The 254,299-nt window shown below is 43.7% G+C and overlaps 41 protein-coding genes, 2 long non-coding RNA genes and 5 other non-coding genes across 60 annotated transcripts; 25 read left to right on the forward strand and 23 right to left on the reverse strand.

Moving 5' to 3' along the window:
* Positions 1–481: 481 nt before the first annotated feature.
* LOC6728886 (VPS35 endosomal protein sorting factor-like) lies at positions 482–4,336 on the reverse strand. The gene is made up of 12 exons (XM_016174994.3): positions 4,186–4,336; positions 4,029–4,119; positions 3,852–3,965; positions 3,620–3,791; positions 2,907–3,562; positions 2,680–2,846; positions 2,338–2,620; positions 1,970–2,280; positions 1,578–1,909; positions 1,199–1,507; positions 874–1,142; positions 482–809 (listed from the first exon to the last, which is right to left on the reverse strand). The coding sequence occupies exons 1-12, from the start codon at positions 4,200–4,202 to the stop codon at positions 702–704; spliced, it is 2,829 nt and encodes a 942-aa protein (XP_016035579.1). The 5' UTR covers positions 4,203–4,336; the 3' UTR covers positions 482–701.
* A 268-nt stretch (positions 4,337–4,604) lies between these two features.
* Positions 4,605–6,488, forward strand: LOC27207568 (transcription factor Ouib). The gene is made up of 4 exons (XM_016183253.2): positions 4,605–4,865; positions 4,934–5,637; positions 5,695–5,940; positions 6,172–6,488. The coding sequence occupies exons 1-4, from the start codon at positions 4,725–4,727 to the stop codon at positions 6,335–6,337; spliced, it is 1,257 nt and encodes a 418-aa protein (XP_016035580.1). The 5' UTR covers positions 4,605–4,724; the 3' UTR covers positions 6,338–6,488.
* Positions 6,489–6,514: 26 nt separating this feature from the next.
* On the forward strand, positions 6,515–7,920 carry LOC6728887 (transcription factor Ouib). The gene is made up of 4 exons (XM_002104184.4): positions 6,515–6,740; positions 6,791–7,347; positions 7,401–7,646; positions 7,706–7,920. The coding sequence occupies exons 1-4, from the start codon at positions 6,621–6,623 to the stop codon at positions 7,833–7,835; spliced, it is 1,053 nt and encodes a 350-aa protein (XP_002104220.2). The 5' UTR covers positions 6,515–6,620; the 3' UTR covers positions 7,836–7,920.
* LOC6728888 (transcription factor Ouib) lies at positions 7,901–9,358 on the reverse strand. The gene is made up of 4 exons (XM_002104185.4): positions 9,219–9,358; positions 8,614–9,161; positions 8,297–8,542; positions 7,901–8,241 (listed from the first exon to the last, which is right to left on the reverse strand). The coding sequence occupies exons 1-4, from the start codon at positions 9,336–9,338 to the stop codon at positions 7,956–7,958; spliced, it is 1,200 nt and encodes a 399-aa protein (XP_002104221.2). The 5' UTR covers positions 9,339–9,358; the 3' UTR covers positions 7,901–7,955.
* Positions 9,359–9,699: 341 nt separating this feature from the next.
* LOC6728889 (transcription factor Ouib) lies at positions 9,700–10,879 on the reverse strand. The gene is made up of 3 exons (XM_002104186.4): positions 10,659–10,879; positions 10,138–10,610; positions 9,700–10,078 (listed from the first exon to the last, which is right to left on the reverse strand). Exons 1-3 carry the CDS (start codon positions 10,854–10,856, stop codon positions 9,733–9,735), a joined length of 1,017 nt encoding a protein of 338 aa, XP_002104222.2. The 5' UTR covers positions 10,857–10,879; the 3' UTR covers positions 9,700–9,732.
* A 592-nt stretch (positions 10,880–11,471) lies between these two features.
* Positions 11,472–13,282, reverse strand: LOC6728890 (transcription factor Ouib). 2 transcript variants are annotated; one of them, XM_044923293.1, is made up of 5 exons: positions 13,169–13,282; positions 12,906–13,109; positions 12,317–12,834; positions 11,876–12,124; positions 11,472–11,809 (listed from the first exon to the last, which is right to left on the reverse strand). In XM_044923293.1, exons 2-5 carry the CDS (start codon positions 13,023–13,025, stop codon positions 11,584–11,586), a joined length of 1,113 nt encoding a protein of 370 aa, XP_044779228.1. In that variant the 5' UTR covers positions 13,026–13,109; positions 13,169–13,282; the 3' UTR covers positions 11,472–11,583. The 2 variants fall into 2 exon arrangements, with proteins under 2 accessions (XP_044779228.1, XP_002104223.1); XM_002104187.4 differs by lacking the exon at positions 13,169–13,282 and having other exon boundaries at positions 12,906–13,114.
* Positions 13,230–14,935, reverse strand: LOC6728891. Of its 2 annotated transcripts, none has more exons than XM_016174993.1 (2): positions 14,722–14,935; positions 13,230–14,660 (listed from the first exon to the last, which is right to left on the reverse strand). In XM_016174993.1, exons 1-2 carry the CDS (start codon positions 14,741–14,743, stop codon positions 13,357–13,359), a joined length of 1,326 nt encoding a protein of 441 aa, XP_016035581.1. In that variant the 5' UTR covers positions 14,744–14,935; the 3' UTR covers positions 13,230–13,356. The 2 variants fall into 2 exon arrangements, with proteins under 2 accessions (XP_016035581.1, XP_039151300.1); XM_039295366.1 differs by having other exon boundaries at positions 13,230–14,657; positions 14,722–14,905.
* Positions 14,936–15,910: 975 nt separating this feature from the next.
* Positions 15,911–17,678, reverse strand: LOC6728892. Its single transcript, XM_002104189.4, has 2 exons — positions 16,648–17,678; positions 15,911–16,444 (listed from the first exon to the last, which is right to left on the reverse strand). The coding sequence occupies exons 1-2, from the start codon at positions 16,901–16,903 to the stop codon at positions 16,251–16,253; spliced, it is 450 nt and encodes a 149-aa protein (XP_002104225.1). The 5' UTR covers positions 16,904–17,678; the 3' UTR covers positions 15,911–16,250.
* Positions 17,679–17,785: 107 nt separating this feature from the next.
* Positions 17,786–21,007, forward strand: LOC27206658 (cyclin-dependent kinases regulatory subunit). The gene is made up of 3 exons (XM_016182462.3): positions 17,786–17,925; positions 20,388–20,464; positions 20,535–21,007. The coding sequence occupies exons 2-3, from the start codon at positions 20,406–20,408 to the stop codon at positions 20,764–20,766; spliced, it is 291 nt and encodes a 96-aa protein (XP_016035586.1). The 5' UTR covers positions 17,786–17,925; positions 20,388–20,405; the 3' UTR covers positions 20,767–21,007.
* On the reverse strand, positions 18,032–19,988 carry LOC6728893 (transmembrane protein 216). Of its 3 annotated transcripts, none has more exons than XM_016174990.3 (3): positions 19,638–19,988; positions 18,909–19,319; positions 18,032–18,413 (listed from the first exon to the last, which is right to left on the reverse strand). In XM_016174990.3, exons 2-3 carry the CDS (start codon positions 19,123–19,125, stop codon positions 18,220–18,222), a joined length of 411 nt encoding a protein of 136 aa, XP_016035582.1. In that variant the 5' UTR covers positions 19,126–19,319; positions 19,638–19,988; the 3' UTR covers positions 18,032–18,219. The 3 variants fall into 3 exon arrangements, with proteins under 3 accessions (XP_016035582.1, XP_016035584.1, XP_016035583.1); XM_016174992.3 differs by having other exon boundaries at positions 18,909–19,354; XM_016174991.3 differs by having other exon boundaries at positions 18,909–19,359.
* Positions 20,932–23,281, reverse strand: LOC6728894 (sterol O-acyltransferase 1). The gene is made up of 2 exons (XM_016174989.3): positions 22,440–23,281; positions 20,932–22,057 (listed from the first exon to the last, which is right to left on the reverse strand). The coding sequence occupies exons 1-2, from the start codon at positions 23,086–23,088 to the stop codon at positions 21,027–21,029; spliced, it is 1,680 nt and encodes a 559-aa protein (XP_016035588.1). The 5' UTR covers positions 23,089–23,281; the 3' UTR covers positions 20,932–21,026.
* A 12,449-nt stretch (positions 23,282–35,730) lies between these two features.
* On the forward strand, positions 35,731–42,691 carry LOC6739700 (protein hunchback). Of its 2 annotated transcripts, none has more exons than XM_002076557.4 (2): positions 35,731–36,311; positions 39,525–42,691. In XM_002076557.4, exon 2 carries the CDS (start codon positions 39,543–39,545, stop codon positions 41,811–41,813), a length of 2,271 nt encoding a protein of 756 aa, XP_002076593.3. In that variant the 5' UTR covers positions 35,731–36,311; positions 39,525–39,542; the 3' UTR covers positions 41,814–42,691. The 2 variants fall into 2 exon arrangements, with proteins under 2 accessions (XP_002076593.3, XP_039150840.1); XM_039294906.2 differs by lacking the exon at positions 35,731–36,311 and adding an exon at positions 39,075–39,254.
* A 5,675-nt stretch (positions 42,692–48,366) lies between these two features.
* Positions 48,367–48,939, forward strand: LOC27208684. The gene is given in 2 exon segments (XM_016184247.3): positions 48,367–48,540; positions 48,542–48,939. Coding segments are annotated over 2 exon segments (216 nt in total). The 5' UTR covers positions 48,367–48,504; the 3' UTR covers positions 48,722–48,939.
* Positions 48,940–53,415: 4,476 nt separating this feature from the next.
* Positions 53,416–54,583, forward strand: LOC6728895. Its single transcript, XM_016177193.3, has 3 exons — positions 53,416–53,580; positions 53,644–53,669; positions 53,729–54,583. The coding sequence occupies exons 1-3, from the start codon at positions 53,520–53,522 to the stop codon at positions 54,581–54,583; spliced, it is 942 nt and encodes a 313-aa protein (XP_016035590.1). The 5' UTR covers positions 53,416–53,519.
* Positions 54,554–56,609, reverse strand: LOC6728896 (cysteine-rich DPF motif domain-containing protein 1). Its single transcript, XM_016174987.2, has 2 exons — positions 56,472–56,609; positions 54,554–55,252 (listed from the first exon to the last, which is right to left on the reverse strand). Exon 2 carries the CDS (start codon positions 55,238–55,240, stop codon positions 54,776–54,778), a length of 465 nt encoding a protein of 154 aa, XP_016035591.1. The 5' UTR covers positions 55,241–55,252; positions 56,472–56,609; the 3' UTR covers positions 54,554–54,775.
* LOC6728897 (putative transferase CAF17 homolog, mitochondrial) lies at positions 55,284–56,613 on the reverse strand. Of its 2 annotated transcripts, none has more exons than XM_016174986.3 (2): positions 56,472–56,613; positions 55,284–56,423 (listed from the first exon to the last, which is right to left on the reverse strand). In XM_016174986.3, the coding sequence occupies exon 2, from the start codon at positions 56,421–56,423 to the stop codon at positions 55,362–55,364; it is 1,062 nt and encodes a 353-aa protein (XP_016035593.1). In that variant the 5' UTR covers positions 56,472–56,613; the 3' UTR covers positions 55,284–55,361. The 2 variants fall into 2 exon arrangements, with proteins under 2 accessions (XP_016035593.1, XP_016035592.1); XM_016174985.3 differs by having other exon boundaries at positions 55,284–56,406; positions 56,472–56,611.
* Positions 56,614–56,860: 247 nt separating this feature from the next.
* Positions 56,861–58,235, forward strand: LOC6728898 (protein unc-50 homolog). Its single transcript, XM_002104195.4, has 3 exons — positions 56,861–57,338; positions 57,580–57,939; positions 57,995–58,235. The coding sequence occupies exons 1-3, from the start codon at positions 57,008–57,010 to the stop codon at positions 58,129–58,131; spliced, it is 828 nt and encodes a 275-aa protein (XP_002104231.1). The 5' UTR covers positions 56,861–57,007; the 3' UTR covers positions 58,132–58,235.
* A 61-nt stretch (positions 58,236–58,296) lies between these two features.
* Positions 58,297–59,422, reverse strand: LOC6728899 (39S ribosomal protein L19, mitochondrial). The gene is made up of 2 exons (XM_002104196.4): positions 59,261–59,422; positions 58,297–59,208 (listed from the first exon to the last, which is right to left on the reverse strand). Exons 1-2 carry the CDS (start codon positions 59,322–59,324, stop codon positions 58,352–58,354), a joined length of 921 nt encoding a protein of 306 aa, XP_002104232.1. The 5' UTR covers positions 59,325–59,422; the 3' UTR covers positions 58,297–58,351.
* A 364-nt stretch (positions 59,423–59,786) lies between these two features.
* On the reverse strand, positions 59,787–63,688 carry LOC6728900 (transketolase-like protein 2). Its single transcript, XM_016174984.3, has 3 exons — positions 63,523–63,688; positions 60,205–61,803; positions 59,787–60,136 (listed from the first exon to the last, which is right to left on the reverse strand). The coding sequence occupies exons 1-3, from the start codon at positions 63,624–63,626 to the stop codon at positions 59,959–59,961; spliced, it is 1,881 nt and encodes a 626-aa protein (XP_016035595.1). The 5' UTR covers positions 63,627–63,688; the 3' UTR covers positions 59,787–59,958.
* A 590-nt stretch (positions 63,689–64,278) lies between these two features.
* On the forward strand, positions 64,279–64,372 carry Trnay-gua. The gene is made up of 2 exons: positions 64,279–64,315; positions 64,337–64,372. It is a non-coding gene; the product is annotated as a tRNA-Tyr (tRNA).
* Positions 64,373–64,735: 363 nt separating this feature from the next.
* On the forward strand, positions 64,736–64,829 carry Trnay-gua. Its single transcript has 2 exons — positions 64,736–64,772; positions 64,794–64,829. It is a non-coding gene; the product is annotated as a tRNA-Tyr (tRNA).
* A 434-nt stretch (positions 64,830–65,263) lies between these two features.
* Trnay-gua lies at positions 65,264–65,356 on the forward strand. Its single transcript has 2 exons — positions 65,264–65,300; positions 65,321–65,356. It is a non-coding gene; the product is annotated as a tRNA-Tyr (tRNA).
* A 322-nt stretch (positions 65,357–65,678) lies between these two features.
* Positions 65,679–69,374, reverse strand: LOC6728904 (peroxisomal N(1)-acetyl-spermine/spermidine oxidase). Its single transcript, XM_002104198.4, has 5 exons — positions 68,719–69,374; positions 67,626–68,031; positions 66,793–67,567; positions 66,610–66,730; positions 65,679–66,551 (listed from the first exon to the last, which is right to left on the reverse strand). The coding sequence occupies exons 1-5, from the start codon at positions 68,983–68,985 to the stop codon at positions 66,369–66,371; spliced, it is 1,752 nt and encodes a 583-aa protein (XP_002104234.2). The 5' UTR covers positions 68,986–69,374; the 3' UTR covers positions 65,679–66,368.
* Positions 69,375–69,655: 281 nt separating this feature from the next.
* LOC6728905 (Hermansky-Pudlak syndrome 5 protein homolog) lies at positions 69,656–72,673 on the forward strand. The gene is made up of 3 exons (XM_002104199.4): positions 69,656–69,931; positions 70,014–70,514; positions 70,593–72,673. Exons 1-3 carry the CDS (start codon positions 69,848–69,850, stop codon positions 72,486–72,488), a joined length of 2,481 nt encoding a protein of 826 aa, XP_002104235.1. The 5' UTR covers positions 69,656–69,847; the 3' UTR covers positions 72,489–72,673.
* Positions 72,674–72,703: 30 nt separating this feature from the next.
* On the forward strand, positions 72,704–78,634 carry LOC6728906 (ATP-dependent RNA helicase bel). Of its 2 annotated transcripts, none has more exons than XM_016177195.3 (4): positions 72,704–73,586; positions 75,168–75,540; positions 75,719–77,584; positions 77,656–78,634. In XM_016177195.3, exons 1-4 carry the CDS (start codon positions 73,542–73,544, stop codon positions 77,775–77,777), a joined length of 2,406 nt encoding a protein of 801 aa, XP_016035597.1. In that variant the 5' UTR covers positions 72,704–73,541; the 3' UTR covers positions 77,778–78,634. The 2 variants fall into 2 exon arrangements, with proteins under 2 accessions (XP_016035597.1, XP_016035598.1); XM_016177196.3 differs by having other exon boundaries at positions 75,719–77,575.
* Positions 78,635–78,879: 245 nt separating this feature from the next.
* On the forward strand, positions 78,880–79,777 carry LOC6728907. 3 transcript variants are annotated; one of them, XM_016177198.2, is made up of 2 exons: positions 78,880–78,982; positions 79,436–79,777. In XM_016177198.2, exon 2 carries the CDS (start codon positions 79,462–79,464, stop codon positions 79,699–79,701), a length of 240 nt encoding a protein of 79 aa, XP_016035600.1. In that variant the 5' UTR covers positions 78,880–78,982; positions 79,436–79,461; the 3' UTR covers positions 79,702–79,777. The 3 variants fall into 3 exon arrangements, with proteins under 3 accessions (XP_016035600.1, XP_016035599.1, XP_039151426.1); XM_016177197.3 differs by lacking the exon at positions 78,880–78,982 and adding an exon at positions 79,050–79,106; XM_039295492.1 differs by lacking the exon at positions 78,880–78,982 and adding an exon at positions 79,173–79,188.
* On the reverse strand, positions 79,705–80,585 carry LOC6728908 (protein SYS1 homolog). Its single transcript, XM_002104202.4, has 3 exons — positions 80,293–80,585; positions 80,098–80,219; positions 79,705–80,028 (listed from the first exon to the last, which is right to left on the reverse strand). The coding sequence occupies exons 1-3, from the start codon at positions 80,455–80,457 to the stop codon at positions 79,833–79,835; spliced, it is 483 nt and encodes a 160-aa protein (XP_002104238.1). The 5' UTR covers positions 80,458–80,585; the 3' UTR covers positions 79,705–79,832.
* Positions 80,586–80,625: 40 nt separating this feature from the next.
* LOC6728909 (dihydroorotate dehydrogenase (quinone), mitochondrial) lies at positions 80,626–82,194 on the forward strand. The gene is made up of 2 exons (XM_002104203.2): positions 80,626–80,855; positions 80,910–82,194. The coding sequence occupies exons 1-2, from the start codon at positions 80,808–80,810 to the stop codon at positions 82,077–82,079; spliced, it is 1,218 nt and encodes a 405-aa protein (XP_002104239.2). The 5' UTR covers positions 80,626–80,807; the 3' UTR covers positions 82,080–82,194.
* LOC6728910 (28 kDa ribonucleoprotein, chloroplastic) lies at positions 82,096–82,559 on the reverse strand. The gene has a single exon (XM_002104204.4). It carries the CDS (start codon positions 82,464–82,466, stop codon positions 82,191–82,193), a length of 276 nt encoding a protein of 91 aa, XP_002104240.1. The 5' UTR covers positions 82,467–82,559; the 3' UTR covers positions 82,096–82,190.
* A 199-nt stretch (positions 82,560–82,758) lies between these two features.
* On the forward strand, positions 82,759–86,422 carry LOC6728911 (dual specificity mitogen-activated protein kinase kinase 4). Its single transcript, XM_002104205.4, has 5 exons — positions 82,759–83,101; positions 83,263–84,104; positions 84,163–84,303; positions 84,570–84,655; positions 84,721–86,422. Exons 1-5 carry the CDS (start codon positions 83,071–83,073, stop codon positions 84,893–84,895), a joined length of 1,275 nt encoding a protein of 424 aa, XP_002104241.1. The 5' UTR covers positions 82,759–83,070; the 3' UTR covers positions 84,896–86,422.
* Positions 86,423–87,909: 1,487 nt separating this feature from the next.
* LOC6728912 (probable cytochrome P450 313b1) lies at positions 87,910–90,138 on the forward strand. The gene is made up of 7 exons (XM_016177199.3): positions 87,910–88,055; positions 88,155–88,433; positions 88,489–88,878; positions 88,933–89,002; positions 89,055–89,181; positions 89,237–89,416; positions 89,470–90,138. The coding sequence occupies exons 2-7, from the start codon at positions 88,280–88,282 to the stop codon at positions 90,055–90,057; spliced, it is 1,509 nt and encodes a 502-aa protein (XP_016035601.1). The 5' UTR covers positions 87,910–88,055; positions 88,155–88,279; the 3' UTR covers positions 90,058–90,138.
* A 711-nt stretch (positions 90,139–90,849) lies between these two features.
* Positions 90,850–90,942, forward strand: Trnay-gua. Its single transcript has 2 exons — positions 90,850–90,886; positions 90,907–90,942. It is a non-coding gene; the product is annotated as a tRNA-Tyr (tRNA).
* A 273-nt stretch (positions 90,943–91,215) lies between these two features.
* Trnay-gua lies at positions 91,216–91,308 on the forward strand. The gene is made up of 2 exons: positions 91,216–91,252; positions 91,273–91,308. It is a non-coding gene; the product is annotated as a tRNA-Tyr (tRNA).
* A 6,160-nt stretch (positions 91,309–97,468) lies between these two features.
* LOC6728915 (putative odorant receptor 85e) lies at positions 97,469–99,366 on the forward strand. Its single transcript, XM_002104207.3, has 3 exons — positions 97,469–98,531; positions 98,686–99,226; positions 99,292–99,366. Exons 1-3 carry the CDS (start codon positions 97,744–97,746, stop codon positions 99,364–99,366), a joined length of 1,404 nt encoding a protein of 467 aa, XP_002104243.1. The 5' UTR covers positions 97,469–97,743.
* Positions 99,367–104,601: 5,235 nt separating this feature from the next.
* On the reverse strand, positions 104,602–146,894 carry LOC6739699 (dopamine D2-like receptor). The gene is made up of 7 exons (XM_016172068.3): positions 146,532–146,894; positions 133,212–133,959; positions 114,519–114,751; positions 113,987–114,215; positions 112,188–112,326; positions 111,744–112,118; positions 104,602–108,890 (listed from the first exon to the last, which is right to left on the reverse strand). The coding sequence occupies exons 2-7, from the start codon at positions 133,618–133,620 to the stop codon at positions 107,558–107,560; spliced, it is 2,718 nt and encodes a 905-aa protein (XP_016035602.2). The 5' UTR covers positions 133,621–133,959; positions 146,532–146,894; the 3' UTR covers positions 104,602–107,557.
* Positions 146,895–151,471: 4,577 nt separating this feature from the next.
* LOC6728918 lies at positions 151,472–156,452 on the reverse strand. Its single transcript, XM_016174981.3, has 8 exons — positions 156,272–156,452; positions 155,697–156,204; positions 154,298–155,635; positions 152,798–154,235; positions 152,090–152,728; positions 151,868–152,010; positions 151,693–151,801; positions 151,472–151,637 (listed from the first exon to the last, which is right to left on the reverse strand). Coding segments are annotated over exons 1-8 (4,242 nt in total). The 5' UTR covers positions 156,274–156,452; the 3' UTR covers positions 151,472–151,572.
* A 629-nt stretch (positions 156,453–157,081) lies between these two features.
* LOC6728921 (protein KRTCAP2 homolog) lies at positions 157,082–157,804 on the reverse strand. The gene is made up of 2 exons (XM_016174980.3): positions 157,656–157,804; positions 157,082–157,599 (listed from the first exon to the last, which is right to left on the reverse strand). Exons 1-2 carry the CDS (start codon positions 157,657–157,659, stop codon positions 157,178–157,180), a joined length of 426 nt encoding a protein of 141 aa, XP_016035604.1. The 5' UTR covers positions 157,660–157,804; the 3' UTR covers positions 157,082–157,177.
* A 106-nt stretch (positions 157,805–157,910) lies between these two features.
* On the forward strand, positions 157,911–158,625 carry LOC6728922 (28S ribosomal protein S18a, mitochondrial). The gene is made up of 2 exons (XM_002104214.4): positions 157,911–158,123; positions 158,221–158,625. Exons 1-2 carry the CDS (start codon positions 158,027–158,029, stop codon positions 158,589–158,591), a joined length of 468 nt encoding a protein of 155 aa, XP_002104250.1. The 5' UTR covers positions 157,911–158,026; the 3' UTR covers positions 158,592–158,625.
* Positions 158,626–158,766: 141 nt separating this feature from the next.
* Positions 158,767–160,378, forward strand: LOC6728923 (pachytene checkpoint protein 2 homolog). Its single transcript, XM_002104215.4, has 3 exons — positions 158,767–158,926; positions 158,981–159,344; positions 159,406–160,378. Exons 1-3 carry the CDS (start codon positions 158,865–158,867, stop codon positions 160,243–160,245), a joined length of 1,266 nt encoding a protein of 421 aa, XP_002104251.1. The 5' UTR covers positions 158,767–158,864; the 3' UTR covers positions 160,246–160,378.
* A 5,714-nt stretch (positions 160,379–166,092) lies between these two features.
* On the reverse strand, positions 166,093–168,186 carry LOC6728924 (putative odorant receptor 85d). Its single transcript, XM_002104216.4, has 3 exons — positions 166,859–168,186; positions 166,633–166,788; positions 166,093–166,572 (listed from the first exon to the last, which is right to left on the reverse strand). The coding sequence occupies exons 1-3, from the start codon at positions 167,882–167,884 to the stop codon at positions 166,516–166,518; spliced, it is 1,239 nt and encodes a 412-aa protein (XP_002104252.1). The 5' UTR covers positions 167,885–168,186; the 3' UTR covers positions 166,093–166,515.
* A 4,487-nt stretch (positions 168,187–172,673) lies between these two features.
* LOC27207337 lies at positions 172,674–180,889 on the reverse strand. Of its 3 annotated transcripts, none has more exons than XR_006541924.1 (5): positions 180,431–180,888; positions 174,839–174,888; positions 174,240–174,776; positions 174,016–174,185; positions 172,674–173,749 (listed from the first exon to the last, which is right to left on the reverse strand). It is a non-coding gene; the product is annotated as an uncharacterized LOC27207337 (long non-coding RNA). The 3 variants fall into 3 exon arrangements; XR_006541923.1 differs by having other exon boundaries at positions 172,675–173,749; positions 174,016–174,180; positions 180,431–180,886; XR_005544229.2 differs by having other exon boundaries at positions 172,789–173,749; positions 174,016–174,180; positions 174,240–174,286; positions 180,431–180,889.
* Positions 180,890–191,348: 10,459 nt separating this feature from the next.
* Positions 191,349–202,201, forward strand: LOC27206476. Of its 2 annotated transcripts, XM_039294815.2 has the most exons (2): positions 191,349–191,609; positions 201,782–202,201. In XM_039294815.2, the coding sequence occupies exons 1-2, from the start codon at positions 191,423–191,425 to the stop codon at positions 202,039–202,041; spliced, it is 447 nt and encodes a 148-aa protein (XP_039150749.1). In that variant the 5' UTR covers positions 191,349–191,422; the 3' UTR covers positions 202,042–202,201. The 2 variants fall into 2 exon arrangements, with proteins under 2 accessions (XP_039150749.1, XP_016035605.2); XM_016177200.3 differs by lacking the exon at positions 201,782–202,201 and having other exon boundaries at positions 191,375–192,295.
* Positions 194,100–195,846, reverse strand: LOC6728926 (transmembrane protein 135). Its single transcript, XM_002104218.4, has 3 exons — positions 195,691–195,846; positions 194,737–195,513; positions 194,100–194,657 (listed from the first exon to the last, which is right to left on the reverse strand). Exons 1-3 carry the CDS (start codon positions 195,841–195,843, stop codon positions 194,220–194,222), a joined length of 1,368 nt encoding a protein of 455 aa, XP_002104254.1. The 5' UTR covers positions 195,844–195,846; the 3' UTR covers positions 194,100–194,219.
* On the forward strand, positions 195,683–196,295 carry LOC123327264. The gene is made up of 3 exons (XR_006541875.1): positions 195,683–195,799; positions 196,025–196,160; positions 196,227–196,295. It is a non-coding gene; the product is annotated as an uncharacterized LOC123327264 (long non-coding RNA).
* On the reverse strand, positions 196,702–198,800 carry LOC6728927 (transmembrane protein 135). The gene is made up of 3 exons (XM_002104219.4): positions 198,147–198,800; positions 197,297–198,073; positions 196,702–197,242 (listed from the first exon to the last, which is right to left on the reverse strand). The coding sequence occupies exons 1-3, from the start codon at positions 198,297–198,299 to the stop codon at positions 196,805–196,807; spliced, it is 1,368 nt and encodes a 455-aa protein (XP_002104255.1). The 5' UTR covers positions 198,300–198,800; the 3' UTR covers positions 196,702–196,804.
* Positions 199,005–202,158, reverse strand: LOC6728928 (transmembrane protein 135). Its single transcript, XM_016174977.3, has 5 exons — positions 202,020–202,158; positions 199,808–200,751; positions 199,613–199,753; positions 199,388–199,554; positions 199,005–199,327 (listed from the first exon to the last, which is right to left on the reverse strand). The coding sequence occupies exons 2-5, from the start codon at positions 200,735–200,737 to the stop codon at positions 199,198–199,200; spliced, it is 1,368 nt and encodes a 455-aa protein (XP_016035607.1). The 5' UTR covers positions 200,738–200,751; positions 202,020–202,158; the 3' UTR covers positions 199,005–199,197.
* A 5,218-nt stretch (positions 202,202–207,419) lies between the features above and the next one.
* Positions 207,420–208,874, forward strand: LOC6728929 (odorant receptor 85c). The gene is made up of 3 exons (XM_002104221.4): positions 207,420–208,406; positions 208,512–208,667; positions 208,729–208,874. The coding sequence occupies exons 1-3, from the start codon at positions 207,450–207,452 to the stop codon at positions 208,783–208,785; spliced, it is 1,170 nt and encodes a 389-aa protein (XP_002104257.2). The 5' UTR covers positions 207,420–207,449; the 3' UTR covers positions 208,786–208,874.
* Positions 208,875–209,070: 196 nt separating this feature from the next.
* On the forward strand, positions 209,071–210,852 carry LOC6728930 (odorant receptor 85b). Its single transcript, XM_002104222.3, has 3 exons — positions 209,071–210,100; positions 210,153–210,308; positions 210,366–210,852. The coding sequence occupies exons 1-3, from the start codon at positions 209,141–209,143 to the stop codon at positions 210,420–210,422; spliced, it is 1,173 nt and encodes a 390-aa protein (XP_002104258.1). The 5' UTR covers positions 209,071–209,140; the 3' UTR covers positions 210,423–210,852.
* Positions 210,853–254,299: the final 43,447 nt, after the last annotated feature.

Genomic DNA, 254,299 nt, shown 5'->3' on the forward strand with positions numbered 1-254,299 from the left:
TTACATAAGCATACATACGTGGTGATATATCCTCACATGTAACTTCAATATTCATATAGCTTTCGCTTAAGTTTGTTGATTTTAGTTTGGTGTTCTCATTCGTCAGCCATAGTTTTTAGCCATTTATTTGTAAATTGCAAACGACGGAAATGCCTCAAATGTTTAAAACTACCAAAAATAATAAGAATACACAAATGTACACCGTATTTTTACACACTCATTCGTAATTCAATGTATATGCCACTTTTACACCACTGCTACAATGTGAATTTATAAGATATACTCTTTGTAACACCAACTGTCTCATACAATTTAAAATGTGGTAGCGCATATAAATAGTTGGTAACGCACAGCTAAAGTTGCTAAATGGGCTGTGGCAAACGGGCCTAGGCAATAAATAATTGAGTAAACGCATTGAAAAATTGCGCTTTTACAAACACCATAAAAAAGATGTTTTAGTTTAATGAAACCATCTACTAAGTACGCGTTTATTACCTACGTAGGTATAGGTAAAATTTTAATAATTTCCTCAAACGTTATAACTTTTAATTGCACAGAAATGTAATACAAAATTTGTCGGTTCCTCGTCAAGGTTAACTAAGCAAAAACGCAGGAGAACCGGCCAATGAATCCGTAAAAGATTCATGCACATAAGAATATATAATCTCAGCATATAACCATTGGATTTACAAGCTCGATTCTCAGCTGCTGCGCATGCGCAGGAGCAGTTTGGCAATAGCCTGAGCCCTTGTGGGAGATGCATCCTTTATTTGTTTGTATAGGATCTCAACACTGCGCAGAGTTTGGGGCTGCATAGAAAAAACGCATGTTATATAAATGGGACTTACGGGTAATATATAATATGTCACTTACTAGTGTTTTCACATCCAATTGTGATTGTGCCTTGTTGGCTAGGAGCCACAGATTGACTGCCAATTGAGCAATAGTTTCCCTCTCCAGATCCGCGTACTTTACAATCCTTAGAAAAAGTTGCAGGGCTAGCTCCGCTTGCGATCTTTGCTGCTGCGCTAGTCCCAGCGATTTCAGCTGCAGAAGAATGGCATCAACAACCTGAGCACACATATTGTTTACCTCCTGCAAGAATTTGGGGTCGTGGCCATACAAATCGTCATTGGACACCACTATAAGCATTAGAAACCATAAGTCAGCGATACAAATTGTAATCCAATTATCCTACCTCCTTTTATATGATAGGGAAACCTTTCCAGACTTTGTACATACAGCATATCGAGGGAATGCAGATAGATGATACTCGGCGCTGAGCTGTCAGCTTTGAATTTATGTCTGCCAACCACTTCTAGCAGAAGGCGAAGAAAATAGAGGACACCCTGTTCCGGACTATCTGGTACCACGATCAATGTGGCCAGGATATTACACATATACGAGACCAGGAATGGCTCTAAGCTGCGAGGCTTTCCATCAAAGTCCACTGTGGCTGCGGGCAGCTCATTAACCAATTGCAAAGCGGCCTCAAAGCAAGCATCAGCTATATAGAGAAGGTATATAGAGAAATAAATTTTTATAAAGTAGTTAAACAATATTGATTTAATACTTGCCTTGCCCCAGGCAGAGATGCTGCAGAGCCAGCTGTCCGCATAGTAAATACAAATTCATTTGCTGCTGGACAGCTTCAATGCTGGGAATGGTGATGAAGCAGTAGGCGATGCAGGCCTTAACGAAACCCGTTGACTTCGAACGGTTTCGGGTGGCTAACTTGCAGGCCGCATGCACCAGAGTTACGTAGACTGCGTCCAGATTGCTAAACGTGCCCCGAGCCTCCACATAAAAACTTAGTTGCTGCTCCAAGTCGTTGCCAAAGTGAACTTTGTGAATAAACACATTGATTAGCTGCGCTATCTGACGACGTTCATCATCCACAGACAAGGCACTGAATAAATAGTTGTGTGATTAGAATTAAAATAAACTTTTCCACTATTGCAACACTAACTTCACTGAATCGTTCAAGATCTTTCCGAGATACATCAATGCGTTTGTCACTACAGCGTCGCAGGTATATTCCTCGCTGTTCTGTTTGTAGAAACTGAGAATGTTTTTGCAAACCTCGACACGCACCGACTCCTTTTGGAAGAGATCCAAGTAGGGCAGAAAGTTGGGCTGGATCAACAGAAGCTCAATGCTGCGATAGTTCTGCATTATCCGGGTAAGAATATTTTGCAATTGGGAATAGTGCTTTTCATATGCTTTGCCAAGACACATTCGCGTATTCAGTTCTCCTAGCAATCTGTTTACCTCGTTTATCTGATAAAAAGACTTAAGCATTATTGATAATATTTTAGATATAGACTTCAAACTGACCGTAAAATACTGTGATACAAAGACAGCCCATGTTTCCACACAGTTTATATACTCATTTGGATCAGTCAACTTGTTGATCGTCTCGAAGGCAGCCTTCAGGAAAGTCACCCGCTGCTCCTGTAGAGGAGCGCAGCTGCTAACGCAGCTTCCCAGCGAGCGCAGCAACTGGGACTTGGAGATTCCGGGCGTTTCGGAAGCATTAATTAGCGCAATAAATTCTAATGCATTCGTAGCAATAAACTCTGATTTAAAGGAACTTAAAACAGACATCAGAATAGCACCACTGGGAATAAATGCAATACGAATTAGTTCATTTAAAATTCTGAAAAGAAAATTACTTACTTATTCTTTAACTGCTTGCACTCATTAAGAATATCCTGGGTGTGCAGTTCACTTTTGTGAACAAGGCAGAGAAGCATGTAGTCAAAGGCTGGGGCATAAAGTTGTAGGTATGAGCTGGCGGTGACGATCTCCGGATGCAGATTAAAGCGGGCCACGAAGCGAAAGATCTTTAAAAGTATTAAATTTGTAGTAAAAGTGATAAAACGTTTAATATTTCTCGATCTCACCTGAGGATATACTAGAAACAGATCGGCAAAGTTCTCTCTTATGTATGTCTTACTGGGCGTTAGAGTAACGCCCATGCGCACCAAGTAGCAGCGGGCATAGCTCGATACCAGAGGATCAGCTATACCCCTCAGTTGATGGGTCAAACGTTGCAGAATTCGCTCATACTCCTCGCGCGATGATGACAGGAATTCGTAGCACTTGAATATTGACAGCTCCAAGTAAAGACGCGGCAGCAACTCCCGAATCGAGGCGATCTTGTAAAACCAATTCTGGCACGTATCCCGGGCAGCTTCCTTTTCCCGCTCTAATGTGGCCGCCGATGCGGCAGGATCTCCAGAGGCCTTAGCACGCAGTCGTTCGTATACCAATTTTCCAAAAACATCCAGTATATCAGTGATAAGAACGTACTGACTCGGATAGAATTGCAGCACAGTGGTGTCCGCTAGCATCTTGGCACACTGTATGGCTATCTTCAACGCCTTCACTCGCTGATCGTTGTGCCAGGACTGGATCAGCTCCTGCTTGAGTTGCTCAAACCGCTGAATGTACTCCTGCTGAGTAAGATCCATCATGTGACGCATGCTGCCGTCGTCGAAGTGGTCTAACTGCTCCAAGCGAAACTTTGTCTTGTCGGCCACCACCGTTTGTGCTTTAACTACGATTCTTATTAATATATATCACAGATCAAATGAATAACAACCCCTGAACTTACTGCTTTCGTTGCCGCCATCCAGGCTACCCGCTGACACCAGAAAGCTGGTAGACAGCGATAGCTTCTCATTGGTTGTAAAGCGGTTGAGGATCCCTAGTCGTCGGCTGCTCCACTGCAGTGTGTTGTCCTCGGGCTCCGTTCGGTCACGTTCGCGGCGCTTCGGCTTGAGATCCTGCAGATCCGAGTGCGAAAAACTTAGTCATGTTTTTAGCCGGTGCACCATTTTACTTACAAATTCGGTGACCATTTGACTAAGCGGATCGTTGAGCTCATCATCTTGGCGTGCAAACTGCGAGAGCGGATCTGTGCCCTCCAGAGCTCGGCTCAAGGGATTGCTGTCCACCACCTGGTGGAGATTGTGCTTCCATTTAAATCACTTACAGATAAGGGCGTTGTATCATTTACCCACCGTCACCGTATGCTGCTTTAGGGGATGCTCCAGCGTGGCCTGACCAGTCAGGCGGTTCTTCCGGACCTCGTAGCATCGCGGCACGCACACCCTGCAGTCAGGAGAAATGTTTATAAATGCTTATTTGTTTATTTTCGGGGGAAAATAAATAAATTACCATTCCAAGTTCGCCATAGCGTCGTGGTTGTTGTTGTCGGCATTCCTGACAGCTGTTTGCCAACAATGACATAGACGTAGCCCGTGAGGGATGAAACACACCGAAGAAACTGTACTTATGCCAGGGCCTTAGCTTAGAACCCGTTCTACTGTATATATTTAGTTTCGCTTGCAGTTCTATAGAAATTAATTTATAAATGAGATGTAAATTTATAAAACGTCACATAAATTAGAAAACAACTTATTTCAAATTTATATGTGAGATTATTGGAATATAACCAATATGCAAATCACATTCAGTATTAAAACCATATATAATACTAATGTTGACAAAGTTATTCGATTTCACAGGAATATATACATTTTGGCATCTTATGAACCCCTTTTGCCTACGCCACTGAACCTATATTTATTTCGGGGCGAATGGCAAATATTAAAACGAAACACTGGGTGAATGGCAAATGCAGTTGACAAGCGACGCGTTTAATTGTGTTCAGAAATATCTTTAAAACGATTTTATTTCGGATTGCGAATGAAAAAATGTCGAAATCGGCGCTGAAACACCTTAAGAGCACCTGCCGCGTATGCGCAAAGTACGCTAGTAACAAGCGTTCGCCGAAGTTATTCGAGCGGAGCAACACAAAGATGATCGACAACATTGAGGCGCTCACAGGCCTTCGGGTAAATTTTTCACTGCGGCTTTATGGAATTTATGTAGTTATAGCGTAATTAATTGGTGCTTCTCTTAGCTGGAGAACTACGGTTGCCTGCCGGATCAGATCTGTGAGTGCTGCAGCATGGAACTGGCCTCCGCCGTTAAGCTGAGGGAGCGCTGCATCGCCGCCCAGCGTGAGCTACTCTTGGGATTGACTGAGGAGCAACGTCAGGGCATCTCGGCCTTCTACCGGGCGGCTGTCATGGGCGAAGATATTGTCCAGACGGTGAAGCCGCCCGACGATGATGAGGTCTATGCCACCTATCAGGAAATCGTATTGGAAGAACCTAAGGAAGAGATTGACGACACCAAGGTAGAGTACGATAATACCTACTACGAGGTGGCCGAGGGACACGCCGGCGAGGACGACGCAGCATCCTTGATTGAAGAGGCCGACTATGATTCCATAATGGCCGAAGACGATGAACAGCAGCAAACGTTGGAGCTGGACGAAGACACTGAGCTAATTGTGGGCGACGTCAACGACGCGTACGTCTACGATTCGGATGATGAGGTGGCCGTTCTTGACAACGTGCTGGATGATGAGTACGAGCATGAAAACATTGTCGTCAAGAAGTGTAGTCTGCCGCCAAAGCCGAAGGTCCGGTCGGATGATGCGCGTCGTCGTGGCACTGGTGGAGTATACATCTGCGAGCAGTGCGGCAATCACATCAAGGGACGCATGGCCTTTGAACTCCACTGTCGGCGCCATCGTGGGGACAAGCAATTTGGTTGCGAGTGAGTACATTTCTACTTTTTTTTGGATACAGCATTAGTAAATGGATTTATTTTCAGACTCTGTCAGTCGCGCTTCTGCACAACTTCCGAGCTGAAACGTCACATGCGCAAGCACACCGGAGAGCGTCCGTTTGCATGTAAGTACTGTGGCCGCTGCTTCACAGACTACACCACCCGCGTGAAGCATGAGCGTACCCACACCAATGAGCGCCCCTACGTCTGTGGCACTTGCGGCAAGGCCTTCACTACCGGCTACATCCTTAAGAACCATATGCTGATACATTCCGGCGAGCGGGCCTACAGGTACGTTAAGTCTTACAGCTACACAGTACAGGGAAACCCAATAACTAGGTTTATTTGAGATTCTACGATCATATTATTCGGCATTACAAGAGTTTTTCAAAATTTCGAATTAAGATAACTAAATATTACTCACGAAATTGTGAATATTCTTAAAATAATATGAAACTAGGGATACTGGTACAGTCACCAATATGTTTGAAATACCATCTAATACTGAATCTTCCTTTCCAGGTGCGAGCTGTGCGACAAGTCCTTTATGCTGCCCACCCACCTGAGCACCCACTTCCGGTCTGGCGTACACAAGCGGCATCTGGAGAAAGCCGAAATGAAACAGGTCCTGGAGCAGGAGCAGAAGCGTGAACTCAAGGAGGAGGAGGAGGACAGCCTGCACATCTAAAGCTGGCCTAATTATATATACATAGCAATTACAGGCAATGCTAGACCGACAATGGCGCACAGCCAATGAGCATTTCTGCAAATAATAAACAAAACCAATTGAAATATGTAGAACTTAATATTGAATAATAAATCAAAACATCAAAACCCAACTTATGAGCATTCATTTTATCCGTAAATTCGCTTCCATGCGAATGGCAAACGGAACAGCTGATTGACAAGCACAGCATTGTTTACAAAAAATTCGGAGGTATTCTGTTTAAAAATTTTTTATCGGTTCAAAAATGGAAGAGAAAGTGTGTCGCACTTGCGGCAAGCGCACGAATGCTGAAAGATCATTGAATATATTTGAAAAGCGCAATCAAACTACGCTGGAACACATCAAACTACTAACTGGAGCTGCGGTAAGAGGATAATAATGTCTTAAACTTACTAAAGTTTTTGTTTTTTGCAGCTAAAGAACTGTAGTACGTTGCCGAATCGCCTATGTCCGTCCTGCCAAACTTGTGTGCAACAAGCCATATCCTTTCGGGAACGCTGTTTGGAAGTCCAAAGGGAGTTGCTCCATTCCCAAGATGATGAAGACTTCTTTAAAATCTGCCAGGAATCTCAAAAAAGTGCCATTGAGCCGGAGGAGCAACTGGATCCGGCAGAGATAAGCATAGAAGTCGAGCGATTAGACGATCTCAATGAAGTGTCCATCCAAAGCTCCGGTTTTAAATTGGAAGACATTCTTACTGAATCTAAAATCAACGAAGACGAGCCCAACAATGAGGATGATATTGATTATAGTGACATGGATTACCTTATTTACGAAAGCGATACTGAAGTAGATGCAAAGCAGGAACTCAAATCAGACTCTGAGAATCCCAAAAAAAGTAGAAAACGTCGGAACACCCGCGACTCCAATAGGACCTACTTTTGCGAGGAGTGCGGAAATCACATAAAAGATCGAATATCATTCGTACTGCATTGTAAGCGACATCGCGGCGTCAAGGAGTTTGGATGCGAGTAAAGTGGCTATTCTACTTAAGATTGATCCCAACTAATCCGCTTCATTTAAGATTCTGTGAGGATCGCTTCTGCACGCCGGCGGAACTTAAGCGCCACATTCGCAAGCATACAGGGGAAAAGCCCTTCAAGTGCAGACATTGTTCCCGCAGCTTTTCGGACTACAGCACTCGGCTGAAGCACGAGCGGACTCACACGAACGAACGACCTTTTGTCTGCAAGGAGTGCAACAATGCCTTCACAACATCATATATTCTTAAGAACCACATGCTCGTGCATACCGGGGAGAAGGCTTTTAGGTAAGAGGGCCCTCGAAATAGTACTTAAATGTAATAATAATAAGCTATTCTATATGCAGGTGCGACCCGTGCGATAAGTCATTCAGTCGCTACACACACCTTACCACCCATTATCGTTCAAATGCTCACATACGAAATATGCAGAAAGCAAACATAATTATTGATAAAACACTAAAAGATATCACTTGAGAAGCTCTTAGTTAAAAACGGTTGCATTACCAAAATAACAATTTTTAGAGAAAAATCAAAAGGGATAAACAAAATGTGAACTATATTTGGCTTTAAAGGTTGAGATGGACTCATTAAGGTCTAGTTTGTACTATACATTAGAGTGGATGTTTCCAGAGCAGCCAGGCCCAAAGACTCATCCTGCTCCTGCTCCGCGGGCAAAGGCACTTCTATCGTAAAGGCATCCGCCTCTGCGTCTGCCTCCTTTTCCGTCACGAATTTAACCTGATCCGCTGACTGGGATGGCGACAGCGGAACTCCACCCGCGTCTGCCTTCGATTTCTCCACGTTGTGCTTGTGAGTGTTGGATCGAAAATGAGTCTTCAAGTGGGTGGGTCGCGCAAAGGATCGATGGCACAGCTCACATCTGCAAAGGAACGACTAGGTGATCATTGACTTAAGCACTATGATAGTTTACTAGCCTGAACAGGCGCTCGCCCGTGTGGATAAGCATGTGGTTCTTGAGGATGTACGAATTGGTAAAGCTCTTGCCACACTGCGCACAAATAAAGGGTCGATCATTGGTGTGGGTCCGCTCGTGACGCAGGCGACCACTGTAGTTCACGTAGGTGCGGTCACAGTACCGGCACTGGAACTTGCGATCTCCAGTATGCATCACTTGGTGTCCTTTCAGCTCGCCGGAGGACAGGAAGCGGGCGGGACAGAGTCTACATGCGAGCAAAGTTACACAGTTAACTATCATCAGATTGTACAATTGACGAGCTAAAGCTTTTCTTACTCGCACTGAAAGGGTCTAATGCCGCTGTGTTTGCGCAGGTGACGGTCGAAGGAGGACTTCCCCGTAATGTTGTTGCCGCACTGATCGCAAAAGAAGACAGGAAGCGTAACCTTTGTGCGATTTTCACCTTTCCCGCCTTTCTTAAGTCCCCGACGTCGGGTTCTTTTCAATCTGACCGGTGAGGTGGTTCCATCATCCTCGGAAGTGCTGGACATCGCTTTGATGGCCAGCTCCATGTCGGCTTCGTTGCAGGAGTCCAGGTGGTCGATGCCATCGTCCTCCTCGTCGCCATTGCTCAGGCTCTCCAGCTTAATCATTACCTCCAGCGGACTGGCTGGCGTCTTTGGCGCGGTGTCTTCATGCCGCAGTCTTTGGGAACGGGCACTGCGACGAACTGAGGAGCGGGATGTGGCCTCTTCGGTCCTGACCAGCGACTCTTCAAAGATCTTCTGACTGCTCAGGCAGCGATCACGAAAGGATATGGCGCTATTCAAATCCGCCTGGCAGGTCTCGCACATCCAGTCGGGTAAATCGGGTTCACATTGCAGCTGCCAAATAAGATACAATATTTTAATTGAAGGAATTCATGTGTTTCGTAGGCTTACCAGAACACCGGTGAGCAAATTGATTTGTTGCAGCACTTTGCGGGCGCTATTGTTAAATAGTTTCAACGATTTCGAGTTGTCCGTGCTGCTGGCACACACGCGGCACACATTTTGCAGCATTTTACCAGGTTACTCGACTCTAATTGGTAAATTTCCAATTGTAAACAAGACAGCCACCCAAAACTGATTTGCCATTTGCCACGAAGCAGCGCACTAGCTTTTCCACCTGAGACGTTGTCCAGCACTGGCGGCTTATAAAACCACTAAATCGTAACGGCTGCTACTAATTAAAATCAAACTAGATATACAATCTATACGAATTTATTGTTTTCTGTGTACTACACACTTAAAAGCATTACCCATTTATATCATTTGGAGAATCAGGTGTAGTACAAATATTGAGCACACAACTTAAATTCATAAAATACTATATGAAGCTAACCAAAAGGGACTACCTATTTATCTCAAGAAACAAGTAAATCTTATGATTTCATAGCTCGAGCTATGTAATCCCTCATGAATTCAGCTTCTTAACATTTTGGACGTGCATCATGGATCTGGTGTGCGTTATCAGGTGCGCCTTTCTCTGGAAGGAGCGATCGCAAATGTCGCACCGGAAATTCCTCTCGCCCGTGTGGATGACCATGTGGTTCCTCAGGACGTAGGCAGTGGTGAACTTTTTGCCACACTCTTCGCACACATAGGGTCGATCGTTGGTGTGAGTCCGCTCGTGGATCAGCCGGCCCATGTAGCTGACATACCGCTTCTCGCAGAAGCGACAGGCAAACGGTTGCTCTCCGGTATGGACACGGTGGTGGGCACGTAGTTCGCCAGCAGAGAGAAACCTGGCATCACAGTCCCTAAAAAGATGCGAAATCAGCATAAGAATCTACAATTGTAATCTGTGAGCGAGGCTTACTTGCAGCCAAATGGTCGTTCGCCTGTGTGTTTTCTCATGTGGCGTTGGAAAGTGGGTTTCGATGTGGCATGAGTCCCGCACAGCTCGCATATGTAAATCTGATCATCCAGTTTGGTTGATACTTTGAGAACCTTTTGTGGAGGTACACACTTCTCATCTACTCCATCTTCCCTCAGCTGCGCTTTCGCATCTCGGATCAGAGTTTTGTCCATGGGCTCCTCTTCAATCAGTACCTGAAAGGTTTCTTCAACCAACTCGCCTTCTTTCTCTTTCCCAAAATGGCTGAATGCACATTGATTCGATTCCAGCTCCAAATTGGCATTGGTATCTTCATCTCCCGACGAAGAGTCGTCCTCGATGGCTAGCCATTTAGTTTGGGTCTTGATGCAAAGCTTCCGGAATGCCAATGCCGATCTGAGTTCCGCCTGACAGCAAAGGCACATGAAACCAGGAACATCGTCCAACTCCACCAACTGCTGCTGATATTATTTATCTCAATTTTAAAACTTCGTTTTACTCACTCTTAGTCCGCTTATCATGTGCAAGTGCTTTAGATATTTTCGGTTGACCAAATCGAAGAGATTCAGGCTCTTCTCACAGATCTTCTGCCTTCCGCAGACTCTACACACGTTGTTCAGCATCTCGATCACTAAACTCGACTGATGGAAGGGCAATTGTATGGTGATTTCATTTTGAGGCAAACCAGATAAAATATTCATTCAAGCAGCCAGGGAGGGGGATTTTTGAAAGTCAAAATCTTTATTTAAATAGCTCTTGATCTGTTAACAACTGGAGCAGTCTGATAAAACAGATACTGCTTACAATATTGAATCTTAATAATAGGTGTAAATAATATTAGTCAAATCATTAAACTGAACCATTTTATGGGTATTATGCCTGAAATAAGTACCATCTTACCAAGCTAAGATGCGCAGTATCAATTTTTGAAAACATAGTTATGTTTTGGTAAATCCAAATAATCCACGTAAAATGTTTCGTAAGATGTATCTCGAGAAAGTTTTGATTCTAAATTCTTTGTTCGTTTTTGTATCTGATGTCTGAATATATCTTATATTAAAACTGGCCCAATAAAGTATGTATGTTTATATTTAAGTCTTCGATAAGACTATATAGGCACTTTTGTGATATTCAAGGAAGCAATTGCAATGCACATGTAAATTATGCAAAAAAATGGCAAAAAGCCATTTACATGGCCATTGCAAAGTGATTTTAAAAAACTACGTGCTAAAAAAGCAAAATTTGTTCCGAAGTTGTCTCTTTGTTGCTGGGTTTTAAGGAATTTTAAAAATGTCACCAATATTTTTAGACCCATATTTGATATTGTCTTTTGTGGTTTCAGCTGTTACTAAGTCTTTGCAGATTAGCTCTTACCTAAATTTAATTTTTTTTGGTATTTTGATAAATCAAATGGCATCTTGAGATGAATCAAACTTCCTGACACAACAGGTCGAATTGCGACTGCACCAGATCTTCGTCAACGGAACTGGTCAGTGGGGTGCCTTGGAACCAGGTTTCATCAGATTCAAAACTGAGCATGGACATGTACTCCGACGACGAGGTGACGGCTTTAGCATTCCGCTTGTGGGTATTGGAGATGAAGTGCGTAGCGAGATGTTTCTTCAGGCTGAACGAACGATCGCAGACATCGCAACTGAAACGGGATTGAAAGATTATAGCAGAATTTATCTCGACATGTTGTTTTAATTTCATCAAGTACCTATACTTCCTCACAACTTGGTGGGACGCCATGTGAGCCTTCAGGATGCAGGTCCTGGTGAAGGCCTTGCCGCAATGATCGCACACAAATGGTCGCTCGTTGGTGTGGACCCGCTCGTGCTTCTTCCTGCCCACCACGGAGAAGTAGCGACGATCGCAGTAGCGACAGGCGAACGGGGGCTCCAATGTGTGGTGGGTGAGATTATGTGCCTTCAGATCACTCGGTGACAAAAAGGTCTTTGGACACTCCCTGAAAAATACAGATTGTTAATACAGATTGTGGATACTGTACAGAGAAAAAGAATTGTATGTATGTATGTACAATGTATGCTAATCAAATCGTGATAATGGACCAGATACCAAGACGCTAGATAACGACGAAGATTGTTGCAACCTATTTAGGCATCAGTAAATGTATATTTTCGGCGCGATTCTTACTTACTTGCAGGGATATGGTCTTAGTCCATTATGTTCAAACTGATGCCTGACCAGAGATGATTTATTGTTTTTGATTTCTCCACAAGTGTCGCACTTGTGGATTTGAACATTCGGTAAATCGTGATCCGACTCCAAGCCATCCTCATCCGGAAGATCTATTTCCTCCAGGTTAACATCGCTATCGGTGGCATCCGGTTCATTGGAGATCTCCACCGGCTGATCAAATTCATCACCACCAACTGGTGCATCTGCTGAAGCCTTATTCCCGTTCGCTACGACAATATCCACAATTTCCAGTGGCATCCTGGGTCGCCCCTTTCGACGCTGGGTCGTTTTCTTCTTGGTTGAGGGATCATTGGGTTCCACCTTCTTTTCCTCGCTGGCCCCCACTTCATCGCTGTGCTGTAATGGCACCCATTTCTTCTGCTGCAGTATGCACTGCCTCCGGAAAATTGTGGCCGATTGGAGATCGATCTGGCAGCAAAAGCACACCATATCCGGAGCATTGGGAATCTGCTGAAGCTGCAGAATACAAAAAAGGAAGCGCTCATACATATGTAAATTGCGCGATCCATTTTGATTCCTTAACTCACGCGAATTCCGGTTATAAGTTGGATGCGGCGAAGAATAGCCTGTCTGCCGGGCTTGAAGAGCTCCACGGCTTTGGGGCATAGCCGGCTCCTGCCGCAAACTCGGCACACATTTATTAACATTTCACGTTTTCGGTTTAAACAAATGAAATAAAAAGTTGGTTGGGGCTAATGTCCATTCACAGCGAAGCGCACACACTGCCAGTGCTGTAAACGAGCGAGCACATTAAATTTGAAATTGCGCGCCAAGTTGCTGAGACTCTTACAAGAATTTCAAATATTGCAGTTTGGATACTTATTTCTCATGTAGTTAATAAAAAACCTAAATTGGGATGACTAAATGAATTTCGGTTTTATTTGACTGAGTGTTTTGAACTACTGAGGCCAGGGCCATTGCCAACTGTAAAAAACCTTTATGAATTTTGTGTCGAAAGAATTAGGAGTAAAGGAAGTCCTAGGCGTTGGAGCAGTCGTTGTCCTCGTACACCTTGATCATGTTCTCCTTGATCTGCAGTTCCTTGTGGAACAGGACCTCGCTGTGCAGCGCCTCTTCGCGTTCGCGGGCTATCTTGAGTTCGAGGAGATCGAGACGCCGTTTCTCGATCATAACGCGATAGCGATGGAGCTCTTGCTGCCGCTGGCGGAAATTGGGCAGTTGGTTGGTACCTGCGCTCCCACTGCTGACACTCGAGCACTTGTTGCCCCCCACTGCTGGTGATGGTCCGCCCTTCGTCGCGGCGGCCACCTTGCTCGCCGCAGTGCGATGCCTAGTTGGAGACGGAATCCGCCGTGTCGCTCCCGTAAACGAGCAGCTGGTGGGCGCCGAGACATGGACACTGATCAGTTCGCTGCGCGGATAGGATCCTGGCTCCTGGACGGGACTGTTTTTGGGGACCTCCAGCTCGCCGGAGTAGCATGAATCCGTGTCGTTGGCCAACAACATGCGTCGGCGTCGGCCAAACCGTGGCTCCACTTCGCGCACAACACACGTCTGCTGCGGCGGCAGGCTGAACGTCTCCATCTTGAGATCCGATACCAGTTTGCAGGACGTTGATCCCCGGGACGTGCTCGGGCATCGTTCAGGAGCCAGGTCCTTGATCCGCTTGTTCTTAAGCGATTCGTGGGAGGGCTTGTAGCGCAATGCCAGGTTTGGCTTAGACGTCAGCACGACATCTGTGGGATTCTCGGGCTGCATTGCTGAAATTTTCCTTTCGCCACGTTGACGCTTGTGGATACCGTCGAAAAGACGCCGCCAGTAGATGATCGCCTGCTCTTTGGAGCTGATCTCCTTGGCCTCCGGCAGTGACGTGGCCGACGATTGATTGACATTCCAGCTTTGTTGCGGCAGGCTAACCGACATTTTGCCCAATGCACCTTGTTCGTTGCTGGCGCTCTTTGTTTCCACCTCTGGCGCTAGCAACTGGCAGTTTTCGGAGGCAGTGCATCCCTTGGCCTCCGGCAGTGACGTTGCCGAAGATTGATGGGGATTCCTGCTTGTTTGTGGTGGGCTAGCCAACATGTTGCCCAATGCACCTTGTTCGTTGCTGGCGCTCTGTGTTTCCAACTCTTGCGATGGCAGCTGACAGTTTTCAGAGGCAGTGCGTCCCTTGGTGGGCACATCGGATACCTTATTTCGGTTCAGGCTGCGCGAAGGATGCCGCCGATAATTGACCAAGGAGTCGAAGGTCTCCTCCTCCTCGTTGAGCTTCCACATGACGCGGCGACTGCTACTAGACGTTGAGCGTCCAAACCCCTCTTCTGGAGCAAAGAACACACATAGTTTTAACAACTTAAGGATGCCACACTCGGCTAGACTTACCCGACTTGTGGTTTCTATCCATGGTTTGAGTTCTCCGCTGACAAATAAAGTTCGCCACTGGCCTGCAGCAGTTCTGGTTTTGAATTTACAGAGCTTACAAATTTGGGATGCCTGTATGTGTGTAGCTGAATAATATCTGAAATTTTGGAGGCACACAACAAAATACACCTATCATACTCGAAAAGATCTTATTGAACCCACGGCCTACTAATAACAGATGCTGCTTTATTTCTTTCGATCTTTAATATTCATTTTCATCGAGAGTGTATAAGTTCTTTTAAATATTGTTGTTGTTTGTTTATTAACTATCCGTTTTACACGCGCTTTAAAAGTATGTTAACATTTTGCGTTTAACGAAATGACATAAATATTATACAGGTAAATTATTCAACGTAGGATCTGGCTTTGGTTTTCTTTCAGCTTCTAGCTTCCAGCTGGTTTGGTTTCAGTAAAATTGTTTCTTTGGTTTTAAAAGCATGAGATTTGTGGACTATTGAGAGTTTTTGTGATCGATTTGTGCGTTATTTTGCTATGAAACCACACAAAGGTCTTACAAATTATTACACAATCTTCGGTGTAGCTTCGAAAATGTTTGTGGACATTAGTGACTAGCATTGGAGGAGCTGTAATCCTCGTTTCCTTTCAGGCGGGGATAATTGAGCGTGATTTTGAGTTGCCAATAGGCTGAATTGGGGAGAAGTGTAATGGAGGGTTTTCGCCTAGTTTTTAACACTCTATAAATGTTTTATATGATTTAGCTAATTTGTTGTTCGCTACCTTGTAAACGGTTGCCCGCTTGGGTTTGCATTGTTTTTAGTGACGTCTTGAACATGTTATTTACGCTATTTGCTAGTTTTATATAAAGTAGTTTCATTAAAGTACACACATGGTCTAGACTTTTAACTGGGCTCCATTATGTTGTTCTCCGCCTTTTGAATATTGGTATGAACTACTAAACGCTGCCTCTTAGTGGTAATAAATTAATTTAATGCCCTTTCGGCCATTTGTTTCATGATTTTGATGCTGACTAGATTTTGTGATAAATTCCAATGATTTTTTACAATTCTCTTTAAGATTCGAGCTATCTGTGAACTATTATAAATTATTATTTTCACACAACAAATTTGTTTTTCGATATTCTTTTTTTTACAAAAAAATTGTCATCTTAAAATTGCGAAAATTATTCAAGTTTTAGGTTTCGCTTGTTGTCTTATATTGGTTCCAATTGATGCTTAAATGTTAACAATTTTTGTATATAAAACCGTTAAATATATGTATATAAGAGTGTGTGTATGTTATCATAAACCTTACTATACATAATTATTAATATGCTACATATGTGTTTTGTTTTCTTTTCTTTCTGTTTGGTTTCTCTTCTCCACGGCCATGAGCAATTCAGCTGCCTACTGCTTTTCATCTTCATTACATTTCCTTACTCTGCATTTTATCCTGTTTCGATCTTGTAGATTGCTAAACTTTCGCATGTATATTTGCTGCTAGTTGGCTGTTGGATGTTTCTGTCTATGTGGCTAATCATAAGTTACTGGACGACACAGCGAGAAAACGAAGACGATGGCATACCACACCTCGGTCAGGTAAAGGGCGATCTGCAGCGTGCACAGGCAGTACTCCAGGCGCAGTCGGTAGGTCTGGAGCAGCAGCAGATAGGAGACGCCCACGAAGCAGGGGGCGGTCATGAAGACCGACAGTATGGCCGACCAGCCTGTGATCGAAAAGCAGAAGAGTTCATTAGAATCTGGACAGGATTAACTGATTGTAAAAGCCACTATTAAAATAAGATATAAGCATTAATTTTTTTAAGCCTAGTGATTTGGTTTGATTAAACGATTGATAACACTATTGAGGGTGATTCTATTGTTTTACTATATCCTATAATTAGACCAGCCAGCGGGCGGGAGATTCTACCTCGATCGGCCAGCGAACTCATGCGCCCCATTATCAATCGGATCGTCTCGAAGACAATGAAGCTAATCATCACCCCCGTATCCAGGGCCAGAGTATGTCCCGTGTAGCTCAGATTGATGGCCTTCAGGAGGCCCATGGCCATCTCGCAACAGGCGAACATGCCGAAGTAGAACGAGTTGAGGTAGATCAACACCTCGTAGTTCATGCTGGGATTGGGCTTCTTCGGCACGAGCGGTGGCGGACGCTTGGGCGGCATCTTTCTGCCGGCTTAGCACCTCCTCCTCTGGCTGCTGGTTCTCCTTTTCCTCCTGTTACCCCTCGATGTCTACGGCAAATTGGACCGATTTGATCTCCCGGATCGCTCACACGGCGGCGTTGCTCACGTTGGGCACTGTATTTATAGACTGACCATAATAATAACGCGAACCTGCCGTGCTGCTCGCTTGGCCAATGCAGCGGCAGCGGCATCGACATCGGCGGTCTCACGGTTTGTCGCTGCGAAATGTGCTGTTTATTTGAATAATGTGCTGCTGGTCGTTGTCGCCTTTTATTTGTTTTCTCTGCTCGCTGTTTGGGTCAGCATTGGCCGGCAGATAGCCTGCCTAGAAATGTGGGGGAGAATAATTTCACTGGCGGCTAGTAAAAACTACTAAAAACTCCCTAGGCGTAATGCTCCACAGGGCACAGAACTGCCATTAAATGGTTACCTTGAAATTCAGGACAGGTTTAGGGTGAATATAAGCCAACCATTGTTGGCATTTAAAATATTTTTAAAAACTCATAAAGCGTTATGTACATTACGCCTCGCTAAAGTCTCGTGAAGCTCTCCTCTGTAAATCGTACAGGGCATGTTGGCTAGCCAAGACCGAACGGAGAGCCCTCTCATCTTGGCCATTACAGCCAGGCTAACGTGCCCGCAGTGGGCCGTGTATATTACATTCAAATTAGAAGTGTACATTGCACCTAGGGGACAGCAGCGGTGTTGCACGAGCCATGCAGTTCGCATATAATTTTAGACCATCAGAGCCGTATAAAAATACCAGAACCGAGCGGGTCCGAGGAGCAACTGCGCCAGCAGGGAGGCAACGCCACAAAGGCCGGACAAAAGAATGCAACCAAGAAATGCAAATTAAATGCAGCTTTGCTTTTGATAGAATCGGACGCGTCGTGTTTCGCTGCGATGTGATTTCCGCGGGCGCGAATGATCTGTGCGGATTATATAAGTTGATAAAGGTTCACGTACCTTGTTGAAAATCCTTCTCAACTGTCAGCCAACGGGTATGTTATCGGGTTGTCTTGGCACGGATCCCTAGGCGGTCTAGTAGGGTCCAGATTTTTTGTTTTGTTTTTATGTGCGGTGGCTTAGTCTGCATTTAAGTGGCTTAGTTTTGAGGCCTTGGCGAATCGCTTGATGTGAAAGTGCCAGAGGAAAGTGTTTCGTCTTCGTCGTAGTCGTCGCTCGGCTGTGGATGCTTCTTCTCCTTCTCCTCCAGGTGGGAGTGTTAGTGCTGGCTTGGTCTTGATCTCGATCTTGGTCGTTGACGTGGCGGCGGCAACGCGGCTTATCAACTGCTAGGTGTATGTGACGGGGCGACACATTGTACAAATGAATATGCTGGCGTAGACTAGTTCAGCACCTTGTAGGGTGATCATTAAGGCACTCAGAATAATTTCGAGTTTGAGAACAAAGGTTTGAAAACAACACAAGTAGATAACAATAGCAAGACTGGGCAGTGTTAATATTACGGATGCGGTTGCTTGCCAGCCTGCAAAATGAAGAGAAAAACAAGGAAAATGTTAGCTACAGATGCACGGAAAATCGTATAATAAAGTGTATTCGATTGAAAATGATTCAGTGTTTTAAAGTATTATACTAATAATTTCATGTTTATACGACACAACACATCGCGGTAATTAATATTAACCGCCCCAATTGCTTTTCCAATAACTCATTTTGATGATTCGCTTTGATAGATTTCCTTTGCATATTGCTTAATGTGCCAGAAGGGCGCCGTTCCCCTGCCGCCATAAAACGCGTATTTTCATCCGGGGTGATGACCATAATTACGCATACGCCGTGTGGGCTACATACATATACATATGTATGGCCATCCAAACGTTTATGGGTTATGGCCGCGTAGGCAGGGGATGGCATGAAATGGGCATGGTGACCGGGCAAACAAATAATTTCGCCATGTCATCATCGCTGCTGGTAGACTTTTCCCACCCTTGCAGTGCCATAGGGCAAGAGGAGTACTCACCACGATCGCTTAGACTACTCTTCCGGCCGAAGACAATGCGCACGGTCTCGATGATGCACAGTGAGAGCAGGATGCTGGCCTCCCGGGACAACGCGTTCTCGCCGTAGCTGAGATTGATCGCCTTAAGAACGCCCACGCCCACTTCGAAGGCGGCGTACATGCCAAAGTAGAACGAGTTCAGATACATAAGTATCTCATAGATGAGGCTGGCGTTCATGGTGGCCGCTACTGCGGTATCGAGTCCGTGACCGTTGCCGTATCCGTGTCCTCCTGCGTAGCGCCCAGTTCCTCAAGGCGGCAGGTGCGTCGCCTCTAACGGGTTAGATGTCACCTGGGCAGTTTGGAGCAGCTCCTCCCGCTTTTCCACTGGCAGCAGCAGGTGTTTCGGCTTCTCTACGACAGCATTGGGACCTTTGGGCGGTATGTGGTGAGTGAGTGAGTGCCTGCTGGACTGAAAAAGTTTTGCTAATTGCGGTCTGCTCGTATTTACCAATGCGCGCATACATACAGTCAAACTTCCTCAACTAGAATTTCATAAAATCAATCGAACTTTATAGGTGTCTTTGTTGTACCCATGCAAGTACATATGTACATTGTATGTATTTATTTAGTGTATGTAAAGTCATTTAGCGACAAGAACCAATTTCGTCATTAAAGGACCCTTTTTATTGTAGTAGTGAAGTCGTTTCTACTTATGGAAGTTTGACTGTATTTACGTATCGTCCTCACCTCTTCCACTGCTTTTTCTTCTTGTTCCCGTTCTACTTCGCCAGTGCTCTTTCCTCTTCTTCTAGCTGCTCCACCGTTACTGTCTGAAGTCCCGTTGTCATGGGAGTATGTGGATGTTATGTTATGTATATGTAATGCACGCAGGCGACAACTCTATGCTAATATTAAGTACATGCGTTCACGTTTATTTATACGCGTTGTTGTGCGTTGTTGTTGCCCGATGGCCTGGCTGCTTGTTGTTGTTGGTTTGTTGGTGAGAGACGAGGGGCTTATATAAAAAGGAAAGGAACCTCTAACGCACATGCACAAGTGTGGCCATGGGCGAGTAACGGAGAAATTGCCGATTCCAATTGGAAAATGTGCGAGCCTGCGAGTTCCGGTCACACTGGAAATCACTTTTTATCCAATTGAGTTTTTCATTCGCTAAATATGTTAACATTTTTTTACAGTAGCTTTTTACCAAATACCTGATTTTTTTAAACAAAATTGCTTTAAACGTTGCACAAATATTATTATGCAGAAAGAAAGTACATGTTTAATATATTAAATACGGCTAGGATCATGCCATTAAAAACAGTATATTTGAGTTTCCCGCCAAAGGTGCTGTTAAGCTGGACAGCTGATAACCAAAACGATAACTTTATATTCGATACGTGCAGGGATAACAATAGTATTAAGAATCGAACCAGTTGTGGCATATCTATCTGATTTTATTGACCTATTTTGGTAAAATTCCTTAATTTACCTCAGGTTTTCTGGCTTTTCGCAATGCCGGCCGACCAAATTCAATACTCAGAGAAGTACTTCGACGACAAATTTGAATACAGGTACGTGCGACTTGCGTTTCAGCACCCGTGAACTGTTTGTTTACACGCAAACCACTTTCCCACCCTGCAGGCATGTTATCCTGCCACCGGATTTGGCCAAACATGTGCCGAAGGCTCATCTGATGACCGAGACGGAGTGGCGCAACCTGGGCGTGCAGCAGAGCCCCGGCTGGGTGCACTACATGGTCCACGCTCCGGAGCCTCATGTGATTCTATTCCGACGCAAACGCATTCCGGCGGAGGACGCTCCACAAGTGGCAGCCGCTAATGCGGCTCAGGCCATCGCGAATCTCTGCGGTTAGGCGGAGGATGCCAAGCCGCCAAGGAACGCTCTTCCAAGGACGCACTCGTCAATGCTCACGCAGTATTTCATAAGTTAGCATCAGACAGCCTGATGTAAAATTAGAAACCATAGCTTTAGGGTTCAGCTGGCAAGTTCAAAGACACGAAACGAACTGAAGACATCGTTTCTGTTAATTTCATTATGTTTATTTACCTAAAATACAAATCGAAGCGTACGCCCTGTGTACAGACAGTTTAAAAGTAGTGGTTAACTAATTGACTAATTGTAGCAGCGCCATACCGCCGGCAGCAGGCGATCCGTCCAACTCTCGTTGCTCAGGTTGCAGTTCTTTAGGGCGTAATGCTCCATGGCGTATAGTGAGATCAGCGTGGCATTTCCCAGGATCAGAGAGAACCACAAAAAGATGTTGCCCATCACTTTTGGAGCACTCCGCATTAGGAATACCAAGGCAACACCCACGACACCAAAGAAGAAGAACATCACTGGGAAGAACATTTGCAGGGCGAAGCCGAGAACCTGCTCATGGACCACAGCGGAGATCATGAACACTGCCAGCGAGGCGGCCACCTTGGAACCTCGGAACACATGAGTGTACATATCCTTGTATACGTACTCGTACAGCCAGTCGTGCACAACGACATTCCAGTTTCTGTAGTAGCCATCGTAAGTGTGCGACGTCCACCAGTCCTTGTAGAACATTCGATCGCCGAAGCGTAGCAGCTCCGACGTGAAGTTGAGCCATGAGTGCAGGATTAGGTAGAAGCCGCACAGGAAGATCACCGCGCTGGGCAGCATCATGCCGAACAGCTTGAGGATCAGCTGGGAGGGTCCCATTGGTTCCAGGCCGTACTGTCCGAAGTGCTCGTGGATGTGCCGCTCATGGATGAACGCGTACAGGAAGGCTATGGCCACCACCTCCAACAGACGATTCAGGGCGAACTTCCAGCGGATGTGGGAGGTGCGCGGGTAGCTGTCTCGGTAGATAAGCGTGGGTGCAAACAGGAAGTACGTGTAACAGCTCAGCGGCGGCACAAAGGGTCGCCCACTGGCCTCTTTCTCCTCCTCCGCATCTTCCTTCTTGGCCTTGCCCTTCAGAACCCGCTCAGCATTGTACCTCACAAAGGCGTGCATCTTCATCAGCAGTCGCGTGCTCTCGAGCAACAGGACACACGCACTCACGAAGGGCAGGTTGAACTTGAGGCACAGCGAAGTCGACACGAAACAGAAGACCAGCTGGGAGCTGATGTACAGAATGAGACAGCTGTGCGACCAAAAGCGCTGGAGGGAACCTGCAGGATGAGCGAACTGATTAGAAAATATGTTCAATGAAATGAGGTCCTTTTAAGGTGCTACATTTATCTTCTCTTAAGTTACTTTACTTTTATGTAAAGTACTTTTTTTAAACAAACAGAGCAAATGCGCAAAAAAACGTTGTACAATTCAACCGAGATGAGTAAGTTATAAGTGAGTTTATAAGTGAGTTTCCTTTGTTAAAGGCGATGTCGTCACAATTTGCTGGTCAAGTGCCTCAACAAAAGGCTCATAACACATGAGCATTTAACTACCTGCACTTTTGAAAAAGCAGATATGATTCCATAAATTATCATTACCATACTTTAAATAATTTAATTTAACCCTATAATTTTACGATAATTGGATTAACCCACTTACTGTGCGGTTTCAGCTTATGCCTGACCAAGGCCCATCCGCGGAAGGCGAAATAGAGCGCCAGGACGAAGACATGCTCCAGCAGCCAAACGCCCATCACCCAGTGGAGGCGGCGCAGTCCGCCGCGGAAGGTGCCCAGTCCCAGATCGAAGCGGCCATCCACAAAGTAATCGTAGCAGATCACGTTCAGCAGGAACATGACCAGAATAATGTAGAAGATGTGGTAGATGGTGCGCATGTGCTCCACCTGCAGCAGAGCGGTGAGGTACGATTCCCGGGCAACGAACACTTTTTCGGGCAGTTGTCGTCGCTGCTTACGGGCGGATGTTTCGCTTTGGATCGGTGGCCTTGGATGCGTGCCATTCGCATGGCCATTTGTGGCGTCGCTGACGTCTGCTGGCGCTTGACTGGTCACGCGATTGTGCCAGGTGCTCTTCCGATCCGATCTCTCGAAGTTGGGGAACTCGTGGGCACGCAGCTCGCGCTGTCGCAGATCCTGCAGCACATCCTCCACCATGCAGGACAGCCGCTGCTCGAAGTCGGTCAGCATCTTGGACTGGAACTTCTGCAGCTTGTCGCGCACAAAGCCGAGGTCGGGCAACCTGGGTTGTGCCTCCTCCTCGCCTCGTTTTTCTTGACATTCCGCGGCCATGACTGGTTCTCAAATGCTGTGCGTCTGCTTCTAAAACTGTTCCTTTAGTGTTAATGTCAATCCTATCCAGCTGGTGGATTTTACAGCAGCGACTGTCTCCGGGGACGTCAGTTCGCACAATGTACGCGTCGCTGGTGCGGCTGTGTTGTTTTCAAATCCGCGACGATAACGGCGCTTTGCTGACTTAGCAGCAGGGGCGGCGCTAAAGGGGATCAAAAAAATAGCTTTATTATATGTATAATTATAATGAATATTTATATTAAATATATTATTATATAATAAATAATAAAAAATATATTTAAAATATTAAATGAATAATTTACTAAAATTAATAATGGAGTGAAATATATTTTTGATTATTATTTATAATCTAGTTAATGATGATTGAGTTGAGCTTTTTGAACTTGATAAAATTATGGACATTTTATAGAATTTTTTATATTTTAAATACAGCATATATTCTAAAAGTGTCAACACTGTCACTAGTTTATTTTCTAAGCTATAGTATTTAGCATGAAGTCTACCTCCCTGCTTTCGGTTCTCTTAGTCACTCTCTTCGTGGGATCGGGCTCCACTGCCAAACGCCCGCGACACTGGGCTGGGTCTCGAGTTTCCTAATGCTAAGTTTAAGTGCGCTATACAATTGTAATTGAAATACATTCGGACTAATATCTCGCACTTTGAGCAAGACGACTGACTGACTAGCTGTCAACGGCACCTTAATCAGTCTATTCTACGCCACAAGTGCGATAAGCGCTGTCCATTGGCCTCGTGGCTCTCTGATTCTCAGGAGGCGAGTGCGAGTGCGAGTGCACTTGCACCCGATTTGTTTACATGATGCTGACCCGATTCCCGATTGCAGCAAGCCCAGTGCATGGCGCACAGTGGGCCAGGCACTGTGGGGCGTATCACAAAAATCATCGTTGATAAATTCTAGATTATAATGGAAATTAATTTAATATTATATTTTATTATTAACTTATTTTTTCTATTATTAATGTTATAGATGTTATTATAACTACTTCTATATGTATGTAAAATGATGTAACTCATTTATTTTACTCACAATAAACACTTTTCCAACTTCTTGGAAAACTTTCAAATGAACATTCGATGTGACGGAACAGCATGGTCATTATAAGTTTAAATCCATAAAGTTTAATTGCACGCAGATATCTCTATCAAAGTTCATGGATTCCATTGATAGCGGCTAATAAAACTACTAAGATTAGCTAGTTCTGTAATCACCTTGCGGCTAAGCACACCTGTGATCATGATGTACTTACACAAATAATCAGGGTAATGCTTAGTTAGTATGCACTTCAGACATTTCCAAACAGCAACTAAGGGGAAGTAACTTGTAATAAAGGAAACAAAGTTATTCAATTTAATTTTTCGTCATCGCATGAATCAGCTTAGCGTTGGAGGTTTATAATTAATTTTTGGTCATAAACCTTATCTTACCACTTAGTCTTCAAGAATGTTTTAACAGGAATTATTTCAGTTAAAAGTTAAAGGGGGCAAATGGTTTAAATGTACCATTAGTTTAGTTCAAAAAGTTAAAAGCCTTGCAATACTAATTCCTCTTACGATTAAAAGCCTGCAGTTTCCTTCAAAATAATTATCGTTTAGATGCAATAATTAATAAAATGAGTTAAGTTTGCTTGCTATAATTGCATTGAATGATTGAAAATGCTTTCCAAATATTTTCCAACAAATACTTGACTTGTGTGTAAATTATGAAATTTTTAATTAGCGCATTTTTCCAAGCCAAAAAAGTATACCAAAAATGGTATATAGCTTTGCTGCACCAAAAACATGGCCCAAATTGCGAATAATGAGCGTGTGTGTGTGTGTATTTGTATATTTTCGGTGAATTTTTGGCATATTTAATTGCAAATATTTACGAGAGTGTAAGTATATGCAGATGTATGTAAGCATGTGCGTATCTCGATGAGTGGAATAAAAACAAATACACGGGCACAAACATAGTGTTTTGATAGCGAAAAATGAGCCGAAATTAAAGCTCACGGCCATAAGTCCTGCGGTTCGCAGGATGCACGCGGTGTGTGTGTGTGTGCGTGTGTGGGTGTGCTGGAAATAATATTAATACTGTGCAGACGCAATAACCAAAAATATTTATTATTTATGCGAAATAAACAGCAGCGGCAAGAAAAACTCAACGCACACACACACACACACACGCAACCATAAACCAAATATGAAATTAATGCAAAAATGACAACAGCAGCCAGTGCGATGGCTAGAGCGAAAAAATAACAGCCAAAAACGGAGAGTGTAATATATATGAAAATAGGAATAATAAAAGCTGCTCCACTACCAGGACTCGTAAAGCACAGGGGCCAAAAGGACCAAAAGGACGCAGTCGAAGTCGAAGTCGCAGCGTATTCATAAAGATGCCGCCCGAAGGCGGCCATTATGGAGCAACCGAACGGACGGGGGATCCAGATCCTTTGGCCGGGATAGGAGACAAGCGTACACATAAAAAGACATTTTTATTGCCACCCATTCCGTGGCAGGGAGGCCACCAAGAAGGCCAAAACCGAGCAGTCGGGGCCAACACAAAAAAGAGGGAGAAGCAAAAAAGGCAACAAAAATATTATGCGACCGCATAAAAATCTATATAATTCATAAACCCGCACTCGGAATAGTGATGGCCAAGTGGCGATTTTTGCAGTTCAATTTGATTTAATTTGGCTTGGACAAGGTTAGGATAGAATATATATAAAAATGCTCAAAACATTATAATTACGATATAGTAAAGAATTAGAAGCAATCAATTTGGAAACGATAAATGATCACTTAAAATTGGAAACAAAATGGATGTAGCATTTGAACAGTTAGTTAAGAGTTGGTGGATATACCGTTATGGATGATGATATATGGACATTTTGGAATAGATCGGCGGCATCACTGACCCAATGAAATGGTGGAAAGTTGGACACGGGAAGGCAAACACGTACGCCGCTCTGTGGCGGCCATATTGGGTCATAAAAAGCACTCACACACACTGCCACACACACACACAGCCACACACTCACACACACACATAGAGAGCAGCATAAAAGCCTGGCCACAAACCAAAAGCGGGCCAACAACAGCAACAATAAAGGAGGAAAAAAGTGACAGCAGCAGCAGAAAAAATTTTATGATCCTGCCTGCGCAAAAGTTTTGTGAAGCAGAAACATATAAAAAATGTTGCATATTTTTGGGCATGTGGGAAAAAGGGGCGGCCAAAGTGGGCGGTGGGCGGTGGGTGGTGTGCGCATATGCGAGTGTGTGTGCGAGTGTGCATGTTTTGTCATTTCCGTTATTTGTCGTTGTATTGTTGGTTTATAGGCGCACCGTTTTGTGTGTCCCAAAATGAAAACAACAGCAACAACGCAAAAAGCACACACAAATTAGAAATGGCGCATTTTTTTAATTTGGCAAAAAGGCCCATAAAACGCAGTGAAATTGCTAGCGATGATGCCATGAGCCATGATTAGAGTTTCAGCGGATGTAGCATTCGTGGAAGCAATGCCCATAAATATACGTACACAAATAGTTTTAAAGATAAAACTAAAGTTGATCAATTATAGGGTTTTAGTATTATATTAAAGAAAGCTTAGCTAATACCATGATTATATAAGATTTAATATGTTTCCCTCTTTCGAGACAGAATTATTTAATTAAGTATTTAATAATGTGTACAAACTTTAAGGCGCTAATTTCCGAAATTTGCAAATGTTACCTAACTTCGATTCCCTCTTAAGCGGATTGTAACTTACTTTCCAATCAAATACAAATCTTGCCATATAAAGAATCATCCAAAAGATGTTTTACTGCCCGTTGGTAATGCACTAACCAATACCCAATTTGCGCAGGAGCATTTCGTCGCAGCTTCATTACCCTCACGTCCAGACCAAGGGATTCCAAACCATATGGAAGCAAACAGAGAACCGGAATCCAAAACCAGAACCCGTAGCCGAACCCTCTGCAGGATTCCATGCTGGACTCTGGCCATTTCCTGCCGCTTTTTGGCCAGCCACGTTATTAGCGTCTAACACATGGCTTCGCATCGTTCCCAGCTCCTGGGGGGCGTTCGAACGAACGGGGGGCGTGGCCGATGGCACACGTTTGCAAAATAAACTAAAGCTGCTGCGCCTGCCAGTCGAATGGACTTTTGTTGACCCCACCGCCTGCACACAGGACTCATAAAAATATGCTTGAAATTGGTTTGGCCGGAAAAAAGGGACAGAATCGCTGGAGAAGAAAGAACTCTTAGCAATATTTAATGTCGCCAACGATGTCAACTGGCGGGGAAAATCGGGGGGCGAAGGCGGGGAAAACTCGGAATGAACATGGCGACTACGTTCGCTTTTGATTGTTTTGCAAACAAAGCGAAACAGTCTTTGCGAATCAACCAAATAATGCACCTGGGAAAATGGGCATTTCATTTAGAAAATATAACAATTACATAACCCTCAAAGGAGAATATATATTATTTAACAACATTATACAAATGTATTATAACCTAATATGAATGATGAGATATTGAAAACCACTTTTGATTCATTTGTAATCAATATATTAGACCAACTAACTTTTCAAGAGATATTTAATCCTATTTTTATATATATATATCCTATATATATCCTATTAATCCTATTTTTATAACAACCTTATTTCAAAGTGTATCTCCATCGCCGACTCACAAACACACACACACAAACAGACAAATACGTTCACCCACCCTAAGACACACACGCACACACATGCAGAAACTCACACACTCAATGCTTTTTGCGCTCTTCTTTTTTGCCCACTTAAACAAAACAAAGGGGAAGCAAGGAAAACAAAATAAAAACGAACGGAAAAAACGTTGGCAACTTTTTTCGAGGGTGGATTTTCATTTTGTATGGTTCATGATTTCGAACTCTATTCGCTCCCCCAAATTTCGCCCATGCGTTCCGTCTCGCTCGCACCCAAGTGTGGATTTTTTTTTAGCATTACATTATTTGGAAATTTATGCGGGGGGCGGCCGATTCAGTGACTCATTCCCATTCCGCCCATCGATTTTTTGACGGCCATCGAGGACGAAGGACGAGGGGTGGGTGAATTCACACAGCAAACGAGCGATTTTTTATGTAGATTGGCCCATTATGTGGAATTAGTTTTTGTGTGGCTGCTGATAGAAATGGCGATGCTCGTGGGATTTTTATTGGCTGACGCAGGCTTTGTTCCGCAGCCTGAAAAAGTATGCAATGTTTTTTTGCCAGACTCATTCGCTAAAAAAATCAGCTCTTTAACAAATACTGCTTTTAGAAACCAATTCAATTTTTCTATAAAATGTTGTAAATGTATAATAAAGTATTGAACATTCCCCTACTAAAAATAAAATGTTAAAAACATTTATTTAACCGCAACATTTTAAAAAATAAGTATTCAGCCAAATTAAATTGTATTTTCAATGCACAATCATTTAATCAAGTAAAGCAGCGTGTTCAAACCCATATTATAGCAATAAAGACTTGATTACTTGAGAGTTTACTTAAGATAACACTTCATCTTTTGCTTACTATCTGCACTGATTTTCCAAAATTTTCCATGGAGAACAAAAAGTTGACTGACCAATTGGGCAAACAAATCAAAGCATTTTTATCAGTGCGAACAAACAGAAACCGCCACACATATTTGCATTTTTTTATTGTTAAACAAGAATTGTTTGACCTTTAGCTTATTTGATCGTCTTCCACAGAACTTAATTTCCATTAACGGGGAATTGAATATTATTTGCTGATAAGCGATTAGCAGTGAAACAAAGAAGAAAAGCGAAGAAAATGATGCGTAGATGATTCTGAACACAAGTGCGAAAATGTAACGAAAAAAGTTAGTTAATGCCTCTTAAACAATTATAATTATACAAAATTTCTAACTACATTTCTACAGTTGAATTATTGTACATTTTAAGCTACTACGTTTTATTTAACTAATAGAGGAATTTCCACACGTGATGAAGTCAACGCAAAGATAAATAAGTTTCTTACAATTCGAACATCGAAGATTTTGCGAAGAATTATCAGAGTCTTAGGCAAGGGGGGTTGACTATTCCTATAATATGTTAAGTAAATGCTAAAATAAATAAATTAATTATTAATCAATTATATATAATTATGCTCGATACCTAGAAAAAAGGCTTATGAATGTAGTTCCAAAAAGATATGCTATTCATAGAATAAATTCTCACGACTTAATACAATTTTAGCAAATAATAAAATATATTTTTTATAATTTTTTATTTTTTTATTTTTAATAAAGCATCTATCTATCTATCTATCTATTTCTACGCCTCTGCTCAAGATTTCTGGATTGAGTAGCTTGGTGGCTGGATGCATAAATAGTCGAGCCACGCCACTTGGGGTGGATATATAGTTTCTATATTGCTTCGCACTGGGTGATAATTTAACAACAACAAAACCAAATTGCCAATGCGAAACTGTTTTTGTGTTTTACTTTTATTTTTGCTTGGGTGCCTTTTTTACACACAGACGCACACACACACGCACACAGCCGCACACGCACACACATGCGGAAAGTGAGTGACATGTGAGGGGGTGGCAAACTGCCCCCTTTGGGGTGGTTTGGTTTTTGCTGGTGAATGTTTCTGGCACAAAAAGCAAGAAATTCACATAAAAATATACGACTCCTCATTATGATAATACGAAAATAAATGACAGTGGTGTTTACACTCTAACGGTGAGCAAGGAAAATGCTGAGGATACAAGGGATACGAATTTTGGGGGGATTATGTGGGGAAGTGTTAATGCAGCCTCTTTTTTTGGGGATGCATAAAATACGAGCTATTCAGTGGTTTAGATGGGAAATAACAATAATGCGTAAAAAGACTTAGGATATATCTTATATAAGGCAAATATTTGTAATATATTATTATATTCACTCTATGATAAGTTATACTTAAGTGTAAAGTTGAGCTTTGGCCTCATTCATGATTACAGGGTATCCTTCCGGCAAGGAACATTCTGGCTGCCAAAATAAATCCCGGAATCTGGCATTTCAACGCATTCATTAGAAAATAAAATATTCTGCTTTGTCCACTCGCATCCTGTTTATCCGTGCTAACGTTTTATGCCTTTTGTTCTTGGCGCCCACACCTTGGATGGGACGACGAGTCCTGGAATCGTCCTGATGTTCGCAATCTTAGAAAAAGAATTACTTATTCAGCGCTTGACATGGGCTTTTGGCCCGGCCTAAAAGCCTGCTGGCCATGTCCTAGCCAGCTTGGCATTGGCGTTGACTGTGCGACTAATAGGCTCGCATATTTATCGTAAGAAGTTCAATTTTTTATTCGCATTTTGGCCGTACGTTTTCCGGCTTAGTTTTGCCGGGGCCATTACCGACATTTTCCGCAAAAGAGCCCCGGCCATTAGCTAATTCCTTTTGCCCCGGCAAGTGAAAGATGAACAGAGAGGGCGAGAGATGGAGAGAGTGAGGGAGCTTCTAGTTGGGCAGGAAAATGAGCAGAATTTTCCAGCTGCCGTTGACGAGAAATACGTTACATTTTGCCGTACGCTCGAGTGGGAAACTCAGGGGTCAACAATTAAATGCCATTTGCAATAAAAACAAACCTGGCTGGCAATGAAAAATTATTTAAATGCGCAGCACAAATGTCAAGACAGAAAAAGGTCAGGCGACCCGGTTACGGGTGAGGGTCACCCGATGGTCAATTAAAATCGCTCTAACCCGGATTGACCCCACCTCCGGAGCCAATTTCGCACCGAATCGAACCATTTTTCACCGACATGCTAAACAATGGAGCGCAAATTTCGCCGAGTCCTGCTGCAAAAATCCATCGCTCGACTGTTACAGTTTTCAATGTCGAGCCATAAATTTGACCCCAGCCACCCCTATGTGTGTGCCCTGTGAACTGGCAGCGCTCCTTGAGGCGTCTTAGCCGTGACCCCGAATTGATGCAATTTCTCCCCGCACATCCGCACATCCACAGTATTCGCATTAATTTTAACCTCTGGCTGACGCTGACAAGGGGTCAGGATCAGGATCAGAGCGCTGGCGCGCGTTCCCAATTTTATTATATTTTTATTTTATTTTTACTCTACTTTGTTTAACGCTGACCAATGGCCAGGGGCCAACCCCCGATCGACGCATCTGTAGCGCCGCAGGGGTCACGAAAGTGTGAAAATGTGGACTGATTAGACGGCACATCGTCCTGCGTCCAAGGATCTCTCTGGGGTGGGTGAGCGGAATGCTCGTTTTTGGGGTGGGGGTTAGCGTATTTGGCGCTTATTTCCCAATGCCGATTGCCTAAGCTCGGGATTTGGTTTGGGTTTGGTTTTCAGATCCTTCGGACGCTCAACAATGGACCATTGCAATGGTCGGGGCTCTAGAGTCCTTTTTACATTTGTCCAATGCCCAATGTCCGAATTCATTTCGCTGGCGACTTAGTGGCCTTAATTTCCAGCGAATTACGAATGTAATCGCGCCAAATGTTCGGCCATAAGGATCGAATATAATTTGTGGGATTTTCAAGAATTTTCCACGACCGTTACTTATGGACGAAACATTAAAATGATTTCTGTTTCTATGCTAAATCTGTGGTATTTACATTTATTATTTTAATGTGTTTAATCTGTTCACATTTTAAAGTATTTCGTAAGTTATATATGCTCAAAAAAACACAAAAGAAAATATTTTTAAAATTATTAAACATTTTTTATGCGATTAACACTTTTAAGGACCTTAAAATAAGTACATGTCACTTTCGGGTTTTTACATTTTACGCTCATATTCATAAATTTATATATTGCTTTCAAAAGTGCTGGATATATTTCCTACAAGTTTTTCAGTATTTTCCAAGTAGTAAAATGTGAAAACAGTATAACCCTTCCACTCGCCTTCGCCCATTGAATTCACCCAATAAACCCACCGATAGCCAATATCGAACTTAACCCTTTCGCCTAATGACCAAAACGAATTCCAAGAAGATCGCGGCTTGTAAAAAGTGCAATGGAGTTTTCGCTTAACCCGTTCTCTTCCCAGCAACTTTCTCGTTCGCCAAAGGGTTGAGGAAGTAGGGATTTGGCCGTGCAACGAGGCTCAAAGGACAAAGGACACCATAAAAAAGAAACAACCGAGGCGTCATAAAGAACACAATGACGCCGACATTAGGTGGAAACAAAAAGAGAGGAGAGAACGCAAAGCACACAACAAATTGTGGGCCGTTTCGAGGGAAGCGGGCAAGGACACTCACAGGATGCGATTTTTTCTTAATGGGTGAAAGGGTTGAGGTCGCGCACAAAAAACGGCAGCCAGCTACCTGCCCACACAGTTGGTCATAAAAAACTAAATATTTTACGATCGGCACACAGAAATGGGATGTCTTACGCGGAAGTGTGTTTTTTGCGACGTTTTTTAGGCTTCAAACAAGACGGTCGGTACAATTGTATGTAGAGCGAACCGCTCTAATGACCATTAGACTCATAGATATTGTATCTTTGTGCGCCTTTCGAAGTTTCTCGCGATTTTCCAGCTACTTTCATTGTCAATCGATGGTCTTACCTGACCAAAACAAGCCCGGGACCGAAGCGAAATCTATGGAATAACATGCAAAGCGAGTCGCCTTCATAAAATCTCGTGGCGTGTCGACTGGAAATCCACCAGACGATTGTCCTGCGCGTCCTGCCGTCGTCCTTCGCACTATTGTTTGGCCGCATAGCCAATTTTACGGCGTAACCATTAAGGCGGACAATGAAAATTAGAGCAACTATTCCTGCCCTGGCCCGGACCTCTGCTCTAGTTTCCTTTTTTAATCCTTCGGTTTTTCGTGCTAAAAAAGGATTTACGGATGTTGGCCGAACGCCCGTGTACACAGCCATCCTGTTTACCATAACGTTTCGGCGGAATTTTCACGCAGCCCTCTCGCTTTCCACCCATTTTCGTGGGCGTAACTCGCGAGCACTTTTCGCATCTGATTTATGCGAAATGTTAATTTTTGCGGCTTCCTAAGGGTTTCGACATGCCGGAGAAGTGTGCAAAATCCGTCAGCGAATGTGGCAGAGATTTGCAAGTGTTTTTTGCTACCTAAGGACCACAGGACTTTTTGGTGAATTGTTTGGTTTTGTTAGGGAGTAAACCGCTGTGCAGAACATGCTAGTCATATACTAGCGTTTAGTATTATGAATCGAACATTTACGCTCGTTTCAAACTATCCTAAAATAACAAATTCAACTGTTTGAAAACAAAATCACCTTTTTGATAGGTATTTTATTGATTCGATACAGCAATACTCTTACATAATAGAAACTTTTTTAATCAGCTTCCAAAACCTTTAAGTATGAAACTACTCTCGAAATGCACTCTAGCCAACAGTAGCGCATAAATCTAAGTAATTGTGTGGCAAAACCAATTTGCACTTAAGATCAAAGAGCCAAATCGCCGTACAATAACCACACAAACCAAACCAAAGCAGCCAAAAAAGAGAATCCCCTTCAGAAGGAAAGAAAAAAACTGAAGTAAAAAGGCAAATCATCCTTGGCATGAAATCAGCTTACGAACTCAAGGTGATATCTCAACAGGCCGCAGGACAAAGGTCAGCAGAAGAGTGCGCCAAATCAAAACACAAAAAAAAAGATAGATCCTAATGAGATACTCCCTCGAGGGGCGAATCGGTCGACCACAAAATCCCAAGCGCTTGGCTGCACATCTTACAGATACATTTGCATATCATCTGGGAGATGCGCAGATCAGGAGATAAAGATGTGCGGATCCGCCCTGTTGATCTGCCGAATCTTCCCCTCGAGGGAACTTCTGTTGAGACAGCCGCAGGCCAAAGGTTAAGGATAAGGATCATTTGCATGCGTGGCATGGACTTTCGGCAATTAGACGATCATGATCATCAGCATGTTTGTGTTTGTCCCGATCACCGGATAGGTATATCACAGCTCATCAATTAAAAGGTCAAGCGTGACGATCCTTGGGACTATTTGTTATGTCCTTAACTTCAACTTTACATAACTTTCCAAACGTAACTGGGCAGGATCCACACAGCACCCGCCCGCCTAAGCAACGCTAATCGGGCTGATCAGCGAACGCTAATCGCTCGGGACTAACTGGATCCTCCGGATCAGCTGCGCTGATCCTGCGTGATCCTGCGTACTGCGTAATGTTGGATTATGTCCTGTGCGAAGAAGTACGGCTGGCCAACTTTTAAATCGCTTTTAAATCCACATCACTCTAGTTCCAGTCGCACTTCTTCGGATGCGCGGATTAATGAACTGGGCGGGCCGATCAGGTAGCTTCGCGTCCTTTAATCCTTTCTCCGCTAAGTCCGGTTGCAGTTCGCATTCGTAATCCGGTTTGCCATGTCAACGTCAATGGCAGGTCTACCTCCGGTTCTACCTGTTCCCGAGTCGTCCTTTTGGCACATACATTCCTCTGGATATGTGAGAGAGCAGCAACTTGTGTAATTTGCATTCCGGCGGTGTTTTGTTTGCTCTGTTGTTTTGTAAATATTGCTTTTACATTTTCCCCACCCCCCGCCAACGACCTAATTTCTCCCCATTCCACTTTAGTTTTAGCCAAAATATTCCACATAAACAGGAGATTGAATAAAATAACCGGAGGCGAATTAATTCCGAACGTAATTATGAATTTGTATGTATGTTTTCTTTAGAAAAACACTGTTCCATACAAATAATAAGTTATCCTTTTGTATTGTATAGAAAAATAGCTTTTTACGAATGAACTATACTAATATTTAGGTCTACTAGTTGTTTGCTAGTTCTAAATTTGCCATTAAACCTAGTTCAAACATTTTCAAATCGCACCTAATTTATTATTCTGCTTGGGAAAATAATTGGTCTAAACCAAATGAAAAGCATCTATTGCTAACCATAATCCTTGTCAAGCTAACAATGATACATTTTCCGAAATTAGCTTAAAAAGGTGGAATACACCCATTATGCACAAACTACCTTAAGGAGATTTGGAATTTCGGATGCTAATTGTGGCAAAGCTTTGCCCAAATTAAGTTAACACGCACAGCAACAGGAAAATGTGTTAAAGCAACAAGGAGTCTCCTCGGCCCAAACCTCCATCGGCCAAATTGCAGTTGGCTAAGTTGTTAATGTGTCTGGGCTTAAAGTTGCCCAAAAAACAATTGGCGAAGGCGCCCGCCCCCCATCCTCCCCCATTTCCGCTCTCTCACTTTTGGGCCAGAAATCAATAATCAATAGTGAAGCGGAGATGCCAAAAAACGGCAAAGAGCCAAAAAGGCAGCTGCATTCGGCCAAAATGCAGCGCCAGAAAATGCAAAAGGATAAAATGAGCGAGTCAGAGCGAGAGAGTGAGTGGGTGAGTGAGTGAAAGAGCGAACGCCACGAAGGGGATGCTGTTTGGTTATTGCTTTTGGGGATGGGGAAAGTCACTCAGATTTACAGCTAGCATCCGTATCCGTTTTGAGTGAGTTTCGTCGTTACGTTGATGCTAATGCTCTCCGCCTGCTCTCTCATTTCGGTTTCTGCTTCTCCGTGTAACGGCTCTCGTACGCCTTTGTGTTGTTGCACTTCTGGCATTTGTTTTTGCTTTGCAATTGAGATTTTAGATTTGAGTTCTTTTTTGGCGAGTGCACCGCTGTGAGGAGCAGTGAGGAGATTTTCAGCTATTAGAAGAGCCCGCTGAGCGCCAGTTTGGTCAGTTGTGCTCCGAGTCCCGAAAACGAAAGTCGCTAGCATTGACAGGCAGCCACTGAAACACAAAAATAACCAAACATCCAAAGGACGAAACGTAACTGCTATCAAAACAAATATTGCCAATAAATACAATTAAACTTCGTGTTTGTGCTAAAAGAAAACCAATTGCAAAAAGACTCTTGAACCGAAAACTTATTTTTTGGCAAAGACCACATCCCGCACATGCGCGAATTCCGCGAAAAAGAAAGCACAAAAGCAAGCTAAAAAGCGAGGCCCAAAAAATAGACAAAAACGAAGAGCAAGGAGCCCCCACATCGCCGCTCCCCCTCGCACGCACTGTGCGTGTTGGTCTAACGGTAACCGTGTCGCGGTCAAGCGAGAGAGTGGGAAAGAGAGAGTCCGCGAGCGAAAAGCGAAAACTTCCGTGCTCCTGTTCCTGCTCCCGGTTCCCGTTTCCAAATTCTCCAGGAGAATTGCACTTGGACTGTCCCCAAGGTAAGTAAATGGGCGTACCATCCGATATCCTAGTTATACACTGCATTCGACCTCCAATAAATCGTAAAAAACACATGCGAGGTAGAAATTCGCAAAAGCTTTCCGCGGATAAACAAATAAACAAGAATTACAAATCGCTTTTGCGGGAGCAAATGCCAAAATGTTGGGGTATCCAGTAATATATACAGTTTTTGCGAGGATTTACACATACGCTCTGTAAATTTTAATTTAGTTTTGAATTGAAACGAAATCTGTTTTTTATAGAATATATTCGATATAAATTCCAATTAGAGGTTTAATTATAATCCATCATGTGATATACTTTCGAAATAGCTGTCTGTCAAAAGAAACGGATTTTAAAAGTTCGTTTATATGCTATTATGCACTATGCTTAATGTATTTTACATTATTTATTCAGTCTAATCTGATGACTGATAAGCATTTTGCTTATTCTCTGTTATAATCACCTTTAATCCCAAGTACTCAACTTTCTTCTAGTTTCTGCACTTCTGCCTTCTCTTCTTGTTGTTTGTAATCGAGTGCTTCTTTTTCTGTCTAACCTTAGAAACACAAACAAGAGATCTCACACACACACTCACACACAGTCACACAGAGTGTGGTAAATCATTTGCTAAAAATGCAAACGGCAAAAATTCTAAAACAATATTTTAAAATCTGTCTGGCTTTTGGCCGATCTTCGGGTGAACTTGTTTTTTGCTCGGTCTGTTTTTGCCCAGAACTGCAGCGTATATCCAACCCCCAACCGACCCCCCCTCCTCATTCACTCCTCCTAAACGCCGCCCCTGGCCACGCCCCCCTCTACGGCTGACAGCTAATTTTATTTGTTTACATGTCGACTTTCATGTTGTTTTTTTTTCGCCTTCCTGCCCCCCAAATAACCCCTTCAATTTTTAGCATTTCTTTTCGCTCTTCTTTCGGCAAATGCATTTTCGACTTTTCTTTTTTAATAATTTAAATTTAGACATCGAACTATAATTCAAAGTCAACGTGGCAATTTTTTAATGGCAAATAGTTCGGCACTTGCCAAAATGCATTTCAAATATAATGAATACACCAATGTGACGCTCGTTGGTGTTGTTTTTTTACGATGATGTTGGGGAAATCATCATGGCACGATCTTTTGCAGAATTGATTGTCATCCGACAGTTTTAATGTTTGCCGACAAAAAGAACCGAGCGCAATTCAAACAAATGGGGCTTTGTTAGGCGCATAAAAATAAATATGCACATATTATACGGGATATATTTATAAACCGCAAATGACATTGAATCACTTCAGTCAGCAGCAGTGCAGTTTTCCCTAACCAAATGCAGCTCCAAAAAACAACAAGTTGTTCTAAGCCAACAACATAACGGGTGCAACTGCACATATGCACAAACATACATACGTATGTACATATATTTTATATAGCAAAGATATACATATGTACGCTTGTTTGCAGGCATATCCTGCTCTTGGCTTGCTTTTTGTACGGATTTTTCAACAAAAACATTTTTTGTGTGGCGCATTTTCTGCGTTTGCGAATTTTTCCATTTTTGCCATTTTCATGATATTTTTAGAGGGGTAAAAAGGGGGCGGTGTTGCTGTGTGTGTGGGGGGGGGGGGGGCACCAAAAACGACTAGCACATGTTTAGTTTACTTTTGCAGTTTCGGTTGCCTGGCTGCACTCGTTGTGGCCACACCACCCCACCAGCCCCCACTGCATGGTCCCCCTGCCCCCCTGCCCCCCTGCCCCCTTGGCCCACGCCCCTGCCGACCGGCGTAATATTAATTTTACACTTGGCCTTTAGTTTGGCTTTTGTTGCTGTTGTTGGGCATGGCACAAAAAAGCCCAGACGAAAGGCGAAAATTCTCTTTGTTTCATAGTGCGCACACACACACTCACACACACTAACACACTCGCAGAGCAATTAATTTTGGCTTTCTTTAAAAATATCCACAAAAGCGAATTTAAATAAATATGCTAAGCTTCATTTTGTGTGCACTTTCTGTTTCCTGAACCATCAATTATGCCTAAGTATTGTAGATAGTTTAGCTGCCAGATAGCACAGAGCACCATCCTCCTCCCCTAAATAATATCCCGTAAATGCCCCTTTTTCTCGTTTTGCGTTTTTAATAATATTTACTTGAAAGCACAAACAATTAGCCAAAAATTCAGCAACTGCACAATTTTTCAGCGTGAAATTGGAAATGGAAAAAAATAGAGGCAACAAGAAATTTTAATGCGAGAATTATTAGAAGAACTACGCAAATCAAAGTGAAATGTCTGGCGGAAAATTGTTGTCAGGAAAATGTTTTTCAGATGGCTGTGTAATAATTACACTGCACATATTATGCATATAGTTTAGTTGGTCCTTAGAGTTTTCCCGCAGGTGTAAGCAATTCTGATCCTTTAATTTAGTTAAGTCCGGCGCAATCCTTTTTTACTTTTTATTATTAACTACGAAACTGCCCACGCTAGCTGCCTACTCCTGCTGTCGACTCCTGCCCAACGTAATCCCCATAGAAAACCGGTGGAAAATTCGCAGCTCGCTGCTAAGCTGGCCATCCGCTAAGCTCCCGGATCATCCAAATCCAAGTGCGCATAATTTTTTTTTGTTTCTGCTCTAATCCAGAATGGATCAAGAGCGCAATCCTCAATCCGCGATCCGTGATCCTCGATTCCCGGCCAATCCGCGACCTGTACCTGACTTCCCGTCACCTCTGCCCATCTAATCCCTTGACGCGTGCGTCCGTCTACCTGAGCGATATATAAACTAATGCCTGTTGCAATTGTTCAGTCAGTCACGAGTTTGTTACCACAGCGACAACACAACAGAAGCAGCAGCATCAATATCCTTGCAAATCCTTACGAAAATCCCGACAAATTTGGAATATACTTCGATACAATCGCAATCATACGCACTGAGCGGCCACGAAACGGTAGGATATTGTAGCCATTACCCAGTGTCTCCATTTTGTACACAAAATCACTCAAATTCCCGTCAGGGGGTGGGTGCCGCCCAGCCACCCCTGGCGTATTTTTTGTTAGGGGTGGTGCCGCAAGCACACCAAAAAAAGTGAAAAAAAGAGAAAAATAAAATGAAAAACAAGCGGAAAAAAGAGGAAAAAACTCGACGCAGGCGCAGTGAATGAATGAATGAATGAATATGCCCACTAACCCCACTCTCTCTGTTTTCTTATCCATTACAGCCGTCTAGAGCCGCCAAGATGCAGAACTGGGAGACGACAGCCACGACCAACTACGAGCAGCACAACGCCTGGTACAACAGCATGTTCGCGGCCAATATCAAACAGGAGCCGGGTCATCATCTCGACGGGAATAGCGTGGCCAGCAGTCCGCGCCAATCGCCCATTCCCTCGACCAATCACCTGGAACAGTTCCTCAAGCAGCAGCAGCATCAGCAGCAGCCCATGGATACCCTGTGCGCCATGACCCCTTCACCCAGCCAAAACGATCAGAACAGCCTGCAGCACTACGATGCCAACTTGCAGCAACAGTTGCTGCAGCAGCAGCAGTACCAGCAGCATTTCCAGGCAGCCCAGCAGCAACATCATCACCATCACCATCTGATGGGTGGGTTCAATCCGCTGACGCCACCCGGTCTGCCCAATCCCATGCAGCACTTCTATGGCGGCAATCTGCGACCCAGTCCACAGCCCACGCCCACATCCGCCTCCACAATTGCGCCCGTTGCAGTTGCCACTGGCAGCAGCGAGAAGTTGCAGGCACTAACACCACCCATGGATGTCACACCGCCCAAGTCGCCGGCCAAGTCGAGCCAGTCGAATATTGAGCCGGAGAAGGAGCACGATCAGATGTCGAACTCCAGCGAGGACATGAAGTACATGGCCGAGTCCGAGGACGATGATACCAACATCCGTATGCCCATCTACAATTCGCACGGCAAGATGAAGAACTATAAGTGCAAGACTTGCGGCGTGGTGGCCATCACCAAGGTGGACTTCTGGGCACACACTCGCACCCACATGAAACCGGACAAGATCCTGCAGTGCCCGAAGTGCCCGTTCGTCACCGAGTTCAAGCACCACTTGGAGTACCATATCCGGAAGCACAAGAACCAAAAGCCCTTCCAGTGCGACAAATGCAGCTACACGTGTGTCAACAAATCCATGCTGAACTCGCACCGCAAGTCGCACAGTTCCGTGTATCAGTACCGTTGTGCGGACTGTGATTACGCCACCAAGTATTGCCACAGCTTCAAGCTGCATCTGCGCAAGTATGGCCACAAGCCCGGCATGGTTTTGGACGAGGATGGCACCCCGAATCCCTCGCTGGTCATCGATGTTTACGGCACGCGTCGTGGTCCGAAGAGCAAGAATGGTGGACCGATTGCCAGTGGAGGAAGTGGCAGCGGCAGCCGGAAGTCAAATGTTGCAGCTGTCGCTCCGCAGCAGCAGCAATCCCAGCCAGCTCCGCCAGTCGCCACATCTCAGCTGAGTGCCGCCCTGCAAGGATTCCCTCTGGTTCAAGGCAACTCCGCTCCTCCGGCGGCATCTCCAGTGCTCCCGCTGCCCGCCTCTCCTGCCAAGAGTGTGGCCAGCGTGGAACAGACGCCCAGCTTGCCCAGTCCAGCCAATCTTCTGCCTCCTTTGGCCAGTCTGCTGCAGCAGAACCGCAACATGGCCTTCTTCCCCTACTGGAACCTCAATCTCCAGATGCTGGCCGCTCAGCAACAGGCCGCTGTCTTGGCCCAATTGTCGCCAAGAATGCGAGAGCAACTGCAGCAACAGAACCAGCAGCAGAGCGACAATGAAGAGGAGGAGCAGGATGATGAGTACGAGCGCAAGTCGGTGGACTCCGCCATGGATCTGTCCCAAGGAACGCCGGTGAAGGAGGATGAGCAGCAGCAACAACCGCAGCAGCCGCTGGCCATGAATCTCAAGGTGGAGGAGGAGGCCACGCCGCTGATGAGCAGCTCGAATGCCTCGAGGCGCAAGGGACGCGTCCTCAAGCTGGACACCCTGCTACAACTGCGATCGGAGGCCATGACCTCTCCCGAGCAACTGAAAGTACCCAGCACACCCATGCCCACTGCATCCTCGCCCATTGCCGGACGCAAACCCATGCCTGAGGAGCACTGCTCGGGCACCAGTTCGGCGGATGAGTCCATGGAGACGGCCCATGTGCCGCAGGCCAATACCAGTGCCAGTTCGACGGCGTCCAGCTCGGGTAACAGCTCCAATGCCAGCAGCAACAGCAACGGCAACAGCAGCAGCAATTCCAGCAGCAATGGTACCACCTCAGCGGTTGCAGCTCCTCCATCCGGAACTCCGGCGGCGGCGGGTGCCATCTACGAGTGCAAGTACTGTGATATCTTCTTCAAGGACGCCGTGCTCTACACCATCCACATGGGCTACCACAGCTGCGACGATGTGTTCAAGTGCAACATGTGCGGCGAGAAGTGCGACGGACCCGTCGGCCTCTTCGTCCACATGGCCAGGAATGCTCACTCCTAAGTTCCCCATCACCATCACCATCACCTTGTTATTATTATTTATCACTATTATCACATAATCGTTGTCCAGAATTGTATATATTCGTAGCATAAGTTTTCCAAACATTATTTTGTTGTCGAAAATTGTACATAAGCCAATTAAGCCGCTAATTCTAGACCTAAGTTTATCTAACTATCCTAACTGTATCGAACTGTAGCCACCTTTCACTCTGTCTCTATACACTCTTGTATTTTCGAAATCGACTAAAAACCCTGAAAACGGTTTAAAAACTATCATAAATGCATGGAGAAACCTAAGCCTAAGTTAAATCTAATTTGTAAGTGGAGTCAAGCGAAACAACCAAACAATACCAACAGTCCAAAGTCAAATTAATAAAATATAGTTTATAACATATACATAATGAGTATGTTTTCTAAAATAATTATTTAGTCTTATTTAACCTACATATTCATATATGCGCATAACACTCAGTTCTTTCTCTGATATTCTCTCAGTATTTTGTTAGTTGAAAGCGAATTCGAATCGAACGAAATCAAATCAAATAAATACAATTTATTCAATATAATTTTTACAAGTTTTTCCCTTTATTTTTTGTTGTTAACCTTTGGCAATAATGACAATATTTTTGATGCAACTGAAACTGACGAAAGAAGAAGTACAAATTTAGAGATTTTTAATGAGTAGCTAAGATGCGCGAAATCTGAGCAACGGATCAAAATTAGTATTTACCCCATAAAATCTAAGTCGAGACTTAGGATGTGAGCCCAGTGTAATCCTTGATAAATCCCATTTTAAGTAAATTAAACTAGTCTAAGATATTTGCCCACGAAATGTTTTTATGCAATAACATAATAAAGATGAAGATATTATTATTATTATATGCGGTGTTTTGTATCTGTATGCTATGAAAACTCAGTAATATCCTGGGGTTATCATTAACTTTGAATTTTATATATGGTGTTTTATTCAGTGTGTAGTACTATGAACACTCAGTAATATCCTGTGGATTTCTTCAACTTTCTTTAACAGAACCCCAGCATATTATAATATATCCCTGATCCAACCATATGGCCAACAACTGACCAATGGAACTGTCAACACGCGATCTTTAAACATGATTTATCGCAAGCGATCACCCTCACCAAAAAAAGCAACTGAATATATTCGGAAAATTGTGAGTATGTATTTATGTATCTTCTTTTCAATTGAAGAACTGCTCCATCATGTGCTAAATACCCAAGTTGTTAGATGAAAAGGAATAATATACAAAACAGAATTTGTGTGCGGGCGCAACCCAACAAATTGGAGAATCTCCTGCTTTCTTCCTTCATATTTCTATGCATCAAATTTTGATGGATTATTGACGTTTTGCGTGAAAACGCACAATTCGCATTGCATATGAGAGGGGCATTATATAATAATGAAAAACTCATAAGCACGCGCTGGAGCAACCAGAGGAGGAGGAGTGGCAGGAAGATGACGCAGCAAGGCGTCTCCTTCTGCCATCCGGGATCACTTGGGATCGATCCTTGGAATTTGTTGGGGTTGCCGCGCATGCGTCGAACGCACTTCAGCCAAATGGCGCGTGGATAAGGGGAAATTCCTTCGATTTTCGGTTCTCGAGTGGAAAGTCAGTTCTATAAAAATAGTTTTCTCCGGGCTGCATCTGATTGGTGGTTGTAGGAATGCACTTTTATTCATATTAATTCCATGTAAATTTCGTTTAAATGCCGTTTTTCCTCATTAAATCATTTAAATAATTGATATTTATGGCTGAAATTAATTTCGTTGGGAGTCAAGGGTGAGTTCGGGGTGAAGATGTTAGTTTAAAGCGTCTGATCTTATCGCAAATTAGATTTTGCATATCCCCTTAGATTAAAGTCTCAGTAGCCAGAAGGCTACACATCCTTGCTCATTTGAGCGAAGTTAAGTTGGCAATTTGCCCTTTGTACCGGATGAACTCTTGGCTTGTGGCCGCCGCAAGCGAAAGATGTTTATCGAGGACGAAGGAGTCCCAGCCGCATTGTCCTCAACTGAGCTAACGATCCCTAGTTTCTGGTTTTGTTCGTCGGTTCTTATCTCAGCTTGTGGCTTTGTAGCATCTATCTTCTTCCTGCTGCCCGTCATTGTTTGCGAATAGACAAAAAAAAAAAAAGAAAAAAAAAAATGCAGAAGAGTAGGTGGAGAGTCTTGGCCACTTTGTGTCCTGGGAGTTCTTCAAATAGTTCAATTGCCCGGCCTGCTGACCATTTGAAAGGTGTAATTTTGGTCCTGTTAGGGCTTCTCCTATGTCCTGTATGCAGCTGCTCTCGCCATCCTCCTTTCCCAGCTATTGACTCACCTTTTGACTCCCCCAACTCTGATTGATCAGCAGGACACGCGTTTGGCACACTTTCACAGTACATAATTTGGGCTTTTACCACTGCCCCAACTCAATCGGCAATTATCAAAGCTAGCTTAGTCTAGAGAATTATGTGCACTTGGAAATAAGAACAAAACTTCCTAAGCTAGTTAGTTAGTTATTATATTAAACGTTTTATTAATCATATGATTTGTTATCTTAAACATATTTTAGGAAAGTTTTGTAGTATTGAAGCTTACTTATACATATGAAGGAAATTAGATTATTCCTTTAATACTTAGCTAAAAAGGGCTGTTATCTAGAGTATTTCCAAATAAATTTAATAAATTTTCCCTCAGTGTATATATAAATAATAGTCGCTTGCTCACATGTACACATATCCCACAGGGCTAAGCAACGCCATAAATAGGGTATTTATGTTTAACCACCACCTTCGACTTCGCCATTTTGGGATGGGGATGCGATACGGATTTGGTGTGGGTTACGGATTGAGTTTTTGGTGCCAACGGTGCACGATATGGTGGCCATTTTTAGCAGCGCTGCCACCAAAAATAACAGAAAACCAAAATAGCAAATATTGAAAAGGGGAAAGGGGTTAACAAGGGTTTCCACTCACCCAAAAATATATATGTATATATTACTCGGGGGGTAAGAGGGCGACATGTTGTGGGTGTTTGGTTGATTAGACGGCGTCCGGGGTGTCCAATGGCCACATGCAGGATCCGATGCCGATCCCATGATTAGCAATCCACCCCCGCAAAGTCAGCATCCTTTGATGAGCTGTTGATTGCATCAGTAAAAGCCGGCGCCCACATCCAGGGATCGAAACTCGCCAGCTACTTTTTTCCACAACTTTACGCATTTTAATTATGAAAATCGCCAGGAATGGGCTGGGATCGGATCAGTCGGGTACCCGGATCAAGGGACCCGGGCCAGCATCTGTGTGTGGGTTAATTATGAGCGGCGATCCTTTCGACGTCTCAAGCGTGACGTCATGTGCGAGCCACCTTAAGGATTTGTTGAACCCCCGATAATTTATTTCTGTAAACAGCAATTCCCTGGAATTGTGCCTGGAATGGGAGACCATCCTTTCACCTCGTCCAACAGCTGACTGGCCAGCGTTCGTCCTGCGAGATTGAGGTGGGTGTAGCGAATCCTTAAGTGGTCAACGCCGCTAACGAGCACCAAGGATGTGCTGACCATCTGAGTTTTGGCAGTCGACCAATTTATGTGTTTGCCGTGTGGCGAGTATCTTAAAGATACTATTATTCCATTTGAAATTAATCAATTTATAAGCAAGTGATAAAATAAGAAAATTAGTTAATATTATGATACGTGTTGCTTGATTACAAAATATTCAGATTCAAATGTATTTGAGTAAGGAAAGTACGTTAAAATGATTTTCGTTCTATTCACATTTAAAACCCCCCCTAAAACACCAACTTAAATATCCATTCAACTGCCATTATGTATGCCCACCATGATAGTTAATCATCCTAGTCGACAACAATTCCATTCAGCCACAAAATTCCGAATGCATTTCAAAGGCAAAAACCAAAACTAATTGCAGTGAATCGCTTGATGAATATGCAAAACTGTAGAAAATTAAAGCACATCTATAAGATAATAATGACGTTGATACCATGAATGAGATCCATGAAGGACCCACCGTTCCATAGCGAAATAAACAAAGCGGATAACTAAGGAAAACTCGCGACAGCAAACAGCGAAAGTAACAAAACAATTTTTACAGTTCGGCAAACAAAATGTGTCCATCGTGTCCACTCCGCATGTAAATGGATGGGTAACCAAAAAAAAAAAAAAATACACGAGGAGATATATAGGAGAAAAACTCCGACTGGGATGGAAAAAACATCTGCCCCTGATGGCACTTTAGTTAACGAAAAACAACAAAAGGTTAAAAATATATGCAAGCGGACTCTGGCTACCCAATCCCCTATACCAAATACCATCCAGAGTTCCATTCCCACTCCCATTCCACTTCATCGATAATGTCCAGCATCCGTTATGAAGAGACCGAAAAAAGAAGGAAGTTGACAACAGCGTGTGCCTCACTGTGTGTGTGTGTGTGTGTGTGTGTGTGCGAGTGTGGGGGTTGCACAGATACGCTACGCGTGTCCTGGGAGTCCTGCACCCTGCCACATACCATATTTGCACTATAGAAAGTCCAGCCGCTGGACTCGTTTGGTCAGTTTGCTACAAACAATGCCGCCTTTGGTGCGGGCGAGTCGATTGAATTCCCGATTTTGGCATCCTTTACTTTCTGTTTGCCCTCGAAACACATCCACCAGATGCCATGGTCAAGTCAACAGTGAAATCATAGATGCCTGGGAGAGTCACAAAATCTGGAAGGGTAAAGCGAAAGATTCAATCAGGGGGCAGACTCTAATTGATATTAGTTATAGCGCCTGATAATTCTAATTATTAAGTTACTGACTCAATTAAAACGTACAATATATGTAGGTTTTCTTAATCTTTATGAAAGGAACTCCAAAAAAAAGACATTATATAACATAGCTCATATGCATTCGAAGGAGACCCTATATGCAAGTTTTTATTGATAACTTCCCCATTGAAAGTGATGGTAACCCTCCCTAATCGAGCCATCAAAACCAATCAAATCGTGGCCAAAAAGTCAAAGCAACGCCTATTACACAATCCGAATAGAGGAAATTTCACGCAAAAAATGCGATTACCACCAATAAAAATATCACACACAAAAAACACTCCTTAAAAACGAGCCAAAAAATCGAAACCCAAACTACCCGAAATTGGAATACACGGGGTGGGTACGGAAAGCAAACCACCACCACCTCATCAAAGAGGGTTGCAAAAAAAAAAAAAAAAGGAACCGAATAGAAAACTAAAATGGAAAGAACCATTTGGCAAATAGTTTCAATGGATCGATATTCTTTTTTTCTTTATGGGGATGGAGGGTGAGGGATGAACTCGACATGTGAATAAAAAACAGGTAAGGCAAGGTTTTCCTACTATTCTTTTTGTAAGAGATACTTTTTTAGCAACATGTGTTTGCTTTGTGCCTTTGAAAAGATTTGGAATCTGGGAATCCACTGTATTTGGTTTCGCTAAATCGACTTATTGGTCCTTTGTGCCGGATTCGAAGTGCAAATGTCAGCTGTGGAGAGATGGAGTGTAATGTGAGCAATTAGGAGATCCCGAGGATGATGTATCAGTATCAGGACGAAGGACGCAGGTTATGGGGGCAGTATCAACGGCCTACAGGTGCTAAAAGATACTCCCGATGCAAGTTGTCAGCACTTGGATGCTAGATGGGCGGATATGGGTCTCGGGTTTCCGTTACTTGTCCACCGAGGAATCAAGTTCTAGGCAGCCCAGAGTCCTCCCTCCGCCCAGTTGGCTTGTGTCCTCGATTAAGGACATCTGGCAATTGCATGATTCACTCTCGTTTTCAGCTGCCCTCCTCCTGCCCTCACTATATTTCCCCCTTTCTCCCTGCAGGTGCTCAACTGACATCCATCAATAATTTTCGATGTATGCGACTACTACATATTTGGCAAAGTGAAGAGGCAAAATGACTGCTTCGATTTGCCAAGGGTTTACTTGCATTTTTCAGCTGGTCATTGTGGCTGACAAAAAGGATGTCGTTTTGCTTTGCGGAAAACGAGGGGAACACTGATTTCCCTCTTGCTTTTCTCCGGAAAAATTGCAATAATTTTTGCTCTTGGCAAAAACCAAGGGAGTAACATCTGAATAAAAGGTGTTAAAATTTCAACATCAATGGTGAACCCTTTTCCATTATTTGGTTTTACTTTTGGTGGTTACTCTTTGGGTTCCAAATGTTGCTAATTGGAACAGCTGCTTTTCAGTTAATAATTTCAAAGGGAAATGTTATTTGGCAAAATTTATAGAAATAACTAGTCAATCATTGAAGTAGAAATATGTATATTCGATTGATTGTTTAAACCAAATTTAAATTCTTATAAATTCGTAGTGGTATCAAGCAATTAGAATATAAATTAAAATTTAAATAATGTAGTTTTAGAAGCCTTCTAGAAATTTTCCACTCTCTTCGGTTTCAATGAACTTTCCCTTTGACTCCCTTCGCCATTTTGAAGTTTTCCCTGGTGACGAAAACTCACCCTTTTCCCGGCCTCAAACTCCATTTTATCCCTCGTGCTCAGCCGCACTTCATAACCATTTGTTGGTTTTATTTTTAAAAGTGTCCCCAAAATCTAGCCCCTCTCATCGACTTTCGACGCAATTTGGAGTACGTAATAAAAACAAAATGAAATCAAGGCGAGTGCACCCTTTTGAAAAGTGCCCGAAATGTATTCATTTATTTTCGGATGCCCCCCTAGGACGTTTCCCCCCTTTTTGTCTTTCCGCGGGGCCAATCACCGCGAAGGGATTAGATGCACTTCGGGCGTGTGGCACCACAAGATCTTTGTCATGGAACTTGAAAAAGTGCCGAGGAGACGAGGAAACGTGCCGCAGACAACTGGCGATTATACCCTTTCAACGCATTTTGGGCAATCCGACATGAATAACAGGAATGTGTGTGTTTTCCGAAAATAAATAAAACATACTCACTCACGCCATCATCATCATCCATCGGAACCCTTTTGCCATTGTATCTTTTTATCGCTCGCCTGTTGCATCATCGACCTCATCATCGCCATGGGGTTTTACCCTCGTCAAGCATCGAGTACGAGCTCTCAAATTAACCACCAATAAAAAGGCAACACTTCATAAAAAAAAAAAATGAAGGGAAGGGAAAACAACTTCCGTTTTTTCATTGTTTCCCCGCCGGATCCTCGGATCCCTCGCCTGTTGCTCCCTTCCAATATTTTTTAGGCTGTTCCGTAATCGAGGAGTCGTTAGGTAAACACCCTTAATTTGATTTTTAGCGCCACTTAACAGGAGGGCACTTTTTTTTTATTCCATGCGATATGCATATGGGGTGAGTTCTCTTTTTTTTTGGGGAGGGTAAAAAATAAGGGCAGATCAAAAAAGTTGACATGGTAATTGGTGTATCGGATGCTCGAAATGAAGCCATTATTATGTAATTGACTTAATCGGAAGTTGGAGGGGAAGGGGAGTTTTTGAGGGGCGTGGTTTGTTGTGGGAAATGTGGGATTTTTTTTTAAAGGGGAGGTTTTTTATCAGGCTGGGGATTCATAGTAGTAATCCTTATTGAGTTATTATAATGTTATATACCAATAATGTAAGGTAACTTATATGTAGATTTAACTATATATTAAAGAAAGTTTACCATTGCATTGCAGATGCAGTTAGTATGCACTCTGAAAATCGAATAGAAATAATCTTAATGGAATTCAATTTCTCTCTTTTCAGGAATCAGTAGTAAGCAATTGCTAGATCTCTTGGCATACTTCGGCCCTCATCTGCTGCAGGCTGCATCACTGCACCATTGTTCGCATAATGAATTCATCACATCAAATGCTGATCCTGGCTGCGATCGCAGGACTCGTCGATTGCCGAACATAGAAGAGCCCAACAATTGAAATGCGGCGAGCGGATGGAAATGCACAAAATTCAAATGTCATTCAAATAGCGGCTGTCAGGACAATGGCCACGCACGCGGTCAGGATCGAAGTGGGAGTAGGAGTAGGAGTCGGAGTATATACTATATGTAGAGGCGAAAGGTGGTTGAGGTCCTGAGAAGGATATTCGAGGAGTGGGAGAGGTACGAGGCACGCCTGCATCTCATTTAGGGACTTCGGCAAATCTTTTCACTTCTGTTTCCCTCTTTTCAATGCACTCGAAGAAAAATAAGCAAGAATCTGGAAAAATAATAAGCTATTAGATTATAATTAGAATTTTTAGTTTAGTTTAAGTATTTAAGTTATAGCATTATACGAGTTTATCTAGAACAAATGCCTTTGCCTTAAATATATCTTCTATTTATTTAACATCTGAACTTGCATTTCTTTGTGTGTACGGCAATATCCTGGCACAGGATACATGTGCGTATATTGTTATTACTTTCGAGTTCCATCCGGTTTGCCCTCAGCTGACTGACAGCCAGCGGCCGACGGCTACAAAAACATTCCGCATTGAGGCCTCCAGTCAAAGGCGACGATGATGAGGACAAAATCGGACTGCCGGGTGAGGCATCAACTTCGCTTCCTTTCCGCCAAACCACAACAGATCCGCCCGGTCCGTTCAGGTTTCCCTGGCGATAAGCGTGACATTTTCATATTGCCAGCGATCTCAATCTGAGTGCTCAATCAGAATTCTAGATATCCCAGTCAATCCAACCATGCGTCCCGTCCATTCATCCATTCTGTGTTGCAGCTTTGCCATTTCTGAGGCCAATCACACGCCGACAGGATTAGGAGAAGTGATGTTTTTTATCTGGGCTAATTGGTCCTTCCAAGCGGACAGCCATGAAATCAGAGTCCGATCATCCGATGGGCCAGCTCTGATACACGTCTCTTAAGATCCATTCTTACCCGGATTTCTTTTGCAGGGGCGTGCAATTGGCGTTAAATTCGAACTGACATTTAGCTTAAGGAGTCGAGAGAAAGGACTCTCTTCTTTGAACTTGGATTATTCCTATATCCAAGCAGAATCTCAGTAGCCTGCAACTTATTTGGTTAATATGACTATTTTTAAGCCACTCATATGATGGAGTTCACATGACTTCAGCAGCTGCTAAAAGGGTATGTGGAGCTCCCTTTCTTTGGAGCATTACAAATTTCCCCGGCTGAAAAATTAACCAAGAACTACCAGAAATTAGGGCATGACTCCATAACTCGCCAGTCGGGAGCCAGGGCAGATGTCAAGCTGCTAAAGATCACACTAAACACAAATATCGCCCAAGGAGCTCAACTCATTTGAATGAGGGCTCTCGCTTCCCGGGAAAGCAAACAAATTCCGACCCTCAAATCCCAAAGGAGCGCAGACATAAGAAAATCATTTGTTGGGGAAGGAGTAGAGAAAGGACTCCAAGGGATCAACACAAAGTCAAATGCCGAGCGACCCGTTCGAAAAAATCTGAATGTCGCGTGTTGGCGCGTAAGATTTGTGTTTTCCGGGACCGACGTCTCGGAAAAATCGGGGTCACCCAAGGGGTCGGGGGTCGGGACTCAAGGCATCATAATAGGCTCATTTCCTTGCCTGCTCCTTGGGCTCCTGATTTTCCGAGCGTAATGGCGTAAACATTCAAGGGGAGCGTGCGCTGCGCACGCGCAACATTGCCTCACCCTGCGACCCGAGTCCTTCGTCCTTCGCCCTCTCGATTCCTTGCCCTTCGACCCGAACCTCATCCCGATTTCAATCTGCGCGCCATTGTTCGATTTCCTTGAGGATTTGCGCGTCTTATGATTGATTCAGTGTTTTGTAACGATTGTTGTTCCCATGATTTCCCCACGTCCACGATCACAATCTTGTGGCATTTTGTACGGCGCATGATGAATCATTGATGCCTGCCCGTGGGTGTAACGTTTGGTTTGGAAGTCGGGGGTCACCATCGTCTATTTGACAAATACTCAATTCATCTTTCTTGCCAACGGTCGTCGGGTGAATGGAAAGCGGAGAAAAGCTGAAGCGAATGAAAAAGTATCTTTGAATGATGCATGAAAAATGGTGAATAATGTCGAATTTACCACATGCAATTTATACACCTTTGTTAACTTAAAAAAGTTGTAAATAATATAAGTACATAAGCAATAAATATTATTATATTAATTTTAAGTTATTAAATGAAATATTTTCTTGATTGCATCCATCGGCAACACATGATCTTGCAGCAGCCGCAGCACATGACGCATGTGGCACATTTAACACCTCCAATTCATAATGAATGAGTTAAGAGCATCAACAAACGAAGCACGAACATATAGGCGGCGACTACTGAACATCGTACCCGACATGGTCATGGATTGGGATTGGTATTGGGAATCTGGGTTGGCGTCGTAGGTGCTTGTTTACCACGCCCGCATCTTCCAGGACATGTGTTAATCAAGCGGCAGCCTCGGCAGCGCATAACTCAGTTGCAGATGGACTAATTTTGGTGTAAGTCGGGTAATAAAGGAGGGACGAGTGCTACACAGCTGCCCCAAGGACTAAAAATAGTCGGTGGCAAGGTGCAGGCTGGCTTACAATTTATGTGACAGAATTCTCATGTTTGCGCTTAATTTTTGTTTAATTTTTATGGGCGCCAAAAGAGGAGACGTCTGCTGCTGCTGGGATGGCCAATTTTGGCCATTTATCCTGGCCGTACTCAGTTTTGAAACAATGGTGGTGGACAAAGAAGGTAACATGAGCTAAAAAACCAATAGAAGCAAGAAAATGTGACAGGCAATCGGAAGAAGACAAACAAATGGAGAATCAAAAGAAAAGCGCAATTGTTGCAGGATGACAATTGAATGCAATCCGGAAATGTCCTGCGTGGACAAGGATCGATGGCCATCGCCCAAGTGGATTTTTTTTTGCCACTCAAAAAGTGAGTAAAAGAGAGTGCAACTCAAAATTGAGAAAATCTATAGTTCACTGGATCCTCATAAAACATAAATCCACCCCTATCTAAAAACTCAACTCACTTTGAGATGAGATCGCTGCAGATTGAGTGAATATCTTTTGAGATATGTAAGTTTCCTTTGATTTCAGAACCCCAGGAGTTTTCCGCACTCGGTTCTAACTTGACCTCTAAGGCGACCTCAAAGATGCGAGTTGAGAGAAGCGCGCGCGTTGCTCCTTTTGTGTCCTTCGCTCGCAGCCTTCGGGTCATCTTCTGACCTTTTCCCATTTTGGCACCCGCTTGCCCTTTGTCCTTCGCCATCGGGATCGTTGACAAAGGAGCTGGGGCATCGCAATAAATGTGATAAAGATTGTTTTTTTTGTTTTTGTCTTTCTGTGCAATTGCTTGGACACCGTGCCATAAATTGCCCGTAGACGACCTTTGATCTAGCATATCGTCGTTGATCATCGACTAGGGGTTTCCTTGGCACGGAAATGCCTTGAATGATGCCTTAATTGTGGGACATGCAGCTGGAACGATCGGTTTCCATTGAACTGACCCTCAATTGTGGGTGTTTAACGTATGTTTTGCGCGACTTTAGGCGCAGTCTGATACTTTTTACACATGTAATACCCTAATTTATTGCATTCCTAAATAAAAGAATCTAGTATTAGTATCATACTTTTACTTTTCTAGAACTACTTTCTTTGCACCACTGTCACTTAAGAGAACGCACACTGAATCTCGCGAAACGAATTACTCGTGTCAATTTAAATTATATTTTACACCATAAGTTTATTTCTAACTAACTTAGCCAGTTATCAGTGGATCTTGAACATTGCTAGAGGTTAGATCAATGAAGATCTGTGCTAGAATAATTGGAATTGTAGTTTTAGCTAGTCTCCTTAAGGAGGTTGGTAAGTACATCCTAATCTACCTAAGTTTATGAAGATGGTTAAACAATTTGTTTCTCTTTTAAGATGGAAAAGGAGAAATTTCAGATCTGGTAAGTTTTCAACCCAAGGATCTTCCAATTGCAATATATAATATGAAAGGTTTTCCAAGGAATCTCTGGCTAAGACCGATGCAATGTACACTGCCCTGCTGAAGGAGATAAATTCAACTTTCCACAAAAGGCCGTTTCAAATAGAAAAAAATGCAGAGTTCGAAAAGAATTTCCAAACGGTTTTAGTTGCTCTAAACTTAAGCATGTATGAAATAGCTACCAAAATTGATATCTACACCGACTTCACAGTTTACAATCAAATTCGACTCGAACTCGAAAGGGAAATCTATAAGAAGCTACAAGTTGCGGAGAGACTTCAGAAGATGGAAAATCTTTTGCCAATGTGTCGCGTCTTTTTTGCCAATCAGCAGGTGCAACTCATTGGCAGTTTCAGTCAAACGAACCTCATGAAATTGGAAATATTACATAATCCGGGACCACAGTGCGAAAATGTTGAGGTGCAAAAAATTTTCATCACGCCAACTTCATCGACGGCCAGGCCCGAAAACTACGATACAGAGATTCTAAAAGTTTTGGCCAAATACAGGACACGTCCGTGGGGAAAAAAGACGTATCGGGACTTCGACGATAAAATATGGAACCTTTTTTTGGCCATAAACAGCGAAGAGCAACAATTTAAAAAGAACGCATTAGCCGCATTCAAAAAATATGACGAAGATCGCGCCATTTTGGACAAAGCATTGGCACACCGAATTGCAGAATTCGAGAAACAAATTCCGAATGAGAAAAATCCATGCAGGGTCGATCTTATTCGCTTGAAAAAAGAATTGGGACGCGCAATGTTTGACACCACGCAGAAAAAGCACAACAGTTTGGTCGCCACGAACTATGTAAGGACCTGCCTCAATAATCAAAGAAAAATATTCTTTGCAATGAATGATTTAACATTGTAAACTCCAGATTGGTTTTATTCTACTTTTAAATAATATTTAAGCACTACAAAGCATATATTAAAAACAATACTTAAGAAAGTGCGAGTTTCCAGAACACAATAAACTTTAAAATGTATCTTTTCCAGCCCAAAGCTCTTTCAATGCTTATGTAGATAATTTTTACATACTACTGTTTTATATTTAAAGACTAATTTATGTTTGCCTGCCCTGACTGACTGACATTTGCTTTCTTATTCGAGCTTGGGCCTCAGCTGGCCAATTTTTTAGTTCTTCCTTGCCACAAGGCAAGCAAAAAGAGGCTGTGTAGTAGAAACTGCAGCCAGGATCCTTGCACACCGTCTTGGAGCAGATGGAGCACTTAGTCCCCATTGCGATATAGTATTCCGGCTTTGATTGCCAACGAGGTGGAGGTGGCTGGAAGGGATCTCGCATGACGTAGTTGTCCTCTGGGTAGATGACTCCTAGTGCAAACGGCGGTTTCCGTCCAAAATAATGGACCATCTCCTGCATTTCACAACCAGAGCAGTTGAATTCGATGCGTGCTACTCGTTCATCCTCTTCCTCGGGATCAATGGGCTTGTTAACCTCCTCGGGAAGCTGTAATCGTTCAATTTCCTCCGCCTCATTCTCCAGGACGAGTTCGTCATCGGGATCCATGTTTGAGATTTTCTAAAAGACCAATAGAAAAACACAGACTGTGCAACTTATACGAGGACTATATACATTTACTACACTTATAACAATAGTATAACAATATTTGGTCAAATCAGTTCGTATGTCACTCAGCAAACGCCATGCGACGCTTTCCAGGCAAATCCTCTGGCCACCATTCCGGACGATCAACATAGCAGCGCTCGCCATCGATCATCAACTCCGGACGGCCGTTGAGAACCTTCTCGATGCGCAGCAGTGCTACACCATGCTTGTGCGCAAAGCCAAAGACGCGTCCAAGTTTCGCTCCAGCCAAAGAAGTTACGTCCTGGCTGGAACCCACATCAATAGGGGCCGTCAACCGGATGGGCATGTATCGCTTGCGTATCACGCCCGAATGATGGACGCGGGCTGTTAGCTCCTGGCCCACATAGCAGCCCTTGTGGAAGCTTACGCCATGCAGGTAATCCGCATTGGCCTCGAGAGGAAAACATTTGCCCGGTGGCAGTTCCGAGCAGCCCTCGCCCACTCCTTGCTTGTAGCGCAGCAGTTGATAACTATTGTCAGGGGAGGCTGCTGTGGCGGTACCGAAGTCAGTAAAACATTTGGACAGCTTGGACCAGTCCATGTCAGTGGGGGCCAGGATGCGAGTGCCAAGGACATGCAGCCTCGGGTCGGGGGACACAAATAAATCTGGATGTGGATTGGGTACAGCCTCCGAAGCGTCCTTAAGGTTAAACAACACCCATGGGGTATACTCGTCGTCTACACTGTCGACCTCAATGCGCCTGCGAACGCGGTAGGTGCGCAGGTGGCGTCGGAAGTCCGAGGAAGCCTCCCGATCGCACTCAACAAGGATGGTTTCCGGGTTGTTGGTGCGGTACAAGATGGTGTCGTACAGCAGCCTGCCCGCCTTGTTGAGAAAGTGGGCGTACATTGAGGCAGGACCCCCCGGCGACTGAATCCGGGCCACATCGTTGGTCGCCAGACCCTGCAGAAATGGCACCACCTCGGCCCCGTGGACACGGATGAGTTCTCGATTTCCCAGCGGCTCCAAAGTAAAATTGCGCTGACTTGGGCCCACCGGACGGGCGTATGGGATCCTCATCTCATGGAGATTACGTATGTGATGGCGCACAGCGCGCAGAAACCACGGATTCGTACGATTCATGCTGGAAAATGGAGGCATCTGTTGCCTGCAATTGGTACTGGAAATGCCAACGGAAATCGCTCTTACCTTGTGCAGGAAATTTGATTAAAATTATTCGATATATCTAGCAGCAGAAACTTGAATTTGGTACTCAAAACAAAGTCGAGCAAGGAACTGATTTTTTGGCACCCGGTTCATAACATTTGGAATTGACAGTTCGTTTGGAGATGACCGATTGGACTTCCTTTTACGTGACACGAATTTTGGTGGAATAGTTAAACATCGTTGATTATCGTTGAATATCTAACAATTGCATATGCAATAAAATTCTTCAAAAATATGTCTGCATGCTTACAATATTATTTTCTTAAAGAATTTAAATAATACAGCAAATTTAAATGAATTGTTTACTGTATTATTTTCATGGCACTTACCGATTGCTTCTAGCCACGAAACTCGGTCACGCTCTCATCGCCAATCAGCTGTTTCTTATCGTGACACCACATCATCTTGCTTTCTTTGGCTTATTTTAGCACTTTATACGGGGAAAATCGGTATTTCGTGGCGCTGAGGGCGCAGCCACTCTGCTGAAAACACAAGAAATTTGTTTTAAACAAAACAAAATGAGTCAATATAGCCACGTTAAGTATACACAATCGCCGACGCCGTCGGTGGTTTCCGGCTACTCGAGTGCCTCGCGGCTCCATTCGCCACTCCCGCCACCCGCCAACCACCGGAGGGACTGCCTCTCCGCGACCACCAAGAGCTACAAATACCTGCGACGTCTGCTCAAGTTCAATCAAATGGACTTCGAGTTTGCCCTGTGGCAGATGCTCTACCTCTTTGTGGCGCCCCAGAAGGTGTACCGGAACTTCAACTACCGGAAACAGACCAAGTCACAGTTCGCCCGCGATGATCCGGCCTTTCTGGTGCTCCTGGTCGTCTGCCTATGTGGTGAGTTCTAACGCCCAAGCATCCACACTCCCAAAGGGAGGAGGGAGATCCCATCTTTATCTGTTGTCATATTGTACTATATCTACAGTTTGTCACTGATAACTTTTCTTCTGCTTATACCTAGTTAAAAGCTAAAAGTTAACTAATTTCATCAGTGCCCAATAAGATTACTATTGTACTCCAGCCTTATATAGAAACAATCAAGGAAAGGACGACTAATAATGTATTTATCTTTTAACAGTCACCTCCCTGGGCTTTGCGTATGTGCTGGGACTGTCCTTCTGGCAGAGCATCTCGTTCATCTTCTACGTGGTATTCGTGGACTGTATTTTCGTGGGCATCATAATAGCCTCGTTCTTCTGGGCGGTGACGAATCGGTATCTGCGCACAAATAGCCTGGAGCCGGATATCGAGTGGGGCTATGCCTTCGATGTCCATCTAAATGCCTTCTTTCCGCCACTGATGCTGCTGCACTTCATCCAGCTGTTCTTCTACAACTGGCTGATCAGCCAAACGTGGTTCATCTCGCGATTTTTGGGCAACACCTTCTGGTTGATGGGCATGGGCTACTATGTGTACATCACATTTCTGGGATACAATTGTAAGTTATTAAATGCATCATCAAGTTCTCGAAATAATAAGTTTTCTTCCTGCAGGCATTCCCCATCTGAAAAATACCCGCATCATTCTCATCGCCCTGCCCATCATCTTTCTGCTGTTTCTGGTCGTCACAATTATTGGTTGGAACGCAACGATATCCTTTGTCAATTTCTACAAGTATCGCGTATATTAGTAATGCAATGTGCGTTGTAAATTATTCTGCGTTTAGTTGCTAAGCCACTATACTACAATTATGACTAATAAACTAATTAATTTAGCGTTATCCAAACCATATAATTGCTATCTCAGTCATTTTTTCGAAGATAAGCCATTTTTATAAAGTAGAATAGTGGAAAACTATAAAACAACATTTTCTCGATATTTTTATTCTATAAAATGGACAACAAATGCAATTACGCCAGCTGCTTGGGCTTAATGAAAGTGCGCTTGCGCTTGTTGCGTTTTCGCTGCAGCTCCAGGGCGTGCAGTTCCGTGTGCACTTCGGCGAAGATCTCCGTCTGCTCCTCCTCGGGAATCGAGCTGCGGTAGTCCTTCATCATGTCGTACTTCTCCCATGGCTTCTGTACCTTGGCCGACGACTGGCGATGCTTGTCTTTTAGATACTCATCGATGTTGGCCACACCACGCAGATTCTGTCGTTCCCAGCGCTCCAGCCATGGACGCGGACGGAGCACTACCTTAATGTCGTTCACCGGCACCGGAGCACCCTCCTCGAGCGGCTCCGCCTCCATGTTCTCATCAAAAGTACTGTACTCCGGAAGAGCGTCCCGCAGGTAGAAGAGACTGTCATCCAATCGCTTCTCCAGCCGCAACACCTCAATCTTTAGGATTGTAGGATCGTACAGCTCGTATACCACCTCCATGCCCTGGTGATCGATCACGTTGCGTAGGATGAAACGGGCGCGCAGTCCACAGCGATCCCTATTGATACAGATGCCCACAAATCGACTGGTTTTGCCAGCGGCATGGGGATCCGAACTGGTCACCGCAAGCACAGATCCAACGTAGAACTCGGGCAGATCGATCTGTTTGCGACGATCCAGCATGTCCAGTCGCTCCAGCTTCTCGCGGACGAGGTTGCGCCACTCCACCTTTGGATCGGGCAGGAATTCTGGGTAAACAAACCGATAATTTGCCGGAATGATTGGCTTCCGGTTCACCGGTGGAGTCGGCGTGGTTGGCGGAGCCTCTTTCTTCTGTTCCTCCTGATTTTCAATTACATGTTCCGCAGTTTTGGTGGAGAAGGTCACTGAAAATACGTTTCCTGAATGTGTGGCACAAGATAAAAAGTCTCTCCTTACCAATCCGCTTGTAGGCACACTGCTGCGTCAATCTATTCAGCATAACTCTTGTGCTTAAGTTCATTTTGAATAGTTTTTGGGGTCCGCTGAAGCAAATTAATGTTTAGATAATCATGCCGCACTATAATCAGCTGGCTGCACCGATAGCAATAGCAGAGTTATCGATAACCTTTTCTAATTGGAAGGGAACTGCCAACTTATCAGTTTTAAGCTCTGATATTTATTAACAAATTAAAAAAATTTTAAAATTATTGCAGTATGCTTAAATTAAAAAATGATTATATATATTTAACATTTTATATATGGTTTTTACAATTTTGGTATCTAAGCCAAATCAACAGCAAGCACATAGCAAATTCAAAGCACACGCAAAGCAAAATCAAAGTAAAACCAATACAATAGCAAAGCAAGCCAAAAGCAAATCCATCGCAAACCAAAGGCAAACGCAAAGAAATCGTCCAGGCATTTTTAAGACATGTCTAATTAAAACATGAATTTTTTGAAAATTAATATAGTTCGGCTTAACTATATTTTTATTAAAGATATTTTATTTCCATGATGAAAGGTTCAAATCAATGAAGTAATTAACAATCTTAGAGGGAATGGTTGGGGTAGTATTGGTAGTAAGTAGTAACTGGGGAATTTCCTGTAGGCGGTAAATGAATGTAGCCAGATGACGACTGTTTGAGTCTGGTACCCTAATCCTTGAGGATCTCGTTAACAGCGTTGACGACGTGACGGGCGGAGATGCCGAACATATCAATGAGGACCGACGGAGGACCCGAACGTGGAACGGTGGGCACGTACAAGTGCTTGACCACAAAGTTGCGCTCGCCAGCCAGGGCACTCAGCACAGCTTCTCCCAGACCTCCTTGCCTATAAGAAATGAAATAAATTCCGAGTTAGGAAAGGAGTGACATAGAAAGACAACAAAGAAAACTTACTGGTAGTGATCCTCCACGACGACCACGCGTCCTCCGCACTGCTTGCCGTGCTCGATGATCAGCTCGGCGTCCAAGGGCTTCACGGTGAAGGGATCGATCACACGGACGGTGATGCAGTTCTTCTCCAGTTGATCGGCGGCAGCCAGGCACTCGTACAAAGTGATTCCAGCTCCGATCAGGAGCACCTCGTCGGAGCTCTTTTGGCGCACCACCTTGCCGCGGCCAATGGTGAAGGGTTCCTCGTTGTCGTAGATCACGCAGGTGTTGGGACGGGACGTACGGATGAAGCAGACACCCTTGGTGTTGGCGGCCAGTTCGACGGCACGCTCCGTGCTCACCGCATCGGAGGGGTAGAAGATGGTGCTGCCCGGAATGGTGCGGAACATGGCAATGTCCTCCAGACCCATCTGCGAGGGACCATCCTCACCGATGCTGCAGCCGCAGTGGGAGCCGACAAAGTTAACGTTTGTCTGCGAGATGGCGCCCATACGGATCTGATCGAAGGCACGGGTGAAGAAGGTGGCAAAGGTGGACACAAAGGCCACAGTGCGGCGACGGCAGGCGGCTCCAACGGCCACTCCCACAAGATTCTGCTCAGCGATGAAGCACTCAATGTAGCGCTGCGGGTCGAGGTTCTTCAGCTTGTCGGAGAAAGTTGAGTTCTTGGTGTCTCCGTCCAGGGCAACCACACGCTGGTTGTTCTGGCCAATCTTGGCCAGAGCTGTTCCATAGGCCAAACGGGTGGCAATGGAATCACCCAGCTTGTAGGAGGGTGGCGAGCTCAACTTAATGTTGTTGATGTCCACTTCGGGAGCAGCACCAGTCTTGGGCACCGGCTTGGGGGCCAGCTTGACGTTCTTGTTGACAATAAGTCCCTCCAGATGCTTCACCACCTCGGCGGCCTTGTCGCCCAGTGGCTTGCCGTGCCAGTTGTCCAAATCCTCGATGTTGGGGAAGTCCCTGCCCTTGAACGTCTTTGCAATGATGGCGGTGGGCTTGTTCTTGGTGATTGCAGCACAATGGAAAGCCTTGCTCAACTCCTCAACATCGTGACCATCGACAACGACGGCGTTGAAGCCGAAAGCCTCCAGACGATCCCGGTAAACATCCAGTTTATGCTGCAGGGAGGTGGCCTCCGACTGGCCCAAGCGGTTCACATCGAAGATCACGCACAGGTTGTCCAGTTTGTAGTGGCCGGCAAAGTGCAGCGACTCCCAGATGGAACCCTCGGCGGACTCACCATCACCCACCACAACGTAGGTGCGGTAGTCGGCCTTGTCGAAGTTCTTGCCCACATAGGCCATGCCAGCGCCGACGGCGACACCCTGTCCCAGGGATCCAGTGCCCACATCGATGAAGTTCAGACGAGGCGTGGGGTGACCCTCGAGGTCGCTGTCGATCTTGCGCAGGTTGTTCAGATCCGCGATGGGGAAGAGACCAGCCTCAGCCCAGGCGGCATACAGAATGGGAGCGGCGTGTCCCTTGGACAGGATGAAGCGATCGCTGGAGGGATCGCGCGGGTGCTTCAGGTTCAGGCGCAGCTGCTGGAAGAACAGCACAGACATGATCTCGGCGATCGAGGCGCATGATGTGGGATGGCTATAAAGAGGGAAAAGTAGGCAAAATATTAGATTGTGACAAGGAATTGTGTTTGTATGTAGTTCTAGGTTAAGGTTGAGGTATGTGCCTAATAAATTAGAAGTCGACCTTAACGTGGGTAAGTGAAGGCCGATCAACAAAGGAAAAGTAGAACTGAACACTATGCAAAATTGTGGAAAACTTTGTTTAATAAAAGAAATCCATTTGTCTATTGAAGCTTTTCTTTAAAGCCCCCCTGTTCGAATTTTAAACGAAGATTTTTGGAGTATCCAATTGCAATGTATAAATAAGATAAGATCCATTCTCAGAATTCAGTGTTCCCATGCGATCGTGTTCCAAAAAAATCTGCTGTGAATCGCAGATCTGGCACAACTCCAACCGCAAAAAAACACGCAACCCCAGACAAAAAGGGGGGCTCGTCTTACCCCCAGACGTATAAATAAACTATATCGCGAACATATGTATTTATTTATATGGCGTGATATGTCTGTTTGTCGCGATGTGAATAGAAATCCATCGCAATTCCTCACCGGTTTCTGGACCTTGAACTTTTCTGATCCCCAAAAAACCTAAACAATAGCCTTAAAAACCTGATTCTTGGCTTACACGATTGTGTTGCATGGCGATCTTTGTGGACGCACGTGCTTCTAGATAGTTCCCAAGTGCGTCCCCGTTTCCTGCAGCCATATCAAGAACTATTGAAGGTGATACGGAGTGTTAGCAGTGACCCGGCGCGCTTATTTTATCAGTTTTCAGTGATTTTCGATTATCATGCGGGGAACACACTTGAGCTGGTCACCTCTAATCGGTCATATCGTGGCCAGTGAGTAACCAAACCCAGCTTATCTCGTCGGCAGAGGTCACATTTAGAGCAAACAGAACAGATCTTATCGTGAACCGTCACGAAAAAAAAAAACCAAACAGAATGGAAAAACTAATGGAGGCGATAAAAGTGTTTTCCTTATCAGCATACTAACTTTTTTATTTACTGTTGCAGTAATAATTTGATCGCGTCTATCCGAGATATAATTACATTAAAAGCTATAAGGTCGTAAATCTCAAGTGTAGGGGATCATTCCATTACTATTCCCATCCCTCTCATTCCAATTCCATTCCCGTCACAAGCTGTGCTTTCCAACACTTGTACATATGTACATACGTATATTGAATGCCGCTGTTTGATATCTAAGTATGTTTGTTTGTACCTCATATATGTGTTTTCGGCGTTTTGAACGCCACGCACAAAACAAAAGCAAAAGAAATTAAAGCCAGTAAGAGAAAAAAGCTAACTTTTCAAGGTTGTCTAAGGTCAAACATTATTAGCTCACAATTTAAGGTAGGTGAACGCGGCTTATCACTGAGCACGCAAGCAGGGCACCAAATTCGCAAATTCACTAAAGCTACTGGACAACACGTGGCTTGGCAACTAAATCTCAGGAGGGGTCACTAAAGGAACCGGTCTCCCTATATTTCACTTTTCACATACATACATAACTATATGCGTAACTGTTTTTGTTTTATTTTCATTTGTAATGTTGCAAAGCACATATGTATTTAGCCCCCTCAAAAACTTTTTCGCACCCACCCTTGAAATGGAGGGGGTCACCTTTGAAGCAACAAGTGCAAGGTGCACAACTTTTAAAATTCGCAGCTACACACACAAATATAAATGTGCACACTTTAATTTGCTTATGGACTTTCAGTTATTCATAAACTTACCCCGATTTGGAGGCCTGGGTGGCGTTGATGGAGTGAATTCGCAGCTTCTGGGCCAGATCTTTCAGATCCTGGACGGTCTTAGCTTCGGGCTTGTGGTACGACATCTTTGAAATGCGAATGTGAATTGGATCCGAACAAATGCGGTTTTTGATATGTTGCACAACAACACTCGAGAGTTTCGGATTCGTTAGCCAAAGGGTGACTCCTCTATGTTTGCAATAGACAGACAAGAGTATCGACGTGGTGGATAAGTAGCTGGAGTCGAAGTTATCAACGGACCACTGCTGCCGGCTTCTGGGAACGAACTGCTCTCGTCGCCGGCACTTCGGTCGCTTTTACGCTGTGGGGGCTCAATCTTGGGAGCGGACTCGCAAAGTATCGGTATCGTCTATCGTCGGCGCTGGAACGAGATGGATATATGTATTAGTATGGCAGCTTTGCTCGCACCCCACCCCCTTATCTGTGTACAGCTGCGGGTGGATAACTAGTTAAGTTTCAAATAGTGTATTGCTGGCTTTCTAACTACATGCACAAGGTTGGCCCAAAATGGAGCCATGAAAAGTTGTGCTTAAATATTTTTTAATTATGATTTAGAATGCTTTAGTATTTAATATAAGTTTACATAAGAATTGTTGGGCCTATTTTTTTGGCGGCGAGTATTAAAGAGCAGCGGTGTTTAAGAGAAGTTCCCTCTCTTTTGTTACTTTCCGCAACTCGCTCATGAACAAAAGGCGAATTAGCCGCAAACGAATTTAACCTTCGATAGCTCAGTTGGTAGAGCGGTGGACTGTAGTTGGAAAAATATGCAATAGAAATCCATAGGTCGCTGGTTCAAATCCGGCTCGAAGGAATCGGAAGACGTAAATATTTTTTTATTATTATTTATTTTTTAGTGCAAAATTTAATTTAACTTAATGCATCTAGAGACATTTATAATATTTTTATATATTTTATAGTGTAACATTTAATTTAATACATCTACAGCCATTCATAATATAACTTTGTGCTGTTTAAGAAGAAATCAATCGGCGATATACATTCATATGTAGTTTGTGGAAAGCGCCTGGGCTTTTAAGCTTGGAATGTACTGAATAGAGAAAGTTGATCAATTTTGTTTGACATAAATAAGTAAAAAGCAAAAATAAATAACCATTCACGGTGCATTTCGTTTGTGCGCATGCATAAAACGAACATTGGCCATGTAAGAACTCAACCTTCGATAGCTCAGTTGGTAGAGCGGTGGACTGTAGTTGGAAAAACGTGCAATAGATATCCATAGGTCGCTGGTTCAAATCCGGCTCGAAGGATTTTTTGTAATTTTGCAAAATTTCCAATTAGTTTTAGAATTAAATTTTTAACACTTTTTAAGATAAGAAATATCTAAAATAGGATGGTATTAAAAACATGTAGATGCAAAAGACATTTTATAAAAGGACATGTTATTAATTTAAATTGATTTTAAACATCAATATTATATAAAATGAATATTTACTTAAAGAATATTAATTTTTAAAACACATGAAAATGGACATGTCTTACTCTACGCTTACAATATATTAATCAATTTTAGCTTGGCAACAATCAAAAGGAAAAGTATTTTAATGACATGTCATAAACAGTCCGTGACCTCAATTCATTAAATGCTAAAATACGCATTAATTTAACCGATTATCAACAAAAGTTTATTGAACAATCGTAATTAATCGCATACCCATTGTTTAACCTACACCCCAGCACACCCCCTTCGATAGCTCAGTTGGTAGAGCGGTGGACTGTAGTTGGAAAACATGCAATAGAAATCCATAGGTCGCTGGTTCAAATCCGGCTCGAAGGATTTTTTGTCGAATTTTTTTACAAGCAATTTTGAATGCATTATTTAATTCAGCTTAGTTAATACTTTTCATTTCTACCTACCTTATCCTTATTAACTTTCTTACCACACCTTTGCTAAGTTCGAGTAAATGTGTCCACAAAAAATTTACAAGCGCAATTCGAAAGATTTTCAAATAATTTTGGATATGTGTTTTGAATTATAGACTTTTTTGGCCTAAAATCAAAAGCACAACTTGATTTTTATAGTAAAGATTTCTCCCCATCGTTAAAAAATCAAAACATTCTTCTACTTGTGTATTACTATTTAAAATTATACATTTTCATTCAATAATTTAGCGTGTTCTTTTATTCATTTATGCGTACAAGTCGATATTTTTGTCACAAATACAAATAAATATGCAGATCCAAGTGTTAGAACGGCCTTATGAATATCAACTTTTGCTTTTCCGCCTTAAAGAGTCAACCAATGCATAATTTAGTTAGCAAAATAGTTAACGTTAACAATAGTTACTTTCAAATATACATTAGTTGCACTCATTGTTCGACCGTCTTAGTGTCAACCTTAAGGTGCAACCTTTTCTACGTTAAATACGAATTTATAAAAATAGGCAATATATTTGTATTCATACACTTATGGTTGCTAATCGGTAATTAGGTCTAAACAACATTATGTCTTTGTGCACACTTTTCGTCCAAGTACAGTGAAAGCTGCTGCGGGTGCACGGTCTGTTCGAGTTGGCAGCACATTGATCAGCTCAGCTAATTCGTAACTTTTATTTATACTAATGTACAAGCGGGTTCCAAATAAATTACAAAATAATTGCATCAACAAAATAAAACAAATGCTCACAAGGGATGTACAAAAATGAGTTAAATCGTTTTACGACGCTAGCAAAATAAATTACAATCGAACAAATTAAATATCACTAGCTAAAAAGCGTTTAAAGAGTGTACAAAAGAACGTTAATAAATTATAATACAAAATCGATGAGTGGTCGTTGATTAGCTTAGACTCAGTCCAGGGCAATGCCCTGTATCCAGGCGCTCAGATCACTGCCGTCCGACTCCATGATGATTTCGTCCGGCTCATCGCTCGCCAGCAAATGCTGCGCTGCCGTCCGTCCGCTCAAATAGGCGCCGTGTACGGTAGAGTAGAAACTGGAATGGGTGTGCTCTCCGGCAAAGACTATGGCGGGCTGGGGAAATATATTAAAATAAGTACAAGTGCAGGAGAATCAAGCTTGTAGGACCGACCTTCATGGCCTGAGGCGTGGCATAGAGGGGCTGGGCGAGGTTCTCGATGTCCTCCTGAGTTGCGCCCACCGGTATTGAGGTGTATGCTCCACCGGTGAAGTCTTGCGACTTCCAACTGGTGCTACAAACAGATCTTTTGTTAATATAAAACATTCTGAACCAAATAATGTTTATTGGCCTTACCAAACACATCGCTTTGGCTTGGGCACGTAAGGATCCTGCAGGAAGTTCCTAAGTATTTCCGTACACTTTTCCGCCACTGCCTCATGGTCGAGCTTCTCCATGTACTCCGCCTCCCGGCCGGAAACCCAGCCCAGGAGCAGCGTGTCCGTCACCTTGGCAAACGAATATATCTTCTTGAACCAATTCTTGCTGAGATACGCTTCGCTGGCCAGCTCCTCCTCGGAGCTGTTCATATCCCGCTTATCGTCGTCCCATAAAAGCATAATCTCTGATATATCGGCACTGAGGAACGGTCGCTCGTACTCCAAGAAGATCTTGTCCACGGTGCCGAACATGAGATTCTCGATGGACTCCTGCTTGTACTGCGGCAGCACAGGATCGAAGAGAGTGCGATGGGTGTTTTTCAGTACGCCTAGCGGTATGGTGCATATCACATGGGCTGCATGGAACACTCGACCGTCCTCGCAATCTATGCGCACGTTGCCTGCAGGATAATCACAATTGCTGCTGGTGTTGGACTCCACGGAGGCGCCACGAACTTCCCCCGTCGGCACTTCCGTCACCGTTCGTTCAGAATCGTCGGAGTGCTCGTCCTCCGAGTTCTCGTCGACTGTCTCCAGTCCAGTGAAGGTCTTTTTCCGCTTCCAGTGGATTTTCTTCACCGGGCATTTGGTCAGGATGGACTGCTTGGGTATCTGAGCACCCAGCGGTCGCAGAATAGAGCTATAACCAGTTGGCAACACTATATTGCCTCCTTGTAGCTCGGTGTAGCTGCCTAAAATTAAATATATATATTGTATATACTTCTGAGTTTATTTTAAACGTAGCCTTACCAAGTTCGAGGAGATCCACCTCGTCCATGTTGTTGCAGCCGGTAATGCAGGTCTCTCGCTTAAGCAGGCAGTTAAAAATCGATTGCTTGAGGCGTTTTTCCTTTGGATCCTGCACCCCGCTCAGATAGATTTCGATCTCATAGTTAATGTGCTCTCCCACGCTGTGTATATCCGGCGGCGGGCTGTACTGACACAGGAAATACTCATCGCACCGCCTCAGAAAGCAGACGTACGCCTCGTAGATCTCCTGAAGTATGTTAAAGGGCACCTGGTGCCCGTCCTCCGTGGTGGCCACCACCTTGTGCGGTTTCGGTACGTTGACCACGCTGACTAGACCATGTTGCACGGCCAGTTCGAAGATGGGATTGCCCAGGACGCCGTGTATCCAGTTGGCGCCAAGTTCAACCTGTAAAATATAAGTTTTTAAATAGGTACATCTAAGATAAGTAGGCAAAGCTAAAAATTTAACTTTCTAGTAATAAAAAGATAAGAACTGACCTATATTAGATTATTTAGGGGCGTAATTAGAGCATGTGAAGTGAAACACAATTTGGAAAACCGGAAAAATAATACATTTTTCATTCTCATAACTAAGACTACGTGATCGTTAGCCCGCAAACCCGTGAGTTTTTCAGGGCATTGCACTAGATACGTCATCATTGGCTTAATTCGGAAAACCCCTATCTAATCTGCCAAACGTTGCCGAAGAAAGTTGTATAACAAATTCCTTGATAAAGTGCCGCCAAGCCGGTCAAAACTATGCTAACGAACGGAATGAAAATCGTGAGTAAACTTCACGACAGATGCAATTACATTAATTACCCCCATGTAAGCATATGTAACAAATGAAACTAACAATAGGCAAATAGGGAACAGGAACATGTATAAAAATAGCTTTAATGAAAAGCGTGAACAGCTGACCGACTGCGCAGTGCTTGGAAAAATCTATAATCAACTGGCTGGGGCGAAGAATGTGTTACAACATGCTCGTGGTTTTTCCGAGTTGCAAGTGTTTTCCCTTTAATGCCATATGGTCGTCTATGGTGGCTTGTTTTGGTTCTTGGACTTGAGGGGGTTATATAACAAATGGTACCTTCTGATTATTGCTGAGCGGTATGGACACAATGCGTCCGCCCACCCGGCCCCGTGCCTCCAGAATAAGGAAATCGTCACAGCCGTTTTGCAAAAGGTGATTTGCAGCCGATAGGCCAGCCATTCCGGCTCCAATGATCACGATCTTAACGTTGGTATTATTCCCTGAAGTTTGCGGCTGATCCCCGGCTCCAGCGGACCCAATATTGGCCATACCCTCCTCCGTGGGCGAGGGAGCGGGTGTTACGGGCTCCTCCTTGTCGCCCATTGCTACACTTTGGCTTCTATGTACATAAGCGACTTAATTGCGGATACCCGGTGTTTATTTGTTATTGTTCTAGTCTCTTTCACGCCTCATTTCACTTTTTCTGCAGGTTTTTTCGCTTGGCGAGTCGCGCGACTGTTTTGACGTTTATTTGACAGCAGGTTTATGGGTTGGGGGCGGTAGCAGCGAACAGCTGTTCGGTTGGGTTGTAAATATCCAATTTTTTATGGTAAACATTGTGTCCTAATAGTTTTACTTTTGTGTATGGGGGTTTGATAAGCGCTTCTTTGAGAAAAACGGATTTTAATTGAAAGTTTGAGGGAAAAATTGTACGACAGCTGCTGGTCGCAGTGTTGCCAGACTTGAAGCTTAAAGGTAAACAAGCCAGCTGTCATTTTACAGCACTAAATGTATCGATAGTTCAACATCTGTGATTTCATAAAACTTTTGACTTCAATATATGTTGGATAAGCAATATAAAGATGTTCATTTTATTAAACACCCATCAAATATAATAAAACTTTAGTAGCTTGCACATCCAGGGCGTCTAAACATTTCAAATTGAATCAACACTTTAGAAGTTTTTGAAGACTTTAATTGTGTTCAATATTATTAGAAATTAATTTAAATAAAACAAAGAAGTAATCACTCTACGTTGATAATCCAATTGTTATCGACCACCTGCCAGCACTAACAGAGCTGCCAGACAGTTCCAACGACCTATGTACACAAATTACTCGTCGCTCTGATAAAAACACAATTTTTGTAAATAATTGCATACGATGTGCAAGGCAATAACTTAATCGCGATTTCAAAGCGAGCTATGTGATTAACGAACGCTTTGGACAACGAAAAAGCCCACAAGATGGCCGACGCCTACTGCCTGACGAACTTTATTGATTTTTCGCTGTCGCTGTCGCTGCCGCTGAAACACCACAATCGCATCAAGGTGAGAGCAAGTCACTCCAACTGAATCTCACCCGCAATTTGATAGCATACCATTCACTAATGCCCGCCCTTCCTCCCTTCAGTACACCTGCTTCGACATCTCCGACAGCTATATCATTTTCGGGGCCTCGTCCGGATCGCTGTATCTCTTCAATCGGAACGGCAAGTTCCTACTCTTGATACCAAACAAGCATGGAGCGATCACCAGCCTCAGCATATCGGCAAATAGCAAATATGTGGCTTTTGCGACACAACGTTCGCTCATCTGTGTGTATGCCGTGAATTTGTCCGCGCAGGCCACGCCGCAGGTGATCTTTACGCACCTGGACCAGTCGGTGCAGGTGACCTGCATCCACTGGACGCAGGACGAGAAGCAGTTCTACTATGGCGACTCTCGCGGACAGGTCAGCCTCGTGCTGCTCTCCTCGTTCATCGGACACAGTCTGCTGTTCAACATGACAGTGCATCCGCTGCTCTATCTGGACTCTCCGATCGTCCAAATCGACGATTTTGAGTACCTGCTGCTGGTGTCCAACTGCACCAAGTGCATTCTGTGCAACACAGAGTACGAGGATTACAAACAAGTGCGTTTGTGCGCTGGTGGCTCAGCCAATCTTATCGCATCCAGTGGATCAACTTTTACCTTATGTCATATTTTTCAGATTGGTAACCGTCCGCGGGATGGAGCCTTTGGCGCCTGCTTCTTTGTCTCTCCGCAGGAGTCTTTGCAGCCATCTCGTATCTACTGCGCCCGACCAGGCAGTCGCGTGTGGGAGGTGGACTTTGAGGGCGAGGTGATACAGACGCACCAGTTCAAGACGGCCCTAGCCACCGCGCCGGCAAGGATTCAGCGACCTGGAAGCGGCACAGACGAACTTGACGCCAATGCCGAGCTGCTGGACTATCAGCCGCAGAATCTGCAGTTCGCCAAGGTCCAAAGGTTGAACGAGGACTTCCTGCTGGCCTTTACAGAGCTGGGACTGTATGTATTTGATGTTCGACGATCGGCGGTGGTGTTGTGGTCCAATCAGTTTGAGAGGATCGCCGACTGCCGCTCCTCGGGATCGGAGATCTTTGTGTTTACGCAGTCTGGCGCACTTTATAGTGTCCAGCTGCAGACGCTGCAATCCCACGCAGTTTCACTGATACAACAATCCAAATTGCTGCCTTGCGCGAATTTACTACGCCAGCATGTGCGATATTTTGCGGACAAGGCGCGTGAGGATTACGAGCTGAAGCAGCTCAATCCGCTGAAACAACTCCTCATCGAGCGGCAGGAGTACGAGCTGTTGAACGATATATCCGTGATATTTGATGCCATAACTCAGTGCACAGGCAGTGCTTTGGATACGCACAGCTCGGGAGGCAGTTCAGCCACCACTGAACGCAGTTTGAGCGGAGGCAGTTCATCGAGGGCTCCGCCGAAGGGAGTGTACGTGCTGGAAAACGCATTCTGCGACAACTTGAAGCAGCCTCTCAAAACGGGACACTTTAAGGATGCGCTGCTGACGGTAACTGGTAAATTCGGCAAGAACATCATAAAATACAAGTTCAATATTTTCGCCGAGGAACAGCAGCAGTTGGTCAGGGAACTGATTCCAGCCAGCGAGCGTTCTCTACCCTTTAAGGACATCAAGGCACGCTACGAGTCGGGAAGCGAGGATCAGGAGGAGGAAATTGTTAGGCGCTGCAAGAAACCGGCTCCCCAGGTTCCCCACATTAGTCCCGAGGAGAAGACCCTGTACAACCTCTACCTGATCGCCAAGAGCGCCAAGTTTAGCCGGACGCAGTGCGTCGATCGTTATCGCGCTGTCTTCGACGAGTATGCAGCTGGAGAGCTGGTCAATCTGCTCGAGAAACTAGCCCAGGTGATGGTGGAGCATGGGGATACGCTTGATCAAGCGCAACGCAATTGCTACGAGATGTATTTCGATTACCTGGATCCGGAGATGATCTGGGAAGTGGACGATGCTACGCGGGATCACATAGCTGCCGGCTTTGTGCTGCTAAATGCTCCGGAAAATGCGGAGATTGTCAAGTGTGAGCATTGCTCGTTCCCCCTTCGCTTCGATACCTCCTGCCAGTATCATGAGCTTGGAGCAGTGCTCCTGCGATACTTTTGGTCCCGTGGCGAGCAACTGAAGTGCTTTGATGTTGTTCAATCGGTGCCGGCACTGTTAGATGTCTTAGCTAAATTCTACTTAGCCGAACAGAATCTCACCAAGGTGGTGGCCATCGTCCTCAACTACGGACTCCCCGAACTTCTGGCTGACGTGGGCAAACAACTGAGCGTTGGCGCATGGGGCCGCTGCTTCGAACAGTTCGTGGAACTGCAACGCGGCGGACGGCTGGTGTGCGCCAACTGCGAGTGCATCTCTGGCGTGGAACAGGAGCAGTTGGGGCGCCACTTCTTCTACAACTGGAACTGTTTCCTCAACATCGCTCTGGATCACATGTCCGCCGGGGACACGCTGGCGCTGATCTTCAAGTGGAGCTCATACATTCCAAACGACGCTATCGACCGGGAGTTCTACTCCCGCTGCCTGCTCAAAGGCTAAACGATCTGGAAATTATTATATATAAATATATACGATACTTTATAGCCATATTTATTGTTCCACTAACTAATCTCAAGCTAAGGCCAATACCAAAAGCATTTATTCTATATAAACATGTACACCCACAATATGTATATTCTGAAGACGAAAGTGCATGAATATATTCCAGAGTTCGAAACTTTAAATTTTAGTTTTCTTTTGCAGACTTGGAGGGAAATTGAGAATGGAAGTGTCCTATTTAATTTATCAAATTTAATTTGAATTTCTTTGACTTTTGCTTCAAAAAACGAAATGGGGTACAGCGGCTGACGCCTTATAAACAACTATCCCCAAACATTAACACAAACTTTTTTGGCCTTTATGAAACAAAATTTAACTGCCCAGCCTCATTTCTCTTCCATTCAAAACAACAACAGCCTAGAAGACATCGACGCGCCGAGAAAGCAAAAGTAAATAAAATTCAATTTGAATTTTATAGACCGCGAGACGAACATCAAGATCTGGCAACGCCCTTGACGGAGTCTCCGCTACTAACCGCCGCCGAGAGCCTAGGTTGGAGTCTCTGCTCTACCTCCACCGACCGCATCTATCGATTCCTCATCGATATACGTGCTAAAGCAGCCCTGATTTTTTAGACACGCGTCTGAAAGCGGAAAAAAACGTGAACTCGTCGGAGAAGCAGCATTTTCCAAGCCCATAGCGCTTGTAATTGTAATTGTTGGCACAAGCAGGCCAGCCAAATCCGATACGGAAACGTCTCAGTTTCAAGCCGAACAAAGGGAATTGTGTGCGAGGAACGAAAAGAACCGAACAAAAAGTACAGACCCCTGAAATTTCACACGAGAACGCAGTAGCTTGTGGAACGTAAGAAGTTTTTGTCGGAAAAACTAAGGAAAAACGTATAGACACAAAGTGCAACACCAACACAACGATCGTATACATTTTTTTGTCGCAAATTGCAAGTGTGCATTCAAAAAAAAGTCAAAGCGTAACCATTGCAAAATTTTCCTAAACGGAAAGCAAGAAAAAAAAAGCATCTGATTGGAGGATAATATGAGTAATGCTATTAACCAAAATGGCACAGGTCTAGAGCAGCAAGTAAGTAGCGTTTTTAACTGCTGAAAATACCATTTACCATGTATATAAGAATGGAACCCGCATGTGTATGCGGTGGCTGTGTGTGTGTGTTCGTGATGCTCATGCGGCTATTTGAAAAAGTTCGCCTAGAAATTTATTGATTTCATAACACACTAATGTCTCTATCGCTCGTTTTACAACGGTGAATCGTGTCGGTGTCAATGGCTTGCATATGTGTGCGTGTGTGTGTGCGACTGGGCTCCTCTTCGTCATTCCAATTTGTAATTTCTTTTGTATAATTTTTGCTCGCTTGCCTCCAATTTGACGTGTATATTATATACATATGAAAGTTTCCATTCGGCCTCTCACGTTGAGTGTGTCGTGTGTGCGAGCAGTGCCGCTGTTCTAAGGTTGGCCGTGTGTGTGTGTCACACTCTCGCTCTCTCTCGCTTGCGCACACATGTGGAAGCTGTTGTAAACAGGGTTGCCAGGAGTAAGCGATCTGGTGATTAATTTCAAGGGTGATTTGGCAAAAATAAAAATGGAAGAAATGGAAAGCGTGTAATCTACATAGACTAGTTTAACAAGCCTTTGTTGGGTCCTCAAAGTAGTTTCAAACTTTAAATACCTATTTCGGTATGCCTCAAATGCATCACCATTTATGCAAAACACAATAAAATTAAATTGTGGGGATCCCCGTATTTAAAATTAGAGCATTTTCTAGAAGCAAATTTGAGGGCAACGATCTAGCCGTTCAGCCCCACAAAATGTGTGAATTACATATTTAGCTGCCTTTGTTAATTGATATAAAAGAAGAAGAACGCAAAATAGTGAATATTACAAGCCATACGGAATTAATCATTTCATACATTTAAAATAGTTCTTAGAAGAGTTCTCCTACTTCGATCCACATTCTCTCCACTTGGGTTCCACAACCGGGCTTAGTGTTTTTGCCACTACGGTGCGATTTATTTTCCCATGTGTGGGTGGCTCGTTCACGTGTTGGTTTTGTTGGGTGGCCAGGCGAACTCTCTTTGTGTAATGGCTTGCCTGCGAGTGCGAGAGAGACGCTTACAGGGAGAGCACTAAATTCGAAGCTTTAAACTAGTTGCGCCTCTCTCTATCTTTGTATATATTCCAGAGATTTGCACGTACATACATATGTATCTATGTATATATACACGTTGCGTTGCTAAGAGGAAGAGCGGTAAATAGCACATGTTGCTAAGCGGTAACGAATTCATTTTGGCAGTTCTGGAGAAGATTTCCCCTGGCGATGAATGAACTTGAAACTTGAACAGGTGCCGGCTAACTTAACTTGCAGGCAACATATGTTAATTAGCCATGTAATACAAATCATTTGTATAAGTGGAGCAAAGATTATTTGTATAGCTTAGTTTTGCATTGCTGGTATAGTTCTTATCATTGAATGCACTGTGTTCCAATATACTTTCTATGTAACAAAGAAAAGTAATGATTCATAATCAAAACGAGTTCATATGTATGCTATATACAAAAAATAGAACAAAACCTATGATTGAATAATCGGAAACCACTACTTCCTTTGAACAAGACTAACCATTTAATCTTTTCCACTTGCAGGTTGCTGGTCTGGACTTGAATGGCGGCTCTGCTGACTACAGCGGCCCCATAACAAGCAAGACTTCCACTAACTCGGTCACCGGTGGTGTGTATGTGCCCCCGCATCTTCGTGGTGGTGGTGGCAATAACAACGCAGCGGAAGCAGAGAGCCAGGGCCAAGGACAGGGCCAGGGCCAGGGCTTCGACTCCAGATCCGGGAATCCGCGCCAGGAGACTAGGGACCCGCAACAGTCGCGCGGAGGCGGAGGCGAATACCGCAGAGGCGGCGGCGGTGGTGGTCGCGGCTTCAATCGCCAGAGCGGCGACTACGGTTACGGAAGCGGCGGCGGAGGACGTCGTGGAGGCGGTGGACGCTTCGAGGACAACTACAACGGTGGGTACTCTTAGCTAACAGGTGGTCTATTAACTATCAACAAGGACTTTTAATTAATTTTTAAAGCTCCATAATGTAATGATCCTTAAGATCGTAATAGCGTACGACTTATACTTGGTCCTCCAATATGCCCTAATTATTATAAAGCTCATTAGAGAAAATGTTATTACTTTTGCAGGTGGTGAATTCGATTCGCGTCGCGGCGGTGACTGGAATCGCAGCGGCGGAGGCGGAGGAGGAGGTCGAGGATTTGGACGCGGCCCATCGTACCGCGGCGGCGGCGGCGGAAGTGGTAGCAACCTCAACGAGCAGACTGCCGAGGATGGCCAGGCACAGCAGCAGCAGCAGCCGCGCAACGATCGTTGGCAGGAGCCAGAACGTCCTGCTGGATTCGATGGCGGCGAGGGCGGACAATCTACCGGCGGCAACAGAAGCTACAACAATCGCGGCGAGCGCGGAGGCGGCGGTTACAACAGCCGCTGGAAGGAGGGCGGCGGCTCAAACGTCGACTACACAAAGCTGGGCGCCCGAGACGAGCGCCTGGAGGTGGAGCTGTTCGGCGTGGGCAATACGGGAATCAATTTTGACAAATACGAGGATATACCCGTGGAGGCGACGGGCCAGAATGTGCCCCCGAACATCACATCGTTCGATGATGTGCAGCTGACGGAGATTATCCGCAACAACGTGGCCCTAGCACGTTATGACAAACCGACACCGGTGCAAAAGCACGCCATTCCGATCATTATCAATGGCCGGGATCTAATGGCCTGCGCCCAGACCGGATCCGGCAAGACGGCCGCCTTCCTGGTACCGATTCTCAACCAGATGTACGAGCTGGGGCATGTGCCCCCGCCGCAAAGCACCCGGCAGTACAGCCGGCGCAAGCAGTATCCGTTGGGTCTGGTGCTGGCGCCGACCCGTGAACTGGCCACCCAGATCTTTGAGGAGGCCAAGAAGTTCGCCTATCGCTCGCGGATGCGCCCGGCAGTGCTGTACGGCGGCAACAATACCAGCGAGCAGATGCGCGAGCTGGACCGCGGTTGCCACCTGATTGTGGCCACACCCGGTCGCCTGGAGGATATGATCACACGCGGAAAGGTGGGACTGGAGAACATTCGATTCCTTGTACTGGATGAGGCTGATCGTATGTTGGACATGGGTTTCGAGCCGCAGATTCGTCGCATCGTCGAGCAGCTGAACATGCCGCCAACCGGACAGCGCCAGACGCTTATGTTCTCGGCCACATTCCCCAAGCAGATCCAGGAGCTGGCCAGCGATTTCCTCAGCAACTACATTTTCTTGGCCGTTGGTCGTGTGGGCTCCACATCTGAGAACATTACGCAGACCATCCTGTGGGTCTACGAACCCGACAAGCGCTCGTATCTGCTGGATCTGCTCTCGTCTATCCGCGATGGCCCCGAATACACCAAAGACAGCCTAACGCTGATCTTTGTGGAGACTAAGAAGGGTGCAGACTCGCTGGAGGAGTTCCTGTACCAGTGCAATCATCCCGTGACCAGCATCCACGGTGATCGCACGCAGAAGGAGCGTGAGGAGGCACTGCGCTGCTTCCGCTCGGGCGACTGCCCCATCCTGGTGGCTACAGCTGTGGCCGCTCGTGGCTTGGACATTCCGCACGTGAAGCACGTTATCAACTTTGACCTGCCCTCGGATGTGGAGGAGTATGTCCACCGTATCGGACGTACCGGACGTATGGGTAATCTCGGTGTGGCCACCTCCTTTTTCAACGAAAAGAACCGCAACATTTGCTCCGATCTCTTGGAGCTGCTGATCGAAACGAAGCAGGAGATCCCCAGTTTCATGGAGGACATGAGCTCGGATCGCGGCCATGGCGGAGCCAAGCGGGCTGGACGAGGCGGTGGTGGACGTTATGGTGGCGGCTTCGGCTCCAGGGATTACCGTCAAAGCTCTGGCGGAGGCGGTGGCGGACGCAGTGGACCACCACCACGCAGCGGTGGCTCTGGATCAGGAGGCGGCGGCGGCAGCTACCGCAGCAATGGAAACTCGTACGGTAAGTTTGGTGAGTGTGGCTTCATCCATCAGCAGTAACCAGGTTGAAGGCAGATACTTAACAGTGGATTTCCTTTACAGGCGGCAATTCCGGCGGCGGTGGATACTATGGCGGCGGCGCCGGTGGTGGCTCCTATGGCGGCTCCTACGGCGGCGGCAGTGCCTCGCACTCTTCGAACGCACCCGACTGGTGGGCTCAATGAGCAAGGCCTCAGCTTCAGGCAAAGGACCTGGGCCAGCAGCAGCAGCAGCATCAGCAGTCGCATCGTAGCCACTTTCGCAACTAACCAAACGGAGTAAAACAAAGTCGATAACAACCATATATATACATGTGCACACACGTATACTATATAGGAACAGCAAATGTGAAAGAGAAACTGTCTGTGCGCAGCGCAACACAAATCACGAAAATACAGAAAAGATACACAGATGCACCCTCCACCCCACCCTCGTTTAGCAATTCACTCCTCTCTCACAACCTCAGAAACCAGGAGCAAGCGTTAATAATAAACTGTGCAAGTCCATCGCGAAAGTATATTACATTCATGTATAGCCAGCCCAAAAAGCCCAAGCCGCCCTCCATTTTCATCTCACCCATCATTATATTTTATGGATTCGATGCGCGTAGTTGAAGGATATGCAAGCAAACACATACATATTTAAAATATGCTAAACAACCACAAATATTAAGAATATTTAAGCAAATGATACAATTTTTGAATTTTTGTCCATAAGTTACAATTCTCACACATCATTTTTCTTGGAAGTCTTAATATACATAAGTATATATATATATTCGTATATATATATATATATATATCTAGACATAAATATTGTCGATGTCGGATCGAAACGATGAAAGCGCAAATCCTTGAACTTCAATTGATGATTTTAAACGAAGAAAACATAAAAATAGTAATGGTATATATATTATTAAATATATAGATCGAGATATAATGTACTATATGAAACAAGAAACCAACACAAACAAGTAATTAAAACAAAAAAAAAACAAGTTTGCTAAACTAAAACTTAATAATTTAGCAAATGAGAAAAAGAACTCGTAACGTTGTTTTAATTTTTTCTGCATTTGGTGTAACAGGTGATTTTTTTTGGGATTGGCAGATTGTGTCAGATAACGTTGTAAAGCACCAACGTTTATAACTAATTCCTTGGACGCCCTATTATCTTTTCATAAATTTGTTCGATTAAGATTTATTTACTTACTGATATCACATTTTGAGTTAGCTCTATTGATAAGAATTGGCAAGTTAGTTGCCTGTTCTTTTTTTTTTTGTTCAGTATGTTTTTCGAACCAATACGTTTCGGTTTCGGTGATTTCGAACCGCGACGAGATCTGCTGGTTATATTGGCATAATAATTAAAAAGTGGAATATCCATAGGATAGGTTAGTAACCTTTGGAAGCTTCTCAGATGAGAGCTTTGTCGCCGGTTTCCCAGCGGCAAAGCTTCAATTATGCACATTTAAGCAATCAGTATAATTGAATGTTCAAAACGTGGGGAGCGAGAATGTAAGTGGAAAATGCATCAAATCGCGCCGAGGATGTGACGATCGTGGCGATGCCTACCCGTTTGCTAATTAGATTAGATAGGGCAAGTTGATTAGTTTGCTCTGATGTTTTCTAAAGAGGGGAGCTTGTCGATTTGTCGTTTGTTTGTTTGCCAGATAAATTTGCTTGCAGAGCAAAGCTCTCCGCTTCTTGATCGCTGGATTTTGCAATAATAAACAGCGTGGGCTCTTGACTAGGCCACTCCCCGTTTTATTATTATTTTCGGCAGTCCGTCGGAAATTTTCAGTGCACTCCCAGTTGTATTCGCGGTTCTCAGCTGTCAATTTCAGACTGCCAACATATAAACACGACGAGGATGCAGAAGCCACATCATGGTCTGTGCTGGATGTTGCTTCTACTGGCATCGCTGATCGCTACTTTTATGCTGGCCTTCAGCTACTGGATGTTTGTGCCGCGCGAGGAGTCACTGTGGTCTATGATATCGAACAACTACAGTGGTGGATCTGGAATAAAGTACTCCCTGCCGCCGGCAGCAGTACCTGAGGAACTTAAACTTCGGCAGAGGCCGCCCTTCGTCTACCAGATATTACATTGAGAGTAGAAGTACAATATAGTATTTATATGCTATGTAATCTTATGCTAGTTTAACAATAAATTACATGTACACAGAAGCTGCTTTGGGTGGCTTGGTTGGGGTAGCAGGCATCACAAGTTGGTGGCTTCGAGTCAGACGTCCGACTTTTGATTGAGGGCCGCATAGCCCACTGGGATCTCCTTCATCTCGGTCTGCAGGCAGAGAAACTCGCCGCCTATGCACATTATTGTGCCGGTGATGACGTTCAGCAGCCACCACGATGCGTTCGCGGGAAAGGAGCGGTTGTACCACCAGCAGATGAGCAAATGCAGCACGTGGAAGGTGCAACTGGCGTGAAAGAGAAGCGTGAGTTGTGAAAGCAAATGATTAATTCCATGCTTAAGCTATGATGCCCACCTAAAGTCCAGACAGAGCTTGGCTCTTCTAACAATGCACCACAGTGCCAGGGAGGCTAAGAACGCATTTAAAACAAAGGCGCAGATCACCAGGCGGCCGCCCATGTCGTAGATGTGGATCTCCTTTAGGCAACATAAAATCAAAGTAAGGGAAGGGGTTTACATGATATATGGTGGTATATAGCATATGGCATACATGGTATTCGAACAAGTGATCCAGACTATAGTTGTCCCCGGACAACTTGTTGGCCACGAAGACGAGTAGGCCAAGTGTGAAGTACACGCAGAACTGCATGGACACAATCTGCGAGGACAGCAGCGTGGGATCCCACTGCGTGTTGCGAAAGGTGCCGCCCTTCATGGTTGCCCCGGGTTGCCAAATCAGCGTTTAGAGAACGAAATTTCCAAATTTCAGCTGGCCATAACAAACTGACTCAACCATTAGAGATGACACTGGAGGACTATCGATTGTCTTCGGCATGGTCGTCGAATGGAAGGGGTTCATTTGCTACACAGAAAGAAAAAGAATTTTATTGATGCGTGAAATCGTATGTTCCGTAGTAACTGTATATCGCATGAATTTTCCTTCAAAATGGCCAGACTTACTCCCAAATTGAATTTTCGTTAAAACTCTAGTACATGCATATACTTTTTTACATATTATACTTTTAATACTCTATCGGGTACAATCGATATCCGGCGATAGTCGTCATGGATCAGGATCACTTAAAGAATGCCAAAAACGCCACGCGGAGAGTTGTGAGTAAAGTACGGCTTAAACGGGACCGGATTACAGAATGATTCCGCCCACAGGGTCGTCTGCGGTCGCTGGGAATCGTTACAGTCGGAGGAGCTGCCTTGGTGGCGGGCATTACGGCATACAAGAACCAGGACCAGTTGTTCCGGACCTTCGTGATGCCAGCGGTGCGACTTCTTCCGGCGGAAGCCAGCCATCAACTGGCCGTGCTGGCGTGCAAGTACCGCTTGTGCCCGGTTTCACAGTACCATGATGACCAGAACTTGCACACGCCGTTCTTTGGGCGGATGCTTAGCAATCCTATTGGCATTGCAGCGGGATTCGATAAGAACGCGGAGGCGGTGGACGGGCTGCAGGATCTAGGATTCGGATTTATAGAGGTGGGCACAGTTACCCCGGCGGCCCAGGAGGGCAATCCCAAGCCGAGGGTATTCCGGTTGACCGATGACAAGGCTATCATTAATCGGTACGGATTTAATAGCGATGGTCATCAGGCGGTGCTCCAACGGCTGCGCCTGCTCCGCAAAAAGGAGAACTTCAATGGAGTTGTGGGCGTGAATCTGGGCCGGAACAAGACCACCATGAGCCCGATAGCGGATTATGTACAGGGTGTCCGGGTTTTCGGGCCCGTAGCGGACTACCTGGTCATTAATGTGAGCAGTCCGAACACCAAGGGCCTGCGCGATATGCAGAGCAAGGAGAAGCTAAGAGAGCTACTGGAACAGGTCAACGACACGAAATCCTCCCTAGATAAGAACAAAAATGTGCCCATACTCTTGAAACTCTCGCCGGATCTATCGTTGGACGACATGAAGGACATCGTGTGGGTTATCAAGCGCAAGAAGAGCCGCGTGGATGGCCTAATCGTTTCCAATACCACGGTGTCGCGGGAAAACCTCGAAAACAAAAAGCTGGCCGATGAAACTGGCGGATTGAGTGGTCCTCCACTCAAGGCCCGCTCCACAGAGATGATCGCCCAGATGTACCAGCTCACCGATGGAAAGATTCCCATCATAGGCGTCGGCGGAGTGGCTTCTGGCTATGATGCATACGAAAAGATCGAAGCTGGGGCTTCCTACGTTCAGATCTACACGGCTTTAGTGTACGAGGGACCCGCCCTTGTGGAAGACATTAAGGCGGAGTTGTCGGCGCTGATCACACGGCTGGGTCACACTAATGTTGCGGACGTGGTGGGCACCAACAGCAAGTTCTACTTGCCCAAATGATTCAAAGATGCCACGATTTGAAGCAAGTGCTGCATTCATTTGTGTAAAACTATAACATTTCTCATGCTTTTTCTTTTGGTCTAACCAATAAATCATTAAATTCTTCATTGATTAACTTTGAGGACTTTCATTCGCCCGCTGCACTGTGAGCACTCGTCCATCTAGGAAGTGGGTGTTCTGGTTGCTGGCGCTGTTAAAGGCATCCCGCTGGCTGAACACCACAAAGCCATAGTGCTTGGACAGGCCCAGTTGCCGGTCGAAGACCACCTCCGCGTTGGCCACGTGCCCGTACTTGGAGAAGTAGGTCCGCAGCTCCTTGCTGCCTATCGTCCACGGCAGGTTGCCGACGAACAATTTGTAGCTGCTACGCACAAAACCGCTGGACATGATTATGTAGATCTTAATTTTCTGGTTTCAAATCGCTGGCGAATGTGCACTGATTTTAAGGTGGCGCAGATCGCTTTACGTAGGCGTCGACGTCACTTATTGAGGATATGGAATTTTTTAAATAGTAGAAACTTTTACAAAAGTTGAATTAATTTGTGATAAAAGAAACTCGAAACCCACGTTATTAAATAAATAATTATGATAAAGTGACAGTTTTATACTATTTTTATTACCCACCTAACAATTTTTTAACCTTGCAGGGCTGCCTATCGCTAGTTAGTGCGCAGACTATCGATGGCTATCGATTGGCCGCAAATAATCAATGTTTCATCTCTAGCTCTTTTAAGTTTTGGTTGCTATTTATGTAAATGTTTAGCGAAATTGCGGAAAAAGTGCATATCAGTGCGCTCGATTGCTGAAAAAGTAGTTGCGTTGCAAACGGCGAAGAGCCCATCAAAGGCGGCCCAGTAACCAGGCGATCGGAGGGCCAAAGGAGCATAAAGTCGACGTGTTGTATTCGGGGCGCGGCGCCTGCAGAAAACGGACAAAACATCCTTAGGACAGCCACACAAAGGCACATCGATACTTTCAGCCACCGCACACAATGGCCGAGCGACCGAAAAATTTGTTTGCAAGTGAGTTACCCCTTTGGTCTCGAACCGCCCACGCAGGTCACACACATGCAGGCGAGGAGGTACACATACTCGCTGGGTGACGCATAGTTTGGGAATCGGGTGCAGCGGCGATAAGCCATCTATGAAGCCTCCTAAATTCTTCCATTTCCCACACATTCCAGCCGGATCCAGTCGCTCCCGCAATCCCCCGGATCAGCTAAGCCTGAATAATCTTAGCATACGCCATCCGCCCTCGTCCACGTCGTCCACTTCTTCGGGATCCACATCCTCGGGCTCAAGTTCCTCTTCACAGCATAACCATGTGACCCGCTGTTTTGGCGCCCAGCAGCCACAGCAAACCCCGCCGGTGGCCAGCAGTCAAGTGCCACCGGTACCGGCAGCATCGAGCAGCAGCGCTGCCGATCGTCACCGGGAGCGAATTCGCCAGCAGGCCTGTGGCAAGCTACAGTTTGGTGAGGGCGCTGCCAATACACACACATTTACTTCAGACGATCTCGAGGATGAGGGCGAAATTGGACGCGGTGCATTTGGGGCAGTCAACAAGATGATCTTTAAGAAACTGGACAAGGTGATGGCCGTCAAGCGCATTCGATCCACCGTAGACGAGAAGGAACAGAAGCAGCTGCTCATGGATCTCGAGGTGGTCATGAAGTCCAACGAGTGCATCTACATTGTTCAGTTCTATGGGGCGCTGTTTAAGGAGGGAGACTGCTGGATTTGTATGGAGCTGATGGACACCTCGTTGGACAAGTTTTACAAGTACATCTACGAAAAGCAGCAGCGCCACATTCCAGAGTCCATACTGGCTAAGATAACAGTGGCCACGGTCAATGCGCTGAACTATTTGAAGGAGGAGCTAAAGATTATCCATCGGGATGTGAAACCGAGCAATATTCTGTTGCACCGTCGCGGAGACATAAAGCTGTGTGATTTTGGTATTTCGGGTCAGCTGGTCGACTCTATTGCCAAGACCAAGGATGCGGGCTGCAGGCCCTACATGGCGGTAATGATACTCATTTGATTCCACAACATTTTAACCACAATTGTATGCTTTTGTGCAGCCGGAGCGCATTGATCCAGAGCGTGCCAAGGGCTACGATGTACGAAGCGATGTTTGGTCATTGGGCATCACTTTGATGGAGGTGGCGACTGGTAATTTCCCCTATCGTAAATGGGACTCTGTTTTCGAGCAGTTGTGTCAGGTAAACATATAACATTTTAATAGGATAGTTTTTCTAATGAAATGTGTGAATCATTCTTTCACAATGCGATACAAATAACGTTCATGTCTTGTTCCCTATCGTCATTAGGAATAATCTTATAGAGATAAAGCATTGACTAATGACTCATTTTATTTGCTGCTGGTCTTATCGTATTTTGTAACTTTCATATAGTAAATTATCATAATATCTGAAGCTTGTTTTGTTAGGCTAATGACTTTTTTTTTATAATGTTAAACATTTTTAAGGTTGTGCAAGGCGAACCGCCGCGACTTTTGACATCCTATAACGGCATGGAGTTCTCCAAAGAGTTTGTGGATTTTGTCAACACTTGGTAAGCACTGGGAAAGCCTAGACAACATAATAATAGTAACTAATAAGGCATAATTATCGTTTTAGCCTCATTAAAAAGGAGAGCGATCGGCCCAAGTATAGTCGTCTGCTGGAGATGCCCTTCATACGTCGTGGTGAGACGAGCCACACTGATGTTGCCGTGTATGTGGCCGATATACTGGAGTCGATGGAGAAAGACGGCATTACGCAGTTTACGGCCAACCAGCAGGCGGAGAGTTAATCACCCTAAGCGAAGATGCAAGTCATAAATTAACTAAGATTCAAGAGGAACACAACAACATGCATAACTAAACAGAAGGAAAGCAGATAAAAAGTTTTAATTGTTGTCTACTTTGTAGCATTCGTAGAAAACCTAGCGCATATTTTGTTAAACAGAAAAACAAAACTAAGCGAAAAGTGTGTAAGCTGATAGTAAGCAAAATGTGTGTATAGTTTAAAGTCCCTAAAGCCTATTGTAATTCAATAACTTTTGTATTCGCAGTTGTGTGCGTTAAGTTTTGTGTTGAAAATAAATTTGTGTTTACAAAAGGCGAGCGGCGGGTTACAGGCGAATATATTGGCCAATGACTTGACCAGCTTCGGACTCCCAGCCAAAAGCCTATTTAGCCTCAATCAAGCGAGCATTTTATAATCCGGTTGATTTATCTATCATAAATAATGATACCAGACCAATTGGAAATGCATTTTGCGTTAATAAGCAACCACATGCGAAACTTAAGCAATATTTGTAAAAAAAGCTTCGTGAAAACGAGAGTTAACTACCCATGCAAACAACTAACAGAAACACCAATACGCGTTAATATGCGTGAATAAATAGTTCAACAAAAACAATTATACATTATTTATTGAACAGAATTTGTAATCCTATTATATTTTTTTAATTTGCATATATGAAAATGATTGTGAAAAGCTTTAAATAATTGCCAAGCGGCTGAGATGTTTAAATTGTAGTAGAAATTATTGCAGATAAATGCAAAGCTAATCCCATAATATATGAAATAATTAGCCATAACACCGACACATCCACACCACACACACACACACACACGTTTTTATGCGTAGAAATTAGTTGTAAGCGAAGCAAAAATATTTAGCAAAAAGTTACAGCTAAAAAAACACAAGTCATGTGAAAACTACAAATAAAACAAAATAAATGTATTGTGCCTAAGTATAAACCGAAATGATAAACACTCACCAAGAGAACTACAATTTAAATTTAATCAAAACTCATAAGCCATTTATAATCCTTAGCCTAGCTTTTAAACCCAGCTTATATAGACGTACCGCATATTTATACCATGCCATTCCCGCCCAAAAATATTCACAGCCAAACAATTGCACCGTCTAAGTCCCCGTCTCAAAATAGCAAAAAAAAATGGAAAAACACGAAGAAAAATAGAAGTGAAACCAATGTTTTTTGATTAACATTTTTATGCAAGCGTCAATGTGAAAGCAAAGTTTATTTTGTATACATATATATACATGCATAATATATATTTGCACGGGTTGCATATTATAGCGTAAGAAAAGCAACAAGAGCCTGCAGCATTTCTCTTTTATTTTATTTTTTTTTTAATTTTTGTTTGCGAAATAAAATCCTAAAGCATGCAGCATTTAGAGCGGATATACATATATACACATGAAAATATGAAATTGTATATTTTTATTAAGCCCACAAACATCCCAGAATTTGCAGCTAGACTTGTCAAGTAATAATATTAAATAAATATTAAATTATTGAAGCGTGCATCTTGAGCAAAAGTTAATTAACATTCCATGCGAAAAACTCATCTTACATCTCCGATGAAATCGTTTCTATTGCAGTTGCAGACAAAAAGGATATACAAAAAGGATATACGGTGGCTAATGAAAACTAACTGACCGCAATGTTGAATTTAATCACACCTAATCACGAGGTGGTATAGTTGAAAACAATTACCTAAGTACTTGGGCAGATGATCACTTTTGATAAGACTAGGGATAAACCTAATAATCATATTATACAAGTCATGTGTAATGCCAGGAATAATGCAATCGCGAGTCGTCAATATTTTTGACAATAAATGGAGTATAATTTATTTGTAAAGTAAGCAAAACTAAAACGGCAAGGACATATGGATTGTGTGTATATATGGTAGATATACTAAGGACATATGACTGGCGAATATTTATACACTAATCTATGAACTAGTTGCAAGTCAAATGAGGTACTTATGTCTGTCAATCGCCGCATAAATTCCCAAGAGAAATTCAACACCAAAAACCCCAATAATTGGCTTCCAATCATCCAAGGCCTTTGAATAAAATTAAATTGCTATAAAAAATATGCTCGAAACTAAATCTAACCAATGACAAAACTGGAAACGCAACGTCCACAACAATATTAATATTTGCAATCTTTTAAACCTAGCTTACATATATATGTAACTTTCGGAACATTGTGGGATCCCAATTTTCGGATCCAGATCCTAAACGAAACCCATTGCGGAATCGGGAGCCGCTCACTCAACACTTAGCGCACTAAGTTTTACTGAATACCAATACTGAATACCAGTCTATATGAATAATCCCGTCAAGTCGGCCAGAACTATAACTACACAAGGATAACCAAATACCGAAAGGGAGCTACTCAATGTCATGGCAAATACACACGCAGATAAATAGCATAGAACTGTTGAACAAAATTGAAAAGGCAAAACACCACAAATAAAACAATTTGTAAAAATATTAATAGCGAATAAAAATTATATTTCAAAAACTCAATTAATGCGTAATGGCTGTGTAAGTGGGGAACTTATGGCCACAGACGGTCACTTAACTGACGCATTTGTGGGTGGAATTCGTCACAAATTCAACGAGTAGGATTTTAGTGACGAATTCTTGAATTGATATGGATTTAATTTTCTTTTATTTTGTATAATAAAATAGGTTTTTGTTTATGGTTGTTTTACTTTTTTTTAAGTTTGATTCATTAATTTTAAGACTAATTAATAATGGTAAAAATATTTCTCAAATCCCAAAAACATATTTTATTTACGCTTATTCTTGTCTTTCTTTAAACCTTTTTTTTGCCGGTAAGAGTATCTGAGTATCTTTTTATCTTTTATCCAATGCACAATATTATTGGCTGGCATAATTTTGAAGGGCACGCGACTTGAATGAAAATCGCCACCCAAACGAGAATCGGCCCACAACACGGCGAGCATGGAAAGTGAGTTATTAAAGCCGCAAATGCGTAATCCGCAGCTAGACAAACATATAGGTGTGTACACAGGTACAAACCCCCTTTTCTGACCGACTTTTGGCAGAATACGAGGCGGCGAGCAGGAAAAGCAGATGAGTTGAGTTCGAAAAGCCAATCGAAAAGGTTGTTTTTTAAGGTGGGTTCTCCGATAATTCCATAAAATCTGTCAATTAGTATGGCTTACGTTTTTTTTTTCTTCTATTTTGCATATTAATTGACAATCGTGTGCATATAGAAACCTGAATGGATCTTAACGCTCGGAATCGGTAGCTCAGTCTGTCGTCGAACGTTGTGCCTGGAGCAATTAAATTTTGGAGTACGGATACGTGGGTCGTCCGCCAGTCGCCCAGGTTCATCGACATGCTGGCCTGCATCATTTTAAGCGGCTGGCTGCTATTGGCTTGGATGTACTTCCTGTGGAGCCGGCGAAGGTATTATAAAGTCGCATGGCAGTTGCGCGGACCCATTGGCTGGCCCCTAATAGGCATGGGCTTACAAATGATGAACCCGGAGAGTAAGAGCTGGACAGGATTTGCGCAGGGCTTTCGTTAACTGGGCATTCTTAACAGCCTTTTTGCAGTACATGGATGGTCTGTCGCGACAGTTTAAAGCGCCTTTCATCTCCTGGATGGGCACCAGTTGTTTCCTCTACATCAACGATCCGCACAGCGTGGAGCAGATATTCAACTCGACGCACTGCACCAATAAGGGCGATTTCTATCGATTCATGAGCTCGGCCATTGGGGACGGACTGTTTACGTCCAGTTCGCCACGTTGGCACAAACATCGTCGCCTCATTAATCCCGCCTTTGGTCGCCAGATTCTCAGCAACTTCCTGCCCATTTTCAATGCCGAAGCGGAGGTGCTTCTGCAGAAGCTGGAGCTCGAGGGTGTGCAGCACGGTAAGCGGCTGGAAATCTACCAAATCCTCAAGAAAATCGTTTTGGAAGCAGCTTGCCGTAGGTATTTACCTGGGTCCTCAATCACCTATATTTCATGGGAATTACTTGCAGAGACAACGATGGGCAAGAAAATGAACTTTCAGCACGACGGATCTATGGCCATATTTAAAGCTTATAATGGGTTAGTTCAAATGTTTAGTCATTTCATAATGGTTAGTAACATTTTCCTTTAGCTTGACGGAAGTGTGTGTAAAACGAATGCTATCCCCCTGGCTTTATCCGGACTTAATATATCGTCGTTCCGGACTTTTCCGCCTGCAGCAAAAGGTCGTCGGCATACTTTTTGGGTTTATAGAACAGGTAAGCTACTCATCCGATCAAAGTTGCACTCACTAAACATGCTGAGCTCCGGCAGCTTCTCGAACCCATAGTCTCGGTGATGGCCGCCAATGCCAATCCGGAGCAGCAGCGATCCGAGCTGGAGATGAGGGGCAAGTCCAAAGCCATTTTCATTGAGCAGGTGCGTGAGCATGTGGAGCGCGGTCAGCTGAGTTGGCAGGATGTGAGGGATGAGGCGAATGTGACCATTGCAGCGGTAGGTTCCAAAGATCCAGTGAAGATTATGTACCATGATGACTCATTTCACAGACTTTCGAGACCACATCGACGGCCTTGTACTTTACCATCCTCTGCCTGGCGATGCATCCCTGCTACCAAGAGAAGCTGCACCAGGAACTGGTCACAGAGCTGTCGCCAACTGGCGACATATCCTTGGAGCAGCTCCAGCGACTGGAGTACACCGAAATGGTGATCAACGAGGCCATGCGGCTGTTTGCTCCAGTGCCCATGGTGCTGCGTTCAGCGGATCAGGACATCCAGCTGAAGCGCGACGACGGGGAATTCCTCATTCCGCGTGGCACCCAGATCGGCATCGATATCTACAACATGCAGCGGGATGAGCGGGTGTGGGGACCACTTTCGCGTACCTACAATCCGGAGGCGCATTTCGGAACGGATTCGCCTCAGAGGCACGCCTTCGCCTTCGTTCCCTTCACCAAGGGATTGCGCATGTGCATCGGCTATCGATATGCCCAAATGCTGATGAAATTGCTGCTGGCCAGGATCTTTCGCAGCTATCGAATCAGCACGGAGGCCCGCTTGGAGGAGCTACTGGTCAAGGGTAATATCTCCCTGAAGCTTAAGGATTACCCGCTGTGCCGCGTGGAGCGGAGATAACTGAAAGGGTCGTATGCCCCACAACTGGCTGGTGTAATTTTTCAATTAAAAGTGCCATTTTTGTTGCATTTTCCCATCGTAGGAAATTGAGTTTGTTTCATCTTTTGCTGTTGACCTCGTTAACGATGACCAGCCCCCTTCCCTTGCGCAAATTGCCAGCTTGCAAATGGCTATAATGGATTTCAGTTTGCACTTGTTCCAGCTCACCCACAACTTTGCAGCACACGTTGCGTGTGCGGAACATAATTGATTAAATTCCTTCGAAGACCGGTTGCTGCAAGTGGGCTATCTCTCGCAGTTGAGGGCTGGTCAAAGTTCTTGCACCCAATGAAATTGAGGAGGTGATTCTGTGGGTGGTGGAGCCGACCTGCCAATTCATCGCTTTTCATTACTCAATTGAAAAACTATCACGTTTCTTTATGAAGAAATACCCCTTTAAGGTAATTGCTGGCGTTTGTTGGTTTTATTAAGAGATAAAATATCATTCAAAGCTTTAAAAAGTGTTAAAGCAAGTCAGAAATATACCATCTTTCTAAAATGTGTAGCAAAAAATTTATGAAAACGGGTTTTAAACGCTTTAAAAAGCATTTTTTTTAGAAAGACATCAAATTACACAAAGAAAAAGTAATCCACTGATCCCATAAAATTTATTCCCCGCTGTGGTGCGCTTTATTTATAAACTTGTTGCTTATCAAGATATTACGTCATAAGTTGAGATCGAAGTGGTTTCTTCAGACATTGCTCTCGCTCGCACATATATACAAAACTTACATTGGCCACCCGAGTTTCCAACCTTCGATAGCTCAGTTGGTAGAGCGGTGGACTGTAGTTGGAAAACAAGCAATAGAAATCCATAGGTCGCTGGTTCAAATCCGGCTCGAAGGATTTTTTGTTATTTTTATTTATTATTTTTTATTTAGTAATTACTTTAAAAACGAGAAGGCATACTATTAAACGAAATAAAATATGTTTTAAATTTATGTTAGCAACTGATTTAATAATAGGTGCGTCTCATTATTTCAAAAAGCAAATGCCCCACCAACAACAACCAACCAGATTTGTGGAGCTGATAACCGAATTTAGCTGACCACAAAATTTTTTCGAATGAGTATGAGTGCGAAAGCAAATGAATCCCCCCAACTCGACGCCCCTCACCGACCTTCGATAGCTCAGTTGGTAGAGCGGTGGACTGTAGTTGGCAAACAAGCAATAGAAATCCATAGGTCGCTGGTTCAAATCCGGCTCGAAGGATTTTTTGTTCAGTAATATTTTTTTTATTGAATTTAGGCACGTTTTAAAAGTGAAAGTTACCATCATGAAAGTCTGGTGCGAAAGTCGAATGGAAATATAAGCTGCTGGTCAACTGAGTTCGTAGTTGTTGTCGTATTAAATTACTTAATCATTGACTTGTTGCAAATACAATTTATCAACACTTTGCCGAGGTAATAATTCTATTTGCCGCCCATCCCGCCGCTAACGTTTCCCCTCACTACCACCGACTCACGACAAACGAATAGATTGCTGTCTGGGCAGCCTGCCTCCAGCCACCATTTCACTTCAAGCTCCACTGCCTGCAACGAAATATGCATAATTCAATAGCAGGAGCTGCGTCCTTGCCAACGTGAATCCTGCGGAATACGGAATGAGGAGGGGGCAGCCCCTCGACGGAAGCTGAAAAGTATGCAATAAGCGATTGCGACTCGTTAACGCTTCAAAATACAGCGAGAGATGGAGTGCGGTGTGCGAGACACCGATGGGCAAAATAATAGGAGTCTATTACTAAAGACGACTAGAATCTGGAAATTGATGTTCATTAGATATAAATTTATAGTTTAATTTTGGCTAAGCAATGTTTCACTTATTCAGAGGCAATATTTGCGATCAGAAAACTCAATGCTTTGCAACACTTAAGAAAGGAAAATTGTGTTTTTCAGATCACACCCACTTGCCATTTGGAAAAGTATCTGCCGATGGGCATGACTGTGTAATCACAACATTAATCTAATACGCGTGTTTAGTGCGGCCTGGCGGGCATCCAACTTAATAATAGCTTTCGCAGCGCCTTGCAATAAGTAATTAAATCATTTACAACAAATCAAAATGACTGGATGGGGCAAGGACGAAGGCGAGGAGCCGCTCCGCGCCGTAAGCAAATAGTCGCCAGTGGCTCCGGTCGGTCTGGCTTATTATTAATGAGAAAAACTTTTGCAAGTTTTCAATTAGTTGCGCTCCCCTCCAGCAACTTGGCGCATAATCAAGACAAACGCTGGCTCATAATAAAATATTTAGTTGGATTTCCTTGGCCAGTCGCCGTAATTGACTGCCCACCAGTTATTTGTATAACAAGCCGGGACTTTGGACTCGGATTTGGATTCGGATTCGGTTACGGATTCGGTTGATTACTGCGTTACACTCGGGACATGGCCAGCGTTTTTGCTAATCCGAGTCGACAGCCTGCATAATGTGATTAATTGAATATTAGGGCAGGCAGGTGCCCGAATACCTAGACTGGCCACAGCTTGGCTGTCTGCTGTTCCATTTGCCTGGTCACCTGGTCACCTGTTGGCCAGCTAACTGCAGTCAAGGTCTCCGCTTTCCACGTCACATGATTCTTTCATTTGCAGACTGGCGGCTTTGTTCGCCTGCATACGAAATCAGATTTTAATGAGCACATGTTCCGTGCTCTAATTGGATGGCGATTTATTCGGAAATACGATTTCTTATTCCACCAAAGCCTGATTAGCTGGAAAGAGCCAGTGAGTGACTGCGAATAGTTTTTACTTTTTACTTTTAGATCTCGTTGGTTTTGTCCAATTAGCCGAATTCTATGAAATTGCTAAGCAGTGTTGTAAAAGTGAATATTTCTCGCAATATATTTTTACAATTTCCTGTGAATAACATTTATTTATACTTGTCGCTGATTTTGTCATATTAAATAAGAAATTTTATTAGTTTAAAAAAGTTTAATTCGAAACCTTATGTTTATTTGCATTCGAAAAAACTTCGGCTTAGTTTGTGTGTATTTAACGTTTTAGTCATACACAATTAATTGTAATTCCCCTTTGACACTTGCAGAGAATTTAGGCCCGATTTCCGTTGAACCGTTGAAAGCAGGTAACACTTGGCTGAGTTCTGTTAATGCAGCGCCTTCTAGTCGCGTGTGTTTAGACGGCTTTTGTTTGCCTGGCCGTGGGCGTTAATTACAGTAAGACATTTGTGAACGCGCCGGCAGGCGTAACTAATAAACCAAACACATACCTATGTATGTAGGCCAGAATGGGGAGCTTTATGTGGGTGGGTATTCCCCCCAAAAAACCGCATTAACAAGCAGCTGCCGCTGCTGCTGCAGATCCTGGCTGTAATTAAGTTTACTCTCGTTTACGAGACACGCGCCAAAGCAAATCCCGGCCACATTGACTAGGCTAACAAACCGCAAGGGGGGAGTTGGGGTGGCACCTCATCAATGTGTTAATGCTAATTGTTATTGTAGTTCCGATGGCCTTGGGTGGGAGGGGGCGGTGTAAAGGGGAAAGTGCCAGCACTTACCTCAAATTGAATTAGCCTCATATGTGTGGCCTGCCAGTTGAGACAGTTTGCAACTTGCAAACTCAATTTGGCAGGTCGAAAAGTTTAGTTTTCACTTGCCTCAAAATAAAAGTAGAGCCTGCCGCCAACACAGCTTATAGTTGGGACATTTTGATTGCTCTTTGGGGCGGGGCCTAACTATTTGCAGAGGGGCGGGCGGAGGTGGGGGTGCCAAACGAAATCAGTGCAAAAATATTTAACAAAATTGCATTAGAAACTTTCTTTTTTGCCAGCCAGCACGAAATTGGCGAACAAAACGACCTAACAAACTGGGCGAATTCTAAGTCAGGCCTCCCAGGGATGTCAGCTATTCGAGTTGAGCATTTGGACTCCGGCAGTTTGTGTTCATCGTATCAGTTGCCAACTTAACCAAAAGTTTAAGGAATCTGGTGAATTGCCGGCTCACCTCTGGAAACAGACTTCTCAAAGCTTCTTAACCCGTTGATGGCCAAGGCATGAAATAAACTTATATATTCAAAATATTTTACAAATTGTTATACAAACATATGAACATTTGCTGTCTCAGTTTTTTTTTGAAATTTTCTAAATATTTAAACGGTATGTAGTCTTCAAATGTATGGTTTTACGCAAATTCTAGCCATAAGTTGTACCGAATGCAAATGAAATGAATTATGGAAACCGGCTGGAGTGCAACTAAAAGTTTTTCTATCAATTCAAAATGGTTCGTGCTGTGTGGGGTTAACTGGCGCTCATAAAAGTGGAAATGTGTTGAACCTTAACCTCCCCGGAGTGAAGAAAGTTTTTCGCTTGTTGTTTGACAAATTGTTTTGTGCAGCGGCCGAAGGAAATAAAAGGCAACATTCGACTGTAAAGCGGATGAGGAGTGGGCGTAGTTCCTGGCCAGGATTGGGTGGGTTGGGTGTTTCGGTCGGACCTCTTGGCCATCAATGTGTAATGAATGTGGGCGGGAGTATCGGGGGGGCGGGAGCAAAGTTTGAAACGCGAACAAGAGTAGCAAAAACAATGACAGGCGTTGCCAGCAGCCAGACCTTTTCCGATCCTGTTCCTGTTACCCATTTCCCATTTTCCACTTCTCATTTCCATTTCATTTTCCGCATTGCCATCAGTGTCGCTCTTTTATTCCCTACCTAAAGGTCCAACGTTTCAGCCACACAAAAACCTGTTGAACTAAAGTGGTTCTTATAGTTCTATATATTAGTTTCTTAATCATAAGTTAACCTCATGGTGAATTTGGCTAGTAAATGTTTAAGATAACAGATGAAACTGTAGGAAACCTTGGGCACAAAGTGTCATATGCAGTGCTTATATCTCGGGAAAGGGTATCCTAAGCACCGGCTTGCCGCGGATTAACCATTTCTTCTTGTTCCGCGCCAGTTGGGAAACTTTTACCGCTCGCTGTTGACTGTTGCCCTGCGGCTGCAGTGCCGCATAAATTAGCAAACATGAGGCGAGCGGAGCGCGTGACTGGAGAACCTTTAGTACCTGGCCAACTGGGCGAGTGGCCACCCATCCAAATGGCCAACTGATTGACCCGCCGGTTCCGCGCCTTCCGCTCCTTCCGCGCATTCCCTCGCGCTCGTCTGCTGGCAGCAAATTAGCGATGTCCATGTGGTCCACTCTGCTATCCGGTCATCTGCTCTGTGCAACACTCAATTGCAATTACAGCTTTTGGCCCCCGCCGAAAAATTGGCCAGCACAATTAATTAAAAAGTTTGCTGCACAATGGAATTGCAGCCAGATCCTCGGAATCTGGAATCCGCAATCCAGGGGATGTGGGTTGGGCGGCGGGGCAGTTGGCACAAAGCTCTAAAAATATTTTTTCAGGTGGCGGGGAATATATTTTATTTTCATATATGTACGATGCGACATTTAATTAAAAACTGTGCATACCGCCAGGTGCCTCCAAAAACAGCGAAATGAGTGGATCCTTTTTTTGTTAATTGTATTTTATCACTGGATTACGGGCATATGAAATGAACAAAATAAACGAATTTCAAATTGGGTATGTGTGCAAAAAAGGAAGGCTTAAAAAACGGAAAGAGATTTGCTGCCAACTATTTCAATCAATTTTTGACACAAATGCATATAAAAAATCCGATATGAATCGTTGATATTCAAAAGTTGATTTATTTTCTTACAAGTGCTTTTTTTTTTGAGCACAGATTATGTATTGGTTTTAAAACACAAACACATTTGGGTAAACGGCTGTTTGTTTTATATTTAGAGTGAAATGTAAGCAGTTAAATAAATAGGTTGAATAAATACCGAAATTAAAAATTCAATAAATATTTATAAAAACATTTAAGCAATTGCTATACACATATAAAGCTTTAAAAGCAGAGATGAACATTTTTATTAAGCATACGCCATTTTTATTAAGCATACGCCGCGTGTGACGGCAATTAAAGCGCCACGAAGATTGTTGAACATCTTAAAAGTAATTCTCTTTTGCTATGAGTAAAATTCTATCTTATTCGTCGTCCTCGTACCGAGTTTTCCATTGTAATTTTCATAAAAATTATGCAGATTAAATGTGGCAGCCAAGTTTGCGAAGCCCTACGAGTGGCATTAAACTCGCATAAGGCGCATCGCCAGAGACAACAAAGATGTCTAAATAATAAAGGCAGCTCAAAAGCTCGAGGATGTCGCCCAGGTTGATTGAATAAATCACAGCAGGTGAAACTCACTCGAAACACAACTCTCCTACATGCGTGAGAACACGCTGACAGGTTGGAAAATAAAGAAGAAAAGGTGCATATATAATGAAATCGACTCACACATAAAACGCATTGGCCGCAGGACGCAGGAGCTCTAAAGTTTCGCCATTTACAGCCCGCCCGACAACCATTTGGCCAAGTAGCTGCCAAGGAGCAGAGATAACTCAGACATAAAGCAAAACCCGCAGGCCTGCAAAACCACCAACCATTATGCCAACAGTGTGTAACAATTTTGTGGAAATAAAAACAGGAGCCCGCAGGGAATTAAATTAGTTCGCATTTGTATTGGCCATGAATCAGGGGCATGGAGCATGGAGCATGGAGGTTGGGAAATGGTCGGTCAAAAGCTGCCAAATACACTTGTCAACTTCAACCTTAACCGCTCGCTAAATATTTTGTTGAATTAATTGCGTGTCGCTGGGGGCTAATTAAATGGCTCGACGGCAGAACTAATTTACATGATCACGACACGCTAGCATATGGTTTGCTTTTTGCCACCTGCAAGGTGTGCAAAGTTCACTTGGCAATTAGCATTTTCTATGAGCCATTTCACCCGTTTCCTTTCTCGATTCCCCAATGTCGATTCTCGAATGCGGAAAGTGGCATGCCACGAAGGTCTGGTGGCAATTAGGCGTTCGTAATGCCAACTATATGGATTTTCACGTTCATATTCAATAAATGCAAATTGCGCTGCAATTATATTTAAGGACATTTCTGTCACGAAGGTCAAGTTTGACGTTATCCGCAATTCCGCATGTCTGCAATGCAAAAAATGCGTAGGAAAGGATAGCTCAATGGAAATAACAACGCATATGTATGCCAGTCAAATTGCCTGTGGTTTCAGTTTTTCATTTATGGTTGAAACAATGTACAAAGGGGTTAGTATTGGTATTAAATGGCTAATCCAGCTTGGCATCTATTAGGAAAATGAGTGAAATGACGCACATTGCGCGGGAGTTATTAAAAAATGAATGTTAGTACTGATGTTTTTGTATCATAATGCGTTTAAACTTCAGTTCTGCAAAGAACAATTTTAAATTTATTTTTCTGTTAATTAAACTTATTATTTATTAGCAATTCCCATCTAGACATCTTTATAAACAAAGATGAAACATCGATTTCTGGTATATCCTTGAACCCATTGTAAATTATAATTTATAATACCACTTCGTGATCAAATTGAGCTATATATTTCGAAATATTCGCCAACTTTGCCTTTCCGAAGCAATTAGGCATTTAGTCGGTTAATTATGAGCCACGCCCAGCCAGACACCTTTTCCTACTCGGCGGGGTAAAACTTTTAAAAACTCATTAATGCATAAATTCAGGGTCCTTTAAATAGGAGCCCCAAAAGACTCGAGGAGTCCATAAGCAGTTCGATTAGACAGCCGAAATCCAGTCGATGGCCAGTCTTCAGTTCCACGGCAACGTCGATGCGGACATCAGGTATGATATTAGCCTGGATCCGGCTAGGGAATCGAATCTCTTCCGCCTGCTAATGGGACTCCAGTTGGCGATGGGCACGAAGCCATCGCCGCGGTTACCCAAATGGTGGCCAAAGCGGCTGGAAATGATTGGTCAAGTGCTGGCCAAAGTCTATTGTTCCATGGTGATTTTCACCTCGCTGCATTTGGGTGTCCTGTTCACGAAAACCACACTGGATGTCCTGCCGACGGGGGAGCTGCAGGACATAACGGATGCCCTCACCATGACCATAATATACTTTTTCACGGGCTACGGCACCATCTACTGGTGCCTGCGTTCCCGGCGCCTTTTGGCCTACATGGAGCACATGAACCGGGAGTATCGCCATCATTCGCTGGCCGGGGTGACCTTTGTGAGTAGCCATGCGGCCTTTAGGATGTCCAGAAACTTCACGGTGGTGTGGATAATGTCCTGCCTGTTGGGCGTGATTTCCTGGGGCGTTTCGCCACTGATGCTGGGCATCCGGATGCTGCCGCTCCAATGTTGGTATCCCTTCGACGCCCTGGGTCCCATCACATATACGGCGGTGTATGCTACACAACTTTTCGGCCAGATCCTCGTGGGCATGACCTTTGGATTCGGGGGATCACTGTTTGTCACCCTGAGCCTGCTGCTCCTGGGACAGTTCGATGTGCTCTACTGCAGCCTAAAGAACCTGGATGCCCATACCAAGCTGCTGGGCGGGGAGTCTGTAAATGGCCTGAGGTTGGTATCTGTTCCACAGCAATTCAATTCAAAACTTTCTGTTTTTGCAACTTATTTTGTTTTCGTGTTACAACTTTAAATCAATTCAACTTTTATTCTTTGTTTTTTAGCTTTTAAGTTTTAATTAGTTAATACAAGTGCCTTTTTATTTTAGTTTGCTGCAAGAGGAGTTGCTGTTGCGGGACTCCAACAGGGAATTAAATCAGTACGTTGTGCTGCAGGAGCATCCGACGGATCTGCTGAGATTGTCGGCAGGACGAAAATGTGCTGACCAAGGAAATGCATTTCACAACGCCTTGGTGGAATGCGTTCGCCTGCATCGCTTCATCCTGCACTGCTCGCAGGAGTTGGAGAACCTATTCAGTCCATATTGTCTGGTCAAGTCACTGCAGATCACCTTCCAGCTTTGCCTGCTGGTCTTTGTGGGCGTTTCGGGTACTCGAGAGGTCCTGCGGATTGTCAACCAGCTGCAGTACTTGGGACTGACCATCTTCGAGCTCCTGATGTTCACCTATTGCGGCGAACTCCTCAGTCGGCATAGCATTCGATCTGGCGACGCCTTCTGGAGGGGGGCGTGGTGGAAGCACGCCCACTTCATCCGCCAGGACATCCTCATCTTCCTGGTCAATAGTCGACGTGCAGTCCACGTGACTGCCGGCAAGTTTTATGTGATGGATGTGAATCGTCTGAGATCGGTAAGAAAAGACTCGCTTCTCACAAAAACTAACCATTTAAGTTATAAAGACACTTTGATTTTCAGGTTATAACTCAGGCGTTCAGCTTCTTGACTTTGCTGCAAAAGTTGGCTGCCAAGAAGACGGAATCGGACCTCTAAACTGGTTGATATTTATTTAGCACATTAAAAACAAGTCGAGTAAAATGCAAATAATATTTGCGTTTCCGCGTACCGATGTTTGCTTAACATTTTGCAGCACAAGCAGACGTGGGTGCCACTCACATTTGGTGGCAAGGAACCGCCGCGAAAAGCGGCACTAAGTCCCATGTCTCTTTTGCCTTTGGCTTGTCACTGATAAACAGCTCCTTCTCCAACGATTTTCGGGCCAGAGTCCACGTTTTGAAAATTTAAGCAATTTTCAGGGCGATAATTAGATGCTCTTTAGATGAAATGAAGGTGTACTTGGGCTTATTCTACTACAATTTGTACCATTTAAAGTAATATCTAACATTTATTCATGCATTCTTATTAGTTTTGGCCGTTTAATTTGAGCACTAATAGCTTTTCAATGCTTTTCTATAGCATTACCAGTATTACAAGACAGAATGCTAAAAGGCCCCCAAAATATTCTCTTTGACAGAATTTTGAGTGCCAGCTAATGTACCCACTTAAAATGGTCGTTGCTGTAATGTCTACGCGTATCTGTTGTGCAAAGTTCTCAGATTTTGTAAGACGCCTAAAAGTCGACTTTAATTTTGCGATTGCACGTCGTACGCACACAAACTTATGGCAAAGTTTTCAACTCATTTGCGCTTTGCATTTTTCATTGTGTCACAGACACAAAATACCCAGACACCCACATAGCAAAAAGTTCTCTTTCTTTGCCCGCTGACTTGCTATAACTTTGGATCCGGGTGGATAAATGGTTGGCGCTACCGGGAAAATGGGGGAAATGCGAAATGGGGCATAAGGAATGAGGTATAAGGTGTGTGAATGTGAATGCGAATGTGAATGGGGGGCATTGCTACGTGTGTATTTATAGGGACTCATTTGTTTCAGTTTTTGCCGCCTACTTTGGGCACCCATCGCGCTTAGATGATTACCTTTTTGTTCGCTTTGTATTGTGCTTTTTGTGCTCGGTTCGCTCGGTTCGGTTTCGTCAGCGGAAATGCCTTTCACTTTCTCCACTTCCGCTTCCTCTCTCATTGCTAACTACCTTTATGCGTGTCTGCCGTGTCCGTAGCAGGACATTTATATTACACGATATTTGATAAGCGCACTGCACAGTTGAGCTTTCCTGGTCCGCAGACAAATGTCCTGCCATATTTCCCCCACAAATGCCACTCGATGCCATGGCAACGGGCAGCACGGCAGGCCATCGGCAGCGCAGGACCAAGGTCAAGCACACTGCCCAAGTGGCCGGTCTCCATGGTATTAGCTGGAAAAATAATGCATTCAATGGCAGGAGCATTTGCATCGCCCATCGGACAAAGTCCATAAATGGAGACATAAGCTGGCGCAATGATTGCCCGGATAAGTCCAGCCATCTGGAACCATTGGAGGCATCAGCAAGGATCTCTCTAGCTGGCATCATTAAAATGCTAATCAAAGGAATTCATTAATATCAATATTGGAAAAAATTATCTTTCCCGTTACGAATATGATTAAAAAATGGAACAATTTTAATTAAAGTTGCCCAAACACAAATACTTTAGTGATGAGGTAAAATGCCCTTTAATTATTTTCATTAAAAAAATCCAGTTGAGCTCTACAATTTATTTTATTTATTCATAAAAAGTGTACCAAAGGGCTTACATTTGCAGCGTGTAAATTGAAAAAGGATTTAAAGGCGCACGTTAATGGTCTTTAAATTCGTTTGACCCATTAGCTGCACATAAAAACTTCGAGGTGTGTGTAAAAAACTAATTTGATTTTAAGCCCAAGCTCCAACTGAATGAATTAAAGTTGAGTGGTTGAATGAAAACAAACACTCGCATCCAGGCTGTCGTCCTGTCGGCGAACTGGCATTGGGCCAACGAAAACTGTGTAGATGCCCGCATAGAATTGACAGGATCTAGCCGCAGGCATTGCTGTCAATATCCTGGCACTTTGGCCCCGCAGTCGACAACTTTGAAGTAGTAGGTATCCTGAAATTAAATTAACACAAAGGCATGCCGTGTCAACTTTTTCGGCAGTCAGCTGGCGGTATTTTAATTGAAAGCAATCAATATTATCGCCAGCACAAAATTCCAATCTATGCTCAAGGAAACCAACGACAGCTGGTGAGGATATTTCGAGTTCAAAACAGTCTAATGACCAGCTTAAAATTAATAAAAATCTACGCTGCAAACTTGCTTTAGATAAACCATCCACTTTCAACACATCAATTTAAATGAATTTGCAGGGAAACATTAGCTATTAGGCAGCAAAATGCAATTATTCGAAGTCATTATAAATGCCAACCTGAGCTGTGATCCAATGAACTCCGATTCAATTCACACCTCAGCAAGGACCACCAAGGACCCATCAGGCACCTGCCAAAATGCCATTCCATCGACATCATTATGGGTGGAGGTAATCTAATCAGGACAGACCTGCTGATGTCAAAGAGCTCGTCCGTTGTTTGCTAATTTCATTATTACTTCATATTACATTTGCATGCTGTCCGCAGCTGGGCGAGTAATTGTGAAATTCAGAGCCCAATTGCCTTCGGATTGTGCAACATGTCGCAAACGCAATGTCAGTCGGCAAACATAAAGGTAAATAGGGTTTTATGTGTGTGCGTGTGTGTGGCTGATGCTGTCACATAAATTGCAAACCATTCAGCCAACGGCCATTCGCCTGTGGGCGGAACAAAAGGACCTTCCCCCTGAAAGGCACACACACTCACGCAGAGCGAAACAAAACAAAGTCGCCCATAATTTCCCATTAAGGATTGCCGGTGGTGAGTGGATATCCTTGTTAACGGCTTCTTTACCAGCTCGGCAATTTGTCACGCACACTCAGATATGCTGGCTTTCAATTAGCTGAATGCAGATTTTCTTCCAGCCTTATTGTGGGTCTGATATAAAAACGATTAAATTGGTTAAAGTATCGAATATAAATAGTTGCAGCAAATAGGCACTCAAATTAGCTATGGAAATGGCTAAAACTAGTCTTTTATACTTAATCACGTTCTCAATATAACCAAAATGTTAAAAATCAAGAACAGTGTAATGCGTCTTTTGAGCCTCTTTCGAAATCATCCGTCTATTGTCAGCGCCTTGCCATTTGATTGGGATTCGACATAATGTGACTATAGTCCTTGTGAGTTGGCTCTTGTGGGCCTGTGGATGGATGGCTTTTTGCCGCAAAGCGGCTTTAAAATGTTGCAGAATGGCACGGCACTTGGCAAAAGGAACGGCATTGCAATTCAGCCTTTTTTTGCTGATGCAAAGAGCCAATCGAAATGGCCATAAAGTGCGCAACAAGCGACATGGAGCAGCATCTGGGCCATAAATCAATGCAATCAATGTATACAGTTTTCATGGCAGGTGGCATGATTTCCCCGCACTTCCCAGCTGCAATATAATATATATATATAGATATATGTATAGGATTGCATGTCCATTTGGTAGAAAGCCAATGGTAAATGGGAATCTGCAGCAACTGAGGCTTTTCATACCCTGCAGTTCGCCAGAAACTACACACAATTTGTTGGCAATTGAACATAAGGACTGCGAAATCCTGTTACACAATCAGACTTGCCACTCAAAGCCAAGTGGAACGCTAAAGCTGATTTGAGATTCTCATGCTGCTAATGCAAAACGAGAAACATATTTTCCAGTTGACAGTGCAGTAGTATTTGACATTAAGAATTTCGGAAGAATACCTCTTCTGTGTCTATTAACTTCAAATTTCTTGCCGAAAGCTAGTAGATATCTTAAAATTTATGTCACTAAGCAGGGTAGCAGGGTATTAGCAAGTCGTTGAACTGCGATTTAGTAGTGTTTTTTATACGGCAAACAAAAATATTTAAACACCAGCTACGGCTTCACTTGCCTTTGTTGTTTCGCTGATATGTGCGACCAATGAACAAACAGAATGTGAGTGGGTTTTTATCCGCTCGCCGCTTGATTGTAGGCCCGCAGACTTAAGTGCAACAACAGCCCCAGCCCGCTTTTCGCAAAAACCGCTTTTGCAATTGCAAATATTTGCGGAAAAAAAAGAACTATTATCACCCGCACCTTTGAGCTCGCACACATATGCATGCAGATTGGAAGCGCATGAAAGTGCTTCAGAGTTTCGGGAATGCTTTCCATGTTTTTTTTGTTGCCTACCCGCAGGCGCTTTTGGCCAGAAATTTCAAGTTGGCGGCGTTGTCGCTTCGCACAAAAACCGTTTATTATGGTAACTTTTTCTCAAGTGCAGGGGACCTTTTCCTTTTTTTTTTTGGTTTTTTAGCCAGCTTGAAGAGTAGAGAAGGGCCGAAGGGAATCCATTAAACGGCCTCTACGCTCTTTTCCGCGCTACTTTACGAGCCCTTAAAGCTGCAAATAAAATTAACAGACGCTGAGTAGTCGCAATTTTGACTTTGCTCACTTTTTACGGTTTTTTTTTTTACCCCCCCCGTTTAGAGCTGCTACTTTGTGCGGGGGATTTTCTGTGCGCATTCCGCAAAATTCAACAGCCTCTTGAAGTACAAAATTTGTGCCGCATTAGCGTGCATTAATTTGTCAAGTGGCCGGGCATAATTATCATTTTATCGTTGAACTTGTGAGGATAATGCACCAAGCTCGTTTCTGTTTGGCTTGTCTTTTAAGTGCCGCCCACACTGCAATGAAATGAATGCGGTCCACGCAGTCCAACTGGTCGTATACGCAATATTGTTTGAGTGGACACAACGTGGGCAACAGAAATTAAGTTTGAATTGCAGATGTGCCATCAGGCTGTCAATGGAAAATATTCTATTTCTGTTTCAACCATTATATAATGATGCATCAAGACCTGGATCACTACCAATTACGGGAATGGTTCTTGGAAAAAGGTTAGCAAACGCACAGCTGCTATTTCAATACTTCACACAACAAATATTTATAAACCTACCATTAATTTGCACGTTTCTTCAGCCGACTTAAATTTTAAAATGTTTTCAATTCAAAGAACGCTCGAAATGGAATATATATATAGTAGTAGCGAAATCAATGTGGCTTTCAAGGCAATTTGCTACTTAATTAAGTGGAATTCCGTATGGATATTAATGTGCGGCGGCATGGTTTGCATATTAGCGCTCCTTTGAGATACATTTTCCATCGTGGCTTCGATGGATTGATTGACTGGCAGCCCAATCATCATTACCATTTATATACTATACATTTTGCAGTGAGCATTTTCCGAATAAAACGCAGTGGCGAGCAATTTATGTAATGCACATTTAATACAAACCGAATACAATCAGAAAACATTTGTACAAATCATAAAACATTATAGCTAATATGTTTCACATATTTCTTTATCTACGTTTCAGTGTCTTTGACTTAGATTAGGAAGGATTCGCTATGGCTATATCATAAAATACACACTTATACATGGGGATATGTCATTTCGGGCTATTTAGATTTCTTATTAATATATGTTTTTTTTTTGTTATCAGTGAAAGCAATTTTGATTAGTTCAGCTTCTTATTGTTAAATATCCATGTCGGATTTGTTTTTCTTAATTCCTTTACAAATTCGAAAGTTTCGCTCTGTGGAAACCTTGGGTTTGAATAATAATAATCAAAAAATGCTCTCGGCTTTCCATTGTCCTGTTGGAGGTGTTTTGATAGTTAGTTATACAATAGTGTACATGTTCCATCTGTCGACAAATCACAAAACATCCCCATCAAGCTACACTACAATCTAATCTAATCAGGGCAGGGCTTGACGGGTTTTTCTTCGACTTCAATCATTCGATCCTTAGACTAAACACAAATACTAATACACAACTTGATTGCCCCAAGGGTGTTATTGTTGTTGTTGGTTGAAGTATTTACAAGAGTTACTTAGTCCATAGGTCAGTTTAGGTCCAGAGTTGGCATCTGCTAAACGCCACTCCTTATAACTACTGGTAAAAGCGTTTTGTCACAATGCTCCCCTTTTCTGATTTATCTCATTAAATCAGTGATAAATCAATCTACAATTTACAGTTTCTTAGTTAGTTTCTCAAATAGTACATAACTAGCTTTCAAAACATCTAATACAAATTATATTTACTGTGCTGTGTGAGTTTGTTTTAAATTCGTTTTGAACTTATACTATTGTGAAGTTCTTCTGGGTCTTATGTGCTTCAGACAAATGTTTGATGCCATGTGTTGAGTATTTTCTACTATCAAAACTTGTCTATTGTGTACGCTTTTTGCCGTTTAGTAACTACAAGAGCTCTTTAACTTTTTAATCAGACCAATAAAGTTGAACAAAACTTTTGCTAGTGGTCAGAGGAAAATAGTTGATATGATTTAAAAACCCCTAAAGGAAGATTTTCACGTTATGTTTTTGAAAGGTAAAAACAGTTCTAAAATTTAAGAATCGTATTAGCAAAGGGAAAACCGAACAAAGTTTTTAATAGCCGACTATTTACACTCTTGCATTTTGCGGTCCTAAAAATGAGTTGCAAAAACTTTGCCCAGGTATTTGGGCCACTGTAATGTTGCCCCCAAACGAGCATATGTTGCAGAATCAGCGGAAGGCGAGGTGATAGAGGAAACGGAAGTTGGGCTACAACCAGGTCCATCGGGTGTCTCTGACGGCCTGGCTTTGTTGTTTGCCCGACGGCCTGCCATTAAAGTTCAATGAAGTTCCCCGAGTGCGACACTTGGAGACTGGGCCGCGACCTGCTCCTGCCAAGGATTCAATGAAGTGGAAAAAATATTTCCGCCGGCGATAAAATTGCTATAAATTTCCAAGTGCCACGGCGGTTTCCTTATGTCTGTTCTCAGCATTTTCACAGCCGCCTGCTGTGCGAAGTTTCTGTGGGGGTTGGTGGGCGGGGTGCTACAAATTTGTCAGCAAAAATGGCACAAATTTTGCCGGCTGTTTTTGTGAGGTGTCATCGAGACTGAGTCTTTTGAGTGGCTGCCACTAATGGCGTCATTACCTATCATTTGCCACAACCCAAACCATCCGAAAGTGTACCGCTCATCTGGGACTTTAAAACTTGGCAGCACATTCGAAACTTTCATCCGGCTTTCGTTATTACAGTTGGCCCCTTGCTGTTGTTTGATGTCCTTCAGCCAGCTGCTCCGACTTCGTCTTCGATTTGGCCAGCAGGCTCTTTCCTGGCTGCCTTCTGGCCACCGGATTCTCCATTCACATCCTGGCCGTCAAATTCTTACGTGACCAGCTGAAATTTTTCATTTGGCCACAGAAATAAAACAAAATGAATGAACTTTTCAAATAAAAATAGCAATCTGCCGGTCCGACCACACAAACAAACAACAAAAGTCACAAATTGCCGGGGATTTGTGTACGTGTCGGTTCCTTTAATGGATACCGATGAAATTCTTTGTGCATTGGCGGCCAGCGAATTTGCCATAAATTTAATGCATAATTGCCAAAATGCCGAACCAAATAGCGTTTATCGATTGAAGTTTGCGAAGCGACATTGGCGCTTTTTTAGGAATTTTAAAAGTTTAACATTATATATACAATCTTTAAATTTACGTAGTGAATCTAAAAGGAATTTCGCGGAAAATGCTATCAAAAATCAACAGATTGACATGAACTTTCTGTGAGCCAGAACTTTGTCGATAACTGAAGAGCGTTGCTATAAAGTAAATGTGTTTGCCGGTATTACGTTGTTCGAAAGCAAACATTCCGCAATTAATTGCATCCTCACCGTTTGCTGAGTGCTGAGGGCTGAGGGAAAGGGTGGAGTTTCGCAAAGGAACCACCAGGGGCGAGTAGCATGCTCGTTATGCTGTTGTCTGTGGCCAGCTTAATCCCCGACCCTTGGCAATCCTGCGGGGATCCGACTCCACTTCAATATCTAATTCACTCGGCTCCACTTCTTACGCATGGGACATGTGTTTTCAATGGCATGCAAATTGAATTTGAAATTAATTAGAGGCACATAAGCATTTAAGCCCCAAGGACACACGTGTGAGCGGTGCGGAGTGCGGGTGGGCATTATCGTCCCTCCGAGATTGCGTATACGACACGTTGTGCGGTGGACCGCAGGGCGAAATGACCGGCCTTTGCCGTATTTATATGTCACTTGCCACTGCCACACTTCTTTTCAGAACGCCACGCACCGGAGCAGTGGAATCCTGAAAATCCACACTGGCGCACTTGTGGGTATTCGTCTTGAGTTTGCCCGGTTTAACGGGCGTCTGCTATCTGCTCGGTCGCCAGGCACTCGTGCTGGAATAGCGGCACAGCAGGACCTTCTTGAACGCCTGCCGGAACACCTTGTTGAAGATGGTGTAGAAGATGGGGTTCACCATGGAGCTAGCGTAGCCCAGCCAGGTGACCACATCGAAGACCCAGTGGCTGATTCGCTCCTCGCACTCTGCGCACACCGTGGGCAGGAGATTGAGGACGAAGAATGGCGACCAGAGGATCACGAACGTAAAGAACACCACTCCCAGCACCTTGGTGGCCTTCTGCTCCAGCCGGATGATCCTGCCGTGGCGCGAGGAGTTCCTGGAGATCACGCTGGAGTTCCGCGAGTGATGAGATCGCACCGTCTGCTGACGCTGCAACATGCAGGGCGATGATGTGGTCGTCCTGGTCTTGCCCCCACATTCGCCCGCTCCCTGGTAGTTCATGTTCTGGTGACTCCTCAGGGTGGCCGATCTTCTCAAGGGTGTGGATGAGTTGGAGGTGGTCGCTGTTTTGGTGGGCGTCAGCAGCAGGGATGTTCGCACTCCGCCAAAACTGCTGCCCCGCCGTCGGTGACGACTTGAATCCCACGTGACCACCGAGGCGGTCTTTGAGATGCTTAACTTTCGTCGGCCAGGACAGGGAGTTCCCGGAGCAGCCAAGTACCCACTGCCATCGCTCTGAACCGTCAGGGAGCTGCCCTGATTGTGAGCAGAGTGTGGACTGAGGGTGGAGCCAACTGTGGCCGGAGCTGCTCCTGCCGGTCCACCTGTCATGCCGGCACTCACACTGGAGGTCAGTGACTTCTTATTACCACTGCTGCACATGAGTAGCTCCATCTCGCTGGGCGAACTGCTCACCGCCGTCGTGGTGGTGGTCACTCGGAAGGCGGACGAAATAATCTTCACCTCCGCCGATTTCACACAATTCTGGAGCGGTCTGTCCCCGAAATACGGACAGGTGCAAACGGAGGGCAGCTGCAGGTAGTCCGACTGGTGATTCTGCCCGGCTATGTGACACTGCTTCGACTTCTGCGGAGGATCGAGCTCGGTGTCTGAGTGGCAGATCTTCGACTTTGTCTGCTGATCCTTCTGTTGCGCACGCTCCTCCTCCTCGTCGTCGTCGTCGTCATCGAGGCTCTCCTGTACAGTGGTGTGTCGCGGATAGAGTGCGTTCTTGGGCAGGCTATTATGGCGCTTGTGACGGCGCAGCGTTGACGTGGGCGTGTCCACATCCTCGTCTGCGTCCTCATGCCCGGCACGCTGGTCACGTCCTGGAACAGCTGACGAAGCTCTTCGTCGCTTCTTATACGCTCGCAATCGTTGGGAAAGCTGTGAAAGTGTCCTGAAAAGAAAAGAACTTTACTGATTAAATAGATACAACTTTCTATCAAAGTTAAAGTGCTTAACTTATTTAAAATGATTTCTCCTTTTAAAAAAAAGGTGGTTTCTTAAACGTTTTTCCTGAATCAAATTGAAGCAGCATAGCACAAAAGGAACCATGTGGTTTTAATAACGAAAATATATAAAATATGTCTATGTCATACCCCACCGATTTATTGATTTAGTACCCAATGCCGAGCCATTTTCTTTCACCATTTCTCCCCCCTTCGGCGTCGTACATTTTTAATTAAAATTGCGCAGCCAATTGGCAAAACTCTATTCGAAGGCGAGGTGCCTAAAACAATGCAGTGAACACTCGCTAACGGCAATTCAACAAAAGCCAGCACGCTTTGTGGTCAGCTCGTTTCTTTCACCTGTTTTGCCGGGAAGTAGGCAACATTTTTTGTGTTTGCTCTTTGTGGTTTACCGCCTCCTAACATTTTTCCTTGAGAGCTTTTCCTTTCATTTGCACTGTGTTTGTGGTACACTTGCAAAAATAATCCAATATTATTTACTATATTATATTAGGTATTTTACTTTGATTTAATGTAGTTTACTATTATAATTTTATATTATTAATTAGAATTTTATAGTATTAATTACAGAAATACTTAGCTCATATGTCTAGCTTTAATTTAAAGGTATATATTAATATAGATTTTTTTTCTGTACCGCCTCATTTTGCATTCATTTTAATAAAGCGCATAAATTTGCCAGCTGCCTTTGCGGTTTTCTGTCCTGCCGCCCGTTTTGCCCTGCATGCAAATGTGCGCCAACTTTATTTGGCCAAGACGGTGGGCGGCGGCGGCGTTGGGGGCGTGGTTAGCTGCTAATGAAGGCGTTAGCAGACAGAAGGCCAAGTGGCGGTGGCTGCAGGGAGGACAGGGATCGGGATGCACGGTGCTGCCAAGACGCAGGATAAGGATGTCAGCTCATTATGCATCCTTCGCGTTTTTGATTTGTGTGCACGAGACGTGCGCATAAATTGAGATGCGTTGGAACAGGGCTAAGCAATTGGGGAGTGGGATGGGGGGATTGGGACCAGCTACTCATTATGCAAGTGAAACAAAGCCGAGCTGATGCCAACTTTGTTATTGTTTCGCCCACAAAGGAATTAAACAGCCGCCAAGCTCATCAGGACATCGCAGGATACACCCTCCACATGCATATACATATAGTATATAATCTTATGTGGGGAAGTGTTGAGCTGATTTTAAATCCCCCAGTCAAGTTCAAAAATTAGAATATCGCCAGCATCATTTGTCAACTTTGCCGCATGAGACGGCAAATTGTGCAACAATTAAAAGCCACTCGACTTTGACCTCGTCGCATTTCTTTTCGTCCTCTGCCACTTGGCATCGCATCCATTGCGGACAAAAGGAAGCCAAATCCATTTTATTGATTGTGCAAATTCGTTCAACTGTCAAACAATGTGGCACATAGTGCCTTCAATACTCCACCCCGCCACCCATTTGGCTGAAAGGCGCACAGTCACAATGATATATGATATAAACGTGCATAAGGGATTGGTTAAATGGGAAAATATGAGCGAGATAAAATGTGCAGTCATTTCGCAAGTTGAGCTGCCTTTTATTCAAGCTTAAAATCGAACTGGGAATTTAAGATATCAATTTTCGCTATTGCAGTGATATTCGTTGCGAAAAATTTAAGCTTTTATTGGATTGATTTTTCAGACTAAATCCGATAACCAATTAAATCAAAACTAAATGCGTGCACAACAACAAATTGGATTGAGTGTCAAAAAAGGAGTATTTTTAGAATTTGCCAGGCACTTCCATAGAATTTCATATCATACGCAATTTAATAGTTAATATTAGTTCCACCTGAATGCCCATATTTACTTGAACATGCCAGTTTATCCATGTTTCAAGTTCTTATTAAATTCTCGGGAATTTCAAAATATATTCGTCTTCTATGATTTCAATTTTTTAATTGAATTTCTCGTCGCATCACTTACCCCAGCATAAGCCAGTCGACTAAAATTAGAAAATTAATGAAAAACACATTTTGGCAAAAGGCCTCAGTCGACGCCAAAATCACTTGAGCGGCTCGAATGCCAAATAAAAAGGCAGTGCCTCTGCCTTTTGGCCAAAAAAAAAAAAAAAATAAAATAAAACAGTTTCCACCGACAAAATGAAAAAGGAAAACGTAGCGAAAAAAAATTAATTATTACGAAAAATTTCACAACAAGTCGAAGGCGGAAGGACAATAAAAGGCAATGCCACAAAAAGGAGCTCACGAAAAAGAAGAAAACTAAATAAATGGAAAAGGAGCAAGTAAACGAGTCACAAAAAGGACTCGAGGTGAGCATTTTCTTGGCTTTTGGTGTGGTCAGCACACTTGGCCAAGCGCGGAACCGGCTGAGACAGCGACAACAAAAAGGTCCTGCGAGCGACTAGAAAGGATCACTCTGGCAAAACGGTTTGCCCATCGCAGCTGTTTGTCCTTTTGTCAGGTGAAGAGCCACGGAAACTTTACGTTTTTCCCAGGTACCTGCCCAAATTGTCTACGTTTTTCAAGGGATTTGACACAATTCTAGTGAAAATTGTGGCCCACAAAAAGGATAAAGTTAAATGAATTTAATTGTCTGTGTTAATATTATTTGTGACAACAAAGATTCTGGTTGCTCTGGTTAAGTGGTGGAGCAATTTAATTATGTTTGAGCATCACATTACATCTTAAGAAAGTTGTCAATGCTTAATCTTGCTGGGTTTTTAACTTTTAGATAGTATTTTTTATATTTTAGACCCCATCACTTGAACTTACTAATTTATATTACTATTTATGAACTCACCCATCGCTCTGTTCGCCGCCCATGCGACTGCTGGCCAGGGAATTCCGAGTGCTCTCCCGCTCGATGCCCAGCGTGGTGGTGGACAGCCCCAGGACTGTGGTTCCGTGGCGACCTTTGGGTGATGCCTGCTGGTGGTAAACTCCGGCCGGATGCTGCTGGTGGTTGTGGTGGTGCGACTGCTGGTGGCTGGCGGCATATCGCTGTGGGCTGCTGGGGTACTGCAGCTGCAGGTGGTTCGATAGGGAAAATTCGGATTTGGTTGGTGAGCCGGTGGTGGATGACGAGGCCACCGACTCCAGGCCACGGGATAGCTTCAGCATCTCGGCACCGAACTGATGCAAGGCCGTCATGGTCGTGGGCGTTGGCTCCTTTATGCTACATAAACATGAATAATATATATGGTAATTTGCACTACAACACTGGCTGGCACACTCGATAACTCACCTGGAATCGGGCAGCCAGAGCTCGTGGTTGTCCAAAGTGCTGAGATCCGTATCCGTGGAATTGGCCGAGTGGGCGTGCAGCACCGAGGAGGCGTTACCCGGACCCGGTTTCAAAAGGCGCCGCCAGGTGCAACGTCGTTCTGTGGAGCACGAACACGGGTTAAACGGATATACAGTTTCCATTAAATTGCATTCAGTTCAATAGTGCGCTACGAAAAGTCACAAATTCGCTAATAAACTCGCACGAGCACACTTAAATGCCCCTTCAACATATGCACTGAGAGAAATTGGTTCAAACCTTAAAAAATAGTGCACGAAAGTATTGTAACTTGTGTAAAGTGCATTTTTTATATAGATTAGGCATATTGATTATTTGTTTAATAGTTGCTAAGTTATTTTTCTCTGAGTAAAAAGTACAATATGGCAAATCCGACTACGTGCCTGACCGAAATGCGGACGCTTTACACCAGAGATTTGGCTTAAAATAACTGCCCAAATCCACGGCACCAACACAGATGCGCACCCACACATACACACACACCCTAATGCCTGCAGCTGAGGCTTCAAATCCACTCAGACGAATCGGGGACACCGCGTCCTGCGAAGCGCCCCTAAATGCTCGCTACGATTTTTGGCAAAAATGCCCTGCAGTGCACGCGATTCGACTGCAGTCACCATCACCATCAGCATTTACCATTCAGCATTCAGCATTCGCCACCAGAAGCAGTCCATTAAATATTCCCCAACTGTATTGACTTTCGGCATCCACAGCTCCACAGCTTGTCCCCCAGAAAATTACTCTCTGTCCCCTTTGGGGCTCAAGGCAATCCAATCGGATGAGAAATGGGAGCGCTGAATAAATTCTGCGCGCAGACAATGGCATTAGGAGCCACTTAGTTATGCTTAAAATAAATTGAATCTGGTCTATTGAATTGTGAAGGGATAATGGAAGCGAAGGATCTTGGATTGTTTTTGGCCAAAAGCTCCAGCTAACTGGGCTGGCTAGTAACGAGAAGGATAATTAGGGATGCAAGAAGCAATTAAGAATCCTTAAATCTAAAGTAACAGACTGCTAACTTTTTAATATATGCTACAGGTTTAAAGCGTAATGGAAATTTCCAAAAGTGGTTAATAAGACTACAAGTTACCGCAGCTTTTGAGTTTTTTAAAACTCCCCCCACGCAACGGGGCTAAAACGAGGCTTCGTTGAAAAGTTGGTGCTTAAAACTTCGGTTTTAAAACTAGTCGAGCACTATGGAAAAGCTCTTAGAGCATTACAAGCCATTTACGTAGCTGGCCCTCGATTCATGGCAGCGTGGAAATTAGCTATCTACACATATGGGCCGGATTTTCATCCTATTTGTAGGGTTGTGTGTGTGCAAGTGGGCGGAACGGGTGATTGTCCTGGGGTGTTTGCCCCCCATTTCCATCCGGTTCAATGTCGACGACAATGTCGATTTTGTGTGCATTGCTGCGGCTTAGTCGCACTTTGGGCCCCAGAAATCCCAGGGACACGGATTCAGGGAGTATCCGGCACATGTCTCTGCATTGTTTGTCTAGTGTTGAAACCCCCTCACCTCCCCACTTTTGAGCACTTTCCCATGCCGGTCCTGATCCGCCCATTTTCTACTTTCTACTTTTGTCGAGTGTCGTGTAAAGTTTTCAGTGCAAAAAGTGCAATCCGGAGAACAAAATGCAAATTTTAGGCAAACTGAAAATCATATTAAGCTGCAGCAGCAGCAGTAGTAGCTCCTCGTGGACACTTCTGGGGGTCAGAAGTGTGGTGTCTAGCATCCTTACCCAAGGCCGGTGCCTGGCCGAGCCATCCACTGGCCCATCCGGGAGTGGCCGCCGCCGTCTGCTGTCCACCACCCAGATTCTGTCGCTGCCGGGCCAAAAGGCGGACGGTCAGGCAATATGTCAGCAGCATCACGCCCAGCGGAATGTAGAAGCATACAATGGAGCCGACCAGCTTGTACACCGGATCCGGTATCTGGCAAGTTCCATTCACCAGCACCGAGGCGTGATTCTGGAATCAAAGGAGAGATAGCAGGGCGAGCACGGAATTAATTTGGCTAAGTAAAGGACATATGTATGCGCAAAATATTTCAGACACTTGTCTCCCTTTGGATTTTAATTATTGACTTGGCACAGTGTTTGTAATTTTCACTCTAGATTTTAAGTACTAGGTTAACTGGGGAATTTCACTTTGAAAAGTCTTCTTAATGGGTTTTAACTATACGATTAAGGCAAATGGAATGCCAAAAGGGTACTATATTTAACGCATATTTTAAATATAGTATATAAACAAAAGAATAGCACTATTACTCACCTTGGAGTACATCAAGCTCAAGGGCAAGCTCATGGCGATGCTCAGCAGCCAAACGAAAACAATTTTGAGAGTGACCCGCCGACGTGTTTTATTCCGGCCAAATCGCATTGGGTATCGCAGCGATAAATATCTGTCCACGGATATGGTGCACAGGTGCATGATGCTGGCCGTGCAGAATAGGACATCCAGGCAGATCCACGTGAGGCAGTGCTCCGAGCCCAAAGGAAAGTAGCCTGCAAAAGGAAAAAAAAACCGATTATCCATTGTATTTTCTTGGCCAGCTTGTAAATGTTCCTCCACCGACTTATTTAAGTGGCTGCAATACTTTCTACCTATGTGTACACACGATTTACGATTGGCTTGGTCGGCGGCAAACAATGCAATGTTGGCTAGCCATTTTTATTTAATACTCCCCACCTTTTTTGTTGGCCATATTTTCCCGGGAGCCACTGGTTCATTCGTGAGCTGCCAAATGATATTGCCAAGAGGGGGCAGCTTATGCAACATATTTCAGGCCAACTGGCCCACATATGAGCGGCTATTCCCGATGCTGTGGCCATCGTTTTGCACAGCTGTTGGACGTCATAACTCAGCGCGCCACTCTCGCCCAATTCCCATAAAAGTACAATTGTGTGTGCACTGCCAAAAAAATCTTAGAATAATATTGAAAAATATAAGGCTGACTTACAAAACATGCCTAGAAGATTTCTAAGGAATATATGATTTATTTCCTTACATAGAGTAATTTATTTTTCATTTTAAAATTTGAATTAAAGTTGATTTGTTTCTCTGTAGCCTGTAGGTCGAGTATCTCCCACATATTCGGTGAGTGATACTTGTGTTTACTCTGTTGTTGCGTGTGCCCTGAGATTTGGGCGCGGGATTTGTGAATCCAGAATCTGGTCGAACATGAATCCGTATGGCCGCTGGGAAAAGGAATTTCCTAACGAGATAGCCCACAGAAAATGAGATAAGTTTGGGGCAAGATGGATCGATACAGTTGAAACTATACGACTTTAAATATAACTTTGATTTGTTAAAGTGACGACTATACAAAAATTGCTTTAAGTTCAATGTTCTAATAAATATTGATGGCCAAAATTAAGGGTCACTTTCCGAAATGTACAACCATTTCTTGGGGAAATTTTTGATTCCAAACAAATTGACCTAATGACGAGTCCATTTCATTTTATACATTTTTCAGAATTCATTTTTAACGAAATGCCCTTAAAAAGGCACTGGCATCTGTTGAATGCCGTAGCTTTACACATTTTTTTTTGTTTTTTAGGGGGAAACAACCATAAGGATTTGTTTATGGCCAGGCAATATTTTCCAGCCCCCAATTTCGCGCTTAAATTGCAATAATGCCGAGCCCTCGAGTCCGAAGCGAAAATGTTACAAATGACACGGCCATTGGGTTTGGCTAAAAATAGGGCCGTCCAGACCATTTGGCCCGTAAGTAAAGTGTCAATAAGATCAATTTGGCCAGCAGACGGTAGCCGAAAACCTTTAAAACGAACGAAATTTGTTTAAGCTGCAACCGAAAAAGTCGAATGGAAACGGGGCATGTTAAATTGAATAAAAGCCGGTGCTGGCCAGTGAAAAAAAAAAAAACAAAAAAGGGAAACTTGGGGCACATTCTGATCCGGGAAAACAGCAAACGGAACCTGAGATTTGGGGTCTGTGGGGGATGGTTTCCCAGGAACCTCAGTGCCCCGGTTGCTTACTTCTCCTTTGAGGAGCAGGACAAAGCTTTTATTTGTGTTTCTGTCTTTATTTTGGTTTTTATTTTATTTTTTTTGAGATGCCTCCTTTCTTGGGGAAAGCATTTCAACTTACAAATGCGAAACAAATTTCAAACAAAAGCGCAAAACTTTCCCGTTTTCCAGTTCCGCTGCCAAAGTCAGGGTAAATAAATTTTTAGCTGATTTCTTTTGTGTAGAATTCGCTTTGCATGGGGCCAAAATGGGGCCGAAATGGTTATAAAATGGGGCCAAAATCGGGCGGAGGGCTCGTCATAAAACTAAACTGAAACACAAATAGCCGGCGAAGCTGATGACGAGCAAAGTTGGCAGGAAAATGACTTGGTAAATGAGTTGAAACTTATTTAATTTGTTGTAAGTTTAAGTGGATATATACGAGTAGAGGCGTCTGGAGCAGCCGCATGGCAATGGAAACTAGGGTCCAGTCGGGCTAATGATTCGGTTGTTTGCCAAATTGAGTGAATGACAAAACATGGACAGTGGGGAAAAATCGTGAATACAATATAGAATATATACTATACACCGGTCCATGACAACATAAGCCTTTGTGTGAGCTACCATAACAAATATTTGTACTTTTTTTTCCGCGTTGCTGAACCAAAGGCAAACAATTCACGCAGAGGTCGGAAAACGGTCGGAAAAATGGGGGAAAAATCGGGTGAAAATATGATGATTTATGAATGGCGATTTCGCACACGTGTGTGTGTGTGTGTGTGTGTGTTTTGTTGTGTGTGCACGAGCCTTTGTTGGACTTTCCTACTTTGCTTTCTCCACCCGGCGGCATCGATTTCAATTTTAGTTTCAGTTGGCTCAAACACAGCATCCCGTCATCAATTAGATACAAGTCTGTAGAAAATTGTGTTTGCCCAGCAAACGGACTTAATAGCAGGGAAATGACTGGCCAAAAAGGGTTTGGGTTTCACCTCTTTTTTTTCGGTCAACCGATTAGGAAAAGTTTCGTCGAAACAAAAGAAAAAAATAATGAGATCATCTGCAGCTCAAATTAATTTCGATAAAAAAGCTCAACCTTTACTAAATATAAACATTTTTTTGTCCGCAATTTTAAACCATTTAACCGCATTTTAATAATCATATCGAATTAGCTGTGTGGCATAAATAATAATTATGTTTTTTCCCATTAAATTGTATGAATGCTACAAAAAATTTACATTGCAATTCAGTGGAAATAATTCAGTCTTTTCTTGTATTTTTGTCACTTTAAATTGTTGGAAATTCGTTGTTGGAAATCCTTTGAAAATATTTGGCAAATAAGCAAACCAAATAAACATCAGCGTAAATCCCGAGGCAATCAGAAATAAAATATCAAATACCTGACGACAAATAAAAGTCACACATACTGTAGAGCAAACAGAAAAACGCTCATATATCCAAGCCCAAATAATTTGTGTCAATAAAAAAAAGGGCGAGCGATAATAAAATGCAAATATAAAAAAATCATTGAGTCGAGCTCTGAAAATTGCTGTGATTATAAAATAAGTCCGTGCCACTCATTGTTGTTGTTGCTGTTGCTGCCACGCACATTTTAGGCGGTACAAACCAGCAACAATAACAATTTCAATAACAAATCACAGAAATATGAGGAAAACAAATTGAACCCAGGAGCGGGGTTGGGGGCCAAGTGTCGAATTTTATTCCATTTCTTTTATTTTCCTGCTTCTGGCAGCTGACAAGCGACAGCCACTTACAACGGCGATAACAGCAACGGCAACTCCAGTGATAAGAATTATATACAGGGGCGTAGTAACTTAACCAAGGGGGTTAAGAAAATATCTTATACCCACTTCTATAAATCCATTCGAACTTCAAAACTTATATTAAAATGTTTCAATCTTGAGTTTATAATAGGGGAATTTATAGAAAATAGTGAGTTATAGATACAATGGTTAGGCATCGCTTATAAGAACATTTATTTTGAAGATACGCCCCTGTATTTTTCGACAGATATCGCACGTGTCGCCTGGGGATCGAAACATAGCTGCTGGGAGGGGTCAGTTCAGTCAGAATCCCCATCGATAATTTTCTTCCTGATTTCCCAACTCCAGTAATAATCAATCATTTAAAGAGTGCGCATGTTTTGCGACATATTCTTAAAGCGGATACTTAATTGCCCGATTTGCCAGACATTTGATGCTCGGTTTATGACCCCTCATGTGCGTGGGTGTGCGTGTGTGGGCGCTGTGATTGAGTGGGCGTGGCAGCCGCCCGCGGTGCTTGTTGACACGTTGTCACCTCGGCTGTCATCCAAATTTATGGGGTGCCCCCGAAAAGAGGCCAGAGATGACTGTTTTTAGTCCGGCGGGGATTTTGGCAGCTCCCTTTTTATTTCGCTGACTGACAACAGTTTTTTGACTCTTAGCCCCTCCGCATGTAAGCACACATATCATTTTCATTTGCATTTCGCGCGTCCCGTTGACACATTTGCATGACCATGCATATGTTTATTCATACGCAGATGTATAGCACGGGAATCTGAATATATTTGTGTCTGCTTGAATCTGTGACCGACCTTCGACCCTCGCGAGTTGTACTTGGCTAGCTTCCATTTTTTTCAGGACTTTTATGACTAGGTAGCAGAGGGTATGGAGGACTATTCCTGTACCTGTTTAGATGAGCTTTTTAAATAGATAGTGAAAAACCAGCTATACAATGAATTCATTCATTGAAAATAACAAAAATAAATGCCACAATTATCGTTTTAATGGCCACATAAAATTCGAGTACTGCCTGACATTTGAATCCGTTCTCTGCTGATTTTAGTTGTTTCTGCTCGTTGTAACCGATGCTGCGAACCTCTGTTGTTCAGGGGCATTGTTTCTGTAACTTTTTTGTTATGTGGTCAAATATTTGTGTTGACAGCATGCAAAAACATTAACGCCATGCGGAAAATCCGCAAAGGGTTGCCCAGATACATATGCGACTTTTTGCTTGGGGTTGATGCACTGGACGAGTTGGGATTTCATCTATGATTATAATTAATAGTTAAAGCACCCTTACACAGTTCGTATTTTATATTTATGAATGCGCCGACACACACCTGAATCCCCTGAATCGCTTTACAATCGTGCACAGAAAAATCACCCATAATCACCACGTAATACAGTCCGTACCGAGGTCTCCCTTAGGGGAAGCTATTAGCATGCATATGATAGACACTTCCGCACAACTTGCTGGCCAGGACACTTAGGAATCCGGAAAGGCAAGGAACTCATGGCGGAACATGCGGTAACTACGTGCTGGGCCAAAAAAGTGGAAAATAAGAAAGGAACAGAGAAAGTTGCTCATGTGGTTGATGTTAAGTTGGCTCAAAGCGCTTGACGGGTCCATCATCATCATCATCGTCGTCGTCGTCGTCGTCGACGTCCTGATGAGCCTGGGATGTACGGGCGAGTAAATAACCTTAGGGTAGAAATCTGCCTGCCATGCATAAAGTAAACTATTTAATGGCCTTTCGATTTCCATCGATGTGCCATAAACGCATTTTCCCAGGCCATCGGATCTCGGACGGAAATCGAAAGCTGTTCACTGAATCGAGGTTACCACTGGTGGTTGGAGGTCGATTAGGGATGGCCCACCACGAACGTCCTTCTTATCAGGCCCGGTGAAATCGTTTTCCTTACGCAATTCGCCCTGACAGAGTCATCTTCATTTTCAGCCCACCACCTCCTCCTTGTCGTCCTCTTTGACTTTTGATTTCGTTTCAAGTTCCCATCGCACCACCCACCAAACCATCTAACCACCGCACCACCCAACCATCAGTGGGTGGTTCGGTCGACAATAATAATGCAAATGGCTTTGGTTTCGGCTTCGGCTTCCGTGTGACCCACAAGTTCGTCCTCACCTGGTGGGCCAGGTGCTTGGCTCTGACTTTGGCCTTTGCTTTCGCCATTCGGTTCCTTTGTTGGGCATTTTTGTAGTGCCGCTGACACTTTTATTTTTAGCGAACCGAGTGCTTCCTGATTTTCTTTGATGTCTGCCAGCAGCTGGCAGTCGAATGGTTAAAACCTTAATATGGAAAATGCTATGCATTCGCCGCGACTTTTTGATTGCATTTGCATTTGAAATGGTGCGGTCGATATGGTGATTGATTTATCGAGCAGCTTACGAAGTAACTTTAATCGCGTTCGTAGTTTGTACGTTATTCTTAGCAACTAACACGCAATCAGAAATTTGAATTAATCATATAAATGCACTTTATAAGTCTTTAGTATGGGAAAGCAATACTATCTCTACGAGGTTATCAAATCCCACGAAAGTCTTTAATATGCACCGAATTCTTGCATAGTTTTTCCTTTTTCACTTTTTCGGAAATAATGAAATACGAAATCAGCTTACCCCACATGAGCCATAAGTACGGCTTTTCAAAATTTTCCACTGACAACTTTGTCGCCTTTTTCTCATATCTCAAGATGAAGCGAGTGTTTATCCATATGCTCAGGAAAACTCGGCACGGTCTTCAACTTTTCCGAGAGCGCAAGTAAAGCAAACCTTCAACGTTTTTCCTCTACCCAAAACTCGCGCCATTGACAGCTGCCAGCTTAGCAAGGGCGGAAAACTGAAACTACAACAAATTTTCATACATCCCATATGAGTGGGAGCTTGTGTCCTTTCGGTCCATGGTCTTCGGCTGGGTCCCAAAGCAAATATATGTGTATAAATAAATGCTTGTTTGTGTTGGAAAATCACATGGTGAGCACAGACAGATAAAGGACAAGACACGAAATTCAATTAAATTTCGAACAAGTTTTTATAAGCACATTCCTCGTGTTTTGTATTGAATTTTTAATACGTATCTATGTTCTCTCTTTTTTTTTCTTTGTTCGTTTTTGACAGCTCAGACACCCTGAATAGCTGAACCCATGTCCTGCGAACCATCTACTCAACAGGTCCTTTATTGTCCGGCTTTAATGAGTTTAAGGTTGGTTCGGGGGGAAATAATGCTTGATAAAACAAGACAATTTTAAATGGAATTTTTATAAATTAACAAAGACCATATTTGTGCTGCTGGTTAATGGATTAATATGATTCCAGGTATTTAATGATTTTATGAGCCATTTTATAGGGTATCTGTTAGTTCAACATTGCATAGACCGACTCATTTAACTTTCGCCATAATTGTTGTGGCTCTCGATGTCTCGTCGAGTGCTATTGGCCTTCCATTTAGACCTGGTCGCCATTCTATTCCCTTCTTGCCAACTTTTTATATTTACACAGCTTTATTTTTGTATTGTTTCCGCCTCGCTTAACGCGAAAAGTGGACGGGGAAAATGGCGGAGATTGAGGTGTCTCTCTGGGTCTCTGGTTGGGATGCTTCCTTCCGGCTTTCATTTTTGGCCGCAACTTTTGCTCCTGCTATTGACATTGCTCTAATGTGGCATATAAAGTGGCGAATGCTTCGATTTTCCGCCCAGCGATTTTCCACCATTCGGCATTCAGCAGCGTCATTAAGCTGAGCGCTCTATTCCTGGCATTCATTAAACTCCTAACTTGCTGTGGAAGCTTGCGTAAATTGCTTCGCTTCCGTTGCGTCATTACACGACGCCTTAGCGTTTCATTATACTTATTGTTTGTCTATTACGAGAGTTTTTCTTATGGACTCTTTAGCACACTTTTCCACCCCATCCCACCCATCCTTCCATTCCATTTTCAGCTTTATTATTCTCGTTTTGGGTTCTGGCTGGCTGGTTGGCGTGTGTTTTCCTACTAGAGGGGGAAAAGTTTTCAAATAGATTACAAAGCACTTGTAATACCTTTGTTTCCCCGCTGCCGTTGTGCATCGCATAGTTATTGCAACTCTCTTTAAATATATATAGCCAATGAAAAGCCATTCAGCATTTTCATCAGCAGCATCTATTAGTTACAACGCGCAAACTGAAAACTTTCCATAGTTTATATCAGTAAGGAAAACATGCCAATAAGTAAAGTTTTTAGGAGAAAAAAAAAACAAAACAAAGAATGTTTAGTATTGCCTTTATAGGCGGCATCCTAAAAGGTTTTCTCTTAAATCTTTTTATTTATCAATGAAGAAAACCCAATCATTAGGAAAAGTTTCGAACAACAAAACGAAGTTCAGGCGGAAGTTCTTGTAATAACTTTAAAGGGTTGTGAAAAGTTCGATAATTTTTTTGTTAAAGCGAAAGAACATCTGTGACCTTTGTACCGGATTTACCCATAGTTTGGCTTGCTTAAAGTTCCAACAAAGTCCACTCAACAAAATTCTTAAAATAATACAGAAATTCAAAACATTTTGCAAAGTTCGTATAGGCTATTTAATAATTTAAAGTACAACTACCAGTACCACAGGCTCTATTCAATTCGTTCAGGGTCGTCAAACTGTTTTCAATCAAATTATGATCAAAACTTTGCCCAAACAAACCCCAAAACAATAAGGTAGGAAAAGGGATACCATATCACTTTCAAGGTCATTAGCCATGCCATCAATACCGGCTGCCGGCAGTTTATTTAGTATGTTTCCTTGCCAATTTGTTGAGACAACCGGAACATCACAAGATATTACAAACTTTTCTCCTTGCGGATATAAAAGGTCCGAATACACAGGAGACACACTCACACAGAGGCATACACACACACATACAGAAGGTTCGTCCTTTTTGGGCATAATAAAATAAAATTACAAGATGTCGACGCCGGGACGAATTTAGCATATGAGCATGTGAGCAATGCATGAATCCCACACACACACACATATCTCATCTTTATGGTTTTGTTTTTCGGCCGCACAAGAGCATATTTTTGAGACATTTATGCGACGACCACAATGACAAGTATTTCAGCTGCAGATGTTTCCCCGGCACAGCTTAATTCGCATTTTCCCCCAACTCACATGTTTTCCAGTTAATCAAATAAGCGGCAAAAGCTGGCATTTTAATGTTATGAGGACTAGTTTTATGACAGATTTTTAAGAAGGTATTAAAGGCAATGCGTCAAGTTGTTTAATATTGCAATTTTTGATATTATGTTTGATCTAGAAAAATGTATATATGTATAATTCCATATTCCTTACCTTACTCTATGTGGAAAATTCAAAACGAACCAAAACTTGCAACTATTTTCGAACTTCTTGCCAAAATAGCATTTTACAACAATAAGTTCTGATGGCCTGTTAAAAATAATTCCACAAGTGCTAGCCATATTCAGCCTGGCCATTTAAAGACCGGAAGAGTACCGAAAACTTTCGTATCGCTTTTTTAGACAGCCGGACAACCGCAGAACAGACTCAATGGACACCCCTACCGGGCCGGAAAGCCAAGACCGCAAAATGCTTTTGAGCCATTTTAGAGGCTTTTCTATGGCTGAGATTTTGCGAAAGTGCAACTGGCCATGGCAAGTGCAATGCAAAATTTAATACACTTTCAGCCGTCGCATTCAGACCAACGAAAAAGTTTTCGCATAATTTTCACAATGAACATGTACACACGAAGGGATTTATATATATTTATATATGAGCTTATATATTTACGTATATGAGAAAACTCAGTGGGTGTTGGGTGTTGGCCAGAATCAGCCCTTCATTCACGTTGGCCAACTTTTCGACACTGTTTGTGAGTCACCGAGCTTGACTCGGATATAATGGCCCGTCTGCGGCCAAAGGACGCCCTCTCGAATGGTAAAAATAGTCTCGGGAAATTTCAACGCAAAGTAGCAAAAGTTTGTCGTTCAATGTCAATTATATTGAGATTTATGCATAATTTGAATTGACTTTGCTCCGACGCCTCGGCTTTGTATGCTCGATTTGGTATTATAAACTGAAAGCCACTGATCTAAAAATACTAGACATTGCCGGCGGTAATGCCGTCGAATCTGCCCTAAACCATGAGCTATATTTGCTCCATGCTCCATGGAAATGTCCCATTCATAGTTGTTTTTCTATTCTATTCCCTGGCCATTTTTGACACGTGTCAGTTTCAATATTTGCCCAAGCAGCACGTGTGTGGTAAAATTTCCAGTTTGTTACCTATATAACAATTTAAAAGAGGCACTTCACAACTTGCTGACTTGGTCAGTCAGTCGGGCCGGAAATTGTAGAGGAAAATTAAGTTTTATGTGCGCAAAGACACTACGAATGCCGGTGGCTTTTGTTTATATTTGCGTAGTAACTGGTTCTGCAATTTTAATGAAAGCCCCAAAATGGTCAAGGCAAAAAATCAACAATAAGCCGAACGAAATTTTCACAAACGGAGCGGGAGAGTGCTGTCCATACATAGGATATGTGATTTAATTAAATGAAAATTTCTACATCTAAAGAACCATGCGCATATGGAGATGAAATTTACATGATATGCATTTTCTCATTGTGGCTTCTACTATCCTGAAATTGTTGCTCATGTTTGCAACCGGAGATTTTGGTTGCACAAAACAAGCAGTGCCATTGCACAATCTCAACAAGGCCAAAATAAACAGAAGTGATTTTAGACAGACGTGGGTAACATAACATAAATTGGCTTGGCTAAAATTTGCATCGATTGTATTTTAAATATGGTACATAAAATAACAGTTTAGCTTTCATGCGTAAACAGTTGTTAAATAGGTTTTCATTACTTCCATGTGTTTCTATTAACCAAAGTGTAAAATCAATTAAAACATGACTGGCACAATATCAAGTCAATTAAATAATATCATATTCACAGACAGCTACCACAAACACCTTATACTTAAAGGTTATATACACCTTAAAATGCTTTAAACTTTTTGCACATATTTATCAACTTTAAATTGAACAGAGAGGCGAAAAAGGTCCTGCCTGTCCGGCCATTCTCTAAGTGACAGGATATTAAATGATAGCCGGCAGCTAAACAGAATGCGAAGCAGACTCATTTTTTTTTTGCCCGAACGAAGCGAGCGTATCAAAGCAGATGCAAATGATTCTATATCGCGGGTCCTGGGATCCTGAGATCCTGCGATGGGAGGTGGCTTTGGCAATTTAACGCCACTAATCGAGTGACATGATGGCAATAATTCCAATTTGGTCCTGTCACGTCCTGTGGCGGTCGCGACCGCTGAATATGTACAAGTGGGCTGCCTCGAGAGCCTCCGTCTCTCCAATTATTCGAATCGCAGGCGCAGTTAAGCCAAAGGCAGCTAAAACGTGCCTGGCATTTTATTCATGCTTAACGGTATAATTTTTGGTTGCTCGGTTGTCTATAATTATTTATAACTCACGTGCCACAAACAGTGGGAGTGACGGCAGGACGAAGAGGACGCGCAATGCGAGCTTCTTATGCCGCATTACGCATACGCCACGTTGTCAAAGGGCAAGCACGTGCTGCTGCCGCCTGAATTGGGCTTTCAGTTCTTAAGTGCGCTTAGCCAGCCGTGTGCAGATACACAGTGAACAATAAAAATTCTAAAATTGTTTATAATTATGTCCATGAGGATGAGAACCCTTTAAACTGTACTACTAGTCATAAAAACAATAACGATTGGAACTGAGATTTACCTAAGCTTTAAATGCCTCATAAAAGTAAGTGAATTCGAGCAAACCGATGTGACGATGGATTATTCATGTTGAAGTATTTATAGTTCTGCTATTTTTTTGGCCGTGTTCAGGTAAGTTTGCGGCAAGGTCGTCTCGCTTGTTGACAGTCAACTTGAGGTAGGCGGACAGGGCCGAACTTGTCACGCAAATGCGTCGCTGCTTGTCGGCTGACACTCGAACCCCGGGAAAGCTGGAGAAGGAATCCGCACACCTCTTGTTGTCCTGGCAAACAGCGAGATACAAATGCGATATGATGTTTCATTCGAATTTGTCCGGCGTGGGCGTTGGCCAAAAATGAAATATGACTTGACAATTCCGCACTGCCGCTGCTCAACAGTTGCTGTTTTCGGCCGGGCTAACTAGTCCGGAGCTGGCCAAAAAGTTGTCCTGAGAGCCACGGCTCGTTAATCAAATCCCAAAAAGGATAGTCGAAACTTGATGCAAAACTCGGACGGCCTGTCAGTGTCAAAGCTTGATAAATGAAGTGGCCAATGATGGGTCTGCAAATCCCGGAGTCCAATGGATTTCCCCCACCCTTCCGCTCCAGGCGGCTACTTTGCATGCAGGCGGCTATTTTACATGCGACGACTTCTTTGACTCCTTAATTAAATAAACACTCTGTGAAAGCGTGCATTCAAAAATAAGAAAAAGTGGGTGGAACGGAAAAATCCCCTGAAAGCTTTAAGCTGCCGCTGAATAAGCATGCGACAAAAGGACACTGGGGGCGCCATTCAAGTCGCCATGAAAGGATGGCAAAGCCACGGCGCGATGGGGCTCTTACTTGCGGCAATTTTCGCACTCTTTCGCAATGTCAGCCAGCCGGCACATAAATTACATGGCACTTACTTTGCGCCCTGCAAATGAACCTGCGGCCACTTAAAGTGCAAGAGTGCTTTCACAATGCCATTGCCCGAATTAAATATTAAACCCACAGAGCCGGTGACGACTATGAAAAATGCATTTCTTAATCCATTAGCGTTGCCATTTACTTAAAAATAATATACGAGCGAATGCCTGCAGTCGTTCCGGGGGGTCCACCATCTCCACCCTTTCCATCTCTCGAGTCCTCGGGACACTCAGACAATCGCATGCAAACAATCGATGAATGAATAATGGCAGAGTCCTTCCACCCTTCGACAATTTACTCGGCAGCTCACATGCGGAGACGCAGGAGCGACAACAGCAATCTGTCAGGCAATTTGCAAAAGTGCATTCCAAACTTCCGCATGTGCATCTGCAAGCTCATCAGAAACTTAAATCGGTTTGGAAATAATCATCGAATGGCTTAAAACAAAAGAGAATACAGCAGTGCCTGACAACTTAAAGATCTCATAGATCGGAGGCTGTTTCATTGCTAGATTCAGATACAGAATAGAGCTTAATCATGTCTAAATTAGTTGAGAATCCTAAACACTCAACTTTAGCATAGAATCAATGAAGTACGTCATGGCTATGCCCGAGTTACGGAAGTGTGTCATTCATTTGGTGGGTGGACTGGCGACCAGTCGGTCGGTTTCTTTGCGGCCTCGACCTGGGTCTGGTCTGGGTTTTCCATGGCGTTGGCCCTGTCCCAGTGCGGGTCTCTAGTCTCGAGGCAACTGCCACACATATGTACGTGCTGCTCGAGCAAATGTCTGTTCCCATCACACGTTCCTACGTCCTTGCGTCCTTTGGACTCTCTCGACCCCTTCAACATGCCCCTCCATTCCTGCACCGGCCCAACCTCAATTGTTTTGGCATTGACTGTCAAGGCGGTCCGGTGAGAGAGTCTTGTTCTTGGTCTTGGTTTTGGTCTGGGTCTTGGTTACCTTTAGCTGGTTTTTAGTTCGGTTCCACTTCCTTGACTTGTCTCGCTGCACCTGCCTTGTTTATTCTCCACTCTGCCCCGTCCGCCAGCTGTTTATCCTGCCAGCTCCTTGTTTATTTGTGTCTATCCCCTGCCACTCGCTCCACCTCTTATTCTGGCTATTTGCAATTTAGACAAGTTATCGATTCAAGTCAAATATTATTAGAGTAATGGCTTTTAGCATTTTCTGTTTCTGTTCTGTTTCGCTTTCCCCTTTTGCAATGCTTGTTGGCACCACTTGTTCAATTAATCATTAAGAGAGTAATTTCGCAATTGTCGCTGTCAAAAAGAAATGAATTAGAAAGTGCTTACGAGCCCATAACTGTTATAAAGCTGTTAAGAACAATTGCCTTGAAATTGAAGCTGTTCTAGCCAAGTTTAAACCGGAGTAATAAGCGAACTTCATGGAAACAGACACTTGACCCGGGGTAGGAAAAGATAGTTTTATTTTTCTACAAATTTGCATATCTCTCTTTGCTCTGCAGGCAACATAATATTTATAGCTCCTGGATGAGCAACTAATTTCAAAGCAATAAAATGGCGTAGAAAACTTGAGTCTAGTGGGGAGTGATTTGCATTTAGCCCATAATGAACCCTACTTTCATGCTTTAAGTAGCTCACTTTAAATCATCGAAACAAATGGGCGGGTTCACTGGCCTAATGGACTCAACAAAAGTTTTATCCTCGCGCCAGGCGGTATATCGCTATAATCAATTTTCGTGCCCAATCTGGCGAGGCAAAGATTTGCATATATGTATGGTGAGACCTTTAAAGTTCCCTTCCGCACCCCTTTTTATATAAGTTGGCCATGAAGTAAGGTACTTTTCCCACTCCGGAAATAGTAAACGCATGAAAAATTTAATGGCTCCACAACGCGTGCAGTCAATTGCGCCCCATTTGGAAAAAAGGGGGTTTCCCCGGCAAAACGACTTCCGCTTGATTTACAGCTACATTTGTAAGTAGACACAAAACACTTAACAGCTAAAAAGGACTTTGCATAAGTAATGAGCGGAGGCGAGCCGCGCCAGCCGCCTTGCATGCATATGTCTGCGGCACGGCGAGGACTTTAAGATCCTGAGCGCAGGACGAAGGAGGACCCAGCCAAATGCTGAAACTAAAGCGTTTTCAGCGATGCGCAGCAGTGCGAGAGATCCCCCTGACTTTTTACACATAGCTGAACACACGCGCTGCGACCACCGAAAGGATAGTGCTGCACTGAGAGAAAAATCGTAGTAAAAATACATTTATAGTTTCATATATATAAATGCAAGCTATTTAATGCTTAATCAGTGACTTTAGCTTTTTAGTTAAATATTTATAAACTTTAGCCGTAGTTATTATTTTTTTTCCCAGTGCATAGTTTCCGGAACACGGCATGTGAGTCGCTGAGTCCTCTCCATGACATCTTGATGGATGTGCGGGCGGCGAACAGCTGCTCCAGTGGACACCCTCCATCATCCTTCATCCTTCGCCGCCATCAGCACCCAACACACCACACCCCTCGTAACCCCCAACCAACCGGACCGGATGAGCTCCATACTCCGGCTGACCGCAAAAACAAAACAAATTCCGCACTGATTGCCAAAAGGGTTCCGTGGCCACGCCCCAGTTCACCTACGTCGCACTCCATAACGGTGCTTTAAACACAACCGATTTCGGGGCCGACTTCATTAGGCCCCAAATCCGAGTGTTACGATGGGTGGATTGGGTGGCTGGAACTATGGGTGATGGCGTGGTGGAACTGCCTTCTTTCAGGAGCTGACCAAAAATTAATTGGCTGCTGTGAGCCAGCCGACAGCTGCCATTTTGTGCCTGCCATTTGCTATGCGTAGACATGTCAATTCCCCACGCCGAAAACCCCCCACCCATTTGCCCAGCCAGCCATCCATCCTCCATCCATCCACTGGCCACCAGTGCCTCCAGGTAGCTTAAAGATTTATGATTAAGCCAACTAGTGGGCTTGGCGAGGAGGTATGGCCAAAATGAGGCAGGGGGATGACCCAGAAAGTTTATCCAACTTTGGCTTTAACTTGGGCATTGGCTCATTGCGGCCCGTTTATCTATGAAACGAAGGAATCTGATTGCCAAACGAAGCGTTCCCAGTGGGGCTTTCAACTGAAATATCGGGACGTTTGTTTGAAGATTTAACAGAATTTATGCAGCTTGCTGAATATTAAAATGTCAAATAGAACAGAAATTGATTGTATTTCATTGATGACAGTTTGTGCATTAATTCGATGAAGGGGCATTTCCATATTTTTGTGTTTGCAAACAGAACAGTTCCGTACTCCATTGACAGTGATGGAAAAGGTACTAGGAATAGTTCCTTGATATCGATATTAAATATATTCAAATAAATATGATCTATATATTACCATATTATGAAAATTCTGACAAATTTCAAAGTATCTTTAAATGCAAGAAAAAAGTTAAAATATACATCTTCCAGATATAGATACTACAGACTACATAGTTACTACATAGAGTTAAAATATATTTTAACTTTTTTGAAAAACCATATATCCTGGATGCTTGGCATCACTGCCCATCTGGTGGTTTAAAGTGCTGTCCTGGCCACCCTTCTTCTCGAGATTTGTGCGTGTCGCAGCTTATGCTCTGGCTTAAGCGCTTAAAATGCTTTTTGACAACAAAAACAGCAACAATAACAACAATAGTAGTAACAACAAAATGTCTGATGCCAGTGGTAGAATGATAAATTCGCTCCCCTTCCCATTGTTTTTGGATGGCTTTTCTCGTGTAAGCCACGCGCCGTCTAGCAGCTCCATGCCCACAGAAATCCCAGTCATTTGACATCCCACTTGCCCATTTTCCATTTTCCATTGCACCCAAACTCCATTTTCCGCACAGTAAGATATCTGTGTAAAATTTCATTGCCTATTCTGTTTCCCTTTTTTTTTGTGTTTGTTGTGTTTGACGCCGAAAATCGCAGCTTCACCAATTTGCGCTCAATTAATTTTCCAGCTTCTCGTCGCGCGCCTTTTTTCGCTTGGCTTTTCTTTTTATATTTGCGGCTGTTCTCTTGTTTATCATTTTTCGTCCCAAGTATAATTTATTAAGTTGCAAACATTTGCGAGCTTTTCGCGTTTACTTAAATATTCACGACCATTGACGGGACGTTGTAATTCAATTTACAGTCTTTTTCATGGCTTTTGATGGCTATGCTATGCAGTAATTGCGTTTACTGTTATTAATTAACTGGCGTTTAATGCAGATTTTAAAATGAAATTAATTATGCATTAATTATGTTGTCCTCGCGTAATCATAATTCACGTGCTCGCACTGCAAGTGCAATCGCTTAAAATGGCATGTTGCTTAATTGCATGGGTCTTGTTTCCAAAAGGTCGATTGATCAAGTGGAAAATATGTCCAGAGTTCAAAATCAAAGGATATATGCATCTGGTCCTTACAACAGAGTTTAGCATAATAGCATTAACATTTTATCCTTAAAAATTCAATTCCCGCTAAGCTTTTTATTAGTTTGAAAAATATTATTTCAGCTTTTTGATTCCTTTTCAATAGTTGGTTATGTTTAAGTAGATTATAGTTTTTGTGAAAATTTAAATTTGTATTATTATTACACTACAGAAGGTCAAGAACCAAAGCCATGAATGATTTTGTTAGATTAATTTTGATATTACACCTTTAAACGCGTTTTTAAACATTTAGTCTAGTATATTACTCATACGCCTATTGGTCATGAACACAATTATTCAGCTTACATTGAAAGTTGGATTTGCATACTTATTAACAGAGGATAGAATACAAAGTCCGTTTCAATGCCATTTGTGTGCCACATGTTACTTACGTAACCGATGCAATTAATGTACTGCACGGCTTACTCATATCCAGTTGCTACTTGCGCCATTGTGCCTTTGAATTGTAAGAGCTTAATCCTTGGGATCTAATGCCTGCTGTTCGCTGGAGATTTCAGCTTCCGTCGCAGGACCCTCTGCAAAGCCCTTGACAGCAGGCAAATCCCGATTTCGTCCTTTCTTGCCTCCAGTTGGCGGGCGTGTGCCCCTGCAACTACAGCAACAACTGCTCCTGTCACTGCCACTGCAATATTTTTCACACTTGATATAACAAGCAGCCATTTGTTGGTCCTCCTTCTTGCTACATTGCCCACTTTGCCAAGGATTGCTCCAGGTGTGTGTGCGTCGCCCTTTCTGCTTGTATTGGTGCCCGTGCTCGTGTTTGTGTTTGTGTTTGTAATGGCTCCCAAAGCGCACAAACAAAACTGTCATCAGTGTTGCAACATCTGCAGGGGGTGGCACAAAAAGGACGCCAGCAGAAGGCGGAAGCAGCACTCAGATAAATGCAGTCCTCAAATCAGCCATTCGTTTTCGAAAATCGAAGAAATACCGTTTAACTGCCGCCGGAAGCAGCACTCACATAAATGCAGCAACGAAATAAGCAACGCCTTTTGAAAGTCACGGAAATAACTTTTCCATTTCCGGTTTGGTATGTTATAATATTTGTGTAGCCAGCTTGAAGTTGTTTAGCTTAAATAAATACTACTTTAACCATACAAAAATGATACTTCTGATAATAATATTACATTGAAACTAAGTAAAGAAATCATTGAATAATGCTGCATTTATGGTGTTTTTTTTCAGTGTGATTGCAGGACAGAAATATGTCGGCAGATGTTTCCAGAGCCGAACTAAGTCAAAGCGAAATTCACCAGCGCTCGTTTGCCGCCCCTAATGCAATTCTTATGCTGCAGTTGCTCCGGCGCCTGCAAAGGCTTTGGAAGCTTCCGTTGCCATCTTGCTGGCATTGTTTCTGGGCTTCCCTGTCTGCGCCAGCGGTTCGTCCTGGCCAGGACGACAAAGGCGCCGCGCTTATTAAATTGTCTAACGATGAAGCTCCGCTCCGCCCTGCCAGCCGATAGACACCAGCGATTCCATTTTTCTATCCGGACTTACTTACGTTTGCCAGCTTTGATCGAAATATCTGAGACATAATGCAATCTGCACACCGCCAACGCCATTCCCACCAGCAGCTTCATTAAATGCAACTCGTGCCTCGTGTTGGCGACATCGCAGGAGGTCCTGGCCTGAATGTCCTTGCCACGTTTCTGTCGCTGGCTTTGATTATTATACTCTTCCACTTGGAGAGATTATTATTCGGATTGAGTTGCAGCAAAAGGAATCCGTAAATATCCATATTTTTCCACAATTCCCTGTACGTTATTCAATTGATTCGCATTTACCGATTTTAAATTGCAAGTAAAAGACATCTTAAGATTTAAAATCCTTGTATCTTCTCCTTCACTTTTTTAAGAAATTTAAGAACTATCACAACTTCTCACTCTTTTTTCCCTTGCCCCAAGTAATTAATATTAATTTTCATGAAGTTTTCCCCCAACTCATTTTCGTTAGAGTAAACTATGAAATTATGGAAAAGGAACTTTCCCAACTAAGATTAGCCGCACAAGCCAATCCTGGCGCACAAGTGACTTACTCAAGTGTCCATTGAGTCCCTTAACAAAAGGTGGCTGCAAAAAATACCTCTGTTCCGGACATTGAATGGGACAAAGAACTCACCTTTCACCAGCGTAAGGATGCCCAGCGGCATGACCAGCACGGCTACCATCAGATCGGTGATGGCCAGCGACATGAGGAAGTAGTTGGTCACATTCTGCAGCCGGCGCTCCCAGGCGATGGCCAGGCAGACAAGGATGTTCCCGGCCGCCGTTCCCAGGACGAGGACTAGGGCCAATAGGGCCCAGTAGTTGTTCGCATCGAAGGGTACGTCCTCGAAGGTCGCACTGATGGTCGCATTGCCGGTGGCATTCCACCTGGCCACCTGCAGTTGATTATGCCGACTGGTGGCATTAGCAGCCGGTCGCTGCGCCTCATCCTCCTCCCACAGGACCAGGTGCTCCGAGCTGCTCCAATCGTCGCCACCGCTGTCGTTGTAGGCACCCAGCGAGGCATACACATCCTCTTCCATTCCGCGTTATTATTCCTATTGTGCGCTCTACTCTGATTGCTGGAAATGCAGCATGCTAATTAGCCCTCGCATATGCAACGCAAATCGCAAGAAAAAAATAAAAAAAGAATGGGAAGGAATGGAAATGTCCTCGCGCCGATTCTGATTCCGATTCCAATTCCAATCCGATTCGAATTGCAAATGTAAAAACGGCGCACCGGAAATGAGCGAGGGACGCGGATTCAGGACTCGCGAAAGGAAAAGGACGAGAGCTCACGGCACCACCAGGACGATTTCTACGGCAACCGAACGGATATTGGTGGCAAACATTTTACGCCACCAAAGCGCCGGAAGTTAGAGCTGCAATCGAGAAAGGAAAAGAATGAAAACATTAATGAAAACTAGTTCAATAGGCTACTTATAGAGAAAACCTCAAGTGTAGATGCTTAATTAAGAATAGCACGTAGTATTTATATAAAATTAATTGTGAAGACATAACTTTGAAATGACTAAACATAGCTACTTGAACTTAATTGTTCACCAAGTAAATTACCTTGGCAGCAAATTGGATACATTTAATGAATTCCTAGAAGGACCACGAGTACAATGGCAGCCAGGAATTGTATCACAAACAGGAGTTGCCACCAAATTGGCCTTCTAATTTACGAAATACACAATGATACCCACACTTTGATTTTTGGCTTTGATCGGGTTGCTGCCCTGCCAGCCTCACTCCCACCAATTGGCTTAAAGTCGATAAGTCATAGGACAGCTCTATGAGTAATAATTAATGGGCGGTCATAAATTATTCAGACCACCTCCGCCCACTCTTGTTTACTCGATTTACCGTTCAGCATTCAGACGATTGAACGACATAATTGCATTTGATTTGCAGGAACTGAGGAACCGAGGGCAATCGCCAGTGGCCGCAGGGCAAAAAGGGACTTTGAATAATCGAAATCGATAGTGATAAGCAACAATAACAGAAATCAAATCAATTCTCCGCCTGCGTATGTCACAAACATGGATAATTAATTGAGACATATTTCACGCAACAGACACAGACCCACAGACCCCATCATGGAACAATGAAACAATGGCTGGGCCCATATCCGAATTCAAAACAGCCCTAAAAGCCCAGGAAACCGCAGACGAGGACCACGGGCAGCGGTGGAGTAGCTGGCCCCAAAACAGCACTAACATCGAATTTATTTCCAAAACAAACAAATAACACAATGCCCCAGCCGCAGAAGCATAACTTAGAGTGGTCAGGCTGGGCGAGAAGGGGGCAGGAGTGGGCTATTTTAGAAGCTGTTCCTGGATGGACCACACAAACAACTAGATACGCTACACTGGGAAAAAAAAAACTAGGGTTTATAGCAAATAGAAGGGATGATTACTTGATAAGCTGATATAAGTCTGTGATGCAGGTTAGCTTAAAACTAAGTTAACTAAGCAAATGTAAATATATAACATATATTTTACTTAAATTTATTGCATTTTCGCTCAGTGCAGCCAGAAGAACAGCAGGCTCAACGTTGCAAAACAATACACAACATTGGAGAAGATCGAAGGAATGTAGTGGACTGGATTGGGTTGTAGAGCAAATCGAGGAAACTTCGGAAAGGACCTCAACTTGACAACACCTTGTTGACTTTGCAAGGAGCTGGGCTGCCGTTTGCTGTCTGCACGTCCTGCCAAATGCTCAAGTGTCAATGTTGTTGTTAATTAATTTCCCGACTGACTGGCTGGCCAACTGAATGAGTGACTGACTAGCTGACTGATGCATGCCACCAGATAAGTGGGGCTCCTACTTCCGTCTGACCCTTTAGTGGAGTCCAGGCGGGCGCCTTGATAAACTGTTTGTTTGCCCCGCTGTTGTTGGCCAAGTTGTAGTTGCTGTTGCTGTTACCTCTGTCACTGCAGCCGGCTAATGACAGCCAAACGGCCACTTCAAATGTGCTCGTACATGGGTCAAAGGTCGGGTGCGTGTCGAGTACTCACTCCTCTGTCTGTGTGTGTGTGTGTGTGCGTGCCTGTTGGCTTGTGTGGGTGTCAAGTGTTTAAATTTCCAGCTGCTACAGTTATATTTATAGATTAGTTGCTAATACAGGACACGAAACAGGCTTGTGGGACAGATAGAACGGCTCAAGAGCTTCGTGGCCTATTTGCCTTTAAAGTTCAATATTTATAATTATAATTATGTATTCCGAAAAGGGCAAAGTTTATAGACCCTCTCTGAGGAATGGTATAAATTAAATACTCCAAGAAAACAGATTCTTATTGTAATTTTGCCGACAACAACGCGGAATGGTTATAAATTTCAAGAATAGCCTCTCATCCGCCCAAAAAATTCCCCTCTTTAAAGAGTAAAAATAACGTGAAATTCCTTGCAGGCGAAAAATAGCATGTCAGCACATTACAGAACCAACAAAGTCAGCCGGAGAGCCCATAATTATTATTCACTCCCCACTCCCGACCACCAATGGACATGAATTGCAGAAAAGCCATATTTTTGTGGCGCTTTGGCCATGGCTATGGCTATGACTATGGGTAGCCAGGTGGGCAGGTGGTCAGGTGGGCAGGTATCGAATAAAAAGCGGAGCACCATTAGTCATATTAATCCCGGTGGAGTCATTAAGTCGTAAAACAGCGAAAGGTAGCCAAAATGCGAGGCAGTCGGGCCAAAAAAAAAAAGAAAAAAAAAACTCCACTCGGGCGAGGCGACGCAGGACGACTTTTGTTTGTCTGTCACTTCATTGATGGACATAAACCGACTATGTGGGTCAATTTCGGCTGTTTGCCGCCCCGTCAAAGTCAATAAATAAGTAAATGGCACGAATTTGAGGTGTTCTAGGCGTTTATATAATTTGGTCAAGGCACTGAAGGCAAATAAAGTGGAGTAAATGGTTCATATCACTTTTCTTCCAGCTTTGTAATAAATGGTAGATAGTGAAACTACTTGTTAACGATACGTGCTGAGACAAAGAAACATAAATATATATATGTAGCTTTTTTATCTTCAGAAAAATGTAATCAGCACTTCTATATATATACCTCTTCATTTACTATAATTTACTATGATTAAGAAATCCTTTTTTAACCCTTGATGTGCAGAAGTCGACATTACTTCCGGGGAAATCAAGTTCAAGTCCCCAATCCGATCAGTGCTTCCACTCAATTCCACACCAGAATGGCAGAATGCCATTCCAAGTCCATCGAGGCTCCCCGAGGGCAGGAGTGCAACTAATCGCATGCTCATTGCTCATCTGCCGCCCATTCCTCGTCACATTGCTTATCCGCAGCGTAATCTGCCGGCTTCCATGGGTGGCGCACACATCGCATCACGCATACGCCACGTCGGCCCGCCCAAGGGCGCATATCTGTTTCAGTCGCTCTGCGAATGTGAACTGCCTATGGGGCACAAAAAAAAAAAAAGAAAGCGAATGGAAGGAAGAAAAATACAATCCGAGGTACCGCAAACACTGCGCAAATATTTGCTTTAAAATATCTTTCACATGTCAGCGACAAGCGGCCACGGGGGAAATGGCGGAAAGGGAAAACTCCGGGAAACGCGGGAGCTCGGAAGCACGGAGAAATGGAAAACTGAGACAGGTGCGGTCGCTCGGTATTTTTATTTGCCCCGGCAGCTTAAGCACGCAATTTGATTTAATTTCTGTTCGCTTTATTTATTTATGGTTTTTTTTTTTTTTTTTGCAACGATCAAAGCGAACGATGAAGCCCGCAAAAATTTTCGGGGCCAATGAAATTTGAATTTAAAACTCAGCATGGTAAGGAGCGATGACATTTGCTTCCTTGCAAAATTCAATTGCAAAATTCGCTTGCCATTCACATTTTAATGAATTCTATATGAAGCTCGAAAGTTAACCAAACACAAAGTCATATTAGCAGCGAACAAAGGGCTTAAATCGTCTTAAGAACTATCAAGCTTTGTTTCCCGGAAACAATTTTCCAGCTCTCTCACCTGAAAGTGGAAATTTTGGCCATCCATTTTCCCCTCTGTCAACCAGAATTATGTGCATGCATGTCGTCTACTTTCGGCGCTGATGTAATGCGTAATATTCCGTTAACTAGACTTTTCCGGCTTGCCGAAAACAATTTCACTCCGTCAACTTGGCGAACCGCACCCTCTGCGGTGGAACCACCAACGATTAATCACAGTGACTATATTCTGCACAATACTTTTGCATGTTTTTCAGCGCAGTTACTGTGCGGTGTTGAATCAGATAAAAGTTAAGCTGGCAAATTATGGTTACTCATGGAAAAAGATCTATGGAAAACTAGTTACAAATGAATATTGAATACTACAAAATTTACCTACAGATAAATTTAAGTTAAGAAGACAGTTTAAAAGCGAAATATTTTACCAAATGTCAGTCCAACTTATGGCTACCATATGTGTGTTTCCTCTTATTAAGTATTTTGTCATGCAAATCTAAAGACTCACGGCAACATTTCCATATGCCCCAAAGGTAGAGAAATTTCTGTTTTAGGCAAAGCTCAGAAATATTCCTTGCTATTTCCATTCGTAACAAACGCTGCGGCATGCCATTAATCACACAAAGCTGCCTCCAGTCCCCGTTTTCCGGATACGAACTTCCTGGGCGAGCCGGGAGCCCAACTAGTTGTCATAGCAAGTTGACACTTAAAATGTTAGCTAAATTTACACATGCACTCAGCTCGAAGTCAACAAATGAAGAGGCGGGCTGGCGATGCCAAACAATGCTCTCGAAGAGCTCAAGGATACACCTTCCACCCCGACCATCCATCGGTGGCTGGATCCGGATGGCCCATTGGTGGCCCTGGATGGGCGTGGTGACTGATGGCAGGCGGCAACTCTAACACTTATCGTTCATTATTATCTATCGCCATCGCCATCGCCATCGCCGCAAACGCCGGAAACTTCGCAGCGCCCACTTTTCCACGGAACCACCCACTGCCCACATGGTCGCACACACTTAATTGATTTCTTTACTGTTGCCCCAGCCATTTTCTTCGCGACGAAAAGGAATCACCACGGTTCGCAACTTTTCCAGGTCAATTTAAGGTGCATCAACTACACAGGAAAAGCAAAGGATTTAATTGAAAATATCTAGCAAATAGAAAAGTGTTTTGTATACAAGATGAATAAGAAATAGTTAAAATAACTAGTTAGATTTAAAAGATGTGAAATTGTAATAACTAGCACTTATTGGAGCACCCTCCTCCTATAAATAGCTAATGAATCGATGCTAATCTAGAGGGACATCTTTCTCGGTATCCTTGTCATAGTTTCCACCACAGCACACGGAGCAATCTCGCCCACCCGCCCACGACATCGGTGACCCTTGAGCTTCTTCCACGGCTTAGGGCCTGGGCTATAAATTAAATTCTTATGCGAGAGGGCTGGCAATTAAGGCACGGATGTGTGACAAGGAGCGGGATGCAGGACGCAGGATGCGTGGGCGGTTTGGGTATGGCTGAGGACGCGGCGGAGTGGACAGTGTGGGATGGTTACCCGTGTGGTTCCATTGACAATTTCATTAGCTTGTCAGGCGCAAGTTTCCAGTGGCGTAATGCCAGGAGCAGCGCCACTCGCTGATGCAATTAGTAAGCGAGCTAAACTAATTAACCAAAGCCGGGATCGAGCTCATCGGAACTCCCTTCATTTACGGCTAATGTCAGTCTGCATCGCACAGAAAGTAAACAAGATAAGATGGTATTTTAAAATCAATACTATAAATAAAGTTACTGTGCCCTAAAATTCCCATTAATTAAGGTTTATATACCTGATTATTTCTTGTTTTAGAATTGTTTTTTTAGAGCATTTTCTTGAAAGTTGCGGCTCAGACGTATTACTCTTTTTTTTCCCTGGATTTCCCATTTAATTGCTTTGCACGAGAGTGAGGGAAACGCACAGAGCCGCTGCCACGCCCACGTCCTACGCCCCCACATGAGTTATGTAAGCTCATTTAACAGCCGCCTAATTGCTAGGCAATTACACGGGAAATTGACAATGGCAAAACAATTAGAAGGACACTGCCACTCTGGGCACAATGGGGCGTGGCCAAGGCAAACACTCACACACACACAAACACGAAACCGCCTTTCACCCAGCCTCCGTACCCGGCCAAGAATAAGGATTTGGCCGAGAGGAGTCAAGGCCGAAGTGAGACATATCCGGGAAAATCAAATAAATTATGGCGAGCTGGGCGCAACAAAAATCGTCGAATGTGCAAAGTCGTAGGAATGCGGAGACAAAGCACGGGAAACCCAAATCAAATTGAGATTTATGAGTCCACTGATGTGTGTCTAGGTCAGTCCGAGTCCGAGACCGAGTCCTTTCTATCCTGCCACTGTGGCCCCTGTTGTTGTTGGCCATATTCACCATTAGGCCGGACAGACATCTGGCTTCAATTTTTCACGTTGTGTCTTCCATTATTGTTCGGCCAGGATTCGCAGGTGTGAAGGAAGCATTGTGCCGGAGCGGAAAAACCCAGAACAGCGCATAGAGGAAAGTTTTCATCGCCGGCTAAGGCGGTCGAAAGTATTATATCAGCACGTATAATTTATTATATTGATTTGCTCAGTGACAAAACAAGAAAAATTGCAGGAAATACGTCTGGCATGGCAGTTAAATACCCTTTCTTCAACGTATTAGATTCAGCATACGAAAGAATATTTAGAAATCATAAAGTGGGTTTATATAGTTCTTAGTTTCTTATCAAAATAAATTTAGTTATATACTTTATATTGCTAACTAGACTTGTAATATCTAAATAGTTGACAAAGTCAATGGACTCTTGCATGATTTCATACAGGCAGTGAAGTACGGGAAGTGAATAAGCTATCAAATAGTTGACCGCATTTCCCAATTTTCCTCATTACGTTTCCGAACACGAGTTTCGTAGGAAATTTTGATGGGATATTTACCTATTTGCGTGCATCAATTATTTATATAACTCCCGTGGGGCACAACGGCTTCGCAGCGCCTCCACCGCCAACTCCCTGTGTCAATTTCGATTTGTGTCATAAATTGGCAGCTGTGTGTGGTGGGGCATCGAAAGGGGATGGTGGGTGGGGGATGGCAATAAAAATAAGCGGCCATAAAATTCAATTATGGCCACAACAAGTGCAGACATCGCTGGGGCACAAACGCCAGTAAACAGCCGACAATGTTGGCTCCCAGGCAATCATGACAATCAATTGTGGATGCATCCGTGGCCCGCATGTTGCAACCACCTACGTACATACATTGGCATAGAGACTCCGAATTGAAATCGGTGGCAACCGCATAGTGAGTCTTGCTTCCCACAGCCGACATATGAATAATGTGGCAAGCAGCCATTCGCACACCAACCAGCCCACTGGCGAACATGCAACATGTATCGCTACAATTTGGTTAGTTTTCACAGTCAGATGTCCTGCGACCACGTCCTGCCATTCGTGGCACACAGTTTTGTTACTTTCTAGCTGCAGCTACAATGTGAAGACGGACTTTTGCACAGAGAGAAATCTTGCAATCTTTTGTAAATTCGATGATGTATTTCATACATTATTTAGTTAGTCTTTGTCCTGATTAAAGCTTAATAAAGGAACTAAAACTATTTTGCGATTATCTAAGCTACCTAATAAGTTCTTGAGTGCTTTTTTCTGTGCACCCATTTAAATTTAAATCTCATGCACCCTTATAAATTCACAACAATGTATCCAAAGTGTACTTACCACACACACACAGTCGTGCAACATACGCACTAAGGACCCCTTTTCATGTGCAACGAAACTTTGGGAGTCGTGCATTTGCGAATGAATCGATCTGCACAAACGCATCTCGTTTGTTAAGTGCCCCATAAAGAATTTATTTTATGCATACTTGGCACTTGAAAATTCCACAGAGGTACACATTCTCTAGGCGATTTGTCAGACGATGCGAATGCAACCAATAGCCAAATTAATTCTAATATTTTCTTTAAAATATGCCCCTACTATTTGGGCTAGATATATGTATGTATATGCAACAGAAACCGTGTAATGCATATTTAAAAGTGTTTTTTTTTTCTTGCATTTCTATCCGAAGGATACGAGAAGCCGTAGCCATCTAATTTGCAGCTACATGGTTGCAATTTCTAAAAGTTCTCCACCCAGTGTTTTAAAATGAAATCAAATATTCATTGGCAAATATAATTGTCCAACTGTGTACTTGGCCCGGCTTGGCCTTTTAATTAAGTTGCCAGCTCGGCAAATAGCTGGGCACTCGGCATTCGCATGCATGTTGTAAATGCTCTCCATGTGATTTCCCCACTGGACTCTTTTGCCGCCATGAACGTGGCCAAAACGGGCTAAAGACGAGACTCGAATGTATCTATATATATATGCATGTATGTATCTACGAGTGGGTATTTGGATGACTAGCCATTTAACCTGCGTCAGAAATCGACGAACGAACGAACGAGCGGACGGTAAAAGTACAAATGATAATAATAACTGCCACACATACCAGTACTTGGCCATAAAAACCAATGGCAACAAATATTGATAAGTGCAATTTGAAATATTTGCACAGCGTTTTGTGTTGCAAACACTGTAAATTGCATTTAGATAGATTGAGTATTTATGCTGCCGCATTGCGCACGATTGCATTGCACTTTAGCTATTTGTAAATATTTCAACGCGATTAAGTGACAGTATTTTTATCGGTGTCGTTAACTATGAAGTGGTGAATTGCCAATTGGCTCCTTAATAAGTAAGTAGTAGTATTATTTTTATAAGATATACGAATGAAGCTTTTCAATTTCTTGCATGCACATTTTTTAGGCCCATTTTCACACTTAAGCTAATGAGGCTATTATTGCTTGAAATTGGGTTATTGTCTAATGGCAGCACTTTATGGCTTTTTAATGAGCACCCGAAATGTGCGGGCCATAAATCAAAGCCTTAGATGCGAGGGCGGCTCTAATGGTTGGTAGAAGGGGGTGATGGCTGGAGTTCGAATAAGTTAACACATCGGCAATAGGCCCTCATATGCAGTGGTAGTATCGCATTATGCGAAGGCTTATCGGGAACTCAACATCGCCGGCATCGATGGCGAGGCTGCCTCCAGCCTAATGCCATTAAATCCTATCAATTTTCCTCACCCGGCTACAACAAATTTAAATATTTATGCTGTGGCTTAAGCTGGCAACAATAGCATGGCCCGGGAAAAAGGCTCAAAAATTGGCAATAAAAAGTTTGGCGTGGAAGGGTCGCCTAAGCAAATTGAACCCAAGAGCGTCCAAGCACTTAATTGAACCTATCAATATGTAAATATGTGCGTATATACGAATTTGTGCTGAGTGTATACAATATCCATGTGTTCATTTGAGCCGTTTTCTCTTCATATGCCTGTTTCTAATTTGCTTCAACTTTAATGTTTTATATTCCATATTTTTTAGTTGCCAGCTGTTATTTAGCAAATTTAAGATTTCATGTCCGAAAAGTTTATTGTTACACAATTTCGCAAGTTTAATGGTCACGCTCGGCTTGTCGGAAACTATAAAACTTGAATGGTTTAGTAATTTGGGATTTTATTTGTGGCTGGCTGCTCATCTTTGGTCAGTTATAAGTTTATTAGCTGCAGTACGTGCTTTGGTAAAAGAAAGAAGTTTATCTTGTGGCTTGCAATCAATAATTGAATTATCCAAAATTCTGTGCTTTTAAACTGTTTTATTCTTTATAAAGTTTTTTCAGTTACTAAATATTTATTAATAAATTTAATTTTATGAACACTTTTTCCATGCCAATAAAAGTGTCACATAATTCGGCTAATTAACTGCTGTCTCACATGTTCACAAGTACAAGTATGGCATATCATTCAGATTTCTGGCCAACATAGCTCCACCTGCGAGGCATCGCATTCCGCGCCACTTTGGTGTTATTTTTTTTTTTTTTTTGTGTTTTCCTGGCGCTCACAAATTTTGCAGTGTCTGCGGCATGTCAGTGGCCCCCACTTTGCCCCACTTTTCCCCGCCAACCATTTGCCGCGGAGCATGGTGCGTGATGCTGATGGTGGATATGGTAGATGGTAGATGGCAGCCAGCCGAAAACGAGAAAAATCTGTCAACGGCACTTTTCACTTTCCCTGGAAGGGAAAGCCCCTTCGCAGCAGCTCCTTCCCAGCATGTTGTGCTGTTTTATGCCACTAAATATGCCAAAGCGCGCGTAAATTGATTTAAACACGGCGACAAGGACGTGGCGGCGTCTATACGGATGCTTATGTGGGTACGTGGGCCATGGAGATGGTGATGGTGGAGGCGACTAGGTGGGCACTTAGCGCTCCCAGGATCCTCTTTAAAGTTGGAGCCCGTCGCCCTGCTAATAAGGAGTCTGCTGCTCCTTCCTGCCGCTCGGCTGTCAGGCATTACTGCTTAAATATTTGCATAAAGGATATCAACGAATTCCACGAAGAAAGCAGCGGCATTTCTGAATATTTCCCAGTATTTTGTCATAAAATATTTGGACTAAACAGTGGGTGGTGGGTGGCTAGACAGAATTTCATGTTTTCTCTAGAGCATATGCAAATATAAAGCACCCACATTGCTGACATAGTTTAAGCCAAAGTTGCTCAGTGGCAAGACAAGTAGCTTGTTAAATTTTTATATTTGTATTATGTGCGTCATATAAATAGTATAAAATTGTCATATAAATTGTAATTAATTCAAACATATGCACAAATTAAAAATGTAATCAAGTGTCAAACACGGCTTGTGACACAGATACATTCTTTTGGTTTAATTATGTTTGCCACAGCTCAGCGCACTGGCCAAAATGTTTGCCTTGCAATGAAACGAAAATAGTCATATTTTTGGCGTAAACAACAATATTGCCCCTCGGCACCTACCTCAATTGTCAATAAAGGCCTGGTATATAAATAAGCCCGTCTGCGTTACTCCAGTTGCCAGTTCGATTCTGTTCTGTTCTGTTCAGTTCAGTTGCCATAAAACCGCCGCAATGGACGCTTATAACTGGCCTTAATCAACAACAGGCCAACGTCAAACAATATTTTAATCAGGGTAGCCCTGCGTCCGATCGAACCTTTAGCCATAAATCTCGAACAAGCGAATAGAGGCCGCAAAAAGTTACGAATTCCAAAAAAGTACGACGGCAACACACAAAAAAAAAAAGAAATCAATTGGCCGTAGTGAGTTTAACTTGTTATGCTGGATTTTCCCGGGCAAAAAGGGGAGGGATCTCCTGCGTCATGGCCACCACCATGGATAAAAATGAGAATGGGAATGATTACGTCCGAGAAGTTGTCTTGGACATTTGATTATTATTATTAACACGTGACTGAAACGAGGCTAATTCAAGCGAGAATTTAATTAAAAATTTTTACCCTTAATAACTGGCCGTGCGAGGCTGCTGGATGGAAGGTCGGCGGGAAATGCAGGAGGAAAAACACGGGGGTGGTCATAAAAGGCGTAAGAACAAAAAAAAAAAAAAAAAATACAACGTGACATGGAGCTCTGATGGCCAACGATTTTCCTGCCATTGTCCGGATGACGTTGCCCGTTTTGGTTACGCCTGTAAATTGTTCGATGGTCGTTTGCTCGTCGTTCGCTCTCTTTTATGAGCTTTTTTTAATTGTCCGCCACGCATTTGGAATCGGCTCGCGCTCGTCCTTGTCCCCATCCTTATCGTCCTTATAGTCCTTATAGTCCTTATAGTCCATATCCTGGCAATGGATAAGCCGGCACGCAGAATCGAGGATTCATTGGCCGCCGCTTGAGGAATGATGCTGCAATTTCATTGATGTCCTCCGCGCGGACCATTAATTGTTTAATTTATTGAGCCACAAACGAGTTTTATGAAGCCCATGTCATATAATTTAATCAACTGGGCGGTAGTTTTACTCAGATATGGTTGGGTAGTTTATCGCGGTGTAGGCTTTCGGTTCGAATCGATTCCGGCTGCTGTCAAAAGTCTATTGTTATTGAAATTCCGCAAAAATGCAGGCGAAATTAGAACAAAACTTTTAACTCAATTACAAAGTCATTGAAAAACAAATTGCAGGCACAAGCAGAGCGAAATGAAAAGAAAACATGAAGGAGGCGAAGGTGTGGGGATGGGGATGGGGATGGGGCTGTTGCAAAAGTGTGGGAAAAGCCGAAAATGCATTTGTGGATACCACCTACCATCCCCAAATCTTCGCCCCACCCCCGCTGCCACGCCCCATTCGGTGGTTTTTCAACGAGTTGGGCACATAAAGGGAAGAAATTGCTTTGCTTGTCGCTGGAGAAAGTGAATTTCCTGCATTTCCACCATTTCTTCTCGGCCCTCGACCATACCATTATTATTGTTATTTTGGGGTTTTTAGTGTTTGCAGGTTCTTAATGGTCTCGCAATATTGTGGTTCGTTGTTGCTTGGCCGTTGACATGGCACGGCATTTTGCGCTTAAGGATGCAATCCGACTTGTTGGCGTGGTTCCGCATTATTTAGCCTTGCCGGAGTCCTTCGACTTCAGTTTGGCTGCCTCGCACCCACATATAAGCCAGGATTATGCAAGGAAAGTGACTACATATTCACGGGCTTAAAAATAATTTCACTTTAGTAACTACTATATTCAAATGTGATAGATAACTAGTTTTGAGAATGCATATTTAACTTTATTACTTAACTTAAAACATCTGAAGTCAATTTCAAAGTGGATTTTTATCTGACTGATAATTGTATGACCTATTTTTATCATATTTATATTAATTAATTTAAAATGCCTATTTCGGCATCGTAGCACCTATTTCACTAATAGCTTTAAATAAATTGTGTTTTTTGAAACTTTGACTCCTTCACCATAACAATTATTGTCATTATTTAAATATTCAAATATAAATATTTCATGTCGTTAGCTGGATCGTCCACTTAAATTGATATATTCAATTAAATAAACATGACTTACAAGCAATCGGCTTTAGTTTCCTGTCAATTTACATTTGTTGCTGGTTTAAGCTCAGGCAAATTATTTATTAATATAACGTATACGCCGTGTTAGACACCGTGTGAAGTTCAATTTCGAACAAACTATTTTTCAAGCGATTAAGCACATTCTAAAACGAATTCAGTTTCCAAATTGTTCGGAGCACAAATTTGGATAGATTTCTTTTCAAATCGCTGCTAGCACAGTTGATCACTTTTACCAATCGTATTTGAAAACGTCACTTGTTGGCAACCGTTACCAACTTTATTCCGCTTGAAACGCCGCTGATACCGTCAACGCGCAACGCCGTACAGGAACTGAAATGTGCGGATGTTTTGGCCAAACTGTTGCGACTGTGGCCAAAAGCAGGCAGCCGACAACAGCCGACGAACAGCCGACCGTTGCCCAAAATGCCGAGGATATTTAGCCTTCCAGTTGCAGCACCGCTTCCAGTGGGCAGGTGGCATGGGTAGGTGGCTTCTTATCAGCGGCACCAGCTGCTGTGATAGGGCCAAAACAGCTGATGAGCGGGCTCGGAGTGGGCGCCACGTCAGTCATCGTTAGTGGTCAACTTCCTGCTATTTTGGTCTGTTTTAAATTGAACTTAGGGATATCAGGGATATATAACAGAAGAATCAACTTTAAAACAATCTAAAAATATACAAAAATAAATTGAAAATTTCATAATAATATAATAAATACCCTTTCTTTTTAGAAGCACACATATTTTACTATCTAATTAACTTAAAGAAATGAATATTCAGCTCAGACAACCACTGTTCAAGAATTTCCCCTCCAACTTTCTTTGCGCTTGCGTCGATTTCCCCAACATATGGCCGGCTTTCCCCGCCTGGAAGCCGGGAAAACTATCTGTTGCTCCTGTGCATAGGAATGTGGACATAGCCTGGCCACCGATGGCACTATCCTGGTCGTGGGCCGTTGGACAAGCCATTTGCATGCAGCGTTTTTGCACACGTTCGTATGCATCTTACATACCAAATCACTCTGGATGGACACTTGACCAGCACCTGGTCGCCAAAGTCCATCCAAAGGTCGTGGTCATCATCGCAGGCGACTCCACCCAGATGCTGCTGAGTTGGCACTTTGTACGCTGCTGTCGCACCAAATGGTCCGAGGTGAGAGGTTTTTCTGCCTGTCGCCTGGCAGTGCGATATTTTTGGGGCAAATTGAAGTTGTGTGTTTATGTTTCGGTTCATCGATTGACCTGCCCCATTGAGCGGCACGCCCCCTCTAATGCGGCATTTATCGGCGACAGGAAACAGAAATGCTGCCATGCATAAACCACTCGAATGCATCGATGCATTTCCGCTGCACAATCAAATTACAAATATTTACTCTTTATATCTGGACGCAAATTTGGAAAAAATGAATCTGGGGGCACGTGCCAAAATCTCTGAATTCGATTTCAATTTTCGAGCTGTGCGGTTTTTTATTTGCACTTCCGTTTGCATTAGAATTCCCATGCATATTGATGCTCAAACCGATATCGTAATTGAATCCAAACAGGTGCAATAAAAGGAGTGGCATTTTTTATGCTCTGCCCCAATAAGTAGGCTACACAAATGGGTTGTACTGCTTTAATATAGCTTAAAAGACTGACATTCTGTACTCTTATTAAGCCCCACCATCAACCCTTGACCAGATTCCTTAAACCCTTCTTGGGTTGACAGCCATTCGGCGGCGGGGAATAAGGACCTTAAAAGCTTCTTGAAATTTGAACATTTTCATTAGGCCAAAGGGACACATGTGAATTCATTTAAGTATGTATATATAAATGTTTGCAAGTACTACCGCCAAGCTGACCGCAAATAAGGAACTCTCACCCCGAAAATCAAACCCATTTCAATGCAAAACGAGAACTAATTTGAATAATTTACTTTCGCCAAACACGGTTAGCAACAACATCAAGAGCAGAAGCAACATTAATTAAAATGAATGGCGGACCGAAAAATTCAAAAGCCCCGAAAAATAAAACACGAGTCCTTGCAGAACAACCTGTTAATCAGACGATGTAGCCGTCGGTTTTATCGTGGTAACTTCACGTACTCCTGATTAACATTACGCCAAACTCGTGGTGGTCATCAAAAGCGGTTGGTGGATGCACTTCTAAAGTTAAACTAATTTGGGACACGAAACACTGGAAAAATGCAATGATTTTTAATTAATTATAATCAGAGTGAAATTTTATATAAAATTAAATATCTCAGCATGCAAAATATCTACATGATGCGGAATAAATATGTATCTTAATATACAAATTAAAAAACTGTGCAGCAGAAAGGATACAAAATGAATTGAAATCAAGTTATATCGCGTATACGCAACGTTGGCCGCTGCTGACTTGTTGAAGTTTTCGCTCATAATTCATCAAATTTTGCACAAATTGCGAGCATTTTGGACTGTGTGCCATGGGAAATAGCCGCAGTTGACCGACTGACACTGGCATAGATTTAGAATTTTTGCGAGGGCAACCCGTTGGTGGACACACACAATGCTTTAATCAGCCGCAAATGCAATGAGCCAAGCTGCTGCTGTTAATTAGCGTTAGTGTGCAAAAGAACTGGCAAGTCACGCAAAATCAAAGCGAAATGCGCTGGAGGAATTGTCACACGTAGTCGGATTATGTGGTCGATTTGGTGACTGTGGCTTCTGCGGCTGCAAATATGAATAGACATTTATTTAAATTAAATGAATATGTTTTGCTGTTGCTCGTTCGGTCGCGCTATTTAGAGCAAATCAAGCGAAAATGATTGAATAAATAAATGTCCAATTAACCATCGCTACTTAATTATGCTGATTAAATTCAATTTGTGCACCAATCAATAAAACTATTAATGAATGCATATTTTCGAAGCAAGTTATGCGTTTTTACTTTAGTAAAAAACACGCTAGCTTTTACAATTAATTTGGGTTATTTTTTTTAAGTGTTAGACCACACAACATAATTTTAATATTCTAGCTTCCGCCAACATTATTGTAACTACATCTCGGTACATAGTCGAATTCAAGCCAAGCAATTAAATAGGAATTTATGGTTAACCCATGCTCTGCGGTCAGCTCTTTAAGGCGCACATAAATGAAGATGTACATTCCGGAGCAGAGGAAAATTTGTATATTTGCAAGAGGCTGCCTGTGTAGATGTCCATTCAGTGGCGAATACACGACTGACCCACAGCAAAATTAAATTTTGATATGGGTCTATTATATGGCAGTCACATGAGACACTCGGCAGCTGCCTTTAAAACAAAAAAACCAAACGAAAAAAAAACTTTTGTGACTCTTGTCTGTAATGCAAATGCATGTGGTTCTAGCCGAGCAATGTCAGGGTTCTTGGCCACCTATAAAATGGATTTGTTGACATCCCAACAAAAAAAAACCGCATACTCACTCCGAAAACTTTTTAAATATGCATGAGCACCTTTTTGCCGATGGTCATGCCATACCCGGCGTATACTTGATAACAGATATCTCCTTTCAACGCCACACAAAAAACAATGCCAGCAGCAAGATGAATGGGCTCAGTAAGTATACACTTTATACACCAGACAGTGACCCAAAATACTTCAGCCGGTCAGCTTTTTCCCACCCATTTAAAATAAAATTTATTGCAGCGTCTGGCCAAAAACTTGGAGAGCCGCCAACAATGGCCTACAAGCTTGTCCAACGAAATCCACCTGTTTTCCTTGAGCTTTGGTCATACTCATTATTGGCCATCAATCATAACGTTTGTGCTCATCTCCACGTAACTTGACTACTATATAAACAAATGCATTTCCCATTTAAAATGTGGGTGTTAAATGGTCAATATATTGGGAACATACATCAGCTCACTTTTCCATATCTACCAGAAATCCTTTGCTTTGTACAATAATTTTCCAGTGTCCTTGCTGTTGGCATGCCTACCGGGGAGCTGAAGACTCCTGCCGGCAAGAAAATGAAAATTGAACGTGAAATGGAGCAACTGGTTGGACATCCAGCTAACCAGGCACCAATATCTATCCACATTCTGGGATGTCTTCTCTCTGGTTCGTCAGTCATTCTTCATTGGATTGCAAGACTTCAAAGAAACACTACAGGTTTCCCGCTGATTGCCATGCATGAGCTGCACATGGCGGTGGGTGTGGAGTCCAGCTGCCGATTCCAACCCGTCTGTACACCTGAGCGAGACCTGAGAAATTCCGAGTCTATTGTCATTACACACTCGGAGAAAATATGTGAACCGATAGCATGTGTAAGCAAATAAATATATAATAATCTCTTTTTTAAACTTCCCATTTACATAACTTAAAACAACCAAGTAAACTAAAGCATATATATGAGAGTATCTATATATAAAATCTTTCTATTAATTCCTTTTATTTGCAGTGTATTTTCCGTGAAACTCGTAATAGAGTGCGGTGGGTGCGATGATCAAAGGCTTGACACTGCTGTAATGAATGTTAGATGGTGTTTTGTTAATTTTAAACGCTGTTCCAAGTCGCGTGTGTGGATGCAGGCACTGGCACACCTGCCGGAAAAGTTTCTGTTGATTCAATTTTCTTCTTTTTTTTTACGAATTTATGTTTGTGTTCCTGCTGCGTGTGATTTTTGTATGTGTGCTTTTTTAAAAATTGCCATACAAAGCAGACGTGCAGATTGTTTCGAAAGTTGCCGGCTTGTTTGTTCTTTCTGGCGTTGTTACGCCTGTTTGCCATTTCGCTTTTGAAGTCTCCAATGACATCGACATCACGGCGAGCGACTTGTGAATTTCTAAGAAAATGGAAATTAAATGAACTTGAAATTCTGAGCAGCTAGGGTTGGAACAACAAACTGCATACACACACTCCAGCGACACGAAGACATCGCGTAGGTCTATCACCTTTGCTACTTAAAATACATGACAAAACGAAGTCGGTCCTACATATTTTAACAAAACAACTCTTTATTATTTTTCTTTTCTGTAGCGAAAACGTAAGAGATATAAATCTGCTGAATATTTAGTATATAAATTACAAAGCAATTATTAACTGCGTATACACATCAGCACACTGACTTTATCTATCGCATTTTGAATACTATACCTAGTGCCTAAAGAAGAAAGAAACAATTAATAAATAACAAATATTATTCGGTAATATCTTACCCGTATCTATCTCGATCATGTCACCAACACGTAGAACAGAATGGACTTCCTTTTCATCGCCCAAGGCTAAGGTCTCCACGTTAAATTCGCCAAATTGCACAAGGAGTTTCTAAAAGGAGAACAGGTTTTGAAATGATCTGCAAAGTAAATGGGAATAATCTTATATTTTACTTACAAGTGGATGGAGTTTGGCTCTTTTCACGCTACGCTTCTGGTATGGCTTGAATCGCATATAACCCAGCATTGCTTTCTCCTTTGTATTGTAGAAAGCGTAGTCGATGCCATCTACCTGACAGAACATCAATTCGTTTGCAGAAGCTGGCAATGAGAAATAGCAATTTATCAATTAATAAACAATATGCACTATTGATTTTATTTCTATAGATTATACACTTACAGACACTCGCGTTTTCATCCGTCATACTTGCACTGGGTGGTGCATCGCCGACGCCACGCAGCCACTGCATCAGTTTAGTGGAGGCTTCCTCCTGCTCGTCTCTCATGGGAGTTGAAAATACCACGGGATCTGGCGCAGCTTCCGTATAGGGCGCCTGCTCGTCAGGAACGTCAGGCTCTTCCTGATCGCTTGTAAGTGGAGCAACCGAAGATATCATAGGCTCTGGCTCTGGTTCTGGCTCAGGCTCCGTATCAGTTTGGACACCTCCAACTGCCTTCTTTGGTCGTCCCCTTTTCTTGGGCACCTTCTCAGCCTCTGCTTGCACTGCAGTTTCTTCCCACGTCAAAGTACTCAGGCCAAGGGATTCGGAATTCGGTATGGCCCCTGGCAGCTTTTCAGAAATTCTTGGGGTACTGCTGCACAATGGTCCCCGGTTGTCTAGTAGGTTCTTCTCTACAGTTGGCTTTGGCTTTTTGGCACTAGGTTTCTTCGCCTTACTCAGATTTCCCTTTTTCGTCTTTGGGTTTTTGCTAGGTGGCTCTATGAAGCCACTCATAAAGTTAAACTGGCTAGGATCCATGGTGTGACACCAACTCATCTGGATGGGAACTTGACCGCGCTTTGATCGCCGAATACCGGCTAAAGGAGCAGAAAATAATATAACATACATTTAATTTTATCAAAACACCTAATATGGAATATACTTACTAGTATTTAGTTCCTCTGCCTCCACCGGCATTTTGGCCAGCTTTAATTTGTCTACCTCAGACTTCCCTTTTTTCGATTTCGCCCTTGGTGCAGGTGCCAATGGTTTCTTGAACACTACATCCGCGCTTGTCTCATCCTGGGGACGACTCTTTGACATGTTCTGACTACGCTGCAAAAACTCCAACGCCGCTCTACTCGTGCTGGGTACGTCGTCGGACAGAAGGGTCCTACTGGGAGATGGATTTCTGCTGGGAACATCATCTGACTTTTGATCAATCCGAGGAGAAGGTGTGTTAACGCGAAGTGATTCCATAACATCTGATGAATTCTCGGTAATTTCTTCCCCACGATTGCTTGGAGCTACAGATTTTCCTGTATCAACTGCGCTCTGGCGGGGATTTGAGACCTTCTGGGACTTGGATAAACGATCGGCTAAGTGATCTTTTCCTTTGCTTTTTGATGCGTTCTGGTGATTACGATTCTGTTTGTTGGAGGACGAATTCCAATCTGGATCTGGACCTTCAATACATTCTAATGTATGTGATGCCATTTCATCCTTATCGCTCTTTCTTCTAGTGACATTTTTATTTTGAGATTCCTCTTTTCCGTGTTCTTCATTGTAAATTGGTTCCTTGTCGCTGTCATAGTCTTCGTTATTTTCGTACGAAGATGCAGCCATATGTTTCTTATTGGACTTTTGTACACTCTGTTTGGAGTGCTGCATTTTTTTTCCACCTCTCCTCAGTATACTTGGTTGCCCATGGTCACTATCGTCGCCCTCTGGTGGCTCTGGCGGTTCACAATGTTCTACTGCGTCATGTGTATTTCGATCAACAAGATTCCCATTTTTCTTCGATGTCCTTGATTGCTCAGCGTTGCGATTCTCTTCTTCAACATATTCCATAGGAGGTGGTACCAGTTCGTTCTCCATCGCCCTTCGTCTATTCGGAGTGGACTGTTGAAGTTCTTTGGCTATGCAACGCGACTGACGTGGTCGCTCATCGTGTTCTTCCTGTTCCTGGTCCCCTTCGTACTCCGGTGGAGGTAAAACTATGTCATTTTTATTGCTCTTCCGCCCACTTGTGCTTCTGCCCCGTGTATTTACAACGTATTCAGGAGGCGGAGGAGCAATCTCAATTGCATCATTATTTACACTATCATGGAAATCTGGTGGGGCTGCCATCACGACATTATCGAAATCAAATTTTCCGGAGCAGGTAAGATTCTGCAAAGACTGTGAATAGCGCAGTGAAACTGGAGGTGGTGGAACAATTTGGATGCTCCTGCTTAGTCTTGGCAATTTTACAGGTGATAGTGAATCGTTATCATCATGGTCCGAGCTACCCTTTGTGTACAGACTACGCTTGCCGTCCTTTGAAGATTTGCGTCGAGTCTCTAAAGTCTGGGAGAGACCCAAATAGTTTATCAATTCTGTTGTCTGAAAAACGGGGAAAAAAATGTTTTTTATCCTTCGTAACATATAAGCGATCTTGATCTTACCATTGGAAGATTACGACGAGTAGATCGTGGTCGCCCTCGTCCCTGCGATCGATCACTGCTTTTAGTTCGAAGACGTGTTTTTCGCTGTACTGGTATATTGTCATCATCCGAATCATCCGAGGACTGTGGTTTTGGCAAACCTTCCGCCTCATCCATTAGATTTCTACGTAGCAGCTCCCTCTGAATCTCTTCTTCTAGGATAAGCTTCTCTGAACGACGGTTCCTGTGCCCATTTAAAGGATATATCTCGTTCAACGAGTTGCGCTTGCGCAAATCCAAGATCTCGTAGTTGCTCATGCGGGTTAGCTCGTAGGCAAACTGCTCGCCATTAATGGGGGCACTTGGAGCCTTATTCAGCGGTATAGCAGTCTTTCGCGACTTTGACTTTTTGGCATTGACCGACTGATGAAGGTTAAGCAAGCGCATAGAGCTCTCCTGAGATTCGATTGTAGCTCGAGCCCGATTACTACTGCGCAAGCGCCGTTGGCGAGTTGTGTTCCCACCTGGAGGAGCTAGATTTAATGGCACAGTGCTGGGCTGTTCGTCGCTTTCGTCGTCGGTCATTATGGCGTCCATATTTTCTTCGACCTGCGGAGGTTGTGCAATGGATTTCTGGGGAGAGGTAACGGCGGATTGCCTAGGAGAAGGCACAATCGGTGGTGAAGATAACGCCGTAACTGGCGAAGTCGGAACAGATTTCATCGCGACAGCGTCCCTTCTTACACTACGATTCGCATTGGATGTGTTTATCACCACAATTGGGCTGATCGCGCTGCGCGACAGAGTCTGCACCAACTCTCCCAGATCCTGCGGCTGGGTTTCCGGCACTACGAACTCCGGTTGTGGCTCTGATTGCCAGGCTGGCTCGTGACTTTGTCGCGGTGGCGTGTCCGGGACCATTAACTGATTCAACCGCTTTACCTTTACTACTGGCATTTTGCTCGGTGTATCATAGCGATGTGATGGCGATAGCAGCAACTGGCCCGGAGCTGGCCCCTTTTCCATTGTATAGGTACGTCGTAGGCCCGCAACGGATGGTGATGACGGAGTAGGGGATCGCGAGTACGGTGCCCGTCCGGAATAGTCCAGCTGCAGTACATTCTTGTGAAAGGAACTCTGTCGCTCTTTGCAGATTTGTTCAATTTCAGCGGCAAGAATGGGGTTCCTGGCAGGTGAGGTCACCTTTGTCTGCAGCGTCTTTTCTGGCTCTGGTTCTTGTGATGGTTGCATAGGTTTCTCCGCTGGTTTATTAGTTTCCTCTCTTGTTGTATTTTTGAATGTTTTTGCAACTTCCCCATTTTGTTTATCGGTGCAAGGTGTGCTGCTTATTTCTGGTAACTAAAAGAGTATTGTTGTTAGTACAAGGGTTAGGTATTTCTGGGACATGAGTTGAACTTACAAAGTTTACAGGACTTGATATGCTGCGGGTCAAGTTTACGGCCTCCTCGAACTCTGGAAGCAGTTGTCGTCCGCAGCTCCTGGACCGCCGGCGTATGGCATGTCGACGTAGTTTATCAGATCCCGGTACATTTCCACTGCGGCGCATGGAACGTCGATTATTGGGCGACAAAGCTGGCGAGCGACGCGGTGGCACGTTCTCATTGGGGGCCTGGTCCACAGGCGGCTCATTGACTTTCTCGGCGGCGGCACTGCTTGGACTGACCAACTCCCCCAGGGGCTGTACTTCTGGTACCTTGGACTTCGGCTTAGCCTGAGGCTTCTTGATCAGTGGAACCTCGAAATCAAGGTCAAAGTCAAGTTTGAAGTTTCCAAAGAGGTTGTCATTCTGTGCCGGCTTATTCTCGGCAAGCTTGCGCATCATAAAGGCGGCAAAGCGCTCCTTGTCCTTCACCGGCTGGCTGAGGATGTCATCCAGCTCCAGAGTGTCGTTGTTCTGGGGCTTCGACCTGAAAAACAGACGGGTGAGCTCAGAGTTTGTATGTTCTATTGCCATAACTCGCGGTGGCAACTTACATCTTAGCAGTTGATATTTGACCAAAGGATTCTCAACGAAGTTACATACACTACAACAATAAACTTAACTAATTTTGCTAAAACTCCACAAAATTTTAAACTACAAAAAAGACGCGACGCTATTCATTTGGCGTTGCCAGTAAAGTCTGAAGTCGCGCCTAGGTGAAGTGTTGCCAGAGCGCTCGAATAGACTATCAGAAAAGAACTACAAATATCTAAAAGTTTCTTTGATAATAAAAAACATCGCCGTGTATAAATACAAATGCATAATACAATCGTTTTTTTAAATAGTTATTGTTATATATTTGTTAAATATTGTAGCTCCCTTTATTTCAACCGTTTGCAATGAAAAAATACTGGAAGGCCTTGACCAGCTGTCAGCCATTATATGCAGTATTTCCTTACTAAAATGTACTAAGCGCGTAAAACGCAAGCTGGTCACACTCTGCCGGCAAATTTGTTGACAAAACAAATCCAAAATGTTTAAAGCAAATTAAACCGACTTTTCAGATATATTTGTTCGAATTAACTTCAAAACAAATGCAAGCAGCTTTGAAAAGCAGCCGGCAAGTGCAGCTATACATTTTCTGCGAAGACATGGAGACTATGTGGAAATTAATTTGCACACGAAGTTTTGATCCTGCTGATGGAAAAGGATTACTATATCCATATAACCAGCGATGGGAGTTTTTAAACTAAATGCTTGAATCCCAATAAGATCCTTTATTCTGCAGCGCCAATACTCAGTAGTATAAGGCTGGCCAACTGTAATGGTGGAGTATTTAATGGCATCTAACTAGCCAATTGACATGACTTTTAAGTTTGTTATTTATTAAAGATTATAAGAAATTAATATAAGTAAATATTCGAATGTGTTAGTATTGAATTAAGAAGCTGGCAAAAGGTTCATTTGAACTTCTTTCCGCCCTTTCTCGTCGCAGGAGCATCCACGCTGGGCACCTGAACGGAGTAATACTTCGTGGAGATCCTGTTAAGAAAGTAGAGCCCCACCAGAGAAAAGAGCACACTGGTGGTGGCGCAGACACGATGAACTATTCCCGCAGCGGCCACCGTGAGTGACAGGCAGAATAGAATCTCAGGTAGCAGTTTGGCCTGGAAATCCTGACCAAAGACGACCATCTCCGCGTTGGAGACGCACGTGAGGCTCAGGATGAACACCCAGGAGAACAGGTATCCGCCCAAAAGAACCCTCAGCTGCGAGTCGTTGAACCATTCCGAGCAGAAACGCAGTGTGCCAAACAGAACGATGCTCAGGAGGCCCGAGATGATGGAGGACACCAGGGTGCTCTTGCTGCTCATTGAGGCGGCTGTAAAGGTTCGGGGTTTAGTTTCTGTTGGGCCTAATTTCCTTGCATTGGCTTACACATATTACTTTTTCCACCAGCCGGCGTCTTTCTTATACGTGTAGCGAATTATCGAACTATCGAAACTGATAAATGATAATAATATGGGTATTCCAGTATGTATCCACCTAACAAAGCCTTATTCGTTATGTAGCCTTTTTTTACATACGTATTAACTTGAAAAATACTCGAATGAAAATTTGTGCTTGCAATAAAAATAAATAGAAGGTATCGTTATTTAAAGACTGACACCGATAATTTTTGTTGATAAGTCATATTTTAAATCAATTGATGTGGCAACGCTGCGGCTTTCGTGGTGAATGGCATTCGTAGTAACAACATTGCATTTGAGCACAATTTTAATAAATTGTAAATAAAAAACGACTTCAACATGTCCTCCGTGCTGCAATTGGCCACCAGGACAGTCCGAAGTACCATTGTTCAAGTGCGCGGCGTGGCCACCACAATGCCAAGGCAAATAAAAGAGAGTGAGTTTACAGAGACCTCTGTGAAGTGTTTCATAACCCCTCAAATGTATGGATATCTTTAAAATTATTTCGATTTTCTGTTCAATGTTATTTCCAGTTCAGGAGAAGCAGGAGAACAATGTGAAGATTATCGAGGGCGTTAATGTGGAATCACCGCGTGCTAACCTGATGCTTAAATCCGCCTGCCAGACCAAGTTTTGCCCGGAATGCACCTTGGGCCTGGACATCAAGCACACAGATGTGCTAATCCTGTCACAGTATGTACGCTCCGACGGCTGCATGCTGCCCAGAAGGATCACCGGACTGTGCCACCGGCAGCAGAAGAAGATGGGCACTCTGGTGACCATGGCCCAGAAGGCGGGACTGATGCCAAATCTGGCGCCTGAGTGGAGCAAAAGAGATCCCAAGAAGCGCTTCGGCTGGCGCAAGTTCAACAAGTACTTCCTGGAGTCCACAATTAAATACTAGTGTTAAATTCAATAAATGTTGTTAATATAAAATACGATTGCGGTTATAGTTGCTTTCAAATTGTCTGGGAACAATTTTCATATTTATTTTCTTTTTCTATTGAACTGCCGCCTTTTTCGATATATAAAAAATACTCTTAATTTTAATATTACGACTTGCAATATGTTTTAGTGTGCCGTATTTTTTGCTTGATAAGTTTGGTCACACTACGCCGGCGTCGCTTTTTATAATTTCTTTGTTCCCGCGGCTTTTCAAAGCTTCTTCTGCATTAAAATGAGTTATTTAAGCAACGGCGACACAGTTCATGTGGAAGTTTGCCTACGAGGTAACGATGCGTGAGTATCACCCGTCCACAGATGGGATTTTCAATTAATTATCAATTTTTCCAGTCGCCCTAATGCAATTCGCACCAATGTTGAGACGGCCCTAATGACATATTTTCAGACGGCAAGAAAATTGCCTAGAAATGTGGCATTCCTGCCGGATCTCTCAGCTCAGCAAACTGAACAGGTGAAGTCTGTTCTCCTGGAGCGCGACAATGGCGGGGTGCAGCCTCTAAAGGTCGCCGAGACCAAATTTCGCTTCCATTTCTATGCCACTAGGCCGGAGGAAGGTCAACTTGGTCTGTTTTCGGGCGAAGAAGGCTCGGATGGCATCGATAGCATCGTTGCGGCCAGTCATGCGCTTCTGCCAGCCGCTCAGTTTGTGGGTCTGTGGGAGAACCTTATCTACGAGACAGGCCTGAAGGAAAAGGTGAGACGGGAGTATGCATAGTTTTCATTAATGGTTTTATCGAGGAAATCATTTTATCCAGCTCCTAAAGTTTGCTCTTTCGGCACTGATGTTCTCTGAACACCGTGTGGACACGAATGTGATTGCCTGTAACCGACTGATACTGCTCCACGGACCACCTGGAACAGGAAAGACGAGCCTTTGCAAGGCACTGGCCCAGAAGTTGGCTATCCGTACTCAAGGCAGCTATGCTTACACCCACCTGGTGGAGATAAACAGTCACAGCCTGTTCTCAAAGTGGTTCTCTGAGAGCGGCAAGCTAGTGGCGCAATTGTTTGTCAAGATTGCAGAGCTGATCTCCGATCCCAACAACCTGGTATGCGTGCTAATCGACGAGGTTGAGTCGCTGGCGTACGCCAGGAGTGCCATGTCTAGTAATGAACCAAGAGATGCTATGCGTGTGGTAAATGCGGTGCTCACCCAGCTGGATTCCATTAAGGCTTGTCCCAACGTACTGATCCTGGCCACATCTAACCTGGCTCAGACCATTGATCTGGCCTTCGTGGATCGCGCCGATATCCGACTCTTCATTGGTTATCCCGGCATTTCCGCTATCCGAGAAATATACAAGGGCATGCTGTCTGAGCTGATGTCGGCGGGAGTTGTGCAGCGCGAAGTTCTGGAGTCGGAGGACGCCGAGGAGGGTTTGCTGTCGCAATTGGCTGAGCGCAGCGTTGGGCTAAGTGGCCGCACATTGCGGAAGCTGCCGCTCTTGGCCCATGCCCAGTACACCAGCGGCGCTCTGTTCGAGTTGAACCAGAAGATCAGTCTATCGGACTTCCTGGACGCCATGTTGGAGGCCCTGGAGCAGCATTTGGCCGAGCAACGCCTACTGAAACTGGAGTCCATGGAGCAGCTGTAAAGCAAGACCGAGACACAGACTGAAGAAATGAAATTACTAAACCCACTCTATGTTCATCAAATGCGATACTTTGTAAACTTCAATTTGCTGCTATGAAAAACAATCCGATGCAGAGGCACGGGTCCAATCCCCATTCTGTTTGCTGCCTCGTTTCATTTGCACACGACACAGAGATTTTCCCATTTCTTTATCCGGCTTTTGATGTGAAAATCAAGCGTGAAATCTTGTTATTTGCTTGCAAGCCCCTACATCCCATCCACTGCCCACCTACTCCACCCCTCTTCACATCGATATGCACGGACATCGGACCCTACGCAATCTCAGCACTTTTGCCTCGCCTGTCCTTCACATTGGAGTGCAGGAGTACTCTCAAGTCCGGCACACAACGAAGCTATCGGACGCTGCTGTCCCCGCTGCCGAAGCATGGGGTGGTATGTTCGGTGGGCAAGGACACACCCACTATTTGCAGGACCAAGTGACGACTAATCAAATTTTTTGACGATTTGATTCTGTGTTGATGCTGCCTGTTGATCCGTATCATCCATTTGGAAGCCACTCAGTCAATCGCAGTCGTTGCATTAGCTTAGTCGCATAATATTGAAATATTTATGTAGGGTGGAGTGCAAGACCAACACAGAGTTTTGCCAAATTGAGTTTCCCTGTCAACTGCTAATTGGCTTGAAAAGGATATATAATTGCTTAGAATGGGGTGTGGTTACAAAATTAGTATTAATCAAATAAAAATGTATTGTGAATATTTTGTTGAATATTTAAGTTCCTAGCACTCACTCTTTAAAGGTGTTTTGTTACGGGGTGACTTTAATTAAATCAGGACAAATACCCATCCTTATTTGCTCATTGGATTGGATACTAGGGGGACAGGTGGTGGCAATAAACCAGAAGACAGTAAAAATAGGATGGGAAATGGCGCCATCGAATTATGTGAACGGATAGCTGCAGGGCTAATAAAATGTAGATGTGTGCTCAGGAGTGGGAAAGTGCGATAAACCGGATTCCTGTTGATGAAAATGTGATGCCATGCTCATGTGTGATTCCACCCATTGTGTCCTGCTGCCAGGACATATAAAATATACGAGGTTTATTAGTCACACGGCTACGAGTCCGTATCAGCATCTAAATGGCCAGCAGTTAAAGGAACCTGAAATGCAATATTTTCTATTTTTATAATGATGAAAGTTTTCTCTGTATATCTTCTATTTTCCTAGGCTTTGATAGTTTCTTTTTTTTTTTTTTCATTTATCCTGGAAGAGATTCCAGCTCATCGGTTCGGTTGTTGATTCCTACATTTAATGGTGAAGCGCGTTGTTTGTCTGCCGCAGTCGTGTGTTACAACTTCTGTTTATTGTTTAACGTTTTATTTGGGCAGCAAGGACTACGATGAATAGACTTTGAATGTGGCATTCAGTGAGCTTCGCATGGTTCCATTTTCTCCATGCAAACAATTGAATGCGAATGCAAATGGGTAAATAGGCATCGTAAAACATTACAATTCCTCGCCGCAGGATATTAGCAGTCTAACAACAAGGCTGATTTTAAAGTAAAGTTAATTATAAATTTAATGTTTATTCGAAGGGTTTGAGAAATGGAACCTATTAGGTGGTAAAACATAGAGAATTTTCCTATCTAACATAAGATATGAAAACTGGCCTACTTTGCAGTACGAGTGGATTCAGAGTTAACTTCGAAATAAATGTGAATATTTTTCGGTCGATTGGCATGCCTGAAAGTTGGATCCTGGATCCTGGATCCCCGCCGGAAGTTCCTTCCCTGCACAATCATGCGATTGCATGGAGAATTGAACCATTGATGGTTACGTTTATTTATGTTTTCCTTGCTGTGTGTGCTTTTGTGTGAGTGGCTGGTGTGTGTGTGTGTGGGAAGCCTGTAAGCAGCATTTTGCAATTGCATTTCAGCAATATGGAAAATTCCCATTGTTATCCAATGCGACTGCTGTCGATATTGTTGTTCCTGCTGTTTTTGTTGCTTGGGAGCAATTGTTTCTTGTTTATTGTTTGGATTTGTAAGCTTACCGTTTTGCGGCGTTAAGAAATTTAAATTTCCACCCAAGCAGCACAACAATAAATGCTTTAATATTGGCTCGAGTTTTCCGCTGCAATTGGAAAACTGAAAAACAGTTGCATCTGCAATTTACATTTGCACAAAATACCTGAGTTTACCAATGGGCACCCAGAATATGTGATTGTTGTAGGAATGGATTAATATTTCATTTAGGGAGTAAATTGCTGTTTGCAAGGCAATTAATTTTTGGGCAATGTTTGCAATGCGAAAAAAAATTATTGACTTTCTGACCAACAGGAAAATTATCATTTAAGTAAGTTTTCCTATTTGTAAGGTAAGTAATTACCCTAATTTAAGGCACTCAATTCAAGTTAGTAATCGTTGAAATCAGTAAATACAACTCAACGTTTCAAGGTTGCCCAAGGAACACCGAATTCCAAAATAAGCCTTTTTGTATCTCTTAAATTTCGCTGTTCATAACAGTTTCAATTCGCCAAAGTTCGATGCAGTTTAGATTTAATTTAAATTTTTGTGGTGGGCTCTGGCGCCAGACATTGTCGATATTGCGAGGCAATATTCCATTCCTCTTTTGCCCACAATGTGCAGCCGTTGCAAAAATATTCGCGGGCTAAAGAAACCCGAAATTGTTTAGTTATTGAAAAAGGGTCGTTAATTATGTATCTTTGGCCAAGAATTTCCACTGCCAACTTTTGGCCAACAAAAAATAATGGGAAAATACGGCGAAAAGCTCGCGCCAGCCGCACAATTTTCGAAAAGGAGTAACAACAAAGTCGTCCTAAATTTAATTTCACCCGCCACCGAAGCGCGGTTTCAATATTTTCCAGTGTTTTCACGTTTTTACAGAAATTTGTAGGAGTGGGGAAAAATTCTAGGGAGTTTGAAAATGGATTGTAAACAGAATCGACTTTCTTAGCCCACAACAAGAACGTAAGTTCAGCATTAGATGCTCGCTTCCCCCTTTCGATCCTTGACAACCATCGTCAACTAAACTAAGTCAACCCAAAACATATGCAATGCAACCAGCAAGTGCAGAATGTTCTCAAAACGTACAAATTACAACTTTTAAATTAGAAATTATAACATTATAAACAAAAATGGAATGTCTTATTGCAAGCCAGTAGTGAAATGGTCTTTAAATAAAAAGTCTTGGTAACTCAGCTTATAAAAGCGTCATTGAAAATCGCTTTTTCGAACATCTTATATATATTTAATTGGAGATTTCCAAACTAGGAACTAGTTAAACGCGCTTTCGCATTTGTATGGCGGCGTTTGGGTGTGTGTGTGTGTGTTATTTATGCTTAGAACGTGACTGGAAATATGAAATGCAGCAAATGTGTTTACTTAAATGAAGTGAGTGAAAATTGACAAATACACACACATAGAGGCGCACCCACACCAGTATGTTCTAAATGGAATGCAAGGGCGGCTGCAATTGGAGGCGTGGCCGGGTCACATCGACTAGCGAGCTTAGGGCACATGAGAAATACGCCAAAAATGGCTATGACGCTAATCCCTTGGACGGCGCATCTCACACACACACACAAAAGTACAAGTACAGTGGGCACTCGTCCAAATCCGTTATCCACAACTCAAATTCCACGGAAAGGTGACCCCGAATCGCTTGGCACGGCTCATAACTTGGGCTTTTGAATGGCGATTTCAGGGAGAGATACCTCTAAACTTTTGTGGTTTTATTATGCAATTATATGCATTTGAATTTTTTTAGCTGACAACTATTTGAAAGATACACATGTCATGTAAAAAGGTGACCCCGATCAAACTTTAAGGTGCACTAACTGATTTTTAGGATACAAAATTTTGTGGAATTTTGAGAGGTATTATTTTTTGGTAGCATGTACCGACTGTGCTGCACAATTGGACCAACACACACTCTGCGGAAATATGTCAAATTCAATAACAGCCAAGTGACGTGCTTCCTGGTCCGCACCCCTTTGGATTCCCCCATGTCCAGGATAAATCTGACGATGGAGAAGAAGGAGCAGCGACTGGCGCCAAAACTCTGGACAATGGTAGCCAACTCGGTTCGTCCTTTCAACCGCTCATGCCCCTGATAGTCCTGCAGCATGGCCATTCTACTGGCCTTATAAAAATGTACGATTTTTCTTCATTTGATGAAACGAAATACAATTTCTCAACGAGCAACGCAAAAAAGTTGGTTGCAATTGCAATTTTCTTGCCAAATCAGCGCACGCTGCTCGCTATATATTGACATTTTTAAAAGCCAATATTTCTCCGACTTGCAGACCCATTGGGATTTCTTTTCGCGGAAAAGTACGTCCAAAAGTTGGCTGTGCGGATTAATTTATTTGACTTCGGCAATGTATAAATATAAATCGAATGAGGCCCATGCACAAATGGAGACTAAAAACTGGAGCAGCGCGAAAATTTTAGTTAACAAATAGAGTGCTCTTAAATTTGCAGAAGTGTCCTATTCTGAAATGTATCTTAAACACCACCTAATTAGCTGATTCCAAGTATCTCGCATCGTATAATTGCAAGAAATATTTGCTGAAAACTTAATTTTAGGGCCGAGAGCGTGGCCCTTTTGAGCCATTGGTCACCTGCATTGCCCTCTAATTAGCTGAGGTGCCACCTTTTTCTGGCCACTGCCATTTGAGTCACTGCAATTACACTGATTAATGGCGGCTTGGCACCCACCACCAAGAATGCCTGCGGTTGCCCAACCCAATCACAGCCCGTTCTAAATACTTGCTGCACAGTGTGAATAAGAAACCAGTGAACTGGCAATGACAGTCGAAAGGAAACTTTGCACTCGCTCAACTCTGCCAGGCGAAAACTGCCAGCGCAAATGAAATTAGTCGAAACTATTTGGGCATTTCCGTGGCAATGAGGCGGGTCATCCCAGCCCAGCCCATCCCATCCGCTCCTCCACACCCAATTTCCATAGGCATCGACATCCGCATCCTCAACCGATTTTACATTCACACCGGACTGGCAAAGTCAAGTTCGTGACGCGCGTTATTTCTAATTATATTGGGGAGGGCTCCAAAGGACCACGCCTAATTCTTGCACTGAGCAAAAATATTATACACTTGTGTATAATCAGAAAGAACTCTAATGTCTAAGACAACCTTTATTAATAAGTGTAAATATTTAAGATTTTAATTTTTAAAAAACTTTTTTCAGATTCTTTTAGATTCAGAGAGCTCTCATATATTTTATAATATATATATATTTTTATATCACGACTTATAATTTTAAGACCAATTGCTTGCTGTTTAGAACCCATCCTGCCCAGACAGTTCTCAATTTGATTTTCATTTGGTCGTAAGCCCACTTTTTTCCTTGATTCCTATTTTTTTAAGTAATTTTAATTGAAAAAATTCTTCAATTTTGCCATCCATCTGACTGGCAGGTTGGTCCACTGGTGTTGGCCCAACCCACTCCTGCCCGCTTTCTTCTATCGGCCGACAGCCGTAGAAATGTAATTAGCCTGGCCCAAACCCCTCCGCCCGCAAATCCATCCGCCGACTGTTGTCTGTTTGTGTCAACTTTTCAATTAAATATTCATAAAAAACAAAAAATGCAATTTGCCAGCCACTTCGCTGGGCGGAAAGATATTTCGAAATTACTTTTAAGTGCTGCATAAGGTCACGCAGCGTGTCTAAATGGGGATTATACGAATGATTTGAAAAAGAGTATGTATTCTAAATGGAATGAAAAAAAAGATAATTTCGTATTTGCAATTGGTTAGCAGTCAAATTGTTCTTAAGTGTGAAGTTATCTTTTTTAGAACGATTTTGCAGTTATTAATCTAGAACTTTATTAAGCCGCCGATCTGCGTTGCCCAATTAAATTAAGTTTTCAGGCGATCTCTAATTAAATTGGTTCGAAGGTGCGAAATTCAGGTGAATCGCAAGGGTTTCGGGGAAGTCGCTAATTGTAAAAGCAGCAATGATTTGTCTGGCATCTGGCACTGGCCCTTTGTGCAAACGAAATGGCGATAATTAATCATTTCTACTGCGGTTAGTTGACCGCTCTTCGATTTGTTCCATGACCTGCGCGAATCGCGGTAATCATTTGAGCTACTACTTTAATTAAAAACCACAGCTCTGTACGGCAAATGGCGTAAGTTATTGGCTGGCGATGATTTGCTCCTTTTGTCCACACAATGTCACTGCCACATGATGTTGGCCATTAAATTGTGGCCATAATCACAAAAGCCAACTAATTCACGTACATTGTGCGCAGAAGGGCGAAGAATTTGTACGAGAGTTGCAAGAGCTGCCAAAAATGGATTAATCGAAATTAAATCGGGATTAAAAACGTACTGTTCTTACTCACATCCGACACGGTGACCAGTGAGATGTTCAGGAACATTGTGGCCTTGAGTCGACTCGGTTGTTGGGCTCTCTTAATAATCAGGATCAGCATTTTACGATACCTCAGATCAGCACGGAACCAGTCGTGGTTATAGACCGCTTGGCCAATCTGCTCACTCTGATTATTATATATAATTTAAGATAAAATATAAAAAATATAGAATGTAATAGTATAGTATTGAACTTACCGCATCAACAAGCCTCTGAGCATGGGTGGCAATCATGAAGACCTGAACCATTGCACAGAACAGAAAAAGCACGAGCATTACCAGGTTGTCGATCTTGCTGCCGATGGTCATCTGGAAACCCACAAAGCAGATGATAAAGGACGAGGACACAAAGTTGGACAGCAGCGATACACCGAAGATCTCATTGATATCCTGGCAGAGGTGGATCAAGCTCTGGTGATAGGCCACCGTCGCCTGGAGAAACTCCAAGTCGCGCTGGAATGGGCCAATACCCGCAACATGACCCTCGATGTGAGCGGAAAGCCGGATGAAGTGCATCACCACCAGCGTGACCAGGGCGCACATTAACATGTCCGCTGCTAGCTGACCGGACAGACAAGCCTGACCGCCGATATTCTGTGAGATGTACATGAAATAGTAGCTATATCCGGTACTCCAATCCCAGGGAACCCAGCAGTAGTAGGGCAGCATCCTCTCAAATTGACGCATTCCCAGCCAGAAATCACAGACCAGGTAGTAAACGGCCCAATAGAGGTTGTACGTCCAGATCAGCACCATGTGCATGCCGAAGTAAAATATGCTATATCGGCTATAGCCACTTAGATGATACCCTATATTATAGGGTTCTTGTTGGGCCAAGCCTTCCGGATGCAGTTCTTCCAATCGGCTGACCACTTGGGTGAGTCTCTTTCTCTGCCGCGAAATGTACCAGATTTTGAGGTCACCAACGATGACAAATCCAATGAACGACAGATTCATGGTGGCCTCCAGAAAATTGCTACCTTTGCCGATCGCCAGGAATACGTAAATCAGCTCCGAGACGAGCACTGTGTTCAGATTGACCATCTGGGCAATGAAGGTCCAGTGCAGCAGGACCTCCTTCCACTTTTGACTGTACTTGTGATCGTAGGCCAGCATTCCAATCGATAAGTAGAACGCATTGGCATACTTCAGAAAGCTCTGCAATGGAATGGCCTTCAGTTTTTCCTGCTCCTTGGCACTTTGAGTATCCTTCTGAGCCGACATGTTGTAATTGTTAATTTCCCGAGTCGTTGGCTCGCTTTATATACACCCAAATTAATGTGGAGCCCAGAACGGGGCGATGTCGATGATTTAATAATTTACTATTGCCACACACACTGGACAATTGGCACGCCCACTTGATTAGCATGTACACGGCGAGCATCTCTCAATTAGGGCGTTGTGAACCCGTCAGTTGGTCGTCCGGGGGCGTGGTTAATTGGGCCTAACTCGAAATCGATGACTCCCACGATTAAGTGGCTTCCAGTTGCTCACAAATGTCAGCGATTAGTTCGACCTCGGGTGAACAATCGAATGGACAAATGCCTAAACATTAATGGTCTCATTTCCCAGCAAAATTGGTTCAATTATAAGAAATTCTAATATACTATTGTGCATCTGAAAAATCTTTAAATATATACATTATTAAATAAAATGGGAAAAACCATTTCTCCCATCGTTAGTTCGTATAGTTCGTACTTCATGCGTAATCTAGATCTCTGCGGTATTCATTTCGTTTATTTTTCTCCTATATGCAGAGAATATTTTGTGCTTTTGAACATTTATTGTTCATGTTTTGTTTTTCTTTGGGATATCTCAAAGTATTTGGAAAACCATTTATGTGTTGTCTTAGCGGCTGCATAGTATTTGTTTCGTCCTTGTTTTTGCTTCTTGACACACTTGCCTGGATGATGGTGTGTGTCAGTGACACGAGTCCTTTGCTTTTTGCCTATTTCCTGTTTACACACATTCAGTTGGCCAAAAGGATGTGTATGCGAATTGCCATTTCTTCTGGCCAGATGACACCCGGTTTATGTCTGGATCAACTGTTTTGCTGCCTTCGAGTAATGCAAAATATGCTGGCATTCTTTTCACTGGATGTTTATTCGCTCGTTTGCTTCTAATGCAAAAAGTCCTTGGAATGCTGCAATTAAATTCGATTCAGAGCAGACTATCCATCTCCTCAGCCTGTTCCAGAATCAGTATCTGAATCTGACTAGCTGACCTCATTTGCGTATCGCATTCCTAATGAAATTTACATGACTATTTCGCAGCAGCAATGTTAATGAAGAGCATTTATACACAGCTGTTTGTATATATATATATATATATGTACTATATATATGGAATATGTGTGTTTTTTGCCATGCGAGATTTATTCTCAAATGCAATTAGCATTTTAAATTCATCCCATGCGGTGCACAATTTTTCACTCCTTAATGGCATTTGTAATGTTAAACCAAAATTAATTTAATAAATTGTTGTTGCCGTCTGTCAGTTATGTAATATTAATGCATTTCTATTTGCCACTTGAAGTTTTTGCGGCCAGCAACCATTTTCCGAATGTTTAACCATTTTCCAGCATAGAAAAAGTTATTGGAAATAATTTAAAATAAAAATGTACTTACAGCAGATTTTATTGATTTTAATTATTTTATTTAACTAATTGTCGACAGTCGCAGAAAAAAGTTAATAAAGTACGGTTTTGCGTGCCGAAGTAATGCCGCAAAGTAGATTGCACATTATTTGTGAGTGCGCTGTGAAAACCATTATTTTGATTAAGAATAATTAAAAAAACGATCTAAATATATTCCGATTTCAGATTATTCGGCATTAACACAAGCAAGCTGATAAATACACACTTTAAAATACACTTTACTTTGAGCTTCATTTTTAGGAAAACACTGGCTCACATGTCGGGGAAAGCAGCTTTTCCTTTTTTCGGCACCCCGTTTCCAGCTAATACTTATGCAGATTAATCTGCATACATATAGAAAATATATGCTATATATATAGCATATAGCATATGTGAGCGCCCCTCGGCTGTGGAACAAGGTCCTTGAGTTTCCGTTTGCATTTTGGGGCCGACCCTTTTGGACGGGTTTATCTACGGCGAGGGCCAGAGACAAAAAAGGGGTCTGTGTGCCTATTTCCGCTCCCTTTCCTTTACTTCACTTTCCTTTTTGGCCCCAGCCCCCCAGTAAACAAAGCAATTATGTGTATATGCAACGTGCATACCATCAGATATTTACAATTGCACCAGAAATTATAGCACTTAAAACTGGAGTGCAAATAAAACAGTTTTAGCCAGTATATCCAAAGAAATGCCTTCACAAGCACACTTGACCAAATTGAAAAGTCCAAACTATTTAAATATTGTGCGAACTCAAATGCAGTGCCACCATTTTGACCTCGAGTGTAGGTGCATCTACATTGAGTATAAACATTTTCATTTATTTTCGTGTGTGTTTGCTGGAAATTCTCGTTGTTGGTAAGTTTGTTGCAATGTTGCATATTATCAAAAACATTTGTAGCAGGAAAACACACAGAGCTAGATGAGTTTGAGTTGGTCGAAGGGCTGCATTTTTTCGGATGAGGATATGCGGTGTATGTATATATTTTGGCTTCTGGCGCTTTTGAATGTTTGCCAAATGTTGTTGGCTTTGGCGTAATTGTTACACCAACACTGAAATGTGCAATGATAAGGCCGCGATGTGTTTTTATTTTACCATCGCCATGCTGTTTTTTCCAACCCATGCATACACCTCTATTATTTTTTCGACTAGCTGCCATTGCCCTTTTGCTGGCAATGTGCCACATTCTGTGGCAGGGCACACATGCTAGGGGTATCCCCCATTCCCCACCACGTGGCCAGCGTAATAAACCTAATTTGAGTTGAGATGTTGCGAAATATACACTATTGAATGGCATCCAAATAACTTGTTGAAAGTATTTCACATTAGCGAGTCGATAAATTATCATAATAATGATAATAATCGCACGCTAGCTTTCAACACATTAACGTTTTAATGTATATAATTGGCTTTAAGTTGGCTGTTTGTACTGCATCTATGAATATTTTAGCCACTCTTTTTGTTTCCAGCTAGATCTGACTTTGCAATACCTTGTGTGATTTAATAATCCTAACGTGGGCACGCTCCAAAAACAAGTTGCCCCATATATTTCAACCCATTCAGCAGCTGCCTTCAGTTATCCAAACTTTTTTCCAGAGAAGAAAAAAACTTTCGTGCACCCAGTTTATTGGGCTTTTACGTGGGCGAAAGAGCTGCCACGTCTGAGGGCTAAACTCGATTTTAAATGCATTTTTCTGGTGTTTAACTAATTTGGTTAATATTTTGCAAACGCGTTCTGAATTCGACAGGACGTGGAAAATTGCCAGGCGGGGATGGTCGGTGTTTGGGTTGTTATGTCTGCCAGCCGTCGACTCCTTACAATGCGTGTCCTTGCAAAATTGGAGCAGACACATAGACGGATGACTTTGAAGTGTGCGTGTGTGTTTTTGAGCTCTGTTGTGTTTTGATAAGCGGCAAATCAAATCAAACGAGATAATGAGTCGGAATGAAATTCCCTATGTGTGCAGCCAATGAGCCATGCGCTCAAGCAGGCATAAGATTAATGCCTTAATGGCTTTAATTATTTCCCCATCAAATTAAGAATCTCCATATTTTCAATTCTGTGGCACCTATTGTGCAAAGCCCGGCAAATTCGGTGCGAACTTGTCTAATACCCAATTTGGGGACAGCAACAAAAACTGCACACCATTAGTGGCATTATTAGTAAGCATAACAAATGCTCGCCATGACCCAAATTTGCAGGACATGGCTATGCAGCTTCTCCCCTGAGAGACGAACAGCAAATTATTGTTTAAATACCCTGCAGTTGCGGGTTGATGTTTTTGAGTAGCGATGATATGTGGAACTACAGGGTATTAACAACCACACACTTATATATACATATATGTTTAATATATGCACAGATACAGGCTGCAGAATGCATTTTGAGGGGCAAATACAATGGCCAGATAAACAAAGCCCGTCGTCTGTCTGTGGTCCAAATTTGCATAATTTAAAGAGCAGCATCGGACTTTGGCATATATTTCCAACAATTGACCTAAATTGACCGTAGTGCATGCATACGAAAAACTAGAACTACAATCACTGGGCTACTATTTACATATTGCTAATCCATCAAGCCTTTGGACAAATATTTAAAGTAACCTTCCTGCGGTAAGTCCCTTGTAAAACACACTTAAAATTTAAATGAATCCTTGATGTATATATATGTATGTGTGTGTGTGCATGTATGGGTATATTATATTTGTGCTTGAGCAGCCAAGCAAATTAATAATTATTCTATGGTATGCACATAATCATCATTATTGTCTGGCTCATTTGACAGCAATGTCATTTCCAGTCTCATTCGATATGATATCATGCCCCCACCCACTTTACCCCCGAAGATTTTCCCACCCACCCATGGCCACCACCACGTATGTACAAATAAATTTATAGACGTGCCATACCTACATATGCATATACTTGCACACAAATACATATATATTTTTGTCACAGCTTGACTTCAGTTGCGAAATTGGCTGCACTTGCGACAAGAGGCAACCTTTTTGTAAATATTTCATTCTGGTTTTATTGGTCTGTGGTCAGCTCGTTTCTGAGGTTATAAAGTTAATGAATTGCATTTTGATATGTGTTGTGGACTACCGCCTCAATTTTGAGCCCTCCGTCCCATACCCCGCTTCCAATGCCTTGGGCTGCCTTTTGGACTTAATAATCCTTTAAAGCGGAAGCCTCGCCAGAAAATCGAACGAAGATTAAATTATATCTAGTTACTCTAGGATTCGCAAGGTGATGGGGATGGGAGGTGGTTTGGTTGACGCATTCTGAAAGGGTTGCAAGGATTCACCCGACGCACACGAAAGGACACACCTGCACACTGCGATAAGCAGAGGGGAAATCCGCATTCGACCGGTGTCCCCGTGGCGTCGATGGGGATACTCGGCTTGAACTCGATTTCATGCATTTGTCATAATTGGCAACTGAGTGTGCTCCCTCTCCCCCTCTTCTGATTTCCGGTTCCGGTTTCCCCTCTGCCACCAGTAAACAAGCCCACACACGCGTACTAATCGCATCAGGAGTTTCAGCCCCGAGTTGCATTAAAGTTGCACTACTGCTAGCCAAATTTCCTACTCTTTATTCACATTTGTATTAAACAAAGAAGATTAAAATTGGAATTGACGACCACAATCTACTTTCACTAAACTATCAGCTCTTGTAAAGTTTTGCATCTTTTCCTAACAGCTTTAAAAGTAGTTTCTTATAACCTTCTTGCATAAACTTGCGTTTTTTTTTCAAGTGTATTCCGAACCCTTTTTGATAGCACTACCGAGTCCTCCAGCTGCTTCAGGTTTTCTTTGCGCTTCTGCTCCTGTCACGTTGCCGAGTAGTTCCTCCATTTCGCGCATCGTCATATGTTTGCCTATGTGAGCGCCACGTGCGTCCTGGCCAAGTCCTTGTCGCGTCCTTCTCTTTCATCTTCCTGCGGCAGCACTACTTCGTGCTCCTTGGAGCCTGGCTGCTGGTGTGTTTGTCATCGGCAGACCGCATTTTTAATATGCGCATAAATTGGCTGACATTGATGGATCCTAATAGAGTTGCAGTTGCCACAATGTCGCAAGCAGCGGTGGCAATACACACAGACGGCAACTGGAGAGGGCGAAAATCGAAATATTGAATATTGAATTTCATTGCCGATAGTAAGGAAGTCATTGCAGCTATAAAGCTATGAAATTTATTTATACTACTACTTGATTCTATTGGTATTTGGTGCAAAGTGTACAGAAGGAATTTAATTTCTTTGGCCTCGAGTATACTTGTATGATTTTGATCTTTTAAAGTGTCTTAAAGTTCCATTGCACATCGGTTCATAGGTCTTCGAGTAACTTCCTCCTACGCATAAAGCTGAATGCATCTCAAGACGCTAATTACGTTTCGATTGCACCCCTCTGTCATTCCAGTGCAAGAGCATTACTGGAAGCCTTTGTGGATGGATGACCTGCGAGGAAAGTAAGTAATTAATTCTGGGCTGGATAACCTTTGGCCGCCGCTCAAAGGAGTGCCCACAATCACAGACAGCCGGGTCAGAGGTGAAAGTGCGTATGTGCTACCTTTGACTTTCGGTTGGCAAGCATTTGCACAATAAAACTGCCCGCAAACGATGCGAGAAAAGTAAATTGTAATTGAGTGTTAAAACATGTGTAACCGACTTGGGGGCTGATATACATACTCATGCATGTATTATTGAGCGCCATGGCCACTTACCTTAAATCATAATCATCGTTGATGTTGAAATGAAGACGAATAAGCCGTGTAAACGACTGTCTAGGTTTTTTCCAAAATTTTTTCTTTTAATGTTCCGCACTCTGAAGGTTTTGTCCTTAGCTTGGTTTTTCCGCAAAGAGTGTGAGAGCGGTAAGCGGATTTGTCCTGCTCTGCGAATATTAGGCTGAACCATGTGTGCCATTCGTAAACTTTTCAAAACTTACGCATGAATTGAAGAATTTTCTTAAAGCGGAGAAGAAACAACTTCTTTCTGACAGAAAGAAATAAACAATAAATTAATTTCTAAACTAATTATTATTTTTGCATATTTTTCGATTACAAAGGTCCACTTTAACAGCGCACACAGCAGACTGGTAGGATGTGAGGTGTAGGCCTGCCGGCGAAACTTGGTCCTGCACATATTTAAAGCGATGAATACATTTTTTACGCCCTGCACACTCAGATGGCAAAGTAGATGATGTGGGGGAGGTGAGTGGCTTGGGTGGTTGGGTGGCAATGTGGGTGGGGGGTGGCTGCCGACGCCTATCAATGTGTGCCGCGTCCCAGGCGCAGCATTTCGAGCGTAAATTGTAAACTTTTGATTGGATTGTGCAGCAAGTGGCATGTGCGGTTGCGTTTTCGGGCGACGTTTACGCGGCGTATACGCAACGTGAGTTAAATTATTGGAAAAAATCAGCAGCCAGCGAGCAGCACGCTCCTGTCCGCCCGCGGCTCCTCGGAATATTTCCGCTGGCATCGCCCTGTCGCAACTCATTAAAAACTTTTACCTTACAAACAGTGTTTCCGATTTGTTTCTGCTCACCTTAGACTGGCAATCTCCGTTTCTGGCTAACACCTGTGCGAGTGAATCACCTGGTAAAGAGGGAAATTTTATAAACAATATTTACATAATCGAGAGTGATACTTTTCGGAATAGACTACAAGACTAAGATCGATATGCAGTAGTAAAGCCTGACTTTTAATGAAAATGTAATCAAATGAGTACTGCCCAGTCTATACCAGCATGTTGGCTATTAATTAAGTAATCGCCGAACCAAAGAGAAACCGCCATACATAAGTGATAGCTGAGCTATCCGCTGAAAACGCCGTACTCCGCCACAACTGACAGCTGTCTGTCAACCGGGCCAAAACGCAAAATCAATCAACGTTGGCCGCCGGCGAAAAGTTCTCTATGAAAACGCATTTTCATTATGAGGTTGCCACCGCTTTTGCGACGCGATAGCGCCATGTTGCTTATAAAACTTTGCCAACAATATACATATATTTTCGTGGCTGTCATATATCTTCGCCGGGTTTTCCGACTCGAACTTACTTTGGCCTTGTTTTCTGGCTTTGTTCCCTGTTTATTGGGATTTAATCTGATTCCCATTCCCCCACTCATCTGCGCCATCCTTGGACTGGGCGCCTGTGTTCCTTGGTTTTGCCTTATCAAAAATCAATTTGTACCACATTCACTTCGACTAGTAGAGCAGAAAAAAATGTTTGCTTGCGATTTAATGGAGGGTCCTGGGCAGGACCAAAGTTGAGTTGCGGCGAAGTGGGGGCGGTAAGCGACAAATTTATGCAATAAAATAAATGCGAATTGTGTACACATTTGTGTAAACTTTTCCATTCGGCCAGGCGACCGACCGACAGACAGACAGACCGTCGGACGGACCGGAAGTTTAATTTGACATCTGTACTTCTGTGGTGGTGTGCGTTTGTGCGGCGCACTGTGTGCGTGATGATGATTTTGCAACTATTTATGGAAAGTTCAGCAACAAATGCAGCACAAAAACTACAATCTGCCTTCGGCAAGCCAAACAAAATGATTTTCTAATTTCCACATGCCATAAAAAACAGTTGCAGAATGCGATACTGAAAGGGAAAAAGCCAGAACGAGTGGGTGAGTGCAAATCGTCATTTGCAATTTACAAGCCAAACTGAACCAACTGAACAAAACGACTGCACACACATAGATACACACATGTATATTTTGATATACCAAAAAAAAAAAAAAAAAAAAAAGAAAAAAAAGAATGGCAACAAAAATATTGAAATAGCATCTAGCTTTCAAATACACACGACCAAGTTGAAGCTTTAAAGTTTAAACTGTGTTTTGACTATGAATTAAAGTGGATGCTCGAAAGAACTTTGGTGGGTATTTCATTGCCGCTTAATGGTGGCAGATATTTGATTAAATTTGCATGATCACTCCGTGGAAAACAAGTTGTTCCACAGCTAAAGAATATTGATGGTACTAAAATTCCATTCGGGATTATTGCCGCCATTGGCATTAGTGTCACCGCACATAAACAACAATGGATGCGATAGAAAGCGACGAAAAGTAAGGATAACGATTGAAGCCAGTTGCTCGCCGAGCAGTCGAGCACAATTCCGCCGGAAACGGATGTTGGTTGCTGTCGACATGAAGTCCTGTGTCGCTGCGAGAACGTAAGTGCCAATAACGCGGCCTTGCACAGTTAGAGATTCCGAAATTGATAATCAGATATGGAAAACATCTTTGACAGAACATAAAAGTGAGTAGAAATTGGATAATAATAGCATTATGTAAATGTATCCCTATCGCAGCATCGCAGCACTTTAAAACGTCCCACAAATTACCAACCAGCAGGACGAGCACTGGCGGCAGGAACCTGAATGTCTGCAACAAATGTTTTTGGGGCTTACTCGAATGCACACACTAGTGCCACACTCAAACACCAGCGCACACACTCACACGCAAACAGAGACCTAGAATTGAGGACAGTGCCACGAAACAACAATATAGACAGAGACAATGGCATAATGCATGCAGATGCTGTGCTGCTTGCGAGTCACTGTGGGTCCCGACAGTCGCGTCCACCGGAATAGCTCTTTAAAATAAAATGTATCTAAACTTAGATATCCGTAGTCCCGAGTCCCAGTACGGGACCGATTCCATGGTGACTCACCCGAGTGTGGGTAATATGGTTGGGTTATTATCTCCCGCAATTATAATGCCTCCACTCCGATGGAGTTTCGTGACTAAGGCGTTAAGGCGTTATTAACTAACACTATTATTAACCAGATCAAATAAAATACTAACATCTGTAACTAACATGCTTGTACCTATATTTTTAGCCCAAACTGTATGTGTGCGAATGCAAACAATTTTAACAACAGGCGTAACAAGCAGAAAAGTGTCACTGTTTTCTTTGCCAGCATTGGTGTGGGTGGGCGGCCGATTGGGAGTAGGCTGGGACCGACTGGCATCGAGGACAGTTGCATAAACACTTATAGAGCCATTTCGGCATAGTCGTCTAAAAGTGCTGCCATTCACAGCCGCTGGCCCACTCGTTCTCCCAGATACTCCAGTGCATGTATGCATTTGGTCGCTAATATATCTGTTTTCTTTGTTCTGCCGGATGGGCGGAGGGAGGTGTGTGAGTGTGTGAGTTGTGGCACCGAAAGGATTGGAGTGGAAAGGATTGTTCGGGACTCCGGCAATTGGAAGCGATTGCCAGCCCCTTTCAGATTGACCAACCTGCATCGCATATGAAATGTACAACTCAATCCATAAAGCTCTTGGTAAATATGTTTTATCTTGTGTTAAGGTTAATTGGGAAATTCCATTGAATAATGAGCTCAACTTGAGAAGCAAATGGATAAGTTATTAAGAGATATATTATCATATTCATAACTTTACTGTTTAATACAAGCAGTTTAAATATTTATAATTTGGCCTTCATACGAATACATCCTTTTTAATTCAGGGGGTACTGAGCAAAACCAGACTTCACCATTTGTGGCTCATCTTTTTTGTGCTGGTCGAGTAATCACCGGCATTCAGACAATAATTGTTACCTTAACGGAGAATGCCAAAGCCGGACCATTCCAACCCATCACCTGTTGTTGGTGGCCCGCAATTATTTTCGGATATATCTGTCCCACTGGCCATGTTGTTGCATCACAATGTGATCGGCAAACTGGTGAGCTGGACGTGTGCGGAGCCACCCGAGGAGTGAAAATAGTTGGCATAACTTATTTGGCTGCTGCTGTGTTATCATTTAATTAAGTTTTCTTTAATTAAGTCGGCATGTGGAGTGAATACCGCAGTGATGGCTGTGTAGCATGTTGCAGCAACACGCAGTGCCAGCAGCAACAGGAAATGCAACAGCAACTGCGGCAGCAACAATATCTGAGTGGCATCTCTGCTTAATTAATGCGAGTTGTGGGTGGAAAATGTGTGCCTGTTCCTGACTGTGAATATGAGTGTGCGGCATCTCGATTTTTGTGCATTTTCACGCACTCGTGCAACATTTCCGAGCACTAAACATTTTAGCAATGATTTCCTGCCACCGCCACTCGGTGCATGTGCCAAAGTGGATTTTCGCATTCGAGTTCAAGTTGAGCTCTTTAAATACTGCATTAGCTGCGAGCCGCCAGTTGACATGCACCCCCCCATTCTGCGATTCCCCGGCTCAACGATCCACTGAACCACCGAGGCAGTGACCCACAAAATGTGCATGTCACAGTTGCCGCAGCAATGGCTCCCAAGGTGACTGTTTCATTTTCGTTTGCCGATGTGTTGACAGACCCCACCATGCACGCCCACCTATTTACATATTGAACTCTTCGTGGGGCCAAACCAACAGTCATAAGCAGTGATGATCAGTTCAGCAGCAGGATTAATGTACTCAGCACGAATTACTCAATGAAATATATATAAAATAATTTAGACTACTTTTGGGGGCACCAAGTTCTCCCTTTAGCCATTAATATAATTAACAGATATTGTTTGACAAGGGTAATTTACTAATCAAGACTTCCTGGTAGTGGGAGATAGATCCTGCTCATCACTGGTCATAAGGACACGCCATGTGCATGGTAATTGCTGCATTTCGGCCGGCAAGGACAAAGTTGCTACTGTCTCAGCTGTGCAGCTGCAACAATGGCAATGGATGCGATGCAGCTGCAGTTGCAGCTGCTGCACAATGGGCCCGAATGCTTCCCCGAAGGATGCTGGGTCCCGTGATGTCCTGCGTTGTCACAATTGGCCATCCCCCACCACCACCATCACGTTCGCCCCCTCAGACGAGGATGTTCTGCTCTCTGGGCCACCTTGCTGATGGGTCAATCGATGTTTAAACGTCGAATGGCTGGATGATTGTGCTGCGAAATTGCTGCCAAAAGATGACAAACTGCGGGAGCAACTGTTTGAAACTTCGCCGGAGCTTCGGGCCGGACTATCCTTCTCTCTAATTCCCCCTTTGCATGATACTCCCCTATCCTTTTAGGATTATCTCAACGCTGGCCAGTGCAATGAGCCTGATTACTTTAATGTCTTTTGTTTAATGAGCAGCCTCAAAGAATAAAACGTAAAATAGAAGCAGTCAACTTATTTAGTCGACTGCCCAGATACCCATGCACATTTAATTCACATAGAAATGTGCAAAAAGATATAGTGATTAATTAACTTTTCTTATTGATTAAATATTCCTTTTTCAAGCTGTTTTAAAAAGCGAAAATATTAAATATTGGAGAGTATTTTAAACACTGAAAACTAGGGTATCAGAGTGTACAGAAAACAGAGGAATATCTGCCCCTTTCTGGTGCGGATTAGGATACGAATGCTGGCTTGGTTGCTGCACTGTGCTAATTACGGTGGCCGGAACACTCTCTCTAATTAAAGCCGAATAGAATAGAATTTGAATAATTTGTTTTGCACTTTTCCGTTTTTTGCGCGGCGACTGAAACAATTCATGGCAAACGAAAGCATTTAACAGAGCTGGCGAACTTTGAATCTAATAAAAGAAGCCGCAGCATAAAATATTTATGATTCTGCGGTTTCCTGCGGTGCCGAGCATTTTTCGGCGATTGGTCAAAGGCAGTGGTTGCAAGCCCACAAAGCGCCCCGAATGAAACTATTTGGCGAATTGCTGCGAATTTTTGTTTTGGCTAACTGCAGCCGCAAATGCTGTTAAACATAATGTAAACGCTTGCAGATGCCGTGGCAAAAGGCATTAGTTGGGCAAATCGCCGCCCTCTCAACGTTTTTATCACCTGCGGCTGACCGACAAAAGCATTTTGCCACCCACTTGCCACTTGACTCCCACAACCTTGGAGAGTGGCCAAGTTGTTTTTGCTTACTTTTTGGGTTTGGTATCTTTGTGTGCCCTGATTTTTGGCTGGTCGGGTATATTCATACTGGCAGAGCCTTAATTTTCAAATATGAATCAATAGTAGTTTGATATACCCTCAAATGCTGTTAAAAAGTGGGCTGCACGTAATGTTATCCACTATTCAAAATATATTTTTGCATACTTTTAGACCCCTTTGTGCTTAAAGGATTTTAAGGAGGGAGTCAAACAAGTCGGTACGCCCTTACCTCGCATATATTTTGATATATTTTTCTGTAGCTGGTAGCACTTACTTGGCAGAGAAATGAGAACAGCAACTGAAATCTGGGAGATGCCAAAGTTTTGGCTTGCTTAACTTTGGCCAGATATTTGCCTTGTTTGATTATCTGTTTGTCCTTTTTGCATAGCCTTGCGTTTGTGTGAGCACTGTACAGTGTGCACGTTTGTGTGTGACAGACAAACGTTTATTTGACATGTATTCAAAACAATATTTTGCAACAAACTTGTCCATGAAACGTGTCCTTCTGGTCATTTCAGAGCTGCAGCTTAAAACGGAATTTCGACCATTTGCACTGAAATGTTAAATATTTATATTTGAACAGAGGTAACTTAATATATACAGAGGCGCCCCGAAATGTGAAGCAAAGTGCGTTGGGTGCTGAATGGGTAAGGAAATGCATGGTTTGCTGGGTGGTCTTGCAAGTTTTGTAGAGACAAATGCCAGATGAGGTTGCAACTCGTATGGGAATCAGGTGCTGGAGTTGTGGAGCTGCTGCCGGAGCCGGACTCAACTCGTAATTTGATGCAAACAGGTGCAGGTTTTGCCAGAAACCTCTCCTTTTCCAGGTGCGATTTTCGACGTGTGTGTGTGAGCTTGTGGTTTGCTAACTTCTGTATTTGTAACAGTGCACCGGGGCCAGGAGTCAAAAGCTTAAATGCACTTCACAGCACAGGGAAAAGTTATTTTAAATATATTTATTTACAAGAGCAGAGAAACGACCCTGTGCGAGTGTGTGTGTGGTATGGTCTGGGTCAACTTTAAGACAACTGCCAGGCTTAAGTCCATTTCCATATTCGTTGGTCGGTCTCCGTTGCTGTTAATAGCAGCAAAGTGCGTTGGTCTGGGTGCCAAAGCGGCTTTTGCTTACCCAACCACAAAAACATTGGCACATTCCCGAATGAGTGGTACCCCTTAAAAGACTCCAGCCAGAAAGAGGAGACATGCTAGCATTCATAGCATACTTTTTAGACAGCCTTTAACCATCAATTAAAGTTGTCCATCTGATATTGCAACTTTTAATTTTCCAGCAGAACTACCACTTCGTCACAAAATGGTCCTGCCTTAACACAGGGTACTCAAAATCCAATGAAAGTATTCAATGCATTTACGGATGGTGTTTAAAAGTTCATAGATTGTTCAGAAGCTCCAGCTCGGACTAATAGCAGCCCACAGTCTACTTAATGCCAAAGGAGCCTAGCAGTGGCAGGATCCAATATGCAACAATATGAAAACCAACATTCGGATGCGGCTAATATGGGCCAAAAGGGCTTTAACACTTTAACTCTTTTTCGCCAGCGCTCAGTTGTCTGACAGCTGAGACAGAAAGCGATGCCAAAGAAGTGGGCGAGCGGCGGGCTGAGACAATAAACCATTTCGGCTGCAGTCGCTCGCCTTTCCCTGGAAAACTCCAAAACACCAAAAGAAGCACTAGGAAAAACCAGAGGACATCCAAAGCGACAACGACAGCGACAAGTGGCCTGACAGTTGGCAACAATTGCAAATGTCTGACATTGCTTTCTTTTGGCCATTCGGTGTTCGCCTTTCCTTTGATTCACCGAAACTGCCGAGCTCCCCCGTAACATCATAATGCATTTGCATGTTCACCGGGGTGGACCTCTATTTGGTGAGATCTATATCTAGACAATTTAGGAGGCTAAGTTTATACAAATTATGTTTGATTAAAAAGAAATGATGTTTGTGTCTATTAACTGTGACCCTTACACCAACAATGAGCTACATATGTGCGCCTTTGACCTTCATCTCTGCATGCATTTGCGGTCCACCCCTGTGACCACACACACGAGTGGGCGAGTGGGCGCTGAAAATGGAGTGGGCCGCCATTGCTGCACGTGTTGTGCGGAGAGGGGGTAAGTGGCAGCCTAAGAGAAGTGAAGTCATTCAACATAGTTGCGTTAATCAACCAGCACTTGGCAATCAGTGGCCTCATTCAGGCGAATGAATCCAGTGCCGGAGTTCTCTAGTCACGCTCCTCGGCCTGAAGAATTCGCGTTTTGCACCGCTCTGCGTTGTGATTGCACATTGTTTGCGAGATCGCCCCGCCAGGTGGCGACACCACATAATTTCCTGTACACAAGTGCGATGTATTTTTTGCGTTTAAATTACATTTCATTGCTTTTTATATTTGTGCTGCAGTATTTAATTTAGCTCCCGAACGGTTTACGCACTTAATGTGTTTGCCTTTGGGGGCGGGTGGCGATTTGTGTGTGTGTGGGGGCGTGGCAAATAAACGCTTAACTGCAGCCACAGCCGTTGGCAGGAGTCGTAATTTCAGGATGTAAATTTATTGTGCTCTAGCCTCGCTTATACGACTATAATAAGGCGCACAGGGACTGCATTTTGGCTGGATGTGATTAAGGTTTCGCCAAAATTCAAATTATGACAACTCAATTTGTCTTGACAAACAACAAGGCTCCAGGACTCGCTTTCCGGAGTACAGAACTGGGAGCCATCAATCAATCTCTATCAACTCGTCGAAAATTTTCCACTTGCCAGGCGTTAATAAAAACCCCGATGAATCACCCATACCATTCCATTTCATCTTAGCCATCCCGGCGAACCATTACTTATTTCGGCACTCCGCTGCCTTATAATCACAATAAACGCTTTTAATGACAGCTTCACTAACTGACTGCCGAGGTGGCATCGCGATAAAATTCATATTAGGATTTAATCGGGTGTTCAGTCATAACTGTAAAACTGTTTGGCTTTCCCAGTCGTATCAATAAACTCCAACGACTCTTTCTGGATAATGCACTGGAAAAGTTATTTGAATATCCTTGCTCAAAGATCAACTAAAGAAGACGTCCTTTAAACTGAGTTCCTTACTTCAAATTCCCCATTTCATGACTTTTCCTTTGCATATCTCAGTATTTAACATAGTTTATTTAATAAATCATCCATTGTCCATTTGACTGTAGTTTTCCTTTCTGTGTGAATGGAAATGGAGATGGAAATCGTTTCGCTTTCTGTTGTCATTTGCTCATCGGTGCTTACATTGTGTATTATTACAATTGCATTGTAAACCAGCAAACACTTCAGACATCCCACCTCCCATTTCCAGGCTCTCTTTTTATGGGCCTCCTGCTGATAAATTGATTTAAAACATTGTGCAAATACTCGTTCGGCTTTACTATGCGCACACACAACATTTTATTTATTGGCACTGGCAAAGGACGAAGTCAGGACAACGATGTCCTGGCTGGCTGCGATAAGGAGGCGGCCTTTGTCGTCCAATCTGGGCCTGTTTACCTGATAGGGGGACCAAGACCCCCTCGACCCCTTCGGGATCCGTTTATATGGGCATTTTGGGCTATTATCGTAGTTGGACCTGGGGCGGACATCTGCCCATCTCCAGAAATTCCCCTCTGCTGACAGCAATTGATTAATGACACAAGGAGAATCGACCACGCTACGTTTGCTTAATTTATTTGGGAGGCCATTTGTAAAGATTCTTTAATAACTGAAGCCCAACAAGTGGCTCCGGGGAAACTTTAAAAGGGCATAAAAGCAAAACTAACCGCCTAGAAGAATTTCAAAAGTACCCTCCACATTCACATTCACGATGAGGAGTCATCTTTCCGATTAAATCATTTGGGGAAGGACGTGACTCTGGTCTGGCCATAATTGCCAGATGGCAGCCACGATGTGCTGATGGTGTCCATCATTAGGTGTTGATGTTCCTAAGGCCGCCACATGCTGGGCCGAGGAAAAGAAAAGCCAGCATGTTGGCAACATATCGGGCCAAAGTAGAACGATATGAAGTCATAACTTCGTTTTGGCCACGTTATCCCGGCTACAGTAGTTTCATTAAGTTGTGTGACGAATGAATGACGACGCCTCTCCATTGGGTACTTTGGTCCGGGCTCTTGGAATAATTAAATAATTTCCTGTAACTGCAACAAATGAAGTCAACACAGACACTTCCGCCAGCCGAGTGTCCTTGGGCTGGGCGAAAAGTTTTCGAGAACAATCCCAGTATAGCTTGAATATACAAATTAAATCGCATCCGCCCCCTAACATCCTGTCAACAATTTCCTGCTCGCTCTCTGCATGCTCAACTCTCGCCCTTCAACAATCAAGTTTTTAGTTTAGTAGGCAAAAAGTTTTGAGGTTTTTATTGCTTCACAGACATTTAAGCAGCTGAAAGTGCAGTTGCATTCCCCTGAACCACAGCACCGGAAGGAGCATTACTCTATCTACGCTTCCCCCGCTTGCGCTTTAAGCCCACACAGATTTGATTGCTGAATGAGGCTCATCACGCCATAATGCCATACCTTGACTTAAGAAAATTACCAGGCTTTTCCCTTCGCCTCATCAGTCGTGATTGCTGTCGGTTAGAGCCGGGAAGGTGTGGAAGATGTGGCGTTCCCGTCCATGTAATTGTCTGCTGCACACGCACTGACCGAACCACATTAGAGCTCCGGAGGAAGTCTGGTCCTGGCCCAAATGCCCCATCCCTGAACCCAGAGCCCCGAGCGCCCGACGACAGTCTATTTGGGACCTTGCACTGCACTGCAGTGCTGTCGTGGACAAGCTCTCATGCCATGATGCCCTTTCTATGGAGAGCTGCTGTTCGCTGAGGAATTTGGGATTTCACATAGTAAGTTTTCATAGGGTATATACATTTTAGACCTTTAAAGTCAAGCTCCTTATTGGCTTTTGTCTGTCAAAAGGAAATTTCTGCGGGCTTCGAGTGGCAGGTGGTTATGGTTGGAGCTGGTCAATCTGTACGGAAATAATTTCCAGACAGTTGATTGTTGCCCTGGTCGAAATGCTTAAGTTGGCTTTAATGCATCTGACATCGAGCCTAGATGTCACACCCTTGAATTAGCCAGATTTGACTTTAAAGACGATGGGCAGACGATGTCTGTGGAGGATGGTCGGGCAACCCCAGAGAGCAAACGATTTCAATTAAAACGCGAAATCCACTTAATTTTGAATGACAATTAGTGATGGCTGCCAATGTAAACCACCGTTGCCAACCCCATAGGGCGGGGTGTAGAAAAACTCTATAATGACTAAATGACTGACAAAATCAGCAACAAATCACGACAAGCCAACAAGGCAACAGCAACGTCAACAACAAATCAGACAAATTGCATTAAAAATTCCATGGCACTCGACCAGTTCTACCCCCTTTAAAACCCAACCCCCCCACTTTTAGCCGTCTCTGTGTTGACAGACAGATACATGAGTGGCCAGGGGGTGGCTGGATGGGGTTGGATCTGGGTAAGTGAGCGATTAGTGTCGCCTCGGTCTGGCCAAATGTCCATTAACGATAGCCATGACGTCGACAACAAATCAAATCAAATCAAATGTACTTTAACACGCTCTAGTCTAAGTATTTAGGCGATGGCATAAAAAAGAACGAGAATAGGGAAGAATCAGAAGCCAAAATAGCAGAAATGGAAAATGGAAAATGGTAGATGGTAAATGGACTCGGCCGAGTCCGAGTTTTCCTCTGAGCTTGACAATGGCAGCTCGCTCACTCGCCGTTCCACTTCCACTTCCGTTTCCGTTTTAAGTACTCAGTGGGCGAAGAGCGGCGATGGCGACTAACGGCATTCAATAGTCATACCTGCTCAGGTTGGACAGCGAAATGTATGATCCTCTTGGTAATATATTTTTGCTTTTTTTTGCTGCATCTGTCATGTGCTGATTATCCGTTTGAACCATGGCCCGAGGTTGCAAAAAATATTTGCAAACAATAAGATTTAATTACATTTATAATTTGCGTTTGACAAAAAACATCAGTGCTCTAAGAATAACTAATGAGAATTGCGGAATTTTAATTATTCTTTTTGCATAAATAAATGTGTTTCACAGTTTTGAATATAAATGGTTCTGGATTTAGTCATTGCTCATTGTTTGCACTTAGGGTATAAAAAATGTATACATTTAAAGTGATAAATACATTTTTGAAAACGATTTAACAACAACAACAACTAATTGGCTGAAATTGGTTAGAAATAATTTGCTGTACAAATAAAAATTTTTAAATCGAATTAATAGTTCATCGAAATTTATTTATCGGCCATGGTTAACTGCTAATATTTTTTTTGTTAAGTTGTATGGAGTTTTGTTTTTGGATTTGCGAATGCAATACAAATATAATACGAAACACTGTATTATCCACGTTAGTTTTGGATTTATTTTGTTACATTCAATGACTTCCATCTTCAGAGGCTCAACTGTAGACGGTCGAGCAGTCTATCAAGTGGCTGTAAAGTCGACTCGAACTCGTTAGTTACAAATTGCGATGACTGCGACGCCGACTCGAGCAATTGATAAGAGCTGGACAAATGTTTGGCCAAGTGTGCGACAATTTTAATTTGCTGTGTTTTTACCCGGTTTGGCGACTTTTATTTTTCTTTTTTCGAATCCGTTCCTCAGTTCCTGTTGCTGGCCGACAATGATTGCTGCACTTAGCCGCTGTTTAAGCCGTAAATCGTCGCCTCCACTTCCGCCGCGAACGGAAGTGCAACATTTAATTACGTGCAGCATGGCAAACGATTCCGTTTCATTTGATGTTGAGTGGAATCACCGGTTAGTGGCGCCCCCGAAAACCCACTTACAATCATCTGAACGTTAGAGTTGACTATGAATATCGTGTATACGCCATGAGGTACTGTTTCCGAAATGAACTCAACTGAAAGGACAGCGCGAACAGATTGATGCGAGGGCCCGCTGCAGATGGCAGATGGCGATGTCCAGGCGAAGTCATCCAGAAACTGGGTTAATTTCGGTCCGCGACTTTATTGCATTCAAAATGGAGCGCAACTATAATCACCAGAGCGGAAATACCAAGTGAGACGGGGTCGGAATGATTGGGGCCACTAACTCACATATCATGAGCAGCTATGGCAATGGCATCCGTATTCCTCTGTATTCGAACTCCGATTCCGATTCGTCGGATCAATCGTGCGTGGAGTTTTGGACCGGTCCAGGCTCAAAAGTTGCCATCGGTCGACGTCGCCGGCAACAGCTGCTTGCTCAATGGCCGCATCGTAATCTAATAGCCATGTGCCCAGTTTCGGTCCCTATCCGATGGCATTCTGGCCCGGCTTTGGACGTTCTGCAGCTAATGCATCTGTTAGTGTCGCTGTTTTCACCACAGCCATTTCGCTACGCGCCGCATGAGCCGCGAGCATTATTTTTGACCGCACGAGGAGTGTCCTGGAGTGTGTTTCGCCCCATGGCGACATAAGAATTGACCGGGAAGAAACGGGCATTAAAAAATATTCCCCGACACAAAAGTTTAGTTCACAGTCGGCTTTAAGAGAGTGAAAAGTTTGTACATAAGCTGGAAATATGAAAATTTCATTCTTATGGTCCACTTAAAATGATTTATCTATTGTGGTGCCTTCTTTGGAAAGTATTATTTATGTATAAATGGAAATAAAGAAAATAGCTCGTACTATTTAAACTTCATCTATATGTATGGGCTAAAAGGACCAACAAATAAATTCGAAAACGCATTACTTCTGCCCACATTTTATTAAAAGCCACATAAGCAAGTTATCTAGATGTTCAGCGAGAATTTGAGTTGGATAATTATGAAATCATGTTATCATATTTTATGTATGCAAAACCATTTTTGCAGTGGAGTTTAGGCAAAAATTTAAATATCTATTTCGGACATAAAACGTTTACACAGCGCACTTTCATATGGCCAGCGAATATTTGATAAAACTTCGTAAATTTTCAAATTAATAAAGCCAGGATTTCATACCTTCCATTAGTCAGAACACCTGTTAGTATCTGGCTCAGATTGAAGGCACACTGCGGTGGTAGTTTAATATTGCAGGGTCATCCGTATCGGGTAAATTAATTGATTCAGATACGGATCGGATAGGTAGGTAGGTAGGTTGTTTGGATGGGCCAACACGAAAGAGGAGTGCAGTTGGGTGGTTTGGGTGGATTTATGGGTCTTCCCCTGGCGACGAATTGCAGCTGAGTTTGTCAACGTTGCGTATACGCCGCATAGGACGGCTGGAGCATTGGGCTTTGAAGGAAAAATTTGTCAACATTTTCGTGTCGGGGCGACATTTGTCGTACCTGACTGTTGTTTATGGTTGCCCCGATGGCAATTTATGGCTGCCCATCTGGACCTTGTCTAATGACATAATTGGAGGACGGCCGTGGACGGCAGCTTAAAGTGCAACAAAGAAACTTTGGGGCTGCAATTAATTTACGATTCCTTGTGCGGGCGACCATTTTTGCAGCCAATTGGGCGTGCAGAGTAGCAGTTGCCAGCTACCAGCTGCCACAATCTGGGGCATATGTTGCCGCAAATTATAGCCACATTTTGCTGGCAGCGGCAGTCAAGTCGAAAGCCGTTAAAGCGCCAGCCCTATCGAAATTTGCCTTAACTGCTTCATTTGCTTCAAATTGAATTTAAAGTCAGTGTTCTGGCCAGGATCGCTGCATCTCTGTGTATGTGTGTGTGTGTGTTTCGGTGGCGGTGGCTAAATGCCAAGATTCCGGCTACCGGGTTCTGGGCATCTCGTTCTGGCGCTTTCTGTCCGCCCCAGGATCAACATTTCGCTTTTGTCCGCTTGCCAGACAACGCAGAGTTGAACGCTTTTACCGCAGCTGTTGCAGCTGCAGCTCCAGCTTCCTTTGTGCTGCAACGGCTTAATCCGCTCGCTGACCGTTTGCATTTCCCATTTTCCATGCTGCATATCGGGGCGACGGCAGCCATGTGTTTTAGGAAGCTTAATATGCGGCAACTAGATTAATTATACCCTACCAAAGGGATATGCGTGACTGTAGGATGGGATATGCAGGGAAAAGCCATGTTACATATTATATTAAAATAGTCTTCAAAACGCTGAATAAATTTGAATAATGGGCGGAATAGGTTTAAGTGAGAACTGAATTTATAATATTATTTCCCCACTCTTGTTCCACATTGGCTGTACTATATGTCCAAAAGTTGCCAGATTGGATTTCCCCATTTCTTCTTAAGCCAATTGCCGTTTCCGTTGCCATTGGCAAAACAGGGAGGATATGGCCCAAAGAATGCCCAAATGAATTTAGAGCAATTTTCAATTATTGCACAATCGAAGCGTAAATAAGTTGTAAATCATCAATTACCCGACAAAAAGCAGCCAGCTCCCACCCACGCACGAGCATTTCTCAGTTACAACAACTGCAATTCCCAAGAAATCGCCAAAAGCGGATACGTGTCCTATCGCATCCCGAAAAGCAGCAGAGAGGAACACAGATATGAGGTCGCCGAGGAGGAGCCGGAAGGACCTTAGAACTTCGGCCAGACAATGGGCAATCGTAAAAAAAGCAACTAACAGTCCAGAAGCACTCGGCCACACTGAGACTTGGACGAAGTCGAGAACGGGAGATAAGCTGAGAAGAAGGGAGAATCAACAGTACACTGAGCAAAATAGTTACAACTGTGCATTTGTTGTTTTCAATACTTAATAATAATTGGTTTGATAGAATAGTCTAGATTTATAAAAGGAGCCTAAATATGCTTTCAAGTTCTGACATATGATTTCTTTCAGTGCCGTTGAAGAAAGTGCTCCTGGATGGGCAGTGAAAACCTTAAGTAGATAGATATAGAAATGTCTTTCCGTCCCGTCCGCCGGCATGTGATTTATGTGGTAAATAAAAGAAGGACAAGAACAAGAACTAGAACAAGCTAGGGAATCAAAGTCCGGCGATGGCATGCAAGGATATGGGTATAGGGGCTCCGACTTGAGCTGCAACACGCGTCTGCAGTTGCAACAAGCAGCAGGCAGCATGCGGCATAGGCGAAGACAAAGACAAAAGAACCGCACACATAGAGGACACGAGAGAGAGAGAGGGCAGATGGGACTGAGAAAGAGACAAGACGAGTGTAGTACGTTGGCGAGACGGAGTAAAAGTTTTTAATATTATTTCAAGACTGAAATGAGGGCAATCAGCAAGTGCAATTGTCGTCGAGCGGCTGGCATAACAAAGGAATCGTTTTTTGGTAGTAAAAATAGGAGGGCTGGCAAGGAGGATGAACAGAACAAAGGCGTCACTGAGATGGATCCCAGGAAGTCTTTTGCCAATAAGCGATGGGAGTGGCCCCTGTCAACGCCCAATGATGCATTCGCAGCTGCTTGCCGCTCCTCCGCCAAAGATAAAGGTGGCTATATGTCGGGGGAAAACAAACAAAGGCTCCGAAAGGCAAAGAGATAAGGACAAAGAACGCGCCACAGAAACTGCAGATAGGATGGCTTACAAGTAGGTAAACGATGTACTTTCAATTAAGGATGTGCCGGGAAAATGGCGGCTGCACGGTGCAATGAAGCGCAAGAAAGCGGGATAAGGAGTCGCTTTGCTGATGAAGTCGGTTTCCTTTGAGAACGGAAAAGCGGGTGCATAAGAGCACGCCGGTTATTCACTTAGTCCAGAGTTAGCCTGGCAAAAGGATAATGCGCACCACCATTGGGATGCACGCATCCTGGCCGAATGAGCCCAACGAGCGGAACGTGCGGAAGAGAAACCATCGATAAGGCGAATGCGTCAAACTGAACTTGTACCACTAACCCAGTTAGTCGCGGACCGAGTGGCACTGAAATCTCCCCAGAGAGTGCGACGTGTGGAGCTGGGCCACATGTGTCCTGGCACAATGCGCATCCTGTTGCGAAAGCACACGAATGCAAGAGCCGAAGGATTCAATGTCGAAACGAACGAACTTTGGAACGCTGTCGCAGAGGTTCGATGGAGCAGTTTGAGCAGTTTGAGCGGATTTCCCAGCAACACAATCTGAAAATGTTGCGACTCAAATCGTAATGGTCGTGTTGCTAGCCGAATGTTGGGACTCAAAAGATAATGGCCTTGCTATCGCTGGGCGGCAATTTTGTTTCGGCCCCTTATCACTTTAGAGGCGGCACGTTTTCAACGGGGTGGTGGGGAGCTCAGCCCCTGCCTGATCCCACCGATTCCACACCGATTGTATACACCTCAGTGGGTTCCCAAGCTCGTCGGCGAAATGACGTCTCCCTTCGACGGCGTTGCCTGCCTCTGGCTGTCACTGATCTGGATCCAACTGGGTCTCATCAATGCCGGCCTGGAGTTCCTCAAGGATTTCGTACCCCTTCATCTGGTGCGGCTGAGAGAGATCGAGGACGAGGAGCGGGAAATCCAGGGCGAGTGCACCCTGGGAGCCATCAGCATTCGTATGTTCGCCTTTTAAAGACTGCTTTAATGATTCATCTTGAATTATTATTCAAACTCATTATAATTAACTACTCTGACTACCTTAAGTTCTTAGTTATGTTAACAAAGAAATGAAAACATTGATTTATTGTATACATTTAAGAATAGTATTGCTAGTACTAGCACGTTTCCGTATAATCTAATCTTTTAACTAAAAATATTCGATTCGATTGTAAATGTAGCAAATACAAAGTATCATGGAATGAAACTAGTTTTTTCCAATCAGGTTTAGGGCAGTTAAACGGATACTAATAATAATACTATATTTTTATATGATATGTGCACAATGCACTTTTTCAAGATTCTTTGTATTTATTCAAACCTCAAAGGTTGCTGACTTTAGATAAAAGGAAAATAGTAAAGATAATACATGCAATCAGTAGTAGATTGCCTCATTGTGAGAAAAGTTGGGGCATTTGCTTAAAGCCAAATCATTCTTGAATTCGAGTTCTTACAAATTTCTGCTGGATGCACGGAGTAGTTAATGCATTCCAAGCCAAAGAAATTTCATTTATTTATTATGCTTCTCTAGGTTATCTGGCACTGTAGAATTTCCCATTCAATCTTCGCACAGCACAACTGCAAATTTTAATTAAAAATTCATTTCTTCTCCGGACGCACAAAAAAGTGTCATTTATTTGGGGCAGAATTCGGACAGCTTGGGGTTGCTTATCTTGCGATGACATACCTTGTCGGTTCATAGAAATATATAAAACGAAATTTATGGCAAGTCGAAAGTCTTGGCCGAGTAGTGAAAAGTTGCTCCTCCGCTTCGGTGGGGCACTGCTACCCTCCTCCATCTCCATTTCACCTATTTTGACAGTTGAAAGTTCATTTTCCGTTCGATTTGCGCACTCGGAGAGCTTGGGGCTACAGTCCTCAATAATATTTCATTACGCTGGCATGGGACGGGAGTTTATTCATTTGCATAATTCCCTTGTTTACAATTTGTGTGCCACAGAAAAGAGCGATTGACTTAAATGAAGTTACAACTTGGCAGCAGCAGCAGTAACAGCGGCAGCTAAGTGAAAGCAGCAGTTGCAAAATAAGAAAATTTATAATATTCAATTTATATGCACTTTTTGCATCCCCGATCTCCTCGAGGCTTCTTCGAGTTGCACCAACAAGTAGTAGGAGCTGCGGAAACGACAGAAACAACAGAAACAACTGCATCTGCTAAGCTGATAATCCCAGATTTGAAGGCGCCAACAGCTGCACCCACTCAGGCAGAGCCACGCCCCCCTCGCGAGCGCCTCTTTTCTGGCGCTGTGATTAATGAGATTTGTCACTGGCTTCATTTGTATTTTCCATGCTGTTGACTGGGCTGGAGCAGACCAACCTCCACCCCTCTCCCGCCAGCCTTGGGAGCCCACTGACATGCATATAAATTTCATAAATGCCAAGGAGCCTGCAATTGCAGGAGCCGGGCCAAGAAGCGTGTCCAACAGTCCAACAGCAGCAGCAGCTGGCCGGCGAATTTGCATTTTCATTATTTTCAACTCAATTTAAAAATGAAAATCACCAAAGACAAACAGCCACGGGTCATGGGGCTGCGAAGCGGAAGGAAGTCGCTTAGCTGGCGTGCCTTATTATGATTCGCATAACAATAAAGGCCAGGACCTTCCCTCATGCGCCTCATCCCGCACCGATAACTAAGTGGCACATTAAATTTACCCGAGCCTATAATTCATTTGTTAAGTCCGCCTCGGCCTCGCTTCCACTGTTCCGCCAGTTCGGGTTCCGCTTCCATTGCTGGCCAAGATGATCATTAGAGGGGGGGGGGCCAAGGACGAGTAGAGCTTATTATAGCCCGGTTTTTGGGGTACTCTGGTATTATCCCGAAAAGGATACTGCGCACGGAGGACGCGGTTAGAACTGTACCCTTCAAATGGGAGTATTGGTCATATATGAAAACCCATCTTTGTCGAATTTTGATTCCATAACAAACAATTTAATGTCTTATATTAGTATAAATTTCGATTTCTGTATAAAGACTGCTCACAACCCCACAGAAATCAACCGAAATAAACTTTCCCCCATTGAGTTACAACGACTTCAGGGTATCTCCAGTTTCGTAGCTCTTGAAACAAGTTGTGCACTTTTATTCATTTGGCTCCGTGCTTTATTATTATTTTTATTTTTAGTGATTTTGTAGCTGCAGTTCGGGTATCTCGAGTTGGTCTGTCTCAGCTCAGCTCTCCGCTCATCCCAGTTCGCTTTTGGGCCGGCTGAGTTATGGTGGGCAATAAATTTATATGACATATAAATGTAAATAATTGAGCGGCGCGGAGCCGCCGTCTAGAGTTGTCACAGCGGTGAGGCAGAGGCTCGGAGGCTGAGAGGGTTTTTTTTCGAGGGGGTTTTAAGGGGGGCTTTAAGGGTGCCAGCGGCTTGTTGACTCCGTGATTGATGTTGGCCCACTCTGCGGCTCCTCACTTAAAAGTCCTTAATGGCCATTCTGCGTCGCGCATTTAATTTAAAGTTTTGCTGCATCGTTGTGTTACACATTTATTGTTTCTGGTTTTTTTTTTACTGTAAAGTAGGTATGCGAAGTTATGGGGGAAACCCATCTAGACAGTCAGGGAGAAAAGGGGGTAGGGTGAGGTCATGTCGATGCCCAGTTTCTTGATCACATAGTTGATCTGGTCCTGGCTCTTCAGACCGTAAGCCTCGAAGGGCTTCACATTGAAGCGACTGATGCGATTTCCGGAGATGCCCATGAGGAACTTGTAGTAGCTGGGCCGCAGCGAACGAGCCTCCAGGATTGCCGAGTGGAAGAGCACGGCCGTGAAGAATCCGTACATGAGCATCGCGAAGTGGGGCACCTCGGGCAACTTGCCCTCCGCGATGCCCCAGTTGTAGAGCAGATGCATGGACTTCCACATCAGATAGCAGGCCACCGTGGTGTTCGGGAAACGGAAGAAACCAATCGATCCGATGAGGCCAGCCGGAATGGCGAAGAGAGCATTGTCGAAACCAAACGAGTGACGCAGTCCGCAGGAAGTCGACTGAAAGTTGAAAGGGGGAAGTGATAAGATATATTAATTGCTTTAACTCAGTATCTAATAAACGGCTGGTGTTGCTCACCTTGAAGAGAAGTGAGAAGATGCCCAGCGCCAATCCCAACTGCAAGGATCCTCCGTTGAAGATCTGCTTGCGCCACTGCATCTTGGACTTGAAGATCTTGGGAATGTTGAGCAGCAGCTTTAGACCCACCGATAGGCCAACACCGCCCAGGAATGGCTTTAGTCCTCCAATAAGGGCGTAGGGAACACAGCCCCTCTTGTGTGGACAACTTGGATGTTTGGCCTTCAGCATGCGGTCATAGAGCTGTACGTAGGCCGAAATGCTTTGGAAGTTGAGGGGAGCCTGGCGAGAGCTTTGCGTGGTGGTGACCACAGGCGTCTTCAGTGGACCCTCATCCTCTTTGCCCACGATCAGGGCAAGAGCCTTGAACGTCGCATCCTTTGCCACTGTCTTGTGCAATCCGGCGCGATATAAATACATCAAGGCGGTTACACTTGCTCCCATGATGAACACCTGTCCATTAGGAATGGATCGAACCCAGCCTCGTGCCTCCATCATCTTCCACAGCGTTTCGATACCCACATTGGCCACATACAATGCGAGAGGAGCACGGCGTTCTGGACGCTCGAAGGCAAGACATGAAAAGCTGGCCAGGAACGAGGGCAGCCAAGCAACTGTGCCGAAGTAGAATCCTCCCAAGATCTGACGCAAGTAGCACACGGCAAAAACAAAGAGTCCTCCATTCATCGAAAGGAACGCTGTCGACTGTAGGATTCCAGATGCAGTGCGTCTCAGATCCTTCAGCGATGGAATGCGTCCTCGCATGATCAAAGCCACCTGGGGTAGGGAATAGATGGTTACAATAGGATTCACTGAAGTAAATTATCACTAAAACTTAGAAGGGTTATTTATAATATAACCTTTGTACTTCAAAATTCATATCAGTTGAACTGCCATATACAACGCACTTAAAAAGGTCTAAATTTGTAGCCCATGTTTTCCCATTCAACTCACCACGTAAACAGTGGCGTAGGTGCGCAAACTGGGAGGGATCTCGGAGAGCATCATACCCGCCGCAGCGCAGGCACAGCTCTTTGTCCACGGATGGTGATACTCATAGCAGGTACAGTTCAAGGCTATCTCGGCCAGTTTACTTTGGGCGCCCATGATCCACTTTGAATATTGACTTATGCTCCGCCGTCTACGATTATCGAATTGGCTTCGTGAGGATGATAAAGCTTATCGAGAAGGGGCTTATCGCCAAGAGTCCGAACGTGGCGCGCAGTGTCCACAATGGCCTAGTTAAATTGGAATTCCCGGATTTACGATTAATCCAGTGTAATTTCAGCTTGAAAATCTATGGAATGCTGTTACAAATATGATGATCCAACTTGCTCGATTCGCAGTAAATCACGCTGGTCATTCCTCGAATCAGCTACAGCTGGTTATCCACTTGGTCTCAGCTGAAGATTGGAATCCATAGGGTAAAAAATTATTGTATAAATTATTGTAAATTATTATATTATCACAACCATATATTTTTTAACTAGAAAACACGACAAGCTTCAGCAAAGAACCAACGCTTACCCAATGTTTATTTAGTTGTTATGGCACGTTGGTTATTTAATAATATTTTCTCCTACTAGGAAACCACGTTATAGCCTGGTCGGCCATCAAATACAACTGACTGCCGACAACTATTCCGTGTGTAGACGCACTTTAAGAGCCCCATTTCTATGCCGTCGTAATCAGCACTCCCCCAAATTCCCGCAAGTGGTTCGGCTGAAGTGCGTCGGATGCAGAGGGCACCTACTTATCGCGTACACGCGAGCCGAAAGTTGGCTTACTTGCTCAATGGCGATCGGTTTGTTGTCGCTGCGTCACCTCCAGCTGGGTATTCCTTATCAATTTCCAAAGCACCCGGCATGTTCTAAGAATTCTCTTAGATATTTCTCTTCAGGGGTCATTCTCATTTGCAGCAAACCCAAAAAAGTATTTATAATAAATAACGTATACAACTGTATATTAGATGGATAGGCAAATTCATATATTTACATTAATTCAGAAAACTTGAAAATTATAATACAATTTATTAAATCTTTATATCGCTATCACAATTAATGACCTCCTAAACAATCAGTGGAAATAGAGGGTTCGCTGCGGACTTAACGATGCCCAGTTTTTTGATAATATAATCAGCCTGATCCTGACTTTTAACTCCAAAAGCCTCGAAGGATTTCATATTGAACCGGCTTAGACGACCTCCGGAAATGTTTTCGATGAACTTGAAGTAACTGGGCCGCATGGATTTTGCCTCCAGAACCGTTGAGTGACAAAGAACCGACGTGAAAAATCCATACATAATCATGGAGAAGTGTGGCACGTCGGGAACCTTTTCTTCGGCAACACCCCAGTTGTACAGGAGTTGCAAGGACTTCAACATCAGATATAGAGACACCGTGGTATTGGGAAAGTATAGAAGGCCAAAAGATCCTATTAAGCCGGATGGAATGGCAAAGAGAGCATTATCATATCCAAAAGAGTGACGGAAGCCACATGAAGTTATCTAAAAGATAGTTTTTAAATTAGCTTAAATTCATTTTGAATAATTTTGACTTACCTTAAAAAGGAGTGAAAATATGCCGAGCGCTAGGCCCAACTGCAGAGAACCCTTGTTGAAGATCTGCTTGCGCCACTGCATCTTTTGCTGGAGTATCCTCGAAATGTTGAGCAGGAGCTTGAAACCCACTTGAAGGCCCACTCCGCCCAGAAAAGGTTTAACTCCACCAAGCAGAGCGTACACCGCACAGCCAAACTGGTGAGGACAGCAAGGATGCTTGAGGGTGGTCAGGTGATTATAGACCTTAAGGTACGACGTAATGCATCGAAAATTTAGGCTTCCTAGGTTAGATCTCTGGGGGATGATCCCCGTAGAGGGCTTTAGCGGACCCTCCTCCTCCTTGCCTATGATCAGACCCAATCCTCTAAAAGTCGCATCCTTGGTAACAGTCCTATGCAATCCGGCACGATATAGATACATCAAAGCGGTGATACTGACTCCCATGATGAGCACCTGTCCGTTGGCAATGGATCGCACCAGTCCTCGGGCCTCTAGCATTTTCCACAGCGTTTCGATGCCCACATTGGCCACGTACATTGCCAGTGGAGCACGGCGCTGCGGACGCTCGACTGCCAGCGATATGGAGCTCACCAAAAGAGCTGGCACCCAGGCTGCGGTACCGAAGTAGAAACCACCGAGAAACTGGCGCACCAGGCAAATGGCGAGGACAAAGAGGCTTCCATTTAGCGAAAGGAAAGCTGTCGATTGCAATGTGCTGGCTAAAGTCCTGCCAAGGTCCTTGAGCGTTGGAATGCGCCTGCGCATTAAAAGTGCCAACTGAAAGTTATTCAATATCAGTTATATACACTCATGGGATTCATAGATTAAATCAAACTTATGATTAACTCACCATGTAGACCATACTATAGGTCTTAAATGTGCCAGGGATTAGGGATAATAGCATTCCAGCCGTCGCACAGGCGCAGCTGGAGGTCCAAGGATGCACGAACTCCTGGCAGCTGCATTTGAAGGCGGCCTCAGCTAGTTTACTCTGTGCTGCCATTATCCAATTTGAACACACGGAAATGACGGTGGAACTTCTGGCTTTGCTTATCGAATGCAGACGACTGATAAGGTTAATCACAACCCTTGAATTGGCTCAGATAATTTGCATGCATATGCACTAGTATTATGTGAAATATGCCAACCATTAATCTGTAGGTAATCCACTATCAGTTGAACCGCTTTCTGTTCATTTTCGGCGTAACCTTCCTAGAATCAACTGCCACTGGTAATCCAATAACTTCGATTTGCGCCGCACGTTTGGACCGGATCAACTATTAAGTACAACTGACTGATATTCTGGGCGATTTAGTGGCTTACGCACCTCCATCTCAAGTGCGTGCTAATCAACAGGTGGTCGCCAAGTTCGTCGATATGCGGGAACTACTTTATCTTAGGGTGTGAGTTAAACTTATGCTTATCGCACCTATGACATGCCAGACAGAGTTTGTGGTAGATCGTCTCCCTCTGGTTTGTTTACGCTGATTCATCAAAACACGGCGAGGTTTCTCTTACTTAAGGCTCTCATAAAAAGTTTGTCATTTTAGAGAGCTTTATTGAGTAATTTGTTGTAGAGTTTACTCCGAATAATTAGAGCTTTCTAATCAAAAAGGTGCTTTCGATTTAAAAAGAAATATGCTTTTTACGTTTTACAAAATATATAAACTATAAATCTAAATTTTTTATACGATTTATTAATGCCACGAAATAAAAAAGGTCAACAAATTTTACAATTCACCCAAACTAGCTTATTTTAATAATCGTTGTGCGCTCTTTGAGCGCGGGAGACTCTTGACGTATGTATGTATATACAGCTCGCAGTTGAACGCGGATATTAGGAGATATATAGGGTCCTCTGTTGGAGGCGACTGACTAAATCAAAATTGACTACTGCTGGCTCAGGAGGCAAAGGAGTAGGCGGGCAACGATGACTTTTCTACTATGTTTAGTGCCTTGATGGTGTCCAGCGCCTGTTGCTGACTGCTCAGCCCAAATACATCAAAGGCGCTCAGATTAAACTTGCTCAGTCTGCGAATGATAAGGGATTCTTAATCTACTGCTTACGCAGCGCGTGTGAACTTTGCTCACCGATCGCCCGAAATGGCCTGCAGAAACTTGTAGTAGCTGGGGCGCAGGCTCTTGGGTTCCAGGATTCCCGCATGGAAAAGCACAGCCGTGAAAAAGGAGTACAAGAAAAGCATAAAGTTGGGGATGTGTGGCACAATACCAAGCTCTTGTCCCTTTGTGCAAAGAATCTAAAGATAAAAGAGTTATTGATTAAGGTAAATAATGCAGATATTGTAGCATGCTAACCTGTAGCGCCTTCCACATGACATACAAGGCTACCGTGTTATCCGGATACTGGGTGAAGGCCACAGAGGCAATTAACGACGCTGGAATTGCAAATCTGGCATCGTCCCGGTTAAAACTGTGCCGCAGCAGGCAGGACACCGACTGTCAAGGACGAAGAAATGACTCACTGCTGGTCGCCAATGTCAAAACGCTTACCTTATAGAGAAATGAAAAGCTGCCCATGAAGATGCCCAGTTGAAGAGTACCACGGTTGAAGACCAACTTCTTCCACGGCATTTTTCCAGCCGTGATTCGTTTGACGTTCATGACCAGCTTCAGGGCAACCTGAAGACCCACTCCGCCCACAAAGGGTTTAATTCCACCCATCAGGGAGTATCCAATGCAGCTTTGTTGATGCCGACAGCTTTCGTGTTTTGCGCGAATGAGATTGCTGTACACGCGCACCCAGTCGGATACAGTCGAAAAACTGACGGCGGGACGTCGGCGGTCTGGCGCAGGCTGCTCACCGGGCACTGCGGGCCCGGACTTGGCAATCGGTCCTGCTTCCTCCTTGCCCACGAAGATGCGAAGGATGTTGAAGATGGAATCCTTGGTAGTGCCAGTACGATAGATATAGAGAAGCGCCGCCATGCTCACGCCAAAGATGAGTGTCTGTCCATTAGGAACGGAGTGCACCCATCCCCTCGATTCTGCCATTTTCCACAGAGCCTCAGTGGCCACATTGGCAACGTAGAGAGTGAGTAGTGGTCGGCGGGCTGGTCTCTCCACCAAAATGGCCGAAAACGAGGCGAAAAAGCAGGGCACAAAGGCCACTGTGGAGAAGTGGTATCTTCCGAGCATGTGCCGCAGTGCACAGTTGTACAGGATAAAGGTGTAGGCATTGGTCACTAGGAAAGCCGTCGATTGGATGATCCCCAGCAGCGTCTTACGCAGATCCTCGCGACTGGGAATGCGGTGGCGCATCAGCAAGGACAGGGCGTACACTATTGTGTAGACCCGCAGGCAGTAGGGCGTGGCCGAGAGTAGTATACCGGCGGTGGCGCTCACGCAGTGGTCCGTCCATGGGTGCTGGAACTCCTTGCAAGTGATGCACAGTGGATCGATCAGCTTGCTTTGTCCTGCCATTTTGGAATGTAGATCTGCGAACAAATTGTGTTTTCATTTTTAATCACTGATTACTTTTTTTTAAAGATACGTTATATAATGATTATCATTAGATGGATCATTAGATGGATAAGCCACCTATGAACTGGCATACGAAAGGATTAATGAGTTATACAAGAACCGGCCGGGCACGATTATCTCTCTCAAAATCGGTACACATTTATAAATTAAAACTTTGGCACTTTAATACGTTAATTATAGTAGATATGATACCATTGTCATTCGGTTTTGATAAGCGTACACACTGAACGATAAGAAGCTTTGGTAAGGAATGGTAAGATTGTAGTAACGAAACTATAGTTGTTACCCATTTAGCATAATTTAATAAAAATTTAAATTAATTTTGAGTGGTTGGAATAAATTTAATGGTTAGTCACCGCATATGAGGTGGCCGGGTCCGAGTCCGTTTTTTAACCTTTAATCTTATCTTCGAGCTACGAACGTACAAGCTGTTATTGTTCTTCTTTCGGCGCTATCGGTTGTTCCACTGAACTTGAAAATAGATCCGAATTTTGATTCGGTTTGGTTAATATGTTTGTTATTCCCGGGGGAGAACTGCGACAACTGCTGGCCAGGCCAGAACTGACTTATTCTAAGGAACGTTGGGTTATATTGGCGGATTACAGCTGTTCGTCGGGTATCTGTGGCAATTTAATGCTGTCAATCGATAAGATATACGACAGATTAGCCGTTGCGGGGGATTTGTCAAAGGCATGAACAAAGGTGTCACGAAATACGTAGGTTTGGTTATATTAATTGATAAGGAAGTGAGCGAAAAATATGGAAGATCATTTAAGATACTTTTCCACGAGTAAAACTCATCTATTGTCAATGTCAATTAGAAGAGAAATCAAAGAATCATTAAGGTTATTATGCTGCGATAAGATTAGTTAAATTTTTAACGAACGAGGGACTTTTTTTTTTTAAGTAGTATTTATGGTTAAGATTATCGTAAACCTAAAGCACTTTAGATTACAGCCATAAACAAAGCTATGTTTTTAATAGGCCCTTCAAATCGAACCACCTGCCACGATCTGCTATCTCTCGAACTTAGCAACCGACTTTTCTTGCCCGCGATTTGCATGAGAAACTATATGGATGAAGCCAAGGCACTAACCGCGGGGTCAACTTCGAGATCTTTGCGCAATCTAACAGAGAGCCGCGATTTAAATACAGTACTGGAAAAAAACAAAAACAAAAACCCAGCTAATCTGCATTGTCGAAGTGAAGAGGGGGCACTTACGCTGGAACTACTGGACACTTGACGGCAATAAACTGATCACTCTCTAATCGCACCTTGATTTCCAATATTGGTTACTTAATATACTGTTTGATGTTTGTTCAGTCTGAGATTTATAGTTGCAACTTTTCCAGCTCTTCGAGTTGAGAATTTGACAATATGTGACAGCTAAGTGACGTCGACTGGAGTCCCGGATTGAGATGTGAGTTTAACGCACTGATTGCCCCGATTCCGGACCTCGCCCCCCCTCACCAACGGACGCGAAATCGGGCGGGGGTATTTTAATGGATAATGGATGGCGTTGTATGGGGCGGGCAGAGTCCAACAACAACAAGTGGTTGGGCGGAGTGGTAAACGCTTTCGGAGTCCGCTGCCGTCGAGCAGCAAATGCTGCGCCCTTTAGCAGGCCACCAACTGCATTTTTCTAGTATCCGCGCGACTTTAATCACTAATTTATCAGCTCTATTTTGAGGGGAATTGCGCTTTGTAAACAATAATAAGGCGAACTGATGGCTATCGACTGCGCCTGTTGCCTATCGCGTTATCGATAGACGGGCGGAGACACATGGTGGCCAGTGCTGTAGCATTCAGACTTTGAGCGTTGCTTTTGCGCGCGAGTTTTGAATGCGAAATTTGTTAACTAATTTAATCAATCCTCATTGTTTATGTATGTATAAAACAAATGTATAAAAAAAAGTTCTGTTTCGTATGAAATATATTTCTTGATACCCATTTTTAAAATATTTCACATTTCTTATTAAACCTGTTACATATCGGAACATTTTATAGGCAAATGACAAAATGGCTTGTTGAATAATATAAAACTTAAAATTGTTATATCTCTTTCATATATTTATATTGATTTGTGTAATTTCTTAATAAAGCTGTATATATATGGAAAAAAGATGAATGCCTAACTTATTTGCTGCACATTTCAATTTACTTTGTTTATTTAGTAGTATAGGAACAGTATTCTTCGTTCCTAATTAAACAATATATTTCACCTAGAGTGGAATTTAATTGGCTGAAAATTATCCTGCTAAGCTGTAGATTCCGCTCTTGCTCATCCTGTTTTCCATTTTCCTTTGCGGCCTGCCGCCCACGCGTTGCTCGAATTTTCATTTGTGAATCCTGTGGCCTCTGAGGCCACAATTCGTGCCACAATCAACTCAGACTCCATCCCGACTACCAAAGCACTTGGCCTGCCAAAATGGTAGACTCAGGCAAAGACTCTCTGCCTGCACAATCAATTGGATTTCGGTTGTAGTTCATAAAGTGTATCTGTGCATGTCTCTGGCTGAGCACTTGTTCCACTTTCAATTTCAGCGTCCTTTTGCTCCAGCTCCTGCCTATTTTCATTTACGCATGCACTAAAAGAATAACCTAACGAAAAATGGATAATATCAATAAAGATTTATTTGTATATAAAGAGACATACTGTAAGGCATAAAACTAAATTCTTCTCAACTGTCTAGTGTAAGTTTATTCCATTTTTACTCCTCACTTTTTTTCAGTGTTGAGAAGCTCTTTCGGTGCGGTTGACAAGGCTCAGCGGATATACAAAATATTTCGTTATTGTTTGTGGCTGCTCCCCTGCCGTTGCTCTTGCTTTGGCTGTTGCTTTTGCCATTTACCTGTGGCACGGCTTATTTTGAAAAGCCAAAAGCGCTTAAGTAGTTCATTCGGTTCCAGGCCTAAACTGAGATGGCAGCTGGGGTGAGTCCTGGTTCAGATCCTTTCCACCTTTGCGGTCGCTGCGTAGCTCCCGTTGCCGTTTCCCGCTCAAATGCTTAGCGAAATTGCGGCCGCTTTGTGTGATTCGCCTGTTTTTGCTGCGGCTTAAGCATGGTGTTGTTTTTTGGGGGGTGTAGAGTGCCATGTATATCAAATATACTTGACTCTGTCAGGACCTGGCACTCACTTAATTTACTCGAGGTGTTTTGGGGTTGCTTCTCCGTCCCTGATATCCCGGGCTAAAGCCTTGTTTCTGACGTGCCGCTAAGTAAGCACTTAAAAGGCAAGGACCCTATTGTTGCTGCTAATCTAAGGTTGCCCCGCTTTCTTTGGGGTTCAATTGGCAATTAGCCCGGTCACAGAACGGACCAGGTTGCAAGACAGACCAGGTTGCAGGACAGACCAGGTTGCAGGTTGCAGGTCGAATGCAGGATAATTGTGAAAATAGCTGGCAGCAGCACATGCACACAAGGACCTTGTGAGCTGTCAATCCGGCAGCCACTTAGGAATCAATTTGTCCAGCGATCCGTGCGTTTAATATGCAGCGAGCTACAAGGAACGGATTTTCCGAATCCACAGCCAACTTGGGATTATGTTTGGGTTGGGTTGCCCATTGAGTTGCTTGACCACACCGTCCTACGACTCCACCCACTCCCTCACTGGTTCGCCAAACTCGCCGTCTCTCCGGCATTTATAGACTTGTCTTGGGCTCATTTATCCCGGTCGGCAAAGCAAGCCGAGAACCCAAAAACCCCCCGGCGCTGCTTAATGTGGAGGTCCTGTCCAGGTCCAGCCGCCTGCATGTGGCCATTTGTTTAGGCCCTCTACGTGTGTGCGGTTGCGTCCAAATGTGTTCAATTAAGCGGTAATAAATTGTTCATTTGCTCATTGGTGCGCACGGCCATTACGAGAACGGCAGGATCAGGGGGACAGGATCTACGGCCGAAGGAGACATTGTCGTCACTGTAATATTTCATGGGGACCAGCAGCGTACATTGATGCATATCCTGCCATTAGCAAGCCTTTTGCATAATACACAATTAATTTTGCACAAACTTGTTATTTTATTAATTGCTTTCATTCGCTTATTTCTTATTTACCCCCCCGTCCTCGATCACAATGTGGTTAACCGGAACGTGGTATTGGTGCTAGCCCGGGTCAAAACAATGGCCCTGAATCGTCAATATACGTGGCCGGACCTTCTGACCAAGGAGTCAGCCGGAACGATGATGGTGACCATCTCGATTTCCCATTTACCACTTGTGCAGACCAAAAAGTGTGGCCAAGACCGCACTGACTTCACTTCAAAATATAAATGTTGTGGCTTCTGCTAACGAACAGAGTGCCAAAACAGACATTTTCCATTCCGCCCAACAAAAAACCCCAATCCCAACCCATGAGCTCTTTTGTTTTCTTGTTCCAAAGTCACACATGTTCACCGAGGAGTAAATGTGTCAAATGTCGCACAGCCATGGAAAACCGAGAGACAATTGCCGCAATTCCAACCAGATTCTTGTCGGCCGGATGTTGTAGGCAAATGTAAAATTAACAATGGATTATGTCCGCCACTTACTTTTAACTGGTTTTTATATTAAATTAAATGGCAGTAGATTATGATGGTTGACTTTAAAGAATTGCGCTAAAATTGCATAGATATCAATATAATTAAACAGACAGTTTCAAAAAATTGTGAGTTTATTTTGGCCTGAAAGTCAGAAAAGCGAGTTTGGCTGAAATAGGCCCCATACCAAAAAGGGTGTTTCAACATAACTCGCGTAAAAATGGTCATATAGCGAAAAGAATAACTTTTTTGTAGAGCTTATTACCAATGCTAACGATCCCTATCACTAGTTTGAGAATTTTTGAAAATTAATTTTTGGGCCAATTTTTGCATTTTTTATAAGGGGTAACATCATCAAAATTGCCAAAAATTTCAAAAAATTAAAATTTTTAAATTTGAATGCAATTTTGTTAGGAATTCGATTACGAACTCAACGAGGTATTGCATTTCATATTTCGATCATTTTTTATGTTTTTATGCCCAAAAAACCATGATTTTCTGGTAACTTGGGCCATTTAAGGCGTACAACGGAATTAAGTTCTGTATTACAAAAATTACAATATATATTTTATAATCAGGTATTAAGCAATGTCAGCGAGGATTCCATATGCTACCATATGCAAATTTGTCTACTTGGGAGGAACAACAGCAGCGTAAACAGCACCAAAATCAATTCCCCTTGTCCCACCCAAGGTGCAATATTTCCGAAGTAGAGTCCAACGAAATTAGTTTGCTGCTCATAAAACTTTTCCACGAAGTTTCCGCTGCCCACATACCACACCCACACCCAATCCCACTCCCACTGCCACACCCACTGCGATCCTGAGAGTCCAGGTAAACTTTTTGGGGGTATGTGTGCATATAATAACTTTGGTCTGCCGCCGTTGGGTGGATTTGTTTGGGGGATAGGTTGGGTGTTGGCTCCTCCACCGGAAATCTTGTTACCCTGCATGGCTCTTCACCCGGCATCCGGGACTTGAGACATGAAAAGTTTGGTTCGGCTGGCTGGCCAGTGGGTCCCAGAGCTTTAATTGTATTTCAAGTTCCAGGTTGTACTTGTCCGTACCGCCCCACATCCGCCCACTTTTTTCCACCCGCGCCTTCAATTTCCATGCGTGATAAATGGCAAAAATGGAAAATTCGTTCGTTTGCTTTTGACCCGCTTGGTTCGCTTTTAGCACTGCGATTCGCTGTCCGCGATGGAAGCAACATTTCAGGGCTTTTGTCTTTCAATTTGGCCCAAAAAATCTCTTTTGGCCAGTTGTGGCGGAATTTAACGCCCCCACCCCACAGATTTCTTCCTCACTTGTAAGCGCTCTGTTTGCATTTCCATGGCATAGTTTTGTAGGGTAACGCACATAGCTGGATTAAGGATCTAATCGGCTGGACTCGTGCGTACAGTCAAAACTAGCTAAGTATGGAAAGCAATCATATGCACCAAAAGTGGCGAGGATTAGGTACTGACTTTATTTTGTAATGTTAAGAGTAAGCTCTTAATATTTAATAATTATTTTCAGACTACTGTAGTAGATTGGCTGTCTTGATGGATTTTACTAAGGATGTTCCACTGAGACGCGATGTATAATTGGGGTAACGTGTTCTGCTGGAGTATCTCATTCTGTTTATGTGGTCCCACCCCCTTCTTCTAAGCTGTATTGTTGAAAACTGAAAAGATTTAATTTATTTCAAGTGAGAGCGAAAGAAGACTTCACTTCGGTGGGATTAGACTTGGGTGTGATGCGCTGCTACCGATTCGCTTTCGAATTGCATTTATTCAAACGTTTCAATTGCTTTCCGTCGGATTCAATCTTCGAGTGATTTATTGTGTTGCCCAGAATGGCGAAGGAGGAAGGAGGAGGAGGAGCCGTGGGTGGTGAGGGAACTGGGGACTTGGATGGGAATCGTGATTGCGTTTGCCTAGGCATAACAATTATCCACTGTTTATGTAAGCGAAATCAATAATTAAGTTGTGAACGAAGCCCTGAATTAGAAGCATTATAAATTCGACTCAATGCATTAACTGTAAACAGTTCTATAATTATGTCATTACTTCGCATAACAAATGCTGCGTGTGCCTTGAGCAGAAGTCTATAAAGGAATTCCAGCCATAACTTATTCGATTATTTCCACATCGGAAAATGAAGTTCATGAAGTACGCAGTTTTCTTTTACACTTCGGTGGGCATTGAGCCATATACAATTGACTCGCGTCCCAAAAAAGTGAGCCTTTGGTCAAATCTTCTCTTCTGGGCCAATGTGATCAATTTAAGTGTCATTGTTTTCGGAGAGATCCTCTATCTGGGAGTGGCCTATTCCGATGGAAAGTTAATTGATGCCATCACTGTACTGTCCTACATAGGATTCGTAATCGTGGGCATGAGCAAGATGTTCTTCATTTGGTGGAAGAAGACCGATCTAAGCAATTTGGTCAAGGAATTGAAGCACATCTATCCAAATGGGAGAGCTGAGGAAGAGGTGTATCGGTTGGATATCTACCTGCGATCCTGTTCACGGATTAGCATTACCTACGCACTACTCTACTCCGTGCTCATCTGGACCTTCAATCTGTTCAGTATCATGCAATTCCTGGTCTATGAGAAGTGGCTTAAAATCCGAGTGGTCGGCCAAACGTTACCATATTTGATGTACTTTCCCTGGAACTGGCATGAGAACTGGACATATTATGTGCTGCTGTTCTGTCAAAACTTCGCAGGACATACTTCGGCATCGGGACAGATCTCTACGGATCTTCTGCTCTGTGCTGTGGCTACCCAGGTGGTTATGCATTTCGATTACTTGGCCAGGGTGGTGGAAAATCAAGTGTTAGATGGCGATTGGAACGAAAACTCACGATTTTTGGCAAAAACTGTACAATATCATCAGCGCATTCTTCGGCTAATGGACGTTCTCAACGATATATTCGGCATACCCCTACTACTTAACTTCATGGTCTCCACATTTGTCATCTGCTTTGTGGGATTCCAAATGACCGTGGGTGTACCGCCGGATATCATGATTAAGCTCTCCTTGTTCCTGTTCTCGTCCTTGTCGCAGGTGTACTTGATATGTCACTATGGCCAGCTGATTGCCGATGCGGTAAGAGGCTTTAGAGTATATGTTAATTAGATATAAATATTCAATTAATTGAATTAATAATAATTAATAATAACAATTAATTAATAATAATTAACATATTTTTAGAGCTCAAGCTTATCGCTTTCAGCGTATAAGCAGAATTGGCAAAATGCTGACATCCGCTATCGTCGAGCTCTGGTATTCTTTATAGCTCGACCTCAAAGGACAACCTATCTTAAAGCTACAATTTTCATGAATATAACAAGGGCCACCATGACAGACGTAATATACAATTTGATATATTATTAAGCATTAAGAGTAAATATTATATATATGTTTTCAGCTTCTTCAGGTATCCTACAAATTTTTCGCTCTGCTTCGTACCATGTACATAAAGTAAACATCTATTCTTATTTTAACTCACTTATTGGGATTTGTAAAAGTTAAAAATTATAATGAAAATTTATGTACGTAAGGATTTAAATTATATTTATAAGATCACGTGCTCATCGTAATTAGTATTATTTGGATAACCTTTGGTTTTTAACCATCTGGAATCGTTGCAGCTGTTAAATTTACAAAGCACGCGAAAAGGATTCGCAAGTACTTAAGCATTACCTTCAAGGGTGCTTAGTTATTATTTTCTTATTTAATATTTAACACACTTGCACACGGCTATAAAAGCCCTGAACCTTTCTAAGGACACTCAATCAAAAAAGGACAATTCTCTAGCTCAGTTCCGACCAACCTAAAGGATGGAGAAGTTAATGAAGTACGCTAGCTTCTTCTACACAGCAGTGGGCATACGGCCATATACCAATGGTGAAGAGTCTGAAATGAGCAAACTTATATTTCGCGTAGTTTTTTGGTCCAATGTGATTAACCTGGGCTTCGTTGGATTATTTGAGAGCGTTTACGTTTACAGTGCCTTCAAGGATAATAAGTTCCTGGAAGCAGTCACAGCGTTGTCCTACATTGGTTTCGTCACCGTAGGCATGAGCAAGATGTTCTTCATCCGGTGGAAGAAAACGGCTATAAATGAACTGATTAATGAACTGAAGGAGATCTATCCGAATGGTTTGATCCAAGAGGAAAGATACAACCTGCCGATCTACCTGGGCACCTGCTCCAGAATCAGCCTTACCTATTCCTTGCTCTACTCTGTTCTCATCTGGACATTCAACTTGTTTTGTGTAATGGAGTATTGGGTCTATGACAAGTGGCTCAACATTCGAGTGGTGGGCAAACAGTTGCCGTACCTCATGTACATTCCTTGGAAATGGCAGGATAACTGGTCGTACTATCCACTGTTATTCTCCCAGAATTTCGCAGGATACACATCTGCAGCTGGTCAAATTTCAACCGATGTCTTGCTCTGCGCGGTGGCCACTCAGTTGGTAATGCACTTCGACTTTCTCTCAAATAGTATGGAACGCCACGAACTGAGTGGAGATTGGAAGAAGGACTCCCGATTTCTGGTGGATATTGTTAGGTATCACGAACGTATCCTCCGCCTTTCAGATGCAGTGAACGATATATTTGGCATCCCACTACTACTCAACTTCATGGTATCCTCGTTCGTCATCTGCTTCGTGGGATTCCAGATGACTGTTGGAGTTCCGCCGGATATAGTTGTGAAGCTCTTCCTATTCCTTGTCTCTTCGATGAGTCAGGTCTATTTGATTTGTCACTATGGTCAACTTGTGGCAGATGCTGTAAGTTTAACTTTATGGAGCTTCCCGCAATTAATTATTTTTTTGTTTTTAGAGCTATGGATTTTCGGTTGCGACCTACAATCAGAAGTGGTATAAAGCCGATGTGCGCTATAAACGAGCCTTGGTTATTATGATAGCTAGATCGCAGAAGGTAACTTTTCTAAAGGCCACTATATTCTTGGATATTACCAGATCCACTATGACAGATGTGCGCAACTGTGTATAGTCAGAGTGAGTTGGAATTTAATGGTTGTATTTTTTCTAGCTGCTTCAAATATCGTACAAGTTCTTCGCCCTGCTGCGCACCATGTATACCCAATAGGGATGACCAGGAAAGATCCCTCAATTCCTAATCCCGCCTCTATGTGCCTCGCACAATGCTTTCAAAGGCTCAACGCGAACTTAATTATGCGGAGGCACGAGCTCCACGCATGTCCATCGCCTCCTCTTCGACACAGGCAAAAAACGTAGTAATCTTTTTAGCGCAGCGAGCTGCCACTGAAAAGGCAGTTCTACGGCTCCACTGGAAAGCGAGAAAATATGTTGCTACAAAAGAAAATTGCAGAGTACATTTTACACTTCACTGCACACAAGTGGCGCTTATGAGTTTTCACTGCTCGTTGTGCTCTATATTGAAGTCAGCTTGATTTCCCTTTAAATTGAAGAATCAGAGCTTGGCTCATTTTGAAATACTTTAAGGTAGCTGCACCTAAGTTAGCACAAAATATACGATAGCAAGAAAGCGTTTAAATATATTGCAATTTTATATTTATTATAACTGTGCGCTTAAGGGTGTTCAATGCTTCTACATTAAATTCAGTACTATTGGTTAAAGGATATGTCTTACAACGTCGAGTTTGGCGTTTGGAGAAAAGTGTTGCGAGAAAATGAGAAAAGGGGAAAGCTCCTTGCGAAGGCAGTGGACAACAAAACCGTTTGATGGCATCTAATGCAGTTTTCCCACGATGTGTGGCTGTGTGTACGCACTCAACAATATTAGCAATTTATGCATTGGAGCGTGTCCTGTGCTAAAATGAATGACGGGACAGGATGTGGGAGTTTCTCGCATAACATTTTCATTTTGACGGAATCCGACAGCACCTGCATAGTTATTGTTTGAGAAGGCCGTGTGCATGAAATTTTATGAAAACGGATTTTTTTGGTCAGCAATCCCAGTTTTGAAAACGGAGCGAAGACCCTGTCAATTTCCCTTGCCTAAAATGCGACACATTTTTTATGTGCAAGGTTTACTTTCTTATTTATTTTGTGCTTTTTTTCCTGCCCTATGTGTGTGTGCTTTGGCTCTTTTTGGGGATTTATTTTTCATTTGAAATTTTTACAAAGCTCCCAATGTGCTACAATTTAATTTCTGGTCACGTTCTGGCCGATTTCCAAATGGCAACAGTTACAGCAACAGCATTATATGAGGTTGAAAAAGTCTTTCAATATCTCACGCTGTCATATTGCATAATTTAAGTCGTCCCGAACATGGTCACGTTTATTATCATGTTTATATGTGTCCGCCTATCTGTCCATCCCAAGTCCGTGTCCGTGCCCAGGATGAAGATCATATCAGGTGAAGTCAATTACTGATACTGTCATGGTTATCCTGGCGCCACGCAAATTGTACAAGGGCCGCAAACATTTGCAAATTAGCATGCAACTGTGGCGAACCGAAGAACAATTAAACAAATTCATATTATAAATCAATAACAAATTAGCTAATAGCCTAACAACGTAACTAAGTTCAGTGTAGATGATAAGTGCCGTGTATTTGGTTATTCAACATAAATGTGATGCGTTTGTGGTCTATGTACACCGATAACTAAATATGCGAATGCATTGTGCAGCTCTTAATTGAAAAATAATTGAATAATAACAAAACGCTATTATAATGTCATTAAAAATGTGTTTGTTTTTACAACTTTTTTAGCATTTCCACTTAGATTTATTACTTTGCTGCTAGGCGTTATAGTTAAAGCCAGAATGGGATTATATTCAATTGGACTTAATCCTTTGACTATATACTGCATGATACAAGGTATAGTATTACAATCACAATAGATAGTACTTTTTTGAGCTTTCAATTCATTAGCCAAGGGCTTCATGGAACGAAATAAAACAATTATTCCCCTACTTCATCATCAGTATGAAGAATTTCACTGTGATTTCTGTTTTATTACCTCCATTTTCCACTTTAAAGGCCACGAACAGCCGAATGGCTATCAACAGAAACATTTTTGTCATTTATGAGCAAATATGAATTTACATTTTCCATGCGAAATGCATCGTGACCAGCAGAGCGAGACTGCACAAAATCGTATCCTTTTTTTCGAACTGATGTCGCCTTTCCAAACCGCCCACAATGATTTTCCATCCTCCGCCAGCGGTTGTTAAGTCCACTTATCAAAACGTGCAAATAACTCAACTCCCGGGATAGGGACAAACACGTGATGCCAACTGATGACCCAGTGGAGCGTGTTCGGTGGCCAATTGGCAAAAAAATCGTTGCCATTGTTGCAGAAAAGCAGAGGCCAAAAAAAAAGGGAAATTTAAAAAAATATGTGACCCAATGGCTGGACAAACTCGGGCAGTGTATTATTGTTGCCACACTGGCCGCTCTGTTTTTTCAATTAGCTGCCATTAAATTGAATTCAAATATTGAAACAATATGTTGCCGAGCTGCGCCTGACGCTATTTCTACGTTTCTTTTTATCCTCTCGGGGGATTTTAGTTTCGGCTTAGCGCCAATCTAAGCTCCTCTGCGCACACCATTTGTGATTTATTGATTTTGAAAAGAGTTTTTCTTGTCAAAAGTTGACTGCGGCTCATACGCTTGTATGTCCACAGAAAAAAATTGTGAAATATTAAAAGATAGCCACACTAAAAATTGCACAAAAATAGTTTAGGTTTTTATTTAGTTTTCGCATCAAAGGCATGGCATCATGCTTTTTGGCGTTGCCTGAATGTGTGAAAATCCACACGTTTGCCCGTATGTATCGAGAGTCTTTTTCAATAGCCGAATCTATAAATGGAATCGCTCTAAATGGGGACTAAAAGCCTCTAAATTAGTTTTCCAGCATTATTACTCATACGCAGTGAGGCCGCACCGATATTTTTATGGCCTTGCATTAGGCAAATGGTTTGGCTTTCTATTCTATGAATGCGGCTCGAAGTGAAAGGCTTTTCCCAGCCGGGATTTTCAGAAAAGAGACAGCATTTGCTAATGGTTCCATTTCTTTGTAGCTGCTATTTTGAGCTATGATTGCCGATGATTTAGCGCTGACTTATTGATTTCTTATAGGCCATTAATAGTGGATTGTCCTGGCCAACTAATAGCATTTTTGTTCGAAACGATTTGTCAGGGTGGCGACACTGGACGTCTGCCTTTATCCGGATAATTGTGACAGAAATGCGAGCGATAGTCGAAATCTATACAAAAGTTATACTCAGCAATCAGTAAAACATATCAAATGCGAAAATGAGCGTGCATATATACCAATGGTATAGGGGGCATAAGCAGAGCTTAGGCTCTAAGTAGGCTGCTGAGCCACGCACAAAGCGGCCACAAAGACGCGCTGAGATAAGCGAGGGGATTTCATTTGCTCATTACTCAACAGCTTACAAGGAGCGGCGATGAGCCTTTTTGCAGAAAGGAAGTAATAAGAGTGCGGCTGCGAGCACATAAGAAATGCATGTGCACATAATTCATTTTTTATGCCGGATTACAGCAGCAACAAAAATGATGGCTGCCTACGAGGCGCACCTACACAACTGCACACCTACAAACCGCATCACTTACGCTCGCACTCACACCACCATCTCGAAACTTGCGAGAAGAACATTTAGAGAGAGTGTGCGCGTGTGTGTGTGTGTGTAGATGGAATGGGCGCTTGTCATCGTCTACAGGGCTAGCAGCGGAAACGGAAGCGACATCCAAGTTTATGTTAAAGTTTGATGCAAAACTCCCAAACTCGCACATCATTACACTTGGCATATATTTTAATAGCTTGTATCTTGAAGAGTAAAAACAGTAAAAAAGGTAATTTCAAATTATTTACAAACAAATATTTACAAATTTGTATGAAATATATACTTCACTTACACTTATATACATTAAGATGATTTCTCGCAGTGTAAGTAGCTCGATATATGTGCTCGGAAAAGTTTCGCTCCGTTCGCTCCTCGTGTTGACTTTTGTGGCTCCTGTAAGTGTTGAGACTTGCGGTGGTGTCCGTTGCACGGCAGTGAGTGCCTGTGTGTGTGAGTTTGTTGCAGGTGGAAAGGAAATTAAATCAGCCTCGTGTGGCATGCACATCATTAGTATGTATAGAGGCGCCTCAGGAAAGGCCTGATGATTATGATTGCAGCTACTACTGCTCCCTTTGCTGGCGGTGCGGCATAAGACTGCGCCACCTTTCTTACAGCCAGAGCAAATTGAGTTTGCATTAAAGTGGCAACGGCTTGATTAGTCGTTGCATACCGAATTGACTTCTTCCCTGTGACTGTACAGATCCGAAGGACTCGCACTCCGTCCCACTTGCCAGCTGACCAAATAGCAAATGTCAAGCGAATGCTTTTTCATTGGCATCCAGTTCGAAGGCTCTTTGTCTGTTTGTTTGTCGGCTCAAAGTGTTGAAAGTGGACGGACAGGACCTGCTCGTCCTGCTGCAGCTGGTCTATTTGCACACTGATGCATTTGTCGCCTAAGCTCCTCCTTATGACATTTATTTTTATTGACTGCACTGCAGGCAGAAACAGCGGACGCAACTCCATCGAGTGCCTTTGCCCCAACTCTAAACTGTTTGTCTGTGGCGCCGTAAGAGGCTTGGCTGAAGGCTTTAAAGCGAGCTCCTCCCAGCCGATGGCCAGGTCATTGTTTTCAGCCAAGGAACACCATCTGTGCACGGGAAAAAATGCAACTCAATTTAACATTTATGTAAAAGTACCCGAAATGTTTAGTTTGGCAGTTGGATTCATTCTAAAATACACCATTAAGACACTGAGTGTTTGAAACTTTCTGGAAAATATGTAAGATTTTATGCGAAACGTGAAAAATTGTTCTCGATGTAGCCCGGTGAATGCTATCAGTGCTTCTGATATGAGAAATGTTCGTATTTGTGCAGGAAAATTCATAATTCAGTGGCAGAGACACAGGAGTGCGTGCCTCCTTCGTCCGCTGCTCCTTTCGCTTCCCTCTTTGTATCCTGGTTATTTATGCATTTAACGAGCCAAAGGAGCCCGGCCAACGGAAATGAGTGGAACTTATTGCCTGGTGGTACGGGAATGCAGGCGCTCGCCTCCTTAACCCACTTTCTTTTTTAGTTCTTTCGCCAGCTCGGTGTGCATACCTTTTGTTGTTTAATTAGGAAAGTGTTTCGAGTAAACTGTGGCCTGGCAGCACCAATAGATACAACAATATCAGGATATTCAACAACAAAAGCATGGAGTAATTTCATTTTTGTTGACAAACTCGAGGCTTTTGTGGCCAGCCACTAAGACGACCGACCATGCCCACTTGGCCACGCCCACTGTCAGCTATCAATGAAAATGCAGGCGGACAGGACGGGCGCTCCTTTTGTTGTTATTGTGTGTTGTTACTGCCTGTGCTTGTGCTGCTGGTTCAGTTTTAATATCATTTTCGTTCCACTCCAGTTGGCATTTTAATTTAAGTTTCATTTTCAATTTAAGACTTTGACTTGCCAGGCACTTGCATTGCGGCTGCATCATGGTCGTAGCTGCCATTCCGGCCCCACCCCTTTGTTCTTTGGGTTGGCTCCCATCCCTTCGGAAAAACCCACCCGTTCCCCATTTTGTCCCAGTTGTTTTGTATTTTCGCGCTTTCACGCTCGCCTTTGTCTGCGTTTGTGTTTCCCGCTTCGCAGCCATTTGGCGGCCATTTTAAATTTATTATTTGTATTTGCCGTTGTGGTCGTTCCAGGCGCTTTGTTGCGGTCCACGCCCATAATCCAGCAAAGCCTGCGCCACGCCCCATGCCGCCCACTTTGCCATGGCCTTCTTGAGCTTGCATTTTCAATTAGAAAAACTTTGCATAGCAAATGCCTGACAATAATTGCACTTGTCGGCAAGGGGCGGGCGGGGCGTGGCGCTTGTGTTTTGCATAATCAGTTAACGAGGCAACGATTCTGGTTGTAATTTCTTTGAACTAATTTATTGGCAGATTTTTAATTAAAACTTGGGCCCGGCTCAAAGGCTCGGCAAGCCTTGAGTCATAAATTTGCATTATTGATAGAGCCGAGCCGAATTATCCTGCGGCAAGGACTCACAGCTCGTCGATTGATTAATGGGGGATAGCGGTTGGGATCCATGTGTCAACTGCTTACCTTAAATTATGGCTATCCCAGGCCCAGGATCAGGCGGCAGGTGTATGTGAGTGTAACAGAGATATGTGTGTGTCAACCCAAAATGACCCCATCACTGCGTAGTCCTTTTCAACAGATGTTTTGCTGTGGAGTTTTGCTAAACAGGCTGCAGAAACGTTCCAGTTTCAATAAACCCAAAAAATAATCGAGTTTCACTAAATAATATTATCAACAAGCATTTATTTATAGTTTTAAAAAATGCAGTTAATTTGCCTGTACTTTAACTTAAAAGTACATTTTTCATATTTTGGGAAAGCAAACTTTTGTAAATACCACTTCGCAAGATTTCGTCTGAGTTGAAATCTCAAAAGTTGTCGAAATTCGGAGTGGTGCGGCTGAACTTTTTTCAAGGTGCGGGTGCTCACTGATCTGTGTCATTTTCTTTTGAATTCTCCAACAGTTTTGCTCCATTTCAGGTGACATCCCTGGGGCAAGTCACCGTGCCTTTCTGTATTTTTCTATATGTCTGTGAGTCAGTGGAGCATGAGGAATATGTGCCACAAATCATTACCAGCTGAGCCCTAGAAAGGTTAGCACATATCTTCACTGATGTCCTTCATTGCTCGGATGTGTTTGTGGGGGCAATTTGCATTGGATTTTATGCTAAAGTTGTGGCAAATTTTCGGACCATCAACAATGCATCAGCGACTGATGCTGATGCAACAGCAGTTGCAGCATCGCCTTGGCAGAACGCATCAAAAACTCAGCGACAGCCAGCGTGCAACACCAAAAACAGCAACAGCAATAACGACCACGAGGCATTTGGCGAAAAATGCAACTGCTACAAATTATGTGAATTATGCGTTCGGCTGCCGCATGCGTTTGCATAAATTTCCCAACTGCCAGCCAGCATGGCTTCAGGCAATGCAGCAGCAGCGGCGGGAAAAGCTGGGAAAACGGAATGGGTGGGAAAATGGCGGTGGCGAAAGGCGGTGGAGAGTCGGCGGGCTAGGATGCAACATTCGTGGCGCGTTTGCCACATATCTTGTCTAACAAATTGCATTCGAGTGTTTAACATGCGCCCAACAGGCGTTGATGTTGATGTACGAAGGATGCGAAGGACTTTTCCATGTTTTCACCCGGCGAGGGGACAAGGCGACGAGGGGTCTAGGGGGCGAGCAGGCGAATTTGGTGTAGTCGTGGTGGCAAGTGTTACAGTGTTACCGCAGCTGCCGCTACAAGCTGTATATCTCCCTCTGCGTGCGTGTGTCATAATTTACTTTGAAGTGGCATTTATGGTCGCCTGTGGACGGTCGATGCCAAAGTAGCGGCAGCATCAGCAAAAAACCGTAAAGTTATTGCTGCGAAATTTCAAATGGCCACAAACGAAATCAAATCAAATGCGGCAAATGCGAACGCATATACATACACAGACACACATATACAAATACATATGCAAGCATGAGTACAAACAAGCGCACACCACAATTGCATGCATAATTGCATCAAATGGCCAAAAATTTGATTTGAAAATGTTGCTGCATACTTTCGGGCGCCAGTCGCTCAGCTGCTGTGGCCAGTCGAAAGTCACACGCAAACATCAAACAGCCCCAAATTGTGCAAATTTAATATGCAATAACAAACAGGCTAACACGTAAACACAGAGACACACTCACAAACACACTCAGAGCGGCGGAAACAGCCACACCAACACCCATGCAAAAACACAAACACATTCATAGCACGCATCTGAATTTAATTAAAATTCGCAGTTATTGGCCAAAAGTATCGAAGCACTATTTTTTTGCCTCCCTGGATATTGTAATTAAATTAGGCTTGCAGGGACACACTGACACACATTTACACACACTACGAAAGCGGACACAGATACAGATACATTTGCAGATACAGTTGCAGATGGTCTGATTGCACAAACAAAACAGGCAAACAGACGATTTAATTGCAAACTGAAATTAGACGCCGAACTTATGAATTCTGCAGAAAATATTCATTTTAGGAAATCGCAGGTGAGATAACGCAGTGGTATTAAATTTTAAAATAATATCAGGTAAACTTTAATTAGTCAATTCTGGCAGCTGTCCAAAATAGTACTCCAATGGATAGGTTTCCTCGAATAACTGCGGAATATAAGCGACTTAACGTTCTGGATAATTAGCAACCAGCTGTCAAAATTATTATTTATGTACATACTTTTGCACGGGATCAATGCATTACTCCCTGTCGTAATTTGTACACTAGATATTAGGGGGTTTTTTTAGCTTTTCATTGAAACTTGGGATGTGTAAATAATTAATAAATAAAAATCGGCCACCAACTGTCAGCGGTTATGTCCAATAAATTCTGCACTCTCATTTGAATTATGCACACGGCTGGATAAACTGGAAAATATACATATAGCAACATTTATGTATTTGTATTCGTACATTTATTTACAAATGATATGTTTACACTAATCCAATGCAAAATGACTGCGAAGCGTTATGGAATCGGATCAACTTAATTATAGTTGAACCCGCTTTCGGTTCGAATCAGTGTCTCTTATTTACGACCACAATATAATAATATTTGCGAGTAGTGAACTAAAATGGAATCATTTTGGCGGCACTCCAGGGCAGGTAAATATTTACATACAATAATTATAAATTAACATTTGACGCCTACTTGCGTTTTAATGGGCTTAAATTGTATTTAGTTACAAAATCAATTTTCTTTCAGCGTTTTTTCGAGGTAAATTTGAGGCTGCCTAAATATTGCCTCATTCTGTTCTAAGCGCTGTAAACACATCTAGGCTTAGCAGACACTGTTTCTCTTTCTCTGCAAAAATGTTGACAAATTTTAATTACTTTTTAGCAGCTGGTTTCGCTCAGTTGGTGTTGCAATTAAGAGTGGAATTCTTTTTCATTATTGCTGTTTGTCGGAAAACAGGCAAATATTAATAAAGCAAACGCGCACATATACCCCCACCATCCAGCCATTACGATTCCCTTCAGCATTTGCAACTTGGCAGCAGTCAACACGCATACGACATGTTGGCCGTCAGTTTGTGTCATGTAAGTGGGTTACTAGCCAACTGTGCTGCGCTCCTGGCCTCTGTTTTTGGCCTAAAGTAACGCACTCTGCGTTCTAATAGGTTTTCATCGGATACATTGGTTAGGGACTAATTGAAGTTTGTTTTACTGATAACCAATCAAGTCGGATTGAAGTTAAGAAGATAAGTGATGTCTCTGTTTTTTAAAAATATATTATAAGAGCCCATTTACAAAAGAGGTGGTTACTGCACTACTGCATTGGTTTAAAGTTAAGTGAAAGGTGTACTGCCTTTTTTGTTTTCCCAAATTACATGTGTGCGCTTGGGGTAATTTCTCAAGCCTGACAAATCGGTTGCCTGGCCTTGTTCCTTCGGCCTGGCAAAGTACTGAGCTCTTGGCACTGGAGAATGCTTTTGGCCTTGTGTCCTCGAGTAGTGCTTGTGTGACAATTGTCATCCTGTCACTTGACTCCCACTACTGACTGCCCTTTAAAATGGACTACTATTCAGTACGCAATGCACTGTAAACAAAGGGCAAAAAGAAAACACAAAATGAGCAGCCAAATAGAAGCCAACCAAGTTGTGGAAAATTTTTAATTAAAAAATTGCAAACGACATTATGCACAATGTTGGTGGGCTGAGTGCCTGGGTGGTTGGCTCTTATTCAGTGTTCCGTCTTCGGTGGCTCCTGCAGCTCGTGGCTTCGTCCTGCCAAGGAGAATCACAGTCAATGCCATTGAGAGACATAGGAAACAAAGCGCACTTGACAACCGACTGGCGAAGGACCAGAAGCGGTGGCATATTCGAGATCGGCGAAACTGCAGCCGTACTGGGTAATGAAAATGTCAGCGCGGCTTACTAGGGGGTGTTGGAGATTCTTTTTATGGCTATTTATTAAAATTGACGTATTTTATGGGCCATCATCATTATCAGCACAGCAATTATGTACTCTGGACCGCTGAGATCCTTTCATTAGTGGTCGGCAACCGCATGGGTTCCTTAAAGGAATGCCCCTATGTGTTTTTGTCCAATTATGGCCATGGAAACAGATCCTGTTCTCTTCGAGTAAGGAGTATTAGTACTTAGATATATATAAATTACTAGCTATGTTAAGTTTGCTCCTCAAACATGAACTAGTTCTTAATGTTAAAGTTGAAATATATACTTGCACTAACAGAACACGGAGTGCAAGCACCTAGGTATGCCCAGCCAACTTTGGGTTACCTCACCATCTGGTCCGTCGGAAATTCGGAGTGCGACGTGAGGGGAGGACACTTCGCGGTCAGTGACAGTGTCACCGGCAAAAGCGGCCATCTAAGCATTAAGGGCCCATGGCATCGGGCCAAAACAATGACATTGAGGTGTCGAAGTGGCGCGGCGTGGAGTGGAGTTGCGTAGGAGTGCCAGAAGTGGCAGGTGGCCAGGTGACCAGGTGGCCAAGTGGGCAGCTGAGGCAGTTACATCCTTGATAAGGATGCAGGTGACATGGCCGGACTCCCTTAGACGGCTATCGCTGTACCAATCCGAAATAAAGCCTCAAATTAGCGCGAGCGCTTTGCAGAATTTACAGCCATACTATACTGGCAGAGGCATTGGAACTGCTGTTGCTAGCAGCACTGAATCCCTAGCTGTAGCTGTTGTTGGCCTGCGGTCGCCGTAACGGGCCAACAGACCGCAACAAAAGCCACGCAACATGGCCAATCTGTGGAGTTCATAAAAGTGTCAACAACTTGCCCTGCCAGCTAAGGCAGCCAGCCGAGTGCGGAAAAAAGCCCGACTCGACTGAATCCCGGACGTGGCGAAGGTCCTGCATTGTAAAGGCCACGTTGCGTTGACCGCTGATAAGGCAAAACGGTGGCATACACCCACTGGCACCATCGCACACACACACACACACATATACGCACAAGTTGGCTAACTAACGCGCGTTCGTTAGGCAAGACAAAGTTAACTGGCAGTCACGAATCGGTGTACCGGCTGGATGAAGGGAGTCCCGGCTTTGCGGTGCTAGCCAACCCACCACCCATCCAGCTCCTATTCCCTGACTATTTCATACTGTTTTGTTTTCGCCAGGCAATCAACGAGACAGCTTCTCACGGGGGAGGCCAAACGCTTTTACGTCTTATCAGCGACCACCTATATCTACTTTGTTGTTCCGCCAGTCTATGTGATTGTGGTTCACCTTTTTTCACCCCATCCATCCCTTTCACCCATTTCACCTTTGGTGGCCTCGTTTGTTTTGCTTTGGAGGCTGCCACCAGGTCAGTGTTCCGACAGTTGTTAGCTCTGCTGCATTTTCCCAGATGCTGACGAGATGGGTCATAAAAAAATGTTTTCTTGATTAAATTAGAAAGTGGCAGCCCCAACATATATACATGGACATTTATTATGTATTTTATTTCATAAACTTAAAGCAGCGCAAATACAGTGACGAAATAGAGTGAATTTGATTTGAAATCGAATTATTTTGTCCCATTTATTTTTCTTTTATAAGATACTTGAATTATCGTCATCTAAAATTCATATTAAATCAAAGAAGATATCGCTCCTAGATGAATTTTCTGTAAACAAAAAATTCTTGACTCACATCCCACTCAAATGCATGAATTTCGATGAATATATATTTGTGAATACGTGGTTTTCCGAGCTTTCCCACTCCTGTCCACCTGGCTCCTCTCCATCTTGGTCAGCAACCGCAAAAATAAGTTATCGCTCCGCCAGGCTGACACATGTTGCAGCGACTTTTGTGCACATTGTGGATGCAGCATTCAGACCAGCCATTGAATTCCTGCGGCGGCCGGCAGTTGGTAATATTTTAGATAACCTTCAGCTGCGCTGGCTGGATGGTTAGTTAGTTCGTCGGGACCGCAGGATCTGGCTGGGAGGAGGCTGCCGGATGGGAAAAGTCAAAGCCAAAGTCAGCAATGGTCAGCTGCTTGTGGCACTTCGTTAGCCGCTTTTGTGCTGCATCTCCATCAGGTGCAGGAGCGAATTGCGAGGAATACCATTTTATTTTCTTTTTTTTAATGAAGAAGGGCATTGCAACTGAAGCAACGTCGGGCGGCGGCAACCAATTAAATTTGCTGGCCATCAAAGGCCAGAGCGAATGCTTGAGTGGTAAGCAGCCGAGCAGAAAATATTGAAGGTTGGCGATTCAGATGAGCTAATTAAAATCGAGGCGAGCCAAATGTGGCAGCTTTAAAACTTTAATGTTGTTCGGACACCAGCTGGATTTGATTCCCTTTGCCAGTTGGCAAACTAAAGCGAAAATTGTCATATGTAGATTTATTGGGAATGATAAGAATAATATTTACAATGCCCAAAGGTTTCCCACAAACACACACACACACGCACACATTGGCACCCAGCTGAACTCACACACACACAAGCACAAAGTCAACTTTATGGCATACTTAATGTCCAGTCATAGAACGGCGAATATCCAGCCTGATGGCCCATTATGGCACACGACGCCCCTCAAATTACGTATACGCAACGTTGGCCCGAACGAACAAAACGAAGGCGGACAACCCGATGGTACTTAGTGACCATCGACGGCAATGTGTCCGGCCGCCTTCCAGGCGCTGGTCGAGCTCAGAATTTAATGTATAACCCAATATCTCTGCAGAAGTACACTTTGATCGCAATCAACGATTAGATGGTCGAGTTGACATAACATTTTCAACTGTCTGAAGGGTGTACGTAACTAATAAAGTGGGGGAATTTCTTCTTCAATCTTTGGCAGTAGTTTTGTCTTCAGATGGTAGTAGTTCTGTATTCTACAAACTAACTCCAGACTTACAACTTTATTCTTGGAATTGGTAGGGTATTCAAGTGGCATTTATCCTAGACTCGCCCGATTATATTAGCCAACTAAGGGTGGGTGGTTACATGTGGTTCCTGAGCATATTATCATATGGCACACTCAAAAGTTACACACAAACCCACACGGACACACACGTAATAAGCGGCTATCCTGTTCCACTTGCAGCTGCTGCTTCTTCGGCTAGTGTAATAAAGTGTTGCGGAAGTTGGACATATTGGTTTTTAATATTGAGTTACTTGTTTGTCTGGACAACTTTTGAGTGGAGCTAAGCAAGCAGTCCAGCTCGTTACGGAGCAGATCAGATGGCCCATAAGCGCCATGGTGGACCGAAAGAGAGGCCACCAATCATACGCGAAAATGGATTCTGTTTACCCTCGTTATAATCGCTTCGCCTGAGTCAGCTCGGCTTACCGAATAAATTTTCCACATTCCCTGACCAATTTTAAAACAACAAGACAGGCTATCGGTCCTGGTCCTTCTCCCCCCTCCTCCCTCCCCCCTCTCCGTCCAACGTTTATCCTTTCGGAGGGGACGCTGTCGCCATGGCCGCCCCAAATTGGCGCCATTTATTTACTTGTTTGTTTCAACTTCCGTTCATTGCCACGCCGCAAAAAGTGTAAGCTATATGGCGCATACCTCAAACGATCTGGCACGCTTCCCCCCATTTCGGCCTTCACTTTCCGTCCCGTTCCCATCGCGCATTTCCGCTGCCATTAGCCGACAAACTTCATTTGTCATCTCATTTTTCTGCTCGCTCGACAGTTTTCTTCCCTTTTTGCGCAGTGAAAATTTATGTAAACGGACATTCTCATTCTCATTCGCCGGACACTGAATCCGGCGAGGAATCCGATTCGGATTCGGACCCGCTGCGGTTATGATGACATAAAAGGCGCTGCTGATAAAACGTAAAGGCAAACAAGGCAATCGCACCAACACGAAAACAATTCTCTCTTCTCCGGCGATTGCGATCTGTGTGGGTGTATGGCTGTATGGTTGGGTGATGGGTATCTACTTGCATGGGTGAGCCGGAAAGGGGAACTCGGAATGGTGCAGCGGAAATAACATGCTGTGATTTAAGACTTCATTTTGTCGGCCCTGGGAAACTCTTGAACCCTAGAGCAGCTGCGGTCTTTAATAATTACGAACCCGAAAACTGAAGACTGCCTGCTTGCCATTGTCGGTGTTCATTTGGGCGCACTTTTTGAATAATTGAATTATTTAATGCCGCGCGATTGTAATTGTAGTTGTAGCAGTAACTGAGACAGAAACGTAGCGGAAACGGATATGGAAGTTGGCTGGCGCTGCTGCTCCTGCTACTGATGCTGTTTGTGTTGGTGTTGCCTTTGTCATCCGCGAGTCCTTACATTGTGTGAATTCATTTAATTAGCGTGGCAGCTCAATTCAGGGTGTTAAATTTCGCGCTTCTGTAAATGTTGCCCATATAGACGAGGGCGGCAGCCTTTGGGGTTGGCAGCTTTCAGGGCTTTATCGGTGGGTTTAGCGACCTAACTCCATCCCCCCAGCCATTCAGCGCAATGTGAATGTGCTGCTTTCAACGGAAATCTCGCCGGGATATCAAAAATCACGTGCGCCATTCGAGCTGTTCCAGTGGCAGCTTCATCGGAGCAGGAAACTAAATTAAACCGTTTTGTTGCCGGCCAGCAATGAATGAGGAAAAGGGGCAATAAAAGGCGCCAGTTAGCTAAGTGCTGGCTGCATTGTGCCAAAGTGCGTTCACAGATGAGTGGCCAACTGGTTAAGAGCACCGGCGGAAAGCCGAAGCAAAAGCACATTTTCACCCTCTCGGCTATTTTTTTCTTGACTCCCAGCACCTCTAACACTTTGCCGCCTCTTAGCGGGCAATCAATTCATACGGATGTTGCCCCGGCGAAAAACCAATTAAATTTTATAAGCCCTACAACTTGCATAGAACGATTTCGCCTGCCCCGGGGGTGCAGTTGAAAGTTTACCGACCCCTACACACATCTTAGACGTCTGCAATTCTTTAACTACTTTCCGGCGGTGAATTTCAAAGTCATTTCGTAGGCGGAACCGCAGAAAAGCCATTGAACAACAACAATGCCGTTAATTATTCATGAATAGAAAGAATAAAGAATAGTGGAAGTTCTTGGCGGATTTTGACTGGTTGCAAGATGATAGTAGATGGTAGAAGTGGGGCCGAGGCAGAAAATCCAAGCTGCAAACTTTGGAAACCCCCGAATCGAGCCAGAAAATAAAGTTTTGCCCCTTGCCGAAAAGTTGATCCCTTGGACTTATCCAACTAGACAATTTGCCAAAGCTTTGCGGCGTGTGCTGGCCATGTGTAATAATGAAATGCTAACTCCCCCCTCCCCCCTGGTTTTTCCTGGCCTTATGGCCTTATGTATTCATCATACGCCCCGTTGTACGTCCAACTTGCATATGTTGTAAATACTTTCTGGGCGACCGAAAGCCGCAGCTGGGACGAGTCTCAGAATTCGAGGCTGTTGATTGATTGATGTTTGGCTTGGGGCCAGCTTGATTTGGCCGGCAACGAAAGGATCACAAAGTTGCAATATGTTTTCAACTTTTCGTTTATGCCTAATCTCCGATCCCCCCGGGGCTGTTTGCACTACCCATTTCAGCGGCAGAAAATTTAATAGGCCCGTCGATGGAATTTCAAATTAAATTCCCTTAAATTAGCATTAAAAATGCGCAATTTTCGAATTATTGATGGCACACAGAAATCAATTTTGGTATTTGCCATTGGTTTTGCAGCTTTGCCGTCTGGCTGTTGTGTGTTTTGGGCACACAAATCAATGCAATTTAGAAAATTGCATTTATAGACGAAATGAATTTGGAATTAAAATCAAGCCGAGCAAAAAATAAACCGACCATTGAATATTTTATAAAAGACGAGACGAGACGAGGCGTTTGTTGCGATTGATTGCATTCGTGCAAAATACACACACGACCACACGAATGAAAGAAACACAGTCGCATAATAAGGCATAAATTAGAACATTTTTAGTGGCCAGTTGGCGTTGCGAACAAATAATGTTTATATATCATTTCAAAATGTATACGGAAAATGCAATTCCATTTGCATATTTGCCGTTTTATTATTGTTATTAATATACGAGGCGATGGGAGAATCCAAATTTAAAGCAAACAATGCAACTAATTAAGTCGTTTAAATGCATTCCGGGGGCAAGGAAAACACACGTATTGCCGCAAATTGAAAGTGTTTGGCCTGGCAACTATGAAATCTCACCGCAGGCGTGGCAAAAACAACTCACTCAAGTCAAAGGATCGCAAAGGAGGCAAGCAACAGCAGAGCCATAAACAAAAGTCCTCAAAAGTGGCCCAAAGAGCCCTCCCAGGCCCCCTATATCTCCTGTATAATTTATTCATGTCAAAGAATTTTCATCGCCTTGAGGCTGCTAACTTGTTTGTCGTAGTTCTGGTGTTCCTGTAGTTTGCCGCTTGGTCAGGTGCCTGCTTTTTTTTTTTTTTTGTAGACCGGGGATTTGTGGAGACATAAAACGGGGGACTGGGGAATGGGTTATGTGGCCTGGAGCCTCCGGTTCCTCAGGCGGTTTGCTAACGAAATGTCCCTTTGAAACGTTTAACATAAATTATTTATAATATTTGGGTCTGATGCGGGTTTATTTTTATTTTTCTCGAAGTTGGCATAACTTGACAAGTTCTTGTTTACCCATTGAAAGGATTTTCATATCAATATATTTCCGAAATTGAATTGCACACTAATGGGTTTTGGCCTGAGATATATGGCATAAATTATCATTGTAAAATGCCTAAAATTTCACGTATTAGTGTTTAAAATGACAATTTATATACGGAATCAACTAGATGGGAATATTTACCTGTATCCATGATACTGATAGTATGTCTTGCAATTAGTTTCTGGTTTTAAGCAAATAGAGAAAGAACAACACAGGCAAGTAGAAATTGCCCAGCTAGCCATTCAAATTAAAGGCACTTTGTCGCAATAACAAGGGCTGGTGTCATTGGCTTCACTTTGCGATTTAAATCGATTTAGATGAGAGAAATCCTTGGCCATGATGGCAGTTGTGGTCAGTGTGTTTGTGCATGTCCTTTCGAAACAGGACCCTCCCAACTGCAGTGGAACGTGGAACTGCAGCAGCAGCAGCAGCAGCAGCAACTGCAAATGCAACCGAACTCATTAAACTGCGTGCACTGCTGTTGCGGCAGCTTGCGGTCGGCATTTTGGGGTTTAATTTTACTAATTCACATGATGGCTCACACATATAGTATGTGTATTGTATCCGGAGAACTGCCGGACAGACGGGCCCATTCGGGGTGACCAAATGTTAATTTTAATTTATGCGGCCGCCTCGCACATTTGTCGCATTAGTTGTGGGTCTCTTTAATGACTGATTTATTGGTCGAGAGCGGTGGCAAGCAGTGCGGGGTGGGGTGTTTGTCCACAGCACGAGCGAAATTCCAAATTGAATTGAATTATTTATTTATGCTCATTTGCAAACATTCAATAAAAACGCAAAGCTGGCAAAAATAATCATGGTTATGGGTATAGGACGAAATTGGGTCGAAGGACCGCGGCAAGCGGTATTTTAAAGTAATTAGGACATTTAACCAATAAATCGAGTGCGGTGGTGGACTTTGGCGTATTTGCTGGCGTTGGTTTTCACTGATTGATTAGAGGCCCGCATTGCCGGACGGTTCAATCTTTGAGGCAGAAAGTGCCCCTAGTGGCACGGCCGAAAGTTTTCCCGCCGGTAGTTAGCACTTAATGCCACATTCACACTGAACCCCACCGATCCCACATCCCAATTCCGGTAGCCAACTTTTGGCAGCCGGCGGATGCACAAACGAATTTTAAACACTTTCGACATCAAATCCACTTTACAATTTTGTTTGCGTATTTCAATTCGGATTTTGATTTCGCATTTGATTGCCAAAAGCGATTTTTACAGTTAGAGTTCCACTCACTCGTGCACTTAAACAAAATATAAAAAAATTGCAGTTAGTAAACTTATAAAACATAATTAAACAAATGATGAGCTTTATTTTAAAAACATGCGCTATTATTTTAATTTCTAATATAATAATAATATAATAACAATAGTTCCACTCAATATTTTCAACAGTGCAAGCTGGTATCGATTTCAGAACAATATCCAATGATCTAGTGACATGGATTTTGGGTTTTTTTTCCCTGTGCATACATGTTGATACTTGACCTGAGTCCCGGCACCCAAAACTATTAATTTGATTAAAAGTCCGTACTTTTATTTCCCAGCAGCACACGCGGAAAACTTTACAGTTCCCGTTTCAGCACTCCGCTTTCCTTTTTCCCGACCGGAAGTGCAGCGAACGAGGGATTGGCGGAAAAGGGGACGATTGGCGGGATTGGCGAAGGGTGGAAAGTTGTTTTCCTGTTTGTGTTTTCCACGCACATTAAAATGTCGTTAAAGTTGGTGAAAATCAAATGTACGAAATTTTCCATGGAAAATTTATTGCGCTCCGCCAGCGGTGCAAAATGGCAGCATCGAGAGCCGCGCTGTAAATGCCATTTTAACGCCTGGTTGGGACCACAGTCCCCGCCCCCTCTCACAATGCCCCCATCGTCGTCTGAAGTCCTGGGTAAACGGAAACCCTCCTGTGCACACACCTCTCTAGTGATTGTTGTTGCTGGCTGTTCCCTGGTTGACTTGTGGTCTTGTTTTGCGGCTGCCTGGCACGCCCCCTCAACCTCGAAGCCCGCGGAACGTCCCAGCCTGCCACCAACCACCAACCACCGCCTCACCTTGCACCTCATTTGCATGCAATTCATTTTCTTAAGTGCAATTTCCATTGTTTTGCCCGAGTTTATTTGGCTGTTGTGCTCCGCTCAGCTCAGCTCTTCTCGCTGCCGTGCGCAACCTTTTGTTGCAAATTACATTATTATTATGGCCGACTTAGACAGGAGCTGGAGCAGCATTTCCCGAGCTAACCAACGCCCGCACTAATCTCACCATAAATATGATCGTGCCACAGGATTTGGGGTTTGTTTAAAAATATCAAAGAGCCAATGAGCAGTTTGCTGCAGCAGAAAGCAGGGCATATGACTGCTATCTCGTCCTGCCCGCTCCATAAATATTTTCAAGATCCTTGCAATAGCTTTCCCCTTTTTATCTCATTGCCTCCACCCGAATTTCATTTAAGTTGGACTTTCGACGACTTTTCCCCTTCCCTTGTACCACCCACCCTTCTCCCCTTTTTGACAGTGACTTTCAAGTGATAGCGCCGGAAAATTATTTGTACTTTTCTTACATTTTTGTTTAATTAATTTTACAAAACAGCGCGCTGTTGTCGGAGTTTATGACACTCTTGCTCGGGATTTTATGCTGACAACATTGACAAAATGTCAATGCCTTTCGTGCGGGCCGAGGAAAACTGGTTTTCTGGAGAATGCTCCGCATAATTAGCCTCAAACTCTTGACAGTTGTTTCGCAAGAGGGGACATTTGCATGAATTAATTAGGAAAAGTTTCGTTCCCGAACCAACCGAACCGAACTCATAGTTGGAAGTTTTGAAGGGAAATCCATTGGACTAGTGACAGAAATTAGCTGACCAAGCAGCCACGCCCATCGTCGCACTCTACGTAATTGAAATATGCTGTCCAAAAGGATAGCGGCAGAAGTGGAGGCGAAAATAGAAAATGGGCCACGAGCTCAAGGAATTCAATCAATTGCAAGGCGAACTTCAAATATGTGTGCAGTTCCGCTTTTTTTTTGTAGTTTCCCTTCTTTTTTCCTGCTGCTGCAGCGGCGTTGCATTTTAATTAAAAGCACAAACTGCCGCATGCCGCATGCATATTTATGAAAGTAATGCAACCAAAGGCAACAACAACAGTGGCTTTCGCACACCTTTGTTGTACGTATACGTACTCACACACACACACACACCTTGCGCTGGACGCACGCCTAGTCAAATTATATATGCGCATATTTTATGCATTTTTCCCAGCGTTGCTCACTTCGCTTTTCCCCGTTTTTTGCGCCGTTGCCGTTCCTCATCCTTTTTCTTCTGACCCACTCGCATTGCACACTGTCCTATGCCAAAAACGCAAAATCGCTTTGCGCCTGAAAGTATGCAGCAAAGCGTGAAGCATGCAAAAGGGCGGCATACCGATTGGTGTTTCAATCCAAACAACCCGCCCACTCACTCAGGCTCACACACACACACACATACAGGCTGGCAGTGACGAGCGCTGGAGATGAAAAAGTTAAATTTGTTTCGTGTCAAAGCGTCGCCGCTGGCCGCCCAAGCCAAGTCCTAAGCGCGTTCGACATTTTTGCACAGAATTGAAAAAAATAGAAGGAGCAGGGATGACAGCGAGAGCAGCAGGATAGATGCCATCATGCTGCGTATCTTTCACTGGAAACGCGTTTCCCATCCTCCCTCCCTGCCCCGCTCTCCCTCACTCTATATCCTCCTCTGTGCTCGTGTGTGTGTGTGTGTGACAGGCTGCATGGCAGACATTGCTTATACGCCATGTTGACCAACAGCGGCAACAGTTTTGTGTTTTACTTTAAATTGCATAAATATGAGCACATCATTGTGTGTGCTCCAAATGCACTGAGGAAATAATTGGCAATATACTAAGGATATTTTGGAAAGTAACGAATTTCTACTTGCATATATGTACTTTCTCATTTGGTTTCACTGGATTCTTAATTGATAATCAAAATGCACCGATGCCTTTACAGTGAAATGCAAATCAAAATATTAGAGAAAAGTGGCTTTAACGAATGACATTCCCTGGGGCTTTTGCTGCAGGATCTGACCAATTTTCTCGCAGTGCAATCGTTCGTGTGTTGTGTTGCATATTTTTGGCCTCAAAGTGTGGCCTTCGGAACGCTGCGCTTCATCTCCCGTTGTTGCATCTCTGGGCTTCTCGCAGTGGACAGTTGGTCGTCGGTTTTTGGGTTGACACCTGCAATGCTCGCATTTTATTACATTTTATGCGTCCGCTCGTGTGTGAGTGTGTGTGTTTGGACGGCACTGGCGAGGACGAGCATGTCAGTTGACAAAGGCATTGGACCGAATAAACAAATGATATTCAATTTATTGTTCTCACCATAGCCAGTTTGCGGAATGTGCCCGGGTGTCTTGCTTTTATTTCCCATGGCGCCCGAAATTATGAAATTTATTTGCTGAAATGTGACGAAGGTCAGGCAGCGTGAAATGAGCAGAAAAACAGTAGCAGCAGGATCAGCAGCAGCTGTCTCGCTGGAAACTCATTTAAAGGGATTAATTTGGGTAAGCTCTGCGGTGCTTAACGGTTCGCCAGCGCAATTTTAGCACGCAATGAGAACTAAGCCGCCATGGCTTCATTTCGACAATAATTGCCAGACGGGGGGTGGTATGTATATTAAAGGTGTGATGATATACTTTTGGGTAAATAGCAAATGCAGCGACAGCCAAAAATCGCATTCAACTCAAAAAGGACAACGAATGGGGGAACTAAGTTTCAGCTTTGCTGGAAACTTTTGGCACCGCAAGTTTTGGCCAGAGCAGACTACACGCCCACAATCTGCCACCCACTAGCTGCTGGTGCAAACTTTGCTTTGTCGCGCATATGATATTCCTTCTGACATTCAATCTGTGTGTGTCCCTGGAGGACTCTGCGCCGACATCGACATCGACTCCATTGACCGAACCGAAGCGAACCGAACTGAGCTGAACCGACAGCAATTTGCCAGAGTACGTCTTGCGCTTGCTGCTTGAGTGGATTTAAATTTACTCAGCCAGTGTTTTTCGCCCTTCAATGGCAATGCAATGAGCTGGAGAAACTCCTTCCATTCGCATCGCATCCCAGATCAATTTTGATAGATATAAAATCCGACGAGGAGGGGAAATCAATGGACTAAATACCGCAGTGAATGCAAACAGACACCGGCTGCCTGAAGCTCACCTGTCCAGGGGCGTTGGAGCGGGGGGGAGGGGGCTTGGGGTTGAGGTCTACATCAGCACATCGACAACATCAAAAGCCAACAGCCGCATGCAATACACATGCACAGACATACAAACATATATCAGCGAGCATCGAGCGCCGCCGGATGTGGCCGCTGTGTTCGGGTACTTAGTAAGCATATCCGTTTTGGTTTTATTTCCGCTTGGGCTACTCACAAACACACACAAGCAGGCAGGAACACACACACACACACATACATATATATGCGAGCACCTGCAGCCGTTGCTTATGTATGCACACAAAGCAATTGCAATTGCAATTTGATGCGCAAACAAAAGCCGAACTCAGCTCCAGGTACACTGCTGCGTTGGCCCTGATCCTCTTTTGGGCTCGGAAATGCAATTTTTGCCTGCGGTCACGTTGATTGCCTGCCTCGAGCTTCGGGCTACGCTTTTTGACGCCTTCCACCGCAAGCCGAACTGCGCTAAAGCTCATTTCCGCTGCCACAATTAAAATGTTAATCCACCGGATGCAGGTGGCAGCCATCGTGGACAAGAACATGATTATGCTAATCATTTCTTTGTAGTATCCTAAGGTAACTACAAGGGTGCGCTATTGCAGTATAAAGCCGAGTGGCGATTACTCTTTTACGCATCTAAATATTAAATTATGATGGTTGAGTATATATCCTTGTAGTACACATCGATATCTTGTTCTGCAGCGACACTCCATTTTAGCTTTGTATCCACGAGAGTATTTCCAAATTCGTCCACATTTATTACACATTTCTTTTTTTAGTTCAAATTGCATCGGGATGAAGCTAAATTTTTCGTTAATTAAGGCGAATTCTCGCAGTTAGAGCGCAAAAAGCGAAAGCAAATATCGCCATGCGGCTGCGGCGTTGGCTGCGTAAAACTTAAATAAGACAACCATCCCGCTGCCATTTTTCCCCTGAGTTCGCCCCCAGTTTTTCATGCTGCACACCAAACCAGACCCTCGACGACCTCAGCGCATTTGCTGGGATGCAATTTTAATTTAGCCACCGAAATGAGCAGCAGGGCGAAATGAGGCAGTGGCAACGCAGAGGCTGCAGCCGCGGTTCAAGTCGAGAGTCCTCGTCCGGGCAAACAAAGCAGCCCGCCGAATTGTTTCGCGCATTCATTTTAAGTCATTTCGGAGGCGAGTTTGCCTAATGCACAGCTGTGGTCTGAAGGGCGCCCGGCATACGGGGCGTATGCGCAACTTATGAAGATTGCCGCGGCTGTTGATGTTGCTTGCCGCTTTTTGTTGCCTCTTGGCTTCTGGGCTGTTGGGTCTACGGTGCCGCTGCATTTCGCCTAAAAATGTCAAGTCACAAGTGTTGAATTCACACTTGACAAAGCAGCTGCCTGGGGGCGTTTGGGCGTGGCGTGAAGTTGGCGAGGGAGCAGCGGAACACTGCCAACTCGCTGGCACATTGCAACTGACAGTTTTCATTAAAATGTTATCAAAAACGCAGCAGTATCCCCTCGCCCCCCGTCCTCCGTGGGCCAAACCGCAAATGTGCCAGCACGAGGAATGAAGGGGGTGAAGAAACTGCACAACAAATGGCTGTGAAGGAGCTGGGACGAGATCTGGGCGGAATATCTGCGACTTAAATGACAGAGAGATACACTAATAACAGCGCCAAGGCATTCAGCCATCAGGCAACATGTGTCCTTCCTTGTCGCTCCGCAGGACTAATCTCAGCCAGTCAAAGTGGAACGCGAACATGGCAGCTGCTCCACTACCGATCCATCTACCATCTCCACTGGGTTCCGCCAGCCACGCCCATCAACTGCTAGTGCAGCTTATTAATTGCAGCCTCTTTTTGGGGCAAATGTTTTCGTGTCATTGCCAGGACTTGAAGGAGTCGGGGAATTGGTCTCGAATGTTAACCACATGAATCAGTCAATTTGCTCTTGAAAAGGACTGCACTTAGAGGAATTTTATTTCAGTCAACTAAATAACTCCTTTCTGACTTAAATACTTGCTTAAGACATTAGTAATACCGTGTTAACTATTTAAAAACCAACTGAAAATTTTAATACAAATTTTCCTTGATCTTTTTGAGCATGTGTATTTTGAGTGCCTTTGCTAAAAACTCCACTTCTCGGCTCATCAACTTACACAACCACCGACATTTTGCTCAACATCCTTTACTGCTAAATACTCCTCACGTTCCTTTGCACAATACACGCAACACACACTCACTCACACACATGCACTGCTTAGATAATAAGTTATTTAGCGTAAAAAGAAAATGAATGCAAATTTCGGTGGCGTGGCAAAAAGTTTTTGATTAAAGTGAAAACGAAACTCGGCTAAATTTCATTTAGACCGAGGTGGGCGGACTCCTGGGAGGGGGATAATTTCATGAGGAGGATGTTGGGTAGCTCATGTTATTCCAGGTGTGCTGTGCCGGATAGTTTTAGTTACCCGCCTTTCGCTCTCCTCCAGCTGCCGTGTCTGCTGTCAATTTTCGTAGTGGCTTCTGCTGCTTTCCAACTGAAATTTATGGTGCACAAATTTGTCCAAAAATGTGTGTGTGTGTGTGTGAGTGTGTGGGGTGCATGCTCTGTATATCGCTGTTGCATCTTTATTTCCGCATTCCTGTATCTAACACTCAAAGTAGCATCATGTTCAAAAACAAGATGTTTGGTATGAGAAAAAATCTATTATATATGCACATAAGAGTTAAATTTGTATATTATAATAGAAATCATTTTATATCTTATAAAGATTGCTTATTATCAACCATTATATACATATATTCTTGTTTTTCAGTTGGTTTCCCCAACTCTGGTTTTTTGTCGCGTTAAACGCTTGGCTGGCTATGCGTCCAACCTTCTTTCGAGTGGGTAATCCGAATACATTCTCGACTTGGCTCACTCTGGTCTACAATTAGTTTTCACGCTCGAGCGACTCTCTGTGCCCCTGCCCCTGCCCCAAAACCCCGAGCCCGCCTTATCGGCCATACACACCCTGTTGTTAAGGAGACAACGTTTAATTAACCGTTTTGGGGCCCGCACGATGGTCGTAAAACCGTTAAAGTAACCGAAAGTAACTGGGATTTTTATGGCCTTAGTTGCTGTTTTTCAATCCCAAACTAATTTCAAGTAGTCGACCCATCTAGAGCACCCTGTTAACCCATTTCCCAGCGCAGATAAGCCGCATAACTCACATGAGAAGGCTCCTATCGGGCCTTCCACATGAGCGGAGGCAGTCAGGTGTCTATTAACTGCCAAGATTTTTGAAGCATGCCATCGCGGCCCCCGAACCCAGCAAACCTCCCCCTCCGGCTCGCTTACCCAACGAATTTCCCATTAAAATCAAATGGAATTTCATATATTCGCCGGTAGAGGGCGGCTTAAGGACGAGGTGGCAACAGCTGCACTGACATTCGCCGGCGTACTTAGTGACTAATGGACTCTTAATGATCTAACAAGGTACACACAATCTATATATATATACAACATTGACACCTTCAGCTGCATCTTCCCAGCAATGAGGCAGAAGGATGTTGTTCCTGCTGCTGCTGCTACAGTTGCTGTTGTTGTTGTTTTTGGTGTTGCCGAGCGGATGCACGATGTCGCCTCACAACAAAGTTCAAAACTTAATAATGCAACATTAGTTGCCGCGTTGACGGGGCTGCCAAATACACAAGGAAATATTATTGGGATTACAAGCTTTAATGGTTATTGAATATGAATAATAATTACTTTTTTTAATAAAAAGATACAAATAACAATTACAAGGTATATATTGCAAAAAGATTAGTCTTACTTGGTGGTCAAATTACCATTGTAACTGTTCAGTTTTGGTTTTGAAAGGATTATACTGATTTAATGTCTAGCTGGATTAATTTGACAGTTTTTCTCTTGTGTAGTTTATGTAGGTGGCCTCGACGTTTTCAGCTCACGAAACGTGCCACTTGCATCAGTCGCGAAATGTTGCAAGTGCCACTGGCAGCACGTTGCAAACATCCTTGGGCGGGGTGGGCAGGCGTCTGGTAAGCGGTGGGTGGGCATTGGCGGTCTTTCGGTTGCCCTATATGCAAAGGAAGCGGGTAGAAGAACGGCAAAAAGAGCAGGCAAAAACTCGACCAAATTGCAAAAATTAAATTAGTAAATTTTGTTACAAACTTGCCATGGCACGAGGGAACGGGGTGAGCACTAGCTGGTGCTCTTGGCCAGCTGGAGGGGCTCTTGGCCTAGGTCAATGGGGTTGCCTGGCTGTTTTGTCGCTTGTTGTTGCCGCTGCGTCTTGCGATGTTGCTGCTGCTGTTGCATTCTGTGTCGTTCATGCGCTTCATTTATCACGCAGCTGTCAAGTTTTCGCCAGACCAAGAACCGTGACTCCCAGAAGGTGAGTTGAGTGGGGCGGATAATGGGCGGGCCGGAAGCAACTTTACGAGCGCAGCTTGGCCGAAATTAACCTTCGACCAGCTCCCAAAAAGCCGAGCGGAACCGGAAGAAGTAACCAAAACAGTTTTACACGCCGCCGCACAAAGCAAACACCTTGAACATATGTCAAGTAATCAGCGAGCAAAGTCGCTTCTGAACGGCAATTGGAATCTACTTCTCAGTACGATTCCGCCACTGAAGCAGAATCTGGATCTGAATCTGAATCTGAATCCGAATCTGAGTCAACGGCAGACGCTGGGGCAAAGTTTACCTTGGCGGCACATTTCAAGCATAAAATTGAATATGTATCCAAGACTCGGCGAAATGAATCTCCAAACGGCAGCGGCAGCCAAGAAGGTAACTTTATGCTAGACAAGCCTCGCCAGTGTAAACAGGCTAGATAAACGGATGGGCAAAAGCGGCGGGTCGTTCGTCGCCAGAAGTTCACGGCTCAGCGATTTTGCGTTTGCGCGCCGTTGCCGACGTCACCGACAAAATATGGGAGGGTACACTGTAAAAAATGTGAATAAAAATCAAGCAATCATAACTTTGAAAGGCATCTCTTGAAGGGAATATGTACATACCACTGTTGCAATGTGGCAAAGAAGATAACCACCTAGATATTTATTTCCAGTGTAAGCAGCATGGCGGGACACTCGTAGGGGGTGGAAACGTGGGAGGCGGCCAGGCCGGTTACGATTTTTGACTCGCCGGTCCGCTCGACTGAACCGCCCGACTGTCGAACGTTTTCCGTTAGCGCTTTTCCCATTTTCCGCGGCCCCTTCGTTGACCGCAAAGCAATGTTCGGGGTTGGAACGGGCCAAAGCATGGGAATGTTTTCTGTTTTCACTACGCGATTGAAAACGATGAAAACCGAAATTTACCAATAAAAACAGAAAAATAATTGCGAGCAAGGGCGGCAAGTGGCCTGGTGGCGTTTACCTTTTATTATGCAGCATAATCAGCCATCCGGTGACAACAACAAGAGCCAACCCTTGGAAAGCCGCGAATGCTTAACCCGCCCCTGCAACTCGTGGCAACTCGCTTTTGTATAGACATGCACCACGGTTGCCGTTCTGGCATTTTTGTTTGGAATTATTTAGCTATTCAGCCTGGGAAAATTTATAAAATATATCCCAGTTCTAAGGCTTAGAACTTTACTTGGTGGAAACCATTCAAAAGGTATTTATTGATATTTATTTATTTTTAATTTTAATGATCCGGTTAAGTGAATTTCTACGGGCATATTTAACTTGGCAAAAGAAAGAAATAAAGTAATTTAGAAAGTATATTAATACAAAATAACTAGTTGCCTATTTTATATCTATATATAGATATAAACAGATTGATAGATATATATCAATTTAGAACCACTTAGCAATATATCTTTTTCAGTAGCTCTCTAGAATTCTGACAGCACTGAGATGCAGCCTGATGCTTTTAAGTGCTTTCCACCGGACGGGCAGACAAGCTCCACTGTCGGCCCCACACTCACACCAATGCACCCCTAACCCACACTGACACACACACACACACACACACACACGTGCTGCACAACAGGAAGCGCGAACATTTTTGCTCATTTGTTGCCCTTTCTCATTTAACTAAGTGCGATGAAGTCGTTCGTTGGCCCCACGAGACTTGGGTCACGTGAAAAGGGATGCACAGGTGGTGGGGGGCAGGGGGATCTGGCCCGTCTGAGATTAGGCTGATGGTAAATTCACTTTAGACAGTCCACACTGCAAACACACACACACATAAACGAGTGAAAAAAACCTTAAAAAGTGTTGCATTCAGCGGGGCGCTAGCTGAAATTAATTCATCCCCAAATTGTTTTGGACTGTCACAGCGGCAGAAGTCGTTGCACTCCGCCGCGACACTTGTGTTGGTGCAAGCCCCTCTCCCCCACCCCCCCGTTCACCTTTGGCACTCCCCACAAGTGTCCACATGTGGCGAGAAGTATTTGAAACTTTTTTCTCATTCTGCGGCGTGCACAATTTAAATGGCAGTCGACGCTTGTCGGCTGGCCTGCCGCTCAGGTGCGCTTACAAGTGGTCACAAGGGGGCGGAAAAAAAGGCGGTAGGGGCTAGGGGGGCGTGGCAACTCACGCTTTGCGCCACTTTTAAAGGACAACAGGCAGAAAGCGGCGTATTTAAGGATGAGGAAAGAAAAGAGGTTTACTTCAAAGTAAATTAGAGAAATGTATTTTGTTACTCTGTTAGAAATATTTGAATGCATTTATATACTTTAAAATGGAGCAGGGTTTATGGAGTAATTAATAATATATTTATTTATTGCGAGTTAAAAATAATACTACAATATGTCTAAAACTAGGGGATGGTGCAGCGTTTGTTTATATAGTCAGTGCAACTATTTACTTATGCTATTCCATTTGAAGTTGACACTTTGACTTTTTCAACGACCTTGGCATGTTAAAAAATGGGGTCACTAATGAAGCAGGAAGTTCGCTTAGCTGAGTCGTTACTGAATAGCTTGAAATATCTTTAAGTCCGTTTGGTGTTTTTTTTATTTTCTTAAGTGAGTCAGCAGACAAGGGCTACAATTAAGACTCCATTCTTCGACTTAGTTTCATTTGAATTCTGGGATTTGGCACTAAGCTTTATTAGACAACTGCAAAGTCTTGTCTTAGCCTGGTTGCTTGGCACTGGCTTGTTGTTGCTTGGGAATCCTTTCGAGCATCTACAACTATCTGTCTCACTCGCTTTTCACACTGTTCAGTGATTTGCTGTTAAGCTTTTGCGTACTTCTTGGCGCTGGCTACTTATGGCTTTCTGTTGACTTTTAGTTCTCTGGTTTCCGGCTGCCGTTTGCGGTCCCGGAAAAAAGTGCAAGCTGCTCGGCAAACTCTCCATTAAGTTGGCAGCGTAAGCAAATTTATCACAAACTTGTTCGGGATTTAATTTTCGGGATATTTTCCAAGTTGTTTCGGCTTTAAGCACTTCTCGCCAGCTGCACTGACATTTGCTGGGCATCGATTTAATTTCGTCACTCGAGCAAAAGTCAACACAGTGCCGAAAAGGGGGTAGTGGGTGGCTTTCGCTGGGTGGTGCCTGCGACTGATGACTTCGTGAAGTCGGCCAAGAGAAACAGCAACAACAATGGCCACACCCCCTCCCCAATCGCTGGCACACAGTAGTTGTTGACAGCTCACGTTCGACGGACCATGTTGATGACGTCCACGTTGCCCAAAAATCCTGATCCGCTGCCTGTCGCTCCTGCTGGTTTCGTTTGCGTAATATTTTGCAGCACGCGCTGACCAGACGAAACGAAAATATGGGGAAAAATAAACCAAGAACAGTAAGGAAAACCAAATTAATCACAAATATTACTTGTGCTTCCACTGAAAGAAAGCATCAATTCTTCTCTAACTACAATTTTTGATACAATTATGCGGCAGCACCAAAAGTTGGCAAAAGTACATGAAACTGCAGCTTTAAATAACAAATGCAAAAGTTTCTGACCCCGAAAAATTGTGCATAATTTTGATTTCGCGAACTGTAAGGGTTCGAAAATCGCGACTAAGCCACGCCCACTGCAACGACCTCTAACAATATAATATACTATATATATACTAGTATCTGATAGTCTAGGAATTCTGGCTTTTAGTATGATTTCTCTGCTCGCCATGTGTGTGTTCTCTCCATCATTTTCCGTTTGGTGTGTGAGTGTGGGTAAGTCCTTTTGTCCGGGGCATGTTTCTTCATTTGACACTTGCCCGTTTCCGTTTCCGTTTTCAGTTCATGTTTTTGGAATTATTTCATTTCATTTTTGAAGTCACTCAGAGAGAACTCCACACACATCTTTGTGCCCAGCCCACTTGCCGCCCAGTCGTTTTATCATTGTTCTTGTTTGTTTATTTATTAAATTGACACATGCTGACAGCAGCCAGATAAGAGCAAATGGAATGGAGTGCCAGGAGCACGAGCAGCACATGGACACAGGACACAGGAGCAGGCAGCGACTGCAAAGGAATCGGACATTGTGTGGCAGCTTCCACTGGCTCGAGTAGGGGCATAAATCACTCGGAAGTAAATGCTTTTGGCCCACATAATGAACTTGGCCCACTCAAGCAGCCCAAGCAGCACTCCCGCCCACATCCGATTTCCGCCCTCCCTCCAAACGACCAAGCTGCAGTGCAACTGCGAAAAGGAATTTTAATTTCTCGCAAAATTAACTTCTGCTCAAATTATTACGTTGTGCAATGCAATGCAAATGCCAACTGCTCCTTAACCGAAAATTCACTTAGGGAACCAAGGAAGCTTCACTTGCAGCAAGAAGGCTAAGCCAAGCAAGCCGTAAAACAATAATTGCAACATCAGTTAGGGGCCAAAAGGGTTAGTTCGCCATTTCTCTGCTTTCGCCACTATTCCCCCGATTCCTCCTTTTTTTTTACTCTTTTCTGTCTGATTAATACAAATGAGCGGCGATTTGTCATGTCACTGCGTTTAAATTTATCATTTTCCACGACAGGCGCGAGTTTTCCAGCCATTTTTGTTGGCGTGCTGCTGTTGTTTTTTGTTTTTTGCCCGCTTCTGTTGTTTCCTACATGCCTTTTCGTATCGCAGCTTTATTTTTATGTGTTTTTCTGTTGTTGTTAGTGTTTTCTTCCTTCCACAACAATCTCTTGTTTGTTTTTCCTGTTTCCGGCAGGCGTGCGCTGTTCCCTGCCCCACATGAACCACCCAAATCCACCCACCAGCCACATCCCATCGCTCGGACTTTCACCCACAATGGACGCAGCGGCGCCAAGATCGCTTCCACTGCACATTTTGGCATTCGACTCGCTTTCGCCCCTCCTTCCTTTTTGCATCAATCTCTCTCTCTCTCTCTGTTTTGCTCCTTTCAGCACCCTCACAAAGGATAATTGAGTTTTCTCCATTCATATATGTACATACGTACCTGTCCATAAAGAAATCATATATGCAGTCATTTCAAAGAAGATATATTAAGCTGCAGCGATTCATAGTTGAACCTTTATCATATAAAGTTTAATTATTTATTTTTTCTTAAGTTAAAACAATCATCTGCTGTTGAAAGCCCGAATGCTTCCCTATTCCAGGGCTATTATATTTTGGGTAGCGCATTCGGAATGCGGTTATGCCGCTCATTTTCCGACCGTTCCACTCGCTTTCCATTCGGTTGTGCCTGACTTAGGCGCCTGACTCCTCCATTGTTGCAACTGCTGCTGCTGCTGCTGCTGCTGAGTGAATTTTATGTGGCATATGCCGAGGCGCAACATTTTTGTTAATGGCTTGTAAAATTTTTTCGCATACACAAATCCCTTTTTGGCTCTATCCTTTGCCCACTAACTTTTTGCCGGAAACTCCAAAGCGCTGCGTCTCCTTTTGGTCCTCGCTTTGCTTGGCTGGGCGTTGACATGACGCCGCACATAGCAGAGTTATAAGCCACCATTTCCCCTTTCTCCCCCTTCCGATTTTCCCACTCCCCTTCCCCGGTCGAGGAACCCATAATTGTTTGTTAGTTTTTGCTGGTTTCGTGCAGCTGTTGTGGCATTTGCCAAAAGCATAATTCGATTAGCTTTTATCGCAGCGTGTTCAACTGCAATCATTGCGGAAAAATGCCAATTAGAAAAGTTACAGCTCCCCGCAGAACGCGTCCACCCACAATGACCATCTCCCCTGAACCGATTTTGTCCTAGTTTTTGCCGTGTCAGAGCTTCCTTGTATCTGTCAAAAATATTTTTATTTCGGCTCAATGCACAATTTGAATTAAGCAATAAATAACGCAGTTTCTGCAGAAAATATATAATACGTTTATAATAATCAGCTTAGATATATATGTACATTTAATTTTAATAAAATCAGCTAAGGGTTAATACGCAATTTTTGAATGTCTTTTATACTCATTGGTAACCATAAATTCGGTTTAATAGGAAGGGTATCGCGTATTCGGAAACGATATGCAGTTGTTGCCAAGCCCGGAATGTGCAACATGTTGATGGAAGACAGCAACACGCTCAAGCCGCTTGGGCCAATGAAAAAACGTAAACACAACATGTTTGTCGCAAACTCAGTTGGCCGACAGGTTTGAGCGCGTTGGCGTTGGTCGTTCGTATTCGTTCGGCTCACATACACGAACCGCCGCTTAACATTGCTGAGCTCTGTTAGCGAACGCCGAGGCCTAACATTTCGTGTCTTTGAAATGCATATCATCGAAGTGCCCAGTTTCAGTTCCAAGTTTCAGTAGATTTCGGGACATCGTGCGGATCGAACGTCTGGCGCTGCGTTCACGCGACTCGTACGCTGCAGGGAACCAGTTACCAGTGACCAGTAAACAGTGATCGGTGAAGGTGAACAGTGACCAGTGAATGAGACAGTGAACGAGTAACAGCTCTAGAATTGTTGCATTTACGGGAAATCGCATGGATATTGAAAAAGGTATAGAGCCAAAGAAAGATGAATGGTAAACAAAAAAAAAAGAGTGCGTTGTTTTTTAGATACACGTGACAGTGGAATTTGTATCTAGATTGTTATGTTGGCTTTGCTATTAGCAAGTGTACCCACCGTGTGCTAAATGCATACATATGTACGAGTGTGCGTGTGTGTGTGTGTGTGTGGAGGTGCCGGGATATACTTTGACACACTTTCGCATCGTGCCCAACTCCCGGCCATCGGTTATGGCGTGTCCTCGAAAGCGGGGAAAAAAAGTTACAACTAGCAGTAAACGTGGAAAAGGAGCAGCAAGGACGAGAAAATCTCGGCGAGGCGAAAGCGCTGTGTTTTCATTGTCGTCGTCGTTCGCCTTTGGCTCATCAATAAAAATTTCCTTGACGTTTTATGAGCCAAAGGATTCGGAGCTCACTTTACTTACTCCATTCAGCCAGCCATTCGCCGGGATGGCCAATATATTAAATGCGACAACGGATTAAACGCTCGGTTGCCCTTTTTATGTCCGCTTATATTTATGGACAATTATTTAAAAAATTGCCATTCGCCGAAAGTTTGCACACATTTATGGTCTGTGAATGCTTTTATATAATCGCCATGGTGTTCGAGAATCCCACAAAGACGCTCTACTTCATCGGCAGGAAAAGGGGGGAAATTTAATTAAGCCTCTCCGCGATTGTTTATAAATTCATGTTAATGATATTTGGACAGCCCCCCTAAAGTATCTGCAATTACGTCGAATCGCTGGGCGCGAATTCCGCCTGCCAAAGTTGTGAGAATTTTCCGCTAATTGTTTTCCGTCGAGAAGGCGATTCGCAATCGTCGCCAGCTGCGCGGCAAAAAGGACTCTCGCTCGGTGGAGTTTTCCCCCTCGGTTTTGATATGCAAATGGCCTTAAATTCCACACTCGGAATTGAAATGAAATTGCCTCAAAGTTTCTGTCTTCACCGAAAATACAAGGCGGCACGTGCGGCTGGGAGTCGTTTAATTTTAAAAGCCAAACATTTTTATTAATGGTTATTGCCGTGAGTGGCAAGAGTGTGTGCGCCGCTTGGTGTTATAATCGAAGATTGTTTTGCCATTAGGAAAAGCGTCTTGGAAAACTTAAAGACTCCGCGGAAAATGTGATTCCCGTGCAGAGATTGAATCATCGTGACGCCGGCGCTTCAAAGAGACATTCATTTAAATATTTTGACAAACTTTGACGACATTTCGCGCAATTTCAACGCAATGTGTGCGATCCATCCTTGTTCGAGGACGACCCCCATCTCCACCTATTCCGCTGGGATGTGCGAGTTTTTCCTGGCATTTATATCAATTTCTTTATTCCTCACGGCTTTCGACGGCCGCCTGCATTTCGGCAAACGAAAAATCCCCTAACATTTTTTTTTTGGGCGGCAGAAGGAGCGTTTCTAGGAAATTTATGTCGCCTTTTATGGCTACGTGGCTCGTAAATAAGAAAAATGTTGCAGCGCCGCCCGAATATCGGGGGTTTTATCTTTTGCACATGTGGCGGCAAGTTAGAGAGAGTTAGAGAAAGGCTTTCTCCTTATCCACCGGCCGTATATTAGTTACCCCCTTGAGCTGACATCCAATCAGCATTTTGGCAGGAAAATAGCAGAACGAAAATTATTTCATATTTCGCACGACATTCGACCCAAATAACAAATAACTGCCTGAAATGGCACATTTAATATTTGATTTGTTTATTTGATTTCGTTGCTACAATGTCCTTGACATCGGAGTGCCGAGAAGGCTTACAGCAAATCGAATTAAAAATTTTTGCAAATTAAATTGGTCTTTACAATTCCAAGTAGAAGACCCAAAAATGACTTATCTGCAAATGAAAACGAATGAAAATGTTTAGACTTGCCAAATTGTGAAATTGTGAAAATGGAGAACGATTCCATGAGTGTGTGTGTGTGCAGAGGAGCATGAAGTGGGGGAAAGGGGCCAAATTAGTTTTGTTTGGCGAGTGCGATTGTAGAGTGGACCAAAACACAAAGCCTAGTTCGTTAAACTCGCCCGCTTATAAATGTATTCGGCCAACACACTCACATGCCGATTTTACCTTTTGTTGCTGCTGCAACTAGCCAAGCAGAACGCCTCGGCGTTGCGTTGGATTTTATTCCACTTTTGGTTCACTTTCAGTCAGCATTTAGTGCACAGGAAAAAAAGAGGAGTAAGTGCTGGTCAAGAAAGGTAATCAATCAAAAGAAAATTTGCATATTTCAAAGCTTCAATAGATCATTAAGCTAACTCATCTGCATTTAATAAGCGATTTTAATTAAATTTCCCTTTTTGCATAATATCTCTACTGCAATAACTACGAAATGTTACCTATACTCATATATTAGAATTTTCTGAGTGCATGTGGCGTAAGTTTGGGAAACCTACAGAAATTTCCACCCGCCGTGCATTCCAGGCTGCAATCGCTCGGTGTTGCATCAACAAATGGAGCTGCAGAACAGAACTTGAACTCCGATCCACCCCCTAGCATTTTCTCGTTTTTGTTAACCAAATTTGAATATTAAAACAGAATTAGCCAAGTGCAGCAAGTGGACCGCCCACTCTATAGCACCCGAGTTCACCGGAAACGGAAATGCCTTGGTGATGAGGAATAGAAGGGAAACGCTTGCGTGGACAGGGCAATTAATGGGAATTATTGATATGCACAGGAGCAGCGGACTTGCAACGAGTCCTTGAATCAATAACTGCCCTACTCTAGTTGGCAATTTTCCCGTGAATTTCTGTCGCTTTCCCTTCCTTTGATGGCGCTTGAAAGTGTTTTCCGCGAAATCGATTGCACCGACTTTTGTCTTCGCGGAAAGAGAGTGGCAATTAGATGCGATTTAGTTGGCCCCATCAATTTGCATATTGAATACGGGCAAAGGGGGAAGCCGATTCTCCCTGCCAGATCCACTTGGTCTAATGAGCTACTACTTCAGCGGTGAGGGGGCTTTGAAATCCAATAATTGGAAATCCGAACTAGCCACCGTGAAAAGATTGCGAAAACAAACAATCAAACAAACAAACAAGCTAACAGCCAAATGGAAAAGCGGCAAAAACAAAAAAAAAAAACCGAAGAACAAGAAGCGGAGCCAACTGGAAATGGAAAACAAAAAGTGAGCAGTAACCGTTAGAATGGCACCTGCCACAGCGTCTGCGGCTAAAATTTCAAATTTCCATTTAGAAAAACACAGCACAACAACCAGATGCAAATAAAAACAAATTTCTGTGTGTGGCAGCTGCATGCGCAACTTTTCCATTGTGCTCCTAGTTTATTTTGTATTTTTCTCATATTTTTGTCGAATTTTCCAGCCCCGCCCGCGCGCACGTTCCCCAACTTTTCATTTCACATATATTTGTTTTCCTTTTTCCACTAGGCACAAATTAATTAAATGCACTCGACTGTGATTTATGCGATCCTAAGAGCAGTCCCGAGTCCAGAATGGAGTTTGAGCTGGGGGTTTGCCACCCCGCACCAGATAAGTCGGAAAACAGTGGCTGCTGCAATTAGGCAGCAATATCGGGGAGTTGGGCATAATTCCACTTGAGGAGCACCACAGGCCGACTCTGAGATGCCATCATGTGTCTGGCATTTAAAAGCCAAATCCACTTAAGATTAACTTATCACTGTGCTGCTCTATTGTTGTTATGGCCTGTGATGATGATATTCGCCTTTGTCTGAAGAAGGTCTTGGGGTATGATATGTTTTGGGAAAACGTTCTGTGTTTCCAAAATAGAAGTATTTCCTAAATTAATGGCTTAACTTCTGGTTGGAAGACTTTCGAAATTAATCGACTAATAGTGAATTAATATTGCCATATACTTATCTGTATCTCAGATTGATTTGGGTATCTATGAAGTCGAGCTTTTAACTGGCATTGCCTCTACAAACGTTGATGGCAATCAAATGCGAGTTGGAGTCAAATGTCTAATAATTTTCAGCTTAAAAATTCATTAGATACAAATCGCCGGACCCATATCAAAAGCCACAATGGACCACTGAACGAGACCCAACCGATTTACTCACCAGTGAAGCGGAGGGCTTGTCCGGTTTTGACCCTGACTGGCATCGCCTGGCTAATTTCGCACTAATTGATTTCTTTTCGGTCCAAGAGGAGGTGGCCAGCGGCCCAAAGAGGCTTTAATTGAGCGACTCCGCCCCGCCTCCAAGGAGATGGAGGTGTGCTGTCCAAATGGTTTCTTCCGCGCTCGACACGCGTTGACAGTTGGGCCCGTCATAGTTTTTTGTTTTTGGGCGATGCCGCCTTGTCTGGCAAATCGAAAACTAAGCGCAGTCAAAGTCTCATTAGCTGATGACTTTGATGGTGGCACCACGCAGCCCATTCCCTCAGCCGTCTCGCCTCTGATTGGGTTTTAATGCCTTTTGGCAGCCGAACATTCGTTTACAGCAGTTCCATAATTTGTCGCTGCCTCTGATTGATGGGCCGAGATCCCATCCCGATCCCCCTTCCCATCTGCTTTTCCGATCCCCCTCCTCATTTGTGCCAGCTCATGGTCTGTCATCTCATTTGAGGCCATTATCCAAATCATTTGGCCTAAGCTTCCCAAGATTCCGATCTTCAGTCGGGCGCTTTCACATTTTCCACGCCCAATTTGCCACGCACTGCGAATGTTGAGGCACGTGTTGCAGAAACGTCTTCAGTTCGACCCTTGAACTGGGGAGTACTGCGCCGAAAAGCACTGAAAAAAGTAATGCTTACTTGGAATATGTATTTTAGTTCAAAATTTTAAGATTCTCATATGATACCTGAACTTTCTCCCAGTGCAGCCAATTGCAGAGGCGTCTCAATGGTCCTTTTGGACACAGCACATATCATTTGGTTAAAGGAGAAACCGAGCAGATAAATTTAGCACTTTGTTTGCCCGCCACGCCCACATTAATTAGCGGGGCTGTGCGGGGCGGCTGCGTGGTAGGATGGGATTGGATTGTAAGAAGTGAGATGTGAGGATGGATGGCTGAGGGTCTGCTGAAGTCTGCCAATGGATGTTCGGAATGCAATTTGCTGCGACGACGTGACTCCAATGCCATCAGAGTGGGCTAAAGTGGCAGGTCACGCTGCTGGAGTCGAGTTCGGAGTGTAGCTCGAGACTGGGATCTTGCCGGTCTGCTGCATGTGCACCTGTACGCCAGGTACACATGTGGGCAATTTAATGCCACCCCCGCCACCGCCACCAACTCATCTCAAATCTCTGGCAAATGTACAAAAGAGCGGCTTTCAGTTGGCTCCATTTCAGGGCCTTATTCTTCTGCTGCCTGCCTGTAAATTATATGAAAATGCAGCCAGAGGAGAGCAGAGAAGCGAGTCGAGCTGAGTCGAGTTGAAATCGGCGTTTCAACGCTCCAGTTCCAGTTCACAGACATTGACACACTTTTGCCTTTCCGCGTGGTACAGTGATCACCGATCACGTCTCAAATGTGTAGGAGCAGTGGAGCCTCGGCTCGGCAACGTTCACATTTCTGGCTGCAATCTAATTAGCAACGTGCAACGTGCAGCGTGCAACGGGCAACTTGCAACGTGCAGCTTGTAATGATCCGACAACTTCGTGCGGCTGCTGAATTTTAAAATGCCTCATCACAACTGGTTTCTTTTCATCCCAAAAAAGATGAGAAGACCTCTGCGTTTTCGTTCGGGGCCTCATAAATCTTCAATTGTCATTATTGTTTGTCCGTTTATTTAACTTTATTATTATCTTGCAACGTTCGTGCCACCCCTGCCCCCTAAAAAACGAAAAAAAATTAAGCTGCTTATGGGATTCCTGGGAATGCAGCAGAAAATCAACAGAAGAATGGATCTTCGGAGATGACTGCTAATGAGCCTGGACAGCTGAAGAAAGCGACCTGGTCACAAGTACAGATTCCACCCATCTCCCTGAGAAGTCACAAATCTGTGGCAATTATGTTAATTTGATTTGATGCCATTTACATTCGTTTTTTTCGCTGGGCACTCCATGGTCAAATAAAATTTGTTGCCGCAATTGCATTAGCACAAGAACCGAATAAAAAACCGGGCCAGCAATATACACGAAAAATGTGTTAAGGTCAGCCGTGGAAGCGGCCAGAAAGAAGGACCATCAGAAATGAGCGGAATAAAAAGATTGTTATGACAAAGAAAATGAAAATAAATGAGGCCGCAAATGCCGAATGAGGGGATGCTGGGGCGCCACAGATAAGCGAATCGTATACAAATGGTCAACTTAACTAAAACAATAACTACCCATCCCCCCGTCGAAGCGGACGAGCAGTAGAACAACACTAAAATGAGCAAAGGAAAACCCCCATAAAAGAAAAGCGAAAACAAAAGCCGACAAAAGCGGGCGCCAGTTGCAGAGAAAAACAATGGGAGAGGGGGCGTAGATTGTGGGGGAAAGTCCCAAGGAAAGCCAGCGAACTGCAAATGTAAAATTAACAAGAAATCAATGCGAAAAGCCAAAACAAACAAAATCTCGGAAAAGTCAAGATGGTCAGTCAGTCATCGCTGTCCGAAGTTTGGTATACCCTCATTATTTATATGGTTAAATGATTTTCCCAATGTTCGTATATTAAACTTATTGCGATGAATATAATGTTGGATATTCCATAAGTAAATTTAATAACAAAAAAAATTGTTTCAAGAAACAGGATGTATTTTAAATTAAATAAAGTACAATGCTACTTTAAGAAGGTTTTTCATGAACTCACATTGTATGAAATATACCCTCGACGCAAGTGTATTGAAAGCAAAGCCAATGCGAAACTTGGTTGAAATGAAAGCCGAAAGAAGTCATAAATAAAAATTGAATGAAGCGAATTTCAGTTGGTAGACGCTTTTGTTATTTCGCGGTTATCAATTCCGACGCACAGCTGGCCAAAAGCAGGCAACGTCGTATCGTCATAGTCTGCTGTAGATGGCCTTAGCCAATGAGCCCCATTGGATACCCCGGATCCCCTTGGTTTCTGTACCACCAAAACCACCCAACAAACCACCGCCAGCCAATAGACCCGCTGCCCTGGCTAGTTTCCACATTCGAAGCGCTCCCACGCTCCACTGCACAGCTGCGGGGGAAAAAGCTGCGGAGACGAGCCAGCGACGAAGATGTTGCTCCGCTGGCACATCAATTTGCGATTATGAAAGGCTGCCTGGCCAGCAGAAGTAGCAAAGGCAGCAAAGCAGCAGCAGCAGCAGCAGCCCAGTCGCCAGAAGAATGGGCAACTCTTTATTCAATCCGAAGAAATCTGAGCGTTTAATGCGCAGCCAGCGCTGAAAAAGCAGAGCCCAGCATCGTTAGCGGCGTTCAGCAAGGGGTCGTCGGGGCTGCCACACTGGGAAATATATTCTACAATTATCACAAATCTATGAAATTATCAGATTTCCATATATTTGCATTTATTTTAAGGAATTTTATATATAAACTTGAGAGACTTGTTTGTTTTTCTTGTCATACTAATATGAGCAAATTCAATTCGTATCAAATTTCAAATGATTGGTTTTTCTCAGTCTATTTGACTGGCACAGCTGCATTTGGCTATTCGGAATCGTCTCCCAGCGACTGGGCATCGTTTGGCATTTCTTTGGTGAGGCATGCGGCCTTCACATTTAACAATCCATTCATGTTGCTGCTGTAGCAGTTGCCGCTCGTAGATGTTGTTGCTGCTGCTGCTGCTGCGACTGCTGTTGCTGCTGCGACTGCGCATTTATGAGACTCTGTTTGGTTAGATGCGCGTCGTGGTCGTTTGGCTCTTCTGCCCGATCACTGCGAAACTGGAATTACCCGAGGTAGATCAGGCTGGCGGTTCACATGGCGACCTTTCCTGCTAAAGGGGTTAAATAACAATCAAGTCCATAAAGTTTGCTTACGTGCGTTTAGCAGGGATTATTTAATCGATAGCCAGCTAGTTTGCACCAGGAAGTTTTGGCAAAACAGCATGCATGTTGGTAAAAACGTACAGGTGGCTGCTCAGGACTTAATGCGAAATAGTTGAAACATTATATAAGGCTACATTAAAAGTAGTAACAGAAACACTTGTTAAATGTGCATAGCCCCGTTTGCTGATTCATCATCGGTTTCCATATCTCTTTCAGTAGAACCCCTAATTCTGACTAAGTGTAACTCAGGGTATCCATATCGTCGGCCTACAAATTAGCCCCTTTATTTATTGTTTTTCCTATCGTTCTTCGTTGCTTTCTTGCCGACTTGTTCAACATGGCACAAAGCAATGCCTCTTAGTTGTTGTTGCTGTTGCAGTTGCATTTGTAGCTGCATTTGTTGTTGCTGTTGCCGTTCCGCTGCAGTGAAGCGCATCACCGCTGACGGCTGACTGCCGCTTCTTCTTGTCCTCCCTTTTCATGTGCCGCTGCTGCAGCCGCGTGCTGATTCTTATTTATGCTGCAACACGCTCCCTCCAGAAGCGTCCCGCTTCAGGTTCTCCAGCTCTTTGGTGCTCCGGATGCACCGATCCCCCGCGTTTTCCTCCCCCGATTAGCTGCAATCGGATCCGACTTTTGCTGACTTATGATTAAATGGCATTTCGTGCGAGTGAATCTCCCCTTGCCGTCTGGCTCATTCCGGAATCCGAACGCAAAGAACCTCCAACGCTTTATGGTTATTTCGTGCCTTCTCGAATGAAAGAAGTCCATGTCTCGAATGTTTGTTGCTGTTAATTTAACGCTAAATGAAGTGCGAAATTACAAAATAAAGCCCCGCTCGATGTGAGGCTCGTTTGTTTTGGCTATGAAAAATGAAATCCGGTCTTGTTCGCACAGCTTGACTCATTTTGCAGTCACGCCCCCATCCCATCTCCGCCCCCGCTTGATAAACAAAACAAAAGCGGCGGAGTGATGAGTTTGTTGTTATTTGAGTGCGTTGCGTTGCCGGGCAAAATTAGTTTCTTTGTGAATGCCTTTAATTGTTCGGTCGCTGGGAATGTCATGATTGGTTTTTTGGGCAACGAAACTCTGCACTGGATCTGGACGAGCCAGATCGACGGAGCAGCGAAGCCAAAGGAAGCGGGATTTATGCGCTGGCAGCATTCCGGCCGACACTTTACGCCTCCCTGATTACACACGTGCGCCGGAAATGACAGCACGACAATTTGAGGAAACGCGAGCCTGATAAGCCGGGCCGTTGACTTCGTGTTTGGACTGTAGGTGCACTGAGGCAAAAATCATAGCACATAGTGGTGACATCTAAGAAAACAAGGGATGGCTCAGTTGGGTATTGCATTGCATTCGCTGCTCAAAGGAGTTGAAAATCTTTCCCAGTGTGATGGGCAATCCGCCTGCGACCTCAGGTAGGCGCACTAATGCACATTTAATGCACTTCCTCTGATAACAACCGAAACACAGGTAGGGAGGAGGCAGTCAGACCCTGAGTCACCTGGTAATGACCAGCAATTGCCCAACAAAACGCTGTCATTCATAGCGAGAGTCCTGTTCAAACAATTTGCTCTGTCTATAAATAATTAATGCCCACGGGGCAGACGGGAAAATCGACGAGCGGAGGCTGGGCGCCTGCCAATTATCAATTCAGCGAATTCAGCCGGCGACGCTCCTTCGGATTCTTCCGCGATAAGTGCACAGAGAGAAAATTGTTCACATTTACAATGCCATGTATTCTATTGTTATTGCTATTGATTAACTATTTTTGAAGGCCAGCACATTATTGCTAAACTTCTTAAAACATACATAATAAGTCAAACTTAAAGTCCACTTGATGTATTGAAAATTGGTTTACTTATGCTTTAAACCAATTTAAAATGGCTTTTTCCCTGTGTGCATACTGAAGTCAGCTCAAGTTGAAATGTTAACCCGGCTGGAGCATGAATATCGATGATGGCTCCCACTCCTCGCATGATGAATCAACGATTGGCAGCGCTTCATGACCAAACCGCTACCCATACCCATACCCAAATCCATACCAATATCCACATCCATACCCATACCCATACCCCTTAACCCCTGTTTGCCGCCTGTGGCTTGATTGCTTTGCTTCTTGGCCGTTTTGTGTGTGCCGGAATAATAAGCAGAAAATAATGCACTCCCTCCGGGGACTGCTCCCACTCCAAGGGCAATCAAAGTGATTTACTCGCATCCCCGATCCCGGCTCGGCTCATCTGTGTGACCTGTGGCAGCTGCAGTTGCGACCGGCGACGACCGGAGTTTCAAACATTTTTGCATAATTTATGCAATTTTAATTTCCAAAAGCTCGACCAGAGTCATCATTATCGCAGAGATGGCCACAGATAGTCAAGTGAAATGCGGAATGGGATAGGTGCTGTGGAATTTGCACTTTTGCCCTTTATATTACTTTCCCAAAAATTATATCTGAGGTCGCCACAAAAGTTTGCCCTTCGTTCTGTGACCAAAACCCCCACCACCCACGCCCTCCTGTCCCTTAGCTCGCTTCTGTTACCAGTTTGCATTCAATTTTGCGCCATCGTCCGTCCGTCCGTCCATCTGTCGTTGTCATCGTCATGGCTGGCTAACAGTTTTCGCCATTGTTAGGCGCCCAGTCCCTACCTACCACCCCCCATCCGCCCCTTTCCCAGCAATCTTTCCCGCCTTGTCTATAACTCGGTGTATGGTACACCTTTCTCTGTTTGCGGCTTTATGGTCTATGGCCACGTAATTTACCTGTTTCTTTCTTTTTTTTTCACCCGCCACATTCGGATTCGTATTCAGATTTAGATTTAGATTTTCTGCAGAATTGTTTCCGAAAAGTTCATTAGAAAGTGTTTTGTCTGATGCGGTGCTGTGCACAACCAAAGCCCTAACTATTGCGCCACGGTCATGGATAAGATACACTGGTAGAAAAAAATAACTATAAAATTACAACTTAAATCCAATGACTTGAAAGAATCATCTGGCTATTTCCGGCACAAGTTATTGACTTTAGCTTATTTATTTTGGGTACTTTCAACAAATGGCTTGATAGAGTTTCTAATTAGCCATTTACTCGGTTTCCTAATCATTCTCTATGCGAACCACCCACTGGTTAGTTTCCTATCTTGCCCCGGGTGAGCTTGGACTTCCTCTTTCGTTGGCGGGTCAACTGCCCCGCGATGTCCCATTGATTATCCCATTGCCGCCGGTGGCCAGTTAGGATCTGTGTGGAGGGATCTAGGTGCTAATTACACTGCATACCCCCGAAAGGATTTCGTGCGTGCTCGAGCTATCTTGATTGAAGCGAATGCCCTA

Source organism: Drosophila simulans, chromosome 3R, assembly GCF_016746395.2.
Source record: "Drosophila simulans strain w501 chromosome 3R, Prin_Dsim_3.1, whole genome shotgun sequence".
NCBI classification, from domain to species: Eukaryota; Metazoa; Arthropoda; class Insecta; order Diptera; family Drosophilidae; genus Drosophila; species Drosophila simulans.

What these genes read in the sequence shown, in the direction of transcription:
- LOC6728886 (XM_016174994.3), bottom strand. An exon ending in TTGTATCACAGTATTTTACG is followed by an intron (nt 2,281 to 2,337) that starts GTCAGTTTGAAG and finishes TCTTTTTATCAG; the next exon opens with ATAAACGAGGTAAACAGATT. An exon ending in GCATCTCTGCCTGGGGCAAG is followed by an intron (nt 1,508 to 1,577) that starts GCAAGTATTAAA and finishes TTCTCTATATAG; the next exon opens with CTGATGCTTGCTTTGAGGCC.
- LOC27207568 (XM_016183253.2), top strand. Translation starts at nt 4,725, where the DNA reads ATGTCGAAATCGGCGCTGAAACACCTTAAGAGCACCTGCCGCGTATGC. An exon ending in AGGCGCTCACAGGCCTTCGG is followed by an intron (nt 4,866 to 4,933) that starts GTAAATTTTTCA and finishes TGCTTCTCTTAG; the next exon opens with CTGGAGAACTACGGTTGCCT. An exon ending in TCCGGCGAGCGGGCCTACAG is followed by an intron (nt 5,941 to 6,171) that starts GTACGTTAAGTC and finishes CTTCCTTTCCAG; the next exon opens with GTGCGAGCTGTGCGACAAGT.
- LOC6728887 (XM_002104184.4), top strand. Translation starts at nt 6,621, where the DNA reads ATGGAAGAGAAAGTGTGTCGCACTTGCGGCAAGCGCACGAATGCTGAA. An exon ending in AACTACTAACTGGAGCTGCG is followed by an intron (nt 6,741 to 6,790) that starts GTAAGAGGATAA and finishes TGTTTTTTGCAG; the next exon opens with CTAAAGAACTGTAGTACGTT. An exon ending in GTCAAGGAGTTTGGATGCGA is followed by an intron (nt 7,348 to 7,400) that starts GTAAAGTGGCTA and finishes GCTTCATTTAAG; the next exon opens with ATTCTGTGAGGATCGCTTCT.
- LOC6728888 (XM_002104185.4), bottom strand. Translation starts at nt 9,338, where the DNA reads ATGCTGCAAAATGTGTGCCGCGTGTGTGCCAGCAGCACGGACAACTCG. An exon ending in ATTTGCTCACCGGTGTTCTG is followed by an intron (nt 9,162 to 9,218) that starts GTAAGCCTACGA and finishes CTTATTTGGCAG; the next exon opens with CTGCAATGTGAACCCGATTT. An exon ending in ACGGGCGAGCGCCTGTTCAG is followed by an intron (nt 8,242 to 8,296) that starts GCTAGTAAACTA and finishes GTTCCTTTGCAG; the next exon opens with ATGTGAGCTGTGCCATCGAT.
- LOC6728889 (XM_002104186.4), bottom strand. Translation starts at nt 10,856, where the DNA reads ATGAATATTTTATCTGGTTTGCCTCAAAATGAAATCACCATACAATTG. An exon ending in ACATGATAAGCGGACTAAGA is followed by an intron (nt 10,611 to 10,658) that starts GTGAGTAAAACG and finishes TATCAGCAGCAG; the next exon opens with TTGGTGGAGTTGGACGATGT. An exon ending in GAACGACCATTTGGCTGCAA is followed by an intron (nt 10,079 to 10,137) that starts GTAAGCCTCGCT and finishes GCATCTTTTTAG; the next exon opens with GGACTGTGATGCCAGGTTTC.
- LOC6728890 (XM_044923293.1), bottom strand. Translation starts at nt 13,025, where the DNA reads ATGTTAATAAATGTGTGCCGAGTTTGCGGCAGGAGCCGGCTATGCCCC. An exon ending in AACTTATAACCGGAATTCGC is followed by an intron (nt 12,835 to 12,905) that starts GTGAGTTAAGGA and finishes TGTATTCTGCAG; the next exon opens with CTTCAGCAGATTCCCAATGC. An exon ending in CAAGTTGTGAGGAAGTATAG is followed by an intron (nt 11,810 to 11,875) that starts GTACTTGATGAA and finishes ATCCCGTTTCAG; the next exon opens with TTGCGATGTCTGCGATCGTT.
- LOC6728891 (XM_016174993.1), bottom strand. Translation starts at nt 14,743, where the DNA reads ATGGATAGAAACCACAAGTCGG. An exon ending in GGATAGAAACCACAAGTCGG is followed by an intron (nt 14,661 to 14,721) that starts GTAAGTCTAGCC and finishes TCTTTGCTCCAG; the next exon opens with AAGAGGGGTTTGGACGCTCA.
- LOC6728892 (XM_002104189.4), bottom strand. Translation starts at nt 16,903, where the DNA reads ATGCCGCCCAAGCGTCCGCCACCGCTCGTGCCGAAGAAGCCCAATCCC. An exon ending in GAGTTCGCTGGCCGATCGAG is followed by an intron (nt 16,445 to 16,647) that starts GTAGAATCTCCC and finishes TTTCGATCACAG; the next exon opens with GCTGGTCGGCCATACTGTCG.
- LOC6728893 (XM_016174990.3), bottom strand. Translation starts at nt 19,125, where the DNA reads ATGAACGCCAGCCTCATCTATGAGATACTTATGTATCTGAACTCGTTC. An exon ending in GAGTAGTCTAAGCGATCGTG is followed by an intron (nt 18,414 to 18,908) that starts GTGAGTACTCCT and finishes TTCATTTTGCAG; the next exon opens with GCTGGCAAGCAACCGCATCC.
- LOC27206658 (XM_016182462.3), top strand. Translation starts at nt 20,406, where the DNA reads ATGCCGGCCGACCAAATTCAATACTCAGAGAAGTACTTCGACGACAAA. An exon ending in GACGACAAATTTGAATACAG is followed by an intron (nt 20,465 to 20,534) that starts GTACGTGCGACT and finishes CCCACCCTGCAG; the next exon opens with GCATGTTATCCTGCCACCGG.
- LOC6728894 (XM_016174989.3), bottom strand. Translation starts at nt 23,088, where the DNA reads ATGGCCGCGGAATGTCAAGAAAAACGAGGCGAGGAGGAGGCACAACCC. An exon ending in GCATAAGCTGAAACCGCACA is followed by an intron (nt 22,058 to 22,439) that starts GTAAGTGGGTTA and finishes CTCATCCTGCAG; the next exon opens with GTTCCCTCCAGCGCTTTTGG.
- LOC6739700 (XM_002076557.4), top strand. Translation starts at nt 39,543, where the DNA reads ATGCAGAACTGGGAGACGACAGCCACGACCAACTACGAGCAGCACAAC.
- LOC6728895 (XM_016177193.3), top strand. Translation starts at nt 53,520, where the DNA reads ATGAAGATCTGTGCTAGAATAATTGGAATTGTAGTTTTAGCTAGTCTC. An exon ending in TAGTCTCCTTAAGGAGGTTG is followed by an intron (nt 53,581 to 53,643) that starts GTAAGTACATCC and finishes TTCTCTTTTAAG; the next exon opens with ATGGAAAAGGAGAAATTTCA. An exon ending in AAGGAGAAATTTCAGATCTG is followed by an intron (nt 53,670 to 53,728) that starts GTAAGTTTTCAA and finishes AGGTTTTCCAAG; the next exon opens with GAATCTCTGGCTAAGACCGA.
- LOC6728896 (XM_016174987.2), bottom strand. Translation starts at nt 55,240, where the DNA reads ATGGATCCCGATGACGAACTCGTCCTGGAGAATGAGGCGGAGGAAATT.
- LOC6728897 (XM_016174986.3), bottom strand. Translation starts at nt 56,423, where the DNA reads ATGCCTCCATTTTCCAGCATGAATCGTACGAATCCGTGGTTTCTGCGC.
- LOC6728898 (XM_002104195.4), top strand. Translation starts at nt 57,008, where the DNA reads ATGAGTCAATATAGCCACGTTAAGTATACACAATCGCCGACGCCGTCG. An exon ending in CCTGGTCGTCTGCCTATGTG is followed by an intron (nt 57,339 to 57,579) that starts GTGAGTTCTAAC and finishes ATCTTTTAACAG; the next exon opens with TCACCTCCCTGGGCTTTGCG. An exon ending in CACATTTCTGGGATACAATT is followed by an intron (nt 57,940 to 57,994) that starts GTAAGTTATTAA and finishes TTCTTCCTGCAG; the next exon opens with GCATTCCCCATCTGAAAAAT.
- LOC6728899 (XM_002104196.4), bottom strand. Translation starts at nt 59,324, where the DNA reads ATGAACTTAAGCACAAGAGTTATGCTGAATAGATTGACGCAGCAGTGT. An exon ending in GTGTGCCTACAAGCGGATTG is followed by an intron (nt 59,209 to 59,260) that starts GTAAGGAGAGAC and finishes ACGTATTTTCAG; the next exon opens with TGACCTTCTCCACCAAAACT.
- LOC6728900 (XM_016174984.3), bottom strand. Translation starts at nt 63,626, where the DNA reads ATGTCGTACCACAAGCCCGAAGCTAAGACCGTCCAGGATCTGAAAGAT. An exon ending in ACCCAGGCCTCCAAATCGGG is followed by an intron (nt 61,804 to 63,522) that starts GTAAGTTTATGA and finishes CCCTCTTTATAG; the next exon opens with CCATCCCACATCATGCGCCT. An exon ending in GTCGTGGAGGATCACTACCA is followed by an intron (nt 60,137 to 60,204) that starts GTAAGTTTTCTT and finishes CATTTCTTATAG; the next exon opens with GCAAGGAGGTCTGGGAGAAG.
- LOC6728904 (XM_002104198.4), bottom strand. Translation starts at nt 68,985, where the DNA reads ATGGGCGACAAGGAGGAGCCCGTAACACCCGCTCCCTCGCCCACGGAG. An exon ending in GGTGGATCTCCTCGAACTTG is followed by an intron (nt 67,568 to 67,625) that starts GTAAGGCTACGT and finishes ATTTAATTTTAG; the next exon opens with GCAGCTACACCGAGCTACAA. An exon ending in AAGCCAAAGCGATGTGTTTG is followed by an intron (nt 66,731 to 66,792) that starts GTAAGGCCAATA and finishes ATCTGTTTGTAG; the next exon opens with CACCAGTTGGAAGTCGCAAG.
- LOC6728905 (XM_002104199.4), top strand. Translation starts at nt 69,848, where the DNA reads ATGGCCGACGCCTACTGCCTGACGAACTTTATTGATTTTTCGCTGTCG. An exon ending in AACACCACAATCGCATCAAG is followed by an intron (nt 69,932 to 70,013) that starts GTGAGAGCAAGT and finishes TCCTCCCTTCAG; the next exon opens with TACACCTGCTTCGACATCTC. An exon ending in AGTACGAGGATTACAAACAA is followed by an intron (nt 70,515 to 70,592) that starts GTGCGTTTGTGC and finishes CATATTTTTCAG; the next exon opens with ATTGGTAACCGTCCGCGGGA.
- LOC6728906 (XM_016177195.3), top strand. Translation starts at nt 73,542, where the DNA reads ATGAGTAATGCTATTAACCAAAATGGCACAGGTCTAGAGCAGCAA. An exon ending in GCACAGGTCTAGAGCAGCAA is followed by an intron (nt 73,587 to 75,167) that starts GTAAGTAGCGTT and finishes TTCCACTTGCAG; the next exon opens with GTTGCTGGTCTGGACTTGAA. An exon ending in AAACTCGTACGGTAAGTTTG is followed by an intron (nt 77,585 to 77,655) that starts GTGAGTGTGGCT and finishes TTTCCTTTACAG; the next exon opens with GCGGCAATTCCGGCGGCGGT.
- LOC6728907 (XM_016177198.2), top strand. Translation starts at nt 79,462, where the DNA reads ATGCAGAAGCCACATCATGGTCTGTGCTGGATGTTGCTTCTACTGGCA.
- LOC6728908 (XM_002104202.4), bottom strand. Translation starts at nt 80,457, where the DNA reads ATGAAGGGCGGCACCTTTCGCAACACGCAGTGGGATCCCACGCTGCTG. An exon ending in ATCACTTGTTCGAATACCAT is followed by an intron (nt 80,220 to 80,292) that starts GTATGCCATATG and finishes TGTTGCCTAAAG; the next exon opens with GAGATCCACATCTACGACAT. An exon ending in AAGCTCTGTCTGGACTTTAG is followed by an intron (nt 80,029 to 80,097) that starts GTGGGCATCATA and finishes CTTTCACGCCAG; the next exon opens with TTGCACCTTCCACGTGCTGC.
- LOC6728909 (XM_002104203.2), top strand. Translation starts at nt 80,808, where the DNA reads ATGGATCAGGATCACTTAAAGAATGCCAAAAACGCCACGCGGAGAGTT. An exon ending in AAAACGCCACGCGGAGAGTT is followed by an intron (nt 80,856 to 80,909) that starts GTGAGTAAAGTA and finishes TTCCGCCCACAG; the next exon opens with GGTCGTCTGCGGTCGCTGGG.
- LOC6728910 (XM_002104204.4), bottom strand. Translation starts at nt 82,466, where the DNA reads ATGTCCAGCGGTTTTGTGCGTAGCAGCTACAAATTGTTCGTCGGCAAC.
- LOC6728911 (XM_002104205.4), top strand. Translation starts at nt 83,071, where the DNA reads ATGGCCGAGCGACCGAAAAATTTGTTTGCAA. An exon ending in TTTTCGAGCAGTTGTGTCAG is followed by an intron (nt 84,304 to 84,569) that starts GTAAACATATAA and finishes AACATTTTTAAG; the next exon opens with GTTGTGCAAGGCGAACCGCC. An exon ending in GTGGATTTTGTCAACACTTG is followed by an intron (nt 84,656 to 84,720) that starts GTAAGCACTGGG and finishes TTATCGTTTTAG; the next exon opens with CCTCATTAAAAAGGAGAGCG.
- LOC6728912 (XM_016177199.3), top strand. Translation starts at nt 88,280, where the DNA reads ATGCTGGCCTGCATCATTTTAAGCGGCTGGCTGCTATTGGCTTGGATG. An exon ending in ATATTTAAAGCTTATAATGG is followed by an intron (nt 89,003 to 89,054) that starts GTTAGTTCAAAT and finishes ATTTTCCTTTAG; the next exon opens with CTTGACGGAAGTGTGTGTAA. An exon ending in CGAATGTGACCATTGCAGCG is followed by an intron (nt 89,417 to 89,469) that starts GTAGGTTCCAAA and finishes CTCATTTCACAG; the next exon opens with ACTTTCGAGACCACATCGAC.
- LOC6728915 (XM_002104207.3), top strand. Translation starts at nt 97,744, where the DNA reads ATGGCCAGTCTTCAGTTCCACGGCAACGTCGATGCGGACATCAGGTAT. An exon ending in GAGTCTGTAAATGGCCTGAG is followed by an intron (nt 98,532 to 98,685) that starts GTTGGTATCTGT and finishes TTTTTATTTTAG; the next exon opens with TTTGCTGCAAGAGGAGTTGC. An exon ending in ATGTGAATCGTCTGAGATCG is followed by an intron (nt 99,227 to 99,291) that starts GTAAGAAAAGAC and finishes TTTGATTTTCAG; the next exon opens with GTTATAACTCAGGCGTTCAG.
- LOC6739699 (XM_016172068.3), bottom strand. Translation starts at nt 133,620, where the DNA reads ATGGAAGAGGATGTGTATGCCTCGCTGGGTGCCTACAACGACAGCGGT. An exon ending in CGGCCAGGCACCGGCCTTGG is followed by an intron (nt 112,327 to 113,986) that starts GTAAGGATGCTA and finishes CGTGCTCCACAG; the next exon opens with AACGACGTTGCACCTGGCGG. An exon ending in GGCGGCGAACAGAGCGATGG is followed by an intron (nt 108,891 to 111,743) that starts GTGAGTTCATAA and finishes TTTTCTTTTCAG; the next exon opens with GACACTTTCACAGCTTTCCC.
- LOC6728918 (XM_016174981.3), bottom strand. An exon ending in GGCAGAGGAACTAAATACTA is followed by an intron (nt 152,729 to 152,797) that starts GTAAGTATATTC and finishes CTGCTCCTTTAG; the next exon opens with CCGGTATTCGGCGATCAAAG. An exon ending in GGATGAAAACGCGAGTGTCT is followed by an intron (nt 152,011 to 152,089) that starts GTAAGTGTATAA and finishes TCTCATTGCCAG; the next exon opens with CTTCTGCAAACGAATTGATG.
- LOC6728922 (XM_002104214.4), top strand. Translation starts at nt 158,027, where the DNA reads ATGTCCTCCGTGCTGCAATTGGCCACCAGGACAGTCCGAAGTACCATT. An exon ending in GCCAAGGCAAATAAAAGAGA is followed by an intron (nt 158,124 to 158,220) that starts GTGAGTTTACAG and finishes TGTTATTTCCAG; the next exon opens with TTCAGGAGAAGCAGGAGAAC.
- LOC6728923 (XM_002104215.4), top strand. Translation starts at nt 158,865, where the DNA reads ATGAGTTATTTAAGCAACGGCGACACAGTTCATGTGGAAGTTTGCCTA. An exon ending in TGCCTACGAGGTAACGATGC is followed by an intron (nt 158,927 to 158,980) that starts GTGAGTATCACC and finishes CAATTTTTCCAG; the next exon opens with TCGCCCTAATGCAATTCGCA. An exon ending in AGACAGGCCTGAAGGAAAAG is followed by an intron (nt 159,345 to 159,405) that starts GTGAGACGGGAG and finishes CATTTTATCCAG; the next exon opens with CTCCTAAAGTTTGCTCTTTC.
- LOC6728924 (XM_002104216.4), bottom strand. Translation starts at nt 167,884, where the DNA reads ATGTCGGCTCAGAAGGATACTCAAAGTGCCAAGGAGCAGGAAAAACTG. An exon ending in CTCAGAGGCTTGTTGATGCG is followed by an intron (nt 166,789 to 166,858) that starts GTAAGTTCAATA and finishes TATAATAATCAG; the next exon opens with AGTGAGCAGATTGGCCAAGC. An exon ending in CACTGGTCACCGTGTCGGAT is followed by an intron (nt 166,573 to 166,632) that starts GTGAGTAAGAAC and finishes CATTTTTGGCAG; the next exon opens with CTCTTGCAACTCTCGTACAA.
- LOC27206476 (XM_039294815.2), top strand. Translation starts at nt 191,423, where the DNA reads ATGACGTCTCCCTTCGACGGCGTTGCCTGCCTCTGGCTGTCACTGATC. An exon ending in CCTGGGAGCCATCAGCATTC is followed by an intron (nt 191,610 to 201,781) that starts GTATGTTCGCCT and finishes TGTTTTTAATAG; the next exon opens with GCCCTTCAAATCGAACCACC.
- LOC6728926 (XM_002104218.4), bottom strand. Translation starts at nt 195,843, where the DNA reads ATGGGCGCCCAAAGTAAACTGGCCGAGATAGCCTTGAACTGTACCTGC. An exon ending in CCTACGCCACTGTTTACGTG is followed by an intron (nt 195,514 to 195,690) that starts GTGAGTTGAATG and finishes TCCCTACCCCAG; the next exon opens with GTGGCTTTGATCATGCGAGG. An exon ending in TCTTCTCACTTCTCTTCAAG is followed by an intron (nt 194,658 to 194,736) that starts GTGAGCAACACC and finishes TTCAACTTTCAG; the next exon opens with TCGACTTCCTGCGGACTGCG.
- LOC6728927 (XM_002104219.4), bottom strand. Translation starts at nt 198,299, where the DNA reads ATGGCAGCACAGAGTAAACTAGCTGAGGCCGCCTTCAAATGCAGCTGC. An exon ending in CCTATAGTATGGTCTACATG is followed by an intron (nt 198,074 to 198,146) that starts GTGAGTTAATCA and finishes AATAACTTTCAG; the next exon opens with TTGGCACTTTTAATGCGCAG. An exon ending in TATTTTCACTCCTTTTTAAG is followed by an intron (nt 197,243 to 197,296) that starts GTAAGTCAAAAT and finishes ACTATCTTTTAG; the next exon opens with ATAACTTCATGTGGCTTCCG.
- LOC6728928 (XM_016174977.3), bottom strand. Translation starts at nt 200,737, where the DNA reads ATGGCAGGACAAAGCAAGCTGATCGATCCACTGTGCATCACTTGCAAG. An exon ending in GCTTTTCATTTCTCTATAAG is followed by an intron (nt 199,754 to 199,807) that starts GTAAGCGTTTTG and finishes CGTCCTTGACAG; the next exon opens with TCGGTGTCCTGCCTGCTGCG. An exon ending in TCATGTGGAAGGCGCTACAG is followed by an intron (nt 199,555 to 199,612) that starts GTTAGCATGCTA and finishes TTTTATCTTTAG; the next exon opens with ATTCTTTGCACAAAGGGACA.
- LOC6728929 (XM_002104221.4), top strand. Translation starts at nt 207,450, where the DNA reads ATGAAGTTCATGAAGTACGCAGTTTTCTTTTACACTTCGGTGGGCATT. An exon ending in GCCAGCTGATTGCCGATGCG is followed by an intron (nt 208,407 to 208,511) that starts GTAAGAGGCTTT and finishes ACATATTTTTAG; the next exon opens with AGCTCAAGCTTATCGCTTTC. An exon ending in CAAGGGCCACCATGACAGAC is followed by an intron (nt 208,668 to 208,728) that starts GTAATATACAAT and finishes ATATGTTTTCAG; the next exon opens with CTTCTTCAGGTATCCTACAA.
- LOC6728930 (XM_002104222.3), top strand. Translation starts at nt 209,141, where the DNA reads ATGGAGAAGTTAATGAAGTACGCTAGCTTCTTCTACACAGCAGTGGGC. An exon ending in GTCAACTTGTGGCAGATGCT is followed by an intron (nt 210,101 to 210,152) that starts GTAAGTTTAACT and finishes TTTTGTTTTTAG; the next exon opens with AGCTATGGATTTTCGGTTGC. An exon ending in CCAGATCCACTATGACAGAT is followed by an intron (nt 210,309 to 210,365) that starts GTGCGCAACTGT and finishes TATTTTTTCTAG; the next exon opens with CTGCTTCAAATATCGTACAA.